The 275,121-nt window shown below is 47.0% G+C and overlaps 8 protein-coding genes and 1 long non-coding RNA gene across 11 annotated transcripts; 7 read left to right on the top strand and 2 right to left on the bottom strand.

Moving 5' to 3' along the window:
- Nucleotides 1-19,950: 19,950 nt before the first annotated feature.
- LOC119393860 (uncharacterized) lies at nt 19,951-42,450 on the top strand. Of its 2 annotated transcripts, XM_037661040.2 has the most exons (8): nt 19,951-20,060; nt 20,300-21,612; nt 21,707-21,850; nt 23,217-23,390; nt 28,043-28,195; nt 29,950-30,144; nt 34,360-34,514; nt 41,855-42,435. In XM_037661040.2, exons 2-8 carry the CDS (start codon nt 20,313-20,315, stop codon nt 42,008-42,010), a joined length of 2,277 nt encoding a protein of 758 aa, XP_037516968.1. In that variant the 5' UTR covers nt 19,951-20,060; nt 20,300-20,312; the 3' UTR covers nt 42,011-42,435. The 2 variants fall into 2 exon arrangements, with proteins under 2 accessions (XP_037516968.1, XP_037516971.1); XM_037661043.2 differs by lacking the exon at nt 34,360-34,514 and having other exon boundaries at nt 41,855-42,450.
- A 16,506-nt stretch (nt 42,451-58,956) lies between these two features.
- On the top strand, nt 58,957-81,065 carry LOC119393859 (glutathione S-transferase 1). Its single transcript, XM_049415978.1, has 6 exons — nt 58,957-59,089; nt 62,468-62,560; nt 63,280-63,398; nt 69,955-69,984; nt 72,215-72,319; nt 80,904-81,065. Exons 1-6 carry the CDS (start codon nt 58,957-58,959, stop codon nt 81,063-81,065), a joined length of 642 nt encoding a protein of 213 aa, XP_049271935.1.
- Nucleotides 81,066-98,559: 17,494 nt separating this feature from the next.
- On the top strand, nt 98,560-114,045 carry LOC119393858 (acetylcholinesterase-like). Its single transcript, XM_049415977.1, has 4 exons — nt 98,560-99,072; nt 99,952-101,002; nt 101,059-101,486; nt 113,757-114,045. Coding segments are annotated over exons 1-4 (1,641 nt in total). The 5' UTR covers nt 98,560-99,070; the 3' UTR covers nt 113,917-114,045.
- Nucleotides 114,046-141,524: 27,479 nt separating this feature from the next.
- Nucleotides 141,525-154,323, top strand: LOC119393857 (acetylcholinesterase-1). Of its 2 annotated transcripts, XM_037661036.2 has the most exons (4): nt 141,525-142,025; nt 144,212-145,297; nt 145,931-146,358; nt 153,397-154,321. In XM_037661036.2, exons 1-4 carry the CDS (start codon nt 141,984-141,986, stop codon nt 153,566-153,568), a joined length of 1,728 nt encoding a protein of 575 aa, XP_037516964.1. In that variant the 5' UTR covers nt 141,525-141,983; the 3' UTR covers nt 153,569-154,321. The 2 variants fall into 2 exon arrangements, with proteins under 2 accessions (XP_037516964.1, XP_037516963.2); XM_037661035.2 differs by lacking the exon at nt 141,525-142,025 and having other exon boundaries at nt 143,977-145,297; nt 153,397-154,323.
- Nucleotides 154,324-155,216: 893 nt separating this feature from the next.
- LOC119393856 (acetylcholinesterase) lies at nt 155,217-179,679 on the bottom strand. The gene is made up of 3 exons (XM_037661034.2): nt 179,601-179,679; nt 174,996-176,475; nt 155,217-155,383 (listed from the first exon to the last, which is right to left on the bottom strand). Exons 1-3 carry the CDS (start codon nt 179,677-179,679, stop codon nt 155,239-155,241), a joined length of 1,704 nt encoding a protein of 567 aa, XP_037516962.2. The 3' UTR covers nt 155,217-155,238.
- Nucleotides 179,680-183,689: 4,010 nt separating this feature from the next.
- On the top strand, nt 183,690-201,537 carry LOC119393852 (histidine decarboxylase). Its single transcript, XM_037661032.2, has 15 exons — nt 183,690-183,719; nt 185,331-185,503; nt 185,696-185,809; nt 189,633-189,890; nt 190,316-190,459; nt 191,166-191,232; nt 192,436-192,598; nt 192,990-193,060; nt 193,121-193,140; nt 194,296-194,394; nt 196,048-196,149; nt 197,434-197,665; nt 198,319-198,564; nt 199,821-199,859; nt 201,090-201,537. The coding sequence occupies exons 1-15, from the start codon at nt 183,692-183,694 to the stop codon at nt 201,287-201,289; spliced, it is 1,956 nt and encodes a 651-aa protein (XP_037516960.1). The 5' UTR covers nt 183,690-183,691; the 3' UTR covers nt 201,290-201,537.
- On the bottom strand, nt 184,643-213,520 carry LOC119393854 (uncharacterized). The gene is made up of 3 exons (XR_005184010.2): nt 213,380-213,520; nt 192,969-193,041; nt 184,643-184,809 (listed from the first exon to the last, which is right to left on the bottom strand). It is a non-coding gene; the product is annotated as an uncharacterized LOC119393854 (long non-coding RNA).
- LOC119393853 (ammonium transporter Rh type A) lies at nt 209,193-259,794 on the top strand. The gene is made up of 11 exons (XM_037661033.2): nt 209,193-209,390; nt 217,810-217,945; nt 237,901-238,084; nt 243,123-243,273; nt 249,074-249,218; nt 249,882-250,045; nt 250,816-250,953; nt 252,718-252,851; nt 257,189-257,370; nt 258,206-258,366; nt 259,617-259,794. The coding sequence occupies exons 1-11, from the start codon at nt 209,346-209,348 to the stop codon at nt 259,686-259,688; spliced, it is 1,512 nt and encodes a 503-aa protein (XP_037516961.1). The 5' UTR covers nt 209,193-209,345; the 3' UTR covers nt 259,689-259,794.
- A 12,890-nt stretch (nt 259,795-272,684) lies between these two features.
- On the top strand, nt 272,685-273,248 carry LOC119394756 (uncharacterized). Its single transcript, XM_037662061.2, has one exon. The coding sequence runs from the start codon at nt 272,685-272,687 to the stop codon at nt 273,246-273,248; it is 564 nt and encodes a 187-aa protein (XP_037517989.2).
- The last annotated feature ends 1,873 nt before the right edge of the window (nt 273,249-275,121 follow it).

The following is a 275,121-nucleotide window of genomic DNA, read 5'->3' as shown; positions in this document are numbered from 1 at the left end:
AAACTGACAGCACATCTCGAGCAAAATTATTAAACAAGATTACTTATACAATACCGGGCAATCAAGAAAGTAGAAAAATGACCTTTACGGAAACCTTGTTTGTACTACGTTAACCTTTCCTAGCATTCAGTGCAGTTCGGTCACATAATTTTTGGTCACTTTTACCCGGAGTGTTGGTTAGTGCCCAAAGCAAAAGGAACGTTGGTGCAGCTTCGCAGAATTTCGTTAATAACGGCTTCATTTGAATTGAGCTAATAATAATAATAATAATGCCTTTTATTTCTTCAAATAAAGCAGTACGAGCCTGGCAGTTGGCATCACCGATGGGAAAAATGGAAGCGTATAAGATGGACAAACGAACTTTCGTTTTTCGCTTATAGCTCTCCCCTAGTGGAGTACCCAGTAACCCTGAATCGTCAATTTTCGTTAAACAAGCTGGTTCCGGTCTGTGCTTGTTGCGGAAATGTAGGACTCAATAGAGCATTGTCCGTGAATACACTGAAGTTTGGCGTGAAGGACTCGATCATCCGGTTAGAAAATTGAGATTATGTATGTGTCGTGCGGGTGGCGGCGTTTGAAGGCCCAGTATCGCTTGTGGAGAGTGCGTGAAAAGTAGTGAGCCGACCGCGTCCTATACTAAAGGCGCGTCGGTCGCGTGTAGGTTTGCTCGTCTCTAAGAACCCCCGTTATTCCATGAGAGGGGTCGTTCTTGAAGGCCTTGCTATGGCGCGCTCTTCGCGAAACGCAACGCCGTTCGATATATCAGCTGCTCACTTTACGTTTACCGCGCAATTTCGACTCCTCCGCGTCTTGTGCTGTGTATAAAAAAGAAAGGAAGAAGTTACATTGTCGCGCGATGACGGTTAAACGCGCGTGTAATTTCTCTCGATCGCCTTGTAGGAACGAGCAGAATTCATATTGCTTGAAGCGGCTGCACGGTTTCTGCAGGTTGGGCGCGTGCAGCGACCGAGGTGATCTTGCAAGCTGTCACGTATATGCCTCCAGAAAACGACATTATCATGCTATTCGTTGTACGTTGCGAAACCAAAACGCTTAAACATTGATACCTCCGATACTAAGGTGGTTATCAAGTGCACGGTATGTTTCACACCGGTAAAAATGAGCGTGTTCGTGTAGGTACCGACGTAAAGGAAGCGTAAAACCTATTTTTAAATCGCGTAAATTTTTCCTTCAGATTTTACATCGCTGACAATTACTGGGCATCGTTTGCTTTTTTTTTTTTCATACCAATTTTTAACGGGTGCTTTGTACTCCCGAAATATCGTCTACTATTTACGCTCAACATCCGTAATATTGCGGTCTTGTATAGTTGTAGTGCTCGTAGCCTTGCGGGTGCTGAATTTCGTGAAAGCTTGATTCGTGTGTTCGTGCCCGACTGCCTCCGCCGAAAGATGTGCTTGTATAGAAGGCTTACGGGCGTCGTACGGAAGTTCTAAAAAATATAAATAAAGTAGGCTTATAATAAACTGCTCAGGATAGAGGAAAAAAAAAGAAGCTTGGTGCTCCTTTCAATAGCTTTCTGATGCGAGTGAGGGAAATATATTTGTGATAGTAAAAGCTCTTACCCAGAGTTGATAGATTCATCTGCGGTTGTGCAATGCGATAGCGCGATGACGTGTGTTCAAGTGCAGCCAATCGAAAGGCGAGCCTCGTGACGATCGCCCTTCCGAATAAATAAACGCGTAGCACGCGAGTTACTGCTTGACGAGGTGAGAGCTCGGCGTTAATAGAGTTGCACTCTGCTCATGTTATAGGAAACACTATCTTGCTCGAGTTCACGTCTGTAGTAAGAATCTCCGCGAAGTAAAAAAAAAAAAAATGTATCCTGCTTTACGCCAACACGCAGTAGCTGGTGCGTTCAGAACGCACTGATTCGCTTTATAGACTCTGAAGAAATTTTAGCGAGCTTTGAGACACTCACAAAAGAAAAGGAAAAAAAAAATGAAGAAAGCTGCTCAGGCGGACTCTTTTGTGTGATCTTCGAAATTCAAAATGGCGCGCCCGCATGAACACATTGACTATGTAGTCGAAGATAACACATAACGTTCACAACTAGACGAATAATATACTTTCCCACGCTACGTTACCCATTCCCACTTAATACTCGGGCTACCACGTGCATTTTGAGGCGTAGGCTAATCACTTATCTCTCGAAGGTTTTCACTGTTATTGTATCCGGGCTTACGTAGCGAAGATAGACGGGAAGCAATTTCTCAGTAAAGAAAAGCAGCGGTACCTTGCGACCAAATACATATCAGAGTAACTCGTTCGGGAGGTACGTATACTGCAACGTGCGTCGGAAGAGAATTACATGCCGATGTTTGAGCACCACTGCAAACGATTACGGCTGTTGTTCACGAGTAGCTTTCGTTCGTGGCGATATGCAAGGCATGAAAAATGTCGACTTTCACAGCACCTACATGTTATAGTCAGCCGCAAACGCTGGCTTCCAGGCATGGTCGCGTGTCGCACCGTGCGATTCTATGTCTGATAAAAAAAAAAGAAAAATGCAAGCTAAGGAACGGCTATAGATTCCAGTGTTTTATGCAAATATCGATACAGAAGATGCACGTTTCCCAGCCGAAATAACTTTTGCCCGAAACAAAGGCAAAGAAGACCTTTCCAGTAAGAGATAACGTGGTTCAATTCGTGCTAAGAAAGGTGGCTGGCAGCTTGAGCTAGTTCGTAACTGTTGAAGAAAAAAAAAACTAAAGATGCAGTGTTTTCGACGAAAAAGCTACTGGCAGCAAGTATCGCGATAAAGGCGCCACTTGTGTCACCAATTATGTGCAAAGCCTGTCCTTTAAAATAAAAAGGCACCCGACTCCTATTTATTTAAATAGCGTTTTTACATAAAGATACAAAGTTGCTATATATTTGAAAATACGTCAACATGACTGCTATCGACGCATTTGAAATATCTATGGCAAAGAAGACATAATGGTTCTGTGACACGAAGTGTCGTAGGTTGTTGCCTTTAAAAGCAATAAAAAAAGGGCGAAAAATCGTGGTTAACCAGTGCAAGTTGTGAGACGTTTCGCAGTGTATCTAGAATCTTCGAGCAGTCGCGTTCGCGTTTCACTCTAAGCCTGATGTATATAATGGCAGGCTTCGCAACACACGCATACCGCAGAGACTGAACCCATCTCTTGGGCCATAAAAAATAACATAAGCGAAAAAAAAATGTGCAGTTCACCACCAAATCGAACATGGGGGTTCGCGTCCCACGATGTAGTCTACTCGCAAAGAAAACCGTGGGCTGAACCCGTACGTCAAAGTAAACACTGTCGAATCCGCCATCTTGTCAACTTCAATTGTCCCGCAGGGCCGATGCGACCTCTCTGATTGGCTTAATATATCGCCATTGCAGCGTTTGACAGTACGGAGGAATTTGACGGCAAGATAGGCACCTTAGTTAGTCTGCTTGTTAGATATAAAAGATGCATCGGTTACAGAACGCGAGGGGGGGGGGGGGAGGAGGGGGCGAGTCAGTTGTTATTATGCAGTTGCCTGTCCATGTATACACAAGAGGCGGTGACCCATTCTCGTTACGCTTTGTTTTCATTCTTCTTCGGATGTGTACATACATTAGGGTGCTATGGCCATGCCTTATAGTCAATCAAGTAGCGTACACGTAGGGTGTTTTCATTCTCCTGTAAAGAAAGTCGAGGTGGACGACACGATATACACAATTGTACATACGTTTTCTTTCTTCGTTTCTTTTCCTCGATCGAGGTTATATATACTACTAAACATAGTCACCACTTCACTCGTTCCCTGCATTGCGAGGGCAGACGTTGTGGTCATGCGCGGTTTCACCACTTCACTTTCGTCTCCGCCGTGTTACATGCCTATGACGTCACTTCTAGAGAGGTGGCTTTCTGTCGCCCATCACACTATCTTCACCTTCCTCCCTTTTGATCGTTACTACTCCCCCGTTTACATAATTGCTTTATTTTCGTTGTCGTTAATGTTGCTTTCGTGTTTCCCGGCGACACGAGCTCACCTTTTCGTGCTAGAGCCAGGGAGACAATTGACCTTCCTCGATGATTCAGTAATGTTCACATAGTACAAACTCTGCTCAAGTGGGGAAAAAAAAGTGCGTTTCGTTGTCGAGGCTCCGTCTGTGCGTTCCGGCGCCAGATGCAAGCCCCAAAATGCAGCTCGCTCTGATATATAAGACACGAAAAAGAACGCTCCGCGAACCGTACTATGTACAGTGTATAACTATGCTCTCGACGCAAAGTGAAACGCATTCCTGGGCGTATTCGCGTACACGATGTCGCTTGGACGCCATATTAGTTGACGCAGACACGCAAATTGCGGCACTATAGTCTCAGGCGGGAGATCGCAAGGAGTCCGTGCTCCCCGTAAGGACCAAACGAATTAGGTTTCGAACCGAAATGCAACATCTCTATCGCACGTGTACAGATTCCATTCAAGCAATATAACGCGTCGTCTCAGTCTAGAAGACAATACGGACTAGGTGCTTCACAAACACCTCTTGTCAATGTCTTGCGGGCTGGTAGCCACCGAAATTGAAACGTTGTTTGCGCGTGACGACTTCACTAAATAACGTTTGCTGGCAGGCTGATTGGGGGTGCATTGTTCGTAAGCATGACAACGCACAAGCGCACAGGATAAAAAACAAACAAAAAGAAAACAAAGGTGGAACAGGACAGTGTGGACAGAGATGAGACAGCACGATGTCCTATCTAATTATTGTTTCTTCCTGTGCTTGTATGGGCTGTTATCCTTATGAGCAAGACGATTTAACGTTTCTCGATGTACAGTACGGTCCACTGTTAAAGGAAAGCGAGGAAGCCGGACGCTATCCGGCTTCCTCGCTTTTTTAGGCCCACCCAGCTGCCATCAAATCAGACACTGAGTTAAATTGCTGTGAAGAAGCCTGATGAACCTATCACAAAACTTGACCGAGTGTCTACTTTTAATGGTATCCCCGTGAATTTCGAATGGGCTCACGGACCTAAAGGACACTTCATTATATATCGCCGGTCCTTGTAACGATACACGTCTTATAACTCGCGTAGTCATGGTTCGGGGTGTGTGAAACTTACGGCTTACTAGACTGACGTGACGGCGAGGACACCGAGGGCCATTGGCAACCAATAGTGCTGTCGCGTGGAGTACTTGAATTTGAGTACTCAACGCGAGTACATCGCGAGTACAACGCGTTGAGTACGTTCGTCCAGCCTCGCTCCCTCGTATACGAAACACGAAAACTGGATCGTATGCTATATTTAGCTCGAGATGTACTTAACTTCTTGCGGTGTTAGAGGCCGGTTAATGCTTGTCAAATGTTCGTATTATATCCGTATATTGACAGGAGACTTGGTATAGTCCGTCGAGTACTAGGCCCATCGTCAACGTTTAGCGATGTACGCCGATACTGTGCGCAATGGAAAGAAAGAGAGGCACGTGTTAACTGTGTCGCCAGTAAGCAAGGTGTGCTAACGATTACCTCGCGCAGTCTGCTATGAAGGGCGACAGAGGCGACACGCAACGGTCGCGAGTAACGTGTCAACTAAATCGGTAGCGAGCTGTATTACTCGAAGTTCTCATCACTGTAGTATATTGCAGGCATCATGTGATGACCATAGCGGACTCAGTTCTTGTGCGTTTCATTTTATTGTTCCTTCCCTGCTATCTTCGCTGCTACCATGTATAAAGCGCGCTCTCCCAAGCGCGCGTCAGGAGTCGAAGCCAGTCCTTCCATGTAAACGATGGCTATAGGCCATTTCATCGCCGCGGCCACTTCACTAACGTGGTCCAAACAAGCTGTAGTAGACGCTGCGCGCAGTTCATTATACTCGATGGCAAAGAAGGAAAAAAAAAAAAGAAAGAAGCAGGATAACAATAACGTCCCGGACCGACGTGAAGCTGGCGAAAAAGGCATTTCGATATCGAAAGCCTCCAACTCTCGTCCAAACGGATTTACCTTTTTAATATTCTCTGGCAGGAAAAAAAAAAGTATACCACACCGACTCTTTTTACATGATATCCCTCTATACTGTGTAGAGGCCGCATAGGCCACTTCGTATAGTCGTTAGAGATGCTGGATATCTGCATTTTCTGCAACCGTAGTAGAAACGCAACGGTTCGTCGTTCGTGCTTTCGACGCTATATTTGATACTTTTCACTTAAGCCGATTGATCGAGGCACTAACGACTAAATTAAGTATAGGATGCGGGTTGGGGGGGAGGGGGGGGGTACTTGCAAATATTTACCTACTCGGTTGCATATTTATACGTGCAATACCGAAGTAAGTAAATATTAGGCGCTCCTCGAAGTTATTCTTGCAATTTCTAGACCTGAGCGCATTTAGAGACTTAGCATACGCTTGAAAAATCAAATTACGAGAACTACGCTTATTTAATGGCTCATAGTAGGAGTCGTGTGCGGGAGTTATGATAACAAGTGCTCTGCACAGAGAAGAGAGAAAAAAGGAGGACTATTTTACTTTCGCAAGAAATTAACTATACGTCCGTAAAGGCAGTGTTTATATATTACGAGCAATTCTCATATACCCGGTATTGTTAGAGAGCCGTGAGGCAGCAGAAACGTGCTAGCGATGACTTGTAGACCACCTCTGCCGACAGCGCTTGTTGCCATAGCGACGTCTTGTGACAAAGCCAGCATGACCTTCTACCTTAACACAGTTAAGGATGCAACATGGCTTCCTGATGACTATGCTGATGCGCCTGCGAAAGAAGATAAGAGGACTACAGTCGGTCACCGCAATAAAAAATTATGCACGTTTTGGTTGACCGGAACGTCACAAGGGGTCGCTACGAGCGCTGCCGCACGCATGTGCGTCACCTCGCGACGTCTGCTGCGTACATCTCGGCCGGGCCTAAATCTATTAGTCGTTATTCTTCAGCCCAGTATTGTATTAGAGCTGTGCTTGGGCGCATCTTTAATCTCATGATCGTATCTAACTATAATACAGCGGTCGGCAGTGCTGTTCGGAAAATGGAACAAGCGCAGCGGCTTCTTCGTACTCTATAATAGGGCGACAGATAAATGCTGAATATATTCTAGAATGACGTAGAATCCAATAGGGACGAAGTGTTGAAACGATATTGTAGTAATTACATAGTGTATCGACGACTGCGAACTCAACGCGAAAGCTTCACCGCCCTTCGAAACTTGGTTGTGTTTTTTCAATGCGCCATACTATTTCTTGGCATGCTGTTGTTCACCAGAGCTTCAATAATCGCGAACTCATTAGTGCGTAGGAAGAGAGGAGCGCGTGTGTGTGAATGCGTGCGAGCGCGTCTGAAAGAGGGCGAGTGAGGTTTTAACAGTTGCACGTTGTCCTATAATAGTCTTTCAAGTGATGTATTCCGACTCTCCAATAAGCGACGCAACAAAATTTTTTTTTTCTGTTTTCTTTATTTCCCTCATTTCATTCGGAATGCATATACACGCACCCGACGAGGTTTGCGTTTTATTTTGGCACGGTAAGCTTCAATGGGACGCCTCCTCCGGAGTTGCGAAGTTTGTAAGATGCACGTCAGTCGCGTTGAAAGTTTAGTGGAACTCGGGAAAAAAAAGAATACGGTCGTTATTCCGACAGGGCAATCTTGTTTCCATTGCCAAGTTCTCACGAGATCTCAAGAAAGAAGAGCAATAATCGCAACTGCATGGGGCGAAATAATTTTCAACGACCGTGCTCTCTCTCTCTCTCTCTGCGTCGTGAAAGTACATGGACGTCGAACGCAACCAAATCCTGTATCATGTAATGCGACCGCGCGGTTCCCGGTTAAAAATGTCGCAGCCATCGCATAAGCCATTCGTCTGCATCGGGTGGTGACGCGTTTGCTCGTTGCATACGCATAGGTTGTATTCACGGAATCGTTGTGATACGTTCGGATGACGGATCTCTACTGACGCACATGCTGCTGTGACTTCCCAAATGCGGGCAAGAACAACTTGTGCGCGGCTGTTGACGGAAACGTGTTCACCAAACACGAGACAGTCTGCGTTTTTTTCAGCGCGTGCGCGTTTGAGCACTGTCCATTCTCTTTCCTTTCTACGCAGGGGCGGCTCCAGGTGAGAGAGGGGGGGGGGGGGGGCTCTTTCATGATAACTCCCGCCCCGCCCCCCAAGAGACAACTATAAGACTCACAGAACGTGCGACAGTTCGTTGTCTGCATGGATTCTCGTAGCGCACGCCCTTGAGCAATGAGTTCGCTTTCATTTCTACGCAGGGGCAGCGCCAGAGGGGGGGCATGGAGGGGGGGGGGGGTCGTCCTCCCCCCAGAATCCCCCCTCTTTGCCCCCTTTCCCTCAAAAACAAACATAGTCAAAGCACAAGAAATATACCCCCCCCCCCTGAAAATATCCTGGCGCGGCCCCTGTTTCAACGCAGTGTGCTTGAAGTTATTACCTGCCGAACATCATATTTTCCATTCGAGCCAGGATACATGCGCGCGCCTGCCCGGAAAGTTCGTTTTCCCGCGGAATTTCCCTTCGTGTATGTTGAGTGCACGTACACCCAGTGCTTGCAAGATCTCGTTGTTACGTAGAATGAAACATTTATTTCGTTTCCTTTTTTCTCGGCTTGTATGGATTGCGTAAAGTTTGGTCTGTCTCTTCCAGCTGCACTTACGGAAACTGGAGTAAGAAACAGTTCGAGAACGAAACGCGGTAGAGAAGGAGTGCTATCCTGTTCGAAGTGTCGATCCGGGCGCGAAGAGATAGAAGAAATATAAAACGGATTCCACGGCAGAAGAGACGCGTGTTCACCCTACACAGTGTACTACAGTTCGCCGTTTCCGTCGTGCTCTCTCGCAGTGGATTCGAATCTCGTTTAACGCTGTATATATACTTGTGCCGATAAACCACGTTCTTGTTTTTTCACCGATGGCGTTGTAAGAAATGAACGAACGTTTGGTGAACAATTCCTGTGAACCTCGAAAAGAAAAAAAAGTACGACGCTCTCGTGAGTCACAGGTCGGCGATATCTGGGTATTTCTATTTTTCTTCGATTATTTTGTGTGTGTTCAAAAAACTCTCTCACACGTGCATTGTATTTTCACAAAACGTGTATCACCGACATACCATTGTCTGGAGTTTTTATTTTTATCCTTTCTTTATTTTATTTATTTTTTTTTTTTTCGTGCGTGCGCGCCACGTCTTGAAGTGTGCGAGCTATACATATAATAGGTGTGCCGCAGCACGACGCTTTCCTTTGAAGCGATGCGTTCGTTCCACACCATTCACCACGGCTTGTAGAACTAAACGCCTTGAAGAGGCCCTGAAGCATCGCTTGTCTGTTCTGCAGTTCTCAAAATGAATTGTTTCCTTTATTTAAAGGCCTTCTTAACCCATCCCCTCGCACTTACTAACGCGTAGTTTTCACGCATGTAAAAACTGACAGTTTGATTTTTTTATTTCTTTTCAACGGGAGGCAGTTAAAGGACGGTAAACATCATGACGAATCAGCCATTCCGAAAGATTGCGGCCGGGGGGGGGGGGGGGGGGGGGCATCAATTAATGCATTGAGTTCTTTGCACTGAGTTCTAATGCACTGAGTTCTGATCGAAGGGCCTTAGTGGGAAGGGGCTAGAGAAGAGTTGGAGGGGGAGGGGTGGCGCTGTGGTGACACTTTATTGAGTTCTTTGAACCCTGCGCACGCATATGGATCTCACCATAGCGAAAGGCCGACAAAGATGCTTCAAAACACCTGTAACGGTGTATATAACGTGAGCCTCGATCGTGTAAGACATGATGCACCACAGATTATGCTTAGTACGGATTCGGAACGTTGATTTTAAACCTTTTCGTCAGTTGCTACCAACGTTGGTTGCTGCGAAGCAAGGCAAAAATGTATTGGCAGAAATTTCTCGCGATTCCTAATTTCAGTTTTTCTTTATCACAGAGTTTACCCCTCGGCACGAAACGAATGAATCGTGCATGTTATATGCACACGCGGAAACTGTCGCGCTCAGTAAAGTCCAACAGTTCAGTTTTTCTGAGAGTTCTCGAAACCGGAAGTGTGGCGCGCCACGTGACACGCACTTGCCTTTGCAGCGTTAAAAGAGGAGGATACGTGGTTGTGTATGTATCAACGTGAAATGTTGCTTACTTAACTACCAGCGCATGATGTGGAGTGAGATTTTACTGAAAGTTACGGAGTGCGCCTCTCTATAGCCTGGAATACCAAGTGCTTCTTTTGCTGCTGCCCTCACTTGTATGTGCAGCTCTCAATACATAAGTTGTGAATTCGCTTCACCGACGCTGACAGGTGAGCGCGATGGCCGCGGCTTACGTTGTGATGCGTGTATACACAGTGAATGCTGTTACCGCGGACATTGCAGCTGAGTTATCGACAATGATGCAAGTCATTTGAGGGGAAGACGATGCCGGTTATGGCTAGGATGGGAGGGAAAGAGAGTGGAAGGAAGAATGCACGTTTGTTTGTTTGTTTCTTCACCGTTCGTTTATCTATCTATCTATATATTATATACATATATATATATATATATACAGTTCAAACCATATGAGTCTTCTATAGACGAAAGCGCAGAGTAGTTGGAACGAGTTTGCAAGTTCTTTCCGTGTGATCGACTTTCACCCATAATTCAGCGTCTTTTCATACATTCTCTCGTTCAGCGAGCGGTTGTTACAGCTCCGTCTTAAGACTTGTTAAGCCTTTTCGAAATAAAAAAAAGGAAAAGAAAGAACAATGATTTTGTCCTGTGCATTGTTGTTCTCGCAGTTGCAGTCGACTTGGATACATCTGGCTTTTTCAAGGTGAGTCTGGTGAGCATAGGTCGGCAAACTCACTCATGAGTCGACTCACTCAGACTCACTCAGACTCATACCGAGACGTGAGTCTGGGTCTGAGTGAGTCCGGTTGAGTAAAGTTTTTGTGAGTCTGAGTCCGAGTGAGTTCGGTTGGGAAACATTTTGGTGAGTCTGAGTCCGAGTGAGTCCGGCTGAGGAAAACTTTGGTGAGTCTGAGTCCGAGTGAGTCCTAAGGGCAAAATATATTGCATGAGTGAGTCTGAGTGAGCTCCACAATTTTTGCCGACCTATGGTGCCATCTACTCAACTTTAGCATTACTATCAGCCCTATGTCAGCTCACGTTTATACTCCCGTATACTCCCGCATACTTCAACGCACTACCATTCATATGTCAGCTCAATATTTATTGATCAGAGGCGTGAGTTGAGGAGGGAGAGGGGGAGGAGGTGCCTTGACCCCCCCCCCCCCCCGCAAACTTTTTCACGGGAAGTTACTGATGAAAATATCTCATGTGAGTCATGACTTTCAATAAAAAGGTCCTTATTGAACTGCGAACTCAGATAACTCGTATTTGAAGGTACAAGATCAAAAGGTGTTAAGTAGCGCACCGATTATGCGAGATATTGGCGTTAAAGAGCATTGACATTATGGTAGAAAAAGGATAATTTAATGCTAACGGACTCACGAGTCGACTCACTCAGACTCACTCAGACTCAGATCGAGCCGTGAGTCTAAGTGTGAGTGAGTTCGAGCGAATAAAATTTTGGTGAGTCTGAGTCCGAGTGAGTCCGGTTGAGAAAAATTATAGTGAGTCTGAGTCCGAGTGAGTCCGGATGAGGAAAAGTTTGGTGAGTCTGAGTCCGAGTGAGCCCTGAGGGTTAGATATGTTTCGTGAGTGAGTCTGAGTGAGCTCCAGATTTTTTGCCGACCTATGCTGGTGAGTCCCTGTAAGTAAATGTGCCACACGAGACAGCACGGTCAGTGGCAACAATTTAGTGGAGGTAAACTTTAGCTCAAGGCTACAGCTCTTGCGTATGTAAGAATTACCTCGAATGGATGTGCTTGTTCGAAAATATCCCCACTTAAAGCGCGCAGTGAAAAGATTGAGCTCCACCGTTGAAAACACACTATTCAACTTACGTTTGCTCATTGATTGCATTCAAAAGCAATTAAATGCGAAGCATTTCTTAGCGAACCTCAGGCACTTTGGGCGTTTCTATCTATCTATCTATCTATCTATCTATCTATCTATCTATCTATCTATCTATCTATCTATCTATCTATCTATCTATCTATCTATCTATCTATCTATCTATCTATCTATCTATCTATCTATCTATCTATCTATCTATCTATCTATCTATCTATCTATCTATCTATCTATCTATCTATCTATCTATCTATCTATCTATCTATCTATCTATCTATCTATCTATCTATCTATCTATCTATCTATCTACATGTGGGCGCTCTCCATTACTTCTAATATAACAAAATTGGCATAGCAGGGGATCGGTGTATGTTGAACGCGATGCACTGGTCATGACATGAATAGCGCAAAATATCTGTCGCGTACGTCATGAAACCCTTTCTCTCAGTCACGTGTGGCACATACCCGCACACTAGAGTTTATGTTATGCGGGTATGTGCCACAGGTGATACAAAGTCTCAACCAACACAGTAAACGCGAACACGCACAATGACACGCAAGGAAAGTGGTAATAATAATAATTGTTGGGGTTTTAATTTTGACCACCTGGTATTCTTTTACGTGCACCGAGATCGCACAGTACATGGGCGTCTAACATTTTGGATCCATCGAAATGCGACCGCCACGGCCGGTATCGAACCCACGACATTCGGGTCAGCAGCCTAGCACCGTAACCACTAGACCACCGTGGCGGAAACAAGGAAAGTGAGGAAGCTGAAGACAGAACACCCCTGGAAAACGCTCAACTACCATGCACTCGTTCACGTCGTCCGCAACGTGGACCATGTCAATTACGCAAAAACCGGCGTCAGTGCTTCCTCCAATAAATCTGCTGAGAGAACCAGGCCTCTCATCATTACCGGTGACTTCAACCTTGATTTATCAAGACCCAACAACGCCTGGTCTTCGTGAAAGACGGCTTGAATGTGGACAGGTCATCAAAAGACCTCGCTGCCACGTGCAGCACAGGAGGCGTCATAGGCCATTTCATCGTAAGAGCCATCCAGGATTTCCACCAGCTGTGCTATACCTTGCACTTCACTACACTTAGACCCCTCGTAGCTGCGATCACGAACGGATCCGATTAACAGGTCCGGTCCAGCTGCTGGTGCTCACTGATCACGGTGATGACGACCTTGTTCAAGAACTGTCAAGAACCCCCTTCTACACATACACACAGGTTCATGAAACGTTCGTGCGTTCCCGTCATAACAGATAAGTATAAGCATACAACTGTAACGCAACTGTAATAACTGCAACTGTGACTGTAACGTACGTGCAGTGCGCCTGCGTGTGCCACTCGTTTGTGTGTATATCCAGGACAGGCACGTAGGCAAGGGGGGGGGGGCGGGGGGCCCGGGCCTCCCCCCCGAAATTCGTCCAGCCTTTTATGTTCCCGGGCAACTTTTTTTTTCTTTTTGCCATGAAAAGACTTTCTTTCGAATAATTAGACCTTGGGCCCCCCCCGAAAAAAAATCCTGGCTACGTGCCTGATCCAGGAGACCTTTGCTGAATGAAGCTTAGTTGCTAAACGCCTGTCCTGTGCATTTGTGTTTCTTCTTTGTGCTGTTCAGATTCGCGCTATCCAGTATTGAAAAATATAAGCACTACATATCAGCTTACCGCGTCTGGTGATGGTAACATCCATGTTGCTGTTCGCATCGTTACGCAACTATAAAGAACTGGTTATATGATACATATGCGGCTCTTCAGCATCTGAGTGTGTGTATACCACTTCCACATTTCTCTAGCGCCATTCCGTAACGTTTCGCTCAACATGAAAAATTATGCCACAGTCACCATCCCGCGCATGCTTCGCATAATATCGATTCCCACAGTAAGTGGGATCTGCCGAAGTTTTTATATCCCCGAATGTTAAATTCCTAAATTCAAACATGCGTCCAGCCTCATAATGCTTAGATGACCCACTTCATACATTCCATTGAATTAGTTCCTGTAATCTGAAACTATCGAGGCACGCAAAACTGCACATTAGTTCGAAATATTTGACATCCAGGCATATAACCAGAGCTCTCTCAAGCAGAGCTTTTTGTTGTGCTAGTTGGTGCACGTTAACGGAAGGCAGGCCCGTAGCCGGGGGGGGCTAAGCCCCTCTCCCCCCAAATTTTGGTGAAGTAGGTGTTTTTAACAAAAATAAATAATAGAAATAAGTGATTTTCCCAAATAGTCAAGGTTTTCAGCAGCTGCCCCCCCCCCCCCTCGAAAAATATTCCTGGCTACGGGCCTAACGGAAGGAGTAAGGCGTGAACAAGACAAACACAAGAAGTTACACGGACGAAAGGCGTTCGTCCGTGTCAGTTCTTGTGTTTGTCTTGTCGACAATGTTCCTTTCGTTACTCTTTCTCTTGCGTGAGGGGAGATATGCAAGGAGATTTCAATGCCAAGTGAAGGGAGCTGTTAGGAGAGCTACGCCCTTCAGAAACACTGCTAGAGAGTGGAGCGATTGAGGAACAGTTGTATTTCGGGGAAACGGCCCTTCGAGCTTCCCTTTCAGATACGTGCCTGCGCCACTCACTGGTTCGTCTTGAAGAGAATTTCGTAAGCCTACTGACGACAGCTCGTAATAATGAGCAATTCTTTTTGACTTCAGGTGAGCAGCGGTTGCATTACTTGCCAAACTGATACAAGTTTTTCACCTGTATAGTTTGCAATTAGCGGGCGCGTGTGTTCCCGCTAAATTAAATAAAAATAGCGATAGTATGTTTCAGGCAGACGCTCTCGATAGCCGTGCGTTAGCCGCTCGCATATCGCGCGACTACTGTTGAAAATAGTGAACTGTTCATTTTAAGCAAGTCCAATAATACTTGCCGTTCTGCCCAGCGACTGCAAAAAAAGAATAGTTCAATTTTAGCATTATTTTAATAAAACTCGTCAAAACAACACACTTTTTCCAGCAAAGTAACAGAAAGCGCGAAAAGGTGGTCTGTGATTTCCACTTAAGAAGTTTAGGTATTCCTCATTTACATGCTTGTGAGTATAGCCAAGTAAAATGTGTGACTGGTGTGCATAGTGTCATATGGTGCAAAATAAACTGCAGAAATCGACATCATGTTTCAATCTTTATTCCTTATGATTAAGAATAAATCAAAAAGTGGTGACGGCTGGAGGCATCAGACTTGTGACTTGCTAGGCTGTCGCTCCTGTTCAGCGTGAGCACCATAAAAACGGTATCTGAAAAGCACAACGTGATGTTATGATGAGAAAATGTAATTGCAGTAAAAGTTTGCAAAATCTACACAATAAGTAGTTCACACGGACATAATGAAGGCTCACAACAAAACAACAAATGCAAACAGGCATGGTAAGGAACCAAGGTTATTGCCGTTATCGTGTAAAACACAACTTGCAAATAGTAGCTTTTGTAACGCGTCACTTGGCGACAAACTCGCAGCACAAGATCATGTGAGCCTCTTTTAAACAACAAACGAAATTGGATTAAGCTCCTTTGCGTGGGTGCCACTAACCTCTTTTCCTACGTCGTCTTGTCCAACCAAAGGAAATGTAGGACCGACTGCCTCATTCGGTTGGCAGGGCGAACGCCGCTGCTGATTTGCCCATCACGAGCGGTGAGGCGCCAGACCAGAGCGGCGCCTTCGTTTCCCCGAGTGCGGCTGTAAACTGGAGTGAAGAGGCGGGAGAAGTGATCCTGGATCAGGGGCGTAGCCAGAAATTTTTTTCGGGGGGGGGGGGGGGGGTTCAACCATACTTTATGTATGTTCGTGCGTGCATTTGTATGTGTGCGTGTATATATACACAAGCAAAATTGAACAATTTCGGGGGGGTTTGAACCCCACCAACCCCCCCCCCCCTTGGCTACGCCCCTGTCCTGGATTCTGGGAATAACCAAAACATACACACTGCTTATTTGTATTTGAAACCGCCCTTTGTTCAACACACCGTTACTGTACACACATCTGACACTAGTGTTTCGCTCGAAATAATTTCCCAACGAAAACAAATTTTCACGTAAAAGGCAGCGGGAACCTCGTTTCGCAGTAGGCGCTGGCTATGCACGAATGAAAGCACTTCTTTTCTGAGAAATCGCTTTAAAATTTGGTTTCAGAATAAGCACGGCTTAGCGCCAGCATATTCCGACACCCAAGCACATCCTCCGACAGTCAGGGGCACGCCGTGAGCAGTTACTGACCGCATGTGTTACAAACGTATAACCCATCCTTAAATACTCAGCAAACACATTCGAGTACGAGCGCCTGAGCGACATCCAGCGCGCGCGGACGCCGTCTACGTCGAGATCAGACATGTCAAATGCGAGAATTAGCGCACATAACTCCCACAATCACGTACATTCACTCGATTCTGTTATAGTGTCATCGCAGATGTTGGCAAACCACGAAAACAGCAAACAGAAACGAAGGAAAAGAGTGTACGGCGGCCGTCGCAACAACGCGCGCCGTCGAAAGTCTCGAGCTTTTTCGCCTTACCGGCGAGGCGAGTCCAACTTTAATGACTACCGCGTACGTTCTGGAAGCCACCGTACTATATCTGCACCTCAAACTACCGTCTTTAAGCCGTTTAAGCCAACAAAAACCATTATATGTAGTGCGTCTGAGCGCTCGGTACACAGGCTTTTTTTTTTTTCACGTTCCCACGCGCGGAAGCACGCTGCACATTCAAGGTCGATGGAAATGTTATTATGAAGTAGATTAAAGTGCATCTCAAAACGACATCTTGCACTTTCAGCAGTGCCGAAACAATGTGCGATCAGCAAAAAATGACCCTTGATAATTGTTTGCATCGCTCATTTTATGGGAGCTTGTACAGCAACGCGCATAACGGTGTCAACTCGTTAACTGACAGCTTTAGTTAGGTATCCGCAACAGCCCCGCGGACGCAGGCTGCTGTTGGAAATGGTTGGCAGATAACTTACGCAGATCTGCTGCAGGCGCCCAGCTAAAGCTGTATAATTAGTACCTACGAAAGCAGTACACTCACCGTTAACGGACGCGCGTTGTCCGTGTCCGCAGCTCCATGAATATTCCGCCCTCCATGCATGACTTCGAGCCTGGTGTCAACGCCACCGAGGATGCACATTTTTGTTCGAACACTAGACTGCACGACAGACAGGCAACTGACGCAACCCGCGCAACCGACACAACGCATTCCAAAAGACCGAGCAGACTGAGAGAGGAGGCGGAGCAGCCCGGCTGTCCCCGTCGGCGAGCGAGGCGAGCCATCCCGCCAGAACGGCGCCGAACGGCAAACGCGCGATATGTATGGCGTATACGACGGCGCCTTCATCACGGAAGCCAATCGAAACGCGCTTCAGGAGAGTCCAGTAACTCCTGCCGAAATGCTAACTCTCTTTCTCTTCATCTACTTTCCAAAAGGGGTCAAATGGACACCCGAAGAGAGTCACGCTGCCGTGACACTCTTTTGACTTTTTTTCTTAGAGTATACACATTTCCGTACTGCTAACCCTCACAACTCTCCTCCTTCACCTCACATAACTCCTCACCATCACTTCCCTTTCCCATCCCTTAACTACTATACTTGGCCACGCTTTACTATTTCTTTTCCTTTCCCTCCTCCTCACCCTCACATTATTGCTCCTTACCCTCACTTTCCCACCTACTTGATATACTATACTATACAAGACTATGCTATGCCTTGCCCTCTCCCCTCTTGCTTTACCACCCAATTGATATACCATACTATGCAAGGCCATGCTATCATTACCTTGTGCTTCCTCGTTGCCCTCCCCCTTGTTATACTATACTAAGCATGACTATGACATGCTTGACCCTCTTCCCCTAGTATGTTCCCTCCTCCTCACCTTCATATCAATCCTCATCACCCTCACTTCTCTTCACTCTTGCTATGGTATCCATACATGGCTATGCTTTACCCTCTCCCCCATCTCCTTACCCTCACATCACTCCTCACCTTCACTTCCCTTTCCCACCCCTTGCTATACTATACTATAAATGGCTATGCTATGCTTCCACTTCGCCTTGCACAGCTGCGCTAGAGTGTATACTAGAATAGTACACTCTAGCTGCGCCGAGTTCTGAGCGGTCCCCGGCCACGGCTGGAACTCGGGCTTAAACAGCTCCGATGTTAGTAAATAAATTTCCTTGGCGACGAGGGGTTTGAAAACGAGCCCTCACGGTCCGAAGTGTTCACAACATTTATTTAGGGGAAACATATATGAATGCCAGAGGGGCCACGTGGGCGAGACGACGAAACTTTTGGTCGTTCAGCCGGTGCTAGCACGAGCCTAAGAGGAGAGACGCTTATCACGAGCCAGCTAGGAGGTTAGGCATATAACATATTCAAGAGAGAGAGAATAAGAATAAAAGAAAGGCGGGGAGGTTAACCAGGGCTGAGCCCGGTAGGCTACCCTGCACTGGGGGAGGGGGAAGGAAAGATAGAGAGGAGGAGAGAAAAGTCACTCTTTCAGCCGGCGTAAGAGTTCTGCGTTTGACATCACAAACGGCGAATCAGTCCGGTGTCCTTAAGAAAACGCAACAGCGCTTTCGTTGCCTTTCGGAACTGTGATGGGCAGCCCCATGGTCCCAATATTTGCCAAAACTTTGCCGAAACTTAGGAGGAAAATGTAATGCATGACTAAAGGGACGACAGCTTAGCTGTCCAGCGGTTTTCACGGCGTGATGGATGGATGGTGGAACTTTATTAAATATAGTCCTGAGAGACGCGACTAGCGCGCAGTGGGCTTCTCCCACGTTGGGACGGGCAGGCTTAGCCTGACCGCGTGATGGGCTGAATATTTCTTTGTAGCGGAAGTTTCACTGTTAAGTTCAGGAGTTTCTGCTCACAGCCCCTAAAAGGCACTTGCAGTAACTATTAAGTTTTCCACATGCATATGCGCATTTTCATTCCTTAATTAATGAACTTTCTAACCCACAACTGGAAGCAAGTCAAGAATTGCCACGGTATCAATTTTGACGCCACGACTGACGTCGCTGTGCTTTAGTTTTGTTTTGTCCATCTTGTCTGTCTGTTACCCAAGATGGAGATCAACACAGTTAAATGCTGTACGTGGAGGGTTAAGTAGCTGTGTCCTCCTGTCGCAGTGTGTGTCCTGTCTCTTCCCTGTCCGCGTCTTCAAAGCGCACCCACATCGTCGACATGCAGAACCAACTAGCTCAATTAAGTGCGCTGGAGGGTTAATGCGCATATACAGCGATAAAAAGCACTTCGCATTCCCAGTCCACAGCATGAGGTAATTGCTCTTCAGCAGCCCTAGAAACACGTGTAAACACGTGTTCCAGTCCTTGCTGGACTTCCCATGAACCTCGCTCGCTGCACACTTTAGCGCGGCGTCGGTTATTCCAATGCAGTAGGATGAGAAAGACGCGTGATATCTGCAACCCAGCGTCGTCGGGGGGAGGAGAAAGGCGAGTGAAAGAAGATAGAGGAAAAGAGAGGTGGCCACCTCGAGAAACGAGAACCCACGGCAGCGAGCGCCATGCCTATGTAGTACCTTCTCTCCCCATTAGAAAAACCAGGGGGTGTCCGGCGGCACTGGACTTTAAACCCAGTCAGTCCCTACCTCTCGCATCGGAACTCGGAACCACAAGAAAGACAGCGCTACTCTCTCAACTGACAGTTGAGAGGGTAGCGCTGTGTTCTGTCTTCTTTCTTGTGGTGTCGTTTTTTTGCGCCAAAAAAAGCACTATGGATTCTCACAAACTAGCCCAACGCATTCTGTTGAACTATATTCCTCCATGGCCACAGCTACGGGTCGAAGACACAGGCAGACACGCCACCATGCACGCCACAGATCACCGCGTGACCGCGTCACGTGCAGTGATACGTGGCAATTACGTATTCCGTGGGTTCCGTCCACGAGGGCAGTCACGTGAGTCGCCCTGTGGTTCTGGCTGTTCTCTCTGCTGTTCTCTGGTGGTGCGCTTCGCTTGTTTTGGAATGCTGCGAATGTGAGCACGCACGGCGCGTCAGAAAGAGCTTGTGCCTTTGTTTTTTCGGCGTTTGAAAGTGTACCTTTGGACATTTAGCAATATGATCTGCTGAAATTGCAAGTTGAAGGTGAGTACAATCGCGCGTCGCGGACGCTTGCGTTTGCTTGTGCCTGCGTGTTGTGCACGCCTCTAAACGCGCTCTGTTAACCTGAAATTTGTAATCTCGATTTGGTTTATCAGTCTATATCTGCGCAGTTCGTGTAAGTAGCGCATTAGGCGAGCATTTGCATTAAATGTCTAAGCTTTCTGAAGTTAGCGTAGCGGTTGAAATCGTGCGTTTTTTTTTTTTAATTTCAACCTTCGCAGGTTACAGCGAAAGATGGCCGACCTTAGCCACCTTAACGACGAAGACATCCGTAAAATTATACAGGATGAGAAAGTAATGCTTGACCTTTGTAAAATATTAGCACCCGCACCCGGCGACTCGGAGGAAGATATCCGACACAAAGTGGCAGGCCTCCGTAAAATGCTAGAGCTTCAGGAAGCGGAAGTACTGTCTCAGGTCGATAGAGAAGTGTGCAGTTTGCGCGACGAACTTCTTTGCAAAGTTAGACGTATGCTCGAGCGCAAGCTAGATATATTGAGGACAATGGCCCAGGGAGCACTGGCCAGTGCGCAAGCAGACGAATCGGCAAAGTCACGCAGCTCGGACTCGCTGCGCTCACTGCTAACGTTCGAAGTGAGACGCGTGGAGGGTTTCAGCTGCGAGTCCTTTGCTTACATCCGCGGCTCTGCTGCTTTACCGCAGAGGTTGCACTTCATCGAAAACTATGAGGAGCACGAGTACCACGTCGGAAGTAGGATCCAAATGTACTACTTGTCCGCGATGGGCTGTGACCCTGATTTGATTCACTACATTACAGTTTGTGTAAGTCATGAGACAGGCGAGGAGCAGGTACAGGTATTGAATTGTGATCTCATGAACGGCATGTATCTGCTGGAGTTTTCGGTGGGTCGAAAAGGAATTTACGTAGCCCGCGTGACCCTGTACGACCGGGACATCAGTGGAAGCCCACAGAGGATAACTGTTCAGGGTGCAGCGGTGTATGAGGTGCCGCCGATTGATATTGAATCTTCAGACGCCGCAGGGCAAGACCCGAACACGGTAGCTGGCGTCACTGATGCAGCAGTGGCTGCGGATATTCGCTGTGCTTCTGCGTCTAGTGCCACAGATCTCGAGATGACCAAACATGCTATTGCAAAAGAACCTCAGGTTTCAGATCTTGCTCCTCAAGGGCATTACGACGAGCTCCCCGCGACATCCGCAAATCAACTGCACAGTGACCTTCAGCAGCCATTTCTGCAAGCCTTGCCATCTGTGGCAGGACCGAGCTTCTCTGACACCTCTAGCAAGATTCCTGAACCACCAGCGAACAGTATTCTAAGCAGTTTCTTCACTCCCATTGAGCCCTCTCGCCAGCTGGCAACCACAATAAACTCTGGTGTATTGAACGGTCAGAAGAGTCCTCTAAATGGATTTTCAATGGACATGGCAAGCTCCAGCAAACAGAGTTCTGAAGCTATGTTACAACCTCCCCATGTTGCCATGAACGAAGAAGCATCTTCGAGTAGTTCATCTCTGCTTTATGGCAAGCCTGGCTCATCTCCTTTGAATACCGGTGAGTTGTAAAGGCCACCTTGTAATTTGGCTCAGATAGGTGCGTTGTTTTGAAAAAAGAAGTGCGGTCTGCTACATTACACCAAGTTCTGCAGATGGGGGAGTATGCATTGGAGAGCCTCTGAAGCCAACCTACGTTGTGACAGCCATCGCCGCCGACTCATCCACAAAGCAGTCATCTGCTAGTGCAAAGGTGTCACTACCTTCAACTCGCAAGAAAGAGCCTGTGAGTTTTTCAGGTAAGCACTGCTTTGTTACCTCAAAGAACAGTTTATATATTGTAGTTTCCATTGTGTCTTCACTTCCTTCGCTTGCATAGCTCTAATGACAATCCACTAGTGATGCAGAACTATCGATGGTACTATTGATACTATCGATAGCTGAGTCACTATCGAACTATCGATGGTAAAAAATGCTATCGATAGCGCTATCGATAGTAAAAAATTCAATGGTACTATTGATAGTATAAAATCAGCGGCACGAACTCATTGCAGAATAAACTTGGTTCCGTGCGTGCGTGGTACATGGTAGAGCTGCAGGAGCAGGCTGAAGGACAAGGAAGTTGACATGCTTGTGTTCTTCCCCTGCAGTGTTTTGCTGGCACATGATCATAAAGCCAAACTGTTCAGCCATAGCGGAAAGGACGGTGTTACATGTGGTGGAACTGCACGGCTTCAAATGTATATTGCATTTTGTGATTTAAAAATAAAAAAAAATATAATGAACTAAGTTTTGTTAATTGTAAGGTGTAATTGGTTGCTTTTGGATGTGAATTTATTGATGGACATATTCCGCCATTTTCACTGCAGAAATAATTCATTTCTTTCGCCAAAACTGGTTATTAAGTTAAGCGAAGGTGATAGTAGGCTATTGCAAATATTTGGGCAATATGGCAGGCCAGCAACAGCATTATCATTCACATAACTATCAATAGTATTGTCACGTGGTTTTGACGGTGAAGAATGCTGCAGCAAGAATGCGAAATATGGAGCCCTTTATTTGGACGAACTTGTGCCCAGAAAATCAAAACTCAAAATACAAGCAAATCACGCTGCGCACTGACAGCGTCGAGAACAGTCTTAACGTAATCTTAACAGAAAGATCTCAAATAATCATGAAGCTTCTCAAACATTACGGCGCGGTCCGAGTCAAACATTGCTAACAGTCTTTGTCGGTGAAACCTAAATACATCAAAACAAAGCAGTAAACACGCATGGCAGTAATATCGCTAGTAATATTACCCATGATACTACAGATTGCGCTATTGATAGGTTGTCGATAGCAGTACAATCAATAATAGTTTGTCTACACTATCGATAGTTTAAAAAACACTATCGATGCTATCGATAGTCACTTTACCGATAGTTCTGCATCACTACAATCCAGTCATTAAGCAGGAAGTTCCAGTATATGATGCTATCGAACTCCTTTAAATAAAAGGCTTTTTTCCTTTCAGCTAATGTATTTGCTCATGTACTACTACTGCTACTACTGCTACTACTACTACTACTACTACTACTACTACTACTACTACTACTACTACTACTACTACTACTACTACTACTACTACTACTACTAATGTCACCTTGGTTTTTCTCATTTCAGGAACAATCAGTGCCAAGTTGACACTTGAATTCGACGCCTACAAAAACTCGAAGTTTGCTTTCCCAATTGGTGTTACAGCTACACCATCGGGAAACATAATCATTGCTGACACTTCCCAGGACAGGGTTGTGGCATTTGACCCTCAAGGACGTGCTCTTCACAAAGCCACCTTCTGTGAGCATAGCCACTTTCTTATTTCCGTGACATGTGAAGCACCCTAGTGCATGGAATGAATAAAGTCAAGGAAAGTGAAGAACAGCATGGCTAATCGGCAGAATGTTACAAAAGGAAACCTGCCACGATGGTCTAGTGATTATGGTGCTCGACTGCTGACCCAAAGATTGTGGGATCGAATCCCGGCCGCAGTGGCTCCATTTCCATGGAGGTGAAATGCTAGAGCACCGTGTACTTAGATTTAGGTGCACGTTAAAGAACACCAGGGGTGCAATCACAGAACGATGCTATTTCTGATTCCAATGCCATATTCTATGCTATTCTTATCATCCACCACTCGCAGCTAGCTGATCGCGTTGATAACGTGGATGGACCGTCGTTCTGACCACTGGCCAAGCGCGAAAAGCACGAAAAGCATTGGAATAAAAAATTCGGCAGATCCCACGCACTGTGGGAATCGACGTAATGCGAAGCAGCCAGCAAAGAGCTGCATACATCGCCTTGTTTGTCTTTGAGCCAAATGAAATCATTCATGCCATGGCATCTAGTCCACCATATATCGCATGTTTGCCATGCACGCATGCATGCACAATCTAGTGTACACCATGCCAATGAAACGTATATTCTGGTATATAAATGCATGACCTGTCGTTTATGTTCATCACGCACTCGTGTCATGCCATACCAATTTTGGTATATATCACGTTAACAAAACGGCCGGAAGCGCACCATGACAGTGGCATGTAAATCATACCGTACATGACATGCATAACATGATTCGCATGTTAAGACCTCTCATTTATGTTCGTCATAGTCACATCGCGCAATACCAATTTTGGTGTATATCAAAGGAGCGAAATAGCCACGAGTGCACCATGAGTAGAGCATGTAAATCATGCCATACATGACATGAATATTATGGTTTTTCATGTTACCACCTGTCACTAATGTTCATCATACAGTCTCATCGTGCAATACCAGTTTTGGTGTATATCAAGCTATCGAAACCGCCGCGAATGCACCATGAGCGTGGCATGTAAGTCATGACATACATAACCTGCATGTCATGATTTCCATGTTACCACCTCTCATTTACGTTCGTCATGCAGTCGCGTCGCGCAATACCAATTTTGGTGTGTCTAGCAAGCGAAACGGCACGAGTGCGTCATGAGCATGGTATGTAAATCATGTCGTGCATGTCACGCATGTCATGATTTTCATGTTACCACGTCTCATTTACCTTCGTCATACAGTCGCTTCGCGCAATACCAATTTTGGTGTACATCGAGCTAGCGAAGCGGCCGCGAATGCATCATGAGCGTGACAATTAAATCATGACATACATGACATGCATGTCATGGTTTTCATCTTACCAACTGTCATTCATGTTCTTCATACAGTCACATCGCGCAATACCAATTTTGGTGTATATCAATCTACTGAAACTGCCGCTAGCGCATCATGAGCGTGGCATGTAAATCAGGTCGTACATGACTTGCATGTCATGATTTTCATGCTACCAGGTCTCACTTACGTTCGTCATACTGTCGTGTCGCGTAACACCAATTTTGCTGTATATCACGCAAGCGAAACGGATGTGAATGCACCATGAGCGTGGCATATAAATCATGACATACATGTCATGTATGTCATGGTTTTCATGCTACCACCTGTTATTCATGATCTTCATAAATTCGCATCGCACAGTACCAATTTTGGTGTATATCAATCTAGCAAAACTGCCGCGAGTGCGCCATGAGCGTGGCACGTAAATCATGCCATACATGACATGCATACCATGATTTTCATGTTACCACGTGTCAGTTATGTTCGTCATACAGAAATGTCTCGTCATACCAGTTTTCGTATGTATTCCTTCATATGGCCGCGAGCTCCCCGAGACCATGTCATGTAAATCATGCTGCACATGACATGCGCGTCATGATTTGCATGTTAGGACCTGTCATTATGTTCGTCATGAACTCTTGTCACACCGTACCAATTTTGGTATATATGAAATTAACGGAACAGCCGCAAGAGCCCAAAGGCCGTGGAATGTAAATCATGCTGTTCATGACATGCGTGTCATGATTTTCATGATATGACCTGTCATTTATGTTTGTGATAAGGCCATGGTATGACACACCAATTTTGGTATACATCCGATTAACGGAACGGCCAGGGAGCCCAAAGGTCGTGGAATGTAAATCATGCTGTTCATGACATGCGTGTCATGATTTTCATGATATGACCTGTCATTTATGTTCGTAATAAGGCCATGTTATGACACACCGATTTTGGTATACATCCGATTAACGAAACGGCCAGGAGAGCACAAAGTCGTAGGCGGCTAGATAGATAGATAGATAGATACGCTCAAAGTCGCAGAAGTTCGCTAAGAAATGCTTCGCATTAAAAATAGAATCGTTCCACGATAGCACCCCAGATGGTCGAAATTTCTGGAGCCCTCCACTACAGCGTCCCTTATAATCATATCGTTTTGGGACATAAAACTCCAACAAATTTTATTACAAAAAGAAAGTGAACAGGTGAGGACATGGTGAAGTACATGGCTGCCATGAACCATGACATGGCAGCCATGGTTCACACACACACGTGGGTGAATGTAGCATGGAATGGAAGTCTATTGTCATTGGATCTATAACAATATGCCCACTACCTTGCTCACTGGGCAAGCAGCACAGCTGTAGGGGTACGCTATGCTGCTGCATTTTGTGGCATTATATATGTGCAGATGAGAAGAAAGCTTCCACTTGAGCGATTCTTGGTATCTTTCACCACTCCTACCTAAAAACCTTGCTACCTGTAATCGCTGGCTTGTGTAGTGCAAAAATGAAAGCACAAATTGTTGCATGGTGGTAACACCGCACCACAGTTTTCAGTACTGTTCACGGGTTTTGGCTTGTTTGATGATTTTGAAAATGTTCTGCGAAGGTTTACTGAAAATGAATTCTAATGCTGAAAAACATTTATCCTGTTGGTCTCTGGCTGTTCACTTAGGAGTCTTCTGAAAGTGAAAGGACACTAGAGGGCACCTGCTTTAAGCAAGCTAGTGTAAAGCCGCATTCATAAAGCTGGTGAAGTTGCTGTGATTTAAAAACATTGCCTTGCCTTTTTTCAGCTTGTGCTGCTTGTAGAACTTGCTGCTGCTTGGAGGTGTATCTAAAGGTGTATTGCAGACCCATCAAGTGGTGACAAAAGAAAAAAATCTAAAGTTCATTCTGAAAATAATTTCTGCAAATTGCACATTTGGTAGCAAGTTGCACTTGTGAAGCGCCAGGTTAATTTGCATGTTGTGTCTGAAAATATGAGATATGAACAACTACAATCACTGGAAATTTCAGAATTGATTGGAAGTTTTGTTCTGTCACAACTGCTCAATGCTGCAGATATATTTTAGAGCAAATATTTGTTGTGAAAATTCAGTTTTCGAAGAGCAGCTGTGGTGGATTAGAATGTTGGTTCATCTTGAATATGACTCAGAGCAGTACTCACGCTGGTATAGTTGCTTTCCTTTTGCTATCCTCGTCTCATTGTGCTTATATTTGACAGAAAGCCTGATGGTGATACATGTTACATTGTGGAATTTGTCTGGACGATGCAGACCATTGGTATTGGAGCAGGCAATCACCAAATGTTCAGCAGTGAAGCGAATTTTTTGCCTCTTGATGGCTGACGAATACTTTATCACTTTGTATGCTGTCCTGATGTTCAAATATTTGTCACAACCACTGGAAGATGACAGCTTCCATTCAAAAAAGTTATTTTTTGTAGCACAGGTCGCTTGTGTGGTGATTTAGAACAACTAAAAATTAACGTGCTGTAGAAGGAGGAAGCATTTTGCATATTACATATTTTTCCCTCTTATTTTGTTTGTTATCAGCAGAGCACTGCAGATATCTGCCATATTTTTGGTGAAGTTGGTATTTTTGTGTATTATTTTGCAAATTAAACCCTCAAAGGTGTTGAAACATATTTTTGGAAAGCACATTTCACAAGCATTTCCTGCCAGTACATGTTAAGGGACACGGAAGAGAAACAACAATTTTTCGGGTATTAATAAATTACTTATTCGCAATACCTAAATTGCCACTCATACCGAGAGAAGACGCTTGGTGAACGAGAAAACGCACCAAAAGAAAAGGTGGGTAGCAACGCCACCTTGAAGTCCCCGCACCAATCGCCGTGACGTCATAGATTTTGATGGTGTCTACTTGGTCATACGCAGTTCCTAATCAGTAAAAATGAAGTACATCGTCCTCGTAAAGGGCCATAGACTTAACATTCCAAGTTTCAGGAAATTGCAATGAATCAATGTTGCCAAAATAAGAAAAATACACTTTGAAGTATGTGACAACATGCGCAGAGTTTTTGGTGCAAAATTTAAGAATGAAACTTTCACCTTGATGGAGATGGTGAAATTAATGACATTAGAGTTCTCAGAGTACAATTTATCAATCTAAGCTGATTGTTTCACTTTAGTGTCCCTTGAAGAATAAGGCGGGGTATCTAATAAGAACACTTTGCTACAACCTTCAGCAATGAACCCCTTTGCTTTAGTTGTGAGGAAAGAAATTAAATGTCCATTAAGCATGCTTTCGCCCGCTTCCTATTGCCCTATACTTCTTCAGCTGGTTCGTCGGAGTCTTTTCGCCGACCGTCGGCAGTCGTTGCCCTCAAGGATGAGTCGTACGCCGTGAAGGATGACCGCTGCATCTACGTCTTCTCCAAGAACGGCGAGTTCATCCGTGCACTAGGAAAGGGCAGCCTGTGCAAGCCTTACGGTGAGTGGCTTTTGAAAAATGAGCAATTTGCCCTTAGTGCCGAGTGAGTGAGTGAGAACTTTATTGTGGTCCAAAAGTAGCAGACGCTGAATGCGACTGGAGTTCCCGCTAGCTCAGCCAGGTGGCTCCACCCAGGAAGGTGCCGGAAGCTGGAGCCTCTCGGCGATGTCGAAGCTGCCCTACTTTGTGATCTTGGCAAACTCGGCCAGCCTTCACAGAACTGTGCAGCCACCTTGAATGTGAAGTGTTTGGAATTGATCTAATGTCAGTGCATGCAACTGTTACTAGGCAAAATGAGAAAAAAAATGTTCTCTCTCGTTAGAGGAACTGTGTTCCTCAATGCCGTTAATTAGGCAAAGCAGCTTTTGTGGCACTAATCGGAAAACACTCTATCATTGACGTGTTACCAGTGTACGTATTTCCTCCTTTTCCATTCCTAATGGCTTGTAGCGTATTCCTCCTTGCCTAATTTATTTTTATTTCAATCCTCAAAACATTGGAGGACACGGCGTTTTTGCTACTACCGTGCTCACTATGGTTTTCTGTGCTCCCCGGGAATTGCTTTCCGAGTGAGTGGCTGCTATAAGGACTCCTGGTCTCTGGGTGCACCTGTGACTTTGCTGGCCTATGGCCCAAACGTTCATAAGTTAGATTGGGAACACACATCACTAACAAATCGGTGTGCATAGATCGGGTGAGTTCACAAAGGCTTGTTGCACACATGACATAGACAGGAAAACATTGCCCACACAGTATATAGCAAGCAGTAGAGGAAGGATGGTTCTACACATAGTGTGTACAGAAACATCCCTCCTTCCAAATAACACAAGCCATGGGCCGCATTGATTGTTTCATTACGGTGTATAGCAAAAGGACTTTCGATCAAAGTGTAGCTGCCTGCTGTGTGCAGTGTGCATGAGAGTACGTATAGTTGGTAGTGTTGTGTTCGATGGCTCTGCATTTATGGTGGCCAACTTGGCAATAGCAATACAGCCATTTTGGTGGTGCGTCATCTGCAAGCTCTTGAAAATTTGAAGACTTGCTTGTTGATTTATTTTGATAGGAACAAGGGGTGTTGTCTTTTACTAGCATGTGAATGCTAGACATTTTGTCATGACAAGCTAGCGCTTTTTAATAATGCTATGCTCATGCAAAACCAGATGTGTTTTTTTTTTTCTTTCTAACTGCCCTTTGCCCTTTGCAATTCCTTTCCTGCATTTGTACAGCAAACATTTCATGCTAATTTAAAAGCTGGTTCCTTGTCACTGCTATAATTCGAGTCAAATGTGTCAGCAATACTTAAATTTTCTTGCTGTCAAAGTGTGCATGTAATTTCCATACCGACTTGTCATGGATATCCAGCCGTCGAACTGTTAATATATAAAGCAATAGAGCACCAAGACATCTGCTGAACGTGTTGTCTGAAACAACGTACAAGTTCTACATGTTTAACTGACCTTTCCTTGGTTGCCGCGATGGGTTCATAACATCCAAATTTGTGTTGATTTGCTTCAGGAGAGAAAGGTAATGTGCTTAATATGCAAAATAGTATGCTTAATTGGAAGAAACAGGGGATGGGCAAAAAGTTACCTCTGGAGTTGTAAGGGTCGAAGACTCTTTGACAACAGTTTCATAAATGCTGTTCCACGAGTTACATTCATAAGGCATCCCACCGTGATTGGATTTGGTTTAGTCTTTGTGGACGGCACCTGTTGTGGCCGCTCACCTCTGTGTTGCTATTCCTTGTGTTGCAGGTCTGGCACTCCACGGGGAAGAAAATTTGTTCACCATCTCTCTCGGCGATCCTGTGCCAACGCTGCGGTGCTTCAGTGCATCGGGAAACTTCGAGCAGTGCGTCGTGTACGGACCACTCGTTCCATCACCGCCTGTTGGCTCCAAGTGCCGCTTCATGGATGTGCATGACGGCCACATCTTTGTCTCTGACCTGGGTGAGTTTAAACTCCTGTTAGCCAGCGATGCTACTGATAACGATCAACTGAAGGTCACGAGATCAAATCCCGGCCGTGGCAGCTGTATTTCGATGGAGGCGAAAGGCTGGAGGCCTGTGTAGTTAGATTTAGGTTCACATTAAAGAGCACCAGATGGTCAAAATTTCTAGAGCCCTCCAACAATTATTTGATTATGGATGTTACTGATGCTCCACTTGCGAACTGCAGCAAAACATAAACCCTGCCACATCCTGTTATATATATAAAAATAAAGAAAATGTAGGCAGCTTGCACTAAGTGGCGCAAGGCCACACAGCGGAGCTGGTGGTTTCCTAGCTTGTCCTGGCTTGGGTAAGTAGTTGCTGGGCTATACTAAGTTGTTGCTAGGTTTTGCTCGTTTACAAAAAGTTATTGCTAGATTTTGCTACCGGTCGATTATCGATCAGTATCAATTATCGTTTGGTCATTGTTCGGCAACGATTGGAATTCATTGAGTCTGCCATTCAATCACAAACAAATGTTACACTCAAGTGGGCTTAATTAGCATAATTGAGCTACACGTATCGAGTGTGTTGGTTGTGCTTGGCTCAGTCATTCACAACTCAATTCGTTTAGTTAATTAAAACTAAGTTTAATAGACTCGATCTTGACACTAGTTAATTAGTGTTGCCTTATACTTGGCTTCACTAACCTAATTTGGATTCGATTTGGATTAATAGGGCTTCACTTGGTTTTGCCTTAATTAGTCTTAATTATACTATGCTTAATTAGGAGATACCATGCTCAGCTGTGCTTAATTAGTTTTGGTTATACTTACTTTGGCCCACTTGGGCTCATCTATGCTTAATTTGGCTTAACATGGCAAAGGCAAGGTGGGCTAGGCTTAATTAGGTAGTCTTATTATACTTGAAAAAGCTCACCTTAATTAGGTGATACTAACCCATATATGCCCAGTGTCCTACATATAGGACGCCTCTTTGATGCACTCTAACATCGCTATTTCTTTAGCTGATGACTAGCGCCACCTACAGCACATCAAGCAGGCCTCATTCTCAACGTGTGCAAGTCTAGACATTGCGACATTGCTTGCTTTTCATGCTGCCACGTGCCGACCGCTTTCTCCGGGCAAACGCGTGCTTTCTATGAAAGACGTCATGGAAAGGAAGAAGTGCAACATCGTGTGCATTTGAAATGTTTCAAGGCTTACCACACCCTCACATAGCACCCTATAATGAATGCTCAGTGTCCTATATGAATGCATGGCTTGAAAAACAGTGTTGCGTTTACCTGGCAGTAAATAAAGAACTTGTGCTTTCTTTTGAGGGTAGAAGTGCACTTTTTGTGAAAAAAAAAATATTTGTTTTGTAAATTTTTCTAAGTTTGGGCATATATGGGTTAAGCTTATCTAAGCTCAGTTAGGTTTAGCTATCCCAGGGGTGAGACAGCTGCGCATATTGCACATTTTTGATGCGACTTTTTCCTGTGCCAAGCTGCTCCAAAAGCATAAAAATTGCAATAATTGCGCCGAACTGCTCCAAAACAGCCTCAAGAGCAAGAATTTTGATGCCCACGTCTGCTTCAGTGGGGAAAAAAGCAGAGTTGACCATGATGTTCCAAGCAGTGCCCAGCAGCACCAAGGATACCAAGAAAATGAGATGTTTGAAGAACACGAAAGTATAAGGTTTCTTTGTGAAACGTGTGAAGGTGCCAAAAAGGTAAAGAGGGCAAAAGATAAGTATAAGGTTGGTTTGAGAATACGGCCATAAAGGCTCCTAAGCGTGTTTCTTCTGTGCACCTTTCTTCTTCTGTGCACCTTTCTAATGAACGCTGCCATGGTGCTGTCATAATCTTTTCTGGGCTGTTCTAAATATGTGTGACCCCCCAAAAATGTGCTGCTGTGCCCCGACTGTGCTGCTTCTACTCGCTAGGCTGCATGTTCTGCCGTTATTGTCGTTTAGTGAAAACTATCGAGTGACATGCTTAGAGGGGTTGACTCTCGGGTTCTTTGTTGTGCGAAGCGTATTCCTCCGGTTGCTGCAATTTTCACGTCGACGCTGCTGCGTGAGGCCACCTACACGCACGTTTGCCGTGGAAGTGTTTGTACCGTTATGCACCATACCGTCGATGAGTGAGGCGAGTGCCTTGTTGCGTCAACGTGGCAACAAGTAGCTTCCTGCATGTGATGAGTCTCTGTGATGCTGTAGCGGTTTTGCATGAGAAGGTGACAGTGGGCTGATGCGAAACGTGTTTGTGTCATCCCCTAATAAAAGCGTGCAATACACTTACAACGTTACGCTTGCAGTACCATACGCACATTAGACGAAATAGTCAGTGCGGCGAGGTTTCTTGAAGCCTGCTCTGCACTCTTAAAGGTGGCCCCGCATGAGGTGGCAGCAAACGGCGGTGCAGTACGCTTTTGTCGTCGCAGTACACTTGAGGCTATGCAACTGCGTGGCTGAGCAGATAGCTGAAGGTGCTTATCGTGATGTTCTCCTGGCAAAGAGTAACACTGACCTGCAGGAAGCGCTGGGGAAAGCTAAATAAGCAGACCTACAAAAAGCCAAGCTGTAATCTGCTAAATCATATCACTGACCTTAAGCAAAGGCCTACTGATTTGCGACTGCCATTCTTGTGCAATCACAAATTTTTACTTTTTGAGAAGTGTGATGCTTCTTCGCTTTTTTTTTAATTCATGAAGTGAACCTAGTCTGCAGAACCTTTTATCAATTATTTCATATGTTGTTTGTTACTCGAGCTAGATAGGTCTCGTGGTATGCAAAAAGGTATTGTAGTTAATACCTGGCGATAATCTGTCGAAAAAAGTTTTCTCCAGAGGCTATTTCTGTGTTCTATGTATTCTATTCCAAGCCGATTATGATATGTATTTGCGGCCAGGTTGCTACAAACTTTATTTTTTCAAGCTCCTAAGATGACATATTAAATGCCACTAACTGCTCCAAAGCAAGGTTCTTCTGCTCCAAAATAGAAATTTTTAATGCTGCAAAAACTGCTCCCAGTTCAATTTCAGCCGTCTCACCCCTGCTATACTTACCTTGGCTTAACTAGGCTCATCTTTTACTAAGCTCAACGTGGCAAAGGCAAGCTGGGCGGAGTTTCTGTTCATGCCCTGTGGCATAACGAAAAGCTTAAACAGCTCTGCTGCTAAAATGCAAATCTGTATCCACCCTGCACTAAATAGTGTGCTCCGGCTTGCAGAAACAAGACTAACTCTTCGAGCACTGCTTATCCGACTATTGGATGTGGCGTTTCAAGAGCTACCAGATTCACAGCACATGTGGCAAGCCGAGCAAAGCCGAACTAGATTGCCCCGCCACTGTGGCCATCACATGGGGGTCACAGTGACGCAGTGCCGGTTTTTTTACTTTGCACAAAGTAGTCATAAAAGTGGCAGTGCTTGTGGTCAGTCCGCTTTAACATTGTGTACTCAACATTTCTCGCATCTTAGCATTTCATTTTCTGACAGGAATGTACCAAATGTGAGCAAGTTTGATGATGACTACTGTTGTGTAGCGAAGTTATCACGTACAAAATGTTAGGGACTGTTGATGAATGCTTCAAATCGCCAGTAATTTATTAATTAAAACGGGCTGGACACTTGTGAGAAAGCCAAGGTTAGGGGATTCTGCTTTGTATGTAATTCTGTGGAGCACGATAATTACGGAGTGATGAAATATTTATTGTGCAGCCGATCGCATTGCATTGTTGAGTTAAGAGTATTGGATCAGGGGCTTGGACATGCTCAGGTTAATTATTGGCCGAAAGCATTATGAGCAACGAAAAAAAAAATCCTTTTGCCGTTTCCCTTGCTAGCAGCATGTGAGATATTCTTTAAAATGTTTTAGCCTCTACCAGAGCATATATATGCAGTATACTACAAGTAAAATGAATGAAACTGAGTGCATAGGAGGTTGAATTCACCCGAAGCTTAATGTCTCTTGCTTTTCTTTACCAGCTCTAACCACAACTGGCAAAAGCAATATGCATACTCAGATGTGCATATACTGTACCTGAAAGGCATATAAAATATATGAATGCACGTGTGGCCCCTGGTTTTCTTTTTCTCAGTACTTTCGCCACAGCATGCACTGAGTGTCAAGTTACTGTGACACCTCGCAATGCGATGCCATACATACATTAAGAACTGTAATTCCAGTAAAAGCAGCATGCACAGTTGCCTCTTTTGCACTGCTGCAGGCTTGAGCTGCATGTACAAGACCGACATGAAGGGAGTGGTGGTGTCAACTTTCGGCACCAAGGGCAAGGATCGTGGCCAGATGGTTGAGCCATCTGGCGTAAGTGCTACGGACCGCTGCATTTTCATTGGAGACAGCAAGAACAATAGGGTGCAGGTTAGTCTTTGACTCCCTTACACCGAATGTTGACAAGAACAGCTGTAAAGAGAGAGAGAAAGGAGGCAGGGCTTTGGAGGTTGTGCACAATTGTAACATTGAGGAGTGAACAACTCTTAACCTCCGAGTGCTTCCAAAAAAGTCCCTTCTTTCATTGTTTCATAGCGAGGGCCTTGTCCTGGCAGACTTAATGCCTTTGGATAGCATACAAGCCTTGATTGGTCAGCTGCCACCTTGTGCAAAGATCATGTGCCACATGACACTATCTGGCAGAAAGAGTGTTTCACTCTTGCCCCCTTGGCCATGAGCGGTGCTGGCTAACGCTCCCAAGTATTACACGTGCAGAAATACGTAACAAAGTGGACGGGGGAGCGCCTTTCATTGTATCTTAATGGGTAGAGCATTGCACGTGTAATTCGAAGGTTGTAGGTTCAGATCCACCGGTGGCAAGGGTGCTTTTTCGTCCACATTGATTAATTTCAAACTGCCATAATTACTACACTACAGTTAAACAACAACAAATAATTTCCCATGCTTTCCTAAATTTAATATGTAGTCCATTGGAATTATTTGGTTGTGCCTCTTGAAAAAAATTCCCTTTTTTCGGTAACGAATGAAAACGGAATTTTTAGAAGGCTCGTTTGTTTGTTTGACACAACCTTAGCGAAAACCAGCAGATAATGAAGCCAGGAAAGGTATAGGGAATGTTAATTGTACTGTTATTAAGTGTAGTGTAATAATTGTGATGCAGATGTGAAGAAAGTAAAGTGGACAAAAAGACAACTTCCTTGCCGCTGGCAGGGACCGAACCTGTGACCTTCGGGTCCGAAGGTCTCAGGTTTTCATGAAGGCTTTTTTTCGTTAAGAGGTTCAACTTTTCCGGTTGTGGAGGAGGCACTGGTGAAGGGGCTATAAGCTGCTAAGTAAGAAAAAAAACCTGCTTGCCATTGGACCCCTACTTGTTGAGAAGACCCTTGTTTTTGATTCACAGCTGAATCGCGACAAATTTGTGTGCAGTAGTGGCTGGTTGCTGGGATGCAAAACATGTTAACACAATGACTGTATCCATAGAAGGTGCCGCTGGCAACATAAATGGCACAGAACAATGGAAAAATAGTAAGCTGAGGCACATTTTAACGGACTACATGCTCGTCAACATCTTTAGCAGGGATGAGTCCGCACTGTTTTTCTAACTGCTGCCGAACAGAATGCTTGCGCTCAAAGAAAAGACGTGCACTGGGGGAAAGCATGCCAAAGACAGGATTTTGGTCGCATTCTGAGTGAACTGGTCGGGAACCGTAAGACTTTCACTTCTTGTGGTTGGGAGTATTCGAAGCATCTCGGCTACAAGGCTGAGATGCTTTGAAAGTGCACGACTGTCGTCGTGAATCATCCACTGCAATGACACAAAGGCATAGATAACTGTGAAGCTCTTCGAAAATTATGCGGACCTCATTGACCACTGTTTATGGCGAGGAGCAGAAACATTTTCATTGGGAATGCATTGGTGCAAGTCGCACTGGATTGCACTAAGGCTGTGTTTCTACCTCCTAACACCTCAGCAGTTGTTCAGCCCTTGTACCAAGGCATCATGCCAGCTGTCAAACAGCTTTGAAAAGAAGTCTGCGTGCAGGATTCTTTTTTTAGCGCAGGGGTCTCAAACATGTGGCCCATGGACCTTTCGCTAGCGGCCTGCGGCTTGACACAGTATAATGTTTTGTGACTTTGCTAAATAGTACTCGCATTATTTTCTTGCCTATTGCAATTAATAGCGCATTGTTTGGGTAAGCTGCAGAGACAAGACCGGTTCTCGAGCATTTTTTTTTTCGTGAGGCACCCCATGCGGTCGCTATGAGTTGAAACATCACCGTGGGATGAAAACTATATTTCAGAATCGGCGTCCACATTTTAGTCATTGTGGAAATCAGTATCGATATGTTTTTTTTGAAACCTGACATCAGATCTCCTTCAGAAATGACTTATATGTGGGATATGAAAAAGTTGCTCTTTCAAATGGCAGCGTTAGGTGACATTTTGTTCAAAGCCCCCCTCCCCCCACTCTTGCCATTTTCACTGTCCCGGCGCTTGTGGGACTAAATTTCATGATTGTGGCCCGCTATAAGAGGTGAGTTTGAGACCCCTATTCTAGCACTGAAATGTGGTTTCATTCGACCTGCTGGTAACAATTCACCTGCTGTAGTATTCACAGCGGTAAGTGGTATCTACAACAGTGCAGAACTGCTTCAAGTTTTCTGTCCTCGTTGTACGTGCGGATGTTGGAGAGGATACGAACAACACCATTGACCAGGCTCTTGAATCCTCTGCTCGCTGGAGTAGGAGAGCACCAAGTCGGGCTAGTTGGTTAAGATTCATTATGACGACTAAAACTGCGCTAAAAACACAAAGACGAGACAAAGACGAGGAAAACAGGACTCGTCCTGTTTTCCTTGTCTTTGTCTGTGTTTTTAGCGCAGTTTTAGTCGTCAAAATGGAGTAGGAGAGTGCTGCAGAAGACATTTCCTTAACCAGCTTCAGGGACATATACAGTAAACTTTAGACTTCTTTAGATGTGTCTGACAAAGCCATTGTCGCCTCAGTTGTGACCAAAGTGTCCCCCAGTTATAGTGAACGTGACTACACGGAAAGCAATGGCACAGGCAATTTAGTCCCGACAGTGGCAGAAGCTGCACATTACGTCAGCTTCATGCAGGTGTTGTTTAAAGGAGGTTACTGGCAGAAAAGCTGGCCTGTGGGTTTAAAGTGAGCTTCAGGCTTCTGGCGTCACTACTATTCAGCTGTCGTGGTAACAAACAAAAATAATTGACTAGTGTTGTATGAAATAAATAAATACGGTTTTAGTTGTTTTTGCTTTCATCGGACACCGCTGGGTTACTTTTTGATAGGTAAAGGGGCAATCCTGCACTGTTTTGGTTAAGTGGTACTGCGTACTGTTTAGTAAATACTTTTACAGCGAAAGCTGTTATGAGATCATTTCACCGGCCGTTTTTGGCGCCGTAGTTGTCCGCCGCCGCCGCCGCCGCCGCCGGTGTCCGTAACCAGTATCGCTCGAAATAAGAAAAAAAACGAAATAAGAAAAAATTCCAGGATGGAACGAGGTTCGAACCTGGGCCCTCTGCGTGTGAGCCCAGTATTCAACCTCTGAGCCATGCCGGTGCTTGAAACTGCTTTGCAAAAAGGTCCTGTACAGGCTTCATGTCGGGAAGGAACCGCATTAGCATATGCAATATAGCGTGGTAGAAGAGTAAAATAAGCACCAAGCGTCGCACAACGCGAATTCTGTAACGAGGCGTCACACAATACGAATTGCGAAACGAGTAGGTTGTTGAATGCTTCCAACCCATTACAAAGGCTCTGCCATAATTCTTCGTCGTCATCAGGGAGAGCATCAACAAAGTGCGCATAATGCCTTACATGCGTTTAGCAGGTACCACGGCTCTCCGTAGAATGACGAAAAATGGCACAGTGCCTGCTGCCCTACTTCTAAAAAATTACAATGATTTATAGCGTAGTGGGTTCCTCGTAAGTGCACTTGTATTGGTTGCCAAGGAAGCCCATAAGCGCATGATCAATTTCCTCGGGGTCTCAGTAAAGTTCTTCGCCCCCCCCCCCCCCCTCTCCCGTCTCTCTCCCACGTCACCGTATGTTATACAGCATGACGGGAGATGGAAATAGCAACCGGGCGTCACCCAATGCAAATTACATAACTGGTGGGCCGTTTAAAGCTTCCAACCCATTACAAAGGGCTGAGCCATAATTCTTCGTCATCAGTCGTCGCGTCAACAAAGTGCACATAATGCCTTACAGACGTGTAGCTGGTGCCTCGTTTCTCCGCAGAAAGACAAATAATGGCTTAGTAGGTGCTTCCCAACTTCACAAAAATTGTGATTTATGGCGTAGTGGGTACCTTTCTAGTGTACTTGTATTGTAGCCCCAAGAGAGCTTAGAACGGGCTCTATAAACGCCGCTCTTCCAGCTTTCGCTGTGACTGTGCTGCGGTTTCAGCGCAGGCCTGGCGTTTTTTTTTGAGCTCTGACTAACTACAGTTTAATGAGGCTTCGATGTATGCAGGGGAATTTCAGCTTCTGTCATTTTTGGATTAAACAACGCATGCTTTTGACAAACATGTCATACCTGACAAAACAATGCAGTACTGTGGCTGTTGTTAAGTGATTGGATCCATTTCGTGCCAAGCTTTTTGCAGCCAATGAAGGAACAGCTATTTTAATGCGTACTATGAAGGCCTGGAAATGCTGCTTCTTTAGATTGGAAGACCTGTGCTCTGTTAGGCTGTATGCTGTACTTAGAAATCTTCAAGTAGATTTACAGGTCTAGTCACTCACAACAGAGAGAAAGCGTCCTTTATTGAATGGAGCTAATATTGCTTTTGAGAGCTTTGTTTGCTGTATTGCCCGAGATACATTTTGCACGTTCCATGGCTCCTCCTTGCATGTACAACGGGCATGTTACCTGTCGACATGGGCAGAAACTCTGAAATAGAGGCATAAAAATATGTTAGTCTTGTTTCCAAGCATATGTTCAGAATTAAAGGGCCCCTAAACCACCTCCGATAATTTAACATTTCAAGTCGACGTGTAGATCGAGTCAAGAATGTCATAACGATGAACAGTGTCAAACGCGGCAGCACTATATGCTGCGGCCGCGCCGCAAATTCCATGAAACAATCCAAACAATATCAACCGGACTCCCTCTGACTTAGGCTCAACAAAATGTTTCTAAACCGGACTCCCTCTTACTGAAACTCACCAAAATATTACTCACCCGGACTCACTCAGACCGCAGCCCGATCAGAGTCTGAGTGACACTGAGTGAGTCGACTCAGGAGTGAGTTTGCCGACCTTCTCCTCACTGGGCCTTTTAGCGTTGAATGTGACCATAGGTCGGACAACTCACTCATGAGTCCACTCACTCAGAATCAGTCAGACTCGAATCAGGCCGTGAATCTGAGACAGAGTGAGTCTGGGTGAGTAATGTTAGGGTGAGTTTGAGTCAGAGTGAGTCCTAAGCGCAAAATATATTTCTTGACTGAGTCCGAGGGAGCTCCACTTTTTTTTTTTGCTGACCTATGGTCCTGTCTACTCGCCTTCAACATTACAATCAGCCTTATGTCGGCTCACATTTAAACTCGTGTATACTTGCGCATAGTATTTCAAAGCACTTGCGTTCATAAACCACCTCAATATTTATTTATTGATCATAGGCGTGAGTTGCGGAGGTAGGACGCTTTGACCTCACCCCGCAAACTCTTTCACGTGAAATTCTTGATAAAGATATCTCGCGTGAGTCGCGTATTTCATCAAAATTTCTTTACTGAATTGCTACCACTGATAACTCGTTTGTAGGTATGAGATCAAAAGGCGACATGTAGAGCGTCGATAAAGCTGTTATATGCTAACGCACTCATGAGTGGACTCTCAAGGCTCCCTCAGACTTGGATTGAGCCATGAGTCTGAGTGAGTCCGGGTGAGTAATATTTTGGTGAGTTTGAATCTGAGGGAGTCCGCTTAAGGAAAATTTTGGTGAGTCTGAGTCCGAGTGAGCCCTAAGCGCAAAATCTATTTCTTGAGTGAGTCCGAGTGAGCTCCACTTTTTTTACTGACCTATGGTTATGACGTCAACATTCGAGTGTGGTCATGTCATCCACAAAAAGAACCTGTTTGTCTGCTCACAGGTACGTGCACTCACCACTCTTCCTCTCTTCCTCCTCGCCCTGTGAGGAGGAGCACTCGGCCAGGAGGAGAGACGAGTTGACGAATGGAGCCTAGCGAAGGAAAGAGCGAAGCGAGTGGTTGGCCACTCATGGATCATCAAACACGTGTAGCTCCACTATTGTGGCACCATTTTGAAAAATTTTCACAGCTTCGTGTTTGTTGAGGACTTGTGCAACATCACAACTAAATCTCGCCCTCTGGGTGGTTTTGGGCCCTTTAAGTACACTGCCCTTAAAACAATAACGATCCAAGTAGCCCCCCAATATGCTGTTTTTTTCTTCTATAACTGTTGGCATTCACTGACCAATAATTCAAACTTGCTCAACTATTAGGAAAGCTTTGTGACACTTCTACTGGCCCCATACGCTTAATGATGACTAATGTTTCTAACATCTTATGCTTCACTAGTCTATATGTAATAATATGGATTCTTGCATGACTGACTGTTAACCAATTTCAGCACTTGATATTTTTCTGACACACATTGCTGGCCATGTTGCCGGCAGCATCTCACTATTGAAAAACTAGCAATAGCATAGTTGATCCAGCAGCCACTGGTGATACCTAAAGTACTGGTCAAGTCGAGCCAAGCCACTAGGTTGTCGAGGCTGGCGTTCATGTTTTGTTGTGCCAGTGCCGGCGCATCTCGTGCTTGTTACTTTGTGTTGAAATAGCGATGTGATCCCGAGTGATGTCTTTTATCGCTGTTACGAGTTCTGGTTGCTCAGAACCGTCAAGCAGCTTCAGGTTAGGTTAGGATCAGCTCTGGGTTGTCCAGATGGCTGCGGATGCTGCTACATTACAAGGACTTGCTACCGTCTAAAAGAGGGGGCCAGAGGGGCTATCTCCTGCCTCTCTGGCCACCTGTAACCCAATCAAGGACTCAATAAAAAGTTGTTTCTCTCTTCAGGTGGCACTAGCTCCACTTTCAGTGTTTACCCTGACGAGGACAGCAGTCAAGTGAGAATAGGGTCAGACAATGGCTTATACAAAGGAAACTTTTAAAACATCACAGCATGTTTAACCTCTTTGACTGTGACATTAAAATGCAACAACTGCTGTGCCCAGCACATAAGCCCAAGACCACGTAAAATATATGTATACTATCTCGGCATGCATTTATTCCATGGTGTTATCCATGTGTATTTTATGCAAGACCCGCACTAAAATTGGAGTTTCATTCATTGCGGAGAGGTGAGAGATGCTCTGAGCCACATTGAACTCGCATAAAACTGAGGAAGGTACAAGAATAGAAAAGGCGCAATACGGGCTGAGTAAAGGACGAGCGTATTGATTCGGTGAACATAGAATTACATGTCGTGCCACTGTGGCGAACAACCAAGGTTTCGACAGCAAGCCATGATAGTGAAATGGGAATGATAGCTTCACTCGCACTGCATTGCCACAGTGCATTGGACCTGTGCTTCCTTCTGCTTCATGCATGCCATGGCTACTGTGACTTTGGCATCAAACAGTAATTGTGGTGGCCAGTCCCCAGGTTCATTAAATGTAATTCTTTGAGCAAAACTGTATAAAGGGATAAGATAAGCGCACTTACTGTTTTCTTCTCTCTCTTTTGTTCGCTTACAGGCATTCGATGCTGATGGAAAGTTCATCACAGTGGTGAAGATGACCTCTGGGATCATCAGACCTTCAGGAATTCATGTGTCTGAGCGAAACAAACTGTACATCCTAAACTACCTGCATGGGGTTGTTGGGGTTTACGACCTCAAATTTAATGAGTAAGCACCTTAATGAAGTGGGAAGGTGTGAAATGTCTGCTACTTAGTTATTCTGCTGCATTTTTTTTGAGTTGATAAAAAGATTGGCATTTAGAACTTTAAGTTCTTCAAAGATTTGTGTATGATTTACCCTGTGTGACAAGTTGCGTATGATTTACCCTGTGTGACAAGTGCCTTATTTAATATTCATTCCATATTGAAGTGATAGCTCTTAATGTAAGGTTTGCCCTTAATGCAGTGCTGGCACATCATGTGTAATGTCTGTTGTGCTTTTGTCTGTGTATGTGTATGTGAAAGCTGCAGTTCTTTTGGGGGGAATTGAGAGTGTGCCACTCAGACTTTTTTTTTTGTCTTGCATTTATTTTTTCTCAAAGGCAAATCTGTCTAGTCAGGTTCATCACCATGTGTGTTTTGCTTGTTTGTTCTATTTTACTTAAAAATAAAGCCTCCACAAATTGAAATGGAAGTCTCTTTTCTCTGTTCTGTAGCAATACGCAGGGTCGCAATGTGGGCCTGGGTTAGTTCGTGATCTGCGACGTGCTTTTGTTACCTCAGCAGAACAAGAAGACAGATCACGTAGTTGTGACTCATGTTGGTACCACCGTGGCACAAAGCTTTTCATACCATACACGAGAGAAGCAATGGAGCCTGTAGCTCTTGTTCGTGGCCCAGATTGTAATATATATGAAGCATAGTTGCCACTAAATGTGCATACACAAAACAGACAAAAAGAAACCTGCATGACCACATGGGTCACTTGAGTCGTTCGCATTCCTTTTGTTTCTGTTTTATATACATATTTTTCGTGGCAGTTGTGTCTCGTTCGAAAAGTGAGGCTTCGTTGCTTGTAGCTGTTACTCGAAGCTGTGAGTGTGAAATTCAATATGGTCTTTATCAGCACTTCGCTACTTATAGGCATGGCATAGATGACAAAAGACGTGTCAGCCCATCTATTTGACATTGATTCTTTTGAGGAACAGCAGTGTGGCACGTGAAAGGGAGTAAACACTTATATTATTCTTATTCCAGGTAGCTGCGGATCATATAGCAATCTCCTACGCGGGTTCTGTCAAACTATGCTAATCTCTTCGAGTCTTGGTCTGACAGCTCGACCACAAAACACTCCAACGCGCACACACAAAGAAAGAGCAGATGAATAAAGCAGGTTAACTCTTGCACTAAACACATGTCCCTTATTCTTCGTGCTCGTTTGTATTGCACTGTCATAATAATCCAAACAGGACAGAATTTCAGAGGAACAGGAAGCTTGATGTGGTGAGAAGTTGTTGAACAAAGAATCTAAAAAAAAAATGGCGCAGCTTGCGCTAAGTCGCATAAGGCTGGGTGACAGCCAAGGGCGTAGCCAAGGGGGGGGTTGGGGGGGTTCAAACCCCCCCCCGAAATTTTTCAGTTTTGCTTGCGTATATATGCACGCACACATACAAACGCACGCACGCACATACAGAAAGTATGGTTGAACCCCCCCCCCCCCCCCCCCGAAAAAAATTTCTGGCTACGCCCCTGGTGACAGCCGATCTCGTGGGCACCTAGCTGGTCTTGGCTTGGCTAGGCTTTGACCCTCTCACCTCATGGCTGTGCTTGCTCTTTCTTTTCTTCTCTTTCTCAGAGTCTCTCTCTTTCTCTTTCTATGTCTATTTGTTTTTCTGTCTTTCTTCCCTTTCTTTCTCTTTTTTATTTCTGTGTCTTTCTCTCTCTCTGTGTAGTCATTCTCTCGTCTCCTTAATTGAGAGAGACTTAAAGGAAACGTCGCGATTAAACCAGTGGTGAACACTGGAGCTGCACGTTTCAGCTTCTCCAGTTGACCGTCTATACAGAGTGCTTGAACAGCAGCCGAGTGAGTGCCTGCCGGCTCATGATAAGTTTCTGTCTACGACACACGGCTAGCCTCAATCATAACAGCCCTACTGTAAAAACATTCCTTGTTCAACTTCTCAGCACTGCCATAATGAAGCACATGCAGTAGCATGCAAATAACTCTCGCGAGACTGACGTAATGGCCGCGTCGCGATGAAAGCTTGTCCTCCCTGCATGGAGGGAGCCTCATCGTCTCTGCAGGCATTTTCATAAAGTTGTTCTCTTTTTCACTATAATTTCATTAACATATTGTAAGTCGTGAAATCTCTAGTGTTCATTTATTTGTGTTCTTTGTACTGTGTGTGTGATGTATTTGAGAGCACTTATCACAATCAGTATAGGATCTAGCCATCTCATATCTGTTAGGTGTGTAGCTGAATTTTTTAAATGCACGCACATATGTGTACATGTACTGCATTTTGCATCAAGATAGCAGGATGAGCGTACGGTTCATAAAGTTGTTCTCTTTTTCACTATAATTTCATTAACATATTGTAAGTCGTGAAATCTCTAGTGTTCATTTATTTGTGTTCTATGTACTGTGTGTGTGATGTATTTGAGAGCACTTATCACAATCAGTATAGGATCTAGCCATCTCATATCTGTTAGGTGTGTAGCTGAATTTTTTAAATGCACGCACATATGTGTACATGTACTGCATTTTGCATCAAGATAGCAGGATGAGCGTACGGTTCATAAAGTTGTTCTCTTTTTCACTATAATTTCATTAACATATTGTAAGTCGTGAAATCTCTAGTGTTCATTTATTTGTGTTCTATGTACTGTGTGTGTGATGTATTTGAGAGCACTTATCACAATCAGTATAGGATCTAGCCATCTCATATCTGTTAGGTGTGTAGCTGAATTTTTTAAATGCACGCACATATGTGTACATGTACTGCATTTTGCATCAAGATAGCAGGATGAGCGTACGGTTTGATTTGAGAGACAAAATGTCCATTTTTGTGTCCCCGGTCGCAGACCGCAGTGACTGGAAATTTGCTGTCTTCTCATTGAATAGTACAGTTGCATACCTGCTTGCAATGTGCTTGAGATTAATATAAAGCCCTGAATAGAGGGCATGTCAAAAGGAATACATGTCTTTCAACACGATTCAGTTCTCAGCCACAACCGACATTTCTCAGGAGTGGTTGACCGACAACTTCCGTGACGATGTCTCTTCAAACGTCTAGCTGCCTAGTTCTCCAGATTTAAATTAATGTATAAATACATTGTTTAGTGTCACTGAAACTCAGAGCAACAAATGGCCACATAACATGAAATACTTGCATAGAGCTGCCATTGCTGAAGTCATGGCCAGCCTAGATTTGTAAAGGCCACCGTACCTAAGCATGCAGCCAAGGCCAACCTTGTCATTTCATGGCTGCTGGTGGCTACATTAGATTTTGAAATGAGGCAAACAGAAGCAGTTCTGAAAATTTGGTAGAATTTGGATTTTTGCCCAAGGTATGGCAACTTGAAGTGAGGATCATGTACTGCGTGTGATTGCTCTTTGCTGTAAGGCTATATTCATAGCATTATCTGTGGCTGAGCCCAGCAACATCTTCATAGATTGCCACTATCTACTCCATTGTCAAAATTCTGGTTTTTAGTCCAGGCATTTCACTACGGCATTCATAGAGATTTGCCTCCTGGTTGTGCATGGTTCATCATCATCAGCCTGTCTACGCCCACTGCAGGGCAAAGGCCTCTCCCATGTTCCGCCAATCAACCCGGTCCTGTGCTTTCTGCTGCCACGTTGTACCTGCAAACTTCTTAATCTCATCTACCCACCTAATTTTCTGTCTCCCCCTCACGCGTTTGCCATCTCTTGGAATCCAGTCAGTTACCCTTAATGACCACCGGTTATCCTGCCGACGTGCTACGTGCCCGGCCCATATCCATTTCTTCTTCTTGATTTCAACTATGATGTCCTTAACCCCCGTTTGTTCCCTGGCCCACTCTGCTCTCTTCCTGTCTCTTAAGGTTACACCTATCATTTTCCTTTCCATCGCTCGCTGCGTCGTCCTCAATTTAAGTTGAACCCTCTTTGTAAGTCTCCAGGTTTCTGCTCCGTAGGTAAGTACCGGTAAGATGCAGCTGTTATATACCTTCCTCTTGAGTGATAGTGGTAGATTGTCATTCATGATTTGATAATGCTTGCCGAATGAGCCCCAACCCATCCTTATTCTTCTAGTTATTTCACTGTCATGGTTCGGCTCTGCGGTTACTACCTGTCCTAAGTAGACGTACTCCTTTACAACTTCCAGTGTCTCGCCACCTATCGCAAAGCGCTGTTCTCTGCCAAGATTGTTCCACATTACTTTAGTTTTATGCATATTAATTTTCAGACCTACTCTTCTACCTTCCATATCCAGTTCAGTAATCATGAGCTGCAATTCGTCTCCCGCGTTACTCATCAATGCAATGTCATCAGCGAATCGCAGGTTACTGAGATACTCTCCATTAACTCTTATCCCTAACTCTTCCCAATCTAGGGCCCTGAAAACCTCCTGTAAACACGCGGTGAATAACATTGGAGAGATCGTGTCTCCCTGCCGTACGCCCTTCTTTATTGAGATTCTGTCGCTTTCTTTATGGAGGACTATTGTTCGGAGACGCCCAGTAAAGACACGAGCACGGCTCGTAGACACAACAAGAATGCCCCCGTTTATTCAATCCGTCCCCGTCCTAGGTATCTGATGACAGGGGCCGCTCCCATGCCCACAGCGCCATCCATTAGCAGCTATACAAAGCACTCAGCGTCCACTACATCTTCCCTCCCGGGACAGTTACAGATTCAACCTGCGCGGCGGTTTCACGGTACGGCCACAACGCGTACGCTTAGGTTCATCACACTGCGGCACACTTGCTTGCACAGGTAAAGTTTGCACATCAGGCGAGGGAGGCATCTCTCCAGGCGGCACAGGCACAGGGGATGCACATGAAGCACTTGGTGACGATGCTTCCGGCGATGACCTCAAGGCTGGTGCTCTCGGTGGACTTGAAGCTAAGGTTCCATGCGTTGGTGATGAAGCCATAGTTGTTTGTCCTTGGACATCTTGGTCAGCCACGAACGGCACCAGATGGCAACGGTTCCTCTGGACAACACCACTGGGAGTCTCAACCACATACGACCTTGGTCGCTGAGCTGGGCTGAGAACACGACCGCTGCAACCTATATCTTTTATCCACACTTCCTCCCCTATATTGAGAGGAATCAGAGGAGTGGCACCGTGACGGCGATTGTAGTCCTGCGCCTGTTGCAACTTCGCAGCAGTATTCTGTGCTTGAAATTCCTCGTGATTAGGTAAGGCCGGAAGAAGTCGTTCCGGCAGAACCGGAAGACGAGTTTGCAGTCTCCTGCCCATAAGTAACTGAGCTGGAGAGGCGCCCGAAACTCCAGGTGTGTCTCGGTATGCGAGCAGGGCGAGGTACGGATCCGAGCTTTTCTTCAGCATATCCTTCACAGTGCGCACCATGCGCTCTGCCTCCCCATTACTCTGAGGGTATCGAGGGCTGCTGGTCTCGTGGCAGAATCCATACGCTCGTGCAAAGTTGGCGAACTCCTGGGACGCGAACTGAGGTCCGTTGTCTGTACGCACAGCGTCTGGTATCCCAAAGCGAGCAAAACTACTCTTGATGGCAGCAATGACCGCTTTTGCTGACGAAGTTCCCAATGTGACTACTTCGGGAAATCTGGAGTAGTAGTCGACAATCAGGACGTAGTCACGTCCTTCCAAGTGGAACAAGTCGATTCCCAGGCGTTGCCATGGTCTTTCCGGTGTTGGCGTTGGTATCAGTGGCTCAGAACGCACGGCTCGAGTCTCAGCACACTTAGCACATTGAGTCACAAGGTCTTCGATATGCTGATTGCAATGGGGCCACCAAACGCACTCTCGGGCGCGCTCTTGACAGCGGCGGACACCTTGATGACCTTCGTGCAGCAGTGAGAGGATGTCCTTGCGTTGAGGCGACGGGATGACAATGCGGCGATCCAGTAAGAGTAACCCATCGTACACACTCAGTCTTTCTCGCTCCTTCCAGTATGGTGCTAAATGGGTCGGAACTCTCTTCTTGGACGGCCAGCCTCTCTCACAATAAGTGATAATCGAAGAGCATTCACTATCTTGAGCTTGAAGACGACGGATCTCCTCAAGCTGACCTGCCAGTTGTGGAGGTAGATCCTTAAGAACTTCCCCTATATAGATTTCCAAGCTGCTGACCGCTTTGGAAGTTGGCAAGTCGCAAGGCGCTCGTGATAGTGTGTCGGCTGTAGCTAGCAGTTTTCCAGGAACATACTTGACAGAGAACTGATAGCGCATCAGTTTGATCCGCATACGTTGAATTCGAGGTGGCAAGACGTCCAGATCTTTACTTGAAAGGAGGGCTACAAGCGGAAGATGATCGGATTCGACCTCAAAGCATAGACCGCGTAGGTATTGGTCGAACCGGGTGACAGCCCATGTGACAGCCAAAGATTCTTTTTCCGTTTGACTGTAGCGTCCCTCTGTAGCAGTGAGAGATCTGGAAGCATAGGCGACAGCCCGTCGAATTCCCGAAGGTTGATCCTGGAGTAAGACGGCTCCGAGGCCATGAGAGCTTGCGTCAGCCGATACTACAGTTGGGTAATGGGGATTGTACACAGCCATACATACGTCAGAGCTGAGCAAAGACTTGATGTTCTTGAACGCTTGCTCTTGGTTGTAACCCCAATTCCATGCGTTGTTCTTGTTGAGGAGAGCACGAATAGGTGCAGAGATCTCAGACAGGTTTGGAATGAATCTAGCCACATGGTTTACCATTCCAAGTAATCGGCGAACACCACTGACATCGATTGGTGGTGGAAGATCCATGATAGCCTTCACCTTGTCCGGGTCTGGACTAATTCCCTGCGGGCTGACGACAACTCCTAAGAACTTGACAGAAGAGACTCTGAATTGACACTTCTTTCGTTAAGAGTGACGCCCGCTTGAGTCAAACGCGCCAAGACGTCAGCTAGACGCTCGTCGTGCTCTTGACGGTTCCTACCGAAGACGAGTATATCGTCTATCATGTTGACGACTCCAGTGATGCCTTCGAGCAATCTTGACATGAAGCGTTGGAAATACTCGGGCGCTGTCGCAATGCCAAAGGGAAGACGCTTGTAGCAATAGCGGCCAAAAGGTGTGATGAATGTTGTCAGTTCTTCGCTCTCACGAGTAAGCTTGATCTGGTGGAAGCTGGATCTTGCATCGAGCTTAGAAAAAATTTGTGCCCCACCAAGCTGGCCTAAGATGTCTTCCACTGTTGGCAGAATGTAGCGTTCCCGCTGGATAACCTTGTTAAGCTTCGTCAAGTCGACACACAGCCTGTACCCGCCCGATGGCTTCGGCACAACGACGAGGCCTGAACACCATGCGGTAGGCGTGTCAACCTTGCGAATGACTCCTTGGGTTTCCATCTCATCCAATTCCTTCTTCACCTGCTCGAGTAGCGGTAGAGGTATTCGTCGAGGAACACTCAATGAAAAGGGGCGAGCGTCTTGAGCAACGCGAATATGGTATTCTTCTTGCACTTCCCCGAGGCCACGAAAAATTCTAGCTTGGGGTGACGGAATACCTTCCACAGAGTCCAAAAACTGAACGATGCCCAAGTCTTCAATTGCCGGTAATCCCAGAAGGTGTGTCGTCTGGTTCTTGATGACATACAGTCTTTGCACAGAGACCTTGTTATGCCACTGCAAAGTAGCAGTGAAAGTTCCCAGAACGCACAATCTTTGATTTCCAGGACCAGACACTTCGGCGTTCACTTTATCCAAAACGGCCGGTAATCCCGGGAAAGAAGGCGAGACCACCGTTACTTCTGCTCCCGAGTCTATCTTGAAGTGAGCGAGGTGACCATTCACATGAATGTCGGCATATCGTGCCCGACGCGTACTGAGCGCGTGAAGTTCAACTGAACCTAACAGCTCCTTCCGATGCTTGGCCCGGCAAACAGCAATAAAGTGACCTTGCTTCTTGCAGAAATTGCAAGTGGCCTTGCGAGCTGGGCATTCTTTTCGAGAGTGTTGACCACGGCCGCAGTAATCGCAAGTAGACCGAGTTGGCTGCACCGACTTGCTGCGACGCGGTGACGCGTTCTTCGCGCGTTGCGCCGCGTCCACGTTTAAGCTGTCGAAAGCCCCGCTCTCGCTGAGACCTGCGCGGGATTGACGCTCTTTTTCGGCTGCTTCATGAATACGCGCTTGGCACAACGCTTCCTCTGCCGAAGTTTAGTACATCGGCACAATTGATCCGACAGCGTCTCGTTCCGCAATCCAACGACAAACTTGTCTCGCACAAGTCGGTCTTCGACCTCGGCGTTGTTGTACCCACAACGTTTGACAAGATTCCGAAGTGCCGTAAAAAATTCGTCCACCGGCTCCCCTTGTTGTTGTACTCTGCGGTGAAATCGACGGCTCTCGTAAATCTCATTGACAGGGTGAACAAAATGCGAGGTGAGCTTAGCCTTGACTTCCGCAAACGGGAGATTTTCTGGAGCAGACAATCCTAGCGACGACAAGACGCTACGTGCTTGAGAACCCATGCAGTATAAGAGTGTTCGCACTTGCACCTCGTCGGTAGCTGTGTTGAGCCCTGCAGCAAAGGCGTAATCTTCGTACCTTGTTATCCATGTTGTCCATTCCCCCGGGCTTGTGAAGTTGAACGGCGACGGAGGCTGAAGTCCCGGCGTACCGACGCGCACAACGTTGAGCTTGGAAGCGTCTGCACCGGTTGTCGGGTCTGTCGAGTCCATAACTGCGCATTAGTCGCCCACTTCTGACACCATGTTCGGAGACGCCCAGTAAAGACACGAGCACGGCTCGTAGACACAACAAGAATGCCCCCGTTTATTCAATCCGTCCCCGTCCTAGGTATCTGATGACAGGGGCCGCTCCCATGCCCACAGCGCCATCCATTAGCAGCTATACAAAGCACTCAGCGTCCACTACAACTATAGTGGCTGTGGATCCGCTGTAGATTTCTTCCATTATGTTTATATAGGCTTCGTCGATGCCTTGATTCCGCAGTGCCTGCATGACTGCTGATGTCTCCACCGAATCAAATGCCTTCTCGTAATCTATGAGGGCTATGTATAGGGGTTGGTTGTATTCCGCGCATTTCTCTATCACCTGATTGATAGTATGAATATGGTCTATTGTTGAGAATCCTGTACGAAATCCTGCCTGGTCCCTTGGTTGATTGAACTCTAATGTCGTATTAATTCTGTTAGCAATTACTTTTGTAAATAGCTTGTAGACAACGGACAGTAAGCTTATGGGCCTGTAATTTTTCAGGTCCTTGACGTCCCCTTTCTTGTGTATCAAGATGATGTTAGCATTCTTCCAAGATTCTGGTTCCTCCCCGTCGAGAGGCACTTCGTATACAGGGTGGCCAGTTTCTCTAACATAATCTCTCCACCGTCTTTCAACAGGTCTGATGTTACCTGATCCTCACCAGCTGCTTTGCCTCTGCATTCCCTTTAGGGCTTTCTTTACTTCTCCTGTCAGTACTGGTGGGATGTCAGATTCCTCTGCGCTATTACTCCTTCTTACGTTATCATCCTGACTGCCTCGGCTGCTGTACAGATCTCTGTAGAACTCTTCCGCTACCTCAACTATTCTATCCATATTGTTTGTGACCTTGCCTTCCTTGTCCCTTAATGCATACATCTGATTTTTGCCTATGCACAGTTTTGTCTTCATAGCTTTGAGGCTATGAAGCTATGAGGCTATGAGCTATGTGCATGGTTATAATGTCGTAAATTGTTAGTTTGGATGGTTTTGAGATCACATATTTGCGTATGTGAGTAATGTGAAGGGTTCTACTGTAAAAATGCTTCCTATCGGCACCCCAGCTCCCTGATGGCTGAAGTGGGCAGTGGCATGCATTTATTGTAAAAATAGGTAAGTAAGGAATTATAGAGATGCCTAAATTGCTTCATTGTGCATGCAGGTTCATTATATAGTCTTCCACTGTCCAGGCGGTTACATTACAGACAAAAGTGGAACGTAGTTGGTGCGTGGTGGTATATACCAATTAAGATGTTCGTGTTGTACAGGTGATTCCGTTGTAAAGGTCATGATTAAAGGAAATAAAATCGTATTACCTGTATAGCTTCACTGCAAGGTGCAATTAAGTTTCTTGACATTCTACAGATGCTTCTATGCTGGATCACTGAAGCCTCTAAATGTTGGGGCAATGAAATACCATGAATTATATTGACATAATCAAGCATGCATGCTGTTCACTATTTAAGCAGACATAATTTGAAACTGCCGCCAAGTCTACGAAGAGAGCATGTTGCGCCACCTGCCACCAAACCTTGTCACTATGCACTGAAGGCCATAGTATCCGGATTAGTCTGCTTTTGCCTAAAGTCGCACTCCGTTTATAATATACTCTCGTATTCTGCACGTATTACGGGATTTGAAAAGCACTTACGCTGAGAAGCGGCGCTGCCGTCGCGCCAGCGAGTGCGTGGAACGGGTGAGCTAAAAGCGCGTCCATGCGTTTTCCACCGTAGCAGCAGACGCGAAAGAGGGGCTTTAGGCTGAGCTCGGGATCTCGTTGCATGGCGGCAAACATCTAGGGGAGCACATGTGTACTTACGTGCTCGTACGAGTTTGCTAGTTAGTGCGCAATGTTCTTGGTCTCCATGTGCGATACAAAAGGGCTGCGACCAATTCTGTTGTGCCTACATGAATAGCACTGCCTACCACCGCCCGTCTTTGAAGGTTCCTGCATGCACCTCACGTTGCGTTGCGCAGCCTCCGGGATCGGCCCATCTTTGATCAAGTGACGATGTCACGCGTACGCCATCAGAGGACGTAAATTTTTGCAATTTGTCACTTCGATGACGTCATGTAACATTAAGGTCATGTGACTTTTGGCACGCCAACAGAAATACACCCATTCACTTTGCTCGACACAACCTTAATGAAAACCAGCAGAGACAATGAAGCCAAGAGCATCGGGCGCGTAATCCGAAGGTCGCAGGTTCGGTCCCTGCCAGCGGCAAGTTGTCTTTTCGTTCACTTTGCATTCTTCACATGTATATCACATTACACTTAAAACAATACTATTAACGACCTTGGTTTCGTTATCTGCTGGTTTTCGTTAAGGTTGTGTCTAACAAAGAAAACGAACCCTCAAAATTTCCTTCCTTATCACGTGAGTTATGACCGACTTTTATTATTTTTTTTTCGTCATTCCTGTTGGGGTCGCTCGAGAAGTACCGCAAGGTCTTGCCAAATCTCGCAAGGATTCGTGACTCATAAGAAATATAAGGCTTTCTCCTTTAAAAACCGCCAGGCCCTACAATTTCGGTCTTTTCTTTCATGGACCTCCGACCATTCGCAGCATAAACAAATGCCTAAGGGCAGGCCCGTAGCCAGGAATCCTTTCGGGGGGTCACTTGCTGAAAGCCTTGACTATTTGCATGGGCGTTCGGAGGGGGGTATAAAGGGGGGGCGCCCCCCGCCCCCCACCACCCAGGAATTTCAGATAATTTTCTATGCAGTAGCTTCAGGGTTGCCAGTCAACTTTGCACGTTACACACTACTATTGACTAATCTTGCCGGTGATGTCACGGCAGTGAAAGAAAAGCTACCTGTGTTGGATGCGAGCCCCCGCCCCCAGCCCCTGGCTGATGCACCCCCTGCAAAAAGTTCTGCGGACGCTCTTGACTATTTGAGAAAAACGCCTGTTTTCATTATTTATTTTCGATAAAACACCAAGTCTCATCAAAATTTTGCCACCCTCCTGTCTAAGGCCCTTCCTAAGGGGTTGTCATTCTGAAATTCTGGCAGTAACGATTTCGTTGGAGTTTTGCTTACCGGGTGTGTCCCATTACTCCGCGGACGTGTCTTTACTTCGCTCTGTAGAACACGAGCAGGGGTGTAGTCAGAAATGTTTTTCGGGGGGGGGGGGGGGGGTTCAACCATACTTCATGTATGTTTGTGCGTGCGTTTGTATGTGTGCCTGTATGTATACGTAAGCAAAACTGAAAAATTTCGGGGGGGGGGGGGGGTCTGAACCCCCTCCCCCCTTGACTACGCCCCAGAACACGAGCGCAAGAGTCGGCATGCGCAAGCAGCCTGCAGGATTCTCCGCGCATGGTCGGCAGCAGCTCGAGACAGCCTCACGAGCATCGTGGTATTCCTAATGGATGGCACCGAAACTACTTATTTATCAATTGCTTTGTACTCTTTACGTTAGACCACGCTCAGCCACGAACCAAGTGTACTCAACACTGTATTTTATTTTGCCGATCCACAGTAACACACGCCTACAAGCCGCTTAACTCTAAATCCCATACATGGATCAATACAAAGTTATCCACAATATGTATTTCCGAGAACGCGCCTCGGAACACTGCAGCTGGCCAATCACCATGCTACGAGGCATGCAGCATCTAGAACAGCGTTCCCGTGCGAACTTCCGTACTAAATGTGCGTGCCTATCACATTCACCGGGCACGCGCACACAGGCGTTGGTGGAATTTGATGGAGTCGAACAATGAACTCAGCGTTATCAACGTTTGCAATGTGGCTCATCAAGAACTGTCAGCAAGCAAAAACAAGCAAGCAAACTGCCGCACTTTAAGGCGGACATCATTAACCGTTGCAGAAGGCAGCTTTAGAATAGGGTACGCAGAGGTATAGCGTTCGTTGGTTACGACTTAACGTGGGTTCCCAAGAGGTTAGCGTATGACGCATGCTCAGTGGTAGCAAACGCAAAGGATGGCGTACTCAGAAATTTTGGATACCCTATTATAAAATAACTCTCTAATAATGCACTTCGTCTTGTTTGATATATTTCATGTAACTGCACGCAGAAGCGGCGCGCATAGTGATTCCGCTTCCGTATTGCGACGTCACTTCGAGGCTTAGGCGTTCCACCTGAACGGCCCAAAAAGGCGCACTTCCGCTCGAGCGATGCCAAAAGGTTTTAGGTAACCTTCTTACGCGCGCCGCTTCCGGAAATCGGCGTCTCAAATCCGCTGCTGCTGGGAAGACGGGATGCGAAAGCCGGGAGCCAAGGCCAAAGCCCGGGCACCTGGCGGCGTCGCGTATTCGCCCCCCTCTCGCGCCCGGCGTGCCACGACGCGAGCCCCCCTCCTCTCGCGTTCGACCGCTCCGCATCCTCCCTTCGCGCGGGCAGTTGGGCTTCGCCACATCGACGGCGTAGGCGTGGGCGCGCGCCATCCCCGGCGTCGTCATTTTCAAGGTAGGAGCGCGACTGTTGCATTGCGCGGTCGTAGCACTCAAACAGAGCGAATTCGCATACAGCCATTTGCAGCGACTCCTGTTAACGCGTCTTCTCGTGTTTAGACGGTGTCCTGCCCCATGTTGAATCGTTAAACGTTTGATGGCAGATTTATTCGCATGTTGCAGCATTAGAATAACAGAGAGCTGAGCTAGTTGGTACGTATTCATGTTAAAATACTGAGCGTGCAAACACGAACACATGAGAGAAGACACCACAACGCTTCTCTCTTGTGTCCGTGTTTGCACGCCCAGTCTTTTAAGATGAATTGCAGCGTTAACCTCACATGCACCTTTCTAAGGCACGTGAAACGCTTCGCGTGCGGTGGCGCGATAAGTTGGCGCGAGCGAAACAGCAAAGGAGACGGACGTGTTTGCTTCACTGCTCGTTTATTAGAGGTTTGCAACGACCCTGCGCTAGGACAACGTAGGAAGTGTACCAAGTACAATGTGAACGGAAACATCAAAATCTGCACACGTTCTTAGTGGCTACGTCGGACCATAGTGTCTTAACAGGTATGCACAACGTAACAACCTTCCGTGTGTATCACTCAAAACAATCAGCGGAAGGCATACGTGTGTGTTATGAATGAAAACAGCAAGCTGGGCGTGTTAACAACTTCGAAATAACAGCTCGAGCCAAAGAGCAGACAGGAATTCGGACAACACGAGCACTGACTCACAGCTATACGCTTTGGAAATTGCTATCACCCTGAACACTAATATAGAGAGTTGAATTTACGAGTAACATGTTGTCCTGACTCGCGTGGCTGTCGTGGCGTGCGCCGCGCGGGTCCTTTCTTCTCTGCATATATTCTTATGCGTGAAATGAAGCGTTTATTAAGGCGAAAGCCTTATGTGTCTCATGCAAACGTGACCTTGAATGAAAAGCCGGCTTGAACGAAATGGAGCCTAAAGGTATCACGTGATTTTATTTTACCGCGCACTTTACATTGCGCGAACACCGCTTAAGCTTTCTTTTTCTTTGCCACGCGAATGCCGCAAAGACGAGGTGAAGGTGCAGCTCGCGCGATTACGTGATGTTTGCGTGAACATTTTAGCTGACAGCACATTTCATTTTCAGTCTGTTAAAAGCTTATTGATGTATTTACAGGTACTTCCTGGCTCTCGTGCGAGTGTTTTGTGGACGTACAAGAGGAAATTATCACATTTTCAGGAACAGCGCTGGATGCCAGTAGAACTTGAGTAGTGTACTTTGAATACGCGTTTCAGGACAGAAACTTGTAAACGTTCTTGTTATTGTTAGCTCGGGTGGGGGGTGGGGGGATGAAGAACCAATATGGAAGGTAACCTTACCTCTGTATTCGAAACATTCACTTTCTTTTCGAAAGGTGAGGTAAAGACGCTGTTTCTGCAAGCCTTATTGGGAACGCGTATTCCGCAGAAACGTCTCGGCAGGCGATCTTTGAGCTCGCCGATCACCGGTAATCGTTCTGAGGCGTCCCCTTTCCACAACGAAGTATTCTCTATTTACAGAGAATTCTGCAATGAAAACCGCGCCAGGAATGCTTCTACTTGATAAGTTCGTATCCGTTTGCTTTCAATTAAACCACTCCTGAATTCATGGAGAAAGCTTAGCAATCACGGATGAGCTCAGCCATGAAGCTAAGCCCCAGAGGAACAAAATGTACTAGACCCTATTTTTGCCTCTTCGATCAATACTCCGAAATATATCTCATCTTTTGTTCGTTTTAGTAAAGCTTCTCTCCTTCCTCTAATTGACTTAATTGATTTAATTGTGTGGCTGTGCTTCGCCCCATGCGATCGTCACCGCATTGAAGTGCTGTGTGACTGGAGATACTGCATCTAGTATACGCAAGGCGTGGAACGATATAACGCTAATTGGCAGGGCATCTTCATTCATTTGCTTAGCTAAAGCCTGTCATTACTATTGTGTACGCGCACAAGGCTTGCACAATTAATAGGCCAGGGAAGGGAGAGGGGGCTCAAGCTTGGTCTTGTATACATTTATTGTTATTTCAAGGAACACGTGGAAGCTCATATCTGTACTAATGCACGACAAAGTGCCCTGAAAACGTCGGCCCTCGGTGCAAGGCAGTTGTACAGATATTTTATTTATTTTATTTATTTATGCATACGGCAGCCTCAATCGAGGCTTTTGCAGGGTGGGATGAAGAACCGTACCAACTATCGGCAAGCTCGCGTGAACTATATTAATGGTAGTGAACGGATATTTCCCGGTAATGAATCCTATAGCTTCAATTGTGAACTTGAAAAGCTATACCACCTAAAAAGGGACACTAATGAGAAAAACAATTTTTTTCCTTGTAGTAAACTACAATTTCACGATACCGATAGCACCATTCTTACCGCGAAAAGACGCCTGGTAAGCGAGAAAACGCGCCAAAAGAAAGTGCAGGTGGCGTCGCCACCTTGAGTTCCCGCACCAGCTCTCCATGACGTCATAGATTTTGATTGCGTCTGCTTGGGCCTACGCTGTCGATTATCGGTAAAAATTATTTACATTGTGTTCTGGGGGGCCCAGAGCTTTAACATAGCAAGTTTGAGAAAATCCCATTGAAACAATGGGGTCATAATACACAGGAAGACTGAAATGTGCGACTCACATGGACGTTCACGTGCTGATTTTTAGGCGCGGAATTCGAAAGTGGATCTTTTACCTTCATTTCCTCTTCTAATAATTAAACTATCATAATGGAATTAATGAAAATAAAGTTTTTTTAATTGTTATGTGTAAAAAACTGTAAATTGATTTAATATTAGTAGCGGAACTGTCTAAGCCTGAGGTTAGGCCGACGTTGCTCGTGAAAGCTTGCCCAGCCGCGCCCAGCCTTCACGCCACGTTCAAAGAGGGAAAGCATAGATTCGCCGAGAGAGATAGCGATGTGAGGAGTCGGAAAAGGAGGAGGGGAGAGGGTAAAGCATAGCATAGCCTTGTATAGTATAGTATAACAGGGGTGGGAAAGAGAAGTGAGCGTGCGTAGGAGTGATGTGAGGGTGAGGAGTAAGGAAGTGAGGATGGGAGAGGGTTAAGTATAGCATAGCCTTGTATAGTATACAGTATAGGAAGTGAGGGGGCGTGATATGAAGATGTAGAGGGGAGATGGTAAAGCATAGCAAGCCACGTATAGTATAGCAAGGGGTGGGAAAGGTAAATTAGGGTGATGAGGTGGGAAAGGGGGAGAGGGTAAGCATAGCACAACCTTTTATAGTATAGCAAAGGGGTGCAAATGGGAAGTGAGTGTGACGAGTGGTTTGAGGGTGAGGGGTGGGGGAGAGGGTAAAGCATTGCATAGTCTTTTAAGGTATAGTATAGCAAGGGATGGGAAAGAGAAGTTAAGTTAAGGAGGAGGGAAAAGTCCGCTATTTCCTCACTCTTCGTACCACCAGTGCGTGGCTGCCCAAAATTTCTTTTTCCACTTTAGTGTCCCGCTCTAAGTATGGCGTTGCAACTGCAGTAAAATGTGTAAGTTGAAATCCATATTTCGCTAAAAATAAATCATTAGGTCTGTGCAAGTAAACTTTCTTGTTTTTGTTTGTTGACGGATGCCAAAGATGGAGTGGGAAGGGGTAGAGATCGTCTTCAGGCTATAGCAACGTTACTTAGTAACGTTGGGCTATAGTGCCTCTTCCAATACGGGACCCTGCGCACGCATATTGCTGTACGCTTTTCTGAATGCACGCACATCAAGCGCACGCAAGGTTCTTGCAACGCGTCCCGCGTCGTCTAATAAATGACTCTTATAGCTCGAGTTATTCGGATCACTTGACGCAGGCCCGAAATGCCGCAGTACAAGCTGGTCGACTACAAGGTTCCGTCGTCCGGGCGCCTCGCGGCTCTGCTGTTCACCTACGCCGGCGTCGAGTTCGAGTACGTCACCTACGAGAAGTCCAAGGCGACCGAGGCTGAAGCCGGTAAACGAAATGAGATTAGCGGACTACTGCGAACGACGCTTTGCGTAATGCACTCGCCGCGATTGCTCGCACTTTCGCAAATGGGCTACACTTCAACCTATACTGGGAATGCGTTACTAACTGTGGTGGTTTTCGTAATGGTTGCTGCAGCACTGATTATATCGCGTTACTCGAGAAAACAGGTATGCTAAGTCAAGCAGTATGACCACTCGCAACGCCCGTGGCGGTACAAACAGACGCTGCAAACGAATAAGTAATGCGTAGAGAAGTACATTTCGTGTTATGGCATGAAGACCAGGGATTTAGGAAATAGAAACTGCGTGCACCTGTCCATTGCTGTATATACGTACAGCATATATTAGCGTAATATACGTCGCGTATGGGTAGCTTCTATACGAGTAATCTCTTATTCGAAAGTGAGTGAGTGAGTGAGTGAGTGAGTGAGTGAGTGATAGACAGAAACGCAGAGATGTCACTAAGACTTGGGTCTGGTTTACCGGGAAAGTAGCTTAAAATTTCACCAGCACATTACTTTTCCTTTCTCGATTACATATAGGCCGATAATTGCATATATATATATATATATATATATATATATATATATATATATATATATTTTTTTTTTTTTTTCGACGTTTCGATCGGGGCCCGGTCTTAAGCTCGGGGTAAGTCCGGTGGCGTCCGCAAAAACTCGGGTGGGTATGCGCCACAGGAATGGGGCAAGCCCCGCTGTCGAGTACAACAGGTGCGAGGGAAAGCGAAGACAGTGGAGGGAGAGAGCGGAGAGAATGGGAGTGGTGGAGAGCGGTGAGTAAGGAGGTTGGAGCCTGCGGTGGGAAGCCTATTAAAACGAGGAGTGCTGAGGCAAGGAGCCGGGAAGGAGGAGGGAGACGAGCGTTACACGAAAACTTTGCTCGGCGAAGTGGAAAGGAGGAAGGAAAGGAGGAGAAGAGATGAGAGGCGGAGAGGAGAAGGATAAATAAACAAAACGACATAGCATTTCTCGGCGAGGTGGGATTCTAACCCGGGTACGCACGGTCCGAAGGCGAGCCTCGTAACCACTCGGCTATCCGAGCACGGTAGCAGAACAATCATTCATGAGAACCATATGTATGCGTTGCTATAGGCGAGAGAACGAGAAAGAGAGAGAAAGAAAAACAGAAAGAGAGAGAAACAGACAGAAAGAAAGAGATAGAAAGGAATGGCGAGTTAGAAAGAGAGAGAGAAAGAAATAGAGAGCGAGAGTCAACCTGGCTTTCCTAGGCTTAAATGCCCCTCTCTATGCTCGTGTGGCTATATCTAGGCTTAAGTGGCTATCTCTAGGCTAGGCATGGCTGGTAGGCTAAGGAAAGCCTCCCAACTCCGCTGTTCCTTCAGGCTTGGCACCATAGGCGTGCGCAGGGTTCCCCTTCAGAGGGGGGGGGGGGGCGAAGGTTCATCGCGGCGCCCCCCTCCCTATTAAGTCAATGTATGGGGCAGACTTTGCGCCCTCCTCTTCTTAGGAGACCAGAGGGGGCGGCCGCCCCCCTGCCCCCCCCCCCCCCCCCTCTGCGCACGCCTATGCTTGGTACCACCAGTGCGAAGCTGTTCTAATATTTTGTACGTGCGCCTCCACTTCTTATATATGCCTTTTGTTCACTTCTAGAGTGGCATTAATGTTTCGCAGGAAGAACGAAACATACAGCGTTGTGACAAGGCGTGACACGCTCGACCACATCAAAGAAATGTTCCTTCCGTATATCATTTTTTTCTCCCCACTCGTTACGCGGGAAGCGGGTCACGTACACTTTCTGAATGGTGCGTGCGTGCCGCGGCAGCGACTAAATTTCCGTTCCCCCTGCGATATGTCGTGTGTGTGGTATATAGAACCGAATCAAATGAGGCGTGTACGTTTCGGGCTACTCTCTTGCCGCTGCTCTCTCTATAAGCTGTATACCAGGCCTTGTGTAAGCGTCGACGCCTCCGTGAACGCTGTCCTAAGCAGCGGCGGCCGCAACCCAGCATGACTGGCTGCAGGAAATTGATTTGCTCCAGACTCGCTCGGCGCAGCGCGTTTCACGCCACAGTGCTTCTGCAATGCTGCTCGCGAGGGCTTGCAGACTTCCAAGGTATCCGTGGTTATGCGGCGCACGCCACCTATTATACACCGGTATCGCAGGGAGATACGGCGGTATGAAACCGTGTCAGTTTTCGCGCAGTTTTATAAAGCCGGAGAAAATAAAAGTGTATGGAGCATCCAACTTTTAACAACCTCGAATCCTCGAAGAAACCCGGCTTCTACTATACAGAAGAGTATAAGGTGTTCCTTATGGTCCCAAAGTTAGGCTATCGTTCTTTTTTTATCCCTAAGGTATTAACTCGTAGAGGGCAGCGCGCAGAATAGTGCACTATTAACTTGTAGAGGGCAGTGTAGAAAAGGTCACGGACAGCTTTATAAAGTGAGATCTCTGCATTCACGCTGACTCCGTATCATTAATCAATTTTGAGCAAGTATTAAACCGCTGTTCGGGACACGAACTTTCTTTGAAATTAGCTTATTAGGACGGAGTTTCGAAAACTAAACTTCGTTTACATGACGACGTACCTGGGGGATCTACAACTGGCCCCCACTCTCTCTTTCTTTTTTTTCCCCCCTACCGTTGGGTGGTCGCCACCATTTCCAGAGATACATGGAGCGAGCTTTCAAATCGTATAGTGGGGTCATGGGGGAGAAGAAGGCACATGCAGACGTATATGCTGTGTAGTTGTACAGCAACAATTAATACACCCGCTCGTCGCCATCTCTCACGTAGAAAACAACGCTTTGTAAACGAGATTTGCGACGAGCCTGAACACTCCGAGAGGCCTGTGTTCGCGACTGCATCTATACAGGCGCACAAATTGAACTCATAATAACCGGAGTTTTTCGCGTACTGTCCGCAATTAAATGCAATACAGCTAGCCTTTTATTCATTGTAGTACTTGCGCGAAAACAAACGGGGACGAAGAAAGGAGACACACGGACTAGCGCAATCCGTGTGTCTTCTTTCTTCATCCCCGTTTGTTTTCGCGCAAGTACCACAATGAATTCGTTCCAACTAGGCCGGCTAGAAGTTTTGCTGTAGCCTTTTATATAGCAAACGAGGTACACTGAGTCGTACTGCGATTGGAATAGTCGGCACGGACTTATACATTGTGATAGCTCAATAAGCAAGAAAAGGACAATTTTTCTGTGTGTTCTTTCGTCTTTCGTTCCTCTTGGCGGTGTGCGAAACTATGGTTACACCGAGAAAGCTTGGGAATCCGTGAAAAAACGTTAAACGGTACATTTTCTTTCCTTTCGCCTCATCTTTCTTTCTATACTCTGTTCACGACGGCTGAACACTGGGGACCACGCAGACGCACCGTTCGGCTCGCTGCCGGTGCTGTACGCAGACGGCGAGATGTTGGGTGCAGATTACGCCATATGCGTCTACATCGCCAGGCAGTACGGTGAGTGACCGCCGGGCTGGCTACCTCCCAAGCCGCAACGAAAACTGTGTAGCCATGCGCTATATGTACTGTCGTGAGCAATGTGAGCTGGAGTGCCGAATTCGTGTTTATTAAACGATTAATTGTAATGTACTCATACGAATGTGACGTACTGAATTTCCAGAGATACTTATCCGTTTGAGCATTCAGTGTCCTTATAAAGGCAATTTCTGTGCTCCAGCTCATATTGCTCACGACTATACAGCCAGTGTCAAAAGCTTATGGACCACGAACACAAGGAAAATCTGAATATCGATCCCCACTCCTTCGGCAGGCAGCCTTGAATTTTGATTTCCGGCCAGTTCTAAAATGCTCTAACAACATGCATACTGCGCAGTTCTACCGAATAGTCTCAAATTGCTGATAAATCCAGAATTTTTTCAGGGCTAGTGGTCTCTAAAAATTTTGACGCCGGCTTTACACTTGGTTCTCTAAATTCCTCTTCGGTCTCTCATAGCTGCCGTATTGAATTCGGTATTGAATTAAATAATTCCGTAATGGCGTATTCAATCAATCAATCAATCAATCAATCAATCAATCAATCAATCAATCAATCAATCAATCAATCAATCAATCAATCAATCAATCAATCAATCAATCAATCAATTCTCGTGTCTCAGCAGTACCTAAATGTGAGTGCAGTGAGGTACATTTGGACGCACGCGGGGTATATAATGCAGGTCTCGAAGGCAAGGACGCCCGGGAGGCTACCAAGTGCGCCACCATTGTCACTGGTATCGCCTCTCTCTTCTCCAGCGTTCGTCACGCAAAGCCCCAGAGACTGGCTCCCGAAGAAGACGTGAGTGAACGAAGAAAAAAAAAAAAAGCGTTTGTACTGTGAAAGTTCTTATCAAGCGTACATCAAGAACAGCGTCAGCTGAGAGAGTACTCCCAAAGTAAAGGCCCGTAAATATATCTAGCGGCAGCGCCGACGCCTTTTGCTAGATCTTTCAAACACACTATATAGAGCGCGGAAGTTTTGTGAAGACATTTAGAAAGTTATAGAAGGCTCTCTGCGGGCATACAGACGTGCAGTCGTCTACAGCGTTGCGTAATGTATGTCAAAGGGGCCCTGCAACAATTTTCCAAGTAACCATCGAATGACCTTATAAAAGAAGTTTGTTGCCTCACGAATCGACCGCCGCACAAAATTTTAGAATCCGTCAAGCACGAGCGGAGTTACAGAGATTTGTAGCACGCTGTAATTGCTTTCTCTTCACTCGTCCCGACGAACGCGCTGGAAGTTAAGCAAGGAGGGATGGCACGGGGGAAAGAAGTTACGTCACGCGCGCGCCATGACCTTGAGCACTTTTTCTTGTTGTTTTCTTCGAACGCGCGGCTTACTTTCAGTGTGATCGCGAGCGCGCGCGCTGGCACGTGGCGGCCTCCCGTGGCAGCCACAGTGACTATGCAGCTCACGATGTTCATCTGAGTAAATGGCCGTGAATTTGGGTGTATGGCGCGGTCATTTGGGTATATGGCATCATTTGTCGAGAGAAGAGGGAACGATTTCTAGCTGACTTTGACAATTAACTGTAAATTCCAGGCCGCGTGCTGAGCTATAATGTTTGGCTCGCGTGTTCTCAGGAGCCTCGACTACCGATCTGCAGCGCTTTCTGACCATGTTGAAAAAGTGTCGCAGGGCCCCTTTAAAGGGACGCTAAAAGAGAAAAATGATTTTTCGTATATCAGTAAACTACAGTTTCACAATACCGAGAACAGCATTGTTTTCGCGAGAAGACGCTCGGTAAGCGAGAAAACGAACGAAAAGAAAGCACGGGTGGCGGCGCCACATTGAAATTCCCGCACCAAACGCCGTGACGTCATAGATTTTGGCGGCGTCTACTAGGTCATACGTAGGTCCTAATCGGTAAAAATGAAGTACATTGTCCTCTGAGCTAGCCGTACGCTTAACATACCAAGTTTCCAAAAAAATCCTTTGAGCCAATGTCTCCAAAATACGATAAATACACTTTGAAATCCATGACGTCACGCACGGAGAATTTGGCGTGAAACTTAAAGAATGAAACTTTGACCTTGATTTTCTCCTCATAATAACCATACGATGGCGAAATTACATTAGAGTTCTCAGAGCACAATTGATCAATCTAAACCGATTCATTGTTTCACTTTAGTGTCCTTTTAAGGGAAAGGGAACGCAGTTGATCACGGTGGAGAGCTATAGCTGGCGATAAAATTTTGACGCTTGGTGGTTTACGTTGACGCCCGCTGATGCAATGTAGGGGTGATTGGAGCAGCTAACTTAGAGAAATCTATAAATTTACTGTTAATGGACATGGAATAGTGTTGTTATTACCGGTGCGATGAATATATAATTGATTTATATATATGTGGAAAAAAGGTATTTCTTTTGAACTTACTGGATTTCTTTGTGGCAGTATTGTAAGCTAAAAAATAGCTAACATACTGATTAAAGGAAAAAAAATTCAGTTCCCTCCCTGCAGAAAAAAAGGAAGGAGAGAAAACGCCCGTGTGTTGTTTTAAGTGAATTTTTTTTTTCATGAAGCAATTTTCACAGCGACGTTAAAATATTTGTAGTGCTTAACATTTGCGGCGTGGGTCACCTATATGTGCTCGAAACTGGGGATACCTCTGAATCGCAGTGCATGCCGCAATGTTTTAACACGCCTACGCAAAGGGACGCGCATTATTGCAGAATGAGAGATACCCACGCCATGTTCAAGCTTCACTAAACGAAGATACACGCCTTGCCTGCCTTATAAGGGATATTAATGGACACGAACTGAATTAACTTGATTTAACGAGTGTATTTAAAAATATGCGTGTAATTTGCGTTTGATGGACTGACCACACGAAAAGAACGCTCGTGTGTCTCACGCGTAGTAGTGTTTTATCGAACCTTCACTTGATCATTAACGACTGCGCATGTGTCGATTGCTTGTCCCGATTTTGTTTAGTTTTGTTGTTTTTTTCTCGTTTATATTACTCGTAAATTTGCCGTGTTGTTTGTTCGTGCAACGTGCGTGCGTATTTATAGGAACTGGGCAGTTTTTAACTATGCGTTTTGGGACAGCCTACTCTTACGTATGCCCTAACTCACCCATACGTGTGTGACTCTTAAGTAACGATGCCACACACACACACACACAAAAAGAGTTACCGGGGACATTTTATTATCTTCGTTAACATCTAACAAGAATCGTGGGCCCGCTCTGCGCCATACGACATTAACAGTGCCTCGTACTTAAGTGATGACTTCGTGAACCTTTTAAGTTTTGTCGAGTTCCTCGCATCAGAGACTGAGTGCACAAGAAATAAATGGACCGTTATTCACCTGCGTAGCAGCGTCTATTAATTGGAGCCAGTCTATTTACTGCTGCTCTGCAGGGTCCTAATGAAAAATCGAAGCGCTTAAGATCGGCGCAGCTTGCTCTCCGGAAAGTTCTGCGTGAAGGCTTTATCCAGGCGCCTTCGGTGGCCTTCATTCAATTAGTAGTCTCGGAATAGCTCAGCGTGTGTACTAAGCATGCGGTCGACGTGGCGTTGCTTTGTGCCCAGCCCTCCTGATGCCGCTGGGAGCAACGCATTGGGAACCTCACGGTCGGATCAATCTTGAAGGTCGCAGTGTGCTTGAAATTTTACAAGTACTATTTAGCGTTCCTTAGTACTTTGTATTTTGCTGATCATTATGACCAACGCCTTCTACCAGTACTAAGCTGTTCTGTATGTGCCGAAAGTTGGACGACAGAAAAAGCTTTGAATAAACTTTAAAGGGCCATGCAGGGAACGATAGAAGGAAAAAAAATAATGGTAGGGTTAATGCTAATATATAAATAGAGAGCAAACGGCGGTTTCTGTAGGGGCGTAGCCGGGGGGTGGGGGAGGTGGATTGGGGGGTTTATCCGTTGAAATTTTAGAGCGCAGCTCTTAGACGCCCGTTCCTGCGTTGAGTGGCGTCGCCGTTGGCGTCGGTGGCGTAACCGATAGACACGAAAAAATAAAATAAAAAATATCTTGAAATCGAACGGTATTTGAAGCCGGGCCCTCTGCGCGGCCTTTTTTCCTTTATTACCCACAGTTTTCAATTTCATGTCACAAACATACGTATTCAACACACAAAATAAAAACAACACGCATAGCAATGATGGTGCTGTTCAGAAAGGTCAACCTGTCGAATATTTAAAACCGCTTCAATGAAACCATGTCATCTAACATAGCAATCCATGTTGGTGGTTCTTCCTGAACTCAATAGGTTTCTCTCAAATATACTGCATATTCGATCAAATATTCTCTAGCGGAACGAGCTTCTAGATCAGCATTTTGTACCGCCATTCTCGTTTTCCATATGCTGTGCATGCATACCAGCATAACCCACGTCCTCTGCGTGGCAGTCGAGTATTCTACCATAGAGCTACGCTGATGCTTGTAACTCATTTGCAAAAATACTCTATACAGGCGTCATGCCGGTCAAGGAATCGCGTTAACCTATGTAATATAGGTGTATCTAATATAACACTCCTAGTTTTAAAAACACATATATACCCCATGATGTGGACGGGAGGATGACCGCCGCCGTAGCTCAGTGGTAGAACATCGGACGCGTTATTCGAAGATCGCTGGCTCGGTCCCTGCCGGCAGCAAGTTATCGTTTCGTCCACTTTCTTCGCATTTATATCCTAATTACTACAATATTAATGAGCATTAACAGACAATAATGCCAAGGAAAGTATAGGGGCTGTTATTAGTAGTAAATGTAATGTAAATGTGAAGAAAGAAAAGTGGACAAAAAGATAACTTGCCGCGGGCAGGGACCGAACCTGCGGCCTTCGAATAACGCGTCCTATGCTCTTATTGGTCAGCTGCCAGCTCGTAATAAGTTCACGTGCTACGTGACGCCAACAGGCAGAAAAAGAGTGTTCCACACTCGCCGTCATGGGTGACTGACACTCCCACGTTTAATACACATATAAAGAGGACAGGGGGATGGCCACCGCGGTAGCTCAGTTGGTAGAGCATCGGACGCGTTATTCGAAGGTCGTAGGTTCGGTCCCGGCCCTCGGCAAGTTATCTTTTCGTCCACTTTTCTTTCTTCACATTTACATTAAATTTACTACTAATAACATCCCCTATACTTTCCTTGGCATTATTGTCTCTTAGTGCTCATTAATATTGTGTATAACAAAGAAAAACGAGCCCTTAAAAATGATCTTCTTTCCTTTATGTAATATAGCGTGACAGAGGAGTAAAATGACAACCAGACGTCGCGCAACGCTAATTGCGCAACGAGTGTGTGGTTTAGTGGCTCCCACCCACTGCTCAGCCATAATTCTTCACCGTCATCAGCCACATGCAGCATCAACAAAGTGCACATTATACCTTACAGATGTGTAGCGGGTACCTCGTTTATCCGCTGCAGAAAGACGAATAATGGCGTAGTGGTGGATGCTTCCCTACCTGATCCGCGACGGCCGGCGGCCATTGCAAGTGAACCCTACTCGCAAGCATCTAATTGCTAATAAACGTTTACTATCTCTCTCTCTCTCTCTCTCACGTGTGGTGCTCTTCCAGCTTTCGCTGGGACTGTGCTGCGCGTTCCGCGCAGGGCTGGTGTTTTAGAGCGCAGCTTTTCCGTTCCTGCGTTGAGCGGCGTCGCCGTTGGCGTTGACGTAACCGATAGAGCGAACGATCACTCGAACGCTGTCGGCGTTTCGCTTGGTTCGCGACGCCTGTAATGCACAGAGTGGTGTGCGTAGCACTCGAGCGCTGGCAGTTTCTGTGGCAAAATGTAACGAATATTACATTGCTACCACTGCGGAAAGCCAAAACTTAAAACACAGTTGGCGTTGCCCCAACACGAAGCTGCGCTCAGAATTCGCATTAGGCAGTATCGTAATTGTCGGTGAACGTTTTTGCATTTTCCGTGTGTATATATACGCACACACATACAAACATACGCACGAACATACATATAGGAATCGGAACACCCCCTCCCCTCCTCCTCCAAAAAAATTTCTGGCTACGCCCCTTGTGCTGTATAGTTGAGGTTGAGAACAACAGGAGGTGTGAAGGTTATTTATATTGATAAGGTAAACTCCAAATGTAGGTATTCAAGCCTGAATCAGTACCGGGCTAGATTGAGATCGCTGGGATACAGATTTGTACCGTAGTGGCAGGGGCGTAGCCAAGGGGGGGGGGGGGTTGGGGGGGTTCAACCCCCCCCCGAAATTCTTCAGTTTTGCTTGCGTATATAGGCACGCACACATACAAACGCACGCACGAACATACATAAAGTATGGTTGAACCCCCCCCCGAAAAAAATTTCTGGCTACGCCCCTGCGTAGTGGAGCTGAGTATATCGAAGAATATGCTTGTCATGTCTTATAGCACGTTTAAATGTGTCTAGATTTACCAACTGAAGATAATGATATTGGATTCTCCGACAAATGCAGCCCGTCGGTTTTATCTGTAAATGACGCGCTGACTGAAGTCACGTCAGTTAGTGATATGACTACTGTCCCAAGCGTACCCATGGCCTATAGTTGGCTTGGCATAATTGTTTTGTAACACGACTACGATAAATAAAAAAAATCACGTGCGGTCACCCAGTGCAGAGAAGGGTTGCACGCTATCGTAAAAAAAAGGATAAAAAATAGGGTAGCTTGCACTGGAGGCGCAATATGCTAAACTTGCTGTTTTGATAAGTTTTGCAAATTTGCTTTTGCTTTCTTCCTCTGTTTCTTTCTTTTTCTCTCTGTTTTTTCTGTCTTTTTCTATGTCTATTTCTAGTTATTTATTTTCTCTCTCTCTATTTATTCTCTTTCTTCCTCCTTCATCCCTTCTCTTTCTAGCTTGCTGCCCCCTTCTTTCTATCCATTTCTCTATCTCTGACTCTATTTCTTTCTCTCTCTCTCTTTGATTCTCTCTCATTATTTCTTTCTTTATCTTTCTGCATTTATTTCTCGCCGTTTCTCTCTTTCTATTTCTTTCTATGCTAAGTTTTACTCTCTCCCTCCTCCTTTCTCTCCTCCTCACGCCCACTTCCCTTTCCCAGCCCCCCTGCTACACTATAACAAGGCTATGCTATGGTCTGCTAGCGTGCCTGGATAGCTGAATGGTTGGGACGCTCGCCTTCGGATCGAGTGTACGCGGGTTCGAATCCCGCCTCGTGAAGAATTTTTGTTTCGTCGAGAATTCCTCTGTCTCTTTCTTTATATCTCTCTCTCTTCGGCGCACGTGTTTCGGGAGCGAAAAAGAGGAAGAAGATGAAGAGGACGAAGAGAGCGCATTCATGATGATGATCATTTCTGTTTCCGACAGACAAATTACGGCGAGCTTAAGCAGCTTCGCTTTTAAAAACTGCCTTTTTTTTGCAGACTTGCTGGTCTCCCGACAAGGAGATTTACGTAAGCTTTGAGATTATAAAAGAGAGGCACGCCTTTTCGGATGACGCTATACATTCGTGCGGCCTACATACATCTTTTTCCTATTTGTTACATAAGAAAATTGACCTGTTGGAAGCGTTCTCTGACAACAGAAGAGGGATTCTTTCGTCGAAGGAGGCTTTTCAGATCAGGCAAGCTGTAACTGGGCCTATACACGTCACTAACGGTCTTTCAGGTAGTGATGCAGAACTATCGGTAAATTGACTATCGATAGTATCGATAGTTTTTTTGAAACTATCGATAGTGTGTACAAACTATCGATAGTGCTACTATCGACAAACTATCGAGAGTGCAATCGGTAGTACCATCGTTAATATTACTCTAGCGACTCATTACAAAATGTTAACAGCGCATAGAACGATTAGGAAGGGACGGGACAACAGAGGTAAAGAGCGCTTCAACCCTGCCAAGCGTCAACCCTTGCATACTATAGCGATATTACTGCCATGCGTGTTTATTGCTTTGTTTTGACGTATTCGGGTTTCACCCACAAAAAGACTGTTAGCAACGTTTGACGCAGACCGCGTCGTAATGTTTGAGCAGCTTCACGATTGTTTGAGTTATTCTGTTGGGATTACGCGTCGGACGCGAATAGTCAAGTTTATTTGAGAGCTTACGCGAGCACCAGCGATAACGCTGGAAGATTCGATGACTGATCTATAAACGACGACGTGTTCCACAGATGATCAGATCACTCGACAGCCAACGACTGTTCTCGTCGCTATCAGTGCGCAGCATGCATCGCTTGTATTATGAGTTTAGATTTTCTGGGAACAAGTTCGCCCAAATAAAGAGCTCCGTATTTCCCAGTCTTGCTGCAGTATTCTTCACCGTCACAATCACGTGACAATACTATCGATAGTGGTGTGAATAATGATGCGGTTGCTGGCCGGCCATATTGCCAAAATATTTGCGATAGCCTACCAGCTTCGCTTAATTTATGAGCAATTTTTGGCAGAGAAATTAATTATTTCCGCAGTGAAAATGACGGAATGTCCCCATCAATAAATTTGTATCCAAATTTAACCAGTTACACCTTACAATGAACTTCTTGATATCTTTTATTTTTAAATCATAAAATGCAATATAATTTGAAGCCGCAGAGTCCCACCACATGTAACGCCTTCCTTTTCGCTACCGCTGAACAGTTTCACTTTATGATCATGTGTCAGCAAAGCACTCTGGTGAAGAACACAATCATGTCAACTTTCGTGCTCTTCAGCCTGCTCCTCCGGCTGCACTATGTACCAGGCGCACGGGGAACCAAGTTTATTCTGCAGTGAGTTCGCGCTGTTGATCTTATACTATCGATAGTACCATCGAATTTTTTACTATCGATAGTGCTATCGATAGTTTTTTTCACTATCGATAGTTCGATAGTGACTCAGCTATCGATAGTATCGATAGTACCATCGATAGTTCTGCATCACTACTTTCAGGGCGTCGTCGGGACAATGTGCTTAGTGCCGTTGCTACGTATTAGAATACGGCCGTCCACACACTCTTAAGGCCTAGGCCGCAGTGAATACTAGATATTGATCGTCCTTTTGAGATCTTTAGGTTCAATCTGCACGCATCCAGTAGTTGAGGGGCGTAGCTAAGGGAGAGGAGGTTGGGGGGGTTCAACCCCCCCCTTGAAATTTTCAATTTTGCTTGCACGCACACATACAAACGCGCGCACGAACATACATAAAGTATGGTTGACCCCCGCCCCGCCCCCCCCCCTTTGAAAAATATTTATGGTTACGCCCCTGTAGCAGTTACATTTCTCAGCAAAGGGTGGACCCCAATAAACTAAATTTTAAGGACCAGATAATAAGTTCTCAGCTCTCTCCACTGGCTCACAACAAAATTTTGCGAACGCGGCTACCGAATTCTCTTCACGGTTAGAGTGAGGATGCAACGGCACCCGCCTCGGTGGTATAGCGGTTACGGTGCTCGACTGCTGACTCGAAGGTCGCGGAATCGAATCCCGACTGCGTTGCGCAATGCTGGAGGCCCGTGTACTTAAGATTCAGGTGAACATTAAAGAACCCCAGGTGGCAGAAATTTCCGGAGCCCTTTACTGAGGCGTCCCTCATAGTCATATGGTGGTTTTGGGACGTTAAACGCCACAATTATTATTAAGAATGCAAGGGCAAGCGCTCAGCGTCACACGCACCCTGGTATGCACTCGCGTTTCTTCCCGCAGAAACTCGCCGAAGCCAAGGATTTGCGAGAGAAGGTGCCGAGATACCTGCGGTACTTCGAGAAGCTCCTCAAGGACAACGGTACCGAATACTTCGTAGGCAACCAGGTAGGTGATGCAGGCCCGTTATTATCAAAACTAACATGAAAGAGAACATGAATGTAGTTAACTGACAGTGGGTATGGACACTGCAGGTTAGAGAGGAAGCAATAACTGAAGTGAGTGAGAAGAAAGGTTTTTGAGAGGAGCACCTACATGGTTTAAGAGGTGAGACTGGAAATGTCACTGCGAGAAATAAGTATTTAAGGTAGAAGGTCGCGACCAAGTGCAATGAGATGCAGTGTTAGTATTCGCATATGGAAATGTACAATTTTCACAGCTATGTGCGACCAGACAAAGTCACCAACTGCTGTCAGGGCTGTGATAGATTTTCTTAAGAGCACAGAACTGGACACAAAACTATAGCGAAACCACTATGTCACGTGGTTATTGTATATACGCATATCTCCTTCCTCTCCCCATCATCACCCCTCATCACTCCTTGTTTTTTTCCCTTTCTTTTTTTCCCCTGTGCAGAGCAGCAGGCTAGAGCGCACTAGCTCAGGCCGACCTCGCTGCATAAATTCTCTCTCTCTCTCATTGATAGGGGGATCTCGTCTGAATGCTCTCACGTGTTTTCAGACCTTTAAAAAAAGCTGTCAGATTTTTAAACTTATTTGCTGGAGCGAAGGACTTCTATCCTCATGATTAAGATATACGTTGACTTATATGCAAACGCAAGAGCGAAATATTCGCTCGTTCTGATGGCTAAGGGTAGGCGACAGATCGATGACCTTAACGCACTGTAGGGCCCTGTAGACGTAGCCGCAGAAGACCGACTCATGGGAGTAATTAAGAAATCTCCACAAATAGGTAATTTCATTCTGTTTTACGTCGCCAAATCTTACAATGTGCGTATGTTATAACGACACTATATTGCCACCCGCACTTCTTTTTATACAACCAGTCCGTGCCTTGCGCAAATCGCGCCCGAGTATCTGGGAATCCTCCAGATTGTTTCAGAATCACCCGATAAGACTCTGCGCCGCACGCGAACGATAGAGTTTATTCTGGAACTAACCCGGCCGCCAAGGATAACGCTGGAACAGTGGCGTAACTAGATAAGACGGCGCCCATGGCAAATATATTTCCGCGCCCTTCATGATGGTAGTGATAGTGATTACTAATATATATATTATTATTATTATTATTATTATTATTATTATTATTATTATTATTATTATTATTATTATTATTATTATTATTATTATTATTATTATTATTATTATTATTATTATTATTTATGTGCAAGAAAAAGCCATCTGGCTGTTCTCGGCAAGCGAATGAGCGGTTTCTTAATTGATTGTTCACTACAGTGGACTAAAGCCGTCTTGCACATCCACGCATCGTACGACACACCAGAAGTCCACAAGGGTAGAAAAAAATGTGAAAGAAGAAAGGGACCTTGCCGCTGTCCTGTTGTCGTCTCGCTTTGCACGAAAAGTTCGTAAATTACGTACGACCACACAAAAGAGATCGACGAAGTAGGCATGTAAACGGTTCTTTTCGTTTTTGGCTACATCACCATGAAATGTATTGTTCAAAATTATTTATTGCGTCCATCGAATTTGCATACTATGCCTACATTTTTTGTAGCGTTAGCTACACTTGCCTAGCCGGAGCCGGTTTCGCGTGGAGCGTCATGAGCCGTGCTGCGCATGCGCGAGGATCAGTGACGTCACACAGCTGGGTCACCGGAGCTGGCATCTCACGCGCTCTCCGACATCGCCGCGCGCAGCTCGCCGCTGTTTGTCTGCGGGTTCAGGAGGAGTGGCGTCGTAGCCGCGGCAGACAAACTGGCGCCGCTGGCGCCGGCGCGCGCGACTCGCCGCCGCCAGTCTGCGCTTTCCAGAGTGACGTCGTAGCCTTGGCAGACGTATTGACGGTATTGACGCCAGCGCGCGCGCAGCTATTCGCCTTCGCTGTGCAGTCGCCGTCTGACACTGCGCTGGAGCCGCTTGATAGCGCCTCTGACTGGCGTTTGCAGGTGGGTAACGCCGTGGGAAAGGAGAGCACAAATGCTGCTCGACGGTGCAGAAGAGCCGAGAAGCTTATCTCATCGGATGCCGAAGTAGTTGCCTGGCAATTAGCGGTTCAGCGTACGAAGAATGAACGAAAGAAGGCTAATAATCCTAGACAATCTGGAAAGCTATAGGAGTAATCAGCTGAACCTTTGCTAACGCTACGTATATCCTGGCATAGCCGAGCTAAGCCACTGCAATTTTTTTATCAATGCTAATGATGCATTCAAAAATTCGTTCCGGCAGACCCTATTGTCGCATATATTATTGCCTATTGCGGCGCCAGTGCTCATTTTGATTGTGAACAATGGTTGCCAAGAAAAATGCGTTCTTTATATTTGACATGGCGCACGCGCATTAAGAAAGGAGCTGTCGCTCTCCGGTCACACATTTCCGCCGTCGGCTGCAGTCTAGACCAGGGGCCTCAAACACGAGGCCCGCAGACCTCTCGCTATAGCGAGCAGCCGCCCGCACGTGACTGTCTTCATCGCATGTTTTTTCGTTTTTTTTTTAAATTTTTACACAGGCATGACTTGTCTAAAGCATTTTCTTCTTGAGGGAACCCCTGCGGTCAGCATGTGTTCATACATAACCGTGAAACAAAACTCTATATTTCAGAATCGTCATTCAGATTTTAGTCATTTTGGAGGTAGATATATGTTGTTGGAATCGCTGCGCCAAATCGCCTTCAGAAATGACCCACATATGAGATAGGGGGGAGTTATTTCAAATGGCAACGTTATTCATTTGAAATTCGCCTTATTTTGAGTGTGTGTTGTGCCTCATCCAGAGTCTATATGGCCCAGATGACGCTGATACAATCTCATGTAGCCACCATAACCTGTTTACATGAAACATCAAATGCAAAATCTTGAGTTATATTAGCAGAAAATGAAGTGTCGTTGTAGCTTACCGCCTCACTGAAGCCGACAGTGAAGTCGATGTTCGTGATCCGCCTTCTCCCCCAAGGTAGTGGGTACAACATGAGCCTATAGATGTTTTTCTGGTGTAGATTTCCTGCTTGGGCATCCGATACGCACAGTCAGTTAAGGTACGCTAACGAGAAATCTGAAGTTGAGGTGGAATGAGCAGGGGCATTGAAGAATTCGTGCTGTGAAAATATAAGTTATTAGTAGAGATAATGCCATAAGCGAAGACCGAATATCTCTTGCTCAATTTCTCTCGCCCCAAGCTCAGTGCTGAAGCGATGTCGTCACGAATCTGATCAGGGAATAAGAAAGCTCCATCACACGTCACTACGCGTGCAATTGGCCGCTGCTTGGACGCGGTGCAGTGAAGCCGCGGCTGTTATGATTGCAGCGATAGATGTGGTTGCAGACTTAGAACCTCGCAGCGAAGATCTCAACATGGAAGCAGGATTGCATTTCAGTGAGTCTGCAATGATCCCCCGTGATCTCGCGGCGGCGGCGGCACCTCTTTCTGAGTACGAAGCCTGGCTCCAACCGACGGAAAGCGAAGCGTCGTTTTCGTCGACGGCATGCGAGGCGTCCGATTGCCAAATACTGCTTATGTTCTCGCGTATTTAATTTTTCGCTTTTATTAATGGCGTTTTCCTTTTGGAGAACTCGGCGTCTCTCATAATCATATCGTGGTTTTGGGACGTTAAACCCCAGATATTATTATATTTGGAGAACTCGAGCAGAGGCGCCATGCCGTGAAGAGAGCCGCCGCAGAGCAGGGCCACTCAATCCGCCCGTGGAATGCGGCACGCATCCTAAGTGCAGGAGGGAGGGTGCCAGTGAGGACAAATCTACCATGAGCGCCATGAGATCAAAACCATCGAAGCCCCTAGTTCTCTGCGGGACAGCGGCAGAACACGTGTGAAATCCGACGCAGAATTGCTGCGAGGCTCGCTCGTATATACTACGTCAACATCACTGGGGTCAGACTACACCTGGCTGCTCTTACTGCCACGGCGCTCACCGGCAGAAGCAAGGTAACAAAACGAAACGAATGAGAACGATATCAAGATGAATAGCTCTCGGCAAAAACACGGCCGGACTGCATTTGTGATCACAACGAGAAACGTGTAGGGGCGTTAGTACATGTATATATCCTTCAGTTTTCTGCAATTTTCTCGCTTGTTAAAGCTCAGTTAACTGTAATAATGGCACGAATGTGGTCGTAATAGGATAATTTTCTATTGCAGTTCTACTTCCTGTATCTCTTTGGTGCTATCGTGCACGAGGCCCACCACTGCAGACACGGGCGCTGCAGTCGACATTTACGGTTTTACTTCTAGGATAACGAACATCACGACGCGTGGCTGATAAAGCTGGCTTAGAAGGGGCAATGAGCCGAACTCCCGCGCACGTGTTTGCAGCAAGGACTTCTGAGAAGGCGATTTTGTCTGCAAACTAGGAACGCAAATGGTAATTTGGTGAGCAACAGTGAGTTCACACGTGACACCTCCATCTTCACGTTAAGACGCCCACACCACGAAGTCTTCTCAAACATTACTTCGGGGACGTCATTCCTCATAGTCAACCCCATCCTACGCACGCTGATCGGGGTAAATGTCGTGGGGAAGGTACCGATACACAGAGGAAAATGAGGAGGGGTGACGCAATTTGATGGCAGAAAGCAGTATGTGAACAAGTTTCTGATTTGAAAAAGACAAGAAAGAAACCTTGCAGGAAAGCCCACACTTAGTTTTTTTTTTTTTTTTCATTTCGTTATTTCATCCCGACGTCTGGCCAAGAAAGCTCGCCGTAAACTTGGAGGCTGACATGTCTGATGAGTTGGTAAAGAGCTGCTCGATCGCAACCCTTAAGCAACAAGACCGTGGGCAGCGTTCTCTTTCCGATTTTCACTACGGTTATTGTGTGTGGATGAACCAAGGCGGTTTGGGCCGAACCAGAAGAAAACGAACATTTCAAGCGATAAGTTCCGTGGCGAAGCTCCAAGGCGGTTTGGGAGGTTCAACCTCTCACCGCCCCTATATTATTACATTTTGTATATGTATGTATATGCACACACATACAAAAACATGCCGGATTACACATAAAGGGAAGTCAGAACCCCAGAAAAAAAGTTTTGGTCTACGACCCTGGATAGGTAGTTTCATGGTTAAAATCATGCTTATGTGGAAACGGGCTTACACCGACCTTTTTATCTTATTGCTTTTCATGGGCTTGGATATGAGTAAAAAAAGGGGGGGGGGGAGAGAACGAGAGGCATTCCGAAGTCGTGGCGCAGAGACGTGCTCATGCAAGGGCTACAGAATATAGCGCAAGCCTTCACCTCATCGAGAACAATTTCAATACAGAAGGTACTCTGAACTAGACGAAAAAAGGCAGGGCTGCTTACGCAGACAAAGCGCGGAAAAATTGAATGTCGGAAGCCACAGGTTTTCAGAAGATTGTGTTTCGTTTGTTGAAGGAAAGGAGCACCATTTAGTCAAAGGAGTCTCTAGCGTCACGGGCTGCTTACGCAGACAAAGCGCCGAAAAATTGAATGTCGGAAGCCACAGGTTTTCAGAAGATTGTGTTTCGTTTGTTGAAGGAAAGGAGCACCATTTAGTCAGAGGAGTCTCTAGCGTCACGGGTGGTACCAGAGGAGAAGGCGAGGAAGGGGGCGTTGGAACAGTGTGGGCTGGTTTAGAACCTGTAGGGGCGACCTTTCCACAAGGCGCGGGGGGCTAGCGCGCCGTTTGTGTCCTCGGGAAGTCCCCGAGCGCATGTCAGGCGGGCTTGGTTCGGCGCCCCCTCCCAAGTGGCGCCCGGGGCACTTGTACCCCCTTGCCCCCCCTCCCCCTTAGTTAAGCCACTGCGCTGGAATCTTCGATGCCGCAGGTATAAAAGGCCGACGCGCTTTACTGCTGATCGAATTACTCGACGGCCGACGCTGTTCTCGCCGCTATCAATGCACAGCTTGTACTTTCACCTTTCATTTGCCGGCCACATGTTCGCCCAAGTAAAGTCACGTATTTCCCAGTCTTTCTGCAGCCTTCGTCACCGTCACACCACGTGACAATATGAAACGCACACTGTATCGCGCACTGAGAGTGCGCAAACGGCAAGGTAATCGCGTCCCCGTATATACGTGTTTGGCGTTTCGGGCTACCTTTGCGGGCAGCTGTATAAACAACGGACGGAATTTCATTTTATCCGCATCTAGCCATCGTGACAGCCGCCTCTGATATACAGCATACACCGCAGGCTGTCAAGGGCGGTCTCGGTTTAGCAGGCGTCAATCGCATACCTGACACTTCGAAATAACCCGATCCGCGCTGCGCGTCGAGGATGCCGTCCATCTGCGTACACTGCACGATCCAACTTGACGGCTGTGGTCACGACAGTGTATCGGGTTAGTTTATGGCGCTCGCCTCCGCCGTGTGAAGGGCGTTATCGTTATTTCGTTCCGAGGACAAACAAAGCGCCTCTGTGCTACGAGAAAAAATCACAGCATATCCACGGGGTGAATGATGATGAGTGGGGCGAAGCTACGGAGGGAATCATCTGTAAACCGTGAAACTCTTCCGTGAAATGCGCCCAGTACATAATATAAAGAGTGTGAAACATCGTGTATATATTAAACATCAAACTTTTATTGTACTGTTGGTTTACGTGGTCCCTTCATTATCAGTTGTGATCGGTGAAATGCAAGGAAGAAGTCCGCTCCCGAGCGAAAGAGCGCCAAGAGCGACCGCATTCCCCGCTCGCCCTGTGCGAATTAAAGGCAAGGCTAGAGGGAAGACAGGACGCGCGTTCCACGACGCGAGGTCGGTAGCATGCCCAACGAAAGCCAACGGAACGCGATCGTGCAAGTGCTCCGGCTTCGCATCGCCTCATGGTTCCATTTAGCGTCCCAAAACCAAACATATTGCTCAAGGTGTGCCTTGCGTTTTTCGTAGAAATAATTTCTTTATCATGTACATTAAGACGAAAAGTTGAAAGCTCACTAGAGTGTATCGCCCGCAAAGTATGTCTTTTAGTGTGATTTAACTCTCGTACGGCAGGGTCCTCGCGCCGTTGCCGGTCCACCTCGCCCGTTGACGATCGGGCGAGGTGGCTACATGCAACTACTACTACTACACTTTAAGAAAAACATCTGGCGTTCTTTCGTTCTGCTTTTACAAAACATCTGGCGTCTTTCGTTGGTTTATTTCATCAATCAACGGCGTTTTGAACAAAATTTTTATTGTTTAATCACGCACAGGAGAAATCTCACCAGGCACTACCTTGGAGGTAAACAATGGCTGCTAATGGCAATGAGAGACAGAAGAAGTCGGCTTTTAGCTAACACTTCCACTTCTACTTCTACTAACGTTTCCTACTGGAACATGCCAATGGCTGCTAATGGGGAATGAGAGACAGAAGAATTCGGCTTTTAGTTAACGCGCACGCTGCGAATTTTTTATTGTTCAACAACGCACAGGAGAAATCTCGCACCGGCACCACCTTGGAGGTCAAAGCGTAAGACTTGTTACTCACTACTACGACCACGACGACTACGAGGGACGAACGGGTGCCGCCTTAAGGAGCTTCGCCCCTAAAATAAACGAAGCGAAAGCGAGTGTAACGAAAGGCAAGCGTGCATCGAGGAATGAAAGAAACAAAAGCTGCCGTGCAACAGAGGAAGCGTGACGAGCATCGGCGAGCTCGAAAAGCGCGCGCGCACTTGACCCTCGGCCCTTTCCTACCCCGCCTCCGCTGCCACCTTGATGCGGCGCGGTAAGTGAGCGCGCGGTGCAGCGGCCTCTTCCTCGACGGTCGGTGGCGTGAGACACGGGTTCTCCGTTGTGCGCATTTAGAATCCTCCATATTTAGCAGCCATCGGCGCTTGCTGTTTTTGACCCGTCCCACTTCTGGGATCAAACCGCGGCTGTGTATATCGTACTCGTCACGAGCGTGAGCTAGCTCTTCGTGGTGGAGACGGCTATAAGTGACGCCGCACGCCCGCTGTGAATCAACACTGTTGCGCTCCCGGTGGGCTCGCACGACTCAGCGGTGGCGTTTGGACGTTTCGTCTTCGGGGACATCGGGGGTTGCGGATGTACTGCGCATCGAGCGAGCTTGTCTGGCAGCAACAGAATTTTCCCGAGAGCTTACTGCATGAATCGCGAATGGGTTAGCACGGGAGGAAGAGGGGAGACTTCCTGGATCAGTAGTACTCGCTGAGGGACTGTTTTTATCGTCGCACTTTACAAGAAGGAAATATACGAGCGCGTAATGATTAACTTATGCTGGACTCGAAATTATTCTGTTTCATTAATCACTTCAGTAGTTCCGATAGTGTACCCTGTGCATTATGTCTTGCTTGAATGAGCAATGTCGCACCGTTTAAACGGGCATGGTTTTTTCGATGACTTAGAATGTGCTACTGATTTCACAGGCTGGAGAAATCCATAAACAAGCAAGCTTTTAAACTTCGAAGTCCTCAATGGATGAAGGTGTTTACATCAACGGTGTGTAAGCGTCGATTTACAAATACAGCATATTAACGCCTCTTTGACCAGAAGGATGGTGCTGCACAGAAGTAGAAGTGCCGTTTGATAATCTCGCGCCATTAGGTATATATGTACAGCTCTGTATGCCTGACGTGCGCAGCTTACGTGGGCCGACCTGGCGGTGACGTTCTCGTGCGTGCAGCTGCTGCAGCGCTTCCACGGGGCCCTGGACAGCCACGCGCATCTGAAGGCGCACTACGAGCGTGTCACCGCCCTGCCCCTGGTGCGGGCCTTCCTCGACCAGCAACAGGCGGCCGTATAATTGCAACCACTGGGCACGCTATATGCTATACGTATACGGAACGTATCCGCGCGCAGCGTTGCGCGCGAACAGATATTCTATTATTGGCAAGACCCGAAAGGAAGGCAAACAGTATAGGAGATTTAAGATTATGCTTCAGTAAGGACAGGCTGACCAGAAAGAGCGATGGGATGAGATGGTGTTTGCACTCTTCACGAACGGTTGTGAGATACGTCGCTGTATGTGAAGGATACTAATGCTGCATTATATTGAACTGACGTTTCAGCGTACGCTAAAGAAACCCCAGGTAGTGAAATAACATTCAAAGCTCTCGACTAAGTCTACAACCGAAGCCTAGAATATATTAGGGACGCCAAACAGTGACAGCCAAGCTCAACTGGTCACAATGATTTCGGCGTTATATAGCTGGTGTTTGTCCGGTACTTGATAGATTCAGGCATCGGCAAGGACTCGGTCGTTAACGACGTTTCGCCACCGTCAGATTTAACCTGAACAGCGATGACACAAATGCGAGTTGTAACGAGCCAACGTCGAATTCGAATTCTTTGGAACGAGAGCGCCTTAGACTATAGCATGCTCACTCAAGGCACCCTAACCAAAATCTTCCGCAGGAGAAGCGAGAAGGCGCAAATAGGTGTCGATGAGGGATGACACTTGTATACGTCCTTGTGCGTAAGCTGTGTTAGTTTCTTTTGGAACATAATATATATACCTTGTAAGTTGAGCCGTGACGATGACTACATTGTAAGTGGTCGTGCAGTGGCGCTGCTTGCAGCCCTTCTTGTGTTTTTCTGAGCACTGCATGTTACCACGAACGCTTGAGCAGGCAGTAAAATGGCGGGCGGGTGACCTCTCATCTCCTCGTCCCCTGAGCCCTAGTCTGCCTGTAACCCGCTAACGACTACGGACGCTCACCCCAGCGTGAAAAAAGTAGCTTCGTAATAAGTGCCAGTCAGAAAATTTGGCGAGACACAACTGCAGCCGTCGTTTCAATCACGCAGAGCCCCCGCTAGTACGTCGTTATAAAGTTATGCGCAGCTATAACCACCGCTCACGTTTCACCGGATTCAAAAGTTGCTAAAGTGCAATAACGTTCTGCATTGGCTGGTGAGGAACACAATGGGCACAGCAAGAAATCGCCGGCGTGACAGCTGCTTATCAACACAACTGCGGCGACGTGTCTGCGTCCCCGAATAAAATAGGATAACCCAAAGAGGGTCACTTCCTACCTAGCTATCCGGATTTGATGCTCCAGTTAACCCTACCTGAACGTATGCACATCTTGACGATCCATCGGGCCCAGATTTTGTCCGCATCGTATTGTCGTGCTCTGAATGCTGTCGGAAGTACGGGTATAGATAGGATCAACTGCTGCGACGCCACTATTGCTGGAGCGGGCCCTCCGGACATGACGCAATGAGGTGTTCGTATGAGCGTTGCCTTTGAATGCCTTTTAGTACCCTGTCGAACAAGTTCCGGCTCTCCTGCTTGCTCGGCGGTTGGTTGCCCTGCGGAAAGTGAAATTAGGCCGGACTTGAAATGAAGGATTGCGCGTAAATTGCTTTAACGTGTTCGTCTTGCCTGAATGTGGCTGCACAACATACAGGCTTTGAATGGGTCATGGATGACATAACTCGCCGAAACAATGAATGGATGGACTACGAGATCATGCATTCATCGTTTAAATGATTGGTTTTACCGATGATTTTCTGTTTCAGGCAGCCCTTCGAAATAAAACAGCCCTGCGAGATATAGGAATCACTATGGTAGACGTTTTAACACCCCGATATCTTTATTACAGGTGCTTGGTTTGTTGCGCTGCTATTCTCAAGGGGTAACGTCATCGTTGACAACGATGTTTAATTCTTTGGCTACATATGACATGATGATAGCTGTGACATATAGGTGACGCGAAATTTGCGTAAAGTAAGCAATTGTAAAATGAGCGTTTATAGTCGTATGTTCTAATGTGCACTAGGTGGCTAAACAGCACCGAATTTGACGGGTAGCCTGTGCGTTGTTTTGGACCGTATGAGTAGAACTATACTAGAATGAGCATCAGCTGTTTCGTCAAGCTGTAAGATTCAGAGAAATCCTTAACATTATTTATACTCATCACCGTCATCACGGGCTCAGAATTGACACACAGTCTTTAACTACAGCGTAGGTCATCGCAGCTTTAATTTGAATGTCGGGTAATATCTGCAACACCACAACGCAAAGGACCTTCAGTGAAGTTTTATAACGAGAATCGTCTTGAGGTTCCAATTTGCTGAAGTCAGCAGCCCGCTCGATGCGGAGTCCAAACACCTTGACCAGAGGTCCCCTCATATGTCTCGTGCCTGGAGAGGTATACACGTAGTTGATAGAACAGTGATTTTCAATTTACCCGCATTCTGGGAGTAATAGCGATATCTAGCATAAGTCGAGCTTGACGACTTTCTCGTGAAAACAGCTAGTCGCTGGGAAATGCAGAACTTCGCTTTTCAGCGTTTGACAATGTCCAAGGTGGCGGTATGCTGTTCAGGCCTATCACGTCGACGTATACGTATTTACACACATGGGCAAACGTAGGTGAGTCCGCTCTTTTTGGTTCGAAGATAAATTTTCGCATTAGCTAGCAAAGATGTCATTTCCAGTTTAGGATTTTCTTTAGGCATGTGAGTACAACTAAACAGGGATGAGTGGTAATGTTTTATCGAATTCACGATTCCCAATCGTGGTTTGAGAAATGTGAAAAGAGGAAAAGGCAGGGATGTCTTATATTTTACCTTCGATAGCACAGTTCCTGCATTTCACATATTTCAGCGAGTTCCACGTGCTTAGCGCTTCACATTTTCAATATGTCAATTTAGTATTGAACAAAGATGTTTAATCACTCACGTGGAGGCTGTATACCGTGACACTTCAACGAAATGGGAACGACCGTGCACTCTTCTCCGGTGTCACGTAGAAAAGCTTTAGTACGAGGCACATAACACGATAACTCGTTCAGTGGTACGCCACGAGCACACGCACGCGGATGGTTGTGTAGAAATGTTGCAAATTTCGTTCACCGAAGTCGATCGAGCCGCGTGAATTTTTCACGCGGGCGAGAAGGATGTTGGATAAGTGTTTGTGCAGCAACTTGTTGTTTGTGATACGGCCAGTGTGACAACCGCTTGGTGACCCTTCGTGTGGCTTTCTGAAAGCACGAATCGAGAGACAACTTGCTAACTTTTACAACTTTCCGAAACTTCTTATTCACTCCAATATGTCACATGACGTCGCGTGGCACTTCACCTTCGCTTGAATGGCAACAAGTGCCGCTGTTAGCAGGGCGAAAGTTCGACGTGAAACAGCATTTTTGATTGCCAGAAAAGAAAAAAGAAATGTGTAATCGGGACCAAGTAGGAGCTCGCAAAAAGCGTGAACTCAGTTCATGCTTTACTCTCTTGAGTGCCATGTACGCATTTTCTCGCGCACACATGGCTTTTACTATGCGCAGCTAAGACTGGTTGGAAACTCACGAAGCGTGTCATTCACATGTTAGATTGATGTGCAATAGCTCACTGTCACCGAGTCACGACTGTGGTTTATAAATGTGAGCAGTCCTAAGTTAAACGGTTGCCATAATACATGCGTATTATTCGGGGTGTTGTAAGCTCATATTTCTGTGTCTAACGTCCCCTTTACGAGCACGCTGTCCCCAAGCAATCGCATCTGGTCGTAGAGTATATGACGTGAAATCCGCTTACGAGTACAATTGAAAGATATCCCACTGGTGAACGATTGCCTGTCTGGCGAACCATGCAATTTGTGGCACAAAGTAAAATTAAAAAAAGTAAACTCGTTTGGTTTGAACTACACTGTTGTGTGGGTGTGTTGGCAAGCGTATATACGGAATATCTCAACGCCAGTACACCAGATAAAGAGTAAAACGTTGGCACAGTGGTGCGCTGTACTTTTGGCATACTGCACGCTCGCTGCTATTGATGGGTGGAAGCTGTCGTCGAGGAACCGTTGATTTTTCTATTTTCTCTACACAAGTCTCAGTGAGGTATCAGTCACTGCGAGGACAAATGGCGTTGACAATTCGTTTGGTTGCCACTTCACTATACTCGGTTACAACATAATAATAAAAAAAATGTTGGCTCCGCCCACATATAGCGTGCCCTTCATTCACACGTGAAAAACAGGCACGTGCTAACTGGTTTCCCCTCCGAACCGTACTTTTTCTCGGCTAATGTAAACACTGCGCGTATTAAGCGTTAAAGCTTCGTTGTTACTATACCTAAGACATTACGTTTGACTGAACAGCGGCGTCAGAATCCCTGACGAAATTTATTTGGACGGTAAAGTTTCCGACCTAAAAACCAGCGACACAAACATGTGTCTGTATACTGGAAAGTCAACTATCTGAAACACACGAGAAGCGCTTGACGTCACGAAAATGAGTAAGCGCTATTGGATGGAGCATTTATGCAAATTCTCCGTGGAAGAGAGTGCGGTGGCTGCGGGCGGAGTTGCCATGTTTGCTTAGATTGTAACCGACTATGGTTACGCATCTTAGCATTAGCAGATCGATTTACTTTTAGTAGTGTAAACGTCGATATAATACTTTTCGTTGACAAAACTGGATTGTGTACGCACCTATTGCTGAGCTGCCACGCTAACGTAAAGTTCGTGGGTTAAGCTGCCAGCTTTTTTCTTTTCTCACGTTGAAATTTCGATAGACACGCATAGCCATAAAACGAAAATAACGACGCCATTCGGCGCTCCAGATCACTGTAGATATACTTGACGTGCCCGCTGTGCCGGAAATCGTTCCCCGGTTGTACCTACGATGCGGAAGTCATTGTCCAGCGAGTAGCGGCCTGTACTATCGCCTGCTTTCGCCGAGTCAAAGGTTACCGGCAAGCGCACACACGCACGATTCGAGGGTGTATTGTCCGTACGCGACTAGAGATTGTGTGATTGTCTTGCTTCCGATGTTGTGTGTATGTTCTTTTTCTTTAATAAACAATGCCACAACAACAACAAATACCGTTGCTGCTTCTCCTTTCCTCTGAAAACACTATGCAAAGTTCAGTTTGAAGACGTGAATGAACGCAGTGAGACTGGGAAAAAGCAAAAAAAGGATATAAGTGCATATATGCAACGCAATATGCATGCTCCATATATATATATATATATATATATATATATATATATATATATATATATATATATATATATATATAATATATATATATATATATATATATATATATATATATATATATATATATATAGAATCACGTGGAATCGTTCCAGTGTTACTGTTCTGTTTTATTCTGATGTAACTTGATTGCTGTGGAGAGATAGGCGTATTTAGCGTCTCGGCTACTCCATTTCACTAAATTCTGCAGCAAAGCATAAACAAATGGTTAATAAAAACATATGTAAAAAACCAAATAGCAGACTGAAGCAAGTAAAGAAAACCCGGCAATGGACAGTTCATGGCAAAGAGTTCACTACACTAGACTGTCTTATATGATACCTATACGACTATATCCAATTTTGGTATGGTGCACATGACCCTTTTGTGGTGTACAGTCAGACGTATGCATGCGACTACTGAGAATATACATAAAACTTCGGGAACACATGCTTGTAATCGAGTATTGAAAACCTTCACTCGAAGGAAATGTGCCAGTCGTGTAAGCTTCAAACAAACTATGGCAGAGCTTTCGCTTGTAGGCTACTCCTACAAGACCTGTTATTTTACATGCCCTGCGGCACGATCATGTGGACAGTAAAGAATGTGACGAGACTTCTTGTCAAGCGCGGCTAGACACATCGTGAAAAAATAAAACAATAGGAAACACAAACAAGAGAGAATGAAAGACAATGTAGCTGATTTCATGCCGTGCGCCAGCGACCGAAGGCCAGGAGAAGTCACGTTGTCAGCGGCTTGGAAGCCTGCAACACTGCAACAACTTCGGGCGCCGTCAGCCGACCTCAGTGGCGTAAGTATAGCGGCGCCAACAATGCCGTATGCCAGCGAGTCACGCGATCGTTGCGATCGTTTGCGTCGAGTCAGTGTAGCGTAGCCCTATTGTGACAGTACTTTTTTCGAGTCCCACGCAGGGAAACAGTGTGTCGTGCATTTGACTGAACCTGACGATGGTGTACTGGGCACCCACGCACATATGCCTCCATTGCGTTGGCTCGACGGTAGCAAAAAATGGCAGTTAACGAGTCACGAGCAAGAGTAAGCGTAAGCGTCTCTGCGTGGTTGCGGTGTGATGCCTCTAATGCGCTGACTCGGAGGCACTAAAATTAAAATGGCGCCCGCAAAAGTGAACCGAAGCGACTGGCGTGGTTGCGGTATACAGAGTCACACGTCCAAGCGGGCAGCTGAGATCGTGTGACAAATCGTTGAAGTGAGCAAAACGAACACCACCACAAGCATCGAGAACGAAGTTGAGCCCAGTCTCTAAAACGGTATGCATAAAATGAAACGTGCCAGCGCGTATAAATTTCCAGGAAACTGTGACAGGAATTTTGCTGAAAGCGCTACTCCTATCAGGGTCTGTCATCCTGGTCTGTAGAGTCACTGTTTCTTCTGGCGCGTAGGTTTACGCGTAAGTGTGACCCCGAAAGGAAATTGGGTGCACTACAGGCTAAAGAGACGTTCACTTGTGGCTCTACATTACAATAACTCATTTGATTACCGGCCATTCATTCATTGTGAATGTCAGCCAGTTCATTAAACAATTCATATCTATCCGGCTTGCCGCACTCTATCAGGAAGGAGAAAACAGAACAATAGGAGGAGGAACAGGGCAAAAAGGACCAGCACAAATTTTTGACAGAATTCCGTTGCAAGCATGCATGTACCAACTATAGCCCAAGCTTATCCGTTATGGTGAAATACAACAGCAAAATGCCCCCTGCAGTGATATGCAGCGGCGATGTTAGTGCAGTGACTTATCTACTGACCACAGGTAAATAGCGTCGCTGCTGACTCCGTAGTCAGCAGATGAGAGTTGCGGTATTAACGGAAGGCAATGGAACGTCTATAGAACTCTTTAAGAAGCAGGTATCATTAACCGAACGTATATATTCGGAAGTTCGTTCGACACTTCCGCACTAAAACTGCTTAAGCAATCCCCCTTTTGTTTACGGCCATCTTTGGCGATGCAACCGGCTGTTGTAGACTGCTATAACAATGTACGAGGTCTGGACGCTGGTGACACTAATTGCTGCAATCGCATAGATTGTATCTTAACGTACCACTGTTCAGATAATGGCGGCCGCCTACCAAACGCCGAATTGTTTAGATATAAATTCGACCAGCCTCAAACTTTCCTTTCCCTTCTTAGTCATCGCTGTGGCCTCAATGGAGCATATTTAAACAGATAGATGCACGCATGTTACTCGCGATGTCAACGACACCAACTCGCTCGCTCAGTGGCACGATGAGCAGGAAAAAACAAACACTAGAGATTATCCACCACTTACTGCCTCACCACACCTCGTTTCGCGTACTTACACTTTGCTCGGCACAATGTAACTCGACGCGGTGCAGGGCCTTCGTCTTGTCATCAAGCCTGTCGTACCTTTCCCCGGGACGCGAAAAAGCACGTCCATGTGCCGCGCGGTACAATCCAAGTGCCGAGAGAGGGTCACAAAAGGTTAGAAAACAAAAGGCCGTACACGGTCAGCTGATTCCATGCCACCGCTTGTCCCACATGAACGTCCACGCTATAGCTCCCTCTTCCACCGGCTCAATGACACAGTTCTTCTGTGATTCGCATGCAAATTGCCCTCAAGATGGGAGGGACCCACTTTGTTTTTGTTGCGTTCATTGTTTTCTCGTTGAGAGCATTCTCAACGCTACTTACGAAAGAAAGCGATGGGCTACCGCGTGTGTGTAAGAATGTAGGCACGTACGGCGCCGCGTGTGAAAACAGATCCACCGCCATAATTCCGCGTGTTCCATTGTCGCATGTGTCTCGGTCATTTGTTAAACCTGGAGGTCGTTTTCAAGAGATCGCGCTTTTGTTTTCTAATGCTTCCTTCATTTTTTCATTCTTCCCTTTGATTCGCACGGACGGCAACGAATGAATGTACTCGCGTTTGTCGGTGCTGCCCCGTTATTATAACGAGCATGCGTGTTGCACTTGACCACATACGCAGGAACTGAGATGCGGTGGCGCAGTGGATATTTCGGGACCCCTTGTTGTCCACTATACAAGCGACGAGTCCGGGCGGGTCAAGGCCCTAATTGGCCCCATTAGATGTCTGGGTCTGCGCTTCCCTGGCTTTGTGACGGTCCCCTTTTGTTTCATAGAGCGTGCATCTGACAACCTCGGACTATATTCTGGCGCGGGATGTACTCGGGGTTACTGCGACTGGATGCAGAGTGGCGTCTCGTGGTGCTCCTAGGCTGTGGTTCACTATAATGAGGTATAGTTTTGACGGGGTCTGAAATGCATGCGCCGACTCAGGTCGACGACACGCCCAAAATATGTATAGGAAATGCGCTCCATATATGTCGTCGCTGGTTCCCATAAGGGCCGGCAGTTCGTAACAATGCGATCAGTGACACGACGGTTTTGTGTCGTTTGGCTTTTGCTTATATTAAAATAAACTAAAATAATAGCCTGTTTAGGCACTATTTTAGGAAGGCTCAGCCCCTGGCTGGCGCTTCTTTCATATCCGGGTTGTGAAAGGCGCCCTTTAGCTCAAGTTAAAAAAAAGCAAAATTTAAGCACGAGGTTGTTACACGAGATCTATCAAGCCCATAATTTGAACCGCTGCTTCACTTCTACTTTAAATAAAGGTATATTTTTCGAGATGGTCGCTGCTTATGTGCTATAGTAAGCGTACATGGTGCGATGAAATCAATGCGTGTTCGCCAAACCTTGTATTTCAAGCGTTTAGGACCTAGAGGTCCTAAACGCTTGAAATGCAGGGTGTTTGTAGAATTGCTCATCCCAGCAATTACAAATTCTGTGCTGTACAGTGCTCGTCAAATAAAACCCGAACACCGGAAAGCCTTCGCGGTGGTATAGTGCGCGCCGTCCAGTTATCACCATGGACAGGCGCGCATATGCGCAATGCGGTCAAACCGGATGCGCGCGCCTGTCAATGGTGATAACTGGACGGTGCGCACGAAACCACGCGATGGCTTGCCGCTGTTCGGGTTTATTTGACGAGCACTGTACAAGAGAATGCGGCTGGCTAATGAGAAACTCTGCCCGCAAGCGCAGTATTTCGCTAATTCAGCTCCTCATCACTTGTGCATGTCTACATCTTGCATCAGGACGATGAAGACGCGTGGAGTCGTGTTTTCGAGCGAGCTTGAAATGTCATTACTTAGAAGAACAGAAAGTTTAGCTACTTGGTAAGGATTCAAGTGGTTAATTGGTAGGGATACCAAGTAGCTACTATGTCGCTACTACCAAGCTACCAAGCTACCAAGCAGCTACTTGGTAGGAAGGCTTGCAGACACGGACACAAAAGTGAGGGAAAAAAAAACGGCCGCCAGCGCACCATGAGCGTGGCACGTAAGTCATGCTGTACATGACATGCGTGTCATGATTTTCATGTTAACTCGTGGTAATTACGTTCGTCACACAGTCACGTCACAAGATACCAATTTTGGTGTATATCAAGCTAGCGAAACGGCCGCCAGCGCACCATGATCGTAGCATGTAAATCATGCTGTACATGATATGCGTGTCATGATTTTCATGTTGTGACTTGTCATTTATGTTCGTCATACAGTCATGTTACGCCATACCAATTTTGGGGCACATTCGATTAACCAAGCGACCAGGAGAGCACAAAGTCGTAGGCGGCTAGATAGATAGATAGATAGATAGATAGATAGATAGATAGATAGATAGATAGATAGATAGATAGATAGATAGATAGATAGATAGATAGATAGATAGATAGATAGATAGATAGATAGATAGTTCGCTAAGAAATGCTTCGCATTTAAAAGCCTGCGCGTGTAATAACTTCTTGTACCTTTCTTATAACACTATCTCGCTTCCTTTACAGTGGACTGTTTTGTAACACCCGTCATTCTTCTAATCGAAGCTTCAAGGACGGCTTCTTGGGAGTTCCAAGTCGAGCCGACTTTCTCCGTAGGTAATGTTGCCTAACGTTGCGCGGCTTCCCTCAAAGCCGCTGGACCGTGGGAGCGACGGACCGAGGGACGGCGGCAGGACTCTTCGTGGTCGACGTCGCATACCTGGGCACCGGCGCGGCACGAAGGACTTCACGCGCCATTGCCGCCGACTCTGCGATGCTCCGACAAAGACGCAATAAGAAAAAAAAGCGCAGCTAACGCTAGACGAGAAGAAGGGGCGGAGAAAGCGAAAAGAATGACCACTTGTTGTCCCGGCTGAGACAATAGATCGGCCAGGACCGTTTGCTTTCGTAACAGCTCGCGTATACGCACCAAGCTGATTCCACACGCGCCGTACAGAGAACGGCGACCGAACGGGTCGCTTAAATGGCCCCTTCTTCTCCGGACGGTTTCGTCTTCTCCGGCATGTCTACACCTCCAGACGCCGAGCGGCCTTCGCTCCAGTTGTGCTTGCGCGCTCGCGCATCAGCTCTAGACTTGAAGGAGAAAGTGCATGACGCTCGTTCTACGTGTGCGGCCGCCTCGGCGTGAGAAAGGAAACGTGAGAGGTGTTCGGTAATATATAACCTCCGGTGTTCATCGTGTGCACTGGAGCAACAATAAGGGCTTTAAGAATCGCTTTTCTAGACGTGGTGGTTAAGGGCGGCATTGAGTTGTGGTGGTTGATGGCGGCAATGAGTTGATAGTCGTGGTGATGGTGACATTCGGTTGATAGTTGTGGTGGTTGATGCTGGCATTGTGTTGATAGTTGTGGTGGTTGATGGCGACATTGGGTCGTGGTGTCGATGGTGGCTATGAATTGATGGTTGTGGTGGTCGATGGTGGTATTGAGTTGATAGTTGAGGTGGTTGATGGTGGCATTGGGTTGATAGTTGTGATGGTTGATGGTAGCATTGTGTTGATAGTTGTGGTGGTTGATGGCGACATTGGGTGGTGATGTTGATGATGGTGATAAGTTGATAGTTGTGGTAGTTGATGGTGGCAATGGGATTATAGTTGTGGTGGTTGACGGTGGCACTGGTTTGATAGTTACGGTGGTTCATGATAACATTGATTTTAACGTTGCTAAAGGATGCTGGTGACGGTGATAGCTGCTCATGTTGAAATTTGGTTTCTGGTTACTCGCGGTTGGTGGTGACTTTGGGTTGCTGGTTGTTGGTGACATTGCGTTACCCAGATGTTACGGTTGGGACAAACGACAATGACATTATACGAGAGACACTCTGGCGGAGAACTTAGATGTCCTCGAATACCAGCCACCCGTCTGTAGCTACAGGTGTGTTTCGCGGGAAAGGTTAACATGAAATATGGTCGAACGAAGCAAGGAGACGGCTCAGCCGGATTTTGGCGCTTCGACACGAGGGCGTATTATCGTCATCCTCATTCCACCACCAATGATATTACAAAATATGATAAATACCTTTGCCAACCCCAGTAAAGTGCCGTCGATTCCACGAGAGGACTTGTCTTTCGGTGAACTGTCATTCAGTGCAGTCGCTCTTAAGCCAAATATTTGTCATATAAACATAAATACTCTGTCCAAGAGAAATCCTTCTGTCGAGAATTTGGCCCCGAACTAAGGCATCCCTTTAAAATTGTCCTCCCATATATTTTTAGTGGTTTTAACACGAAAGTGTTTTATGCAGGGGTCCACCAAGTACATCCGTCACGGATATGACGTTGATAGAATGGACGCCAACGGGCGAGAAAGAAAAAAAACCAAGAAAAAGATCCCCCGATGGGGATCGAACCCACGATCTTGCGGCCGCGACGGCAAGCGCCCGACGCCCTACCGACACGGCGCGAACGCGCCTTATATCTTTCACATTCTCTTTCGCACGGTGCTCTCTGTTGGCGATGTAGGTAGGCGGCGCGGAGCGGGGCGGTGCCGCCGTCTGTGAGAGGTGAAAAGAAGTAATGCTTCACGATCTACACTTACTAGCGCTTACTCCGAGATGGCGCGCGATATCGGAGATCATGGTTACAGCGTCTCGATACCAGCGAGGAACACTGGCCGCGCTGGCGTCGACGAGGCACCCTTGACGCAGTTGCGTTGGTTACGTTCTTTCTTTGCCTTTCGCTTCGTGTTAGCGTGCGTCGGCTCATCGGAGTAGTGCAGCTTCCACATGCACCAACGGGATTTCTCCGCCGCCGACTGCTTCGATTGCGAGAGCACCGACTAACAAAACTGCTGCAATACGCGTTGAAGAAAGGACGCGATTTTGACGGGCGGATGTCGTGCCTTGGTGGAGCGAGACTAGCGCCTGCGAGACAGAGCACGGCGGGACGCACGCGTTTGCGGCTCAGGCTACGAACCTCTACCTCCCGTGTTGCTGAAGCGTAGTGTGTGGTAGTGTATGCATGAGCGCAGGCGTCGGTCACCCATTGCTAGAAAGCGCATACCGTGCCGTTTCTCTCCTTAATTGACGACGCTTTGAAGAAGTGCATACCGGGTACCAATGTTGATTATGAGTTTGTTGATATCATCCTAACGCAGGATTCACGATTTGCTGTTTCCAAATATATGTTCACAACGTCAGCTACCACAACTGTTTAATCATGATCATGGGCGTTAGTCGTCGCGATAGAGACATGCCGTCAACATGGGTGCATCCACGTCAAAACGGTGCTGTAGCTGCCAAACACGAATAGACATTGTACAAGCTCTCATATATCACTACACAATAAGCTCTACTTCTGTGAAGACACGTTTCACTTTCGTGTTATACCGATTCCTATGACGGAGGGATCAGCCATGTTTTTTTAGGGTTAGTTACTTATCTTCCAAGTATTTGACTTGAACCTAGCTTGGGTTGTTGACACCATTTTTGTTGTTGAGCTCTAGCACCGGCGTAACCTGTTAGTGCAACGCCGGGTTCATTAGTGCGAAGAAACTTGTGAACGTGCTTGCCAACTAACCTCAAGCCCACACATGCTAATGTAGTAGACTTGTATTAGTGATCCAGACGACCAACGGCTTGTAGCTGACTCGGATCAAAAAGTCTATGACGTCAAAAACTTCTCAATACCAAGATTTCTGTCTTCGTTGTTAGCCGGTTAGTCTTGACTCTCTCGAGACGCCATCTTCGTCAAGACCTCAAAACTTCCGAGCTAAACGAGGACGTTGTCTGGGTTACAAGACAACTGCACATCGTGATTCAGATGATCATGCTATCAACTACATACTGCAGGCAACGGCCGCCACGATAAACAGCCGTAATTACAACGTTCTGACCGCCTCATAATAATAATAATAATAATATCTGGGGTTTAACGTCCCAAAACCACCATATGATTATGAGAGACGCCGTAGTGGAGGGCTCCGGAAATTTTGACCACCTGGGGTTCTTTAACGTGCACCTAAATCTAAGTACACGGGCCTCAGACATTTTCGCCTCCATCGAAAATGCAGCCGCCGCGGCCGGGATTCGATTCCGCGACCTTCGGGTCAGCAGTCGAGCGCCATAACCACTAGACCACCGTGGCGGGGCTTCTGACCGCCTCGACCTTTGCTACTCGGCGATAGCTCAGTCAAGGCATACTGCGGCGGATCGCCGTATCGATATATTGTTGGTTTGCAAGCTATAGGGGCAAGTGTAAAGGCAACCTTGTAAGACTTGCCGTCCACAATTCAATCTGCCCAACCTGCTTCTTCTGGACGGCCGCCCGCTTTCAGAACAAAAGGTTCGAGCAGCCTGAGATGGCCGCGGAAAGCATGCGGGGTGCAACGACGGCGCTCCTTGGGTTATGTGGCCTTCATTCAAGGTTCAAGCGCGGCCGCACTCTAGTAATTGAACAAAACGTGATGTGGCATGCCAGGCATACGTGTATGGATAGTTACTTATATCACCGGATGACAGGTGTGACATCACTTTTTATGAGATGTGAGTTCATAATATATGCACCCGATTTACTCTGCTGTTAAGTTGAATTGAATTAAACTTATTTGCAAGTGGGTTGCGATGATTAATAAAAGCTGCAATTAGCAACTTGACGTCAACCTGGCCACCTCATACACGGGGCAGCTATACGTAGCGGATGAACAAGACACTGTAACGCATTTTGATATAGTAAGCACAAGCTGTTGTCGTCAAAAGCAATAAACAATAATACAAGGAGAACACGTCTTACAAGCGTAACAAAGCTCGCTTTAATGCCTCGCTTTTCGCTGGGTGAAGCACCGATACATATAGCCGTGCATCTTCGGCCGACCTCTCCGGCCTTGCTCACGATAACTACATTTCTCCCGGCCGCTCCTATAGTCTTTCAAAAGCTGCATCACTACACTACGACAGCATGCTTGGGCAATGTGGCGATCACCGCAACCGATAGCTACACGATTCCCGTGTAATTGATTACCTCTTTAGACCTTCCGTTTCACCGATGAACTCGCGTGCAGGAGGAAGCAATCGTCTTCTAATTGCGGGCCCAAATAAACTTCTCTCGCCCTCTTCTAAGCGCGCGCACACCTATGCTTCGTGGAGCGCGTGCCGGCAGGGGCCTCAGTACGGTTACACGCGTCGTCGCCGTCGAGATAGCATCAGCCCTGACCACCGCTCTGACGACGCGCGACCATTGAGTGCTGCGACTACGTTGAATGTGCGCGCGCGCCCACCGTGCGGCTCGCCGTACAAAGACTGCGCCGAGCATCCGTTGACCGCATAAATTGTCCGTCCAAAGGCCCTCCGCTGCTGTGTAAACGCGGAATGCGTGACGCGCTGACCCGCACTAGGTCAGCTCGGATCGTGACGGCTATATTTGTTTCTTGACCATCATCACCAACACCGCCACTGCGCGCGCCACGGCGGAGTCCCCCCCCTCCTGCCATCCCGGCGATCCACGGCGGCGGCGGCGGCGGCGGCGGCGCACAATGCCCGCTTTCTAGAGCACCGCGCGTGCCTCTGAGTGAAAGCGCCTTTCGTTCGAACGAGTTCCGATATTCGAAAGAAGACGGCAAAGCGAGCATTCGTGGAGCGTAGAACTGTGTCGATCGTGCGCCCGAGATTACTGAGAGTCGGGAACCCTGCAGCGGTGTCCTCTTGCAACGGACTGTCGGTTAGCATAACTGTGGGAGATCGGTGTGCATCAACGACTGAGGAATCACCTAAAATAATGATTAAACATTCAAGTGGAAGTTGGGGCAAATTTCAAAAGGTCTATTTGACTATGTACACCTGTTTCTGGCTCAAAGTACATGTCGGGAAAAGAGGAACGCAGAAGATACAGGCAGCGAAGCACGAAACAGGTCGACAGCTAGTAAATGCCAAAGATTGCATCCAGGAAGCGATTGATCTAAGTTAGAGGGAATTCGATAATACATGGTGCTCTTGTTCAAACTTGAGGTACAACGGGACCTAGCAGAAGAAAAAGGGTGCACTCATCAAGGCCGGCTACGTGTCACGAATGAAGCTGTATACGTGCCACTGACTAAATGTGACCCCCCTCCCCATACATGTTGGAAACCATCTATATAGCACAACAAATTACTCATGTATACCCGTGAGCAAAAGTATACGAACGCCGTCTGATGTCCAGAGCATTTCTCTGATGAATTCTGTCAGAGTAATGCTCTCGACAGTTGTTCCGTCAAAGCAATGCTCTCGACAGCAGACGGCTCGCGACTAGACGGCGTAGACAGCGATTTCGGCTCGCGCTTCCGTGGTCCGCATACTTTTGCTCACGGGTGTACGTATAAATTTCCTGCTTCACACGTCACATGGACGAGGGCACACACGGAAAAGCGCTTGTCCCTGTCAGCCCTCGTTCTTGGTGCTCATTCTTCGCGCCGTGATCCTCACCTATCACGGAGTACCAGCTATCCCGAACAGCCACCATTCTAACGCATTCATTGGATGTGTAATGTCTTCTTCCTTTGGGCCTTGCTTCCACTCTGCAAAGCCGTGAACGTATACTGTAATATCCCCATCCACAGTTTCGCTTACCACGCGCTTTCACGAAGAAAACTAAGATTAACTTACTATTTTCTCGGGATTAGTTGTAGGTATTTTTATTACAAATTATCGAGCCACGAAACATCGTACACGTTGTGCAAAATGCGACGCACGTCATTGCAAACTTGTCTAATGTATCAAAAGCACTGTGAAATACTAGGGTCATGCCGAAAAACCTTATGCTATGGATCGTTCATAGATTAGTTAAAATTCTGATCAATAATCACGTAGGCTATATTTTTTTTCGCTATATAGGGAAAAGCAAATGTCTAGTAGAAATAGTAGAAGCCCTCTTGTGTAAGAAGTACAAGCAAGCACAGCCGCCATGGAAACATGTAATGGAAAATGATGTAATTACCGAGCCTGATTTTGTAACTGGCATTTTAAAGGACGATTTGCAAATGATTCGAATGAGTTAGTATTAGATGTGCCAACCGGGAAGTTGAATCACTGTCCAGTTTTTGTGTGCGTGCGCCCATTTTGGTTACACTGACGTTCCTCTAGCTTTTGCAACACAGCTAATATGCGATATTGACGTGCGGCATTGCTTTAAACTTCTGACAACGGCGACAGCTTCAAGGCGCAGCAATTATACGGCTTCCTTCGCCTGGTCAGACCACCTCTTAGTGTACTGGGACACACCCACTTCGACTGTTCTGAAGGCTTAAGCGTTTTGTGAGCGCTACTCTGGGCTTTCGCTGCCGTCTGGATCACTGCACGCGAAAGTTCGATCTATGTCTAAGTTGGCTCGAATATTCGGCTGTCTAACAATGAAGGCTCACCACGCTGTATTTCTCGGCTTGTTTGTTACGCGAGCTCGTTCTGCAGCTCCTTTCAATGAGTTCGTTCTCGCGAGTATGCATACCACGATTTTTTTTTTTTTTTGCTATCAGCTTCCTTTCAAAGGGAACTTTCCAGCCCGCTGCTCCCAGCAGTTCATTTAATTTTCTTTTTTCTTCGAATCCAAACCGAACAACCGCATTTCCGCGTCCCAGACGTGACCGTCGAAACCAGCAATTCACGTGTGCGAACGAGCATAACACACCTTCCGTCGTTGCGAACTGCGCAGCGAATAATATTCTGTTATGCTTCCCACGGTGGTTTCACCGTTCTTTTCCCCGCGTTCCACGCGGGGCAACGAAAAGCGAGAGGCGAAACAACAAACAAATAAACAAAAAAGAGAGGCGGCGAACTTGGAAGCACGTCGACATGTCGTCGGCCCACGAAATGTTTGGGTGCCGACGTCCCTAGTGGCCCCCTTTCTTTCATCTCGCTTTCCTCGTTAAGAAAGTCGGAGAGGGTGGCAGCCGACCTCCCCGCCAGCCTTTGTCAGATGTGGTCTGTCGGTTCAGGAAGCTCACCCTCCCACTGACTGGAGGGAGAGAGGTGATAGAGAAGGAGCGGCGTGGAAGGGTCACCCACTACTGGGCTGTAACGGCGATCCGAGAGTGGCCGATTCAAAACACACGCACGCTCGCTCATATCTCGTGCGAAAGGGGCCGCAGTTGTAGCGGCGGCATACGAGTACGGGACGGGCCGTTGTAGTTTGTGTTGACAGAGAAGATAGCCGAGATCGGACGGCTATACACTCGGAGAGGAGGCAGCGACGCGCGGTGGTGAACTCGCCAGGATAAAGTGCTTCGTCTAACAAAATTTAGTGTGCCTTCTTAACGGGACATCATCGACTCGCTCTCTTCTGGGCACACGCACTACTACTCGCGTTCCTTGCATTGGTGCGCGTGGCCCATCACCGGCGTCCGCATCGGCGGGCCGTCACGCTCCTCCCGCTTCTTGACGCACCGTTTTTACTGGGTCCCTTCATCTCGAGCGCACGCTTTCCGTGCCGTGGAGTCGTCGTGCATAGTGCCTTGTCCTTGCGGCGTCGCCAGTCTACTCCCGTGTACCGGTGCGTGGATAAGAGAATGTGAGTATATGCACGCCTTCGTTCTTGCTTTCACTGCGCACGGTGCAATGTACGCGCGCGCCTGAGCTTTCCGTATAAGCTTTCGCCTGGCCAAATGTGGTTGAGATTCGAAGCTAAACACGGTGGTGCAAGGTTACTAGAAGCACAAATCTAGGTGCGCGTAGTGTGAAGGAAGATAGTCGATGCTCGCAGTAGACAGCAGCAGCGGAGTCTGAACAGTAAAATTAAAACAGGAACAAGACTATCGTAGGATTGTGCTTGAAGCGAGCGACATGTATTGACTGCTTTGGCGGCGAACTGTGATGCACCGTGTGATTTTTTTCCATTCCGTTCTTTTTTTTTTCGGTAAAGGCAAATTTGACGCTTGTAATAAAGAATATTAAAGAAGTTCCTGAATTTGTGTGCATGTTTGAGCTGTCCATGTTTGCGTTCTGTTATATCCAATATAACGGTGCGAAAATGACTCAGCTTGCAGAGACCTATATTTCATTGCAGAGCAGTTATCTTTCCATTGATTGCTTGAAAGTAGAATATTTAGTTCGAACAAAATTGACATTGAAGCATGGGATTCTATAGAAGCTCCAAAATTTGCGAAAAATTTCTTTCACAATTGTGCCACTATCTCCTCGTTGTTATGCTAAAGACGAAATTGAAGAAATCAACATCGCAATTCCGCATGCTAGCGCTTTATCAAGCACCAATGGGTGTCCGCGTCTTTCGAACATGCAAAATGGGTATATCGCCCTTGCCAGTTCAATCATGGTTAAGTGACAATTGGGTAAGGCGTCGGTAGCGAAGAACCATTTCTTTGTTCAGATAGTTGCTTTAAATCCTCTGGTCGACCTGTTTGTCCTTTACGACCTCGCTTCACCTTTTCAGGCTTCTGCACGGAGTTCTCGCGGCGACAGCGCTGGTGCTTTCGCCGGTCATCGTCACACCTTCGGAGGCAAGGATACGAGACGATCCAAACCAGCCGTTCGCTTACACAAGGTCCGGCTTAGTTCGGGGCGTTCGCTTGAACGTCGGCCACCGACCCGTCGACGCCTTCTACGGCATACCCTACGCCGAGCCGCCCGTCGGTTATCTCAGGTTTCGTAAGCCTCGACCCGCGCTGCCTTGGAAAGGCATCTACTACGCCACGCACAAGAGACCTCCTTGTTCTCAGAAGTCCTGGGAACTTACGCAGGGCTTCACCATTGACGCTTCCAACACCACCGAGGACTGTCTGCACTTGAACGTGTGGACGGCCGCCCGGTACTGCTTCCACCCCAACATCGGGCTATGCACCACCAAAGCCGTGATGGTGTTCTTCCACGGCGGCGGCTTTCAGTTCGGCGGGAACAGTTACTCCGTCTACGACGCTCGCTACCTGGCCCTGTTCGGCGACGTCGTTGTGGTAGTGCCCAACTACAGACTCAACGTGTTCGGCTTCTTGAACGCCAACGTGTCTGACGCACCGGGCAACATGGGCATGTACGATCAGATCCTGGCGCTTGAGTGGATCCAGAAAAACATCGCCATGTTCGGCGGGGACCCTAACCGCGTGACGTTGTTCGGCCAGAGTGCCGGTTCGGTATCCATAGGCTACCACCTGCTTTCGCCTCTAACCAGGGGCCTCTTCAAGAGGGTCATAATGCAGAGCGGCACTCCTTACTGGAAGGTTCCCGACAACACCTTCACCGGCAAGCTCAAGGTCCAGCAACTGGCCGTCGGCCTGGGCTGTCCCGTCGGCGAGAGGGGTAACGTGCTGGCCGAACCCACGAAGGTCATCGACTGCATTCGTTCCAGGAGCCGCACGAGCATATATCGGGCCATGAAGGACGTGTTCGGCGTCGAAGAGAACTACATGATCCCGGCCTACTACAGCGAGTTCTTCCTTTCGAACCCGTCCTGGCCACCGAGAGGGGTCTGTTCCAGGACGTCGACCTCATGATCGGCAACGTCCGGAACGAAGGCACGGGCATCGTGGACCACTTCTTCTGGAAGATATTCAACTTCAAGGACTACACCAAGATCACCGTGGACGAGATATGGTTCTACAGCCTGCTGGTATTCCGCGTTATTCTGGGCAAGAATCCGGCGCCCATCCGTGAGCTCTACCTGAGCGACTTGAACGAGACAGACTCGTGGATGGCGATGAACCGACTGTCCGATGCCGTGGGTGACTTCAGCCTCATCTGCCCGTCGCAGCTGTTCGCCGAGGCTTTCGCCAAGCGCAAGAATAACGTGTACTTCTACATATTCAACCACAGACCTTCATTCAGCGTCTACCAGCCGTGGACGGGCGTGGCGCACGGAGATGAGCTGGGCTTTGTGTTTGGCTTCCCGCTCCTCTACCCGCAACACTCGACCGATGAAGAGAAGATCCTGTCCAGAAGGATGATGCGCATATGGTCGACGTTCGCGAGAACTGGGTGAGCACGTACAGTCTTTCTATCAAGAGTCAGTAGATATTCTTGTCAGTAAGGATCTTGTTTCAACATAGTTTATGCTAGGATTCTAGGATCGTAAGAACGGTCCGAATGAGCGTTGAAGGTTGTGGTTGCTAACTTTACTTATCCCATCCAAAATTTAAGAAGACCTTTGCTCGTTCTCGACACTATATAATTGTCTTCTTTCTTTCTTTCTTTCTTTCTTTCTTTCTTTCTTTCTTTCTTTCTTTCTTTCTTTCTTTCTTTCTTTCTTTCTTTCTTTCTTTCTTTCTTTCTTTCTTTCTTTCTTTCTTTCTTTCTTTGTTTCTTTCTTTCTTCCTTTCTTTCTTTCTTTCTTTCTTTCTTTCTTTCTTTCAAATTGAGTAAATCGAGATTATGATACACATCGTATGTTGTGGTCTCCAGATTGATGTCATACATCTGTGATACATTAACATACACCAAAGACGCGGTACAAATAGTGCTTGCCTTCGGCTCCTATGACCCCTGCTACTGGGACTCAAACCCGCAACATCGTTTCAGCACAAGGACGCCATAATCGCGGAGGCGCAGCAGCGGTTCAGGAAGCAAAATAGTGTCATCCTGCTGGGGCCTACAGTGTTATAGAACGAAAGGATGCCAGATACCTGTAGCCCGAGGTAGAAAAAGAAAAGGATGGACGAACAACAATGGTGTGTGGAATAAAATAGCACCGCATAACCGTGCTGAGACGTCCCCGTTATGATACCAAACGACCGAGGTGACGCCCATGGCACGATGAAACAATAGCGTCATCTTCTTTGTTGGTACAAATATAGCGCTGGCATGAGTGAAAGCCAGAACGTTGCCTCTTCCGCAACTTTCTGCCCCTATATCGCCGGAAGTCGGCTCAGTGGCTGTGTTTAAGTAAAGCGTCAAATGCATAAAACATGAATGGAAGCTGCGGGCTTCCTGTTATGGCCGTCACACATCTTTGGTCTGGCGTTATGCGGCGCCTATACTCAGTGAAAGTAGCCTATACGTTATTCGTTTCTTTGAAACGTTCTATTTTTAGTCGCTGCTGGCGTTGTTGTTCCTGTGTCTGTGTGCCTGCACAAAGGGAAAAGGAGAGAGAGAAATGAGGAAGTTGAAGTTAACCAGCGTTAGTTCCTGTTAGTTATCCTGCCCGATGGGCAGCGTTTTTATCTCAGCTACATTACCCTGCCTTATGTAACAAGCAGAGATGCTCTGCGATATGCGACTTAGCTCTTTTCTTCGGCGCTTTCTTTTTTGCTGTCCAGCGACGAACATGGCCGTTGACCCTGATAGGTAAAATAGCTTCAGCCGCAACGACATGCAAGACTTGCATGTAGCCTCTTCTACATTACGATGCTTCCTATTCTCCGCAAACACTCGGACCTTCGTGTGTGAAAAGTTTTGCTTGCGAAGGAAAGTTCGCCATTTTTCGTAACGAGGAACCAACCTTGGCCACAGAAACCTACCACAGCAATGGATAATCACAGTGGATGACGTTGAGACTGAGTGACCCCACCCCAATGCCTTACGTATTTTCACTTCTGTCGTGTCAGATTTGCCGCGGCTTTTGTAACATCTCTGCTATCACCTCCCCCTCTTACTTCGCTGTTTAATCTGCCTTCATGATATTTGTTTTCTCAGAGCAGTATAGCGTCGAACTTTGGTTGAGAAGGTTTGCGGTTCTGTGGGTGTACGGCTGCAAATCAATTTTTCGGCAAGAGAATCCGCGTTCGTATGATCTACTGGAAGAGAATGAAATGCGAGGAACCCAACGGCGGGAAAGATTACGGACAACGATGGCCCGTTGTTGAAGTAAAAAACAAACCATAGGATATATAACTTCAGCGTCATGCCGAATTGTTGACAAAACTACGAGGGTCGTCCTGCTGCCGAGGGCGATAAACGTTCGACTGACTTGAAGTTTCAAGGCCAGCGCTTCTTCTTTCTATTTTAGGGACAGGGGAAAAAAATAAAATCTATTACAGTCCAAATGCGCGCGGAGTAACTGCGGAAACGCCCATTCAACGGTCGATAGCGCGGGTTCTTATAGATTAGTACGCTCGCTGAAAACTAAACGCCCCCACGTATACACAGATATCAGACCGAAAATAAAGAGAGGAAAGAGACGGAGCGAATCGCTTCGACTTCCGTGACGAGATTTTCCTTTTCCAGGAAGACGGAAGCCGAGAGATTGAGCAGACGGAGTCGTAGATGCGTACTGCTTTACTTTCGCTACTGCGTTTCAGACCGCGACGATTTTTTTGTTTTTGTTTGTTTGTTTGTTCTTTTCTTTCTTTCTTTCTTTCTTTCTTTCTTTCTTTCTTTTTTTGCGGCTGCTAGCATGAAGTGCTCCTTTATAACAGCAGCGAAAAGTCGGCGGGCGAACACCCCACCACAGACAGGAAATATCGCCTCTCGAAATCTACGAGCAGTAGTAAGTAGACCACAGCCGGTAGAAGGCAACGCCGTTCTGAGAGAGAGAAACAAAGAAGAAAGCAGCAGCAGATACGGGAAGCGTGGTCGAATCCCCACTATGTTGATCATTGGGAAAGAAGGAACTTAAAACGAGAGATTTCCACATTACCGTGAAAACGCATTCATTGTGACGGAGCCGCCTTTATTTGCCATTTTGCTGCTTCATTACCCTCGGCGTAATCACCAAAGGAGCGCCACTTCGTTGGTTTGCGTTCAACGGAGTGTATTTCTCTGTGTGCGCGTGCGGGCTTTTTGCGAAATTAATTCGATTGCGGCTTTCACAGCACTGATTACGTATGCGGGCAGGCTGCGTAATATCAAGGTGCGCGAAACTCTTTTTTTCGACCTGGATATGCTCCTGACGGAAATTTCCCGAGGCGAATATTCTCGGGAACGGCGGCCGCATGTTTTGATGGTGCAGAAAGTTATTCGTCCGGTAATATAGTGCGATTCTTGAGCTGCGCCGGCCTGCAGTGATCTTTTTTAACGCATTTGTGTGCGCATACAGACATCGGACGCTCTCATCTTTCTATACTTATTTTAACGCGACAGCGTTAAAGAGCTCGTTTCGCAGAAATTCCGGCATCGGCGTCGGCGTCAGTGTCGTTGGTTGTGAGCGAAAAATCATCATCTTGTCCGTGACCGAAAAATCGAGAAAGATGCAAATAAAATGAATAATAAAAAATATTTGGTTCGAGTAAGAAACGCACCCAGGCCGCCTGCGTGTCAAGCAGGTGCTCTACCACAGAGCTACGCCATTTTTTTTCTTTCATGATATTTATTACAAATGTGCGTAATTAGCATACATAGTATCTTGTTCGCTATGTACACAGAGCTACGCCATTGCTCGGAAGTGTACCGAAATTAACTTTTATGCTTCACAAACATACGCGTCCTGTGTACACGTATCACAGTACGAGATGTAATATCGCAGTAAAACGGGATACAAGCGTACATTTCAATCGGGCGTCACACCATGCGAATTGCATAACGAGTTGGTGGTTTAAAGCCGGCCGCCCATTACAAAAAAGCACACACATTAGAGAGTTTTAGCAAGTTACGGAAATACGGTACGCAAATACGGTAAGGCAGTACGGTACCCCTCCTCCTTTCCCTGTCGTTGAGCGGCCAAAGCACAACCAGCGGGAAAGGAGGAACGCTACCGTACTGCCTTACCGTATTTGCGTACCGTATTTCCGTAACTTGCTAAAAGACTCTATTACTGCGCGTATTCCCTCATGAACACCCAGTGGGTGCATCGCAACTTCGAAAAAGTAGCATGCGCGTAATTGCTGCTGTTTTAGAGCATGCCACCCATTATAAAGGGCATACACATTTGTGCGGGCATTCTCTTTCACGCACGTAGTGGATACACTGTTGTCCTAAAAGTGCTGTTGAAGAGGGTGGAAACCTTTCCTATTGGCCGCGGGATCGAGCGGAGTCGCCGCCTGGCGGCTACTCGCTGAAGCGCGCATAATGTGGATTGCTCCCAGCGTCGTCTGCTAGTCACGTTGTGTTTGCATGTGCGCGTGCGTCCTGCACGATCTCAAAGGGCGGTTTGTTCTGTTATGTTAGCGCGAGTTTAACTGCTTGTACGTATTGGCCTCGAGGCCCACCACTGGAAACGCCGGCGCCACCGTCGGCGTGACGTGCTTGGCAGGATCACGTGGTCTCAGCGGCCGCGTCGGCTGCTTGTGGCGCACTGCCGCGTGCTTTGAAAACGAGTTTCAAGTCCCACATGCGCTGCTGTCTGTTCAAATTCGGAAGTTTTCTCTCATTTTCTACTCAATTGAAACCATTGTAATAGAGTGGCTGCCTCCGAAGGCGACGAACATGGGGCTCTACCGCTCGGTGCCGTAGTGCCGCGCTTACGCAAAGGAGCCCAGTGTCAGCCTGCACTGGTAACCGCGGGACAAGAAACAGCGTGAAGCATGGGTTGTAAAGCTAAGAACCGGCAAGTAGCCATCCGCTGCGAGTCTTGTGTGCAACAAGCACTTCCGCGACGAATACTTTTGTTACTGCTTCGGGCCTGCGATGTTCGGTGAGTAGCAGACAGCGCGCACTGAGACGATAGCTCGCGCGCGCTTCCCGCCGGCAAATGATGCTTATCTGCCACAGGATGGTAAAAGCGCTACCTTTTACCACGTGCGATGCCATCTCAGAACCCTCCAATGCGACCTCTTGATCGTCGGCCCCGTGCTCAGCGTCCACAAAATCGGCTGCAGATGCGCAAGTCATTGTTTAGATACGTTAAATTAAAAAACGCACAGGGTCCCTTATGCATTCGTTAAAGATGACTAGAAGGCGAAAGCCATCTTCTTCTTGTCAGTCGATGTACCGATTCTCCCGCGCTCCCCTCCAAAAGCGTTCTGCGCCTAACGCGGTTTTGCACGGCCTCCGTGACCGATCACGGAGGCAATGCAAAGCGACCATGACGTGTGAATACGTCATCATATGACGTCACATTATGTGACGTCATAATGACGCTGCATATTTTGGTGATCTGTGACGTCATGATGACGTCATATGGTGACACCATCACGTGACGATTATTTTTTGCATCACTCGTGTTGACGCCGCCGACGCGGGACGCCGACGGGCAACCTTCCTATTTGATGAGGCATGCACTGCTTCATAAGCTACATAAATTTTGCATTGCCTCCGTGATCGGCCCACCGGCCAACCCCATGTATTTTCTTGGAGCCTCATTTATTTACGTGGGAAAGATGCCACCCTGTTGGCGTTAGACACGACACTGCTGCCAAAATTGCTGTGGTACATGCCAAATAATTACTATCCTGTTTTGCGGCTGTTGATTGCTGCAATAACTTCTATTTTATTCACCGCTATTTCAAGTTCATGTGGGTCCTAGTTCACAGCCGACGTTTGCAGAACAAGTCCGCAAACGTTACTGTATTTTCTTTCTTTTCCTAGGCGTCGCATGCTACTACATGCTCGGTCTCGTAGACTGGTTCTTCTTCCACCGGCAATCTCGAAATGGTGAAGCTTTGGTCTATGAATTTGTTGATGACAGAGAGCGGCAAGTTCACTGGAATGCAAACGGAACGATAATTAAGGAGCATTAAAAAAAGGCGTCGCATTTGCTCACGTTTTGTGTGAGCACCAAACGAAACGAATGCGCGGAATAAAGAAACATAAGCAGCGGCATTTGCCCGCTGAGAAGACCGATCAATACGCAGTGCGAGACAACTTGTCAAACGACATTGAAACGTACCCGAATTTAGACCAAAAAAGAAAAAGAAAACACTGAATCGTCGGGACGGCAGATCACAAAGTTGCCATGCGCACCGAAGCCGCAGTTGTAAGGAAATTGTTTTTGAACTGCTCTGATAGCGTCCGCGCAACAGTAGTTGTTTGTTTACTCCCAAATTCTCATATTTTGCGGCCTAAAGTTCATAGCGCGGTGCCAAAATGCGCTCGTAGCAAAAGCGAAACCATCAGTACGAATATGCATGCAGACGCTCATACATGCAGAGGCACCGTCAGTTGTCTCGAACCCGTGCGATCGCTGGCTTGAGGCTTCTTTCTGTTATACTCCGTTTGGTTATACAGGCAGTCTACTCTAACGAGATATTTCACATATTTTGCACTCAGCGAGTGACTACCTTTCACGCAAGAAGCCGGTTCAGGGGTCTGCAACGCGGTGACAGCGTGAAGCGGGTGCTCGGTTTTCTGCAAAGAGACAGCGACTGTAGACTATCTTGTGCTTTCAGTTCGTCGAAAATGATTATTTTGACATTAAAGAACACAGTTCATTTCGAAAGTACTTACAGAAATGCCCTGGAGGGCTTCCGCGAGGTGTTTTGTAGAGCGCCGACAGCAAAACCTATGGAGAGCGCGCCGGCGGTATCCTGCCTAGCACGCAATCCAGGCGCGTCCGATAGAGGGCGACTCCGTAACTCCTCGAGGCCAATACCTAATATGGTGTACAGAAGCAAATGGGCTTGCTAGGTTGCATACGTATTGTAATAAGATCAGTGAGCGCGACTTTTGAAAGAGCTGTGTATTGGTGTCGTAGCCTTCGTTCGCCAGAATCATTTCAGTGTTGGTGCCGCTTTTCTGGTTCAAGCACATCCTAAAGTGCGCTTGACATAGTCCCAAACATGAGGAACATTAAATAGAGTGTGAATGCAGCGTTTTACCGACTCGGTGGTAAACAAAAACGAGGCTCATGCACTTTCGCGTTGTTGTTAGGTGTATAACTGCGGCACTGTAGTTCATGATGAGCTTTAGTTGCCCTTAAGATGTCCTTTTATTTTACGGTCGTGGTCCCGCTACAGCGAAATATTTCTATCGAGTGAAGTCTGAGACTTCGGTACTCAAACTGTCCCATTAAAAAAAAACAGACAATATAATGACACAGCAGTGATAAACCGGAGTTGCCGCGCCCAATTTTAACTTGGAGCAAAATTTATGCAGAACCACCCGTGTGCTTAGCACGACGGCGTGCCTTACATTTATGTCGTATAATTTGATGCAAAACCTCATCCTTTTCTTCACATTATCTTGAGCGTTTGTGTGGAGTTGTTATAAATTGATGGAAGGCAGCGGACATTATCACTTTGAAAAAAAAAAGACGCTTATTCCATAAAATAACCGGACCTTTGTTGCATCACTGTCGTTCACGTAATCAATCGATGAAAGTTCTGTGCTCAACTCTTACCTGCGTATGCGTATTCGCGTGAACAGTGCTATTGAACTCATTGCACAGGAATATGGGCTGGTATACAAATGAACAAGAAGTAAACACTTGAGTAGTTCAGTCGTGCTAGAGCAGTGCGTATTACACAGAACACAAGCTAAACACGTACAGAGAAAACAACAAAAAACGTCGTATAGTGCGTAAGCGCAGACTGTCATCCAGGACGAGCATCTTTTTCATCGGCAGATTGCGCTATCTCACTAGTAATAGGAACGTTGGATGATCTTCGCGCATCGATTCAACAATGAGGAGCGTATATATTACCAGTAAGAAGCAATCAACGCATTTTATTCGCCGACAATCGGCTGAAACTGCTCACAACGAAGCGCCGCTGTGTGAATTTGTATACGCGCCGCCAACCGCCTCTCCACACTAATGCGGCGACGGTGCTGCCTCCTATAGGTCGATCTCGCGGCGAATAGGCATGTCATGTGTTTGTGTGCGTGTGTGTGTGTGGCTGGGCGACTGAACATATAGTGACAAGCGAAACAGAGCGGATGAGGGTGAGGCCGGATATTGCTATCGCGTTCAAAAGCGTCCCCCAATTCTTTTCCTTACCCACACTGTGAGGTAGCAAATCTGACGAACCTTCCTACATTTTCTATTTTTCCTTACGGCACTGTAAAGTTAGGAGTGCGAGTAATTGGAGACCGGATTTCTGAAGATAACGGTGCCGCTCCAGTCTCCAAGTTAGAGAGTGAAAGAGGGGCATTAGTGACTACAGACGACAATTATATATATATATATATATATATATATATATATATATATATATATATATATATATATAATATATATATATATATATATATATATATATATATGAAGTGTGTGCCGCGGCGTGGTGCCGATCGTTTCCTGGGGCTCAGAATACTAATGGATGTTTCCTGCTGAGTGAGCCCTGCCCTACGACAGGTCTAAGTTCAAAACATTAAAGCGAAGCTTTCATAACACAGAGATTTCGGTGGCGGCGTCGTGCGCGAAAAACCCAGCGCGTGCGAGCGTACAGGAATGTGGTCCTTGAAGGGGGGCGCCGGTCACACGCGTATTTGCAGGAGCCGTTTTCCAGTAATAGACCGATCTCACCATATGATCTGCGCATGCGCGAGTTTCCGACAGCGGCACTGCCGCCATCTTAGTTGGAGCTGGGTGTTCTGTGGTTGGAGTACTCTGAGCTCTGCTGGTGCGGCTGCTTGCTGCGTGCTTCAGGTATATTGTCGTTTGGATGAATCCTCGGCACAGAAGACAATTGAACGCTGTGTTAAACTGTGTCCGGACTTCTCATGTATGTTATTTTATTTCAGGTTACACTGCATATCCTAGCTTTAAGGGAAAAAAAAAAGAACAGCAGACAACGTTTACATGTTAGCAGGTCGGTCTCCGTGTTGATGGGCGCGCGTCGCTTCGCTGAATAAGTTTTAGGTAAAAAAAAAATAAAGACGAGAAATCATGTTCCTGCCGTCATGAGAGCAAAAATCTTTAGTGAACGTCAGCACGCGAGCGATACAAGTTACAGTGTACGGAAAATAACTTGCCCAAACGTAGAGCTCTCCGCGACTACGAAGACGAAAAAAAAAAAAACAAACCGACGGGACGAAAAAAAAGAAAGCTTTTTGCGCTTATTTTTTGTTCAAGCAGTACTTTCAATGTACGTACACTGTGTTGTCAGCGCAGGACTTGGAGCACAGTGATGCGTTAAACGTGAATGAATATGAGATAATCACCGTGAAGCAGGTTAGAAGCGCGTCCGCGGGGCGACGACTGGCGGCATGCCGTTTGCAAAAGTTTAACGTCACGGAAATCTTGTGAACGGCAAAATATTTCTTGCTGCACGAGGGATGGATGAGTAAGTAAGAGGTTTTGGCGACACACAATGTGGCGGATGAGCAGTAGCCCGCTCAGGCCGGCGGCGGCAGCCTCAGCTGATTGCTCGGCGCCGATATCGTCGCTAGGCCTATACTGCTTCGAAGCTGCATGTATACGTACGTTAAGCGCCGCCTACGCTTATATAAGAAGCTAAGCTTTGCTACCGCTGTTGCTGCTTTACGCTGCGTTCGCGATAATATCACATTTTGAGAAGAATAGAGAAATCCCGGCGGCGAAGTTGGCTGCGACGCCGGCACGGTCGAATTTTCGCCATGCACTCCATGGCGCGAGCAGTAAACATGATTGGCTTGTATCACAGGTATCGTTCACGCTAGACACTTCACAGTCGTGATCGCTTTTGATGAAAGGTCGGTTTAGGTGTCGCTGTATCCTATATATTTAAGCGATCTCTGTTTTGCCCGGAAAACACGTTGTATCCAACCTGTCGCTGCTGGCGGCGATCGCCCCGACGAGGGGATCGAGCACACGTTGTATGAAGTTTTGCTGTCGCTGACCGGCACATCAGTAGCGCAGAAAGCTTGTTATGACGCAATAGATTGTTGCTAAATTACCATGCATTACACACACAATTCACAAACACGGTGAACAATATTGAAAGTGCGCGGTAGTTGCCGCTCCGTCCGACTTCGTTGACTGTCGCACACATTCCTGTCGGAGCTTGGCATCCTTTGAAAACACGTAAAATCCGAGTCCTTTTGCTTCAGGTTGCTGTTGTAGCATCCCAGCATGCAGCACCTGAACCCAACCATCGCGATTCATCCAAATACGGCCCCGAAAGCTCGATAATGCAGCTCGCCGATGCACCAGCCATATGCAGCTGAACGTACCGAGTAATCTAAGTACCGGCATGCACTGCGGCAGCGGTGGCGTAGTGCAACTCGCGGTGAGATCGGTCTATTGACGTTCTCTCGATCGCGGGCTTGTCGGCGATCAGCCGTTTCTGATATGGCAGTCTCATATTTTATTTCTCATTTGACGTTGGCATATTTCATTGTTGTCTGTAGATGAATTCCGTCGTTGTCGCCTATGTTGCGCTGCTAAGCACGTGGACGCAGGTCCGATTCCCGGCATGGAGGAAGGAAAACGTTAGGCGGGAGCGTTGCGCAAAGAAGGAGAGAGAGAGAGAGAAAGAAAGGAAGAGAGAGAGAAAGAAGGAAAGAAAGAAAGAGAGAGAGAAAGAAAGAGAGAAAGAAAGAAAGAAGAGTAGTACGTCAGGCACGCAGACGCAAAGCTTCGCAGTGCCCCTATTTTCCCAATAGGGCAAGGAGTCCTAAATTTTATAAAGGCTTCAGATATCGGCACCACAAGCTTCGACGGCAAATAAGTTATACGTTTGTTTATTTACGGCCTCTGAGTGGCTCACGCCTTAGCTCGCGCGTGCTATAAAAATGCATTTGCAAATCCTTCCTGGCTACGTTGCACGAGACTCAGAAAATATTCGAACTTTTTCCCGGACGCCATACTTCCCGGAAACAAGTGTTGACGACACAAACATGACTCACGCTATAATTGTTCGTAAGAGAAAATGTCAGCCAATCCTGATGTTGGAAATATCACCGGCGTACCAATGGCAAATATCCTTTACGAATAAAAGGCTTTGTGGATTCGGCCCCAGATTCGCAAAAGAGCCATAAATCTTATAACATACAGGAAACCTTGAAATACGTTAAGACATAGTGAACATTTGCGGAGGATGCAAATAAGAAGGTTTCAAAGTGCCAAGATAAGATGCGCGTTATATAGAAGATAAATACAATATGTTCTAAGACAGTCGATGCTCGCGCCCCTGTTGTTTATTCCTGTGTCTGTATAGCGTTCACCTCCGTAAGTTTACGAAAGCTATCGAATATTTACTGATTTTCTTACTACCTTCCTTTTTTTATTTTTGATACTTTCTTGTTTTCCTTAAAATTTTCGATTTAGTCGAAGATGCTTGAGGCCCTGTGCTTAGAATTAGGTGCACGTTAAAGAACCTCAGGTGGTCGAAATTTCCGAAGCCCCCCTCTACGGCGTCGCTCATAATCATATCGTGGTTTTGGGACGTTAAGCCCTAACAATTACTATTATTCTTTTCCTTAAAGACTAGGACTAGAACTATGACTAGGACGATGACTCTGACCATGACTATGGCTAGGACGATGCCACCTTGAATCGTACAGAACCCCAGATGGAGTAAAATGATGATGGTTAAGGCGACGGTCGCTATCAAGCGTCTCCTTTTGAACACAGTGGTGACCAAAAAAAAATGGATCACCTTACCCGCGTGAACTTTTTACGTAAGGTATTAGGTTTAGGAAATAGTTACTACAGCTATGAAGCAGAGTGAGGACGACACGCAAGAAGGAAATAAAGAAATACGAACAAAAAACTGCGTCCATACCTCGGGACTTTTTTTCCTGGTTTATCCGGTTACGTTATCTAACGCAGCCCGTTACACCTGTACGTGAGCTGGCTTCTTCCCGTGACGTGCAAACGACATCGCGTTTCTTACACTCGGTGCTTTATCAGACAACGCGCTGTAGCTCCTTTATAAGATCTCGGCGCTTGGATAGAAGCGTACGCGCATCCATAGCTTCGAATAATAATAATTGTGCGGGTTTTACGTCCCAAAACCAGGATATGATTATGAGAGACGCCGTAGCGGAGTGCTCCGAAAATTTCGACCACCCGGGGTTCTTTAACAGGCACCTAAATCTAAGCGCACGGGCCTCTAGCATTTCGCCTCCATCGAAATGCGGCCGCCGCGGCCGGGATTCGATCCCGCGACCTGCGGGTCAGCAGTCAAGCACCATAACCACTGAAAAACCGCGGCGGGGTAGAGCTTCGGGGCGGATCACTGAAGACGCTCTACTCGTGTCAAACGAATATAGATATGGCTCACGTTAGTTGTGTGAGACGCCGCAGCGAAAGGCTCCTGGTTAACTTTGATCAGCTGGACGTTAATTAACGTGACTTAAACTTACGTACGCAAGTGTTCCCCGTGGGGGTGCCTCTGCCGCGTCGAGAAATTGAACCCACGACCTTGTGCTCATCAGCAGAACGTTGCCGAAACTGAGCCATTCCTGGCTGCTCCCGCCAAGGCAGCACTGGTCTTGACAACAGACGGCGACATTGCAACGTTGATCCGTGGCTAACTATAGGTGACGCCTTTTCTTCCATCTTTCTACTTTCAGGAAGCCGCCGACAGTGGGAGGCCAACTTTGGCCAAGGTTCACACGCGATCACGCTTTCCACCTGAACATCAACCTCAAGAACTACTCACACGGCATCGACTTCCGGAAGAAGCTGTGCTCCTTCTGGAGAAAGTACCTCGTTCCCACCGGTTACTGGTGACCGCGTGGCCCTTCACTCGCAACAGACTCCAGCGCACGCCCATTTTCTGTACAGTTCTTCGTCTCATGCTCTGATATGTCATGTCGTTAAACTTGTTACAAATCTGTAAATATATAGCAAAGTACAAAACTTCAATACGAATTTGGACCCGCACGGGTTGCACCGCAAGGCTACAGTTGCCACTATACGCACTTTATAAGGTCTATATGGGTCTGATCATTCTTGCGTTTCTTTTTTTTTTTTTTTGCATGCTTAACGTAAAAGCGATGGCTGAGTGCTTAGGCATACAAACCATGATGCAGGTGCAGTAGCGGATTTTGTTCCTTACATAGACAACTGGGAAAGGTGTACTGTAAACGGGAATTTTTCACACCAGTTCTTGCACAGCTGTTCAAAAATTTCGAGCTCTTATTCTTGCTGCGACCAGAGTTCGGGCTCCGTAATCAGCAGTACTCATTCCCTAAGAAGACCACGTTCACACTGTCGTTGTGGTGGTTACAACTTGCTCGTAAAGGTTCGTTCTATGTCGGGCTTTCAGCTCTCATGTTATAAGATGAACACCGCTCTGGGCGTGTAAACATAACATACAGTTATTGTTGGCGTCGTGTTGGCCGACTGAGATCAAGCACGCGATCAGAAGTCGTTAGGTGAGCTACAGCTACATTAACAACGGTGATATGTGAGATATGTTCGCTCGCTTCATTGATGTCAAGGTGGAAGCGAACACTGACTTTTGCTGAGAACTATGCTTTGAAGCTCAGGTGCAGAGCACTGCCGAGTGGAGGCAGCACCGGTTACAATGGAATGTTAGGTCGTCAGCGAGTGTTTAAGGGTGCGCGCTTGTACACGCTCGCATGCAGCGGCGCTGGAAGAGGGCGTCACGAGCGCGTTAACTTCAAGCACTTTCTTCTTACGTGAGCGCGAACAAAAAATAATAATAATAAGGACAAGCACAGGACACCACGCAAGCGGCCTGGCGACTCGGCGAATTTTTGTTCGCGTATCTGGAGCCCGCATTTCGTTACTGATTCTTACTGGATCATTCAACCGCGCATGCGCATCAGCCACGCGATACTGCAAGCGGTTTTGGACGTGGCATATTTCGGGCTTACTAGGTCGTCAAGAATCGCCGAGTCTTCACCCTCCTATTTTGTGAATTGCGAGAATTCGAATCATCACAATCATAGGCGTGCTCAGGGTTCCCCATCAGGGGGGGGGGGGCAAACTGTCATCGCAGCGCCCCCCCACCCTACTAAGTCAATGTATGGGGCAGATTTTGCGCCCCCGCACGGGGGGGGGTGGCAGCCCCCCTGCCCCCCCCTGTGCGCGCGCCTATGATCACAATAATATGGTCTCCTTGAAGATGACTGCGACCGCACTACCACGGTAAGTACTCTCTTCTTTATGTCTATGCTGTGCTATGGCGTCATGAGGATGGTGAAGCGCTATGGCGTGGCGTCTTTTTCCTTCGATAACGGTGTCCGGCCCTTGCACGGCGAACGTATAGCTTAGGCTGCACTCCTATAGGCATGTACGCTTGGAGTCGCCGGACGTTGGAGACGATCGGAGGACCTCGATGCCTAGAAGGCCTCTGCGTTTGAGCCTCGAACATCGGTACAGCCATCCAAATCTACCAAGGTGGTGCGGTAGCTGGCTCGCTATAAAATGCTGCCCTGGTTGTCCCATGCGGAAACGTGGCGGTGAAACGAAAGGTGTAGCACAGGCGCTGATAGGGCGTATGTAGGGCGTTTGACCTAAACCGTGATATCGCGGCACGTGACCGCCATTTAATATGAGGACCGACAGCTGAACTGAGTGCCCGAGGTGTCTACGTGACAGATTGCTTCGACTGCTGATTCTGATAGCGGAGACAAGGTGTAGGAAAAACTGACAGCACAAGAATGGTTGCTTGCTGGGCTAGTTGGTTCATTGCAACTCATGTAACAGCGCGAGAAAGTGGAAAGGACGACGACAGAGACAGAGAGTAAAGAGCGCCGAATCGCTCTTCACACTCACTCTCTGTCGTCGTCCTTTCCACTTTTTTCGTGCTGTTACATGAGTTGACAGCACTACGTAACCTTGTCGCTTTCAGTGTAGCCTTCGCTGACGCTCAGGTGATAAGTAACTGGAAGTTGTGCACTCTACGAATTCCACTCAAACCTAGACAAGTGAGAGGGCGGATCGATTGCGTTAAGTGATGTTTAAGAAAGATGCTGTAGAACGGTGCGCCCTTTTTCACCTGCACGTAAGTATCATCGCGGCGCATGTTGGAGCTGCGTTCGAAGACGTTGCGGACAATTCGAGTCACTGCAGTGCACTACGCTCCGCTAACCACTGGCTCTAGGAAACGCCCTTTAATTTGTGCATGCACATACTCTGATGTTGCCTTCAAGAGCTGGGAAACAGAGCAAGAACAATGTCCGAGTAGCCCAGTGACACTGCCGAGCCGATCGAGTGCTCTCTCGAAAAATATGTATTGAACAGGTTTGCTTCGCGGACGGGTCCGCGAGCACCCCTTCACAAGCAGAAAGATGCGGCGCGCAAACTAAAGAACATTCTTTTTAAAAAGGGTAAAGCAAACTGAACCACTGTTAAGACATTGTCAAATCGACGACACAGTCAAGTAAGCTATCACCCGGGCTGTGCTCGCGCCGCACGCACACTTCCTACAAAAGTGCGCAGCATTATCTCGCTTGAGCAGTTCGTTTTCTTCATTAAAAAAACCGGCAGATCCCACGCACTCTGGGAATAGATGTATTGCGAAGCAGCCAGCAAAGAGCTGCATACATCGCCTTGTTTGACTTTGAGTCAAATTAAATCATTCATGCCATGCCATCTAGTTCACCATATATCGCATGTTTGCCATGCACGCATGCATCCACAATCTTACATATGCCATGCTAATGAGACGTATGTTCTGGTATGTACAATGCATGAATTGTCGTTTATGTTTATCACGCACTCGTGTCATGCCATACCAGTTTTGGTATATATCCAGTTAACTAAACGGCCGGAAGCGCACCATGACAGTGCCATGTAAATCATACCGTACATGACATGCATAACATGATTCGCATGTTAGGACCTGTCATTTATGTTCGTCATACAGTCACATCGCGCAATACCAATTTTGGTGTATATCAAACGAGCGAAATGGCCGCGAGTGCACCATGAGTATGGCATGTAAATCATGCCGTACGTGACATGCATATCGTGGTTTTCATATTACCACCTGTCACTTATATTCGTCATACAGTCGCGTCGCGCAATACAAATGTTGGTGTATATCAATCTAGCGAAACGGCCGTGATCGGACAATGAGGGTGGCATGTAAATCATACCGTAAGTGATATGCATATCATGATTTTCAAGATCCCACCTGGCATTTATGGTTGCCATACAGTCGCGTCGCGCAATACCAATTTTGGTGTATATCAAGCTAGCGAAACGGCCGCGAATGCACCATGAGCAAATCATGTCGTACATGACTTGCATGTCATTATTTTCATGTTACCACCTTTAGTTTACGTTCGTCATGCAGTCGCGTCGCGCAATACCAATTTTGGTTCATATCAATCTAGCGAAACGGCCGCGAGCGCACCATGAGCAGTTCATGTCGTACATGACTTGCATGTCATTATTTTCATATTACCACCTCTCATTTACGTTCGTCATACAGTCGCGTCGCGCAATACCAATTTTGGTGTATATCAAGCTAGCGATACGGCCGCGAATGCACCATGAGCAAACCATGTCGTACATGACTTGCATGTCATGATTTTCATGTTACCACCTCTCGTTTACGTTCGTCATACAGTCGCGTCGCGCAATACCAATTTTGGTGTATGTCAAGCTAGCGAAACGGCCGCGAGTGCGCCATGAGCGTGGCATACAAATCATATCGTACATGACATGCATGTCATAATTTTCATGTTACCACGTGTCAGTTATGTTCGTCATACAGAAATGTCTCGTCATACCAGTTTTCGTATATATCCATTCATTTAAACGGCCGCGAGCGGCCCGAGATCATGTCATGTAAAATGCTGCACATGACATGCGTGTCATGATTTGCATGTTATGACCTGTCATTATGTTCGTCATGAACTCTTGTCACACCATACCAATTTTGGTATACATCCGATTAACGAAACGGCCAGGAGAGCACAAAGTCGTAGGCGGATAGATAGATAGATAGATAGATAGATAGATAGATAGATAGATAGATAATAGATAGATAGATAGATAGATATAGATAGATAGATAGATAGATAGATAGATAGATAGATAGATTAGATAGATAGATAGATAGATAGATAGATAGATAGATAGATAGATAGATAGATAGATAGATAGATAGATAGATAGATAGATAGATAGATAGATAGATAGATAGATAGATAGATAGATAGATAGATAGATAGATAGATAGATAGATAGATACGCTCAAAGTCGCAGAAGTTCGCTAAGAAATGCTTCGCATTTAAAAGATACGACAGTCGCCGTTTCTACGACACATGCGTCGTGTTACATGGAGAGTCCTTTGAAATCGCGGCAGTACTGCATATGCTCGATGCACTGTCGAGTCGCGCTGGTTGTAGGATATGTTGGGTTAGCATAGCAATACTTGTAGGTGGGCGTGTTGGTGCGTACTCAGGAGGGAACAGGCGCTCAAGCTAACACACGATCACAGTCTTCTTTGTACGCGTCTTAGCTTGCGCTCCTGTTCTCTCTTGGGTTGTGTTAGCAGCTGATCTCCCTCACGCATGCCCCCCCCCCCCCCCCCACAACCTCAAGAAGAAAGAAGAAAAAGTATATGAATACAGCGTGACTCTTTCCTGAAAGCGCCCTCTTTTTGAATGTCCACGTCGAATTGCAAAATTGTAACAATGTACGCAGCGTTGTTTGGCTGTAGACTAATTCATTGCTTCGAAGCAACGAGTACGCCGCAAAAGAGAGTTCCGGTATAATTGTCATGTAAGTGGAGGTTCGTCGGTGTACACTGTGATCTCGATCACTGCGCGAGCCCCCTTTGCAATTCAGCTCGCATGGTAATACTGCTCCGGCAGCCGGGAATCAAATACACGACCTAGTCATCAGGAGCAGGACGCCACAGTCTCCAAGACGCGACAACTGGCAACACCTGCCTATACACGCGTATATAAAATCAGTTTGTTCTGCTGAATCTGTAAGCTATTGCTTCACGCCTTGATAACCGACTAAAATGATGGGATTATTCTTGGTAAGCCGGAAGGTCACTGCAGTGTTTATTAGAAAAATCATTATAAAAGTGGACCACCGAATACTGAAAGTGCAAAATTGAAGATTTTGTCTGTCCTAGCCTGTATTCGTTCCTGATGAAGCACATGATCTGTCGACTAAGGCACCGAGTACACGGCTCAAAAATAGGCACTCGCTGGCTCCTTTCAGGTTGTACGTCTCCAGGTTTCGGAATAACGCGGCCGAAGTACGAAGGTCAACTAAATAGGTGTACCCAGGCTAATGCAGTTTCTGACTGGCATGTACGCCAACTTGTGCGGTGAAAGGCAGTGACGTACCACTTCATTTTTTATGAAGCGTCTCTCGCGCAGTGCTCGGCAGAAGGATGGATAGTGCTTATTCTTATATGTTTCGTAATTTATTGTTACGAAGCTTAACCGTTTTGATGTGAATGCTCTCGGTTACCAAACCTGTGCTTCCAATACACAGAGTCGTTGCGTTGGTTTCGACATTCTGTAGCCTGTACTACAAACTGCCAAGGCGAAGGCAACTTCAGGAAAGTGGGCTTCCTTACATAACTCTTACTGCGGGAAAGCCAGCTTTGATAGACACACACCTTGAAATGCGATGAGCATGCATGTGCATACGGGTAGTTCGTGAAGCGCATTGCGGCTACCACATGATAACTAAGACTGCAGTACACGAACTAAAATTAGCTGAACTAAATAAGCAGCGAGGTGGTTAACTTTCGCGGCCGGTGCAGGCCGAGAAGAACACGTGAAGGAATCATGCACACGCCTTGCTTCAAATGAAAATACGTAAACACTTTCTCTTCCGGCCTTATGTTTTACGCCACGTTAATGCGAAATACAAAGCGATATGCAAGAATAATGAGTAAAATGGGAAGACAGTGCACAATAAAGAGTTCACGGACGAATATTCGTCTGAAAGAATTGTTACGGTTTCATAGCAGCGATAACCAGGTTACATGCAGAGCAGGAAAGTAATGAACAGCGCGCGAGATTTACCCAAAACTAGATAACTTCGTAATGGTCGTGTAATTATACAGTCACCAAAGGTGCGATGTATGAACGCTTTGTATTAACGAAGACATTCAGCCTTGAAAAGAATATATGCAAGGAAAACCTGCGCACTAGCGTCGGTTTATCTTCTCGCCATTTCCTTGGGAATTTAATAAACTACGACAACTGTAGAAGCCGTTAATATATAACGTTCTCAATAAAAATTCACAGGGTCCCCTATGCACTCACCTAAGACGACTGGAAGGCGAAAGCCATCTTTTTCTTCTCAGTCAATATATTGTTCCTGCCCCGCCACCTTCCGAAAGCTTTCTGGACATAACAAGGTTTTCCATTGCCTCCAGGATCGGAGGCACCTCGCCTAGTTTTGCACTGACTCCGTGATCTGCCCACTGCTGACCAAGCTACGACGTTGTGAGATGACGTCATCGTGTGACGTTACGTGACTTCATGATGACGTCAAAATATTGGCGATATGTGGCGTCATGATGACGTCATATGTTGTCATCACGTGAAGATTTTTTTCATCACTCGTGTGAACGCCGACGCGGGACGCCAGTCAATTTTCGCGTTTGATGAGACATCTAAGGCTTTCGCCTAAAATTGTTTTCTATATCCGTATTCCGTAGAGAGCAGTCAAAAAGTAGACTCAGAGCCTTCCCGCGCAGTCTTTCTCGAAGGAAGCACACACTGCTACCATCTTTATCAGTAGAAAGGCGAAAGTTATAGCAGGTCGCAATGATTAGTGCCTGCGATCACTTTTCTTGCTTTCTACTTATGGCGTAAAGGCAGCTTGCCTGCTCCGCTTCCCTGCATATGAGACTAATATAGTGTTACGCTAAAGCGCTCTTCATCCTCCTCTTCTTTCTTTCCTCCTTGTCTCTCTATATTGTATACAGTATGTACAGTAACAATGCGATGTTCACAAGTATACACTATATTCACTAGTATTCCTGTAAGACATGGCTGCAATACAGCGATAAAAAGCCAGCAGTGCCCTCCAGTGAGGAGCTCCTGACAAAATCGGGCACAAATGATATCACTCTCGCGACTACACCTGCGTGACTCGCCATATTTTCTCTAGATGGCGTTATGCGTCCCGCTCGCCTAGTACGCTTGCCGGAGGACTACCGAAGCAAGCAGGCCAAGCGGTCGAGGAGTGCGCGAGAGAAGGCCACCGCAGTCACCTCTCTCATCACAGAGCAGACGCAACAGATCTTCCTCTCCCCTCTCGCAACACAGCATTTCGTCGGAAGAGGAGCGGGAACCAGTGTGGCGAGAACGTCGAGATGAAGAAGAGAGGGAAGAGCGAGAGCGGCGACGGTTTCTCGCTCTTTCTCTCGACAACGTGGCGCGAACTTTCAATTTCCCCAGCCGAGCGGCGTTTTCACGCAGGCCACAAAATGGTCCGCGCGTTTGTACCGGAGGGAATTGGACGACCTGTGGCTGACCGTAGCGAAGCGAGTGGCCTCGGGGCACACATCACTCCGCGACGTGGACGCTCGCGGAAGCACTTCTGGACTTCATCGCGGAGTATTGTATAGGTCACTCGGCTTCGACCGATTTTACCGTTACGAGGAGTTCTCTCTCTCCGGACGTTCCGAAAGGGGACCCCGCACCTTTTTATAGCTGTACCGGCCGTCTGGCCGGCAACGCGCGAGCACGCATGCACTCACACAAAAAGTGCAGCACTGTGCTTCGCGATCAAGGCCTCGCCTTCGCACCTCCGGGGCTACCCGAAATAGAAAAATCGGGCGCACGGTCGGACGGACGGCCGCCGAAACCGGCACGCGCTGGGAGAGGGTAAGTGTGGATGCGAGACGCCGAAAGTGTCAGTCAATATATACTTCGATCCATTGGTGCCGGCAGGTATGGACGTAGCACGGACGACTTTGGCCGAGTTGTACGCGACCCACCCGGTCTTCCCTTCCCCCACAATCGACATAACCCCCAATAGAGGGAAAATCATAGGAGAAGGCGAGGCCACGTGCGAGAAGGTGGTAGACCCGCTCGCCACAGGCGCAAGAAGATTTGACGCGAACTCGGCACTAGGAGCATTTGCCTGCATCTGTTTGGGACGCATAAATTGGACGCCACGACGGGAGGCGTTTCGTGCTGCACTTCGTTTGTAGCGTGCGTTGTTGTACTCGTGTCTAGACTATTTTGGTGATCTTTCGCTCCTTTTCTCTCTCTCTCTCTCTCTCTCTCCCGGTCGCTCGCTTTTTCCAGGGGATGACAAATGCGCGTCCCCGCGAAAGCCGCCATTTCCGCGTGCTATTTTGTGAGCAACGCCAGCTGAGCATTCGCTTCCTTTTCGGCGTACAGCAGAGGTGAATCCAACCAGACTTGATCGATGCTTCGGATGTCGCTTTGGGATCTTTGGGTTCCTGATTGGATCTTCTGGCACGCAGCTGGTGCGTCGCGTACTGAAGAAAAAGACAGTCGAGAAGTAAAACGGTGCAGTTGTACTGCGTCAGGGCTAAACTTTTGAAGAAAATATAAAGGTACGTTTCAGTTACGCAAATGTAGTATCCGCATAATGTATGGATAGCGTTAAATCTTTCACATATCCGCGATCATGTAATGAATGAAAGCTTCACAGTTGTCAGAATATCGGGGCCGGTAACGTACCGATATATTTATATGCACATATATATATATGTGTATGTATACGCATAGAAAAGCGGTGGTTACGTGACCCCCAGTTTCAACTAAAAAAAAAAAAAACATCTGTGCTCTCGGTTTGCTTAAGGTCGAGCGATTTTCTTGAGAAATTAATTCCTGACACAACATTAGCTTCGTGTATGAAGACAAAAAAAAAGAAAGAAAGAAAGAATCCAGATCCAACGCACACGTTAGAATCTGTATAAAAACAAACCTTTCGTAAAGTTGTTAAACAAAATATGATAGAAAAACTTTATACGATCAGTGCAATGTGTATTTGTCATATGATGTCAACACAGTGACGTCACAAGAGCGAAGACAATGAATTATGTTTGTCGAGGGCACTATTACAGCGAGGAGAGGCACATTCCAATACAAGTAAGACACAAAAGACAGTGGTAAGTTTTACTATTGTCTGCACATTTCGTTCTTTTTCCTGTGGCCTGATGTAAAAAAGAGACAACCCGCCATCGTGGCGTAGTGGTTATGGTACTCGACTGCAGACCCAAAGGTCGCAGGATCGAATAGCGGCCGCGGCGGCTGCATTTCGATGGAGGCGAAATGCTAGAGGCCCGTGTCACAGCCGCTACATAAAACGAAAAGGTGATTTAGGCGCACATTAAATAACACGAGGTGATCAAATTACCGGAGCCCTCCACTACGGCGTCCTTCATAATCATATCTTGGTTTCGGGACGTAAAATCCGAACAATTATTATTTATTATTTGATGTATAAGAGCGTTGACGCATGCGTACCCCATCACGCGCCACGCAACGAGCTACTCGCTCACACGACAGAAGTGTGCATGCAAATGTGGCTTGGTGTGCTTAGAATATCGGCATGTTCGTGTTTGGAAAGCAAGGTTCTGTCACACAGACGTAATTACTTGATTACCTTTTTGGGTGCTATTTGACAAGACAGCGGCTGAAGTCATGGCTAGCAAAGTATGAGAACAAAGAAAACTATTTATGTCTGTTAGGGAGGCATATCTGCCCTAGTCATATAATTTTGCCAAACACCACGTTACAAATAAGCTCGCGAAGACTGGGCGTTGCTCGCACTGTCTCTTTCTCCTTTGTGGGAGATAGCCAGAACGCGTACAGAATGATATGTGGAAAAAAAAAAAGAAAAAGAAGTGGTCCACCCGAACAGTGAGGAGACGCCGCATTATCGACCGTTACATCGGCTGCGTTCCATTACGCAAGGCAGCAGGGAGGTCGGCGGGAGCAGTCGATCTCTGAGCGACCAAGAGCCAATTCAATTCTTTTTTTCTTGGCCTTCAAATGAGGATTCGGCTTTCGATTGAAAAAGCGCGCTCGCGCCCGTTCTTACAGATAACTTCCGTCGCCTTCAGCTGTTCTTCGCTCACCCGTTCCTGCACCGCCACGGGGCGCGTGCAACACGAACGCACACACACACGAACACGGACACACGCTCACATATACAAACAAAGCCGAGCCAAAGTACAGCGCGTATGCTGTAGGAAAAAAGATACCGACGCCGCGAGACTTGCGGAATGCCTCGCATATTGAAGATTCGCGGGGAAGATTACACGCGGGAACTTGCGATAAGGAAAGGAGTACAGTTGTTCGTTTTGTTTTATTTTTTTATTTTCCCGAGCCCTTGGGGCGGGGGGGGGGGAGGCTTTGTCGGAACGCACTGTTCCCGGAAAGTGGAGCGCGTCGCTTGCGACTTCGTGGAGCTTATAGCGCAGCGCGCCGCACTGGCGACAAGGCGGATCGGGTGAAAGAGAATAGCTGCCGACGAGCGCCGCCGACATTCCTCCATGTTATGTTTTACCGTCCACATCTTCCGACTGCCACGAGGGAGTCGTGGTGTATTCTTTGCGCTGTTCACAGGTACTTCTTCTAATGGGGCACGCCATTGAAGTTTGAATAACGGGTAACTGATGTTTCGTAACTTTCTCTCTCTGCTTGGTGGAAGTGCGTGTTCCTCGTCATCAATGGTCAGTCTGTGCCATTTGTAAAACTTCTCGCTCTTAAAACAATATAAATAAACCCAACCCTTGCCACACCAACGAGCTTTGAGAGAGAGCCTTGTCTGCCAGCTCCAACCTCGACGATCAGCTAAGCATGGTCGTGAGGGCCCAGGACGCGGCGGAACAGAATTTGTACGGCCGCTTGTGTACGAGCATCGAAAAACGGATGACATGTGTACAGCAAATGTTTCGCAAGCTTTTTTTTTCTTTTTTTTTCGTAAGGCGTAAAGTAGACGCGCCAGTTGCGTTGCACTACCTTCTCAAACGTTTAAGTGCAAACAAATCGGAATTGCCGATCGGTGAAGCAATATGATCGTATCTAGGTCACTGGACGCGTGCCACATATACAGTGTGATAAAGTCGCTCGGATGTTGCGCCACCGTCTTACACACGTCTTGGTGGGCGTCTTTGCAGCCTCTCGTTGGCATTGTCACAGTCGCGCCACCAAGCTGCTTCCTTTTATGAGCATATTTATTTATTCCGTTGGTACTGCAGTAAAGGAATGTACGCGTAGAGTATTCGATATTTTCAGCATTACTTGATTTCTCTCAAGTGAACATTTGGTACGAAATAGAAGTAATAAAGGAGCAAAAAAAAGGACTCTAATTTAGATTAATGAAACAAAACTCTCAGATGTTTCGTGCAAAACCTTTATATAATTATGTGGCATGCCGTAGTACAGGGACACTGGATTACTTATGACCACCTGATGTTCCTTAACGGGCGCTTAAAACTAAGCACTCTGGCCATTTTTCTTTTCATCTAAGCGCGACCTGGCGCTTAGCAGAGCAACGCCATAGCTGCTAATCCACCTAGGCGTTTGTAATTTGATATAAGTCTCAGAAAAAAAAAAAAGTTGCACAAACAATGTAGCCTACGAGGTCCGAGCACATGGAGATAAACCTCGCGCGAAGCATTTCCGAAGCTGTCCAGCATTGTTCATGGTTCTGTTTCCGGATGCTGCGGCTGTTGCCATCTTGCCGAACAGCTCACATGCAAGACAGCGCGGCTTCTGACGCCTTTTTTTTTCTTATTTATATAAAGAATTGGTTTATATGTAACCTCATATTTGTTATCCCTCGAGGTGTGCCAACGCACGTATCCATTCTCTTCGAATAAGTGGGGAAACAACGTACATACCTAAATGACTCCAGTGCATAAAATATAGGCATTCGAGCGCGTGTAATTTTTGAAATAAATCTAACCTTTCTATATTATTTTTTCTCTAGGACCGCAATCAATTTGAGCGCACCGCACAACAGCGTATATGGCACATTTACGTGACAATTTAGTGGCACACAATCGTGCCTTTAGGTGTTCACATGCACAGCTGAGAAAACGACACGTTATGCATTGCGCGAATTACCTGTAGGTGTTCTAATATTTGGGGAGGGGGGGGGGGGAAAGAACCGTCACAGGGTCTCTTATGCATTTGCGTGTGTGTTTAGAAAAATTTATTGTATCACAAACGGTTAACATCAATAACAATTGAACATGACGTTTTCTTGCTAGAAATACGTTCACGAGAAAGACAAAACATAGACGACTCGAAGGTGAAAGCCGTCTTTTTCTTCTCGGTTCATGCACTAATCACCCCCCCTCCCCGCCTTCATTTCACGAAACCTCCGAAAGCTTCCTGCACGCAACGTGGTTTTGCACTGCTTCCAGGACCGGCCCACCTTTGACCAAGTGACGATGTCATCATATGACGTCGTGACGTCACAAATTTTTGCGTTCTGTTATGCCATGATGACGTCATATGGTTGCGTCATCGCGTGATGTTCATTTTTTGCATCACTCGTGTTGACGCCACCGACGGTCAATTTTAGCGCTTGATGAGGCGTCTAAGGTGTTTGCCTTAAAAAAAATATCACATCATCTCCCGCTAAAGGGGACCATCAGGCGATGCGAAGCAGTGTATCGGCACGTAGAGCCCGCGTTTCAGAGGGGGAGTGGTGAGGGGGTAAGGGGAGAGGGGAAGTGGAGAGGGTTTGCGCATGCGCAGTAAGGGTGGTCACACCGCACACCACCACCACCACCGGATTGAACTCCGCTATAAGATGCTTCACATCTTAAAAGGGGGAGGGGTGGAGGGAGATAGGTAATAGGAAATCTGCATTCTGTGCATTGAGCCCATCCCTATACCGTGCCCTTTCGTGGCCGCTGGCTCATCGCCTCTCGCGTATGCCGATAGATGTCGGCGGAGTGATACCGTCCTGACTGTCGAAACGTTAAGCAATTCGAGCCTTTCGGACCTTTCTGTGGGAGTGATTGAGCGCCGATATCACAGTGGTAGTTCCGTCGGTAAACGAGACGGCATCTCGCACAGCCTGCCGATCTGCAGGCAATGACACAGGGCCGCGGTCATATTCGTGCGCAGCAGGGTTGCCAACCGTAGGGTAATTACCCCAATTGTAGGGTATTTTCGTAATTTTTCGGGCACCGTGGGGTAGTAGGGCGGTAATACGATTTTCTTATCAGACGTAGGGTAATTTCTAGGGGTGTGCGAATAGTAAATTTTAGAACAGAATCGAATACAGTTCGCATTGTGATGACACCGAATGGAATACGAATACAAATGGAATACTGTTCCAATAGTTTTCGTATAGTAAGACAACCATTTGCAGGACGTCCCCAGACTGGTAAGGTAACAATTTTCAAAACAGCCCGAGAATTCCACAACATTTTATTTGACACAAATATGCACACGCTTTAAGAAAGGAACATTACGATTAATATAACAGACAAAAAATACCGCAGTTGTTTAAACTGATGAAAGCTCTTATACAGCAGCAACAAGAGCCTTCGAAATATTTTGTAACTGCAGGCTGAAATGTAGCAGTGACTACAGTAACCAAGGTGGTACATTGTCAACAGCTTTTAAATGGAACTGACGCATAAATATTAAGCAATTCCCATCAGTTAACATAATCATGACTCTCATTGTGAAGATAGTGGATTGATGAGACTGTCGTTTCGGCGACACTGGAGTTTTAAGCAAAAACGCCTTCATCATGTGGTCAATATAGCGTCGATAGTCCCGTAAGTAGCCTACGTGGGCTGCATGCACATGGGCAATTCGATGATGAAAACAAGGAAAGTTACCCCTCGCTGATCCGACGTCTCGTCACTTCGAGCATTTTTCGTTGTTGCTGATTACTCGAAAAATATTCGAAAAATATTTGGTACTTCGAATATGCTCTACTCGATCCGAGTACTGAATCGAATAGAACGCTATTCGATTCGTTATTCGAAATATTCGAATGTTCGCATACCCCTAGTAATTTTCACTTTTCGCTCGTCGTCGATCAGCGAAAAATGTAGACGATTTACGCGTGATCTCTAAGGGTGACATCACTAAATAGATTAAAAAAAACTAGATATTTCTTTGAATAAAATTGGAACTGTTGCAATTCACATGTAACAAGCATAGGACAGAGACCAAAGGTAATACGTCCCACATCCCTGCGCTAGCATTGTTTTTTCCCATGGATGATTTTTGCCCCTCTCCCGTCGTCTCACATGCGTTCGTTGCGTGGAGGAGCTTATGAATTGTGCGATGGCGGTCGGTGCCAATCATTAAGGCTGAAAGCCTTAGATGCCTCATCAAAACGAAAACTGACCGTCGGCTCCAACGCGAGCGATGCGAAAAAACATCATCACATAATTCGTCCCCTCATGACGTCATCGTAACGTCACTGTGACATCACAAAATGTGACGCCTATTGGTGACGTCATCACAACAGTCATTTGGTGATAGGTGGGCCGATCCCGGAGGCAGTGGAGGTGCCGAAACCTTGTAATGGCTCTGATCCTAGAGACAGTGCAAAGTTACACTAGGTCCAGAAATATTTGGAGGGTGGGGGGATCACAACAATTGATGCAGAAGAAAAACAAAAAAGTAGCTTTCGCCTTCGAGTCATCTTCGGCGCATGCAACAAAAACGAAAACATGTATGCGCCCAGGTGGATATCTCAGCCTTCAATTAATACATGTTCCGTCGTTGCCTTAACTTCTCCACGCATGTGCACTTGTCTTCTTTACTGAACATCGCTTTATAACTATGCGTACTAAGGCAGCCAGACCTCGCTTCAAACAGCAAAGCGCTTCCCCTTGAATTATCGTAAAATGTACCCTTGCTTATTTCGACTTTACCGTTGCGGTAGCAACTCGGAGCCGGTTTTCTTTCCATCGCACCGATCCAATACATCTTTTTCGCCTCTCAAACGTTTCGCTCAACGCTCTTTGTCAGCATATCACTTTTACTATCATCCATATACTAGCTCATCTGTCTTCTAGTTCGTTTTCTCAACTGTGAGTGAAAGTTCTTCCCACATAAATACCGGAACGCTTTGTCGTCACATCTGCTGTCTTTCATGTTCCTGGTCGAGTCTGTTTTCGAAACTAACGTTCAATCCGATGTTCGAAGTCGCTACCGACTTCAGCAGCCCTACGCGCCTGCATGTCGTACTGTGAAGTATGCACCTTATTATTACACTGCGTTGTTTTTAGGCGTAGGGCAGAATGTAGGATGATAAAAATTCGGCAGATCCCACGCGTTGTGGAAATCGGTTTCATGCGAAGCAATCAGCGAGTACTTCTGTGCTGCATTTTATGACTTTGAGCCAAACGTTACGAGGTGCATCGACGTGTTTTTATAAGTATAGTAGCTGTGTGCACATCGTGGGCTTACCAGGGACGTCGACAACACTGGTGTTTAAAGGGTAAGTTATGGTGCGATTAAACGTCAACCCTCAAGTTAGAGTACATACTTCAGTACTATCGAAACTAAGTGCACTTCATGGTGCAATCATGTGAATATCATACGTAACTTTCGTTAATGCATTCCTCCGGGGTCGAGCAATACTCCAATATAGCTTGCTGAACCATAGGAATAGAATTGTAATGTGTATTAGACTGCTGTAAAAGCGCATCCAACACTGTAACCACAAAAGTTGATCTGATATAACGCCTGTATCGTAGGAGTACATATGTGATGTTCATTGCTTTCTTGTAAAATTAGATAGCCAGCACCACAACCACACTTGACGTCGCACCGACATTACGCTTGCATAGGCTGTTTTTGCAAACCATTTTATGGACCTGGCGTGGCTCTGTGGTAGAATACCTGATTGCCACGCAGAACGCTTGCGTTCGATTCCTGCTGAGATCCTAATTTTTATTCTTTCCATTCGGGGTCGGGTCAACGCTGCCGATGTCGGTTTTTCTTAATGCTCTCGCATTTAAATTACCAATGTTTGTTCTCGCCATTCCTGGGTAGATATAAACTGTCAGTCACCTGTGTCGCATACCCGTACACCGTGGCCCGTGGTAAATGGGTATGTGCCACACGTGTCTGGAGGAGAGGGTTTAACGACGTACGCGACAGGATTTTCACATTATTCATGTCGTGACCCGACAGCCATATTCGTGAAATTCTCTTACCTTCCGGTGCCAATCTTGGTCTATACCAAGTTAAGGAGGCGATCATGAGGGCACTCAGACGTAGGCGGCTGGATAGATAGATACGTAGGTAGAAACGCTCAAAGTGCCAAAGGTTTGCCAAGAAATGTTTCGCATTTAATAAAGTTGTGTAGGGTAAACTAGCGTAAGTTTGACCGTGACGTAGGGTATTTTCCAGAAATTGGTTGGAAGCACCGGTGCGCAAGGTTCCGCATCAGGGGGAGGGGGGGGGCGAAGGTTTATCGCAGCGCCCCCCCTCCCTACTAAGTCAATGTATGGGGAAGACTTCCCGCCCCCCTCTTAGCTGACTAGGGGGGAGGGGGCGCCCCCCCCCCCTCCCCCCTCCCTGTGCGCACGCCTATGGCCTCGGTGTCTGCATCCGTTGATCCTGGATAGTCCGTTGTTCCGTTAGAAGCGTTCGCCTTGCCGGCGTTGATCTCGCTTTATGCAGATGCGGTGAAGTCGTGTCTTTCACGGCGCTCTTCATTCTTCAGACTTTGCAGCCTAAACTAAATGGAATGAAGAAAAAAAAGGAAGGAAAATAAAAATACGATTAATGAAAGGATCTGTACTCTTAAATATATTTTTTCCCCTTGCTCCTACTTCACATACTGCGAGGCCGCGATTATCGGGTTTACCCGGTGACACTCCTGCTCCCAATTTTTTTGTCCCGGCTTCATTTTTCAGGTCACCGGGACATTATTCGCTTAGCGTCGTGCTGTCGAGACGCCCACAGACCGCTATCTCTTTCGCCGCTGGTCGTGCCCTTCGTTTACGTGGAGAATGCGACGATGCGAGGTGCATATTCTCCCCGATAGCAAACTGCCGCCAGAGTTTTCACGAATGCGTTTCAGTGAGCATTTACCGTGCCCGGTTGCCGGCGGAACGATATTATCAGCAAGTGGAGGCGCTCTTCTTTATACGCATATGTCGGTAGGCATGTTAGTATTTGCAGCTGTGAATAGCAGAGGGAACCAAGCAGAACAGTTGGTGATGTCAACAAAAGACTTTGTAAGCAGTGCCAACGTACACACTTTAGTGAATGCCTAATAGCTTTCGCCTTAAGTTGTCTTAGCATTAGTTGAAGAACCCCAGAAATATGCCACTTCACCGGGCCTTTCTCTTCTTATCCCCCTTAAACAATATCACATCGCGCAAATTATTCATCATCATCATCATCATCAGCCTGTCTACGCCCACTGCAGGGCAAAGGCCTCTCCCATGTTCCGCCAATCAACTCGGTCCTGTGCTTTCTGCTGCCACGTTACACCTGCAAACTTCTTAATCTCATCTACCCACCTAATTTTTTGTCTCCCCCTCACGCGTTTGCCATCTCTTGGAATCCAGTCAGTTACCCTTAATGACCACCGGTTATCCTGCCGACGTGCTACGTGGCCGGCCCATATCCATTTCTTCTTCTTAATTTCAACTATGATATCCTTAACCCCCGTTTGTTCCCTGACCCACTCTGCTCTCTTCCTGTCTCTTAAGGTTACACCTATCATTTTCCTTTCCATCGCTCGCTGCGTCGTCCTCAATTTAAGTTGAACCCTCTTTGTAAGTCTCCAGGTTTCTGCTCCGTAGGTAAGTACCGGTAAGATGTAGCTGTTATATACCTTCCTCTTGAGAGATAGTGGTAGACTACCATTCATGATTTGATAGTGCTTGCCGAATGAGCCCCATCCCATCCTTATTCTCCTAGTTATTTCACTCTCATGGTTCGGCTCCGCGGTTACTACCTGTCCTAAGTAGACGTACTCCTTTACAACTTCCAGCGTCTCGTTACCTATCGCAAAGCGCTGTTCTCTGCCAAGATTGTTCCACATTACTTTAGTTTTATGCATATTAATTTTCAGACCTACTCTTCTACTTTCCGTATCCAGTTCAGTAATCATGAGCTGTAATTCGTCTCCCGCGTTACTCATCAATGCAATGTCATCAGCGAATCGCAGGTTACTGAGATACTCTCCATTAACTCTTATCCCTAATTCTTCCCAATCTAGGGCCCTGAAAACCTCCTGTAAACACGCGGTGAATAGCATTGGAGAGATCGTGTCTCCCTGTCGTACGCCCTTCTTTATTGGGATTCTGTCGCTTTCTTTATGAAGGACTATAGTGGCTGTGGATGCGCTGTAGATGTCTTCCATTATGTTTATATAGGCTTCGTCGATGCCCTGATTCCGCAGTGCTTGCAAATTATTCATCCATAACTATATCTGGTTGACCCCAGGACGACTAGCTGAGGGGTGTCGAGCCGCCCTTCTCAGCCCACATCTAATGGGCCAAATCTGGGCTATCCAGCGAGCCAGGGCTATCGCCGAGGACATTGCACGATGTTCCCCGGACGACGGCTCCTGGAGGCCTAGCCCGGGCCAGTGATTCCTGGTTGGACTCTAAACAAAGTTTATTACCTACCTACCCATCTCTTTCTATAACATGTTTCTTTTTTTTTATCATAATGACAATATTACAGAAGCTATACGCGCAGGCATGTGCCATAATGTGATGTTCGCAGCCTTCCACATATGACGTATACCGCATATCAGACTCTTGAATTCATGCCGCATAACACGCTCTTGCTAAACTTTGAAGACGAAAATGAGAATCGGCAATTAGCGAGCCTGGTTCTAAAAGGCAAATACCTCGGACGAATGCGGTCACATTGCATTCCGGCAGCATAGCGTTCTCGTCCAAGCGTAATGAACAGGGCGCACGATGTCCTTTTGTTGCGTCCAAAAACGTGACTTGCAGCTACACGCGTTGTCGAGGTCTACTCTCGAGGCTTGCTCAACGCGACGACGAGGACGCCCTGAGCATAAGAGTCATGCTCCGAGGAAAATGAATTTCCGGCTTTCTTCGTGCTGGAGAACGTTCGCTAGCATATGCACATACACGCGAGTATACTCTACCTCTGTATTTGAACCGAAGCAGAATTTACATTCTTGAAATGTGCGCAGACACGCCCCGAGTTTTCGCACGTTTCGTCCACAAGGGCGTTGGCGTTGAGTCACCGGAAAAGTAACTGCAGAAGGTAAACGAGCGTATTGTATGAGGTGAAGCGGCGAAGCGTGAATAGGTGTGGTCGCTACTGTATCCATTAAAATTGCCCGCAGTGAACGACTAGCTTTCTGTTCATTACTTTTTAAGTGCAGTCACGACGACTGTACTCACAAAGACATTCTTGAATTGCTATCGGTGGAAATAGTCGAAAAAGCAGCTATTGGCCAATAGGGGTGTTGGACATATCGTTAGAAATTCCGGTCAGTCAGCACAGCGAAGCACACTGACGCAAGAAATAGTTTTGGGAAGTTGACCACTGGTCTGGTATTCACAGAAACTTCCTATGCTAGAAGTAATACGACCAGTCAATAATATTAGCGAACGCGGTCGCGGCAAGGAGCATACAAGGACGAAAAGCTTCGGTAGTTGAGCTTCGAATCTTTTATGTATGAAACTCGAATATATTTCAACATGTGCGTCTAATGGCGTGTCGGTGCAGAACGATGCGGCTATTAAAGAAATTGGAATTTCGAAAGCTTCAGCACCCGAGGGATACGAGGAAAGCTTTTCGCCCTAAAGGTATTTATCGGCGTTCCTCAGTCGCGTGCACGTGCTGCAATGTTGCGTTCCTCCGCCGGTTAGAGAAACCACACTGTGAAGCAATTATTCCCGGACTATCTCGGGCCAAACATTCTATACTTGGTATATGCAGACGTGCTCGCGCATATTTTCGGCGGTAACTTCCCGTATACGTCCTCGGACGTTTCTCACGATGGCGTAGTCAACATGTTGAGGAAAGGTTCGAGTATTACTGCTTGCGTTTTTTTTTTCCACACAACTTGGCAAAATTTCGTGGGAGTAATGCAAACCTCGCGACCTATCGCCCATTCTGATCGTTAAACCAAGTCTATATCTTTTTTTCTTTTATTGATTACGCGAGCGCTCGCTTGTCTACACAAGAGGCGAGAGAGCATATGCATGAAATGACATCAGTGACGTCACAATTACATTGAATGAGGAGGCTTAGAAGTTATTGGTTATATAGTTACTGGCAATATACAGCGAGAATTCTTTTAACATTGTACAGTTAAATGATTTGTGCGGTCCCGTAATGAAGTAACAGTACAGTTAGGAAGTGTTTTGAAAGTGCCATCACAATAAAACAGCACGTCATCAAAGAAAAGAAGTAATACACGTAAAATTTAGGGAAACGTAAGAATTCGCTAGGGCGCCCAATTCGTGCACAACCGCAGTTCTGACTCGGACATGCACGCCTTGGTGCGTGATCAAGTCAGAAAGTGTTTCGGCCCAACTCTTTCAAAACATTTTTTTTTACCCATAGCAGATCGACTGCTACGGGGACATCCATTGGTACAGCGAGCTTAGAGCCGCGTAACGTACGGTAGCCCGCCGTCTTGTGCTTTGGTGCTAGAAATTTGAGCTTACTGGAATGGGCTTTCGTAGACAGGCACAAAGTAAGGCATACTACAACATACGGCAGCGCTTCTGTTTTGTGTCTACCTTACCTCTCTCACTCTCATCTTTCCATTCCCCTTCCCTAATCCCCCAGTGTAGGGTAGCCAACCGGAAGTTTTTCTGGTTAACCTCCCTGCCTTCTCCTTTTCTGCTTCCTTCCTCCCTTACATTGTCCCTGCCTTCTAAAGAGCAACCATGGCAGTGTGCTGTTGCAACTCTCCCAAGAATCAGAGCTCGTGAATCGTATTTGGGCAAGTGCTGCTTGTTTGGCTTCCCGTTAGGCAGCTTGCAGACTTTGGACACAGAAGTGGCGGAAATTTCTGTGGCACATCGAGGGGGCCACGGATATAACTAGTGTCTGGCTGGTGCACCGCCGCTTTGCACTCGGCGGTAACAGTGCCTCCCTACACGGAAATACTGGAGGAAACGAGTGTGGCCTCCTGCTGGGGGGAGGGGGGGGGGGCGGTTGGAAGCAGACAAAACGAACGTAAGTATTTATTACGGTGCTGCTGAATTTGCAAACAAAGATCAGACGCTTTCTCGTTCAAGCAAACCTCATTACCCCGGTCAGATTCAGATTCTACTTCTTTTACAATATACCGCTGTTCATTCCTCTGCGCCAATAGCACCATGCTCTCTGGACTTGCATTTAAAATAAGCCCGAGGCGCGCCCTTATAATCAGTAAACCTTGGAAGTATAATATACGGAACTCCGCAAAGGACAAAATACATAGATCGCGCGTTCGACCTTGCGTACAGAGAGCTCTGCAGCTCTGTCTAACGGCACCGCGAAGAGGGTTTCTCATCTCGCCCACATCGGCACCTACTGAGCTTTTGTTTTGCCTCCGGAAGGTCTTTGCGCGGGCTCAGTACAGGAGGAGTGAACGGACATACCCACACATTTCCCCGGCATTTTCCTTTACGGCTCGCTAAGCGGTGCCTCTCAATATTTTTTTCTTATTGACTCCCTCGATTCTATCGATTCTTCGAGAGTATATCCGCCGCAAATGAAGGAAAGTAGGCAATCTCACCTGGCGCGATCGCTAGGTGCGATAACGGGGCGCTCGCCTGTTATTGGCTTCGCGGTTTCTCTACTTTCTTTTCGCGGCGTTCTTGGTGTTGGCGTTCAGCGGAGCGCGATGAAGGCGTTTTGTTCTGACGCCACCGACTGTGCACTGGCCGGACGGCATTGACCCGGATCGAAGAAATTCGGCAGAGACGGTGCTGGGTTTAGTGTGGGGGCTGGCAAAGGTGGGGGGCGGCCTGTCCTCCGCACATTGCTATACGCAGGGACTTCGCCAACCGTATCCAGGTGTACGGAGCCGAAACGATGGCAATGCTGAAATTGAAAGGTCGAAGTTTTCTTTTCTCTTTCGCCTTTCCGGCTACTGTGACTGTTGACCCTATATTGAGCGCCGTGGCACGGGGACCTAGTTAACAAGTATTGAGGAGATATGCAGTTGCGGCGTTCTCTCTTGTGTTAACGTGTGCGTATCAAAGAATTAAAGCAAGCGCACTGATACTAACTGAAGGGTTTTTGTTTTGTTTTTCGCCATCATATAGAATAAGGCTTTCCAGTGATTGAGTTAGCAGCGCCACAGGTGTACAATGTTCATGTAGAGCTTCAGGTTACTCATAAATTATATAATGCGCATTGAATTCTGTAGGGTGAACGCACCTTTATTTTCCTATACTTCATTAAGTTTGCCATAAGGAGTAACAGTGTGCATTATAATAATATAAACGACTTGATCACAAACGATTCCTTTTGTTACACTACTAAAACACGGTTTAGTGAACTCGTTAATTGGTATGTGAATTTCGTTAGTCGATCTATCCTGCGTTTGTACCAAATGTTTCTTCTAACTCGGTGGTATAGCCCCGCCACGGTGGTCTAGTGGTTATGGCGCTCGACTGCTGACCCGAAGGTCGCGGGATCGAATCCCGGCCGCGGCGGCTGCATTTTCGATGGAGGCGAAAATATTTGAGGCCCGTGTACTTAGATTTAGGTGCACGTTAAAGAACCCCAGGTGGTCGAAATTTCCGGAGCCCTCTACTACGGCGTCTCTCATAATCATATCTTGGTTTTGGGACGTTGAACCCCAGATATTATTATTATTATTATTATAACTCGGTAGTATAGATTGTTTCTTTAGCATTGCAAAGCACAACCCTTCTGAACAAATGATAACATCTGGGGTTTTGCGTGCCAAAACAACGATATGATTACGAGGCACGTCGTAGTGGTGGGCTGCGGCCTCTAGCTTATCGCCTCTATGGAAATGCGACCGCCGCTACCGGGATCGAACCCGCGACCTTCGGGTCAGCAGCCGAGCACCGTAACCACTGTACCACCGATGCGGACCCTTCTTGACAAAGGAACGAGCGAAGTTTTCATAATTTTTTATCACTTCATCCTTTTTGTAAGAAGAGGAGTAGCAGGCTCCAGCTATTCCACTGCTGTTGCGTGGAATAAAAAAAAAAAAAGCAGAAACCCTCGAAAACCATCTTCTTGTTATGAATTCTTCGGTACGATGACGGATTTTAACAAGGTGATTGACGAGGCTGACGTGCGACCGGCATCGCGTGTCGTTGAGCCCGACACGCAGCAGCATCGTTTACTTCGCAAAGCAGCTCCGCGTCTGCATATCGTTAATTTAACCTTGCACGTGCTGATCGAATCATCGGCTGTAGCGCTCGAAGCCTCCTCTGTCGGAAGGATCGACCGTCGACACGATCGAGCTGTCCGTCATGTTCGAAAGACAGCACGTCGCCGACAGCGCTCTTTCACTAGAGCGACGTCAAAGTGAACTCGTTCCCTCTATACTCTTCCCCACTACACTCTTTCTATCCGGTTTCAATGTAGTAGGTCGTAGGTGTCACTCACATGCTTGCGTTAGTGACACGCAACTGCATGCTGTCAGCGATGTCCCGGAATTTACAGGTTCACATCGTACGGCGCATTGTCAGGTTAAACGTGGTGAACCTCATTAGGTCACGCTATCAACGCTTGGAGCTTTTGCCGCGCGGCATCTCATGTTGTCCACAAAGAGTGAGAAATATTTAAGGAACCTAGGATATCTGTATTCGAAGCAGAGGGTTGAATGCCCGTGGTCTGTTGGTAGCGTTGTTCAGCTCAACGTTGTGGTTTTGACCCTGGGCGCGGAGAGAGAAATTAGACGGAGAGAGAAATGCGAAAATTTTCGTTACGCCTTTATTTAAGAGCGCTAAGGAATCCCAGGGGGCACAATTATTCGAGAGCTCTTCACTGCGGCGTCCATAGGACACCAGTATGCATTTCCTGCCAGTTAAATCCTGCAACTTAAACTCAATTTTCTTATTTCGATTTTCGGACACCTTGGATAAGAAAATCAATGACTTCAAGTGGACATCTCTCATGCATTCATTAACCGTGACATTGCAGGTTTCTATTGAGGACGATGGCCGGACCCTTATCCGCGGCGTGACATTTTGAAGGCTCTCATCGAAATTTTCCACGGGGCGGCGTAGGTGAGATTCTGTTCAAGCTAATTAGCCGCCACCTTCACACTCATTATTAATAGCTCCTACTCTATCTTTTTTTCAACCATTTTTCTTCCCTGTGATGGATTAGCACGTCAGAACAATTATTCAGGCCGACCACTTTCTACCACAATGTACACCTCTCTCTCTCTCTCTCTTTCTCATGCATGCATGTCAGGTCGGCCTGTATTCTACAACTGTGTCGCGAAGCTAATATTAGCGCGTAGTATAGCACAGCTACATAGATTTCAGAAACACTTTGGGCTTGCAAGAATAAGCCACGTGAACGTGCAAGTCCCATAATCTTGAGCGCTTCACATCTATATGCAAAGCCATGTGTTACAATAACACTTTTTTTTTTTTTTTGCAAAGTGGTGTTTCGGCGCTGACCACCGGAGGGCGGACGTCTGTACGACCACGGGGAACGTTGGCCGCGCACTGCACACAACTCTAGCAAGTGGGCCGCGGCTGCCGACGTGTCGCGTGCGTGAACGAACGCGTGTTCTGTTATATCGCACGGGAGGAGGAGAAGGTGCAGCACGCTCGGCTTGGCCTGAGGCCGACCGACCCGATGGGGCAATCGTCGGTGTTGTCATCGCGAGCGTGATTGAGTCCACAGCCATGCAAGCGCAGGTACGCGATTTTTGTGTTCGTCGCGCCACCTCGTCGCAGCATCACCGCCATCTTTAACCCTCTCTCCCCTACGCGCGCACACAGAAGAATTGAAATGGAGAATGGGTGGTGTATTGGCGATACAATGTTGGACGATGACGGCGACGTTTTCTGCGTGACTTGCGCCAGCTCTCGCAGGCGTTGCTTGCGAGGGGTCCCTGATCGAGAGACAAAAAGGCGGTTCCCTCCGGAGGCGCCGTTGTCAAAAGGAACGGCGCGCGTTGTTAAAGGGCCCCGCCGAGGCGCCTCGCTTTGTGTGTGGGTTTTCATCCAGCCGTAAGAGCGCAGCACGTGCAACGTCGCGTAGGACCTGAGTGAAGGACTGTAGTAGGCGGACACTGACATCGATGCACCAACTTATCCACGCGGGTTTCAATGCACCATGCAAGATTGCTCTAAGAAAATAAAAGAAATAAAGATGAAGTTCAGCTGTTCTTCGCACTGCAGGTTTCCATTGAAGAGTATCATTAGCCGATGTGTAAAGGGTTATGTGATGACAGCTCGCAAATGTCTGGACAGATGTTGCGAGTCTTCCTTCAAATGGTACATTTTTAAGACTAATACGACTATACGATAACGTTCTCCTCGGCATACAGGAATCGAGGCGACTGCGCGAAGGCGTAACCAACATCTCGCTAAAGAAAAGAGAAAGTACTGGCGGTAGCCGTTGCATAGATTAGCATGCGAGGCATAAGTTGTGAACATACAAGAAAAAAAATCATGATATTTTTAGTTGTGAGAATACATCTGGTAATAGTTTATTGCAAAGAACGACAACGTATCTCGTCCAAGTATGAGGATGAACAACGACAGTAGCCAATAACATTACAGACTCTCACGACAGTACAAACTCCAAGCCCAGGCATCAGTCGTAACCGACCCCTTATTTATACCGAGTATTATCATGGTGACTATGTTAGTTCATCGATGACACCGTGGAGACCTTCTATAAACATCGCATAAGCGCATGAAAGTGTAAAAAAAGGTAGGCTCCGGTCATTATTTGCAAACTATGCTAGCTAGGTAAAGCCAGAAACGCTGGTTTCGTCACACATTATTTCTGACTCGATTCTCACATTTCCACTAAATTTAAACTTGGTGTTACGTAGAGTATTTTCGGTACCTTAAAACGCATAGTCTAAAATTGTACTTTTTAAAGGGGCCGTTTACGCAAGCTGCATTAAATTTAGCCACGAGAAACATCACGTACAAATCTGATGCGAAGTTATGCACGAAAAGTTCATGAGTAGAATTATAATTGAATTTATAGGGCAATAAACGAAGTGTTTAATGAATCATTTTTAGAGAGTTCTCGAAATTGCATGAATGGAATAGTCAGGGTACACGACAAACTATTCCGCAGCTTAATCGTCGCGTACCGCGAGGTAGATTTGTCTCAGTTAGCGAGTTAGAGTAGATTTGCCTCCTCAGTTAGAATGAATGAAAGAATAAACTTTATTTAAGGTTAGTTTCGTTCGGGCGGAGCGGGGAGAAGAGGGATTAAACCCTGTCCCGTCCCACCCTCCGCCTCAATTATAAAGGAAAAAATATTTCGCCAGCCAGCAAACGCGGTACAACTCGAACTTGGCAAAGACAAGCGTACAGGACCCACCAGAACGGAGGGATCAGTCGCACGGCACACCCACTATCTCCGTTGGTCGCCGTAACAGGGGAGCAAAGGCAGACCATCAGTTGGGCGTCCCTCCGCGGTTTCGCAACACCGCCATTGCGATCATCTGTTTGCGTAACCGCTTCCCAAGATGACAACGCAAACGGGCGCGCGAGTGAGTGAGTGAGTTAAGGACAAAAGGATGAGCGCCACCCCACGCAGCGAAACACAATGCACGAGGGACATCGACGCGCGCACGCATGTGCCGAGGCGCATCTTCCATAGCGCATTATAAAAGCTCTTCTCCGGGCCACATACACCAGCAAGGTTATCGCACAGCACGGACCACGGATTCCACGCGTCAGGGCGTGACGAATCGCGCTTACGCACTGGCGCATCGGAACGCCGCCGCATGCCACAGAACACAGCACATATACCGCATCGCGATATAACGGAGGTAGCTTGAGCGAGAAGACAGTGACCCGCTAACCGTGATTGCACGGGGGCTAGCGTATATGCGGACAGGATGTCCCGCCGAAAGCGGGAGGGGGGGGGGGGTGCAGAGCACACCTCGGCTCAAGCTTCCTGCTGCTGGTCTCGTTCGCTTTCACAGCACGATGTCTACTACGCACATACGTACGTACTACGTACCTACACACACGCCGGCTGGCTCAGCAGCACCCTTCCAGCAAGCGTACGCGCGTCCTCTCTTGCAGAGGGGAGAGACGGTGTGCTGGCAGCGTGCGGAGGGGCCCCCCCCTCGGGCGGGTCTCGCCCCCCCCCCCCCCCCGCCCCCTAACTCGCATGGCTGGCGGGCAGGCGGCGGCCTTTCTCCACTCTCCCTGGCCGCGGCGACCGAAACGCACACACGCGCGCGGGCTTCCTGCGATTCCGGCACTCGGATATTATCCTCGCCGGTTTGTCCCACACACGTCCGAAAAACTTCATCTCCGTGTGCGCGCATGAGTTTTGTGTGTGTTAAGCGGCCCACCCCTTTTCGACCTCCGACTATTGATGCCACGATCATCTCTCTCGTTCGGCTTTTCGTCCGGCGTCCGCACCCTGGTGTCATCGTTAACCGTGGAGACTACATTCGCCGGGGTACGGTACTTCAGTGGCAACGAAGAACATCGGCAACATCATCGGTGATCTCAGTGTTGGACAGTGGAACTAGACTACAACATCTCGACGCTGAGCGGTGTCATCCAATACTCATCCATACCGTTCATCCCACGAAAATTGCGGCGCTGTGCGTACCTTAGTACTAATCTCCGTTCTGGTCACCGGTGTGTGCTGTTGAGCAGCGGCGTGAAATTATTGTGCGAAAGTTTCCGGAGGAAGTGCGGGGATGAGAAGAGACTGATTTTCAGGCTTTCCGGAGACGGTGATAGACAACATTGGATGCACGCATCGAAAGTGAGGATGACAATGGCAGTGCTTCGAGTGAGTTTCTTCTTTCATAGATGAATTTGAGACACTTCGCTATAAATATTGGCAACGCTGGTAACTTTCTGTACATGTAACATGGAGTTGTCTCCCTCTTGCGCACTAAGTGTGTAATGGAGACGTAGGTGCTCAATACCTACGTCATAGTTGCGTGTGACATACTTCTTCTGTCGGTACGTCCTGCCTCTTAGGACGTTTGTTTTGTGCGCTGTAATGGATGTAGCTGTTTTCAATTTGTACCCTATCTTTTTTTTTTCTTTCGGAACATCATAACATTCATGTTTTAGATACTGCTAACAGTGGTATAGGCACTCATGCCTCGTCTAACGAAACGCAATTTCGCTTTGTCTGTTCGAACTCAACCTGTACGTGCAATTAAATTCTTGAGGGAGTTGGCTGAGTATTGCCAAATTACTCGACCGACGTGCGCGTACAATGCGCTTGCTATTGTTTTGACCAGTTCAATGACACAAGATCGTGTTTCTTCAAAGCTGTACATAGCTTCACACTCGCGGTGACTACGTTAGAAACAGGCAGTAAACTGCACATTTCGGACAGCAATCACTTCATTCGCTCATCAATTCTTTCCGACTGTAAACTTCTTTCTACCCACTTATTAACTATAAAATGATACTCATTTGCTATGTGCGCTACAAACAACCTTATCGCTGTATACGGCTTCAAACGTAAAGGTAGTATAGTTCGATTATTCTGCGTATACAAGAAAGTAAAACGTTGTAGAGATGTCCGAAATGTTTGTTTTCACCAAAATGCCCTTCTACGTCGGCGTACAGGTGCCCACCAAAAAGAATGCAGGTTCACATCTGATGTATTGGGGTGATTTACGATGCGGCCTTTTCCGCAAGGTTACAGGCATAGGCGATGCGTCCCACGTGAATGCACGCGTGGGTATTCGAGAGGTCCCGGATAAACGCACAGCCACATACAATACTATGACGGTGAATGTCCTGCAAGAACTGACGCAGTTAATCCGCAGTTCTGTGGCGCTCAAAAAAAAAAAAAGAAGAAAGTGGGGGAAGGGGGGTAGAATTCAGCTAGATTAGCAGGGCTGACGCTCGTGGCTTACGGCAAAAAGTGAATAGCGTAACAATGAAACGATTTGTGTCACAGCGAGCTACATTTTGCAGAGTTCCCGTATATCAAGTTTTCAGGTAAATTGTTGTCATGCATTTAATCTAATAAGATCTGTCTTTGTAGACAAACCACCGGCTAGTCTTCAAATCTGTCGCCAAAAGTGGCTTGAGCAGAGCTAGTCCAAGAATCACACCCAACTTTTGGCGTCTTTCTTCTGATACCAAGCCTCGGCTTGAGATAAGATAGGCGCCATTTGCTGTTTGAAACATAAATTACGTGAATTCAGCTTATACCATTGCTTTTAAAATAACATTTTATATTTCTGTTCCCGCTTTCACACCAGTCAGTTTTGACACGTTATGAATACGTCAAGCTGACCAGTTTCGGACGTGAAATGCCGTTGCGCGTCATTTCTTGCTTGAAGTCGTAATGATGCTTATCAGGCTTCGTTAAAGATATGAATTTCGCTTGAACCAGCAATGCGCGCGAAGGATTCATTCATTACAACCCACGCATGAAACGTTTCCATTGATTCACTTGTTTTGAATGTTTTCAGGAAAGCGGTGTACTTTAATGTGTTTCGCTATCACTAAAATTTTGCCAGTAAACTTACAAAACACTTGCACCGCATAAAGCTACGTTGCTTCGAAAGTAATTTCGCATTCTGGGGCCCGCCGTTTACTTCTAACTCGGCGGAGTGCGCGAAAACTGAATGTCCGTGTCCTTTCCTGTGAGCTAGAACGGGCTCTGACTTCATAAACTGTTTATCACAGACGGCACTCTGTGCTTCCTTCCAGACCTCACCAGAAATAAGAGAAGCAACGTTGTAACACACGAGAACAGACAAGGACGGCAGCCCCATCTCGCGTGTATACTAGCTTCCTCAAATTGCGTACCAAGAAATGAAGAAGAGGTGGACGCGACAGCAGCGCGTGCGACTCGTCCTCCTCTCTACCTCCGCGAGACTATTTTTATTACTTTCTTCCGCCTGCGGTGCGCACATATGCGTGTCGTGCACAGCAGGAACGCTTCCCGCTACTAAGTCCGGTCTGCTTTACGTTTTTTCGCTTTCTTCCTTCCGCGTACAGAGGAATGCGATCTCGGCTATTCTCCTCGGGGCAGTGCTGTCCGTCCCCTACGGCGTCCAGGGAATTCGCCCCAAGGACGACCCAGTGGTGTTCACCAGATCGGGGTACGTGATGGGCCGAACAAACGTGTTCTTCAACAAGCCCATCGACACCTTCCTGGGCATTCCGTTCGCCGAACCGCCGCTACGGGAACTCCGCTTCCGCAAGCCGATGCCGGCGAAGCAGTGGGAAGGCATCTACAACGCGGCCCAGATGCCGTTTCCCTGCCTGCAGTACGACACGTTCGTCACCAAGAAGATCACCATCGACGCCTCCAACAGCACCGAGGATTGCCTCTACCTAAACGTATGGACCCCGGCGTTGCACTGCAACACCATCGAGAACTGCGGCGCCAAGAGCGTCATCGTGTTCTTCCACGGCGGGGGTTTCGACACCGGAGGCAACAGCTACTTCTTCTACGACGGGACGCAGCTGGCAGCCCTGGGCGACGTCGTGGTCGTGGTTCCCAACTACCGCCTCGGCGTCTTCGGCTTTCTGAGTGCGGGCCACCCCGATGCGCCGGGGAACATGGGCCTCCTGGACCAGCTGGCGGCGCTCAGGTGGGTCCGCGACAACATCGTCCACTTCGGCGGTCGTCCGGAGTCGGTGACCCTCATGGGTCAGAGCGCCGGCGCCATGTCGGTCGGCTTCCACATGCTATCGCCGCTCAGTCGCGGTCTCTTCAAGCGAGCCATCCTGCAGAGCGGCAGCCCGTACCTCCTGCAGCCGGCGAGTCTCAAGGCGGGCGTCGAGCGGGTCCAGCAGCTCGCAGAGGCCGTGGGCTGCGCCGACGAGAACGTGACACTGTCTGGCCACCGGCACCACGTGCTCGAGTGTCTGCGATGGGCCAACGCTTCGGCCCTGATGGCGGCCAACAGGGAGCTGAACGTGTTGAACCCGGCCAGCTACTTCCCCTCCTACGGAGACGACTTCCTGCCGGACGATCCCCGAGCGCTTATCGAGCGTGGCCAGATTGCGGACGTTGACGTCATCATCGGAACCAACAGGAACGAGGGCAGCCCGTTTGTCAACTATTTCATGGTCAAGGTCAGATCGATAACGCCCGATTTTTGTTTTCATATCTTTCTGTTCCTACTGTCGTATTCTATTCAATGGCTTTATTTTATCCTGTGTGATCCATCAACTTTTTCTTTTCCCTGTTTTCTTCCTATTCATACTTTCAGCTTCTTTTTTTATTGCCTTCGTAAAAGCAGGCGTGCTCGGTCACTTTCTTCTTGAATAAATTCAGCCAATCATGGTGGACATAGCAAAATTCTATGATGGGATTTAACCAAGTAGACAGTGTAATAGCAAACCAACCGATCATGGAAACACTGTAACGCGCCATTGCGTAGGTGGCGTGGTTTGTGTCTTGCCATCTTGCCTAGAATATAGTTTGACCAAAACGCTCAGCGCTTATTTGTGTAGCGTTTGCTAATCACTTAGCGTGAGCTTCGATTCACATATTTTCTTACTATACGTTGAATGTGCATTAATTTATCGTTTTTTTTTTCGGTGCACCTCTTCCGCACCACATTATGCATTGTTGTTTTTCACGAGTACGCATTCTTCTCCCTTGCGTCTTCGTTTCTTAAGGCTGCTTTTAACGACGCCTTCCTGTCACGCTGTTGTCGTTCGGTGCCATTTAGGGTCCCTTGTTTCTTCCGTCTTGTACTCAAGGTTCTGCGCCAAGAGGATCCGAGGCTCCTGACCCGCGACGAAGTGGGCTTTTACCTCATCCTGCTCTTTCACCACGTGCTGGGCGAGAGTCCGCGCGAAGTGACGTCACACTACCTGCGCAACGTCAGACCGGAAGACGGCCGCGGAGCGCTGGCAGCCGCTGGCGACGCCATCGGAGACTTCCTGTTCCAGTGTCCAGTCAACTACTTCGCCGAGAACCTGGCGGCGAGGAACCGGACGGTGTACATGTACTACTTCGACCACCGGCCCTCGTACAGCTGGTGGGGTGACTGGCTGGGCGTCGCCCACTTCGACGAGTTCTTCTTCGTGTTCGGCACGTTGTTCCGAGACATGCACATGTCGACCATGGAGGAACTCGAGTTCAGCTCCAAGCTCATCCAGATATGGTCCACGTTTGCCAGGAAGGGGTGAGTGAAACCGTCACCGACCAGTCTCGGCGCAAAAAAGATATTAATTCAGTTTAAGTGCGTTTATTTTCGTATGCAACACACATGCTTACATAAGTGCACAGAAGCAGGTCCCAGAGCTCCTGGCTGAAGGGGGACTTCCTGTCAGAAAATGTGTGTTATGTGGACTAGTAGATTACAACAATCTCGACAACGTGGAAGAAGTCATACGAAGAAAACCTCCAACTACACAGTATCGAATACCATATGTGGACTATTAGCTGTCCTGCTTGAACTACAATATCGAGGTATCAAACTCGGCGCAACAAAAATAATACGCTAAGATTTTTTTTTCTGGGGCTGCTGTGTGTGTGGGTGGCAGGGGGGGAGGAGTGTAAGGCATTAATAGGTGCGTTTAAGTAGGAGTGCCCAGTGAGCCAGGGTTATACGGGTTATATGGTTCAAATGGATGGAGGAAAAACTTTATTCAAGTCCTACAGAACGCGTCTCAGCGCGCAGCGGGCCGTGCCAACGTCGGGACCGAAATGCCAATCCCTTCAGCCGTTTCTCGGTACTGCTGGACAGCCCAGGGTTGGTCCGGAGATATGAAAAATATATATAAAATTTAATTTCGAGCAAGCTGTCGCGCTGAAATGTTCTTGTCCGTCGCAGCCTATTGCGCAATGCGTTGCAGTTACGAAATGGCAATATACATTTATGTACTCGAGAACGTATTCCTCTATCGTGTATTTCGTGATTTCTGGAGCATAACTCACAGGGAGACCGCGGTGCACGTTCTCCGTGTCGAGAATATGTCGCCGCGGGCAAGAAAAACAAACAAAAATAAAGTCTCACGAAACGCACTTCTCGACCTCCAGGCTATCGAAACGGGCGCGAATGCAAATTTCGCGCGGAATTCTAGGCCAAGCGCGTCGTGCGTGATTTGTAACATGCTGCGGCCACCACCGTTTTCGCTTCCACTATTCGGAGCATATTAGTTATGCGTGCACGAATGCACCAGCACGCGCCGAGATGCAGAAAGGAGACACGGGAGAAACAAATATCAGCCGACAGGCTCCCCCCCAAAAAAAGGAGGGCTTGGCAACCTTGAAGAGAAGCAGGCCTCTTCGTCTTCGCTTCGACGCTCAGCGCCAGCCGCGCCCCATGGAAGAGCGTGTTGCCGCTTCTCTCCCGCTGGGCACCCACCCCAAGCACTCGCCACTTAAAGCTGAAAAGCCTCGGCTGCTGGAAAAGGAATACATTAAACGCCATCGCCGGGCGCTGAAGGACGCGCGGTCGGCCAAACGGTCATTCCGAGAGCATGTTTACGTTGCTCCTTCAATCGGCGCAATGCAACGCACGCTACGTCGCGCGATAATTATCGGCTATGCCGCGAGGCGACGCTTTAATAGCGACCTTCCTCCGCTTGTCAAGTTCTGGCATTCTCTTTATTTTGATCGTCGCTCGAACATTGCTTGAACAAAACGTGAGTGGGAAGCCATTAAAGGTTCAAGCAGATATGGCAGCGTGGGAGAACCTTCCTACGCGATGTTATGATGGTCACGTCCCGTGAGCAAGAAAGCGAATAAAAATCGCCTTGGAATGAAGAGGAAAAACACTTGCGCTTCGCGAGGAAGAAGACTGGTCTAGCGAAGAATTCCCTTTGCAGGAGGATCCGGATTTAGAATTAGCGCTCGGCTCGCCAGGTGCTTCGCGTGTCTCCGCGGCTAAAGAGGTTAGCCCCGCAGCCGACCAGGCGAAAGTGCTAGCAGCAGCCGTCCGTGAGCGTTTTTGGTGGCGTAGGTTCGGCTCTCTCTGCGGGTTCCTGGCGTCCAAGGCGGAGGTTGCTTTCTCTTTACCCGTTTCGTACGACCTGCTTACGTACGAACAGTCGTTCTGCATGCGTGCTATGTAAGTGTCACGTTGGACGTTGTAACGAAAGTTTACGCTGCGAAAAGGCGTGTGCTTGCTCGAGGTGTTAGTGTTGAAGACCATTCCGCGCATATTGGTTTCATTCTTTTCATTCGCAAGTCTCCGCACGTGATAGTTTGGGGGTCGTTCAAGCCCCTTTCCTCACCCTCCACCCCCAACCACTCCCCTATCAAATTTTCGGGAGAGGGGGGGTTTGAAACTCCCCAAAATATCTACATTATTTATCTATATGTGAACACACGCACACACACAAACACACGCACGAGCATACAACAAAACTACAAAAACACAAAAAGCATCCGTTTCGAAAGGGATAAATTAGTTGAACAGCGGTACTTCGTTCACCCTCTTGCTCCTGTGGGGCCGAATTAAGAAAACTTCTCTTTCGTAAGTGCGTTTTCCCCAAAGGTCAGCCGGCATCACTAATGACATTTCCCGCATAGTGATTGGCTGAAATATTCTCTTACGAAAAGTTTTGCCGTAAGACGCTTTTGTGAACACGGTCCCCGGTGTTCAAGTTCTATACTTTGGCGCTATATGTCCAACCTCCGTTTCACTCCTCTGTTTCAGAACTCTATAGGTTAATGGATATGTTAAGGTTTGATAAACTTGACACCATTGCTAACACAACCGACAAAGGATGACTGTATTTCGGTTTACGAGTGTCTGTCTTTGTTGGTTTCTTGCGTAACGCACAGCTTGACTTCGGCGTACGGGCGTTGATGGACACATTTCGCGGTGCTCGAACACGCCTCTTATATTGAGCGTAGCAAACGTCGTTTTGGATAGTTGAATATTCAGTAGCTGTCAAGGCTGCAGTGGAATGAGGAAGTGCTCGATCCGGTCGCTTTGCATACAAACGAGGAGTGCTCGCCCGCTCGCGCTTATCAAACCTCATCCACTGTCTGTCATCGCAGCGGACGGGGAAAAAGAAAAGACAATCATGTGCGCTCGCTATATAGCTGTAACAACGCGCGTCCAACCGTTTCGTAATCAGTTCGAAAGGACGTCCCGCTGTTTCGGGCAACGCGCTTTTGCGGCACCGTCAACAGACAGGCAAAACAAGGAGAGAGAAAAAATTGAAGACGAGAACTGCCCAGAGAATCTGAAGGCCGGGCTGTAAGCGTTCAGCAATTCAGCAATCATTGAAAGTGTGGGCAACATTTTTCTCCGCCTCATTGTGTGTGTGCGTCTGTGTGTGTGGGCGGGGGCGGGGGTTATGTGTGCACGTGTGTGTGTCTGTGTGTGCGTGCGTGCATATGGAGAACAATAATGTGAGAAAGAAGGTTTACGAATATTACGTTTTATTACGCATGTAGGCTACTTGGTACGTCCGAATAGCACCAGGCCAGCGCGAGCGTGGGACTATGGAGAGGTTAATTATGAGAAGTTATATACGGTACAGTTGGCTATGAATATTAATGTGATAGCGTTAAAAAGACCACGTCGCAGAAATTCCAATGGCGGCGTCGTTGTCCGTGCGCGGAAAATCGGGATGGATACAAATAATAAAAATCATGGGCCCGATCAGGAATGGAACCCAGACATTCTGCGTGGCAGTCACGTGTTCTACCATAGAACTTCCTTTTTTTTTTTTTTTTTTTTAACGCAGAAGGAGCCTGAGCATACTTTGGGGTGTTGTAAGCAAGGTGCGTGCCGGCAGTTTTTGTTGTGCGCATGCGCATTGCGCGGTCGGCTGCACTGATAGTCTTTGCACGCAGTGTGTGCACACGTGCCTCATTCCCGGTTGTGTTTCTCAATCGCCTTATACGTATGTCCTCCGAGCGCACAGCAAGCTTTCTGTGCAAGCATCATTGAGCAGTATATCTATAATGTGCCGGTATATGGCCTATAGGCACGATTGCTATCACGCGAAGGCTGTTAAATTAGCCCATGATTTCAAACGCTCGCCAGTTGCTGCACGCAGAACGACGACACCGTGCTCGACCTGTACGTACGTATGATACAGAACGGCCGCGTAGCCGGAGGCAGTCGGTGTCTGAACGCGCAGGTTAGCACATTTTGCGGGCGCGCACCAGCAACGCAATTCGCTTTTTATTACGATTCCCTAGCGTAAACGGTGACCAATAAAAACAATAATAAAGGAGACGCAGACAACAGATATGTGCGACCTGGCCGAATCGCAATCCAACTTCCAGCGAAGTCGCGCGCATCGCTCGAGCTGTAGAAACAAGAATTTCCAATCCCCTTGTACTTAGAGCACATACTCCAAACATTGTTTCCTTTGCAGCCATGTCTACACACACCGCCCTGTAGCACTTTGTAAGGAACTTTTACAAAACCCAGTGATTTATCCGTGCTTATTTTTTTTGTTTTTTTTTTGTCAGGAGCGCTGCTTCCTGGGCTAGGTGGAATGGCATAATGTAGTTTTGGACGTGCTTGACGAAGGGAAGCGCATTAATCAGAACAATAATATATGCGCCACTGTGCTATGCCTCAGGCCAAGGCGTAACGAATCAGCTAACTTTCAAGTGGCCCGTGGTGCACTAGGCGCCAGAGCAGTGGAGAGTCTAGCACTTTAAATTACGTTGGTCAAATGAATAGCCCCTTCTGGCGCGAATTACGATGCGCTGTCTGAAAATGTGTCAAATTCGCATAGCATCATTCCAAGGCACTCAATATTACTTTCCAAGAAATAAAATGAAGGAACGTGTTGTTTTGCGTGAGTTTCAGTAATTACTCGTAATTATCATGTAGTTAAATATTTAATTATTCTGCAGTCAATCATGTTTCATTCTTACGTATGAAGAATGAAATGGTAGAACGTGTGTGCAATTAAATTGTTAAAACCTGTGGGCAATTAGTCTTCGCTTGTGTTCATTTCATGAAAAGACTCGAAAAATCACACTTTTGACGTTGGTCTAGGAACGCGGCGCGTCGAACGATCCGTCGAACATCGTAGTAAGTACACCAAAGTGATTGGCTTTAGTCATACGCAGCACAATGAGGCTCAATCAAGGTATACTGACTATGCACAAGTTGCGTACACAATTGTAGCCACCGCTGCTAAAGGGGACAGATTGATCGTGGTGGCATCACGATTGGAACGTGTACAGCATTACAGGCATCTCCCTTCGCAAGACAGTCTGCGCATGTCCGTTTGATCAGATGGACCGGCGTCAGGGCTGCAGCATTTCGATGAAGAGCGATATATGCGTGTACACCAGGCGCTATCAGATAGGTCGTTGCGGCATCACGGTTGGGATGGCATTGGTTGGGATGGGCAAAAAGTTACACGCATATCCCCTCGCAAGACAGTCTGCGTTTGTCTGTTTGAATCATGTGGTTTGACGTCGGCACTGAGTTTGGATGACGATTGACACATATACATACTAAGCGCTTTCAGTGGATAGATTGGTCATTTCGGTATCGCGGTCGGAACCGGCACAACGATGCGTTTATCTGCTTCATAGACAGTGTGCGCACGACCATTTCAGTATTTCGTGAATTAACATCAGCCTCGCAATCATTGTGGAGTGACACATTCATCGAGTAAGCGCTTTCATGGAAATGATTGATCGCGGCTCCATATGCGTTGTAACTAGCGCAAGGTTACAATGCTATCTTCTGGAAAGCCGATCTCCGCATGTCCGTTTGATCAGCGCATGAATTGGCAATTACACAGGAGTGAAATAAGCACCACGCAAGCGCTTTCTTTGAATAGACTGGTCGCGACTGCACTGTAGGGAGCATAAGAGCACTCTTGTAGACTCGTCAACCAGTCAGCGCACGCGTGTTTGATCATCGCGTGATTCATCGCATGGGCGAGGAGGATATATGCGCCAAGGAAGTGCTCTGTCTGAAAGTGATTGGTCGTGGTATCGCAGGTGTGACGGCGACATCACAGGTGTGACGGCGACATAAGGCAATGATTTTACGAACCTCAAAGCCAGCCAGTGTGCGCATGTCCGTTTGTTCATCGTGTAGACTGACGTCAGCACTCGTAATATTTATGGGTGTGGCGCGTCCGCCGATAAAACGTTTTCAGTTGACAGAGTGGTCGTCGAAAGTATCATGCAGCCGTGACAGAGTGGTCACGGCTGCATGAGAGTTTGAACGGGCACATTAACCCATATATGCCCAAATCCAGAAAAAGAAAATGGCAAAATAAATATATTTCTTTTTCACAAAAAGTGTACTTCTACCCTCGAAAGAAAGCACAAGTTTTTTATTTACTGCCAGGTAAACGCAACACTGTTTTTCAAGCCGTCCTATATATAGAGGACTCTGGGCATTAGGGGTGCTATGTGCGGGTGTGGTAAGCCTTGAAACATTTCACGTGCACCCCGACATAGCACTTCTTGCTCTCCATGACGTCTTTCATAAAAATCACGCATTTTCCCGGAGAAATCGGTCGGCATTTCACGTGCACTTCTTCCTCTCCATAACGTCTTCCACACAAAACACGTGTTTGCCCGGAGAAAGCGGTCGGTACGTGGCAGCATGAAAAGCAAGCAATGTCTAGGCTTGCACACGTTGAGAATGAGGCCTGCTTCATGTGCTGTAGGTGGCGCTAGTCATCAGCTAAAGAAATAGCGATGTTAGAGTGCATCAAAGAGGCATCCTATATCTACGACACTGGGCATATATGGGTTAATCTTGTGGAAATCCAGTGGGCGCACGTCCGTTGGTTCATAGGGGGGTCTGCCATGTTACGTGATGGTCACGCACTACTTGCTCAAGATAGTCGCGATAGAGAATGTGTGATCGACGTGCGCAGTACTCACGATGCGAAACGTTGTTGTTGAAAACAAAGCTTGCATATGAAGTGTGTATCCTGCGGGGGAACTTGCATCAAATCTGATGGCCTTGCTGTGTGCACGTGTGCGTTTACCTGAGCTATAATGGCGGACGTGTGGATGCTTTTCGTGGGGTATGTCGCTCTCAGTTTTCCGTTTTCCATGCTATGAAGAAACAGTCCTGTTGTGGTGGGTAGCATATTGATCTGCAACTTAAGTGTTACCTGGTTAAAAGCCGCCCTGATACGCGACATCTTGTGCGACTTGCTCAGACTGGGTTACTTGCTGTTTTCTCTTTTTAACAGCGCACAACATCGCTTCATTAAAACACTGTATGCAGCTCTTTTTTTAATTTCAATACACGCAGGAAAGTGCCCAAGATCCGCGGTAACCGTTGGCCCAAGTTCACGGCGGAGTGGCCCCTCTTGCTTAATTTAAGCCCGAAGAACTTCACCGTTGGCTGGGAACCGCACTCCGAGAACTGTCGCGCTTGGGAACGCTACCTCAAGGTGACACCGGACAACGCAGTGGCCAGTTGACCGACGACACACTCACTCTCGTGATTCGTAGAACCAATGAACTTCCGAGTGTAGAGGGGCGATTCCTGGACATTTGTAGCGAACCGCCCACGCAGAGCGAGCCTGTGCCGAGGGGCTTGCGCAGTTCCGGCTCGTTCAAAGCACCACGAGCCCCCGAAACGTCTCTAATAGCCCGAGCCTTGTTTGCGAGTTCAACACCGTGTACACGTTTAGGGCGCGCTCAGCGGTTTGTTGAGGGCACGTATACATAAGGGCTGTAAACTGCAATTCACCCCGTCATACGTTGCGAGCCACAAACTATTCTCGGTTCAATACTCGCGCAGGCATACATCACATTCTTGCAATTTAACCTAACGCTCACCGCAACGCGCCTGTGGAGTTGTTGGCATAAACTCAGTGGGTGAGCCAATTAACGTTCACCGTCAATGACATCGCCGAAAGTACATTACCGAGAATGTCCCCAGTTATTAGAAATGGGAGAAAGTAGGAACGGTACGTGCTTAGAATTCCACGGCGCTCAGTAAAACCATGCAGGACTCTTCAATACCTTAAAAGGCGCTGGTGTAGCCTATACTCAACGAATTGCGATAAGTCGCTCTCCGTCCGGCTCTCAAGACTAGCGTACAGGCACGCGTCTTCACAGAGTCTCTAGTTCGAGGCGTTGGACACGGCTTTCGAGTTCAAAGCTCTGGTCCACATGGTGTTCCTGCAAGTTGTTTTTGCCCTTCTTGCCCGTTAAGCAATTTGTCGTAGTGAAATAAAGTTATTTGTTGAAATTTGCGAAACTGATGCGTTTTCGCCAGTGAACGTATTGACGCGAGATCTACTTCCAGTTGACTGTTTAGGTCAGCGCTGTTCCTCAACGGAAGAAGCCACCATGAAGAAGACACCAGTCGTGTCAAACCGTCGACCTCTCTCGAAGGGTGGCGCTGCCACCAGCTTACTAAGTAGAGGTGGGGTGTCGAGGGAAATAACGTTCTAGAGAAGCATCAAAGGCTGGACTCGCCGACAGCGCGAAGGCTGCCAGCAGTTACGTTCCATTTGTGGGCATGCGTAATGCGCCGGCAGCGGCTAACCGTATTACCGTGCGACCGAACACTGCACAGCGTCCGCCAGCGCCACACCAGCCACATATTCCTTGCACGAGTGAAAACTCGTGATATTTAACATAAACGAAAATAGTCTACAGATTAACAGGTTAACATCAATCCACTCGCCACCGGTGAGACCGACAAGGAACGGAACAAGACTTGAAGAAACATTTACCATCACTTACCTTCGCTTACCAGCAGAAGAATCTATTACCTTTAGTTTTCATTAAGACTTCATATTTATTACGAAAACAGTAACAGCATGCAGGTCACACATATTCAGACAGCGAAATGTGTATGTTACCACAGGTTCTCGCCTAATTACGATGTCCGAGGACATGGGCTGCCAAGCCCCCGCCGTGTGCATAGCATTGTAGCTCTGCTATCGAAGTACTCGCGATACTCCAGTGCTCTCAGTACGTCATTGCGTCTATCTCTGAAGTGACAGTACTAATTACAGCATATGATAATAATAAGTACACTGACACAGTACAGCTGGCGCTAAAATGTTAACGCACGAAATAAAGCGCAGGAAACGAGCAGCGCTCCAGGAAGGCTGCTGACGTCCACGGGTGTTTATTAGTTGAAGATCGCCCGGGCCACCTTGTCACAGTCGGCCTCCAGGTATCTGCTGGCTAGCGTCGGTTCGGGGCCGATGCTGAGATAGACTCCTTCGCCCTTCGTGAACTGTGGCCACGTCACATTGAGCAGGGAGACCGGATCCCTGCGCAGTTTTCGCTTTCGTTCAACCGCCGACTCTGCCTTCGATCGGGGACATCGAAAACAGATTCGAATGCCCCCTGGCCGTATCTGCCGGCACGCTTTGTCTGAAAGATAAGAACGGTTGCGTACGCACACACGCTGCGGCTTGCCCCGGTTTTCCCTCTTTCTGTGCAGAACGCCCGGCTTTCCCCTTCCTTCTGCGCAGAATACCTCCCCTATCCAATAAAGAATAATGAAGTGCACTATTTCACAACGCTAAGCACTACTCAAGGAAAAATAATGTCAGTGAAAATAAGGGCTCAGAGGGGGGGGGGGGGGGGAGCGACACAAATAAAGAGCGTTGGTGCAAGAAGGCAGCAGAATCGGTGGCTCGGTGCACTTTCGCCAAGCTTACACCACGGTATCCTCCTGCCACTTTATACGATAAAATTCGGACGTCTTGTTGCGCAATTCCTCACATATCTGTACGACTGTAGCTTAAGGCTTAGAACAATATTTTGCAAAGCCCTTTATGCAAAAGCGAGTTGTCCTTGTGGACGATGGGGCTATGTTGTGTGAAAGCTTCCACGATTGCTTCTACAGGGCGAAGGAGCACTGTCCGACTAATATTACAATGATAAAATCCGAGGACACGCAAGCATTTATGAGTTGGCAATGCGAAAGCATTAATGCCAAATTAAACGCCCTAGCCAGCAAGCAGCAGCAGCCTGCAGCGCTAACGCTGCATGCAACCGACGTCATGTGCGACCAGCGACCAAGGAAGCAGAGCAGCGGCAGGGCTGGGCAAAGATACTTTGAAACTGTATCGCGATACGATACAAGATACTCAGGCAAGAAGTATCGGAGATAGAGATACAAGATACCGCCGCAATAATTGTATCCGATACGATACTTGGCAATTGTATGTTAAGATACTTCGATACATTCTCAATTTTTTTCTTACAGATTCATATAATGTAGCAGCAAACGCCTATACACGAAAATGTCTGCTTGAAAATTTAACTGTGACCTATTTTGTTTCACCTGAATGAAATATCTGTTAGTATCTCAAAAGTTTTGCCTTTCTTGCTCAAAGTACATTAGTTTCCTTCCAAATCAACTTATTGGAGCTTGTTTTAGCTTCTTCAGAGGACAACTCTTTATACAGTTCACTGACAGCGGTTCTTGCTCGTCATTTTTGCGATCGATGGGTGCCGCTGCTTAGCTTGCCATATAATCAATATCGTCTATAAGAAGCCTTCGCACGACGGCGCAAATACCGGTGTGGACTTTGAATTTGTCCGTAAAAGACAGTTCGCACAATCATTACCATTATGCGGACAGGTGTACAGCAGCAACAACGCTGGTAGCGACTTTTTCAGGGGGGGGGGGGGGGGGAGACGCATGGTGTATACGGGGTTTGAGACCGTTCGCTAGCTGCCCGGCCGGCCCACATGACCGTCTCCATCCCATTTGTTTTTACTTTGTAGCTAAGTAAAACGGAGAGGTGGTTGTGTATCAAACATTCACATTGAATGAGTTCAGAAACACAATACAGACGGCGCCCTTTATAGGTATCAGCATGAAGTATCGTCAACTTACCTGTTGAGACAATAGAAAATTCAGTGCCTATGGAAAATTGCCTGAAACCATAGGCGTGGCAACAGGGGGGGGGGCAGGGGGGGGCGCAAAGTCAGCCCCACACATTGACATAATAGGGAGGGGGGTGCTGCGACGAACCTTCGCCTATGCCTGAAACGACTCATTGAGATGCTCATAAGTAAAACGGAGCATTTAGTAAAACAACGTTTCTCGAATCCCCTTCCTAACATCTTTAAGATGGCTCCTAATGATTTCCATTATTATAATGCAAACTCAATTTCGCTATTTTCTTAAGCGGTAAGCAGAATATTTTGTACTGTATAACTCAAGGCACACCCACATAATAATATATTTGTTTTAAAAATCGCCTTCGCAACGTGTAAATTTGTAAACAGTATATAGTAGAAATTAATCAGACAGAAGAATAAAGCAGAAATATTATTTTGGGAGCGCGTTACAAAAGACATACTGCAGTGACCAGACCGGAAAAAACAGTTCAGAGACCTAGGTAATGTATATGATGCAAAATGACAGCAAAATACGAAGCAAGACGCAAGAGAAGCTCCAATAACGACACTGTAACAACATCATAATTTGCGCGATAGACGCCGCACGCAGTGGAGTACGCGGCGCAGGACAGTGGCTAAGAGCAAGTGTCGTGGCATTGGCGCAACTAAAAAGAAAAGAAATCGAGAAAACAAAAGGTACGTGGGCTTGGCGTAGACGTCCGCGTGCTTGTCTTCCTGATCTTCTACCCCCACTGGATGACTCTGGCGTAAAAATAAAATAACGTCACTGCCCTTAGACTTATTCCGATGGCTTAGTGGCACCAGTACACCAGCTTGAGAAGCGGAGCTTGGCTAGCAATTATTGTTCCGCTCGGTTGGGCTGCGACAGCAGTGTCTTGTATCTTAAGGTACACGATACATTATCGAATGTATTGGAAATACAGATACAGATACTCGTCTTTCGAGACGTATCGCGATGCAGATACAGGATACTCATAGAGTATCTAAGATAGTATCTAAGATACATGTATCTTCGATACTGCCCAGCACTGAGCAGCGGCCACCAAGGCCGACAGCAGCGCGCAGAAGCAAAGCTCAAAGAGAGAGAGAGAGAGAGAGAGAGAGAGAGAGAGAGAGAGCGTGTGTGTGTGTGTGTGTGTGTGTGTGTGTGTGTGTGTGTGTTACGGTGTACAACAGTAATAAGTGCACTGACACAGTACATCTGGCGTTACAAGGTTAACGCACGAAATAAAGCACAGGAAATGAGCAGCGCTACAGGAAGGAATGACTTCCATTCTACCGTTTGATGAGATCGTGTGACTGCGGGCAACGCTCCTAGATCCATTGAAAATCTTGCATTTTCCAATTTGAGAATGTATCGTCTGATTTCAATAAAATTTCTTGTGGGTGCATTTCTGACAAAAGAAAAAGGTAAGCCTTTGGAAATATTCAATTTTTTTATTTAGAAGTGTCTTGTATAATTTCAATAACAGTTGTCGCGTAAGCCTTTAGAAATATTCAATTTTTTTATTTGGAAATGTTTTGCCCAATTTCAATAAAAGTTGTCGTGTATGCATTTGACAAAAAACATAAACCTGTGGAAATAGTGTAAAAACAATAACATAGCCTTTGGAAATATTGCAGTTTTCGAGTCGAAAATGTTTCGTCTGATTAATAAGATTAGTTGAGGGAGCGCTTCTGACAAAAAAGGTAAGCATATAGTCTTTAGAAATATTGTATTTATTTTATTTGGGAATGTTTGGTCGAATAAAATTTGTTGCGGGTGCAATCCCGACATAAATTGTAAGCCTATAGCCTTTGGAAATTTTTTTTTATTTGAGAATGCTTTGTCGGAGTTCAACAAAATTAGATGTGGGGGCTATTCCGACATTTTTGGAAAGAATGCAAGCAATATTTGATTTTGTTTATATACAACTGCATCCAGGCTACCTCCAAGGTGTGCTTGCTTCTCAAGCTATAAAGAGCACGTCTACGCCGTAAAACGACAAATAGTCCCTGAACGTCCTTAGAGTAACGACCAATTGAACAAACCCAATATACCCTGAACTCCCATCCACCGCCAAATTACAGGGCAAGGCCTCGGTTTGTAAAGAAAAAAAAAAGCCTTCATAAAAACAGCCCTCCGTTTACTTATTTTTAATCAAAGATGTAATGGATTCATATGGTTAAGATATATACACATCCTGTAAGTGCGGGTGTTTTTAGCCCAGTGGCTAAGACACTCACCTTGTGCGCGTGAGGTCGCAGGTTAGAATCCCAGTACGGCGAGTTGTAATTTCTTTTTAATATTTGCTTCGTAGCTTTCGTAATGTGTGACAGAGGGACGAACGGACGGACACGCAGTTTTCTCCATGAGTCTGCAAATAAATGCTTACGCACTTAAAAAAAAAGACCCAAAACTCTATTCTGTTTATATACAGCCGCATCAAAACTACCTCCATGGTGCACTGGTTCCTGACGCTATTAACTGCACGTCTACGAAGCAGAACGACGAACAGTGCCCTAATGTCCTCAGCGTAACAATGTACGTGATAACGAGTACAGTTCTATTCATCAAACTAACCTATCCATACCTCTGTTCTTGGGGTTTCAGTTCTCGCGTACTTAAATAAATGCTTTTCGAGCTCGAGGTTCCCCTGATGCTTTTGCTTCACCTCAATGGATGGCCAAAAGCGGTCGAAAATGTTGAGGCCCTTATCACCCGTGATAAGGCCCAACTTTTGCCTGACGTCACACCTTGCAACGATGAGCCGTATTTCCCAAGCCAAAGGTTCCCTGATACGTCTGCTCCACCGCAATACATGTCGAAAAGCGATAAGGCTCAACTTTTGTCTGACGTCACACCTCGATAGGGTGGATTATTAATTGCGGTGGAGCAAACGTATCAGGGAACCTTTCGCTAGGAAAATAGGCGTACTAGGTGCATTGTTGCATGCTGTGACGTCAGACAAAAGTTGGGCCTTATCATGGATGATAAGGGCCTGAACTTTTACGACTGCTTTTGGCCATCTATTGCGGTGAACCAGCGCATCAGGGGGACCTTTGGCTCGAGAAATACGCGTACGAAGTGCATCGTTTCAAGGTGTGACGTCAGACAAAAGTTGGGCCTTATCGTGGATGATAAGGGCCTCAACTTTTTCGACTGCTTTTCGACATGTATTGCGGTGGAGTAAACGCAACAGGGAAACCTCAAGCTCGAAAGCCTCCTATTTAGATAAATGAGAACTGACCAAACAGGCGCAGCAAACCAGAAACCGTAAGAACGAAGGTGTGGGGAGGTTTGCTTGATGAACGAACTGTGCTCGTTTTCACGCACATTGTTATGCTTAGGACGTTAAGTTATGCATTGTGGTTCTACTCCGCAGTCATGCAGTTCATATATATCGTGAGAAACCAACCCGTCTTGGTGTTAGTTTCGATATGGCTGTATATAAACCGAATGGAGTATTAAGCGGTTTTTAAGTACTTGAGCATTTCATTGCAGACTCGACGGGAAAACTGCGTGTCTGTCCGTCCGTCCATCTAACACACATGAACTCTATAAAGAAAATATGTATGAAATAAAACAAAAAAGCATTTCTTAGCTTCGGTGGGATTCGAACCGACGACCTCACGCGCAGATGCCGAGCGTCTTGTTGCCAACTAATCTAAACACCTTCACTTGCGCAAGGGACATATATCTGAGCCATTTGAATGCGCTGTATCTGCAATTAAAAAAAAAACTAAAAGGACAACACTACTCAATCCTTTTTTTTCCTTCACTAACCGAGGCCTTGTCCTGTAATTTGGCGATATGTGGGAGTTCAGGGTACATTGGGATTCTTCGATTTGTCGTCCAGGCCAGGTAATGTTCTTCCGATACAATGAGAACAGACGCAAGAAACTCAAATGCGTAACCATATCTATGTCGGCTCAACCACGCCATGTATTCATCTGTCATGTATTCATCTGTCATCTGTCTGTCTTTTTGCCTGTCACGTATGACAAATCACTACCAAGAAATGTATATATAAAAAAAGAAAAAAAAAACAGTATTCTTAGCGATGATGGGTTTCGAACCTACGACCTAAAGCTCAGAAGACGAGTGTGTTGCCAACTAGGCTAAACACCCGCACTTGATGAATTCGTATATCTGAACCCTATGAATGTGCTGTATCAACGATGAAAGAAAAGGTAAAAGGGACCACTTTCCATTCTTTCCTCCGTCTGTGTCACACAAGACGAATCGCTATAAAAAATAAGCATGCAAGCAAAAAAAAAAAGAAAGAAAGAAAACTCCAGGCCTGCGCGGAAAGCGCAGCACATTCACAGCGAAAGCTGGAAGAGCGGCATTTCTAGAGCCTGTTGTAAACTCTATTGTGGCTTCTAATACAAGTACACTGCCAACGTACCCACTACACCACAAATAATTTTGTGCAGACGGGAAGCACCCACCACGACATTATTCGTCATTCGGCGGAGAAGCGAGGTACCATCTGTGAGACATTATGTGCACTTTGTTGGTGCGGCGGTTGATGACGGTGAAAAATTATGGCTGAACCCTTTGTAATAAGTTGGAAACAACCCCCCCCCCCCCCCCCGAAATTTTTTTGCTATGGCATACAGAGCCCAAAATGACACTTGACCACATCTGCCTGCCCGGCCCCCACTTCAAATCAAGGAGGTGCCACCCCCCCCCCCCCCCCCCCGAAAAAATTATTACAGCACGTTCAGCGCCATTACGACATCACAGGTGGAGGTTGTTACAAATACATCATTGTCAAGTCAAGTCAAGTCAAATTTTATTTACAACATGCACGAAGTACAATGTTGAAGGCCACCCTAGCGTGGGAGCTGTAAGCATACAGCTTGACGAGGCCAGGGTGCCGCAACCAGGCAACAGCAGCTGTGCACACATGCGCAATACAAACAAAGCTTTTCGTTGTAGCTAAATTGCTACAACACAATCTTCTTTGGTGATAAATACATATAAATACATGCATGGGCACTGTGAGCAGGCTAACATACGTGTGAATAATATGACCACCAAGGAAACATGTTCTGTTACAATGTCGAAAATTGATATGAAGAATAGCATCAGTAAAAAAAAAGGAGTATGCATGTGATGAATGCATCGAAAAAAAGCATAGGCACAATGTAAAATTGCAAGCTTCAGGCAGACAATTGAAATTTATCAAAGAGAAACACATCAAGCAAGCGCGTGCGTGATAAAAACGTATCTGTATCAACGCACTTTTGTAATTGACTTGACTGCTTGTGTACATTGTAGCTCAGGGTTTGTGTATAGAAGTTTGTTCGATGGCGCTTTATGAACCATCTTTCGGGTGCTCGTGTTACGCGGGTGCTGGGTCGTTCTATGAGGGCTGACAAATTCTTTAGAAAGTGTGTAGTTTCCTTATCAGCAAAATGCAGTTGATGTAGGAGGCGGTATGCGTAAATATCTTTGACGTTAATTATTCTGTTTTCTTGAAAAGGCGGTTTTGTGGGATGTAAGTAATGAACGTTACTAATGCAACGAATAGCTTTTTTTTTTCGAGTAGGAATAACCTGCTCATATTCCGTTTTGTGGTTGTAGCCCACACCAAGGTGCAGTAGCTTATATGCGATCGAAGAAGGGAATGATAAAGCTGGAACATTACACGAGGCGGGAACATATGCCGGCATCTAAATAGAACAGAAAGCGCAGCAGACAACTCCTTTACAATAAGGTCTATGTGTGAGTTCCACATCGTGTGTCTGGAAAACACAACACCCAAAATTTCGTGTTCCTGTACCACATCAAGCGAGTGGGAACCTATGTTTAAATCGGCATAAGACACAGATTTGTTTTTCGCAGCGAAAAAAACAGCTTTTGATTTTTTTGACATTGATTTGTAAACTGTTGCACAAGGACCACTCGAACACTTTGGACAGAACATTATTCGCTTGTGAAAACAAGTGCGATTCGGTATCAGAGGAAACGAACAGGCTAGTGTCATCTGCGTACAAAACAAACTCTGTATGCTTAACGAAAGATAAGTCATTCACATATGCGTTAAATAAAAAGGGCCCCAAGATGCTTCCCTGGGGCACGCCATTTAGTAATGGGCGAAAAGATGACGCAGAACCGTTAACAACTACGCACTGTTGCAATCGGAGATATATGGTTGCAAAAGCGAATGAACGACACCACGTATGCCATATTTAGTTGAGTTGAGTTTGAGTTTATTGGTGACATAAGGGTTAGTTGCATAATGCGGGTATACAGATGAGGGTCCCAGAGTATGAATACTGAAAACGGGACTCTCAGTGTGTCATGATAGAGTGAGTCAAATGCTTTGCTGCAATCAATGAAGATGCCAAGAGTTAACTTTCCCGCTTCCATGTTTCTGAGTATGATTTCTTTTTGCGCCAGCAGCGCAGACTCAGTTGACCTGCCTTTTGTGAAACCATGTTGGCATTCAGACATAATTTCGTGCTTTAAGAAAAAACTATGCAGTCGGTATAAAATTATCTTTTCTAGGCCCTTCGAAAATGTAGGCAGAACCGATATGGGCCGGTAGTTCCCGACATGGTTCCTATCGCCGCCTTTAAATATAACCGACACTTTGGCTCGTTTCATATTACTAGGGAACGTCCCTGAACTAATCGCGAGATTGAATATATGGACCAAGCACGGACAGATAACGTCAATGACATATTTTACGGGTGTTACCTGGATGTTGTCAATGTCAGTAGCTTTACTGTTTTTTAATGAAGTGAAGGGCTTTATGTACCTCGGAGCAATCTGTTGGCTGAAAAAAAATGCCGTTTCCTGAACATTGCGTTCAAGTATGCACGACTTGTCTGTGGGAGGTGGGCGGCTGATTGTTGCTGACGCGTAATTTTCGCTGAAGTGTTCCGACAGAGCCGTCCCTGACAGTGATTTATTGTTAACGACAATTTCCTGCATTGCATTGGCCCCTGAGCTTGTTCCCAGGACGGAATTAATCATTTTCCACATGCTATCAGGTGGACAACTCGAGCCGGTTTGAAAAAGCATTTCATAGTATTCCCTTTTAGCTTTTTCAGTAAAGTATTTAAACGGTTCCGTAGCTTTTGAAAGGTCGCCAGCGTATTGATGTCCCACGTTTTTAAAAATGAATCATGAAGTTTATGCTTTTCTGTGATCATACGCTTTAGGTCTTGATTAATCCAAGGCTTCCGTGTGCGCTTTCCCGCCTTAAATGATTTAATCGGGAAGCAGCTGCTATAGTGATCGCTGAAGAGTTTTATGAATGTATCCTACGCGGCTTCTGCAGTGGTTTCGCCGAGAGCTAATTCCCAGTTAGTATCTTCAATTTTTTATCGAAATAGATCCAGTGATGACTGCGTTACAGCCTGGTAGACAAATGTTGTGCTACAAGCAGCTTTCTTTGCTTTCGTAGAACTTACGTAGGCCACGAATACCGGACAGTGGTCACTGATATTGCAGCTGATTGTACCTGCAGCCGTGACGCAAGTATCTACGTTAGTGATTAGAAGGTCCAAAATAGTTGAAGTTGTCGCCGGTACTCTAGTGGGCGTAGTAATAATATTAGTGAATCCGCACGAAGCGATTTTATTTAAAAGTTCATCCGAGGATTTGTTTTGCGGGGAAATGTTAATGTTGAAATCGCCTCCAATAACAAAACGATACCTATCAAATGATGCAAATTCCAAAAGTGAATCAATAAAATCTAAAAACTTTGCTATATCCGCTGACGGAGGGCGCTAAATCACAGAAAAAAGAGCACCATCGCCTTGTAAGGTCAGAGCCTCATAATCTGGCGTGACTACCGTGAACTCGTTTAACGTCGTGCAACTCTCTGTATTGCGAGCACATATAGCCACACCTCCACCACGTCGATCTGTTCTGTTGAGTGAATGTTGCCTGTAGTCACCTAGTGAGGGCGCCCTGTTAAGTGCATTGCACCACGTCTCAGCTCCCATAATTACATTGAATGTAAAATGAAAACTATCAAGGAATGATGTGAATTCGTCGTTTTTCTTGTTTAGTTAACGCGCGTTTAAGTGTAGCACCGTGACAATGTTCTGAGCTTGTTGGCTGCAGAACTTGATACATGAAGGTTTGACGAATTCTTGATAGAGCATCTCGCTAGAAAAAGATAGCTATGTAATATGCTTAAAGAAGTAAGGATCAAGCTATCTTAGGAAGGTCATCGTCTGAAAAAATTTGAACGGCGTCAGTGCCGTCGGCTTTACGTGCAAATATTCTCCCATTCCGCGTCCAGACGAAGCGCCACTTGAACTGGCGTTTCCTGGATACAACCGCAGAAAGTAGTCGTTTCAAACTAGGACACAGATGCTCATTGAAAAATATTGGACTGCTATCTGTACGTTTGTCGTCCCTGTTAGAACCACTGTCAGCAGTTTGACCATCTGTGTTGAACACGGCTAGACAACTATTGCTTATGCGGTTCCTCTTTGCTTTTTCAAGGACGTGGTCCCGCTTTTGGCAATTCTTGAATTGAACAATTATGTTGCTCTGGCTTCCGTTGCACGTACGCACACGATGGCACGCTTCAATACCAGAGGGTGATATGGGCTCCGACAAAGCGTCTCCCAACTTGGACACAACTGCAACAACGTCCTCGTTCTTACTCTGTACCACCCCTCTGATTTCCAGATTGCACCGGCGCGAGTACTGGTCGCACTGAGTCACTTTGTTTTCAAGATTATTGATGAGATTTTCGTGCTACAGGCATCTGGTTCGCAAAAATTCGTTTTCTTTCTTCAGTTCTCTATTTTCTGCGCGAACAGATTCAAGGGCGCTTTTGAATTGTTCAAACTGCTGGATCATAAAACCCATTGAATCTTTTAACTCCCGCATTTCGGTCCACAAGTCTCGATTTTCACTGCGGTTTTCCCTTTGCGACGCCCCCATTGCTTATGACGTAGTATACAAGCACTTGATATACGTAAACGGTAAAAAAGTGTCAAAGAACCACGCAGCAGGTAAAACTAGGGTGTCGGAACGAAATGTTTTTCGTTTCGATTTTAGTTTCGTTCCACCACAAAAAGTTCCGTTCCGTTTCTGTTCTGGAACGAAAAAAAAAATGTTCCGTAACGGTTCGTAACGGTCTTTTGTATGGAAAATTTTGAAGTTAAGGTAATCATAATGAACATTGGATTTGTGATGTAGTTACTTGCCCTGCTCTTAGGAAAGCGGGACAAGGGTAAAATACGTTCTTCAGAGGAGCGGAAGTAACTGTACCACGAATTTCTACCAACTAGCACAAACCAGTATTAATTTCAAAGTCATAGTATTTATTTTCTCAAAAGACAAATACGAATTTTTTGTGGGCTCAACGCTTTGTGTCAAGGGACTGAACACTACCTCAGAAGCAGCACGTCATTGAGTGTACTCTCTGATGTGCGAGACCACTGTTCTGATAAAGAGATCGCCAGGCCTGCGCGACACACGCAGCACAGTCACAACGAAAGCTGGAAGAGCGGACTTTGTAGAGCCCGCTGGAGAGTCTCTTGGGGCAATAACACAAGTACACATGCAAGGTACCCAATACGCCATAAATCATCCCAATTCTTCTGAAGTAGAGAAGTTCCCACTATGCCATTTTTCGCCATTCTTCGGAGTCTCGTGGTACACGCTACACATCTCTAAGGCATTAGGTGCACTTTGCGCTGTTACTGATGATGATAAAGAATTATGGCTGAGCACTTTGCAGTGGGTGGGAAGCAGTGTGGCGGAATGGGCGCCTCCATTCCATTTCAATTCCATTGCGGAGAATTAGAACTTGCCGCAATTTCATTCCTTTCAATTTCGCGGAATGAAAAAAACTTAGCCCATTCGCACTCCGGGAATGGCCGGGCAGTTCAATTCCATCAATGTAATTCCTCCACGTAAGAAAGGCATCTTGATAGTTTTATTGAGTAAAGAATGAACGCCCCATAAAGCTGATGTCATTAGATGCATTAAGAACTGCAAGAGTACGCAAAATAGGTTACCAAGGTCGAGGGATAGAAGCTTGGTTACATATCTCGTGCAGTACAGCCACCCTACTAATTCCCATAGGGGCAGTTCTCCCGCTACCTATATATTTGCATGGTCGGCATGTTTGAACGAATGGTGGTGTTTTAATATTGTTTATGATTAAATGTGTTAATGCTAAAATGACGACGTAGCCTATTTTTATGCTGACAAAAGTAGTATTCAAGAAGACTAAGCAGTTTTGCCACGCGTCTGGAGCGGTTGTGAATATGGAGAAAAATAAGATTTGGTTAATGAGGAATAAGACCCTCTAGATCTGCTGGTATTAGTTGGAACAGTGCACCGCTCGGGCACCTTGTGCATTTGTATCGAATACGGAACACTGGGCCGCATTGCTCGTCAGCACTCACGCTTGTCAAGCGCTCCTCGCAAGCATAGAAGCACTAGCGTGGCACTGTGGTGGAAGACCCGACAGGCCACGCAGAGGGCGCGGGTTGAAATGCCATCCGATCCTAGAAATTTCTTTCTCAGTTTTTTTTATATCACGCGATAGCGGTCACGGACACCGGCGGCGGTGGACAACTATGGCGCCAAAATCAGCCGTTATGATCTCATAACAGCTTTCGCTGTAACAAACTTCAGCGCCGACAATGCCCTCTCTACGCTGGCCTGCGTGACAGGCGTGCAAAAATCCACTTGCGTTAATATAAACATCTCTGGTTGCCACTGTTTTCGTTTTTCGCACAATTTCAACATATCTTTGCTTTGGAATTCCTGCCTGAGGCACGCGCTAATACCGTACCCTGAGATATGCTCACATTGCACGAGCTCAGTTGCTCCGGATTGCGAAGTTTTCTCGTGAACCGAAAAACGATTGAAAAAATTTCGTTTTCACTCCGGAACGAAATAATAGATAAAGTTTCGGTTACGTTTTCGTTCCAGTCCAAAATATCGTTTTTTTTTCGTTTTCGGTTTTCGTTCCGTTCCGACACCCTGGGTAAAACACTCAGGAAGCAGCAACAGCGCTATGCTTAAAACAGCAACGTACAAATATAATCCGAGACTGACCTGCAGAACAGGATAACAGAAGATTAGGCGGATGCTCTCCAGCGCTGCCGCTGCTGCCAAAATGGGGGCCCGCTTGTCGATGACGGCATTTTGTAACCCGGTAGTGTGACGTCACGTTGGTGGCGCTGCTTCGACCACTGATCTCCACTAGGAGGGGCTGGATGGCGCATCGAGCACGCGGGCGTGAAGCCACCGGAAGCCGCCGTTTTTGTCCCGGAAGAGAGCTTTTCTCCTCTTTTTTTAAAGAAATAGCTGCCTGTAGCGCAGTAAACTGTACGAATCAACCAGAAAAGTCGTCAGGGAAGACATTTCACGCGTAAGTACCTCAATGTTGCATTACTTTTTACGCATTTTGTACGTTGCAGCACTCCGCCGTATTCGGACGGTGTCGGCACGGCGTCTGTCATCTTTCGTGTAGCGTTCGTCGGCATCTAAAGTGAGGCGTAATCGCAGAGTTTTAAAAAAATAAAAAAGAAAAACCATCATAACAACAGCTGCCACCCGAGAATATTTGAATGGCGCGACTGAAACGGACAGAAGACGCCAGCTTCCGGGACAAACAGGGGACCTTCCGGTGGCTTCACAAGCGCCCGCCTCGCAGAGCGGGGATGCGCCGCCCAGCCTCTTTAATGGAGATCAGTGGCTTCGACAGCTCTGACACCATCTCCCGCTAAAGGGGACCATGAGGTGATGCGAAGCCGGAGCACTTGCACGATCGCGTTCCGTTGGCGTTCGTTGGGCATGATCCGTGAAAGACCAGTGAACCGGGAAAGTCGATTTTCAGCGGTGAGTGGCTGTTTTCCGGTTTTTTTGCGAGCTCAAAACTTCGAGGCACCAACGGCCGCGCCAGGCCGGACGCACCGCCGCATAGGCAGTTGCTGAGCCGTGGTCGCGTCTCAAGCGTCGGCGCATGGACGCTCTTCAGGAAACGCCGACGTCTTCTCGGGCGCAACCGCTGGTTCAACCTGATGAAGAGTCGGGTATAGAAACCACTGAAATGGACGTTCAGGTCTTGTCACCCCAGGATTCATCAGGAGAAGTCGACAGTGCGGCTGTGGCGGAACGCCAGGATGGTCAAACATGGACGGAGGACGGCTGGCAGACGGTTTTGCGACGCAGGCAGGAGAAGAGCCAGGCGAAAAAGCTGAAAAACGCGGCAGAAGCTGCGGATTGCAACACCTCGTCAAACAGCCAACCAAAGCAGGGAAGTCAGGAGAAGCGTGGACGTCGTCCGAGAAGGCGCCGGCCGCTCCCGCCCCTGCCTAAGGAAGATATAAAAATCGTCCTGAGACCGCACAAAGGCCTCGCTGTGAAAGACCTACTCGGGTGCGAACTATCCACTGCTGTGATAGACGCTTGCCACCGACACTTCGACGGCAGTAGCTTCATTCTGCGCGTCCACCCGGGCTCCAATATCATCATCTTATCGATGCCTCACGAGCATGTGGCCAAAGAGTTGAGAGAGATCACCCATCCACAGGCGTGCGCAGGGTTCCCCATCAGGGAGGGCAAAGGTTCATCGCAGCGCCCCCCCCCCACCCTACTAAGTCAATGTATAGGGCAAATTTTGCGCCCCCCCCCCCTCTTAGTTGACTAGAAGGGTCAATGTACGGGCCAGATTTTGCGCACCCCTCTTAGGTGATTAGGGGGGGCTGCCGCCCCCCCCTGCCCCCCCCCCCCCTGTGCGCACGCCTATGCACCCATCTGACTATCAGCGGACGAGCGCACTCATTCAATTCGTATGTAGCGGATCTAGAGGGCGTCCTGCGAGGCACCGTTCATGGTATTCCGTCTGGGACTTCCCAAGCAGAACTCATGGCAAATCTCCGTGTGCGAACCCAGGGGGTGAAGATTGAGGGGGCGCGCATGCTCGGATCTACAAAGACAGCCATCATTACCTTCACGGGCAGTACACTGCCCAGATGTGTCTATTTTATGGGAGCGGAAGCTGTCTGCTACCCCCATAAGCCTACAAAGCAGGCATGCAAGGTATGCCACTCTGCAGGGCATCGAACCGACGTCTGCCCAACGCCCGACGCCAATGTATGCTCCACGTGTGGAACCCATGAACCCACACAAGAACATGAGTGCACCCCTAAGTGCGCGATCTGTGGTGAGGACCACATCACAGGTGACAAACTGTGCAAGAAACTCAAGCACGTTCCGCCTAGGAGGTCACGAGCGGATCAGCCAAAACGGAGACACCATCCGGGCTGGTTCAGCTCCGACCGGGACTCGTCAGTGGAATCACGCTCGCGATCAAGATCCTGGTCGCGGGCTTCCTCAAGAGGTCGAACCCCATCTGCAGCCGGAAAACAGCTTCAACAAGAGCAGCAGCAGCAGCCGCAGAAAAAAGCGCTGGTACAGATCCTGGTCCCGCCCAAAGAGAAGATGGAGGCAGCCGCCTGCCAGCCAACCAACACGGTGAACTGGGCGACGACTGTGTCTCCATCTGCTCCCTTAACCGAGGATCCGGAGTATCAAAAAAATCGTTGCCGAGCATAAGCAAGTTGCTTTAGAAAACGAGAAACTTAGACGCCAGATTAAAGAGGAACGCCGGGAGTTCCAGAAAATCATCTCCTCTTTAGAAACCAAACTCGAGGGGCTTAACGCCCTAGAGGCGAACAACAAGCCCACTCACGCTACCTCCAAGGCATTAGTAGCCCACTCTCCGGAGAGAGAAACGGCTACAGTGGATACCCCCCAGACGTTTAGCGAGGAGGCCCGCGTTAGCCAGTTACAGATTGGGGAAATGTTGCAGTACTTGCAAAACTTAATGCGAGAACTGCAAGCACAACAGCAGCGAGTAGCTTCTGAGCTTGGAGAGCAGATGCTTGAAATGTTTTCGGAATACAAGAAGCAGTGTGCAGTAGAAATGCAACAGCAAAGACAATACGTTAACGAGTCAGTTGCAGGTATGCAACGTGCCATTAACAAGCGTGTCAGCGTTACCACCGCGAGCAGTCCGCTACCGAAGGACCGTCGCATCACGGAGGACGCGGACGCTTCCAATAAAAGAGGTAAGTCATCATTGCGCAAAATAATTCAACGCAAAACTCCGACCATCTAGAAATCTGGCAGTGGAGTTGTCGCACGTTCCACAAACGAGCGGCAGCACTGCAGAATTACATTCATTCGGCATTAATCCCGCCCGATGTAATATTCCTGCAAGCAGTCGGGAACCGTCCTGTCAAATTGCAGGGATATTACACATTATATGATCCAAAACACCCTCGCGTCGCAGCGCTGGTGACCAAATCCATTACAGCCACGCTTGATCATTACGATCGGACCGACATTAATCATCAAATAATCGATGTCCTCCCACAAAAACGAGGGAGAGTGATAACGAAAGTCTTAAACATATAGTCCTCCCCAAAACAGGCATGACAACTTTACCGTGCTCTTAAACGAGGCAGCTCGAGCCGTTGGTACCAGAGATCAGCTAGTGGTGGTGGGCGACTTTAATGCTCCAAGCACCGTTTGGGGCTACGTCCGCGATTCACCTAAGGGCGTGCTGCTAGAGCACATCACGTTCAAATTAGGTTTTAACCTTATTACTCTGCCGACATCACCCATCAGGCTCGGTGATAGCATTAGCAGGGACACGTACCCTGATTTGACCTTCACCCTTAACATTAAAAAGGCGACGTGGTCGAACCTCGACGAAAATGTTGGTAGCGACCATTATATCCTGAGCACCTCCATAGCGTCACCGAAACTTCGTCGTGTCGTTGGTGACGTTGTGATGACGGACTGGGTGACCTTTCGAAAGCGCCCTCTTCCAGAGCAAATGCCCAGTGATGTCAGTGGGTGGGTCGCGCTCATTCGCGAAGCGCACGACGCAACCTCTAAGAAAATAACGCGCACGGTGGAGGCGCCAGCGGTAGATCGACACCTACTGCACCTGTGGGACAGTAGGCGGCGCCTACTCAAGAGGCGGAAGAGGCAGCGCCTCAACCGCTGCCTCTACAGGCGAATCGCTGCCCTGTCGGAGGAAGCGAATGAATACGCAACAAAGCTCGCCACCGATGGCTGGGTGCAGTTTTGCGGTTCTCTCCGCGGCACCCTGGGGACCCGCCAAACGTGGGCGATACTCAGGGCCATGCTGGAGCCGGAAAAATCCAAGTCCGCCATGAACCGCACACTCCAAAGAATAGTGCACGATTTCCGCGGCACTGACGGGGAGTTGATACAGGCGCTTAAAGACCGGTATATAGGTACTGATGCGGTTCCGCCGTGTGCATTAGAGTACACGTGCAGCGATAACGTCAAGTTGGACGCCCAGATCACGAAAGAAGAAGTTTTCGCGGTGGCCCAGGCCGCCAACCGCAAGTCTGCCCCAGGATCGGATGGAATAACCAACGCTATGATCCGAAACCTCAGCAACGAAGTCCTTGAGCAGATAGCGCAGTTTCTTAACGACCACTGCTGGTCCCAAGGTCACGTTCCCTCGGAGTGAAAAGAAGCCAAAATAATAACCATACCAAAGCCAGGTAAAACACCTTCTCTCGGAGCCCTGCAGCCTATTTCACTCACGTCGTGTATGGGCAAGCTCTACGAGCGAATAGTACAAACACGGCTTCAAAATTACATAGAAAAAGAAAACCTGTTCCCAGCCACTATGATCGGTTTTCGCTCCGGGCTGTCAACCCAGGATGCCTTCTTCCTTTTAAAGGAAGAGGTTATGAGTTGCGTACCCCGAGGCGGCGAACACTTGATCTTGGCCCTCGACCTCAAAGGGGCCTTTGATAACGTTTCGCACGAGGTCATTCTCTCAGAGCTCAACGCAATCGGCTGCGGAAAGCGGACATTTAACTACATTAAATGCTTTCTATCTGGGCGGACGGCAATTATTGGGATAGGTGAAACGAGGTCGGTGCCGTTCTCGATGCCAAATAAGGGAACACCTCAAGGGGCAGTGATCTCCCCCTTGCTCTTTAACATCGCTATGCGCAGACTTGCTCATAAGCTCGACGCAATCCCGCACCTTGGCTATACATTGTATGCGGATGACATCACTCTCTGGGCCACGAAGGGGTCGCTGGCGCTAAAAGAGCAAACCCTACAGGCTGCCGCGACGGCTGTGGCGGAGTTCGCAAGAAACAGTGGACTCAGCTGCGCGCCGGATAAATCAGAGCTCATAAGAATACGCAGTAAGTATTACAAAAGCAACGGCGACATAAACTTAGATGTTGACGGCCCTACCATATCCGAGGTTACTCAGGCCCGCATACTCGGTTTCTCGGTCCAAAGCAATCGCAAGGCCAGTCACAGGATAACTACCCTGAAGACTACGGTTAAACAGATTGCCAGAATGATCCATCGCATCACCTCCCATAAAAAAGGCATGAAAGAAAAGGATACCCTCCGGCTTGTCCAGGCCTTGGTTATGAGCAGAGTGACCTATGGCCTTCCGTACCACTTGCTCGACAGAATTGAGGAGAGCCAGGTGGATGCCCTCATTAGAAGCGCTTTTAAGGCAGCACTCGGTCTACCCATGAGCACTCCGACCCAGCGGTTCCCAGCTCTCGGTATACATAACTCTTATGCTGAGCTAAGCGCGGCGGTCTTCATCTCTCAGAGGAATCGCCTAAGTGAAACGTCTGCAGGCAGGGCAATACTCACTAGGATAGGGATCTCGCCACACCCCCAGCACATTGATGAGGAACTGGTCGACATAGCTCAAGAGGTACGGAGTAAGATCTCGGTCGCACCGGTGCCCAAAAATATGCATCACGACTTCCACGCTGAGCGACGTAAGGCGAGAGTAAACTGGCTCCGAAAGCAGTTCGGGTCAACTTCTAACGTCACGTATGTCGATGCGGCCAGTTACGATTGGCAGAGACATGTAATTACGGCCGTCGACAACAACATGACGCTGCTGACGAGTGCTTCCGTGCGCACGACCTCGGCCACAAAGGCAGAGACAACGGTCATAGCCTTAGCCGTAAGGTTTCAGGAGCGCAAAGGCGAGCCGTCAATTATTCTATCCGACTCCCAGGAGGCCTGTCGGCTCTTTTTAACCGGCCGCCTTCCCGCTATGGCGCTGAGGCTGCTAACACCCAAACTCAATCGCCACCATCTGGTGCCCAGGGCACGCAAAGCTCGAGGGCAACGAAAGAGCGGACGCTCTAGCTCGCGCATTTTGTAACCGAGCGGAGAATCCCTCTAATTCGTTGACCGTACCAATTCTACCTAGGGAGATTCTTGCTCACCAGCGCTGCACGCGACAAAAATGTAGTACGCCTCACAGATGTATTCCCGCATCTACTTAAATTACACGCAATACATCCAACGCTTTACCCGGCCGTGTGTCCGTGGTGCGGCGGCAGACCGACTCTATACCACATCTTGTGGGGATGCGATCATGAACCAGGTGATTTAGCTAATTTTCTCGGCAAACCTCTAATACCTAGTACGGAGCAGTGGGAGGCACAACTCGCCAGCTCGGACCCGGGAGTGCAGCTAGCGCTCCTGGATCATGTCCGGCGGGCAGCTAAGGCCAGTGGAGCCCTGGACGTAGGGCCCCAGCCATAGAAGCTCCAAGATCCCCCTTTCCCCTTTCAATTGAATAAAGTTTCACTCTCTCTCTCTCTTGTGTCGGCCTTATTTTTCGTGTACGTGTCCTAACTCGGTGTGCGCTGCCATTTATCGTAAATATGACATGATATTAGTGCTACATGCATCTAGCTATATGCTCTCTGCTAGCTCTGGGCTCTTGCTCTTTGCTGTACCACAATATCTCAGCCTATTGTGTGCTTTGATCTTGTTAATGGGGAAAGCCACTGTGTACGTGGTGGATACTGGGTCTTAGGAGTATAATTATGTCAGACTATCCTGAAATGCCCGAGGCTGCGCATACGCCTACGCCTATTCCTTGAAAACGGCGCGGGGGTCCTTGCCTGCCCGGCACGACAAGTAGAAGATACTTATGACATAGTTGGCATACGAGTGAGACTTACCCTTTCGCAGCGAAGCGGGCCCACATTCGGAGCATATCTCTACTGAGCCCCTTTTCAGCCTCGGTTGCGTTCAGGATCGGAGCGTCGAGGGCATTGCCCAAAGAAATGAAGATGTCGTCGAGATGACCCGCTCCTTCGAGACGACTGGTCGAGTACGAAGGCTTGTGCTTGAAAACGTACATGAACACCTTGGTGTTCACGCTGGCCATGTCCTGGGCAAACTGCTTCATAGGGCAATTGACCACTATGTCGCCGATGGCGTTCGCGAAAAAGACTTCTGGACTGTGGTCCTTGTACTTCTGGTCGTAATAGCTGACCAGTTCTTTGTATCCGTGGAAGCCCAGACCCACGGTGACCTCCTGGAGATACCTGTAGGCCTCGACTCGGGTCAGCTTCGAGGCGTCATACCTGGAGAACGTTTCCAGAAACAGGTTGGCGTAGTACGAGCCCTCGTTCATAGTCGTGCCAATGATGAGGTCCTTGGAAAAGGCCGTGCTTCTCAGGTCGACGCTGGCGTCGTCGTGAATGTCCTCGTACTCGTTCGGTATGAACATCGTCTTCCAGTTTTTCAGTCGTAAGGCGAAGTCGAGCATCGTTTGGGCAGTCTTGCTACGCAGGCAGTCGAGGAGAACCTTGGGTTCCCCGCGGCAGCCTAGCTTCTGTATGAGTTGCTCTTGCTCAAGTGCCTTCGCCTTGCCGTCTTCCTTCCTGTGGCGCATGTAGGGTGACCCGCTCATCATGACGACGCGGCGAAAGAGCTGCGTTGCTCCGCTTAGGGTATTTAGCAGGCCGATCATGGCAGCTCCGACCTGATGTCCCATGACCGTGACGCTGTTGACGTCGCCGCCAAAGGCCGCGGCATTGTTTTTCACCCACAGAAGTGCGGCGTGAACATCGTGCAGGCCTTGGTTTCCCTTCAAGCCAAGAATGGACGACCGCAGGAAGCCGAACACACCCAGCCGGTAGTTCGGCACCACGACCATAGCGTTCCCGTGAGCGGCCAGGTACTTGCCGCTGTAGAAAGGGAACGAGTTGCTGCCGGAGTGGTAGCCGCCTCCGTAGATGAACACGATGATGGGATAAGCGGGTGTGCTCCTCTCGGACTGCTTTCGCGCGGGCAGGTATATGTTGAGGTAGAGGCAGTCCTCGGTGCTGTTCGTGTTGTACAGGGTCATCTTGCCGACGTTCAGGGAAGGCTGCGAACAAGACTGGCTCTGGTTCCGGGCGTCCAAGAGGAACGGCCAGGATCGCGTCAGAATCGAGAGCCTCTCGAATCGGTTTTGGAGCAGCGCTGGCCGCATGAAAGGGACGCCGTAGTAGACATGCAGCCTCCGCTCCTCGAACACCTCGTCGACGCCCTGCAGCGGCCCGCAGTTCGGGTACGAAACCGGGGCGCTGTATTCTTTCTCCGTCGCGAACGTAACGACGGCCGTGATGGCGATCCACACCACCGCGAACAGGGTTCGGATGGCGAGGATGGCTGCGTGCGCCGAGAGTACCCGCACGAAGCAATGTCAGGAAAGACCGAATTTAAAAAGCAAAGCACATGGGAACATTGTGATATGGGACGCACATTTCATGGCTGCTTCGAACGAAGATGGGTAACGAAGTGTATTTGCGATAGTTTCTACTTAAAACAGCAAGATATCTTTCCTAACATTCACGTCACCTACACAAATTTTTGACGGGTTTCGTACTCAACACAACAGGAAAAAGGAGCTTTCTATTCCAAGATATTGTCCATATGGTACATAAGACCCGCATCATATTTCCAGCTACCATACTATAATGACGAGTATACTTTGTGTTGCTGCTGTCTCGACTTTACTATCATATTTACAGCTACCATGCTATAATGACGAGAATACCTTGTGTTGCTGCTGTCTTCGACTTTACTCATTTATTCGCAATCGTTCAGCATTCGCTACGAGAGCAAGGTTTTAAAACACCGTGGGAAGTACGCGAATGCCGACATATGGCTACTGATTTTCTCTTGTGAATCGAGGAATTTGTTGAATCCCTCCTTTTTCTTCTCCTTTTTCTTTTCTTTTTTTTTGTTTGTACAGTGCGTCTTCAAAATAAGGCTACAAATGTATGACAGTGACTGCCTAAGGCTGTGAGGCAACGATTCCCGTACTGACGTGCAAGACGAGTTCATTCTTCGAGGGGAGCTTGAATTTAACCGAGTAGAGTGATATAAAACATTCCTAAATACCTTCTTGAGGCAATTTATACCGTTATGAAGGCCGTTTTGAATGTCGCGTAGTCGCGTCGGTTATAGCTCGTTTGACGGGCTGGTAAGCAGCTGGATCATGCATTGCTAGTAAATTCACCCAAGCCCGTGCTTGCTAAAATGGGTCATGAAAACCTTTGTCACAGGAACGAAGTGCCAGCTGCTTACCGCAATTGCCTTACAAAAGGCATTATATAGGCAGCGCAGCAGTAACTATCGCATTGACCTTACCCCTTGCCTTGTGACGTGGTAGGATCTGCTCAAGAGCTTGTAGCTCATTCATGAAGGTCTTCATCTACCGTAACTGCTAGCTTCACCAGCCGAACGAAGTGCGAAGAGTAGCTCGCACTAGTCTCTGACTAAAGTTTCTTCAGTTCATTGCAGCTCATTATCAAGAAAGGTGAGTTGCGTCGCAAAAGTATGCTGTACTTTGTTGTAGGTATACGTGGGGTATCGTGTTAAAATGCATGAATATTTCAAAGGCACGCACGGAGCGGATATCGCACTGGGCAAAGAAATAGCTGCTTTGTTTCGTAAGGTTTGTTGCTTACAGACGAGCAAACCTAACAAGAATAAAGTGATACAATCAATCATCTTACACTGATAAATTATTCTTCTAAATCTCTACTGTACTTAATTTCGCCATCACATGTTTATTAATAGAAGACAAAACTAAGGTCAATGTTTCCTTTTGCGATAGTAAAGGAGACGTCAGGAGCGCGATAACTGCCGCTACGGTTTCTCTCGACATTGAAGGCTTTCTCAAGCGGCCGCCATTGGGTTTGAGTTTCTGACCTCTCTCACCGAAATTTGAACCAGATAGGTGACTGCATGCTGCGGATACGCCAAATCCTAGAAGTTTCGGGGAGACTTTGTCCCAATATTACGTTCAACGGGGCGCACACATCATAGAGGACGAGACAAGCGTTGCGACGAGATAATATACAAACGCCGTGTTATTCCAAACACCGTGGGACAGTACATTTATATTATTCAGTTCATGCTGCTTTTTAATGTCTTTTCCATTCTCAAACATATTTTTGTTTCATTCGCGGCTGGTTTCGGCATATTTGTCGACCACATCATTACCCCTTCTTAGACTCTAAGAAAAAAAAAAGAGTGCCCTGACTCTTGTTTGTAAGTCCTTACTTGCCACGTATATGGCTCTCGTTGGAAATCATTATACTCTCTTCGGGGAGTCGTGGGACCCATAAGAGAGGTAACGTGACTCGTTTAAAATAGTCAATATACGTGGCAAGGCTAGACTCAGCGAAAAGAGTAACACATTTTCCATTTTAACGCGATAGCGTTAAAGAGCTCGTTTCGCAGAAATTCCGGTGTCGGAGTCGGCGTCGTTTGTTGTGACCGAAAAATCATCATCTTGTTCGTGACCGAAAAATTCAGAATTATGCAAATAAAATAAATAATAAAAACCTCAGGCTCGAGTGAGAATCAAACCCAGGCCTTCTGCGTGGCAAGCAGGTGATCTATCACAGAACCACGACATTGCTTGAAACTGCTTCGAAAAACACACTACATGAATGTCATGTAGTGGAAGGAGTCTCCTTAACGCATGTAATATTGCGTGGTAGTAGCGTAGAATCGCGCCAAGCGTCAAAACGTGAATTGTGCAACGAGTGGGTGTTTTAAAGGCCCGTTCATTACAAAGCGTTCAGGCAATATTTAATCATCATCAGCTGCAAAAGCAACAACAAAGTGAGCAGCTGCATAGGTTCGCGTGTTGCTTTACGGACGTGCAGTGGGCCCTTCGCTGATTCGCAAAAGGAAGAATTATGGCGTAGTGGGCACTTAACAACTGTGCTTGCAATAGGCATTCTAGGATAGTTTGAAACGGCCAACGTTACGCGCACAGTCGTTCGTTTACTTACGGCACGGTTGAGGCATGCACAGAAAACCAAATCCAGGCTAGCAATTGTGAAGGTGATGCGCACGGGGCCCGATTAGGCTATCGCGTTTTACTCTTGAAGGCGAAGCTCGAGCGTCCCCCAATTTATTCTTTGAGTGTACTAGCGGATGCTTTGCATCATGTGGATGCACCCTGACATGAGCACCTTCGCTCTCCTTACTTAGTGCCTCTCTTGAAGTCTATATTCCTAAACAACTAAAATGTACGAACAGCAGTGCAGATGTACTGACCATTCAGTATGTCTTCTATCGCGTCGCATGCTCTTTTCGATATTTACAAGCCAATCTAAAACTCTGGCGAACACATTGCAGCTTCGCTCTCTAAATAGCCTCTGCTCGAGAACAACCGCTACGTTAAGCTTTATTAGGACCATTTAGCAGCTGTGCAGAGTATAGACGTCGGACATTTCAGAGGAGATCGAAAAGCGACACTGAGGTAAACTCACAGAAATCAGGACTCTCCTCGACTGTCCTCTCATCGTCCACGGTTCTCCTCTCCTGGGGCAGCGTTGGAACCGAACGCATCGTTCTCGACACTGTGCCTTACGTCTTCTCAGCTCGTAACACGAGCGCCGAACGCGAGCGCGTGGATCGTTCTAAGATTGACTCCTACGGTGATGGTGATAGCTTGCCTGCTTGCTTGCTTCCTGACTGTATCTTCCCACTTACCCGCTGCTGATGATTGGCCAAGAAACGGTGATTAAAGGGAAGGTGGAATGAATGAATGAATGAATGAATGAATATGAATGAATGAACATTTAATTTGCCGAAACAGTGTTCCCGAGCGCGTAAGCTCGGCGTCGCCCTAGGTGGGGAGGTCCCTTATTCTATAGGAATCCTCTGGCCGCGATCGCCTTCCGGGCTCTGGCGAAGAGTCTTCGTTGGTCGTCTAGGTCCTGTGCGGAAATATTGGCCTCCCACGTCTCGGCGAGGAGGTTGATATGCGACGTGCCAGACGCGCTGACACAACACCTAATACTTAAGTGCCGGCGGCGCGACGAAGACGCCAATAGCGAAGCCGCAACGGCCGCACACTTCAAGCTCCTCGCCCGGGTAGATGGAAGTTTCAGAAAACCGAGGCAGGGCAATGTAGCGGGTGGGTCTATCGTCTTAATGCTATCTCTCATCTTTGTCACTTTTTTTCTGGCGAGAAGCGATCATAACTGAAGTGTATGCAAACACCTGGGGTCCTAGACAGCAGTTCATTGTGATACGAAATTCTACGTTTAACTTAATATTGCACGAACATGGTTCTGAACAGAAAATTTTTCACGACAACTTCTTGTCTTTCTTTTTTCTCCCAGAAAGCGTGATAAATAGACAGGGAACTCTTTATTAAATGCAGAGAAGTTGCGGCAACGAGGAAAAGCGTTGTTAAGCGGGACGTGTTGCGATATGCTGGTTGGTGTGGAAGCATTAGCCTACATGCTACTCTGAAAGGGAGAGGAGGTTATAAATGAAGGAGGGCAAAAGAAAACAGAACACGTGAACACTTGATATTCTAACTTTACTTCGGAGATATCCCTACACGTACGAATGAATGACTATTTGACAGTACACATCGTGCTATTTTTTACACGATGCACATTGTCCGAACAACATTATACACCGTAATAAGAAATGTAATGAAAGTCATTCTTATTTCGTCAGAAGTGCGTCTGAAGAACTTCAAACCCCATTTGTTTTCCTTCTTGCCGTTTTATAAAACCTAGTTGTCGTCGGTCCGATTTTTTTTTGTATCCTTTACCTATTTCAACATCTGACCTACGCAGAATTCGCCTGATCATTGACGAAGTAACAGAGCTCACCTGCTGATTCCCTTCGTATCGAAAGTGTTGAAACGTAAATTCGAAAGAATAGAGGCGTCGTATTACATACGTTCTGAGACTCTTGCCTTTTACCAACTTTCGCACCTACCTTTCTTGGTCCTCAGATGAGAACAAACGTTGTAGGCGAAAGGGTGGAGGTGGCGGTCGAGTAAGGAAGGATGTCTGATTGGCTCCGTCACACGTCTTATTTTACTCCGGCCACCGCCGACATCCGAACGTACCGGGCTGTTAGTGGCAGCATTAGGGCCCCATAACGTGGAGTGACGTATGCGGAAGCCCTCCAAGAAGAGAACGGAGAGCCGTGCAAGACATCTGACCCGCCGCTGGGGGCTCCGATGTGCGCGATGTGAAACACGTCAAGTCTTGCGTTATTGCTGACCCAAAGAACAGCGAGCACGCAGGAAGGACAGGTCGGGAAAGGGACGACTCTCTGTGCGAACGAAGTTCTGGCATGCCATTAGCGTAGCCCCGTGGCTCTAGGGGCCAAGACGTCACTGTGGTTAAGACTCTTTTCGAGATTAGGACTTCAGGGCACGGAAACATACACTGTCTCTCACTCTTCTATCCGCGTGTGCATTTCTTGTGGGCACGCTTCGTGGCTTTCGCACCTCACCCACGCCCGCCGTGCCACCCCAACTCCCACACCGAGCTAGACGAGTATATCGGAGCGCAGTGCTCAGAACTGAGTGGTCTGAATCTCGCTTCTCGTTGCGTGGATTACAGTCGTTCGTTTCTAAAGTCGCCGCCGTTCGAAGTAGATTTCTCGAGCTCTTGCGGCTTTTACAGGTGAGTCGACAGTTCTCGTGAGATGATTGATGGATCCCTGTGTTGCCCTCTCACACTTCGTGTAACCTTGGGCTAAGCAGGATCAACGACGGTTGCAGGAACTCCGTTCTTCAAGCTGAGTTTAGTTTGTTATGGCTTCTGGTTCAGCACTATAACTCGTACGAGGATAGAAATGGACTAATATGCTTCAACATATAGGAATCAACGAAAAAAAAAAGTAACCGTGCGAAATTTTGCTTAGGAATTAGGAATATTATCTTGGTGTCAGCTGCTGTTGAAGCACTGTTACTAGGTTTTGTTTGGGAGACTAGAGTGATGGCTACGATAAGAAAAAAACACTTCGTCCGGTAGGCCACATGACGCGTAGACTGCAGTGTAGATGATAATTAGTTCTATATTTAGCTCTAGTCATTAATGAAGTGGGGAATATGCTAATACAAATCATGCCCGTTAAAAAGTATTGAGATTACTTATTAGCAGGGCGTTTACTGTGACAAAACATTGTTTGCCAGTGTCAGTATTGTCACTTTCATGTGATATTCTTCACGATGGTCGCCCGGAGCCCAAGAATAAAAGTTATTATAAAAAGAGTCAAGCACACGTCTTCTTCTATTGATTCAGCAGTTTAAAGCGTACAATCAAACATTTGCTACAACGCTTGACTAGCGACCGAGTTGGAGAAACCTCGTAGCCTTGCAGATCACGAATTTGTAGCGAAATGTGACGGTATGATAAAGTGTTAAAACTAGTGTTTCGCCATAAGCATTATAGTGGATGGGCAAGCACACCCACAGTTATCATTGAACGTGCCACGAAAATCTCGAGAAACAGGCGCTCTACTTACAAAGAGCTCCCTCTCTTAATCGCCACTCTTTATTGTGCTCAATTGGAATAGTTTGATGTGTGGTATTCTGCAATTTGAAAGTAAAGCCTGCAGGTGGTGCTCTTCACGCAATCATTATAGCGGTGGCTTATAAAGCTTAACGTCCATAAACCAAAGCACAAAACTGTGAAACTGATGCGTCCAGTGAGTTGGCAGCAATTCCAGTTCTATACATATCGTGCAGACTCGCTTCCTGGGCACAACCACAAGTGGTGTATTTCCGTTGCAGATGCTGTAACAACAACAACAACAACAACAACAACAACAAAAAGCATTAAAGACCTCATTGGCTCTTCAGGTGTAGCGCAACAGGTACCACCAATTGAATATACAGGGGCCACTTGACCATGAAATCGCCGTAAAAAAAAAAACCTTCCTCACCCCCTTCCCCTTGCGTATAAAAGAAAGAGAACAAAAGCTTGACCTCATATTGTCATATAATGTACAGTGCACTGAGCTTCCAGTGATCGGATATTGCTGGTCAGAGCCTTAAATCTCTGTGCGACACCTTCTCGAATTGCGCGGCCAAAAGGTTCGTGCCGCGCGACTTGGTTTTCGGACAGAAATATGATTACTACTCATGGTGTTCAAAATCGCAAATGACAAGGATCGCAAACGATCTTCCGATCGTATGTGATTAAGCTTAGTTGCGAGTCAGTGCCTGTCCAGTTTTCTTTTCAACCGTCCCTTGTCATTTGCGCTGTTTAACGTCATGAATCAGTACCAACTTGCCCAACTTTCCACTTTAACGCAGCAGTATACGACTGTCAGCCGAGCTTGTTGGTATGACGACATGATACAGGAAACAGACCAAGACACAGGGCAATGATCACAGAAAGCGTCAGAGTCGACAATTTATAAGTCGCGAAGTCTCGTGTTCGCTCTGTTGGTCGTGCTTTTCTCGCTCTTGTCGTATAGTGCCAGTTTTATAACGAGATCCGAGAAGTAGCGGTGTTGGAATTTGTAGGTGTGCTAACGGTGCGTTTTTCCAGGGCGATTTAGTAAGACCTGATGACTTTTATTCTCTTCCAAGGTCAAAATGGACATTGAAGAATACCGCAAGAGAGGTAAGCGCTTTTCTTTTTAGGTACCATTAACACTAAAATGGTGTTTTTCTGTAGAACGGCACAGTTTGCCGTCCGGTTATAGTTAGTTAATAGCGGAACGCATGAGATTAAAATTGACAGATTTTTTTTCTGCGCTGTTAGTCCTAGCAGCACTGAGAAAATCCGGGATGCGAGACGATTAATTCTGGTCAAGTCCGCATGTTAGCTTGTTACCTTGATTGCATCAACTGCACATGTGTTCCGACTCAATATTGCTGTCGACGCTAACAATTCCTTTACACCTTTTCGTACATTTCGCACGCGTTATGAATGCAGCTGCGTTCGTTTCTTCACTCTTCCTTTTTTCTTCTCTTTTTTTTAATTTAGCGATTTATTTTTCTTCACAGAATTTCTTACACACAACTTGATAATTATTCGTCTTCTTTAAGCGAGCGTTTAAAGAGGACGCCAAATACATGTTTAAAGGAAAGAGCAATCGTTTGCGAAGTAAGGATAAAAGACAGGCTTTTAGATTTCAGTACGGCATGCGTGAAGAATCGAAACAGCGAGCCCTCGCACATTCCGGCAACAGCAACTTCGCGCAGTCCTGTGGGCTTTAAAATAATCCGGCAAGGCAGTAACGTATGAACGGTCTTTTAACTGCTTCATTTTAGCGCTTTTTATTGCAATTTTCAACCTTCGCTTTGCAAGGCTCTTTCAAATTCTTGACGCGCTGAAGCTGAAGCCGAGTTACGAGAGGCGTTTTATGGCTACATTAAACCTTTTGTGTCTGATATGTAACGATTCAGCTGCGCTTTCCTTTTACTGCGAGGATAATGGATTGCTCTTTGCAATTCAAAAAAGTCCGATGAGGCGAGTGAGCTGTTGGAACATATCCAAGCCATTATACTATCGAAGAGACAATTCGCATAAGATTTGAAAATTTTTTTTATTTTTTTATTAATACAATTAGCTTATTTCTTGGTGCACGCAGCTTGATTCAAGAAGGGCTAATCTGCAGCTTGGGCCATCATAATTCCAACGTATATATGATATGTATGAGTAATGCCATCATGCAATGGTTGAATCGAGCTCAATGAAATAATATGCACTGAAAAATAGAATGTAATACAGAAAATAATCACTGTCAATTGTTAGCAGCAGAAATTTGTTAAAAGTCTCATGAATGAAACTCATTCAAGAAATTTGAAACGCTCATAAGTTATTCACCATATTTACGAACTTCTAAAGCCTCAACAAAAACACTGTTCGAAATTGCGTAGACAGCACACTTTTTAGGATGCCAGAGAGGTCTGAACTTATATGTGATCTATGGCCATAAGAACTGCCACTACTTCCCGAATAAGGCTTTTTTCGGAAAGTTTAGGTGAGCGGATCGGAGAAGCAGTAAACATAAATCTGTCAAGTTTTTCTTCTGTACGTGTTACGACATATTTCTTTAGTTAAAGTGGGATCATTGGTTTTCTCGTTATTTCTTAAAATAACGATATACGTAAGTAAACTTTTTTTCTCAAGCGAAATGCTGCATATAGAGATGGCTGGGTGCTCGGACGACAGCCGTACGAAGCGAAATAATTGAGCCTGACCGGCACTCTGCCCGCGTGCGCCCAGGCAAGGAGATGGTGGACTACATCGCCGACTACCTCACCAACATCCGGCAGAGGCGTGTGTTCCCGAACGTCAAGCCGGGCTACATGCGCGAGCTCGTGCCAGACCACGCACCCAGAAAGGGAGAATCGTGGGACGACATCTTTAAGGACATCGAACGCGTCATCATGCCCGGGGTGAGAACATTCCTTTAACTTGCTAGTCTTCTCTCTCACTCTCTCCCTTCCATTATACCTATCTTCTCGCCCTTTTATCCTTTTATCTGCCTCTCCTTGCTGCTCTCTTTCTTGCCCTTAAAATGTAACACTACCATATCTGTACAAAGTGAGCCTTGAGTCATTCTATTTCAACCGATGCTCTTGCTGCAGGTGACCCATTGGCAGAGCCCCTACATGCACGGCTACTTCCCGGCCCTCAATTCGCCGCCGTCGCTGTTAGGCGACATGTTAGCCGACGGAATCACCTGCCTCGGCTTCACCTGGGTACGCGAGTCACGTTTCGGCGTAATTTTGGTGGATCTTCGGATAACAGGCGATGGGAGTTGTTTAATCACCGAGCTGCATTGAGCTGCGCAGTGTTATGTCACGTTTAATGTACTTTCCTTGCGCAATTATTATCGCTTGTGAAGGGTCGTATGGCGGCGCTGTTGTGGTATTCGTCGACAGAGATCACAACTTCCCAAGTAAATATTGCTCCTCTTTGTCCACAGCTTTAAAGACACAGTATTGCATCTGAAAGCGACAAGAATAAACAGCAGCTTCTCTGGCGCCGAATTCGCAAGACTTATCTTTCATAAGAAAGATAAGTCTTGCGAATTCCTATTGGTCAGCCGCCTTTGCTAATGATATGCCCCACACCGAAATTGGCTGAAATGTTTTCTTACGAAATTTTTAGTGTAAGACATTCTTGTGAATACGGGCCCTGGTCCGCGCTCAATCACATGCGGGTCTGAGCTAGTTAATGAAGCTAGTTAATGAGCTAGTTAATGAAGAATCATATTTGAAGAGAACTTCACGGCGCAAACTAAAACGCGGGCACAAAGGAACACAAATCACGTGTCTTGGAACGTGCTTGAAAAGCATTTCTCTTGTTGCAGAATAAACCGCTTGGAAGTTGGCGCCCATCCTGTTCATTGTGTTCCTTTGCGTCCGTGTTTTACAGCGAAAGCTCTTATGAGATAAGGGCCCTTTTTTGGCGCCGTAGTTGTCCGCCACCGCCGGTGTCCGTAACCAATATAGCTCGAAATAAAAAAAAAACGAAATAAGAAAAAAAAAACGCCAGGCCTGCACTGAAACCGCAGCACAGTCACAGCGAAAGCTGGAAGAGCGGCTCTTCTAGAGCCCGTAAAGCTCTCTTGGGGCTACAGTACAAGTACACTAGAAAGGTACCCACTACGCCATAAATCACAATTTTTGTGAAGTTGGGAAGCACCTACTAAGCCATTATTCGTCATTCTGCGGAGAAGCGAGGCACCAGCTACACGTCTGTAAGGCATTATGTGCACTTTGTTGACGCGACGACTGATGACAATGAAGAATTATGGCTCAGCCCTTTGTAATGGGTTGGAATCTTTAAACGGCCCACCAGTTACGTAATTTGCATTGGGTGACGCCCGGTCGCTTTTCCCCTCTCCCGCCATGCTGTATACAGTATAACATACGTTGACGTGGGAGAGAGACGGGGGGGGGGGGGGGAGGGGCGTAGAACTTTACTGAGACCTCGAGGAAATGGATCATGCGCTTATGGGCTCCCTTGGCAACCAATACAAGTGCAGTTTCGAGGAAACCACTACGCTATAAATCATTCTAATTTTACTAAGACCACGAGGAAGTGGATCATGCGCTTATGGGCTTCCTTGGCAACCAATACAAGCGCACTTGCGAGGAACCCACTAGGCTATAAATCATTGTAATTTTTGAGAAGTAGGGCAGCAGGCACTGCGCCATTTTTCGTCATTCTACGGAGAGCGTTGGTTCCTGCTAAACCCATGTAAGGTGTTATGCGCACTTTGTTGATGCTGTGCCTGATGACGATGAAGAATTATGGCAGATTCCTTTGTAATGGGTTGGAAGCATTCAACAACCTACTCGTTGCGCAATTCGCATTGTGTGACGCCTGGTTACAGAATTCGCGTTGTGCGACACTTGGTGCTTATTTTACTCTTCTACCACGCTATATTGCATATGCAAATGTGGTTCCTTCCCGACATGAAGCCTGCATAGGACCTTTTTGCAAAGCAGCTTCAGGCACCGGCATGGCTCAGACCAACCTAATGAAGTGGGCTGTTGAGGAAACTATCGGCTCTGCGTTTCTCTGCAACATGCGCGTCTTCCACAGGCTATGCATTCCAATGAGGAGAAACATGTCGAATGGTACGTCATTACAACTCGCTGGCAAGAGATATCGCACGGAATGGGAATTTAGCACAAAGTCTTTTTGAAGAGTTCGTTCACTCAGCTAAGAGATGTCTACGAGCAAATGGAATATCAACCAGAATGGTATACGGCATTGGTGAGGTGCTTATCCTTACCGCTGTTCTAGCACACAATTGAAAAATCAGTTATGTGATGTATCCGCTATAGAGGTGATTGCGAATTCTGTAGTGCCTTCTGTTTGTCATTGTGTTGCGGTAAGAGCATAATCAACATATTAGTTCTTTGTCTGTATTCAATTGCTTTCAAGTGATATCCTATGTTGAATAAATACCATGAAAGAAAAAAAAAAAAAAAAAAAACCGGCATGGCTCAGAGGTTGAATACTGGGCTCCCACGCAGAGGGCCCAGGTTCGAACCTCGTTCCTTCCTGGAATTTTTTTCTTATTTCGTTTTTTTTTTCTTATTTCGAGCGATACTGGTTACGGACACCGGCGGCGGCGGCGGCGGCGGACAACTACGGCACCAAAAACGGCCGGTGAAATGACTTCATAACAGTTTTCGCTGTAAAATTTCCAGCATGGCACGAGGTTCGAACCTGGGCCCTCTTCGTGAGAGCCCAGTATTCCACCTCAGAGCCATGCCGGTGCTCGAAACTGCTTTGCAAAAAGGTCCTATACAGGCTTTATGTCCAGAAGTAGCCACATTAACATATGTAATGTAGCGTGGTAGAAGAGTAAAATAACAACCGAGCGTCACACAACGTGAATTCTGTAACCAGGCGTCACAGAATGCGAATTGCGCAACGAGTGGGTTGTTGAATGCTTCCAACCCATTACAAAGGGCTCTGCCATAATTCTTCATCGTCATCAGCCACAGCATCAGAAAAGTGCACATAATGCCTTACAGGTCTTTAGCAGGTACCATGGTTCTCTGCGGAATGACGAAAAATTGCATAGTGGCTGCTTCCCTACTTCACAAAAATTATGATGATTTAGAGTGGAGTGGGTTCCTCGCAAGTACACTTCTATTGGTTGCCAAGGAAGCCCATAAGGCTCCCATGATCCATTTCCCCAGGGTCTCAATAAAGTTATTTCCCTCTTTCTATCTCTTTCTCACGTTAGCGTATGTTATAAAGCGTGGTTGGAGAGTGAAATAACGACCGGGCGTCACACAATGCGAATTATGTAACTAGTGGGTCCTTTAAAGCTTCCAACCCATTACAAAAGGCTCAGTCATAATTCTTCATCGTCATCAGCCGTCGCATAATCTGCACATAATGCCTTACAGATGGTTATGCATGTTCGAAACGGGCGGCGCAAAAACAAGGAACAAAGGAAAAACTACACACCACAGAGCGCTTTCTCACAACTAACTTTATTAGAAAGTTAAACCTTCACCAAGTACCACGTGCTCTTACATCATTGATAGCCAACAGGATACATAGACATGTGTTGCTGTAAAGATTAGGTACGGTTACGAAACGATGATCACATGTACACTTTTTTTTCCCCCGTTTCCCGTTTCGAACATGCATAACCAATTCCAACTTGCCCAGGCATCAATTATTCTGCTTACAGATGGTACCTCGCTTCTCCGCAGAATGACCAATAATGTCGTGATGGGTGCTTCCGAATTTCACAAAATTTATGATTTGTGGCATAGTGGGTACGGTGCTAGTGTACATGTATTAGTAGCCACAAGAGAGTTTATAACGGGCTCTAGAAATGCCGCTCTTCGAGCTTTCGGTGTGACTGAGCTGCGCTTTCCGCGCAGGCCTGGCGTTTTTAGTAAGCGCTGCAAAGCTTTCTTGAAATATCAGTCTCTTGGTTCAACCATTTCGGTAGCCCCAGCTACCTAATAAACGACGTTCATGAGAACACTATGTAGACCACAAAAGCGAACGGTACAAGAACCGTGGTATACCATGCAGGCGGCGAGCCCAGCGAGCACCGAACTGGAGACGATAGTTCTGGACTGGTTGGCGAAGGCGATCGGACTGCCCGATCACTTCTTGCACTCGAACCAACACAGCCGAGGAGGCGGTGTCATTCAGACCACGACCAGTGAAGGCACGTTGGTGTCGCTGCTGGCGGCGCGATCAGATATGATTCGCAGCCTGCGTCACGAGTATCCGGACACTGACGACAGCGACATCAACGCACGCCTGGTGGCCTACTGCTCGGACCAGGTGGGGCCACAATTTCGGTCATATACGGAGAAACTCCTCTGCTTCCGGCAGCAGAGGCCGCTTTGACGCGCAAGCATGCTTCTACATATATATCTGCTCTGCCCATGTACTATGAACAGGAGAGATTGTCATGAATACAGAGAACGGACAAGAGAAGACTGTAGCACGTGACCCACAGATCATGCAGCGTTGAATACTCGTAATCACACCTCAACAGTTGAACTCCTGAAACATCCGGCACAGCGTTCTCCGTATGCATAAAAAAAAGCACTGGTTCGGCCGCTATGCGACAGTTCTAGCATGGTCCCGGCAGATATTGTTCCACCTGATGCCACGAGGTCATATGGTCAATGGCAGATATCTCAGTGTTGGTGGCGCAGGCAATGACTGGCCTTAATTCTCCTGTCATATGCGTTCGATCACAGGCACACTCGTCAGTGGAGAAAGCCGGACTCATAGGCATGGTGAAGATGCACTACATCGATTCGGACGACGACCTCAGCATGCGCGGCTGGGCGCTCAAGGAAGCCATGGACAGGGACCGGGCAAAAGGCCTCATTCCTTTCTTCGTGAGCACTTGTTACCACCTATATATGTTCATTGCTTTCCTTGTAGGTGTCTTAATTTTCGCAAGCTATAAAAAATGTGGTGCCGTTATTCGGTAGCTGTAATGCTTTATTTTGCAGGTATACAGTAAACACGTGCACTACTGTCTAACACCAATGTCGATGTAGAAGCAACGTTACGATTGAATAACTTTGAGCACGCCTGTTTAGGAACGTTTTATAGAAGGCTAGAAAATGGAGCTTCTATTCACACTTTTAAAACCTTCATGACAGTGGTGGATGTGTAACGACACAATGAATTGTAATTTACACCTGTTGTGGTGGCGAAAACATTTATTAATAGAATTTCTGCGGAGAAGCTCCGGGTATTCGGAGGTTCCTGGCTTGCGTTGGGGGGGGGGGGGCACACCTGGCAAGCAACATACACATACACATACACATAGTTGTATAAACCTGCACACATTATTTCACGGGCTCTTTGGATTTTTGCCAGCATCGCAGAAGGGGGACTGCCACTCTCTCTTGTATGTTGTAGCAATAGTTCGAGACGGAATGCGAGGTAGTAAAGATGGCAAGAAATCTCAGATGTCATCGCACACACACAAAAAATATCCTGAGACGGATGGACGACACTTGTTGGTAGCCGCTAGGGTTAATGTTTTAGTTATCGTCTTATTTATAGTTCTTTTATTTTTCATTTTCTCAACAGGTGTGCGCCACTCTCGGCACAACTGGCGCAGTCGCTTTCGACAACCTTCTAGAAGTGGGAGAATTATGTGAGTTTTCAATAAAAACATAAGGAACTCTTTTTTTTTGCGACTTTTTCTAGAGTATAATTCTTTTCGCTTTTGCAACGAAATTGTCCTTAACTTTTGTTTCAGTACGCGAAATATTAGTGTTATCTTTTCCGTAAGAGGTGAGTAAATATATGAAATTTGTAAAGTTTTCTACAATTCAATCCGAAGTCATCGATTGCGTGTTTCCATTTGAATTTCTATGCAGTTCACGCCAGTTCTTTATGAAGTAATGTCGCAGCTATACTCCGTCTCATACATCAGGTGCAACGCTGTCGAAGCTAGCTACACTTCTTGCAGCAGATGCGTTCGCATTAAGAAATAGACCGATGATTTTACCACCCGTAATATGGTTTCTTTTCGCCTTAAGGCTGAGTAATAAATGAAGATGCTTTGTACTTTAGCTATAAGCAAACCCCGCTGTACGGTTGTCAGTAAGTTGTTCTGAACCGCTTAGCGTGTCCTTATATTCGCTTTTTGTTGTTGCATTTGCAGCTCGTCGCGACGCATCACGCGCGTGTTCGTGCTCGGCTCGCACTAGCGTTTACAACGGCGAAAGTCAAGCGCGAGACGCGCGTACTTGCACATCTAGCTGGCCGAACTTCTTGCATAGCTTCCGCAGTGTTGCATCTGATGTGTATGAAACGGAGTATAGTTGTAACCAGTAGTGTCGTGCTCTTCTATCTGATGTCTTATCTTCAGTGGAGACTCCTCGCCTTCCGAGCGGTAGACCCGGGCTCAAGTCCTGGCTAAGGGAGATCTCTCTTTCAGGGCGTGGCTGACTTCGTGATCATAGCCGCGTTCGAAAAATTTTACGAAGATAACGGAACGGATGCCGTATTATAAGCAACTCCGCGCTGTATTTGGATAGGAAGCGGTGACGTCTGCTGCCTAAAAACAAAATAATGTCATGGCTTGTGAATTTCTTAACTCTGGTTCAAGCAGCGGAACTGAAAAGGGGGGACAAAGGTAGGACAGGCAAGGACGTCGCTGCGACGTCCTTGTCTGTCCTTGTTTATGTCCTTGCCGTACCTGTCTGTCCTTTCTTTGTGCCTCGTTTTCAGTTCCGCCGCTCTAACAAGGTTTAGCTAAGGACCAACTAGCTCTTTCGAATACCGCTTTGTCTTGAACTCTCTCTCTCTCTCCACCTTCGGGATGGTCATTAGAGTGTACGCGTGCACGCAGGCGAGCGCTATTCGGTGTGGCTTCACGTGGACGCCGCGTACGCCGGTTCTGCCTTCATCTGCCCCGAATATCGACACTGGTTGCGCGGAATCGAATACGCTGACTCGATCGTCGTCAACACGTCCAAGTGGATGATGGTTCACTTCGACTGCAGCTGCCTCTGGTGAGAAGGACTCCTCAAGAGCATAGTCAAGAGGCGGAAATCATGAATAACCCGGTACCGCATGCTTTAGCTAGTGTAAATCTGAATGGTGCGTGCACAAAAATCGGCGAATCTGAGATATCAGAAATGTAACGAAATAATTACAGAAGGTAATGCGCGGTTCTGTGCAGAATAGTTCAGTTTTACACCAAAGTCGAGTATGTTACTCGCGTACGTTTTTATAAGATTAAACGAAAGCGTATCCAGCGAAAACGATAACTTTCATTTCTGCGGATCATCGTTGAAAATGTTGCTTTGGATCAAACAACAAAGTTAAATGTATTTATTCTGCCTCGCTTTTTTTTTTGCTTGAAACAGACCTCGTACTTACTCGTCGTTGTTCTTATTTCAGGGTGAAAAACAGCAGCACAGTCCACCACGCGTTTAATGTTGAGCCCCTCTACCTGCAACACGAAAATTCTGGTTAGTCACGAACCGCTGCGCCAAAATCCTGCATTTTTTAACGACTTGTTTTCGTTCCAGGTTACGCGGTGGACTTTATGGTATGTACGCAGCGATCGCATGTTCCTCACCCACTTGATCTATTATACGGCTGCGTTTTCCAACAGCTTTAACGAGAAATGTTGTTATTCTAACCATGCTCTTGTTCGTGCGCATGTTTGCACTTTTCTATCGCATTTGATTACACTCTTTAATCAGATTCATTCATCCTTAACGACCTCCCTGTCCTTCTGTGGTGGTACTGATACGCTTGCCACTAGGACAGGACAAACCTCCCCATTTAATGTTTCTTTATTGCTAACCGTCCACTGAAACTCCGGACACAAATGCTAATACCTACTAAAGAACTCTAATAGGAGCTCAGAAATGTGGGGACGACTGGATTGTTACACCATCCAAGGAATTGCTCTAACTTTCTGCGCGCGCTTGTGTTTAAGAAATCGGCTGCGTCACTCAAGCAGCAACTGCGAACTTTGCTCATAATGGCGCGGTCGCGAGCGCTGGCGCGCACGCTATCTCGACAGACATCTGGAGACAGCTTGTGAATTTGCTGCGCACTCACCGTTTACTTCGCACTTCGAAGACTGACAGCACGAAAACCACTTCGCTCCTTGGAGCAGCCGTGTTCCCTTAAACCAGCGTTTTGCAGAGTTACGCGAGGTCGTATCGAAAAGAGTTAACTGCTAGCCTTATTTCGTTTAACATTACAATTTGTTGCTATAGCATTCATTCAGGCCCGTAGCTAGGAATGTCTTTCGGGGAGGGTGGGGCGGCACTTGTTGAAAACCTTGACTATTTGAGAAAAACACCTGTTTGTATTATTTATTTTTGGTAAAAACACCTAGTTCACCAAAATTTCGGGGGAGGGGGGCAAGCCCCCCCCCCCCCCCCCGGCTACGGGCCTGCATTCATTGCCTCGCCCTTGCGGCGAAGCTGTGATTTTCTTTCGGTCGATTACTTTTGTATTGTTCTACCATTAAACATGTATTCGAATTTCCACAAAACTCCAGGCATCTGCAGAGGTGCACCAACCCCCCGCGTTTTTTTTAGCGGAATATATTAAAAAAAAAGATCTCTGAAAGTCACATTTAACCGCCTTTACATTTAATATAACAGCCTTTACAACCTTTGGCAGTCTTTGTGCAGAAAGCTGAACCGAATATTGCTATAAAACCTTCTTTATGTGCCGCTAACAGCACTGGCAAGTGGGTCTAAGCCGTCGATTCCGAAGCCTCAAGTTGTGGTTCGTCCTGAGGAGTTATGGCGTGGATGGTCTTCAAGACCACATTCGCAGGGTGAGTGTGCCGAAAAAATGCGCAGAATTTTTTTTTAACATGTGTAGGTGCGTGCGTATCTAGTTTCCAATAGAACGACCAATCTATAGCATTAAAGTTGCGAGCTGTTGCAGAACGTCAGGTCAACACGATACCTGTCTCTTTACGCCCAGATAAAGCTACTTGAATGTGATACGCTTGTGTCAATCGCTGTTATCGTTTTCGAATATCAAGATGTCATGAGCGCAATAAAGCAAAACACTACATACGTAACACAGTGCATCGCGCTATGCTATGCTGTGTTGTGCTGTGGTGCGATAGCACAGTATATAAGCCAATGCAACGAGGCGCAGCATGGCATATGCATAGCACGGTATCTTAACATAAGTGATGGCGTCATGCTGAAGGCTGTGACCTAAGTACAGAAAAAAGAAGAAATCGTTTTGCTTGGCGTACACTTTACTGCTGGACTTAAGCCATAGATAACTCTACCAACTCTTGAAAGCCGGTTTCTTTACTTTGGAATTTAGTCTTGTAGACTTAACCTGTGGGTCTTTATTGAAGAGCCACACAGCGGCAAAACCACCAGTGGTAATCGACAGTCTGCATAGCAAGCAGCGATCGAAGCTGGGACTTTTGAGCACGTCGAGGAAGCACGGATGCTTGTAAATGACTGCCAACATTAAGCAGGACGTCAGTTATAATCAAGGTTGTGCTTTCTTCAGTGAACTTATTATTACGTTGAACTTACGACGCGCGAAATGGATGCCACGCGAAGGAGAAGGCGTACATAACGGAGCGCTAATAGTGCGCTATCGGCGTCTAATGAAGCGCGAAAAGCGGCACGCATTAGCAACGGTATAGTGCACGCCGTCCAGTCATCACCATTGAGAGGTGTGCACATCCAGTTTGGCAACACTGCGCCGTCCCACTTGAGTGCGATTAGTTCGCTTCTATTCTAGCTCTGATATTGCAAAAGAAAATAAAAATAACAAAATAAAATTGAAACGACCAAAAGCGCTCTGCACGCCCACGCCGGCCACCATTATCACCATATCAGAACAGAAGCGAAAATATCGCACTACGGGGGATATCACGCAGTGCTGCCTATCCTGATGTGCGTCAGTAGCGATAACTGGACGGCGCGCGCTATACAATCGCTAATGCTTGCCGCTGTGCGCGTTTCATTTGACGCCGATAGTACGGCTGTGTTATAGTAAACAATGTTACACTAAACTACGTCGCCCTAAACTTTTCTTAGAGTAAAACATGTGCGGCATCAAACTATGCTACGTTTAAAGGGACACTACAGTGAAAGAATGAAACAATGTGTCTTGGCGACATTTACCCAACAAAATTTCCTGAAACGTTGTATTTTAATTCTCTGGGTCCCTCGGCAGACAATCAACATCGGTTTTACCCATCAGAAACTGCTTAGGCCCTAGCAGACGTCTTCAATATCTATGACGTTACAGCAACGGGTGCTGAAACTTCAAGGTAGCGTCGCCACCTGCGTTCTCTTTTTGCGCGTTTTCTCGCTTACCAAACGTCTTCTCTCTACAAGAGTGATTTTGGTATTGTGAAGGAGTAATTAGTGGAGTCACTAATACGAGAGAAATCGTTTTTTTCCCTTTAGTGTTCCTTAAACCATATATGTTGTGGACTGTCCCACAGGGCGTTGAGATGGCCGAGCTCTTCGAGAGCCTCGTTGAAGCAGACAAGCGTTTTGAGATTCCCTCCAAGCGTCGCCTTGGTGTCGTCGTCTTCAGGCTGAAGGTAAGTTAGTATTTCCAAGGGTTCATGTCTTTTCATTTGTGCATGTCTCTGGCTTGTCCTGATTTCTATGTCGCCACTCCTCCATCTGTCCACCTATAACGCGCGTCCGTGACGTGCTAAACTTGAAGTTCGGAAAAGCTGGCTTCTCCGCAAGAAGAATGTTTATGCGGTGAAACCTACCTCAGTGACTCGTTTCGTATTCCGTAACAAAATCATGAAAAGGAGGTATACGTACGCGTGCTATATGACGTGTGTGTTCATTCTGCTTTCAATATTGTAAGTCAGCACATATCTTTCGTTCATATAAGAAAATATCGAACACTTTCACCTAATTTGTTATATTCCACCTCAGTGTGAAACTGCTAACAATACAGTCTATAGGGTTGACAATCAAGACTATAGACAAAAAAAAAAAAAAGATTCAGTTCGTTCTTGAGTATCATCAAGGGCCGCATTCACAAAGCTTGTCGTTCGTGATTGCTCTTTTCTGTTGACCAGACACGTTCGCTAGCGATAGATACAGCATCAGGATTGGCCAAAGTTTTCTCTTACGAACATGTTTTAGCGGAAGGTATTTTTGTGAGTACGGGCTCAGAATATTGTCGCTTTCATAAAAAAAAAATCTAGAAGGTCAAGTTTTTTCCACTTCGGGGTGAGTAAGATGATTACCATATGCAGAAAGTTTGCCTATAAACTCTTCGCTACCGAACAAAGATGTAGGCAAAAAAAAAAAGAAGAGATGCAGTTTGCAAAATATTATTTCAGGTTGTTCTACAGGTGAAAAAAAAACATTACGACAAAATTTAATTTGGAAGGGAAAAAATGCGTGTCCACAAATGGGTACTTAAGTTGCAAATACAGCAAAAACACTGCTGATAAATGCGATTTATGGCTGTCGGAGCTTCAAATATTTTTTAATGCTTCCAAAGACCAATAGCATTTTTGTTCACATTACTTTGTATGCAAAAAATAATAATTGCAAAACATTAGGCAGTTAGGCCTGCCCATACCCGTTTTGTTTTGTTTGCATGCGAGCCACTAATGTCGACTTCTGCTGCTCACTATTGGAGTGTGGGTAAAAAAAAGAACACTCTGGGTGACAAAGGTGCGAGTTTTCAATGACACTGAGCAGTTTGCTGTTGTGTACGTAATTTGCTTCAGAAGCCATGTCCACGAACGTGGACGCTGGTAGTAAAGAGGATAGAACGAAATGTATGCTAGCCTTTTCCTCCAACCCTCTTCTTAATAGTATCCCGTGTGATCGGCGCATGCCCCACGATGCAGGGCCCCAACGCGACCACGGAGAAATTACTTAAGCGCCTGAATGCGGGTGGCAAGCTGCACTGCGTGCCGGCCGCCTTCAAGGGCAAGTACGTGATCCGCTACGTGGTGACGTCGACGCACACCAACGAGAAGGACATCTTACGCGACTGGGAGATCATATGCCAGACGGCCGACGAGGTGGGCCCACACCGCATCACACTCGCCGAACTCAAGAAGCAGGATCCCGAATTCGGTGAGCAGCTGAAGTGTCGGAAATGTTCCAGTCACAAGTCATTGACCAATCGCCAACCATTGACAAATCACTTGTAGTCTTGGCGGGTGAATGGTCAATGGCCACAGAGGTTGTGAGCGTCAAGGAGCCTAGAATATCGGAGTCCACAGTCACCTGAATGTGTAAAGTTCATCGTGGTCAAATGTCAGTCGCAGAAAGTGTGCAGCTGCAGTGGCTGTGTGCGTACGAGCGCATTTGCTTGTTTATTTTTAATGTCGCCTTGTGTGTAGGGCGCAACCAGAACAGCGTCTTCTTCCCCGAAGTTGAATACTTTGGCGTGCTCAACTTGAATGCTCAAACCTGTCCGAAAAAGCAAAATCTCCTCGTGTACCTAGGTGTTCAGATGCACCTGATACCAACAAAAGAAAGAAAAAAATCTTATTCACACAAAAATATGAGGAGACGTCTATGAGAGTACAATGAACACGCATGTAAGCCAAGCGCAGATCGGACTAACACGTAATTTCACAAGCTGAACAGGTTAGGTTCGGTTAGGGACAAGAGTAATTCAAATTAAGTGCGACTGGACGAATATTTCGGCTCCGCCGTTCATAGCTCAGATGGTGTGTTCACGAACATGGTGACGTCTGCTGAGCCACACACACCGTATGCAGGGTCGAGCCTGTTGCTGTCCAACAGCCCGATGACACCCAAGGTGGTCAACGGCAGCTACGTGGCGCTGTTCGAGGGCGAGGAGGCGCTGAGGCAGCTGGTGAGCCGCTACTCGAACCGCTTCTCGCTCACCAGCAAGGAGAGCCCCGAGCTGCGACGCCGCGTGCGCCGCTTCATGCTCTCCCAGAAGCAGCTCAGCCTCGACTCGCGCATGGACCTCGTCAACTCGCTCATCGCTTCCTCCAGGGGTACGTATCATCCGACACATTTAGAGCACTTACAGACCCCTTGCGGAACGTTTATGGTAGGCCAACTGAAGCGGACTAAAATCGGCGATCAAATGAAAGGTAACGACGTATGCGGTATAGCTGCGAGGACTCTGTACAGCTGTTGTCCGCCGCGGTGGTATAGCGGATACGGTGACCGGGTGCTGTCCCAAAGGTCGCGGGTTCGATCCCGGCCAATGCGGTCGCATTTCGGTAGAGGTGATAGCTAGAGGCCCGCGTACTGTGCGATGTCAGTGTAAACACCAGATGGTCCAAGCTTCCGGAGCCCTCCCCTACGGCGTGCCTCATAATCATGTCGTGGTTTTGGCACGTTAAACACCAAATATTATTATTTTTACGGCTCTAATAGCTATTCTCCTGCCGATGCGGAACACGTGCAATGGAAAGCATTATCAGCATTCATCCTGCATAGCGAACAACATTTGTCAAGAAAATAGGCTGCCAACCGGCTTGCACGACATGAATTGACCCGTTGCGCTCAGCTTTTAATAATATTTATGTCGCTGCAGTTGCGTTAGAATAAAATATTCATGCGCATAGCTGAGGCTAAGGCAAGAACTGCAACGGCGCAGTAAAGTGGTACCGCTTAGCTTATGTGACCAGACAGAAATGCATCTGCAGTTGTACCCAGTTCTTCACGTGCGAATGCAATTAGGACACGTCTAGCAATCTGAGTCAACGCCGTCGATGGAGAAACATTCGAAAGAGGTTACACTCACTAGAAATAAATTTAATCGAATAACGACGAAGTGAATAAATATTTGCAGGCTGAATGCGCCGGTTTTGTTCTTTTTTTTTTTAATTACCGAAGCTATATGCAGCGCTATACTCGGACAGTGCTTAGGAGAGAGGCCACCAGAGACGACCGAGTGCCGATGTTCGCAGCAGTGCTGTAATTACAGCGTCTGCATCATTGCGGCAGGTATTACGTCCGATTCCCGGTGCCGCCGAGGACCTACAGGTCTTCCGAATGGGAAGGGAGCTACCCCGACCTGACGTCCCCCCCTTGCGATGCTGCCCCTTGCTCCTTTCTATGGGTATGGGTTGCACAAATGAGCGTATTTCCCAACACCACTACACCTCCCTTCTGCTTTAGCGGTGTTCAGCTGCTCGGCAATGGGCGACGCAGATAGAGACTTAGTGACACGTGACCTCCTCCTCCCCACAACATTCTGCTTTATTTATGGTTTTGTTCTTCTCGCTGCTTTTATTTCCAGGCCTCCAAGCAATAATAGCCGCCGCCATCTGTGCTCAATGTGAGTTAGACGTTTTCATTTCGTTTTCTATGGTTTAGTTCTGTTTTGTTTTGAATGTCGCAAAGTTTTCTTTAAGGATTTTCAAAATTTGTCTACGTTTATGAAACTTCGCATATAATTTTCTCGCTAGCTTCTGCAATGAGTGACACGTGATGGAGCATAGAAAATACCAGAAACTGGAAACAGTCGATGCTTCTGCTTTCATGAATTCATATAAAAATTACTTAGGACGTTTACGTTAACAAAATAATTTGCGCCTGCGGGATTCGAGCTTATTTCACTATATTAATTAATAATTGAGTTCAGACACTCTTTAGGCACTCACCGGCACCTTCAAACCATCTGCAAAGCATTGGCCGGCTACATCTATTCACCTGCCGATTCAGTTTCCTTTGCGAATCGTTCCTGCGTACACTGAAGATCGGAAGTACTGTGAGCGAGCGTTGCAAAGTACGAGCCTCTAAAAGCTCGCGCAGTAAAGCTGAACGATCTCACATACTCCTGTTTCCTGCAAGAGCGACCTATCTGTTGAATACCGTGAGCAAGCTGGGTAAAATTCCACGCTTGCATCATCAGGCCTTGAAGGAAAGAAAACAGAAGAGAGAAGAAAGGCAGGGATGTTGAACAGTTTAGAGTAACCGGTATGCACTCTAAGAAAAAAAAAAGCCCTTTGACTCTTTTTGGAAAGTTCTGGTTTGCCACGTATATTACTCTCTTTAAAGAGGCACTTCAACTCTCTTTGGGGGGTCATTGTACTCTCTTCGGAGAGTCGTGTGACCCACAAGAGAGTCATACACGTGGCAAGCCGGAACTCTCCAAAAAGAGTCACACACTCTTTGAGTGTGCTACCCTACACTGGAGAAAGGTATGGGGGAGTTTGAAAGTTGGAAGAGATGAAAAAGGTATATGTGTGTGTGTGTGAGAGAGAGAGAACACACACAATGTCACAGTGCAACAGTTTTGTGCGGTATACGGCATCGCTGTCAGTCTACAGCTGCTCGTGCAAGTCTATTCTCCTTAAACATTTTAACAATGCCTTCGTTACTTTAATGTTCGATGACTTTTCAGGATGACTTTCGAAGATAGTTGCCAGCGACATCTGTCTGTGGTCAAGGCGAGCTAGGGCGTATGCGAGTGATCGCCTCTCCAAAGCGTAGCGAGGACTGTTGCAAAATATGTGCTGCCTGTTACTTATGCTAAGGACACAAGCGATTGCTCGCGTTTACGCAGGTGTGGATGCGGCCGGTGGTAGCGAGGACAGCAGCACGGACAGTGGACCCATCGCCGAGGGAGACGAGGATGCCGGCGTGGCAGCAGCACAGAAGGCCCTGGCAGCCGCGGGGGCTTCTGGGACCTCTGGTGACCAGACTGGTTCATGCGTCGGCTGCAGTCGCCCGCTGGCCAGAACCGACTCCCGACACAGCGAGTGATGACTCCACACCGACACCCTGGACTACTTATCAACTTCCAAGGAGTGGCGTCGATTCTACGTTCCCTTCGTGTACTCCTGTACTTTCACTCCCGAATAGGTTTAGTTCACTTCCTGCACACTATACACTTCAACTATTGAGGAACCAACCACACCCACAGTGCTATAGTTTCCTGCTTGCTCTTCTCTGCCGTAAAGAGCTTACAATCTGAACATGTTACCCGGCTCTTTCTGGCAATCGGCCATGCCATTTCAGTTTTGCTTCCGCGCTTCGTTCAGAGCATGTGCTTAGAATAGTGTGCGTTTACTGTCACTACACCCGCATTTTTTTTTCTTCGTTGCTGCGCCTCAAGCGAAAAGCTTTCGACGGCAAGTTCGTTTATACATGGCCCCGCTATAGGTGGTACCTTGGACACATTTCAATCTGTAGCTGAAAGTTTAAAATTATTTCACCTACAAAACGATGTCAGCTGAAACTGGAGGACTCGCCAGAATTGGGACGAGTCGTTTGATTTATAACAGTTTTCGGGAGTGTTTGAAAGGGGTCGCTATACGCACAGGGCCAGTTGCGGTTGAACTACCTGCTGCAGTTGGCTAGTTTCACCTCCCCTCCCCTTCCTTTCCGTTGGCCGAGTCCGAAAGAAAACGAACTCCGATTCAAAAATTAAAATGAATAAAGCGATGGCGTGCTTCTCAAAACGACTTTTCATTGGTCCCTGTCTTTCTGGAGTAAAGGTAGGAACTAAACGGTTCTTTGAATGCAACATCAGAGGTCCTTAATTGGTAGCCATTATCGTCAAAAAACATGCGTACCCCCATGTGCATTAAAAAATGACGTGAAAGGTCTGACTGAGTAAAAGTATCGAGCAGAATTGGCACCCCCCTCTATATGACGGGAGGGGGGGGGGCTGCCCCCCCCCCCCCCCCCCGTGAGCACGCCTATGAATAGAGGCTCTCGACAGGAGCAGCCAAGCACGGGCCATGTGGCCTCACACGCGGTCCCCCCACGTGGTCCAACCACGTGGTCTCACATCAGGCCAGCTCATTACAGTCAGAGCTTATGTTAACCGCTTTCATACGAGTTGAACCATATAACTTAAAACGTTTCTGCAGAAACGAGTTTTAATTCCGACAGGTCACCGCAACAACATCGCGCGGGGCGCAGCTGGCTGGGTTAATTAGTCGTGCGTAGGTCACCGCGAACGCACTAACCTCTACAGCAAGTAGGTGCAATTGCGTACGCAAGTAAATTGCTTGCTCTAGCACGCTTCTATCCTCCACGTATTCGCACCTGCACGTCAACTTAATTGCCCCATTGCTGCAAAAAATTCACTTCCTATGAGGACCCGGTACATAGTGTTGCCTGTAATGCTTGTTCCCTACGTTGTGCATAGTACAGAAGAACACCCTGCTGTTAAACTGAATCGAACAATCTGCCTTGTATTGGATGTATGTTGTTGACGCAAATGCTAAATAAACCTACAACTTCATGGCACCAAAGCTGTGTTTTTTTCCCTCACTATTCCTGCTCTTCCTCTTATAAGCTTAGGTTATTAGCGCGAAAGGCATACACGGATGCTGTACTAAGCACATAAGATGTGGCGTACTTACGTAAGATGTGGCGTCTATCGCTGCCACTGCTTGCAACAGGATGCCTCGAATGGTTCCGCTGCACTTGTGTTCTGTCACGTGAGTGGCTTTTATCGCGGAAAGGTGCCTCGTGAAGAACGACGCTGTGTGCGTGTTGCACACAGGAGCAGCACCCTGATTTTTTTAATCGAAATTAATATTGCTACGATACTGGGAGAACGCATGGAAGAAGAGGACAACGACGCAGGGCACGAACTGTGATCTGCTCGATCCCTGGACTCTTGCATCCATCATCTCTTGTAAATAAACGCATCACACCGTAACAGTATTGGTGGACGTGCTGGGTACAGCAGAGCAATCCCGGGTGAACGATCACGGAAGCGCTACATCTGGAGCTACGCCGAAGCCGCCGACTGGCCGGACTACCACCCCTCTCTATGGACCCGATTGCTGACGGTGACAACACGCGGTCTTCGTCTGGCGCTACGTGGCTCCAACACATGGTGCCACGAACCTTCTCTGGTAAGGTTGGAGAAGACGTCGACGAATGGCTGAAACACTACAATCGTGTGAGTAGATACAACCATTGGGATTCGGCCTCCCGGCTGATCAACGTCGGATTGTTTCTTGAAGGAACGGCGTTGGTGTGGTTCGAAAACCACGAAGAAACAATAGCGACGTGGGAAGAGTTTCAGAAGGAAATAGCGAGCTGCTTCGGGGACCCTTCAATGAAGAAGAAGCGCGCTGAGCAAACTTTAATGCAGCGTGCTCAAGTGCCCGGCGAGACTTGCACAACTTACATTGAGGAGATCTTGAAATTGTGCAAGTCTGTAGACCCACGCATGAAGGAAGATGACAAGGTTGGGCATCTCCTCAAAGGTATTGCTGAAGATGTCTACAATTTCCTCATCGGGAAGGACACCTTGGAGTCTGTAGCGGACGTAATTCAACACTGCCGCACGTTTGAGACTCTGAAGGCTAGGCGCATCACTCCCAAGTTTGGTAGACTTGCCAACGTCACTACCGTTGCAAGTGTCGACGTCACTCCAACACCACCCTGCGATCTTGCCGCAACGATTAGACAAATCGTGCGCGAAGAACTTGGACGACGTGATGCTGTCACCACGACAAGGGCACGTGCCAGTGATGTCCCTCTGCCATACGACGCAATGTGTGCTGCCGTTGATGCCACGGTGTACGACGTGCCCCTATCAGGAGCACCGGAGCAACCAAGCGACAACCTACATCGTCGCAGTGGTCCCCAGAACGCCTTCATCCAACCACCTACAATGGTGTCCTCGTGGGACGATCACAGGTACACGGTGCCTCGTGGAAGGTTTGGTGACGTGCGTGAGGCCCCTGTGTGCTTCTACTGTGGTTTCCGTGGACATGTGGCTCGATTCTGCGCTCAAAGACGTCGCGCACCACAGCGCCACTACGAGGGACCACCGCCTTCTCCTCGACAAAACAGCTGGCGCGGTGGTATGCGCTCAATGCGGGACACGTACGTCGGCCACGGCTTCCAGCAAAATGCCCGCAGTGACACGCACGTCGGACGCAATTTCCACCAGAACTTCCGCAGCGACTCGCCCTCCTCTGTACGAAGCTTGACGCCCCCTACTGCGCGCCGGCGCCGTTCCCCGTCTCCTGGTCGCCGCGTCACTTCCCCACCGCCGGGAAACTAGGTGGTGCGGCCGATGGAGGTGAGGTCGCCGAACATTTGTCACTACATCCACCTATGCCTCCACCCGTTTCTATGACGCAAAATAAGGTCCCCGTTCTCGTTGATGGACTACCTACGATGGCTTTAATAGACACTGGAGCAGCTGTTTCGGTCATGAGTTTTAACTTTAAACTGCGGCTAGGACATAAAGTGATGTTTCGCTGGAACAGCAGTGCAACATTTCGTGCAGTGAGTGGGGAGACGCTAAGCCCTATCGGCGTGTGTGTTGTGAGTGTTACTTTGGGCGACAAGGTGTTCAAGGTAGAATTTGCTGTCCTGGCTAGCTCCACACATGACATTATCTTGGGGATCGATTTTCTACGAGACTGTGGTGCCACCGTAGATTGTGGCGCCGGTGAAGTTTTGCTGTCGGCATTTACTGACGATTCCAAGCGCTGCCAAGGGTCCATTACCGTCATTGAGGACGTCCTCTTGCCACCCAAATCGATGAAGAACGTACCCGTTGACACCTCTGCCTCAGACGCCGGCACGTTTGATGTTCTTGTGGAGCCGGTTCCTCTTAATTGCGCCAAGAAAAATGTGCTCGTGCCGCGTTGCGTTCTTTCCATCAGCAATGGGCGATCGGCTTTGTGGGTGTTAAATTATTCTACTGAACCTGTCATGCTGCCCAGTGGAATGCGGCTCGCCCTCTTCGAACAAAATGTGAACAGTTTGATTGCGTCTTTAAGCGACCAGAGTGTAGACCTTGTTCGGGCAACTCACTATACAGAAACCGACTTTCTAAGCATGATAAACAAGTCGCTGTCATCAGAAAAACGCCAAGCCTTGGTCAAAGTCCTGGCCAAGCATGCCACTGTTTTCGACTTTGCACAGAATGAAGAGCAAACAAGTGCACCCGATTCGCGGACTCGTCACGTGATCGACACAGGATCCGCTCACCCTATCCGGCAGAAACCGTACCGTGTGTCATCTGCAGAGCGCAAGATCATTGCTGAACAGGTAGAAGAGATGTTAAAAAAAAAGGTCATCCAAGAATCATGTAGCCCTTGGGCTGCCCCTGTGATTCTTGTCCGGAAGAAAGACAGTACATGGCGATTCTGCGTGGACTACGGACGCCTCAACTCCGTTACTAAGAAGGATGTGTACCCGCTTCCCAGGATTGATGACGTCATTGATTGTTTGCATTCTGCGTCGTACTTCTCATCCGTGGGTCTCAGGTCTGGATATTGGCAAATTCCCATGCATCCGAGTGACAAAGAGAAAACGGCATTCATAACCCCAGATGGTCTCTTTGAATTTAATGTAATGCCTTTTGGCCTGTGTAACGCTCCAGCCACGTTTGAGCGCTTCATGGACACTATTTTGCGTGGACTAAAGTGGGAAGTTTGTCTATGCTACCTTGACGACATTATAATTTTTGGCCGTACATTCGATGAGCACAACCGTCGTCTAGACATTGTTCTAACCTGCCTTGAGAAAGCTAAGCTCACCCTGAATTCTAAGAAGTGTCACTTTGGCAACCGTGAGACTCTGGTTCTCGGTCACCTGGTTGACAAGCATGGAGTTCGACCCGACCCTCAGAAGGTCGCTGCAGTTAGCAGCTTCAAACCACCTCAGTCTGTACGAGAGTTGCGAAGCTTTTTGGGCTTATGCTCGTACTTCCGTCGCTTCGTGCCTAAGTTCGCCGACCTCGCTTTCCCTTTGACGTGCCTACTCAATAAGGATGTGCCTTTTCGGTGGTCAGCAGAATGCGAGTCATCGTTTTTGCAACTCAAGTTTGTTCTTACCTCAGGGCCCGTGCTCCGCCACTATGACCCATCTGCTGCCACAGAAGTACATACCGACGCCAGTGGTGTAGGTCTCGGCGCCGTCTTGGTCCAACGCCATGGAGCTACTGAACACGTCGTTGCCTATGCCAGTCGTTGTTTAAGTAAACCGGAGCGCAACTACACTGTCACAGAGCAGGAATGCCTCGCGGTCGTATTCGCCGTCCACAAGTTTCGACCGTATATCTACGGACGCCGATTTTCCATTATCACAGACCATCATTCTTTATGTTGGCTCACTGGACTACGTGACCCATCCGGCCGTCTTGCTCGTTGGGCGTTACGACTCCAAGAACATGACTTTGAAGTTCGTTACAAGAGCGGTCGTCGTCATGCCGACGCCGATTGCCTCTCGCGGCTTCCCCTTCCGACAACCGAGTGTGACGCAGACAACTTCGATGAATATTTAGCAGTTGTCGATGCCCGATTTCCTGACCTGACCACTTTTAGCGCAGAGCAACGCAGTGACAACAGTCTCGCCCCTTTCTTTATCTCCGGAACGAACGGTCAACGCAGTTTCGTCGTAAAGGACGACGTTCTTTACAAGAAGAAATATTCCGGCATAGGCGCCCGTTTACTTCTAGTTGTGCCAACAAGTCTGCGACAACGCGTCCTCCGAGCTATGCACGACGACCCTACGTCTGGACATATGGGTTTTTCCAGGACATATCAGCGCACACAAGAACGCTTCTTCTGGCCGAAAATGCGTCAAAGTGTGACTGCATACGTTGCGAGCTGTGAGCAATGTCAACGCTACAAGCGTCCGACAACCGAGCCAGCAGGACTACTTCATCCCATAGCACCCCCTGGTTCTCCATTTGAGGTCGTTGGTGTTGACCTGCTCGGCCCTTTTCCGCGATCAACGAACGGCAACCGATGGATTAAAGTGGGCGTCGACCACTTGACACGCTATGCCGAAACTGCGGCAATTCCTACAGCAACGGCCACTCAAGTTTCGCAGTTTGTGCTGTCGCACATTATATTACGCCATGGATCCCCACGTGTTATCATCGGTGATCGCGGGCGGCAATTTATTGCCGATGTAGTTGAAGACCTGCTTCGTCTCGCTAAGTCTCATTTTCGTCACACCACTCCGTATCACCCGCAGACGAACGGTTTAACCGAAAGAACCAACAGAACTCTCGTCAACATGATTTCCATGTATGTTGATTCCGGACACAAAACGTGGGACGCCGTCTTGCCCTTCATAACCTTTGCCTACAATACTGCACAGCACGAGACGACCAGATACAACCCCGAACAGCCCTTGACACTATTCTTCCGCTTTCTGAAACCGGCCAACCTACTCTCGCCGAAACCCTTTGCCGTGCAGAAGAGGCCCGGCGTATCGCCCGCCTTCGTACTCTCGCTTCCCAGAAACGCTCTAAGAACCGTTACGACGGACGTCACCGACACGTATTGTACGAGAAAGGCGATTTGGTGTGGCTTTGGACGCCGCTTCGCAAGCGCGGCCTATGCCAAAAGTTCCTAGCCAACTACACTGGCCCCTTTGTTGTCATGGAACGTCTCAGCGATGTCACGTATGTGATATCGCGGCTCTTGTCTACTGGCCGCCGCTCAAGAAAGACCAACGTCGTGCATGTTGCCCGCCTCAAACGCTTTCATCGTCGCAACGAAACCTGACTCGCCCGGTGGGCATCGTCTGCAAAGGGGGAATCGCTACGATACTGGGAGAACGCATGGAAGAAGAGGACAACGACGCAGGGCACGAACTGTGATCTGCTCGATCCCTGGACTCTTGCATCCATCATCTCTTGTAAATAAACGCATCTCACCGTAACAATATATTTCCTTCTCGCTCAACGAAACATTCGAAGATCTATCTATCTATCTATCTATCTATCTATCTATCTATCTATCTATCTATCTATCTATCTATCTATCTATCTATCTATCTATCTATCTATCTATCTATCTATCTATCTATCTATCTATCTATCTATCTATCTATCTATCTATCTATCTATCTATCTATCTATCTATCTATCTATCTATCTATCTATCTATCTATCTATCTTTCTTCCTTCTACAAAAAGAAGCGACGAGATGTACTAGGTGTGCGAACTTCTGTCCATCGCTAACATAGCGCGATAGTTACGAGGCTGCAAATTGTCATCCAATATGCACCAGCTCTCCGAACGTATAACATGCCATAAAGAGTGTGAAATAACGGGTTACCCCCGAATAAAAAATTTGCGCTGTAATTCGCTTCGTATGGGGAACTGACCACAGTGGACGCGCGAAAGCAACGCGTGTTGCAGCAACTCTACAAACTCGATAAACATAGAGCGTCGGCTTATTTCCTGTCTGTTGTTGTTTGCAACAAGCACTACTGCCTTCATTCTTCCATTATTTACAATTCCATTCCCCGCCTTTCCGCTCATTCGTTCCGCTCACTGTAATTTGGGAGGAGCCCGCGTCGTACGCATGCCAAGAATATCAAAAGTAAAAGCGCCAAGACAGACACACTTTTGTAAAATGCGACTCCCTAGCGAAACTCTCGCGTCGTGCTCCAATCAACCGCGAAGGCCGGCCAGCGTCCGTCGTGCAGCGAACACTAAGGAGTGGGCACTCAAAGCAAAACGGACTCCGTGGTGCAACGCGACCACGACAGATGTCGTTTCGTCCCCAGCCGTTATACACCGGTCGCACGCAACTCTCCGTCGTCGTTCGGTGCGTAGCTACATGACGAAGTGCTTTCCTCCCCCGTTGCAACCCCCCCACTCCTTCGTCAACCCCTGGTTGGGCCCCCTTCAGATTCCCTCGCCCCGCCGTTGAGTGGTGGCGCAGACAAGTGACGACGTTATGCCCACTGCCAGCGGCCGGATCGGGGAGTGTGTTTCTCTTGTGGAAGCGCTCTGCTTGTGGCATCGCAGCCCGACGCGCAGGATTCGAGCGATTTTTCGCACCCCAGGACACGACCGGACCCGGCAGTCATGTGGAAGCGAGGAAAACTAGCCTTTCTCCTCCTGCTCGTACAGGTATTTTCAATTGCAATCAGCAGCTTTGCGCGTCTTGTTGCGCGAATGTGCAAGGCAGGAAAAAAAATCAACGCAGAAATTGAGCTGTGCAGTACTGAACGCTGCTCTTGCACAATATATGTATATCTTCCTTTCGCTTAAGTTCGAATATACATGATTGTACAGGACAATTTTATTGAAGGTAATGCCATATTTAACGAGGAGTTCGTCTAACCACGCATCTTCGACAGCGAAGGCGGAGCAATTTTTTTTGTAATGTTGTCTTTTCGAAAATTTTGTGCATGCTTCCTTCAGACACTAATTGGTTGTGAATGTAGTGGACCGTCGTCTCTTTTTATTATTATTATTATTATTATTATTATTATTATTATTATTATTATTATTATTATTATTATTATTATTATTATTATTATTATTATTATTATTATTATTATTATTCAAATAAATTGAAGAGTTGCCGTGGAAACAAAGTTCGCGAATGTCCAGGGCCCACACGTAAAGAAAAAAAATGCGGGAGGGAGAATGATAACCTGTTCAATTTGTAACAAATGCTTTCTTCATTAACCAATATTTGAATCTCGATAAACGTAAAGTCATTCATGTCGCTTTCTTTTTTTTCGTCATAGAAAGAACAGTGTCGTTGTTTCAAAGCGCACAAGCAAGTTAATTATTGAGTCCATTTACTACAAAAAGCAAAGAACTGTAACCTAGTCCATCGCCGAATGAGCGCGTTGAACTTTCCGTTGAAAACGGCACGGCCTTCAGTAAACTTGTCCTGTGCGGCGAAAATCTAGCACTTAAGACGCCACTTTGGCCAAGAAGAGAGTTCAATATACGAGTATTTCAACATCCGTTTTTTTTTGTTTTTTTTTTTCTGCCACTACTGAGCAGAGCTGCCAGGAACAGGCCCCGTAAATAAGTGTGCACACCATGACAGAAAAAGTCTCTTTAGCAAACAGACGCTCTCCCTGCCAACAAACATACGTATGAATTCCTTCGCGGACGTTTTACAAGGTCTAACAAAAAAAAGGGGGGGGGAGCGAAGTTTGCACTAAGTCACGCAATGCTTGAAACAGCGAAACTGGACGATTCTGGAGTCTAATCTGGTTGCTTCTAGGTTTTTGCTATAGGCTTTAGCTAGGTTATTCACGACACGGACGTCCAACGTCCAGAACCGAGCGTTCGCACCTCTCATAGATCTATGGACACGTCGTCGTTGGCGCAGGGCTTCCATCGCTTCGGGCTCTTCTCGCAGCCGCCGTTGCCTTTCCCGTTCCCTAGTATATGGCAGCTTCGCATTAGTCGTGCCAAGCCTGAAGGAAGAGCGCAGCTGGATGGCCTTCCTTGTTTCTCATTATTTCTTTCTTTCTTTCCTCTCTTTCTTTCTCTTTGTTTCTTGTATCTCTATTTTGTATCTGTTTCTTTCTATTTCTTCCTTTCTATTTCCTTCTCTTTCTCGTTCCTTTTATCGTTATGTCCCGTTCTTTCCTTTCTTTATCTCTGCTTTTTTTTTCTCTCTCTCTTTAGTTCTCTCTAGATCTTTCGTTTTTTTCTATCTCTTTCTCTCTCTCCCTCTTTCTATATCTCTCTCGGTCTTTCTATCTTTTCATATCTTTATTTATTCCCATTATTCCTCTCAATTTTTCTCTCTCTCTTTCTTTCTATAGCTTTCTCTCTCTCTCTCTGTCTTAGTGAACCAGTGGTGAGTTTTTGCCCAATTTCTGTCGCACATACCCTTTCACGATGACGATAGTTTTCTGATAGACCGCGCAAATTACGGCTAGATTAAATAGTTTCGCTGTTATAAATTTGAACAAGAAAGAGGGCCGAGGAGGGGGCGATGCAGCTACGGGTAGTACTTATTATCGAATTTCTGGTAAATCAAAGGTATAATGTGTTATGGCACACAAACGCGGTTTTGAAGTAACCTAATTGTTAAGCCCCATGTAATATTTTCGAAAATGGCGCACAAAAGCCCCTGGAGTCAACTAGAATGTTTCGGGGTCTAGTCTTTGCAAAAGGTCAGTCGGCGCCTTTTAGCTACTACAAACATCCAACGAGTAGTTTTATGCTTCCTCTGTCCGCCGCGGTGGCGGAGCGGTTACGGTGCTCGGCTGCTGACCCGAAGTTCGCGGGTTCGACCCCGGCCGCGGCAGTCTAATTTTGATGGAGGCGAAATGCTAGAGGCCACTGTATTGTGCGATGTCAGTGCACTCCAAAGAACACCAGACGGTCGAGGTGGCACGTAAAACCCCATATGTTATTGTTTATACTTCCCCTGCCTCTGGCGAAAACCATTGCACTAGTACCTTTTCAGGATGGATTTATCTTACCTGTCCCACGGATTTTATACCAAAGATACATTTGCTAGTGCTCTCATAGGGAATCACCCCGTTTCGTATTCGGTCCAGAGTAACTCAAACATTCCATATTTATAGCTGAAAATGTGCTGATACGGTGGCTAACGTAGATACTAAATAACAGTAGATTAGTCCGTCGGCATTCGCTACAGGTTTAGAGTAGCCAATGCTATACTTTTTTTTTTGCTGCCAGACAACACAATACATTAATGGATCTAGGTTAATTACGGAGAACGATGATCAATGACTCATACTCTTATGTGCTACAAGTAAGCATCTTATTTTGAAATATGCCTGTTTTAAAAAAGTACGTGCAAACGCGATACAGTGGTGCGTTTGTAAATGAGACTCACGTGTACGTAGTTACAGCTTGTGCTCATTAAATACCATTTAGATTAATTTTAAACACCGACATATCATTTAAAAAACGAAGACGCAAGAAAGCGTAGACAAAACACAACGTTCGTGTTGTGTCTACGACTTGTTTCGCCTCCGCTTCCTGAGAGACTGGACTTGTCGTGCTTTCAGAATGAATCACTGCCACGCGAACACCAGTTTTGTCTGCCCATTCTTATATCCTCTACATATTTTGGATGGTCCAGAAATCAGGACAGTGACGTCCGAAGGAAGCACTACGAATTCTCGGTGCCCACGCACCATCCTAACTTTTGCCTTCTTATACGCATGCACAACAGGCGCCAGCAAACGCGTACGTTGAGGCGTCAGTCGTCGGCCGGCAGCAGAGATGAAAGACGAACCTTACAGCTTGGTGCGGAAACCGGATGCCGTACAGAGACAGACCGTCGGCATTGTGTCCGTGCGATTAAACCGTAGCCTTCACTGCGTCACCGTACGGGTGAAATTCTATTAGGAACGCTAGTTGACTGTCAAGCGGTCAACACCAGCGGCAAGCCACAAGGTGTCGTTGGCGGCCGAAACGGCAATAGTTGGTACACGCCATAGCACTAATATGTTGACACTACACAGGGTCTTTTAGCCGGGCTTGTTTACTGTACGGTAAGTACGGAAATACAGTACCGTCGTGGTCGGCGCAAAGTCTTTCTAGTCTGCAAGAACTCTATTGGCCATCCTCTAATCGCGTTACAGTAATTAATGAGCAACTCTAGTGGCTAAACGGAAAGGCGAGCTAGTTGGTACTGATTCATAATGGTGTAATAGTAGCGCAAAAAAAAAGACGAAGACAAGAAAGCGCTTGTGGTGTTCACTTTCTTGTCTTCGTCTTTTTTTGCGCTACTATTACATCATTATGAATCTAGTGGCTAATATGTTTTTAAAAAGCTGCTTACCGACTAAGAAGGTACGGCATTTCGCTCCTCACCTTACGACAAACCAGCACTACTAAAACACTCCAATATTGCATTGAGTAGCTACAGCGCCTCGCTGTGCGTGCATCCAGTCACAGGTCGCGCCGAGGTATGTTCCGAAATTCGCGTGGGTATCCGTTTCGGTAGCGCTGAAGCCGCATATTATCGCAGGCGCCGGGCGCTCAACGCATCGCAGGCGAAAGCGAAATGCGATTCAACTACAACATGCATCGTGTCACAAAGAAATGTCGGGCACGCAAACACGAACTAGCGCACAGGAAAGCAGATAACAGAATACGTTTACCTCGACTTGTGTCCGTGTCAGCTCGCTTAGCTTTTCTTTCAAACGTGAAGTCCGACCAACTAGCTCGACTTTCTGTGGCTTCATAAACAACATGCCTGAAATGGCAACTTGAATAGAATGTCATAAATTATACTAGGTTAAGCTCTATACTGCGTTTCTTGCATCAGGTGCTAAAGGTCGGTCAGCAAAATGTGTAAGTCCACGTGTCTCGCATTTGGATTTATAAACGTGGACTCCGCAATTGGCTCCGCGGCTGCGTGCTACCGGAACTAATCGCGGAGGCCACGATACGAAAACAAAGAGGCGCCAATCGATCCAGAACAACCTATTGACAACCTCGTATAAATAGCCTCGTATAAATAACGAGGTTTGTTTATGTCTAAGGCACAGAGCATCTTCAGTTATTACTCAGTCTAAAAAAAATTACATTACGGGTGGTAAAATCATTGAAGTATTTCTTGGTGCGAACGCGTCTACTGCAAGAAGTATCGTTAGCTTCCATATCGTCGTCCCTGATGTATGAAACGGAGTATGGGTGATTCCACGTAAGATCGAACAAACGATGGCCGGTCGACCTCTTAAATTTATTTCAGAATTTTATATATTATTGCCTGATGAGTAGAAAGAAGAGATCTGCAATTTGTTTTGCCGCCAAAAATTTTTTCGAAGCACAGGAAATCAATGACGAAGAGGTGGAGTGGAGCGCTCATCCGCTCTGCTGTTTCGGCCAACTTTCGTTATGAATTGCACAAAATATATTAAAGTTAGGTAGCTGAAATTTCTTTAACTAAATATATGCATGTTTTTGCTTCTGCTCAGGCATTTTTAGTTTTTATGTGTAGTGTAGATGTTTTTATAAAAAACCTCTAAATTGGCCCAGGAAAGGTTATTTTCTTTACTTTGAAGGTCTTTATCTCAAAAAAGCCTTGTAGCAGAGCGACAAAAATTCCGCATTACGTTCTTCGCATGCTTATCTACTTATCTACCAAACTGCCGAATCTTATATTTATATGTTTCAGTAAAGAGATATGATCGGGCTAAGTTTCAAGAAAACACCGAACAATGGAAACTTCTGACGACATTTAAAAAAAATATATATATTTCTTAAACTTTGTCCGCTTAATCTCCTCCACATCAGCTTTCACAATCATTAAAGACATGTTGCATAATGTCGTTGTACTAATAGTTAAGGCCCCTCCAATGAGACCCTTAGGCAAGGATTGGCAATTCCGACTTCTTGCCCAGCAAGTGTATAAAATGCAGGCCGGATTGAATTTCTTTTTATTAAAAGGCCAGCAGGTACCGAAAAGGGTGCCGCCGGCACTGAAGACGTTAATTTTGAAATTATTTGGTCACTGCAGCGGTCACGAGCGCGCGGCTACCGAGCAGGCGCGCGCGCACCCGAGATGCTCGTTGTAAGAGAAGGCACAGTGAGAGCTCGTTTTCGCGTCCTCAGACCGATTGAGTTCGAAACAGCAACACCTGTCGGGTGACTTGAACGCACGTGTACCGGTAGTCGCAGTGATCTGGTTAATGACGTCGATTTCTTTTTCAGGGGGCATAAGAATGTCATCGTTAAACTGTGCGTTCCGTGAAGATCTTTCATTGCAGTGGTAGCAAAAGCACGCGTAGCACACGTAGTCCGTCTCACTGAAAGTCACTGATCTTTCGGGCGTTAAACGTTCCTTCAAAGCATTTATGTCTAGGTCGGTAACTGCGAAATTTTGGCTTCTTTTCAATAATTAAAGGAGTACTGACACGATTTTGAGACATCGCAAAAGGGACATTTTTTGCTTCGTTGGTATGCAGTGTCAACGCTGTCCACACACTGGAGTCGGAGAACACGTATAAAATATTTTAATTTGACTTTGAAGTTTTCGTCGCTGAGCATCTGCAAGCCAGCCCTACTGCAAGGACATTATCCCGACGAGCCAAGATTATCCCCCCGAGTTTGCGAGTTCTGCGTCTTGCATGCAGCCTAAATCGTAGAAATCACTGTCAGGGTCACTGGACGACAATTCACTCATCTTTATTTATATGTTCCATGAGCAGATGACGGATTTGCCGCTAGTACGTTTCGAGTTTCTGTATCCCCGTGACGTCACACTGCTATGAAACGTCGCTGAGAAGCCACCCCCTCGATATTGAAACCGTCTATTTAAGGTGGCTCTAATTAAAATATATACGATGCATTCCCAGGCACCACAATAGTAGTTTTAGGTTTCTCGACACCAGTATTTTTATTTAGAGCGACAATCCGAATTTTTTTTTAAATTCGAGTTAGTACTCCTTTAAGCTTCTTGTGCTTCGAAAGGTAGTCTCCACAATACACTCATTCAGAGCTATACTTTCTCGCCATGAGACGCACAGGAGGAGTAGAGCAAGAGCAAAGCACAAGAACTATCCGCGCCGAATGAAGTGTGAACAGCGCAGTGAACGCGCGGCCCGTTCAGGCTGTCTGCTGCCGACATCTAAGATAGGCAAGCGCATCCGGTTACCGATAGTTTTGCTTTTAATTTCCTTTGACATTCCATATTTTGCTTTGCCACTGGAGCGCCACGTTCATGCTTTCCACTGATCGCAACTGGCGCAGCGCAGTTTTCTGGCAGCAGCGTGCGTGAAGCGAGCGCTCATAGCGTTTTCATCTTGCTTCCATCTCCGCCGTGTTATCAGCGCTTATAGCTGCGATGCGAACAGAGGGCGGATAGAATAGCGAAGCTCCAGTGCACGTGCGTTTAAGTCACCCGAGAGGTGTTGCTGTTTCGAACTCAATCGGTTTGAGGACGCCAAAAAGACTTCTCACTGCGCCGTCTCTTACAACGAGCATTTCGGGTGCGCGCGCGCCTGCTCGGTAGCCCTGAGCTCGTGGCCGCTGCAGTGACCAAATAATTTCACAATTAACGTCTTCAGTGCCGGCAACCCCTTTTTGGGTACTGCTCCCCTTTTAATAAAAAGAAATTCAATCCTCCCTGCATTTTATACACTTGCTGGGCAAGAAGTCGGAATTCCCAATCCTTGCCTAAGGAAAACTTGGTAATGGGCTAGTTGGTCACACATGATCAACGTTTTTTGCGCAAACTGCGCTCATGTGTTTTGTGCGTCCTTCATCGCCGTCTTCAGTTCGATGTTGTAAAGTTTGCGCAAAAAACGTTGATCTTGCCTAAGGGTCTTATTGGAGGGTCCATAATTATTAGTGCAACGACATTATGCAACATGTTTTTAATGATTGTGAAAGCTGATGTGGAGGAGAATAAGTGGACAAAGTTTAAGAAATGTAAAAAATTGGTATTTTTTTTAAACTGTCGTCAGAAGTTTCCATTGTTCGGCGTTTTCTTGAACTTAGCCCGATCATATCTCTTTACTGAAACGTTATATAAATATAAGATTCGGCAGTTTGGTAGATAAGCATGCGAATAACGTAATGAGGAATTTTTCTCGCTCTGATACAAGGCTTTTTTGAGATAAAGACCTTCAAAGTAAAGAAAATAACGTTTCCTGGGCCAAATTTGAGGTTTTTTATAAAGACATCTACACTACATATAAAAACTAAAAATATCTGAGCAGAAGCAAAAACATGCATATCTTTAGTTAAAGACATTTCAGCTACCTAACTTTAATATATTTTGTGCAATTCATAACGAAAGTTGGCCGAAACAGCAGAGCGGATGAGCGCTCCACTCCAACTCTTCGTCATTATTGATTTCCTGTGCTTCGAAAAAATTTTTGGCGGCAAAACAAATTGCGGATCTCTTCTTTCTACTCATCAGGCAATAATATATAAAATTTTGAAATAAATTTAAGAGGTCGACCAGCCATCGTTTGTTCGATCTTACGTGGAATCACCCATATAATTATCACTGAACTGTTTTTCTCTGCCTGTTGGAAGAGTATGACTAAATTGTGGGTAATGTACGCCTCTATGCACACCCTAAGCTTCATAAACGGCTCTCAATGCCAGGCAGCTTGCGTTTGTTGCCACATTTAAGTAAGTCAGGAGTGGACCTCACATGTCCAGTTGCACACATCCAGGGGCAAATACTAGCAGTGGTGCGAAAATGATCACACAATGAAGAGTGGAGGCAGTTCCGATATGATGCACACAATGAAAGACGCTACCGGCGTACCTCCCCACCCAAGAGCCGGAAAACTCGGTCTGATTTTTACTTATTTTTTTTGTCCTATTTTAACATCTATTATTACTTTTTTGCGCCTCTCTCCTCTCGTCTTTTTCTCCCAGAACCTTCCCCAGCGATTTGTATACGCCGGCTAAATTCTGTGCACTTCAATAAAGAGTTCTCTCTCTCTCTCTCTCTCTGTCTCGCCATATAAATGCCAATCGTATTAATATGCAACTTAATATGTAACAACTGTTGATCTACTTTTATCGGTCTTCTCAAGGCTCTCTTCATGCTTGCGCTCGGTTCATGCAGGTGTCCCTGATCATCGTGTACGCACTCTGCGTGCAGTACGAGGTGGCAGCTGACGCCTCGAACGGTCTCAACAGCATGTCCGAGGCACTCGGGGGCAACGCGCCCAAGGATAATTCCATCGAGAAGTACTACTCCAGTGAGTGCGCGCCCTCCCCAACGCCTTCTGTCAGCAGCTATAGGCGCCGCCTTCGCGCAGAGTCTCATTGAGCGACGCCATCTTCTTGGGTTTTCGGTCGGCCACAGTTGCTGTGGCGGAAGTGCCTATAGGGTTACTGACACAGTATATGCAACTGTTTTTTTTTTTATAGCGAAGCATTTACTTTAGGATCTCCAGGATATTGTTGACAGCAGCAACTACGAATATTGTCTTTCGAATAACGTACGTGCAGAACCGAGCTCATACAACATCTATCTATCTATCTATCTATCTATCTATCTATCTATCTATCTATCTATCTATCTATCTATCTATCTATCTATCTATCTATCTATCTATCTATCTATCTATCTATCTATCTATCTATCTATCTATCTATCTATCTATCTATCTATCTATCTATCTATCTATCTATCTATCTATCTATCTATCTATCTATCTATCTATCTATCTATCTATCTATCTATCTATCTATCTATCTTCAAGTGGTTGTTGCAGGCCCGTAGCCAGAAATTTTTTTCGAAGGGGGGGGGGGCACTACCTGAAAGCCTTGACTATTTGAGAAATGCACCTACCTTTATTTTTGGTAAAAACACGTACTTCACCAAAATTTCGGGGGTGGGGGGGCAAGGACCCCCCCTCCCCTGGCTACGGGCCTGGGTTGTTGGTGCGTTCAGCGTAAGCATAACAACTACCGACTCAAAGAAACGACGTGGTTCGGGTGTCGCACGAGGGTCTATACTGAGGAGCCCTGAAGACATCTGTCACCGAGATAGGGCCCGTCTCCGAGACAGCCTCTTCCTCCAGGCAGCACGACCAAAATACTCGACACGTGAGGCTATGAGTCAACGGGACTTCGTACCAGGAAGTCGATCGGCTGTGGCGAGCTTTTTTCTCGGGAGGATTCTTCGGGACACAAGGGCTTGAAACCATTTCAGCTACGCGCTCGTCTTCGTCGAAAAAAAAAAAAGAAAAATAAACACATGGTTACGCGGAGACATCAACTTTCGCGAACGGCATTATTTTATATTTTCCTACACCACCATCGGTCACCGTGAAACACAACGCACGTCGAAGTTTAAGTCTCTCGAGAGAATGAGAGGAATCGGTATAAGGACATTGAAGGAGACGCGGTTAGGTTAGCTGTTAAGAAGTGCCCCTCGGTCTTCCTATCATGCGCAATTTTATATAGCAGCAAACCTTAGCAATGGCTCGCAGTCTTATATTATAGCTTAAAAATTAAGTTATTAAACTGGTACCGCCACACAGTTTGTGTTGAATTCAGAGAACTCAGCAGCGAGAAACAAACCCTTTATGACTATCGCGCGAGCTAAACGTAAAAAGGCAGCGCTATACGTTTGTATCAGTGCCAACTGTGAGCATTCGCTCAGAAATATACGGTTTGGTGCCGTCAGCAGTTGCACCAAATTACACGGATTTACTATACGAATAAACCGGTAAAAACCCGTCAGGACGCTTAAGACTTAACGTTTATAGAACGCAGAAGTTGTGTGCGCATGCGCGTCAACGGCGAGTCGCTTGATTTACGGCCGATTGCGAGACTATCGACAACGTCAAGAGCGCCAACAGCTGCGACGCGCGCATCCCGTGGCAAACGGTGGGGAGGGAAAGAGGGTGTAGAACAAGCCGAATTCCGCGCATATAATTATATACCCTCTGACCAAGAAACAAAGCGGCCGTGACTGGCGTGGTCGAAAACGATTGCTCGTTCCAGGGAATCGCTCAGGCGCGCCGATGCATGCCCGCGGCCGCCTTGCCTGCATGCTGGACGTGCGCTTTGCGATCCAGACTTCTCCCGCCTAAATGCACAGCCCTCTCCGAAAGTTTTAATGCCATTATTGCCTGAGTTGCTCCAAACATCGTCGAATTCTCCGTATAGTCAAATTCGATAATGGCGCAGATTTAGCCCCAATCAGAGAGGCTGTTGCAGCGCACTCTCATTACCTAAGAGGGAGGGGGGGGGGGCGCAAAGTCTGCCTCAACGTTCGATATAGCTTGCACAATCATGAGAATACAAATGTAATGTTTATTAGGCTGCTATAAAAGCGGAGCCAACACTGGAACCGCAGACGTTAGTCTGATATGACGCCCGCATCGTAGGAATACATCTGTAGTGTTTATTGCTTTTTTTGTGAAATTAAATAGCCAGCATCACAACCACAATTGACGTTTCACCGACATCACTGTCTCTCTGTCCTCCTTCCGACCCCTATATCTTCACCACTGTGCAGGGTAGCAAACCGGTCACTCGCACCAGCTTAGTCTCCTTACCTCTTCATTTTCATCTATTTCTCTCTCTCTCTCACCGACATTATGCCTGCATAGGCTGCTTATCCAAACCAGTTTATAGACCTGGCGTGGCTCTGTGGTAGAATACTTCAGTGCCACGCAGAATGCTAGGGTTCGATTCTTGCTGCGATCCTAATTCTTTCCATTCGTCGGGTCAACGCTGCCGATGTCGGTTTTTCTTAACGCTCTCGCATTTAAATTACCAATGTCTGTTCTCGCCGTTCCTGCTTAGACATAAACTGTCAATCACCTGTGGCGCATACCCGTACACTGCGGCCCGTGGTAAACGGGTGTGTGCCACACGTATCTAGAGGAAAGAGTTTGACGACCTGCGCGACAGGATTTTCACGTTATTCATGTCATGACCCGACACTCTTACCCTCCCATGCGAATTTTGGTCAACACCAAGTTAAGGAGGCGATCATGAAAGCACCCAGACGTAGGCGGCTAGATCTATCTATCTATCTATCTATCTATCTATCTATCTATCTATCTATCTATCTATCTATCTATCTATCTATCTATCTATCTATCTATCTATCTATCTATCTATCTATCTATCTATCTATCTATCTATCTATCTATCTATCTATCTATCTATCTATCTATCTATCTATCTATCTATCTATCTAAGAGAAAATTCGGCAGATCCCACGTACCGTGGGGATCGATGTTATGCGAAGAATGCGCGGGAAGGTGACTGTGGCCCACTTTTTCACATTGAGCGAAACGTTACGGAATGACGCTAGAGAAATGTGAAAATGGTATACGCACACACATATTTTGAAGAGTCGCACATGTATTATATAACCAGTCGTTTAGAGTTGCTTAACGATGCCGACAGCAACATAGGTGTTACCAACACCAAACACAGTAAGACACAATATTAATGAGAACTAACAGACAATAACGCCAAGGAAAGTATAGGGGGTGTTACCTGTAGTCTTTAGAATATAAATGTGAAGAAAGTAAAGTGGACGAAAAGATAACTTGCCGCCGGCAGGGACCCAGCCTGCGACCTTCGAATAACGCGTCCTATGCTCTACCACTGAGCTACGGCGGCGGTCATCCTCCCGTCCACTTTGTGGGGTATATATGTGGATTTAAACATGGGAGTGTTACTCAGCGCCAATCGCAGCCATGGCGGTGAGTGTGGAACACTTTTTTCTGCCTGTTGGCGTCACGTAGCACGTAACCTTTTTACGAGCTGGCAGCTGAGCAATAATCCCTCGCATACTACCTGAAGGCATCAAGTCTGCCAGGACGAGACCCTCGCTATGAATGAAGGAAAGGAGATGATTCTTAAAGGCCCGTTCATCTTTGTTAGACACAATATTAATAAGAACTAACAGACTGCCGGCAGGGACCGAACCTGCGACCTTCGAATAACGCGTCCGATGCTCTACCACTGAGCTACAGCGGCGGTCATCCTCCTGTCCACTTTGTGGGTATATATGTGGATTTAAACATGGGAGTGTTACTCAGCGCCAATCGCAGAAATGGCGGCACAGTAAGCTAATATGTAGTGCTTATATTCAATACTGGATAGCGCGAATTCGAATAGGACATTGAAGGAACACAGATCGCAACTAAGCTTTATTCAGAAAAGTTTCCCTAGATATATACACAGCCGAAAGGCACGCGCAGGCGCACTGCCCGTACGTTACAGTCACAGTTGCAGCTGTTAGAGTTGCGTTGCAGTTGTTATGTTTATACCTATCCGCTGTGACGGAGAACGCACGGACGTTTCACGAAACCGTGTCCATGTTTGGGAGGAGTTCTTGACAGTTCTTGAACAAGGTCACCATCACCGTGATCAGTGAGCACCAGCAGCTGGATAGGACTCGTTATTGGATCCGTTCGTGATCACGGCTACGAACGGTCTAAGTGTAGTGAAGTGCGGGGTATAAGAGAGCTGGTGGGAACCGCGGATGGCTTTTGCGAAGAAGTGATCTATGATGCCTTCTGTCCTGGACGTGGCACCGAGGTCTTGTGATGCCCCGTCCACATCCAAGCCGTCTTTCATGCCGTCTAAGAACCAGGCGTTGTTGGGTTTTGATAAATCAATGCTGAAGTCACCGGTAATCATAAGAAACATGGACCTCTCGGCAGAAGTATTGTAGGAAGCACTGACCCCGGTTTTTGCGTAACCGACGTGGTCGACGCTGCAGACCACGTTAACGAATGAATGGTAGCCCAGCGTCTTCCAGGGCTGCTCTGTCTTCAGCTCCCACACTTTCCTTGCGCCGGCCGCTGTGGTGTAGTGGTTACGGCGCTCGGCAGCTGACCCGAAGGTCGGGGGTTCGATCCCGGCCGCGGCAGTCGCATTTCGATGGATACAAAATGCTAGAGGCCCGTGTACTGTGCGATGTCAGTGCAGGTTAAGGAATTCCAGATGGTCAAAATTTCCGGAGCCCTTCACTACGGCGTCTCTCATAATCATATCGTGGTTTTGGGACGTAAAACCCAACAATTACTATTATTATTACTTTCCTTCCGTGTCAATGTGTGTGTTCGCGGTTTTTTTTTTTTTTTCGAAAGTCTGCCCTTAGGCATAATATTTATTCAGAAATACACATATAAATTTGCTTCGTGTATGAAGTCCAGTAACGAGCGGTGGTGAGGTCCACTAATCCAGCAGTCAAGGTCGGGTGGTCGGCCAGGCCTGAGGCCTGTTGCACGTAGGTGACGACGACGGCTTAATTGTAGACCCGTGCATGTCCACAATAGGTGTGTGACAGTTACGTCGCTGATTGGAGCGTCGCAAAATGGGCACGATGTACCATACGGGCCGCGGTACTTTTGCGCCCAAAGGGTGGTCACGGATGGGGTAAGTGCAACCCCAACACGAAGCCTCCGCAACGTAACCTCCTCTCGGCGGGTTAAACCACCAGGGAGGTCTGACCCACACGGAGGTATAAGAGCTCGTGTGGTACGTCGGAGGCTTTCTTTTTCCCGTAGCATCTGTCCTTGAGCATCCTCAGGAAAATGCGGTAGTGGGTGCGGTGTGACTTGTGGGTGGGTTGCCAAATCAGCTTTGACAAGGTCCGGCAAAGCGGCCCGAGGCACCCACTGAACACGTATCCGCACAGATGCGGAGGCAGCAAGATGGTGAATACTATCCGAGAGTGACGTAGACCGATACACTCGTCGTATATCGTGGATAGCTTGCGTCGAGTCCGTACGAATGAGGAGCTGAGAGCATCTGTCAGGTATAAGAAAAGGTATCAGTGCTGCCAATCCGTCACGTATGGCAGCCAGCTCAGCAAGGTGAGCCGGTGGTGCGGGATCCGCAAAATACGAGCATGTCTGGCAAGCCTCTGGTATTGATGGACATACAAGAGCGGTGTGAATGGTGGTGCCACTCACACTGGCATCAGTATAGGCGACGAGAGTGGCGGTATCTTGGTGATCGGCACGAAGCAAACGGGAAACTTGGGCGTTCGCCTGGCGTGGAACCGGGTTGTAAAGGCGACCAAGAGGTTTGTTTTCAGTGAGTTGCATTTTGTTCCACGGGGCAATAATGCTCGTCTCTGAAGGGGATTGGTGAACTTCTTGGCCCATGTACCGCGCCAATGCAGCAACCGAACAGAACGTTGATGGCTTGAGGTTGCGCGCACAGCGACGCTGGTGTACTAACTCGTCAATGGTATTTAGTTGGGACTCCTGCTGCAGTACTGTTAACGGAGTGATACGTGGCAGTCCAGTTATGGCCCGCATGGCTTCGTGGTTAATCGCCTCTAGACGTGCCCACTCTGCCAGCGTGAGGTGATGAAACTGGGCGCGGTAGACGAGCCTCGGTTGCAATATCGAACGGACAAGGAGGCGAGCCATGTTGGAGTTAGCGCCACCAGATTTCTTCGCAATCCGTCGTATGAGATGGATAGTTTCTGATGCCTGCTGTTTGGCACTTTTGACCCAAGGTCCTGCAGATCCGGTGGCGTGAATTTCCAGGCCAAGCACACGGAGATTCGAAGTTTCATGTAGCGGCTGCTGATCCAAAATTAACTGCAGAGGCCGAACTCCCAGTATACGACGTCCATACTTGTTCGCAACCGACATAAACTTCGTTTTTTTCTTTGGAGATTTCTAGCCCAATCTGGGTGCACCAGTTATGAGTTATGTCGAGGGCCTCTTGCAAAGCTTGTTCTTGACAGCTGATTTCAGGGTGCACTGACCAAAGGGTGATGTCATCTGCATACATGATGTATTTTGCGTGGTGTATTAGCGCCAGCTTCCATCCCAGTGGGAGGAGGGCCACGTTAAAAAGAACTGGTGCTAGCACAGATCCCTGTGGGACACCTCTATTGGAAACAAACCGTCCAACTTGTTGACCTGCTAGGCGAATGGAAAAGCTGCGATCGTGGAGAAAGGCTTTCACAAACGCGCAGACTCGACTGGGTAATTGGAGCCAGTGAAGAATTTCCACAATAGCATCATTGCTCACATGATCATATGCTTTGCGAATGTCCATAGACAGAATGGTGCGAATCCGTCGAGAGCGACCTCCAACAAGAACCATGGATGAGAGGTAAGCGAGGCCATCCTCAGTGCCCAGATGCGGACGGAACCCAATTTGGCCAGGGTGATACCAGGAGTATCTCTCGAGCCACCACGTGATGCGTGTCGCTAGCATACGCTCTGTCAGTTTACCCAATGTTGAAGTGAGAGCTATCGGGCGCATGTGTGCGATATTTCCTGGAGGCTTTCCTGGTTTGGGAATGGGAACCATTTCTGCATGCCGCCAAGAGTCAGGAATGGCTGATGTAGACGAAGCTTTGTTTATGGCCTCTAACAGGACATGTAGAACCTTGCCTTCAGTGTTTTTGTAAAGTTCATAAGGTATGCCATCCGGCCCGGGTGCTTTGCTCGGTTTTGATTGGTCTATTGCTGATAAGAATTCGGCCATAGTGAAGTCAGCCTGTATGCCCTCTATATCGGCGAGCGTAGGAAGCGTACCTGCATATGCTGGCAAGCAGTTCTGAGCAGTGAATGGAGGCGGTGCCATGTCTAACGCAGGAAAGAATGTGTGGGCGACGATATCGGCGAATGCTGCTGGAGTCTGGCCAGAGGCTAACAGGGCGCAGGCTGCGGGGTCAGGAGGCCGCCGACCGCGTTCCATGGCTCGGAAGGTGCGCCATATAGAGGCATTGGACGCCGAAGGCCCAAGTGAGGAGCACCAGTCCATCCAACGGCCGCGTTCCAGGCGGCGTTCGTGGCGGCGAGCTGCTGCTTGAAGGCGTTGGGCTTCCAACCGAATGGCACTTGCTGTAGGGTCACGTTTTGACGCTACTTCTGCTTGACGGCGCGAGGCCCATAGACGCAGAAGCTGCAAATCTGGAGCAGGTCGCGATTCAGCCACCCATGACACACGTGTTGCCTGAGCTAGTGCCGCACTTAAACAATCTGAAGGATCCGAAAGAGAGCGAGAGATAGTGTTTTCTGAAACTACCCTGTACTGATCCCAATCCACCACTCGACAAGGCCGGCGAAGGCGGCCAGTTCCGCCCGAATGTAAACCGAGGTGAATTGGGTGGTGGTCGCTACCCCAATAGTCAGGTTCAATTGCCCAGGAGACCGCAGTATCGCCTAGCCACCAAGATAAGTCCGGTGAATGAGGCAACGCGCGAGGGTGATCACGGCGACGGGTGGCCACTGACACATCATTAAGAAGCGTAAAGTGTGCGTCCGTAAATGTATCCAGCACACCAGCATACCAGCATAGCATGAACGCTGGTATACGGGTATGTGCCACACGTGACTGAGGGAAAGAGTTTCATGACGTACTCGACAGGTATTTTGCGTTATAATGTCATCACCAGTGAATCGTATTCGTCATACACTCATCCGATGCTATGCGAATTTTGGTATATTACAACCTATGGAGACTACCGGGAGAGCGCCCAGACGTAGGCGGCTGGCTAGATAGATAGATAGATAGATAGATAGGCAGATAAAAACGCCCAAAGTGCCTGAGGTTCGCTAAGAAATGCTTCGCATTTAATACAGCATAGAAGTACTCGCTGACTACTTCGCATGAAACCGATTCCCACAACGCGTGGGACCTGCCGAATTTTTTTACAGAAGAAGGGTACAAGGGCCGCGCACTGTCACTCGAAGTCGGCGACCAGGAATACAACCTCAAAACAGCTAAATACCCAAAAAGAAGGATGGGTCATCGTCTAGGCTTCCATATCGAAACGATGTTTGAGCAGCTGTCGTAAAAGAACACATCATGAACCTGAAATTCAATTTCGTGGCCTCGCACAAAATCTTTTATATATCGGATACACTTCCACCAGCAATGGAGATTCAAGCTCTGCGACCCCCAGTATTTGTGGACATTTCCTATCTTCGAACGTTCCTTATAAACGACCTTGCACTTTCCACCAAATGCATCCATAACTGCGTAGCCTTTCTAAAATAGATTGATTGGCGTAGTTGATGGAAATTCCAAGTTCCCGGCTTCTACACGAAGTAATGCTATACACATGGAGTCCCAAGCCGTATCAGTGACGCTACTTTCTGTGAGTTCAACAAAACCAGCACCGCCCTGAAGGGTTGGAGCTGCGAAGAAGGCAAATACACATGGCAGAGCGAAAAGTCACGTAAGAATGCGTGGCTTTCAATTAAATTATCATTACGTGTATCAAATGTTCCAACACGAGTGATTTCTTCAGTAGCGCTTTTCTAAAAAGGCGTTACCTTCTCAGAACTGTAGCCAAAAGGTAATAAAATTCTATAAACTATTCGATAAAGAAATAGCATCGACTACATGGAGTCTCTTCGTGAGTACTTAGTCTGCTATAAACACGACGCTTGTTACACAAAATCGTATCGAATATATTTGTATATTTTCAATAATTTTGATCGTCTCGATAGGCGTATCTTTGCTTACGGTAGGGCCCTCAGTCGTACAGTATGACACGCTCGTGGCAGAGGTACCGTTGCACCACTTTGTTGACAACGTCGGAGTAGGACTCCGCCGGTTGTTTCCTCGGCGGCCAGTATCTTCTTTTCTTCACCAAATCCATTATCACGAGCGGCATCTGGAAGAACAGGAAGGGGCTGGGAGCGACGAGCGCCTCGTTGATGTAGTGCATCCAGAGCCGCGTCCTGTAAAACTTCCAGTGGACCTCAGCGTTGTCGATTATCTTCTGGAAGGTTCCTGTCACGATGGCGATGAGCGAGTTCAGCATTGCGATGAGCATGAGCACCTGGTAGACGGAGTACATGGTGGAGCCAACTACTTCGGTGAACCTGTGCTCGTTGATGGACCCGTCCTCGGCGTTAGCCACCACCACGTCTGCCTGATCATCGGACGCGACGCCCAGCATCCGAAGGAACAACGTCTTCATGGAATTGCCGAACGATGTGAAAGCTGGGCTCTGTTTCACTTCCTCGCCGTCGGGTTCCGTCCTTTTCATTCCTTTGTAGGGCTCGTACATGCGCGTCAGCCCGAACGCAAACGCCAGCATGATGCAGATACAGATGAAGAAGAACCGCACGATCTCGACCATCATGGATGAAATAGACACTTGCAGTGGTCCTAGCTTGGCGCTCTCCTGAAAGTAGAACATGAGCTTGAAGACGCTCATCACAGAGGACACCGCGAACAGTGCCTCGTGTATGAGAGTGCTGTCCATGCTGGGCCAATCCTTGCGAGGAGGCACGGTACCTTCGCTCGGATCTCCCAGCAACTCCGCCCAAGCGACAATCCAAAAGATGAAAGTGAGCAAGAATAGGCTGATCATGGTTATGTCGTACCAGTGCCACATGCTGCTGAAGTATCGCGACGCGCCGATGGTATAACAGTGTACGATCTCTTCGAAGACGAAGCCCATTACCCAGATGACGATAAGCCACTCGACCCCGGTGTGAGGAGCGCCCCGGGACGTTCTCGCCTTGTCGAGACATATCTGCATATACACGAAGAATACGAACATGAGTCTCGCAGCGAAGTGGTTCATGTACTTGTTCACGGGGCTCGACCAGTGCTTCGCCATGACCGACTGCGGCATCAGCTTGACCCAAATTACTACTACGGGCAGCGTGAAGAACCTGATCCCGAAGTGGACGAGCTTGACTGGAAACGCCAGTCGGTTCCACGCTTTGAAATCTCCTTCCCACTCGATACGAAGCACTTGCTGGACGTGGCCGTGCGTGACGAACTCGCGCTCGTTGTACTGCAGGGCCAGGATGACGCGCGGAAACGCTAGGTGCGTCACCCGGCCTTCGAGCCCCGCCGGTTGTTCGAGGAGTACGCGCGTCTCCTCAACCGTGCGGCATTGGTCGAGCAGGGCGCACGTGAATGTTCGAAGCTTCGCGATCTCCTGGTCGTATTCCCTTCGGAATTCTTCTTCGGCGTGCGACGTCCCGATCATGCCCTGAGCGTAGAGGAAAGAATCGAGTATAGGGTCGCCCGATACCTGAAGCATGTAGTGGGGATTGCAGATGGCCTTGTACGTGTTTAGGTTGCGCGTCGATGCGTTCACTCCTTCTATCCTCATTACCTTGATGCAAGTTTTGCAGAGGCAGGAGGCCGTGTGGGGAGCTTCGACCTCGAGGCCTCGTTTGACGAAGAAGTGGATCAGCGTCCAGTGGCCCATTTGCGCCGCCAATATAATGGGCGACACATCAGCGGTGTACGTGGCGCTATGCGGGTATCCATGTTTCTCGCATTGTGGGTCGGTCTTACTTAGTTCCGTGACGAGGAACTCCGTCAATGGCACGTCACCCGTTTCGACGGCGTGTAGCAGCACGTCATTGAGCTGGACGCCATTTTGGACCAGGAATTTAACCATGGGTAAGTCTTTACGGCGGACCGCGACGTGAAGTGCCGTGTAGCCCTGACAGTTGACGCAGTCCTTATTAAGGCGTGGGTGAGAAGTGAGGAACGTCTGCAGATTGGTGATGTCCGCTGTTTCCACCAACTCGAAGTAGCGCACCTCGTCGGGCTCCAGTTCCGGAAGCAAGGCGGGATTCATAAAGGTCTCTCCCGACTCCTGTGCCAAGGATGTCGCGGAAGCGACGATGTGGACTTCATCTTCGGTGTCGGTGACGCCGGAGAGGGCATGCAACAGACGCCGGGGGGCTCTCGGGGGCATCCTGATTTACCGCCGTTGTTGGTTGACCCTTTCCACGTCCCGCAGCTTTTGTTCTTTTCTTCCTCGCATAAATATAGGTTTCGCAATAGCAATGTGTCCTATGGTCTCGAATACTTCTGGTCAAAGAAGAAGTTTACACACTTATTTCCTTCTTGATATAAGAGCTTTAGGGTGTTTATCATGCTTTGTTTCTGATCTTTCCCACAGACTATACATTTTTCTCCGTAAATGTCAACTGCCGGCATAGTTATTTCTTTCCTGTCTGTATTTTCTAACTATTCATCATCAGCATTCAAGTGTGCGTACGTGTCGAAAACATTCGGAACAACGATAACGACGACGACGACAACAAATTCATCATCATTATCAATTCGGACTTCTAACTTAGAGGTCTGTGCTGGAGAAGTGCAAAAAGCAAAGGCTAAACCGCAGGCTTAGAAAGAAGATCGCGGAGCTCAGTCGCAGCATAGAGGAGCACTGTACGGAGCTCAACAGACAACAGTGGAGCGAAGCCTACTCGGCAGCAAATGGTCGGATGCGCAGGAGGGGAAAATGGAACCTTCTTAAACACTTACTCGATGATAAACAAACCAAGGGTAATCAGGGGCTAGCCATAGATAGGAGGGGCAATCCGAGACGTCTCTTCTCCTAGATCTTGCACGGAAGTATCTTCAATTGGGGAATGATGAACTGCGGGGATGCCCTCAATATGAGGGGGAGGACGCCCCAAAGCTCGATGACCTGTTTTCGGAGGCGGAGGTCAGGGAGGTTCTCCACAATCTCAATGGCAGGTTGACCCCTGGGCCGGATGGCATAACCAACCGCCTCTTGAGGAACTCGGACGACCGGGCCATTAGCGCAATTGCGAAGGAAATCAACAGGGTATGGGAGGAAGTTAATGTTCCGGACTCGTGGAAGCAGGTGACGGTGGTACTGATTCCTAAGCCTGGAAAGCTCCCAAGCCTGGACAACCTCCGGCCCATTTCGCTCATATCGTGTTTAGGTAAGCTTGTCGAGCACTTGATACGCAACAGGATCTCGAAAACATAGAACGCGAGGGGCATGTTCCCGTACAACATGGTAGGATTCAGACCATCACTTTCCACGCAGGACGTCATGCTACTGCTTAAAACTCAGGTTATTGACGACAGGACCAGAGACGTCAGGGGCATTCTGGCACTGTATTTGTCCAAAGCCTTCGACGCAGTGTCACATGACCTTATCTAACACGAGATTTGCGCGTTGAACTCGGGAGGAACTCCCGAGCAGCCGTCAGGGCTTTCGCCTCGGGAATGGTTGCTAGAGAGGCGGCAGCGCTTCTGAAAAGCAAATCAACCACTAATTCTACCTCTGTGCATTACATCAACTGGTTCCCCGCTCACATGGGCGACGACATGCTGCTGGGCCATCCGAACTCCATTGAGGTTGCTCACCGCCGTGCGCGAGAACTCACGCGCCACGACGGCGGTGAGGCTTCATTGGATTCGGAGGAGATCGGGCACAGAGGCCCCTTATTAACCTTTCTCGAGATCGTCTCCCACTATAGAGAGGAACGCAGGAGCTTCCCGCCTCCACACCTAAAACTATGTGGGTCTCAAGCGATCACGCTTAGGATGCTTCAGACGAGGTCATATCCCTCGCGATGTTTCCTAAGCCGGATTTACGGAGATATTAATCCACAGTGCCCGGATTGTGGGGAGGCGTTTAGCACTCTAGCACATGTGCTCTGGCAGTGTCCTGCGTTACGGGATACGTCACATACGAGCGAACAGGGCTGGGAAGAGGCCATCTCAAGTAGCGCACTGAAGATCCAGTGGACGGCCGTCCAGAGGGCCCGTGAAAGAGCGGAGGGGAATGGCCTCCCGATTCCGACATGAGAGCAGCCAGCGGCGAGCTGGGGACTCCAGCGGGTCCTCCCCGGCTAGTCCCTCAGGAATTCATTAAGGTTTTAGTCTGTCTGTCTAACTTAGAACAAAGGAACAGTTGTAAAGACGTCCGCTTTTTAAATGCGGAGCATTTCTTAGTCGCACCTGCGGCGTCGGCGGCGCCGTCCACACCCCCACTGCGCATGCTCGGCTCGTCTCGTGCCGGCAGCAAGCCTCTCCTCTCCCTCCCTCCCTCCTCTCCCTCGAACGCGGGCGGTGTGTATATAAGCGGCGGAGTGCGCGTTCGCAATTCAGTCAAGGGCGTCTTTACTTGGCTTTCGCTTGACTTGACGCTTTGCTTGACTCGAGTAGATGCAATGGAAGCAACAGTACCTTCAATGAGCGTCCCACCACTCGTTGAAGGCAACGTTACCCCACCCTCATCATCATCGGCGTCAACAACAGCAAGCAACGCAGAAAACAAGGCTGCGAAGAGACGAGCATACGACGCTAAACGCAAGCGTTTGAAGCGAGCTGCGGACCCGGAACTTCGTGCACGCTGAAGCCGTTCAAGTCGTATACTTGGTGTGCGCATCGTGTAACAATTAAACATTCCCAAACTATGCCCAGTTACGCAACATTCACGCGATACCCCCACCACTCTGCAACGCATTTACTCGAGTTCCCCCCGTGGGAAGATGCGGACGACTTTTTTTTCGCCAATCTTGCATAGTGGGTATGAACCATCGATGTGAACCAGCTCTCAGGGGGGGGGGGTCTATTTGCACCTCAAAAGCACGGGGTCACGTGAGCTGAGCAGAAACATCGCGTGTGACGTCATTGGTAGAGCGGCACGTCGCTGTCGGCCCGGGCTGGAAAAATAGTGAGAACCCCGAATTGGCGCGGCATGCATGGGTTACTGACTTAGGTTACCGCATTCAGGTGATGGCAACAATTAGAAATTTACGTGGAACTTGGCGAGAAAGCTAAATACTACATTATAAGATCTTACCCATCCAAACTGAGATTTCACTACGAAGCACGCCGTAGTGAGAACAGGGAAATGGAGGGACTGTGGATTTTCTTAGACCAATAAAACCTTCACTTGAGCGAGTTCGTACATACTTGGAAGAATGCAGCGCGACTTAGACGAAGACAGGAGACACAGACGACCGCGTACTTACAACTCTTTACAACTGCTTTGACCTTCTGTACTTCGTTAGCCTGCACCCGACACACGATACATGGGTGTTTGTGCATTCCGCCCCTCATCACAGGAATTCCGCCCCCTCACGAAATGAATACGCGACCTCGAGCTTAGCAACACCCAAACTACAGCGGATACTTTCGGTAGCGTTTTGTCACGAAACTTCGCTGGCACTTCGCAACTTCTTTGTGCGCGCGCGCCTTCCTCGTGAACAGATTCTGCGGCTTTCAATGACTCACGCTGGAGAGGGACGTGGTACGAGTGATAATGGTGAAGCCTTTGTCGCCTACCGGATGTCCTTGCCTTCGAAGCATGCGTAACATACCACGCACGTGCGTGTTTACGTATTCACCGAACGTGCGTTAAACTATTATCCGTGTCTTTCGAAAGCCTTTGAGTCACTGCGACGGGTTGAAACAGTACCACAGGACAATGAAGCTTCGCTAATCCCCGAGGACCGTTAATCTCCCGAGGACTACGCGGCACATGCATCAATGAATACCTAAGTTGAATAATCCGTTTAAGAGAGTTAGAAGAAAGCACAATTGATGTCGGCAATGACACTCACTGTTGTCTGTTGTGATTGATGCAGGGAGTTCCAAACAAAATGTCATTATAAGGAACCCTGCCGCCGTGATTAGTTGGGTTTGATTGTTTTCCCCCCGTGGGAGGCCTATAGGCCGCGCCACTCAAATTGCTGGTTCTCAATAAAGTTTATTCCTCCTCCACTGGCCTCATCAGATACCATGGGAATGATGGGTAGTACGTGAACTTGTCTGACCTTTGTGCTTGTGATCTAGGCACGTACGTATTCGCCCGGTCAAGCTGATGTTGCTAGTTAGTTAGTTAGTTAGTTAGTTAGTTAGTTAGTTAGTTAGTTAGTTAGTTAGTTAGTTAGTTAGTTAGTTAGTTAGTTAGTTAGTTAGTTAGTTAGTTTGGTTTGGTTTGTTGATTAGTTGGCTAGTTGGTTGGTTGGTTGTTTTGTTTGTTTGTTTGTTTGTTTGTTTGTTTGTTTGTTTGTTTGTTTGTTTGTTTGTTTGTTTGTTATGGTTTTGAAACAGAAGCGACAAATGCTATGAAGCAGCGCCTACACTTATAAAGGTTCAAGACAGTACAACTGCGCGCACGGACGCATTGTTGCTGTTAAAGCGAAATATTTTGTTGAATTTACGACGTAACAAAGCCGTTCGATGCCGCAATTACGGAGCTTAGGCGAATACGTCAATAATATAATAATCAATGCCTTGCTACCTGGGGCCCTATTCCATTGCAGCTCCATCATACACTAACACTGCCAGCTATTTTCGTAGTAAACTCTATGAACGTATAGGCACGCAGTACCTAGAATCAACATTGTAGCTATATGAGCACTTCGTACAACTTTAAAAGAGATACACTTTCTCTCTCTTTTTCTTTCTTTTCTTCGCATTTGTTTTCTTTTCTTTCTTTCTTTCTTTCTTTCTTTCTTTCTTTCTTTCTTTCTTTCTTTCTTTCTTTCTTTCTTTCTTTCTTTCTTTCTTTCTTTCTTTCTTTCTTTCGTGTTGCTTCAGCGTGTGCGTCGGTGGCGCGCTTTACGGCAGTATGCCTCTGCAGTATAGAACTTTCCATTTGTGTGCCACATGCCCCGCAGCCATACCGCTTCGCCAATTACTGGCGCATTGTCGGTGTCCGGCTATTACGCCACGCACGGGCCGTGTCTGTCTGGGGAACGCGTGCCCGCCTGTACCGAACATAAAACGCCCAGCCTTGGCCTTTCTCCCTCTCCTCTTAATATCGGAGTTCACTCCAAGCGCGACGATTTGTGCGCGTGAGTGTCCACACGACAAATAGCTGCTAGACACGAAGACTATTTGCACAACAACGGCGCCCCCGTAAATGCGTATGCATCCGTAAGTCACCGTCGGTATTCCTCGCGGTGTTGCTGTCGTGTACCTTGAAGTTGTTGACAGAACTGTATGTGCGGTACCGTCGAGAGTGAAAAAAAAAGAAATCTAGATTGAAGTCACTCTAAAAAAAAAAAAAATCGTCTGTCACTCTTCTTGTTGAGCTCTGACTTGTCACATATACAACTCTCTTTAAAGATTCCAGTAACTCTCTTTCGGAGACAATTATACTCTCTTAGGGGAGTCGTGCGAGGCGCGACTTTGCGAAAGAGAGTTAATGTGCGTTTTTAAGGAGAGTTCTATATGTAGCAACCCAGGATTCATCAGGTAGAGTAGCCGGTTATATTTCTTTTTTTATTTTTGTTCCTTAGAGAGGATGAATACACATCCGATACCTCTTTGAACGTTACAACGAGAGCTAGCCGTTAATTTTTAAAAGAAAGGCAATAATGTTTGCGCCTTCTATTCGAAGCACGCAGGAAGGCATGCTATCTCGCGGTTGCACGGGGAGTGAGAGCCAAGCCAAACTCCTCGCAACCCATGTTTCGAAACGAACGAAGATTCCAGAAGTGAGCAGCGATTGTTGATTTCGTGACACGACGCGATTACCGCTACAACGACGAAAGAAATGAGAGATAGGTCATGTTCCGCTCCCGCACGCACGGCGAAAACGAGCTAACTTGTAACGGGCACGGGCTGTGAATGCACGCGCGCGCCGGCCGAACAGCCTTGGTGGCACCGCGTAGAAGGGAGGCATGGTGCGCGACATGCGCAGCTCAGTTGACAAATAAGCCGGACCTCGCGTGTGATGAGAGCATGAGCACAAAGTTGAACCACGCGCGCAAGAGTGAGCTCGTGAAAAGCTTACAGAAAGGAGCGCGAAAAACTTGCTGTATGGCGCTTGCCGAAGAGCATAGGCGTGCGGAGGGCTCAGGGGTGTAGCCAGAAATTTTTTTCGGGAGGGCGAGGGGGGGGGGGGGGGTTCGTGCGTGCGTTTGTATGTGTGCGTGTGTGCAAGACTGAAAATCTCTCCCCCCTTCCCCCCCCCCCCCTCGGGATACGCCAGTGGCAGGGCTCTGCAATAAGGAAAGGGAAGGGGGGGGGTATGTTTCACCACAGCGCCCCGGCCCTTCCCCTACGTCGGCTGAGTCAGAAAGAAAGCATTATTAGAAATGGATGCAAATATGAAAATTGAGCGTTACGCACTTCTCACAACAGCCTGCCTTCGGTCCTCGTCTTTCTGAGGGTAAATCTGGGAAGTAAAAAGATCTCGGAATGTAACATAAGGGGCCCTCAGCCTCCACTGTTGTAAGAAACCTGCATGGCCATATATAACCTTGCACATTAAACAAGGACAGGAACAGGTGCCCCATCCCCTCCTCGTGCGCACGCCGAGGAGCATTCGTTGTTACGCATAAGCCCATACCATCCCGTACAACTGTATTCTGTAGAAATGGCGGTCATATCTTGCCTCCTTCTGCAATCCACCGAAGGGTATTCACACTTCTTCAAATCAACCGACTCTAATGGGACTAATTGAGTTCGTAAGTAACACTAATTAGAATTTATAGTTAACACTGCTGAGGTGTTCCCGTGAACTCTTGGAATCGCTCCTCTGAAAAGCGTAGTCGCAAAGCGAATTTTTAAAAGGCGCGCCTGAAACACTAGCGAAAGTAATTTCTGAGCAGTACTGAACCAGGGCTTACTTATCTCTTTGAATCTCTTAGATTAGCGTTTAAGATAGTCTTACGGATAATTTTAGACATCAGGGTAAACGTATAAAATATTTTCTATGCAGACCTCTATACTGCGAGAACCAACAACCCCGTCGAACACCATATCTATTCTTAAAGGGACACTAAAGAGCAAAACGATATTTCTCGCATTAGTAAAGTAGTCTTCCACGATACTAAAAACACCACGCTTGCTGCGAGAAGACGCTTAATAAGCGAGAAATTGGAATTCCCGTACCATTTGCCGTGACGTCACATATTTTTGGCGACGCCTGCTTGGGCCTACGTAGTTCCTAATCTGTTAAATCGAAGTACATTGTCTTCTGAGGTGGCCAGAGACTTGACATAACGAGTTTGTGGAAATTTCGTCGAGTCATTGGCGGTAAAATACGTTAAGTGCTCTTTGAAACCTTTTACGTCACAAATTACAAAGTTCGGCGCGAAATTTAAAAATGAAACTTTGAATTTGGTTGAAGTTATAAGGCGCGAATAAGACACGGATGAAGAATAGGAACACAAACACACGGAGCGCCACTTCCAACATAGATTTATTTAGAAAGAGCACAGAACATATTTATACACCACGCGCGCAGTCATCGTGCCTCAATGCGCAGTCGCATTCAAGTAGCGTAACTCTTTTGGCGATAATGAAATCGAGGCAACGCTGACGCATAGATCACCTGATTCGATTATTTTCTTAGCCTCAATAATTAATCGTACTGACTTATCAGGACTTCGGCCGACTACCGCGCAGGCGCTAAAGTCCGGAACGCAATGACAATCCCGGCAGTGTATCGCGAGGTGGCCCTCTCTGCCATTTCTGACGTTATTATTATGCTGTCTTAGCCTGTCATTCAGGCACTGTTCGGTCTGGCCAACGTAACTTCTACCACACGACAAGGGGATCTCGTAGACCACGCCCTTCTGACAGCTTACATACTTGTTCTTGTGGTTGATAATGCAGGCCGGAGCTTTCCTGAGGAAAGGGTTAGTCATCTTGCAGAGCCTGGAGAGTTTTAACGGGGCAGAGAAGACCACCTTTACATCAACATGATTGGCAATCTTTTTCAAATTATGGGATACGCGGTGTACATACGGAATCACAGCAAGTTTGACATTGCTCTGGGACACCTCCGTGTGTGTGTGTTCCTATTCTTCGTCCGTGTCTTATTCACGCCTTATAACTTCAAATATGTTAAACCAACAAGCCCAGTCTGCCATTCTTATTTTGAACTTGGTTTTCTCCTCTAATAATAAACCTATGGTGGTGAAATAAACTGCACAAAAGTTATCCGAGCACACTTTATCAATCTAAACCAATTCATTGTTTCTCTTTAGTGTCCCTTTAAACATCAACTTGGACATCGGGCCAGGTCTGTATATAGCTACAGTTTAAAGGATATAGGCTCAATCTCACTGATGGCAGACCATAACACTAATAGTTCTATGCCCATTTACGTGAGCCGCGACATCATACAACAGTGTCAGAAGGCTAGCGGAACGTATTGCAGCAGCAAGGGCCTGTTTTTATAGTTTCATAACCTGCTAATGTCTTTGCACGATCAAACATTTTGGATAATTGTCTACAGTAGCCACAAGAGCGCAGGCTTAGCTCGAGTGACACTAAACCGCTTTTCCAAACTGACTGCCAACAGTACTTCTTATAGATTGCTTGTTTACAACGACCGTGGTCCCTAATGTGTACTATCGTTACATCTTATGTTCAACGCTTCTTATTATGGGAAACGTACTTCGGTCAACGAAATCGTCATTCGGTCATGTGCCGAGCGCACTGGCGAGCTCGCGCTTTACTTGCGTTCTGTGTGCAGTGTTCCAGGACGTGAACGTGATGGTGTTCATCGGCTTCGGCTTCCTGATGACGTTCCTCAAGCGCTACGGCTTCGGCGCCGTGGGCTTCACGCTCCTCATCGCCGCACTCAGCATCCAGTGGGCCGCGATCGTGCGCGGAGTCTGGCACGCCCGAAAGGGATGGATCGTCGTGGACGTGCTCAGGCAAGTCATCGTCGTCTTGAATGATTTTACTGGTGGCTTAGCGGCTACGGCGTTAACGCCTCTGAGCACGACGGCACGTGTTCGATTCCCGGCCACGGCGGCCTCATTTCGATGGGAGGGGCGAAGGAAGAAGAACACAAAAGGGAGAAGGCAGGAAGGTTAACCAGACGCATTTCCGGTTGGCTACCATGTAGGCTGAGGGAATGGGAAAGGAGAGTACAAAGATGAGAAAGAGAGAATGGAAGGAAAGAAGGAAATGTGCAATAAAAAAATCACAGCATATCCACGGAGTGAATGATGATGAGTGGGCGAAGCTGCGGAGGTTCATCGGTAAACCGTGAATCTTCCGTGAATTCTGCCCAGTACATCATCACCGACGTGAGATCGGGCGCGTTTATACTAAAGGTTCGATGAGTTATGACGACTTGCAGCTCACTTTAATTTTACATGTACGCTGTGAATTTTCATTGTTTAGAAAACCATTGCTTTAGAAAACACCTTGCGTCTTTCGTTAAGCAGCTGGCGTCTTTTTCGTTTTGCTTTAGAAACATCTGGCGTTCTTTCGTTTTGTTTTTACAAAACATCTGGCGTCTTTCGTTGGTTTATTTCATCAATCAACGGCGTTTTGAACAAAATTTTTATTGTTTAATCACGCACAGGAGAAATCTTACCAGGCACTACCTTGGAGGTAAACAATGGCTGCTAATGGGAATGAGAGACAGAAGAAGTCGGCTTTTAGCTAACACTTACACTTCTACAGAGACAGAAGAATTCGGCTTTTAGTTAACGCGCACGCTGCGAATTTTTTATTGTTCAACAACGCACAGGAGAAATCTCCCACCGGCACCACCTTGGAGGTCAAAGGGTAAGACTTGTTACTCACTACTACGAGCACGACGAGGGACGAACGGGTGCCGCCTTAAGGAGCTTCGCCCCTAAAAGCGCTGACGCGTATGTGTCATTTGCACAATAGTCACTGGCGTGCCCACAGGCCTGTAGTCCTCAAAAAGCCGAAAAGTGCTTTGACTGCCTTGTAAGTCGACGAGCGATGAGAACGGTGCTCGGACAGTCGTGCGCGGAGAGCGGCCGATGGTCCAATCGTCGCATCGCATCAGGAAATATTCGTCTTTCATTGAGGAAATACGCGAAATGCAAAAAAAGCAAAAAAAAATATTTGTATGCTAACACATGTGCGCGTTAATGAACCCAAGGAGTTCAAATTATCTGGAGTAGCCCACTACTGTGCGGCTCAACACCATATGTCGTTATCTCGGCGCGTAACATCCCCTCAATCAAGCTAATCTTAAATTAAACAGCTTACGACGAGGCTAAAGAAATATTTAGCGCATGTGTACGTTGTGGATACCGTAAGGAAAATGGGAGGAGGCTTCCGATGCACCATTAGAAACGTTGCACGAAAACACAAAGGTTGTCGTCGTTGATTCGCCGCTTATAATTGATTTGTATCTCAAATTTGACCCAAGACCACGGACGACGCGCAAATGCTTCGGTCGGCGAGATCGGACAGTTGTATGTGTAGCCGCGCTGCGAGGCGCACCGATCGAAATATCGCGCAGCCATCGATCACCAAGGGCATCGTTAGGTGCAGGCTAAGCGACGCAACTCTATAGTGCGCATGGGTCAACCACGCGTGGGCCACAAGACCTTTCGTGAGACGCTGCCATCTCCCCACGAGACGAGACGGAGCATTTTTGTTCAACCGTGCACCCCCAACAATGGGGAACCTGGACAAGAATTTTTTTCCCATTACGCTGTACTGACAACGAAATTCACTTTAGAAATAAACTGTATCTTGAACACGTACTTATCCATGAGGGGGGTGAAAGAACAAAACGAAGTGCCCTTGTTTTGTTTCTTCGTAGAGAGAGACAGAGAACGCGTAATGATAACTGAATAGGTTAACAGTGACGAAGGTTATGCACGCCAGTTCAGTTGCTTATTGCGAGAGTGTGGGATAAAACGATGCACGCGCACCAACAAACCACTCAACGTGTGGGACATGTGTGTGTGTTTCCTCATTCACCGATACGCTGGACAGCCCACTACTTTTTAACTGTCCGGCTCTTAACGGTAGCTCTCTTGGCAAAGCATGTCTGCTATCTGGAATTGATTACAGATAGTATATGCATTTAGCATATCAGGAAAGTCAGACTGCAAGCGCAGAGAGCATAATGGAGCGACTGGCAGTTAAATACTTGCCCCTCAGGAAAGAGGACCAGGAAGTAAGTTACCCGAATTACTTAGGAGCAGAATGCAACTATATGGACCGGGAATTCACAGAAAGTGACATGCGCACGGCACTGTATGGATTGAATAGTAGGTCAGCAGCTGGCCCAGATGGCATCTCTAGCAGATTGCTTAAGAATCTGGACGACGACTCCATAAAATATCTCACCACCTACATTAATGAATCATGGAAGGATAGGTGTATATCCAGAAGAATGGAAGACGGCCAATACTATCTTAATACCAAAGCCGGGCAAACAGCTCAACTTGGATAACCTCAGGCCAATACCAAAGCCGGGCAAACAGCTCAACTTGGACCTCAGACAATGGAGCATGTCATATTGAACAGATTAACAAAATATGCGGAGGACAATGACATCCCGCCGTATAATCTGATTGGTTTCAGGCCAGGCTTGTCCACACAAGATGTCATGTTGCTAATCAAACATCAACTGCTCTTAGCCAACCGAAAGAACACTAGGGCTATCTTGGGGTTAGATGTAGAAAAAGCTTTTGACAGAATTAAGCATGGAGCAATACTTGAGGTCATTTCAGAACTGCGAAGTGGTTAAAACCTTTCTTAGTGATCGCTCAGCACACCTTAGATTCGGGGATATTAAAACAAAGAAGTTATATCTGGGTGACAGAGGAACACCACAAGGCTCGGTCTTGTCACCTATGCTCTTCAACCTGGCCATGTCAAAAGTGGCAAAAGGATTAAAAATGATAGATGGCATTCACTTCACAATTTATGCGGACGATGTGACTATATGGAGCGCTGAAGGAAGTATGGGACAGGCGGAAAGCAGGCTTCAGGAGAGCATTTATGAGGTAGAGTCCATTATAGACGACATGGGACTCAAATGCTCTGCTGGCAAGTCTGAACTCCTAGTACTCAATAACAGGAGAAGGGGTCGAAAACCGCGGGGATATGTTCCTGAAGAAGGACCCAGGTTAGTACTAACGACAAAGGCTGGCAAATCCATTAAGCAAGTCGATTCCATTAGAGTCTTAGGGTTATTCCTGGAGGCAAACGGGACAAATGGAAGAACAATACTACATATCACTAGCAAGACTGAGGAGGTAATAAGAGCTCCTCAGGAGAATTACTAACAGACACAGAGGGTTGGGAGAGGACAGCGCCATGAGACTGGTCCACGCTTTCGCCTTGTGTCACTTCTCTATGTAGCTGGTATGCTTAGATGGACACATACAGAAATAAACAAGTTGAACCGATTAATTAAAAGGCTTGTCAAAACAACAGTGGGATTGCCGATTGGTACACCATATGATAAATTAATGAAACTTGGGACTCCACAACACAATAGCCGAGATAACTGAAGCTCAGCAAATTGCCCACAGAGAGAGGCTCTCTGGAACAAGGCCAGGTAGAGCAATACTTGAAGAGGTAGGGTGGTATCCAACCGAATCCAGAGATTCAGGCGATGACACAGTAGAGCTGAAAGATAGCATAAGAGAGCTAATTAAGACAACTCCTTTCCCTAGAAATATGCACCCGGTGCACAACCAGAAAAGAAGAAAGGCAAGGGCCAAAGTTCTCCTGCAGGAGATAGAACAGGACAGACAACATTAGGCTTTCGTATATGCTGCATGGGTGAGGAAAGAAAGCCTTTACGGCAGTCGTAGTAGATTCAGATGGACTCACTCGGGATGCTATTACAATCATGACTAAAGATGCGACAGTCGCGGAACAAGTGGCAATAGCATTGGCTTTAAGGAATAATAAGTGGACGCGAATTTACAGTGACTCTAAGATGGCTATTAGACACTTTCAAAAGGCTTTGTAACCAAAAGTGCTGCCCAACTGATTGGTGCGATGGACAACCAAAAGATCGAAATCCGCTGGTTTCCTGCACAAATGGGGACTGTCGATCCATCTCGGAAGAATTTAAACGAGGTGGCTAACGCAGCTGCACGAGGACTTACTATCCGTGCACTACGCGACCAGGATCCCGATAATATGCAGGAGGAGAACAGGGACCGATTAATCACATATAATGGAGTGACGAAGCATTATTATATGAACAGAAGAGAATTCCCAGTGCCACACGCTAAGCTCAATAGAGCTCAAGCGGTGACTCTGAGATTGTTACAGACAGGCACTTACCCGAATCCAAACTTGATTCGCACGATATATCCAGGAAGGGAGTTACAAATCAATTGCGAGAAATGCAATGGCATCATTACTCTGGATCACATGCTTTGGCAGTGTCCTGTGGCTTTCACAGACTGCGACAAGGAAAGAGACTGGTGGCAAAGAGTCCTTCACAGGCCGTCCAGAAGGCCCACGATATGGCGGTAAGGTTATACCTTACCGTCCCAACGTGGCAGCCGCCTGCGTCAACTTAGGGTTGATCTTCAGGACCCGAATAAAGTTCATCATACCATACAAGAATGTTGAACTTACATTAATAACTCGAAACTGAAACTCTTTAGTGTCAGGGTTACCTGAAAAAATGGCTCTCGCTTGCTACGTGCATATATAGTGGCGTTTTTTATCTAACGATGTAAATTACATTTAGTTAAGGTGGCGGCATATGGATTGCTCCCCCTGGTTTTGATTTTCTTTTGCTCGTTTTTCATATTTATATTTATTGTTATAGACTTCGTAAGTTTGTTTGTGGCATGTGTCCTCGCATGCGTATGATGAACTGTAGATCAAATTTCTCAACACTATTGAGAGTCTCTAAAGTGGGCCATGGCTTCCTATTTGTGTGCACTCATTAAACGGTACCAAGTTAACCGAACAATCTAATTGTCTGCAACGCAGCCTGGTGGGCGCCGAATTCGCAGCCGCGAGCGTTCTCATCTCGTTCGGCGCGGTGCTGGGCAAGACTAGTCCCCTGCAACTGGTCGTCATGGCCGCCATTGAAGTGGTACTCTTCGCTTGCAACGAGCATCTCGGCGTAGGCGAATTCAAGGTATTCAGGAGGTCGCCATTCCACTTTTGAATTTTAGAATTCTACTCGTCACTCTCTATTTCCGAGCTTCAATGCAAAACATTTTCTTGGAATTAGGCTAGGGTTTCAGAAGCAGCTTTTTGGGGTAAGCGCGGAAAAAACAAAAACAAAAACAATTTACCGAGCTATAATTGCCATTTGACCTGACAGTGCCGCGTTATACGTCGCTTCATGTGTAAACTTATTCCACGTCCCTGTGGTTGGATTTTTCCAAATTCAGTGTTGTTGCGTGACTGGACGTTATATGTGCAGTGTTATTTTCAATATATTAGGTGTTTGTGTGACTGCATTTTATGTAAACTATAGTGTTATGTCACTGAACTGTAGCTTGTTTGATTTTTTCTGTCGCTATGTGATTGTACTTTGTGATTATGTGATTTTTTATGCCTTGACTGACTTTTTATGTAACTTTCTTTGATAGCTGTGATTTTGACGAATTATTTTATCTGTGAAAACGAGTAGCCGACGCTGTATAAAAGCGCTGGCATCTCCTAAACAATATATAATAAAAAATGCAACCTCTAGTTATGCGCAGTAGGAACTACGAGCTTACATTTAATACTATAAAGGAGACGAAATAAACACCCGAACACTAATTAAATCTGCAAAAAAAGATAACAGTTCTTGTGAAGCGTACCGTACTTTCTCGTATAATACGATCATTGGATAATGTTGGCTCAGTGTGGACTAGCTCTTGACAAAGTAAAACCTGTGTACTACTGTGTTCCTGACTCGCTTCATTAAACGCTTCGAATACTGTGGGACAGTTTCGCTTCGGGAAACGGTGCGAATTCTTTTGTTTTGCGCATCCTGCAACCAGTATTTTGTTTACTTCTACTACACATATGCGCAACGCGTCGCATGGTTGACACCGACCAGATACTGAAAACAACCTGCATGTTTCCAGCAGTCTAAGTACGAGTACATACAGTACACGCGTGTACGTTAATTTACATAATTAGTTTACATGCACCTATTGCGAATGTGGACTCTGCTGTGCATTGCGTGTTTCTTTTAGATGCGAAAGCATCTTATGCTCGGGCCAGTGTCCGTGCTGCGAAGTCCGCACCCATACTGCGCATGCGCCAACTCTCCCCCCTGTCCTCGCGTGAGTGCGAGGAGGTGGGAGGAGGTGGGGTGGAGGAGATGGCGTGAGCGCTGCCTCCGCTTCGTTTCTCTTCTCCCGTTTCTCTCTGTCCGCCACAGCTGTGCGCTCGTATATAATGCGGCGCGCGCTCGCTCCCTTTGCACTCTCCTTCGCAACGGCGCTATGGACGCTCGCGAAGCTGAACGTAAATGGCAACGCCGTCAAGCGAATCTAGAAACTGCGAGGCTGCGAAAGCGCGCGTTCGCTGTGCTTCCGTCTACGGTGTGCGAAACGCCATGAACAACGTCGGCGCTAGTTGCAGCGGCAGCGCCACCGCCGCGGAGCAGAGGAAGGCTTGGGAATCCCGAACCTAAAAGTCAGCGTCGGCAAGGCGGTAATTCAAACGCCTTGACAACCACCGTCTCATAAGTCACATAAGAGAAACGGAAACTCGATGCCACCCCCCGCGATGCTTTCGCATCCCACCATGATCGCCCGTAGGGAGACATGATGTGCAATTTTTTCATTTTTACTTACATTATTTTTTCCCATAAGAGATTTCTTTCTCCACCAGTATAGCCGCCTTTCTCTGTAAGTGTGAAGCTTTTAAGTGCGGAGCACTTAAGGGGGCCGGGCTGTCGTATGCTGTCGTATGCTGTCATCGTATGCCGTCGTAGCTTGGCGTAACGCAGGCAAAACCACGTATAGCATAGCCATCTGTGGCATATCGAGCGCGCGCTCGCGCCAAGGAGAAGTCTTCTTCTTCTTCTTGTTCTTCGAGTGCCTTGATGACGATAAGTGCGGAGCACTATAGGGGCCCGGCAAAACCACGTATAAAAATAGAAATAAAAAGAGTAAGCAAGCGAGAAATAGAAGGAGAGACAGAGAAAGGGAAAAAATAGGAAGAAAAATAGAAAGAGCAAGAAATAGAAAGAAACAGATAAAGAGAGAGGGACAAATAAACAGAAATAAAGAGAGAATAAAAGACAGAAAAAAAACGGAAAAAGAGAAAAAGAAAGAAAGAGAGGAGAAAAGAAAGACAATACCGAAGAGAAACAAGAAAAGCTGCCCAGCTCCGCACTTTCTTCAGGCATAATTGCCACCACTAGCTGCGTGTAGCTGCTTGGGCCTAATGCGACTATTATTCGGTGCAGACACACCTTGTCGCTCACTAGTTTGATATGCGTCTTTAGCTTTCCCGATTGCAATTGATCAGCAGCAGCCAGTGAGTATTCTATCCGGACAATGACCTGCCGAAGTTCAGAATCAACAAATTTGGGTTATCGTGGCTCGCAGTTTTAGAGTTGATTAAATACGATTAATCGCTAAGTAAGTTAAACATACCGCTGATAACGTCCGTCGTTCTTTATTACACCTCGCGCTTGCCTCGTCCCGAACCTCTGTGTGTTGGCTCGTTTCTTTTAGGTTTGAATAAGGTGGACAAAAAAATGTTATGTGACCGTGCCGCACGCACTGAGGTAGTCATAAAATATGGGCAAGATCGCAAATATCTTATACGCTTTCTGTAGATAGCAGTAGATACAGAAACTGCGATCGGGGAGTGCTTAGCCCGTAACAAAGATAAAGAAGTTAGCATTTCTTGGACCATGCGGAGACAATAAACTTCGCCTTATCCTAAAGTTTAAGGCTGTGGCCCAGCTACACAAGGCACCGGACGCGGTAGCTTCTAAGCTATCTTCAGTCCGCCGCAGGCGCTACTATTTTGTGCGGTTGGCTTTGAGAGCTTTGAGTCAACAGTAAACGCTAACCTCTCAAGCCCTCTCGACAACGGCCGCTGAGTGCGCATCGTGAACTGGAAGTGCTTGATAAGAAATACGCGGAAGTAAACAGTCTGGAGAGGTGCTTCTTCATATCGTGATGGCGACAGTCAAGAAAGAAGGGCAATACACCTTCCGGTCAGGACACTCAGCTTCTAGTCACTGAAAAGCGGGAACAGCCAACTTGGTGAAAATTCTATTATCTGCGCTAACGCTAACCTCCGCTACTCATAATAGCTCCTCAATTTAACGATACTCAACTACAATGCCATTCGTTTATAACTATGCCCAAACAAAAAAAAAAACGTGGCAGGCGGCCTATGCAAACAAGATAGCAGATTTTATTAACCTCTGTAACAAAAATACTTTTTTATTGCTACGTTTGATACAGGGGGGGGGGTATATCTATCTATCTATCTATCTATCTATCTATCTATCTATCTATCTATCTATCTATCTATCTATCTATCTATCTATCTATCTATCTATCTATCTATCTATCTATCTATCTATCTATCTATCTATCTATCTATCTATCTATCTATCTATCTATCTATCTATCTATCTATCTATTTGTGAATTGTTTTAGACACAGAGAAGGTCTTCGATGGCAAGGCTAAAGGCGGAACATTGTCTGCCTGACCGAAGCCTTGTCACCCATACCTTGCTCTTGGGATTTCTTCTCCGGCACCCCAACACTCCGCAATTTTTAGATTTTGTACGTGCTATATATGTAAACACATACAAAACACACACACGAACATACATAAAGGGAGTCGGACCCCAAACCACCGAAAAATATTTTTATACCTACGCCCTTTCTCTCAAGACCCATTCATGACTACATCACATGAAAACAGTAGTTCCTCCTTATGCATCATAAGCACGGACTCCTGTGTTCTGAAGTTCCCTTTCTTGTACGGTTGTTCGACCGAGAAAAAATGCAAATCATATTGACTGACCTCATATTGACGCACCTCTTTGAGCAACCACGCAATTATTTGTTTCCCTCGGCTTGTGTGCCGCTAGCGCGACGCGGCCACGACCACGTGTCGCTGCTATTCGCGGGAGAGCGGCTTGTTCGTTCTTTATTCTGAAGACATTAGGCTTTCTCTCTGTACATCTCGTTCGAACTTCCGCCTACAAGAACTTGAACACGTCACTTCTTGAAACAAACAAATAGAAATGTTTCGGAGCTTTGCAAGGCTCCTATACGCAGTAAACGCAACACAGGAGAGCTTGACAACGACGTTACCGCTATTCTGTGATGGCTAAGGACTTCAGAAATGTTATTGAAGTACGTAAAACTTGCACACGAGCTCTTTGCTAGTAAGCTCCTGCATAGGAGTGCGCAGGGTTCCCTATTAAGGGGGGGGGCAAAGTATCATCGCAGCGCCTTACCCCCCCCCCCCCCCCCCCCACTCCCTTGCATTTGGTCGAGTCCAAAGGACATCATGCTTCACAATGAATGAAAAAGAAAAATGAAGATGAAGCGATGACCTGCTCATCACAATGGCCACTCAGGCTTTGCTGAAGCAAAGATCGGAGGTAAACCGTTCTTGGAGTGCAGCATCAAAGGCCTTCGGCTGCCATTATGGTCAAAAAACCTGCGTGGCCATAACTGAGTAAACGTATTGGCCCCTGCCCCTCTCATGCGCATGCCTATGACCTCGTGTGCAAGTTTGCATTCCATGTATATTTATAAAGGAAAAGAAGTGTGGTCGCTTCCACATGTGATAATGCGGTGGACGTCCTGCAAATACAGTACCATGCTTCCAGTGTTGATGTCCTGTGATGAGGCTACTGGTGTGTTTGTGACTTGAGTTAGTTTGTGTTGTTTCTCCTTTCTTTGTTTCTTTTCTTTAAGTTATTTCCGCTCATGAAGCTTGCCCACTGGGTTTGGATGATTTCGGCAGAGGTCGTGCACACAAAGTAGGCGTGTAACCACGTCGTCCACATGCCCGACGTACAGACAAGATAAGGGGCTTTATCATCATCATCATCAGACTGACTACGCCCACTGCAGGCCAAAAGCTTCTACCATGTTGCGCCAATCAACCCGATCCTGTGCTTGCTACCGCCACGTTATACCAGCAAACTTCTTAATCTCATCTGCCCACCTAACTTTCTGTCTCCCCCAACGCGCGTTTGCTTTCTCTAGGAATCCACTCAGTTACTCTTATTGACCAGCGGTTATCTTGCCTGCGCGCTACATGTCCTATCCATGTCTGTTTCTTCTTCTTCATTTCGACTAGGATGCCGTTAACACCCATCTGTTCCCTGACCCACTCTGCTCTCTTCTTGTCCCTTAAGGTTACACCTATCATTTTCCTTTCCACTGCTCTCTGCGTCCGTCGTCCTCATTTTAAGTTGAACCCTCTTTGTAAGCCTCCAGGTTTCTGCTCCGTAGGTGAGTACCGGTAAGATGCAGCTGTTATTGCTCTTGAGTGATAGAAGCGGCTTCATCGCAATACGATGGAAATTTGAAGTGATTAACAGTGACTGGACAAGAGAATCGTCAGGCTGGAGCCGTTTCGATGAGGGTAATTGTCTTCCCCAAAGCAAGGTGAAGTCACATTCACCGTTCCGCAAGTCACGGTTACTGCTTCCTAAGTCACAGTTGCCGCTCCATGGGGAGCGATAACGTACGAAGTGGCAGTTATATCTTGCAACTATAGCTGCAAGTTTATTACAGTGTGGTAAGATAACACATATGCCAAATATGGTATCTTACCACACTGTAATAAACATGGTCTAACATACAGTATATCTTTTTTTCTGGTTAAGTGTACCGGGTACAAGGCAGCAGATTATCACGTTACCACTGTGGTCTAAGTCAATTATTGTGCGGTAACCGTTTGTACGTGACACTGCAATACTGTGAAAACATTCGCAGGCAGTGGACATCGGCGGTTCCATCTTTCTACACATGTTCGGCGCCTACTTCGGCCTTGCAGTGTCGTTCGTGTTGAACAAGAAGGAGCACTACGATCACCGCAAAGAAGGCTCCGTCTACCACTCGGACATCTTCGCCATGATCGGTGAGGCACTACGGAAATGTGAAAGTCGAGCAATTACCACACGCCGGAAACATATGAAAAATCAATCTTATCTCGTTGACCTGCCACAAAGTCGCCGGTGTTAGAAGCGTCTCACTATAGAGGTCTCATTTGCAAGTTACCGCACTCAAGAGCACGAGCTGTCAGTGCACGTATTACAGCGAGAACTTTTCCCCAAGCTTTCTGGAAAAAGCCTGCTACTACTCAGGTGACCTGTCTGCCTCGTTTAAACATTAACTAGTCGAAGGCGCGAGAAAAGATGTATATGCGATTTACATAGCCAACACATAACGATGCTTCTACGCAATTACGATGTTCACCGCAGGGCAGCTTCGAACAGTAAACACCTTGTGTGCTAACCGCCCTTTTGTCTAATTCACACAAACAGACATAAGATATACCAGCACCAGTGAACTCTGCCAACTATATATTTTTTTTCGTGATAAAAAAAGAAGGAAGATAAAGAACAAAAGCCTTAGTGTTGCTAGTTCATTGTACAGGGCCCGTTAATGGTCATGTTGAAGACTGTGGCAATATTCGGACACCAGGAGATTAAAGATGAATCCGACACACGCGTCATCGCAGACCTACCCATTCGATTTTATGGCATAATTGAGATATTTCTTCCTCTTCCTTGGTGCGCAGGGACGCTGTTCCTGTGGGTGTTCTGGCCCAGTTTCAACGCGGTATCGGCGTACGGCGACGCCAGGCACCGCGCAGTGCTCAACACATTCCTGGCGCTCGTGGCCTGCACCATCACCTCGTACGCCGTGTCGGCGTTGGTTGATCCCAAGAACCGCTTCACCATGGCAAGTATATATACAACTCTCGAGTGACATTGGTATGAAGCATTAAAACAGAAAGTGACTTATTCAAGCATGTTAAACACCTTGTTAGCTGTACCGTCAATATCGCTATTAACTGCACGAGCCAAAAACGCATTTGAATTTGTTAGTCGACCCTGTTGGCGAGGTCAAATAGCCGCCGAGTCTGAAGACAAGTGTTTATACATTACTAAATTAGGAGTGTAGTTTGTTCGAATATGTTACACTCACAGCCTTTTTTTTTTTTTTTGGGGGGGGGGGGGGGGAGTGCGTTGGCAAACTGAATTCGGAAACATATTCAGCGCTAACAGACATGGACGTAAGAGAGACGACACCACAATGCGCTATTGTGGTATCGTCTCTCTTACGTCTTTGTCTGCTAGCGCTGAATATGTTTTCGAATTCTGTTATACTCATCCGCCGTTACACAAGACGCTATCAGTATCAATCGGGCTCAATCGCAATCGAAAACAACTGTGTTACCGGCATAATGGATGTTAAAAAGGAACGAAAAACAGCAACGTTGAAGCGGCATTGCATTTCCAGATACATTCACGCGAGTGCCCAAATACACCCACGCGAATCGTTGATGAAACTTTTATTTAATTACAGAGGTGCTCTCTAATTATCTTAGGTAATGGGGGAAAGAAACACAAGTGAGTGGGCTGAGTAATTATCTCCTGGGCTTTTCGTGGACTGCTGTATATATGACAGTCTTCGCTTTAGCTCGACACTGACTGGCGTGCCGTGCGCAGGTGCACGTGCAAAACTGCACACTGGCCGGTGGTGTTGCCGTGGGCGCAACCGCTGACATGATGCTACACCCTTACGGCGCGTTGATACTGGGTTCCCTGGCCGGAGCTCTGTCCGTCTTCGGCTTCAAGTTCGTGACGGTGAGTATACACGCATCGCTACCGCATTAGCGCCATCTTAATTAAGCGCCTGTGTTTCTTTAATATATATTACCGCGGAACTGGCAATTAACAGTGTATTAATCACTCTAAAATAACTTACGATTTCTCTTTAGTGTCCCTTTTATGAGCTCTGCGTGGTGTTGGTGGTGGTAAAACTTTATTTCCCATAAAGGGGTCCTGAAGGACATCCGGCAAAAAGCTAGGTGTAGATGGCACCTCCAACGCCCTCCAATTCAAATACGCCCATGCGTTTCTCGAAAGGCAGTACCACGTGACTTCTTCACATTACTTCGTTTGACGATCCTTCAGCCGTAGATAAATAGCAGTATACATATATGGTCGCTGTTTTCTAAGAAATGGACAGGTACCTCAGGTAACTTGTGAGACTGTTCTTAGGCTAAAATTGATGAAGTTTCACGTGCCAATAGCATGACGTGATTACAATTTGTAAGTCGCATCTTTGTGGAAAGCTGGGATCGACTTCGCTCCCATTGCAATATGGCCACCGCGCATGGAGTTGAACCGGCACCCTCGAGCTTAACGCACAAGTGCTCGTGCTCATGTGTGATGTTACTAGCTTTTACTCGCGCCCTGCTTTCTTTATGTATTGCGGGTATTACTGGCAGATGTTGGGTTGGCCTGATGTACAGTGGCCAACCATTTCTTGTTCCTTCGTTTCATAAACAAACAAACGACAAAACAAGCAAAAACCAACCAGTGATGCTATGCTGCAATAAATGATCAGTTGTGTTTTGCCCTTGTCCCACCGTCAGTAGCGCCTTGAACGAACGAACTCTAACTGCGTACTTGGGGGCAGTATCGATTAGATCGTCATGGATATTGATCATCATTTCGAGAAAAGTTGAAGCCTGCATCGTTTTGCAAGTGAATCGGAGCGCGGCCTCTGGCGACGAAAGAGGCTCCCGCTGAGACTGTTGTTCTTGTCCATTAAGTCTACGACAACTTCAGGCTATCCAGCTGGATCAATGAACACGCATTAATGATTTCGGAAGAATCCATCCCGGGGAACGTTGTTGACCTACTCAAGAATGCTAGGACAGTGAGCAAACGATGAGCATTTACATCAAGTCAAATAAAAGTGACGTGAAAGAAGAGGCAACATATTATTCTTGACCGACCAAAATTTCCGAAAGTTATTGACTTGCGACGCGACGATGTCTGCGAAGTCTCAAACACAGGTTACACGTAGTTTTAAAGGTCCAGAACATCTTAAAGTTCTCAATGTGTGCTCGCGCTCGTCTGTGTGTGTGTGTGTGTGTGTGTGTGTGTGTGTGTGTGTGTGTGTGTGTGTGTGTGTGTGTGTGTGTGTGTGTGTGTGTGTGTGTGTGTGTGTGTGTGTGTGTGTGTGTGTGTGTGTGTGTGTGTGTGTGTGTGTGTGTGTGGTGTGTGTGTGTGTGTGTGTGTGTGTGTGTGTGTGTGTGTGTGTGTGGTGTGTGTGTGTGTGTGGTGTGTGTGTGTGTGTGTGTGTGTGTGTGTGTGTGTGTGTGTGTGTGTGTGTGTGTGTGTGTGTGTGTGTGTGTGTGTGTGTGTGTGTGTGTGTGTGTGTGTGTGTGTGTGTGTGTGTGTGTGTGTGTGGTGTGTGTGTGTGTGTGTGGTGTGTGTGTGTGTGTGTGTGTGTGTGTGTGGTGTGTGTGTGTGTGTGTGTGTGTGTGTGTGTGTGTGTGTGTGTGTGTGTGTGACAACACTAATAGTGAGGTATGCACACGCCGGACTGGGTTGCAGCCGCTACTGTCCCGAAAGCTGAGGATTCACGACACATGCGGCGTGAACAACCTGCACGGCATGCCTGGCATTCTGGCCGGGATCACCAGCGCCGTCATCGCCGCCAGCGCCACTGAGGACGAATACAACTACAGGTACGCACGAATCTCAGAGCTCTTATTATTATTTTGTGCTCCTCAATTTCGATGAACAGTTGGCCGGATTAACTGTTCATTGAGACGACGTACGCAAAAGAATGCGTCGTTGTTATGATCAAAATATGGAAGTTTGTGCACGGTTCATTCCAGTGTTATACTATACACTCAAACCTCGTTATAACGAACACGGATATAACGAATTATCGGTTATAACGAAGTAAATGAAGAACAGTCTTGTCATAGATACAGTGTTAACAATAAACGTTTATAACGAATTTTCGGATATAACGAAGTTATTTTCGTGGCAGATGTGACTGTTATAATGAGGTTTGAGTGTAGTCGGTTACAAGCTAAGAATAAACACAAGCTCCAAACACACAGCCATCACTGCCCCACCCAGAGAGAATTTGCTTGTACGTTCCATCCAATAACATTTCCTCATTTCCGTGACGTCAGGCACCTTTGGCGTGTTTCAAATAGTTGATGTTCTCATACAGACACATGTTCGCGTCGCTGGTTTTAAGTCGAAAACTTGAACGTCCTGGAAAATTTCATCAGAGATTCTGACACCACTTCTAGCCAAAGGTCATATTTTTTATAGGAACAACGAATCTTAAGTTTTCCATATGCGTGGTACACATAGCAGGGAACAGCGCAGATACACGAGACAAGAGAGGTTGACAGGACTTGGCGCTGGCTAACAACATGAGCGTTTATTTCGTAAGTGCACAAATATATACGCTTCTTGGGAAAAGGAGGAGGAGGAGGAGAAGAAGAAGAAAAACGGAAAGACAGGGAGGTTAGCCAGTTCTCAAATAAACAAAAGATAGAGGGGGGGAAGTCAACGCATGCGTCCCAACTAGTCCATGACGGTGCTATGATCACGTGCGGAGATAGTTAATTTCCTTGTCGGTTAGTGCGATCGATGGTGTGCTTACACATGATGGTCCAATGGAGTGAATTGCGAGTGCTTCATAGATTTCCCGGGCACGGCTATCACGATAACTGCGCAAGATGCGCGTCTGATCAAAATTAGGACTGCAGCCACAGTCGGCACAGTGAATAGCCAAATTGCTTCCAGTACGCGCCTTGAGGTTGTTCTTGTGTTCTCGCAGACGGGCAGCGGCCCGTCTGCCCAACGTAAAGCCCTCCGCAGGACGTAGGTACCTCGTAGATCACTTCGGTCTTGCAAGGCATAAACTGTGTTGCATGATGCTTCTTGCAAGTGGAAGGACTTTGGCGAGGGCCATTCACCTTCCTGCACAATGAGCCCAGCTTTATCGGTGCCGAAAACACCACACTTACGTTTGCACGTGCAGCTGCCTTCTTGATTTTGTGCGAAACACCATGCAGGTATGGGATGACCGCCACCCTTGCCCTGTCCTCTTCAGCACGAGGCCGAACCGTCTTACGGTGCTCCTTCAGGAGGGCTTCTGCCAGCCCCGACAGGAATTGGTCAGAGAAGCCAGCTTTCTTCAACCAAACGGCAGACTTGATTAGTGAAGCTGGAAGCAATTACATGTGGGCAAGACCTAACTAGCGCATTCAGTATTCACCCCGTTCAAATAAGGACCTCCTTCCATTTTCATCGCACCATTCTAAGTTGGTCAAACGGGCTATCGCCATCTCTGCTATGAAAAATGCGCTAGTTAGGTCTTGCCCACATGTAATTGCTTCCAGCTTCACTAATCAAGTCTGCAGGTTGAAGAAAGCTGGCTTCTCTGACCAATTCCTGTCGGGGCTGGCAGAAGCCCTCCTGAAGGAGCACCGTAAGACGGTTCGGCCTCGTGCTGAAGAGGACAGGGCAAGGGTGGCGGTCATCCCATACCTGCATGGTGTTTCGCACAAAATCAAGAAGGCAGCTGCACGTGCAAACGTAAGAGTGGTGTTTTCGGCACCGATAAAGCTGGGCTCATTGTGCAGGAAGGTGAATGGCCCTCGCCAAAGTCCTTCCACTTGCAAGAAGCATCATGCAACACAGTTTATGCCTTGCAAGACCGAAGTGATCTACGAGGTACCTACGTCCTGCGGAGGGCTTTACGTTGGGCAGACGGGCCGCTGCATCAACGACCGTCTGCGAGAACACAAGAACCTCAAGGCGCATACTGGAAGCAATTTGGCCATTCACTGTGCCGACTGTGGCTGCAGTCCTAATTTTGATCAGACGCGCATCTTGCGCAGATATCGTGATAGCCGCGGTGCCCGGGAAATCTATGAAGCACTCGCAATTCATTCCATTGGACCATCATGTGTAAGCACACCATCGATCGCACTAACCGACAAGGAAATTAAGTATCTCCGCACGTGATCATAGCACCGTCATGGACTAGTTGGGACGCATGCGTTGACTTCATCCCTCTATCTTTTGTTTATTTCCTTTTCCCAAGAAGCGTATATCTTTGTGCACTTACGAAATAAACGCTCATGTTGTTAGCCAGCGCCAAGTCCTGTCAACCTCTCTTGTCTCGTGTATCTGCGCTGTTCCCTGCTATGAAGCCAAGCCAACAAGATCAAGTTTACACCCTTTTAAAGCGTGGTACATCTTTGCACAAAAAAGTACTTCGCTAACTGTAGCCGCTTATCAATAAAATACTTTTTTCTCTCTCTCTCACGGTTTGAAAGGAAAACAGCTTGCACGACTCACTCTTACATAGGTGATCGACAAGAGAGCCGCGGTTCTGTGGGCAGCTTGAGCTTGTATTTACTGATAGGCTATAGCCGACTATACATACCCCTTGATTTCTAAGTTGCCTACCCTTTGTATCGTAATTCTGACATACTGCAGCGCGAAAAAACACACAACGGACGCAACACGAACGACGAAGACGAGGTAGGTTTTCGCGCTGCAGTGTGCCAGAATTATGTACCAACCAGCCCAACTCGACACTTTAAACTTTGTATCGATTCATTAACACTGTCTTGGCTACGCAACTTCCTGTCTTCGCGTCAGCAATTTACGGTGGTCATACATTTCGTCTAACTTTTGCGACGTCACGTTCGGTGTTCCCCAAGGTAGTGTGGTATGTCAATTACTACGTATTTTTAATATACATTAACGAATTGCCCGCTAACCTTTCAACCTCATTTAGGTTGTTCGCCGACCATTGCGTCATCTACCGCAATATAAACTGTTTCGATGATCATTCCACTCTCCAAAATGTCCTTGACCCTAACCTACAGGTGGTGCGTAGCTTGGCAGATTTTTCTTTGCGCATATAAATGCAAGTTAATCGCGTTAAGTCGAAGGCGTACTTAAGCATTTCGCTATACGATTAATAATACCATTGTTTCGGTTGCCCCATCGCACAAATATCCCGGCGTTTACCTTTCATCGGATTTATTCCGGACTACGCATGTAGCAGCTGTCACATCGAAAGTCTCTCAATCTCTCGGCTATCTCCGCAGAAACTCGAGCAACGCGCCTTCTAATGTACGCGCATTAGCATATCTTACTTATATTCGCCCACAGCTAGAGTATGCATAATCCGCACGGTCACCGTACAGAGATAATCTGGTCCGTATGTTGCAAGCCGTTCAGAATAAGGCAACGAGATTCATCTCTGGCAGCTACAACTATCACGCGAGCACTACCCGAATAAAACAAGACCTTGCATTTCAGTCACTGGAAGATCGCCGCGTCATTGCTCTTTTATGTCTGTTTCACAGGTACATTCATATTAATAAATTTCACTGTTTGCGGGCCGCTTCATGCTCCTGCGAACACTTCTCGACGCATTCACAAAGCGCGTATAAGTTCATGCGCATTCATGGCCACAAGCAGGCATTTAACTCACCACTACTTAGAGCTTTTGAACATTGGAACGGTCGTCCGGATCCCATTGCATCCATCTCTAATCGTGAAACTTTCCGTGATAACCTGATTTTGTTGCGCGTCAGTATTGCGTAACGTTATTGCACTTTGCCGTTTGTAGTGTTTGTTTTGTTGTTTTATTTTTTGCTGCTTTTTGCTCGTATTTTTTCTGTCTTGTAATTATTGATGCCCCTTTACTCAATGCCCTTCAATGGGTCTGGAAGACATTTTGAATAAATATCCAGTACAAATTGCAGCCGCTAATTAGGGCTGCTAAGGTACGTCGCCCGTGGGTTGGGGGTTGGCTTGCCCTCACCCCCCCTCCCCCCCCTTGACGAGTTTGGGGCGTGGGTCAGCCCTTCCTGCGTGAGGCGAGAGGGTATACGACCAAAAGCTCAGAATGAGGACGTGACCGTTCTGACATGGGATCGTCCTGTTGTACTAATGTATACACTGCGGTCACGAATAATGCAGTATTTTGTAGCAAAAACAAGAACGTAATAAAAATAAAACTCAATCGCAGCCTGTACACTCTGTATCCGGCACGGGCGCCCACGGAAAACTCGACCGAACTGAGCCAGGTGCTGTACTACACGGTCGAGGTGGTTGCTGGAGAAGGGCGCACGGCGGGAACGCAGGCGCTCTACCAGCTCGCCGCCATGGCCTGCACGCTCGCCATCGCCGTTGCTGGAGGACTGCTCACAGGTTGTTATTTGTTGTTGTTGTTGTTGTGGTTGTTGTTGTTGTTGTTGTTGCTGCTGTTGTTGCTGCTGTTGTTGCTGCTGTTGTTGTAAATTTATGAAAAACCGCAAAAATAGCAAAAAGAACCGGGCTGCAATTGTATTCTGAAAGGGACACCGCACTATATAACTGTACGGAAACGAAAACAGGACAGGAGAGGAAGTAGAATAACAACACATCGCGTCTTTAAAAAGTACTACATGAAGAAATACTTGTGTGGACTGCTAACTGCTTTGCTATAGAGTACGTTTGTATGTTTGCGATCGGATGGGTGTATGTAGTGCATTTATATGTTTGTTTGATTCTTTACCTTTTCTTGTTTCTTTGTCAGTTGAACGACGAATTTATGGTTTTAGCAAAATCGGCTACGACGTACCCTACGTTACCATGTTTTCACGTCCAAATAAAAAAAAATAAGTATCGCATGTGGAGTACGCAAGTGTACGAGCATTATCGACGAGTATCTATAGTCCAGCGGTTGATAGGAATTCCAGGACAGCCTTGTGACACTTGCTCCTGCACGAACATTCGGAAACAATAAATCATTTAATGATGTTCGAGGAACGTTCCGCTTGCAAAAAGCGCCATATCGAAGACCTGTTGGAGTGCGCAGAATATTCGAACTAAATATAAAAGCAGGTTGAACTTCTTGCATCAGAACGGTTAATTGGGCAAGTTGGTGTGTATGCTTCCGTCATGACAGCGCCCGTGTCTGCCAATCCTTTGCTCGTTCTCGTTTTTCCGCACTGTTTTATTCGTTCAAGACTGAACTTCTTGGTGATACTCTGGGGCGGCGCAGGTCTGGTGATGCGGGTTCCGCTGCTGGATCCTCCTAAGGAGGACGAGCTTTTCGACGACTATCCCTCGTGGGAAGTGGAGGCCGACCCTACCGGCGCTGAAGAGGCCGCCTCCAGACCGCCCACCAAGGGAAACCAGATTGCTATGGTCGAGCAGCAACCGGTAAGCGCATCCGCGCGATACCAACACCGCGATTCCGCTTTTCCAAGTGGCATGCTGTAAAACCAAATCTTCTAAGTTAAGCGAGCGTGTAATATTAAGAGAGAGAGAAAGGAGTACAGGAAAGACAGGGAGGTTAACTAGACTATACGTCCAGTCCGCTACCCTACACATGGGGAGAGGAATAAGGGGGTAAAAGAGAGACCGACAGAAAGATAAAGCCATCAGTGCACACATTTCACAACACACACATAGTGCAGCATACATAGTAGAGGCGGTCGATCAATTCTCTTGTCTTCAAGAACTGCAGGAGGGCTCGTGTGGCTTTCTGAGCTGATGAGCTGCAGAGGCCAGACTCCCAAGGTCTTTCCTTCAGCAAAAAACGGATCATCAAGCCTCCTCAAGGCACACTGGAGTGACATCGAATTTCATCGGCGAGCTAAACATTGTGGATAACATAACAGGGTAGAATAACCAACGGTCGGACGATCATTGTACCACTGTCTCTTCGTCACTCCTGCTTCTGCCGCATGGCCGCTCTAAACTTCGCATGTGAGGAAGTCAGCATGCAGAGGATAAATCGAAGCACTTGTGAGGAAGTTCAGACGCTTGAAGCGATTTAACGTGCTGCGCAAGAAGTGTAAAAGTTTCGACTAAGGGACTTGTCTTCATCATGGATACAACTACATTCATTAGCAGCCCTTACGGGGACAAGTTCCGTTGCCTAAAAATATCGGCTCCAGCGGCACTACTTCTTCGACCACAGTTATTCGGTACACAAAGACAGTTCCGCTGTGGCGTAAGTCCTTGGCATAAGCAAGCTCCTCAACCATATGTTCATGATCCGATCGTTCACTACCAAGGATGTAATGCAAAGCGGCCGACTCAGGTAAAACGGCCACATTTTATACGTCATTATCACATTGCGTTGCCAAAGCACTACAAATACACCACTGCAACTTTCCACTTATTGTCTCAGAGAGTTGTACACCCTTAAATCTGTTACAACGATTGATTGATTGATTGATTGATTGATTGATTGATTGATTGATTGATTGATTGATTGATTGATTGATTGATTGATTGATTGATTGATTGATTGATTGATTGATTGATTGATTGATTGATTGATTTTTACTGGGGACGTCTAAATGTTCGCAAATGGCACTTATATGCCTGTCAAACAAGGCTGAAACATCCCAAGGTGAGACTCCCGGTTCATACCTGTACGTTGTTTTCCTTTCCATATTCAGGACAGCGCTTCACGGGCTCGGCTGCCAGCACACTTCAACGGCGCCTACGATGCACCACCGCCAGCCCAATGAAGACACGCGTGGTTATGCGAGGATGGTGTTTGGAACTTTGGACATAGCAAACGTGTCACCGGGGAACAATAGCGGTGCGCACTTGCATGGTCCTACAACTCATTGTAAAAACCTACAAGCGCGAAGCTCGCGCGTACTTTACGTAGTTGTGCACGAACGAATAGCATTATCTGTACGTGAGGGCTCCTTATACGTTTCACATATAGTACATTTCGATAAAAATAAGCAAATTGTGCTTTGGTCTCAGTGTTATTTCATTATTTTTTTTATGTCTTCGTAACTTAACATCCCTTTTCAGCGTTGTTCTGTACATACACATTTCAAATACAAGAGCGTTTTGAATGCGGAGAAACCGCTTGAACAAAGATGCCAGATTTTTTTTTATTTCTTTAGAGAAGCTGGGAGCTGTCGTCATGTGTCTTACCATCAACGCTGTTGTCTATGAATACCTCGCCGCATTATTTGTAATTTCTACTTACGCCTCACTAGCATAATCATTGTTATGTCCCGACAAGCTAGCGAAGAAAAAGAAAGCGACGGAGTGGAGCTTCCACCTTATAATATACAAACTTTATGTACGCCCAATTCTGGAGTTTGGTTGCGTTCTGTTTTCCGGAAGTGCAGAATACAAATTAAGACCTCTTATATTGTTAGAAAGGCAAGCTCTGCGGCTGTGTCTCGGACTACCTAGATGTGTTGCGAACAGCGTGCTTTATTTGGAAGCTCGAATCATTCCGCTTGATGCAAGATTTCGACAGCTGACCGTGCAAACATTTTTAAAACTCTACGATGCGCCCCTCTCCCGTTCACAGACACTTTTCATCAAATCTCCAGATTCTTTCTTTAGGCGCCCGTGGCCTCGTTATCAAAGACCCCAAGTCATTTTCGTCGAGTCTCTGTTGTCTAATCTTCACGTTTCCCTTCAGCATTTAACTCCCCAAACCCTATGTTCGATGCCAGTTGACTTAATTTTCGATGACATTTTTCCAAAAAATGCTAAATTACTTCCAAAGCATGTTCTGGAGGGCCTCCTTCAAGACCATCTCAGTCATTTTCCTCATTATGTGGTAATTTCGACGGATGCAACGCAAAATCTTCAGAAGGCTGGAGTAGGCATTTTTTCTCATCAGCTTAATTGGTCTTTTGCGCTCCGTTTGCCTGACTTCACGCCAATTTATCTTGCAGAATTCCTGGCTATTACATTGGCTCTTCGGAAACTAAATTCTCAGCAATCAAAAGCTATTATTATTTCGGATGCTTTATCTGTCTGTACACATTTAACGTCCGCAAAGCAGTCTCCTCTTCTCAGGATATTTTGGTCTCTTGTACCGCGTAGCCTATCAGAAGTTCGGTTTCTTTGGGTCCCCGGGCATGCTGGAATTGCACTAAATGAAACCGCTGACTCGCTCGCTTCGGCATCGTTAAATTTCCCGGTGGTACTAGTAGCTCCACAGTTTTCTTTTATTACTGCTGAACGATTCAAACGCCTATTAATCTTAAAAATCAACGAAACATCGCTCCTACAATCTGAAGAATTTCGGCACTTGCAATTCACATGGAACACCGCAAACTGCCTTTCCCGTCAATGTGAGGTGACCCTAACAAGCTTTCGCTGTAGAGTTCCTCGGTTAAATTATTATCTCCACAAATCAGGATTTTCATTAACTAACCTATGTGCAGTTTGTAATGAACCGGAAACAATAGATCACTTTCTTCTCACATGCCGCCGTTTCGCCTCACTGCGCCGAATAATTCTTGAGAGACCGATTGGCATGCTCGGATTGGCAGTTGATACACCCACCCTTTTATCGTTTGGAGCCAATCAGTTGGGTGCGGGCCGCAGTGTTATTCTGTCAACGCTACATAAATTCATTCAGGCAACTGGAAGGATACGCTGCTAGTGGTACCGCCAGTTACATCCAATTCTTTGATCCCCTTCTTTATTTTTGCTAATTTGTTTTTATATTATGGTTTATCGAAAGCTTCTGCCCCTTTCACCTTTTTTTTTTCTTTAAGGAATGTTATTATAGTTCTTATCTAATTTCTCTCCTTTTTATCTTTTAGCCAGCGTTGTGTAAACCATTTACATTATAAAGTACAGTGTGGCCAATCCCCCTTGTGGGTATGTGCCAAGATCTAGGCGACAAGACAAGACAAGACAAGACCTGAAGGACTGTAACGGTGAATACAAAGGAAACATTGCAGACATATCTGAATAAAATGCTTGTTCTGTTTCGTCTTGTCTGGCTTGTATATGATTAACTCTTGTTCCATGATGATTCTGTGATGGAACGTGATCCCAACCACCGAAATAATAACAACAACTTCTCATAACTCCCAAAAACAAATTCGGCAAAGCAAGTCGCGCTACAATATTTTCAACAGTAACAACAATCTGTGTATCGGTTGCATTGCAGATATACAAAGAGCAGATTTTCGGCCAGTGTAACATCGCGGAAAATAATATCCCTGTTGCGTGGACAGTTTCTATCATTACTATTTATGCTGATCTGTATTTCAGGACATGCTTGAAGTACGCGAAAGGTGATTGTGCAGTTCATGCAGTTCATACTGCTAGTTATACATAGAGCGAAATATCGTTTGCTACAAACAATACAGCTTTTTTCTGGCAATTTCGTTCACCAAGGCAAAAATAAGGTAAATACGAGGATATGTGCCCAGACTTTACGTAAATTTGGCTCTTTCGCAAATCGCGCTTTCCGCAAGCTTTCGTGGCCAGCTGTTCGTCCGTTCATACCGTATTTCGCACAGCCCCTAATACACGAGAACATCTGGTAACTGTACCGCAGTGTGAAGACACATCTACGTCACAAAAACCTATTGGACGCTCTGGTTCGGTTAGTCTGCCAGCTATACAGTACAAACAGAACGAGAGGTGCCTGTGGCGTCTCGGCTACCCGACGAGCAAACTGAAGCACCTCGTGAGGCTCCACCCTAGTAGAGCTACTGACCTCCTTTTGTCTCGGAGAGACAAGTACTTTCCAACGCACTGCGGCGACTGGATGATCGACCACTTTCCGTGCAGGTGCTACTGCAGCACCGTCCACACCTCTCGACGCCCCACAAGGCAGTGAAAGCACTCTTGTAATTTTTGAGGACGAAGGGCTTGTGCGAACGCCTCTGACTTGTGGTGCAATCCCCCAGGCTGCAGTGAATTCTCTGCCTCTCTTTTTTAGATGCGAAGCAGCTTTTGCTCGGGGCTGTGTCCGTCCATTGGCGACCGTCCGCTTTCTATCACTTAACATAGCCATCTGTAACATATTGAGCGCTCGCTCGCGCCAAGGAGAAGTCTTCTTCCTCTTGTTCTTCGACCGCCTTGATGATAATACGTTCAGAGCACTTTAGGGGCCCGGGCTGCCGTATGCTGTCCTAGCTTGGCGTAACGCAGGCAAAACCATGTATGCTGGCACGCGCTAGCGCGTTCGGGTCTGTAAAGGGGCTGGGTAAGACGCTGTGGCCTCTGCCCCTTGCACTCTCTCAGCAATCATGTGATGGCGTCGGGGAACGAAATTCTGCAGACGCGCGATGAACCAACGCGTTGTATCCTAGTCAGAACGCGCTGCCACGCGCTAGCGCGTTCGGCCCTGTGTAAGGGGCTGGGCAAGACGCTATGGCCTCTCCCCCTTACACTCTCTCAGCAATCACGTGATGGCGTCGGGGAACGAGATTCTGCAGACGCGCGATGAACACGCGTGGCTTGCTCCAACAAGAGTTCGGGACGAGTAACAGCAACAGCAACTGCAGTGAATTCATGGTGTGCCCCACAAGGTGCCCGTGACGAGCGGAACTTTAAGTCGACCCATGCGATGCTTCGCATCCCCACATGGTTCCCTTTAGTGGGAGATGGTGTAGTTTTTTTCTCCTCTTCCCTTCCCTCCTCTCTTTCTCTCATCTTTCTATTCCCCTTCCCTAATCCCCCAGTGTAGGGTAGCCAACCGGAAGTTTTTCTGGTTAGCCTTCCTGCCTTTTCCTTTTCTGTTTCCTTCCTTCCTTCCTTCCTTCCTTCCTTCCTTCCTTCCTTCCTTCCTTCCTTCCTTCCTTCCTTCCTTCCTATAGCTTCCGCAGTCTCGGAGGCCAGTATGAGAGTCGACTCAACGCTACTCTGAACCTACGTCGCCGTTCAGTTGATTTCGCATCGACTCAGTGCACTGAAGTGCCCGTTCGGTATATATAATACGAAAAAAAGTAATAAAAAGTGAGAGCACGCCCACTTTGCAAAGCTGTCGCAGGCGTGATAGCAATTAACATATAAAAATGAGTTATCAAACTTGCTAAACGTTGCTCCGATGATGCTGAGTGGTCACACCAAAATCTATGCTATGCGGATATCCTGAGGCCACAAATGCATGGCGCGCATTCTATGGAAACTTCATGGCGTATTATAGGCAGCATGCTCAGCACTTCCGCGACAGACTCTCCGTTGCAAACGTCACTTAACTGATTGCAATGTATCCTCCCCGCTTCGGTTTTATTTGAGGAGGAATAATGCGTATGTGTTTTGTGTGAGCGAAAGGGCGTGCTGCTACGTCACCTTTTAAATGCGAAGCATTTCTTAGCGAACTTCTGCGGGTTTGAGCGTATCTATCTATCTATCTATCTATCTATCTATCTATCTATCTATCTATCTATCTATCTATCTATCTATCTATCTATCTATCTATCTATCTATCTATCTATCTATCTATCTATCTATCTATCTATCTATCTAGCCGCCTACGACTTTGTGCTCTCCTGGCCGTTTCGTTAATCGGATGTATACCAAAATTGGTATGGAATAACATGACCGTATTACGAACATAAATGACAGGTCATAACATGAAAATCATGATATGCATGTCATGAACAGCATGATTTACATTCCACAGCCTTCGGACTCTTGCGGCCATTCCGTTAGTTTCATATATACCAAAACTGGTATGACATGACAAGAGTTCATGGCGAATATAATGACAGGTCCTAACGTGCAAATCATGACACGCATGTCATGTGCGGCATGATTTACATGACATGGTCTCGGGGCGCTCGCGGCCGTTTTAATGAATGGATATATACGAAAACTGGTATGACGAGACATTTCGAAATGACGAACATAACTGACACGTGGTAACATGAAAATCATGACACGCGTGTCATTCACGTCATGATTTACATGTCACGCTCATGACGCACTCGCGGCCGTTTCGCTAGGTTGATATACACCAGAATTGGTATTTCACGATGTGACTGTATTAAGAAGATGAATAACAGGTGGTAACATGAAAACCATGACATGCATGTCACGTATGTCATGATTTACATGCCACGCTCATGGTGCGTTCGCGGTCGTTTCGTTGGCTTGATATACACCAAAATTGGTTTTGCGCGACGCGACTGTATGACGAACGTAATTTAGAGGTCGTAACATGAAAATCATGACACGCGTGTCATGCACGACATGATTTACATGCCACACTTATGGAGCGCTCGCGGCCGTTTCGCTAGATTGATATGCACCAAAATTGGTATTGCGCGATGTGACTGTACCAAGAACATGAATAACAGGTGGTAACATGAAAACCATGACATGCATGTCATGATTTACATGCCACGCTCATGGTGCATTCGCGTACGTTTCACTAGCTTGATATACGCCAAAATTGGTATTGCGCGACGCGCCTGTATGACGAACGTAAATGAGAGGTGGTAACATGAAAATCGTGTCAGGCAAGTCATGTGCGACATGATTTGCATGGCACGCTCATTATGCGCTCGCGGCCGTTTCGCTCGCTTGATATACACCAAAATTGGCATTGCGCAACGTGACTGTATGACCAACACATATATCAGGTGGTAACTTGAAAATTATGATATGCATATCATTTACGGCATGATTTACATGCCACGCTGATTGCCCGATCGCGGCCGTTTCGCTAGCTTGATATACACCAAAATTGGCATTGCGTGACGCGAATGTATGACGAACACAAATGACAGGCGGTAACATGATAACCATGACATGCATGTCATGTGTGGCATGATTTACATGCCACGCTCATGGTTGACTCGCGGCCATTTCGCTCGTTCGATATACACCAAAATTGGTATTGTGCGATGTGACCGTATGACGAACATAAATGACAGGTCCTAACATGCGAATTATGTTATGCATGTCATGTACGGTATGATTTACATGTCACTGTTATGGGGCGCTTCCGCCCGTTTAGATAACTGGGTATATACCAAAATTGGTGTGGCATGACAGGAGTGCGTGAAGAACATAACTGACCGGTCATGCAGTGTAATATCAGAATATGCGTTTCATTGTACATGCACGCGTGCATGGCAAACATACCATATATGGTGAACTAGATGCCATGGTATGAATGATTTCATTTGGCTCATAAACAAACAAAGCTATGTATGCAGCTCTTTGCTGGCCGCTTCGCATTACTTCGATTCCCACAGTGCGTGGGATCTGCCGGATTTTTTTATGTATACAGCTGTCACTGAAAAATAGACGTTTATTGCGCACTACGTACACAAGTAGGATTGGGCGGGGGAGGGGGGTGATTGCGTACATTATCAATAAACGCAGAGGGCAGCCAGGACCATCGCCTGCAATCGTTCTCCCCTCTGATCATTCCCGAGGTATCTCCGGACAATGTCAAACCGTGTGGTTGGCGTAGGTTAGGTTGTAACCAACAATAGGCGTTGTTAGAGTTACTCTGTAGGTGTTGTCACCTGCACAATCCCTCTAGCGGCGGTTACAGGTAAAGTGCACAGTACAGCAATAATGCTGCGTCACTGGGTGGGTTGCGTGACTGGGCCCCGTCGGCGAGGGAGGCAGCGTGAACCTGGTGATTGGCGGGAGCGGGGGCGTGACGTCACTGCGACCCCCGCGAGTCGAGAAGATGGGCACGCTGTAGTCGTCGCCCGACTGCACGTCCAGCATGCAGATGCCGTTCATGCCCAGGGTACGCGTGTAACGGATGCACGTCAGCGTCGGGCAGCACGGCTGCGTCAGGAAGTGGCACTGCAAACGCGCGACGGGCGCAGCTCGTGTTACCAAGTGTCTGCCATACCTTGCACCGTTGCTGTACGGTAGCGTCTGTTACAGCATACCGCGTTACGGATCGCCTTCAAACAATGGCGCAAACAGAATCTCATTCGGATCTCCTCGGCTTCGCACATATATGTACAGGCACCGTAAAGTCGAGTTTCCCACTGCCACTGCAGCGCCAGAACGCAAAGCCTAGCAGATAAAAAAAGCAATAATGAGACGGGGTCGGTCAAAATGGAACGCGATGCGCTCGTCTTCCTCCCTGCATGAGTGGGCGGATTGTGGCTGGTCTACACGGGGGACGCGTGCGCGCGTCTGTTTTCTGCGTGCCCCTAATGTCAGCGAGCGAACTTGAGACGGGCCAGTGCGAGCAACGCAGCGCCCCCTGGTCAGTGGACGGTGCCTATACGAAAAGAATGGACAGGGATGGGCGCCGATAAGCTTGGACAAACCGAGCAGACACTGTCACATACATACATACATACATACATACATACATACATACATACATACATACATACATACATACATACATACATACATACATACATACATACATACATACATACATACATACATACATACATACATACATACATACATACATACATACATACATACATACATACATACATACATACGAGGCTTGTAGGTACAGTCCTCACGCATTGAAAGGCGACATTTTCTTTTACATAACGACTGATATGAGTAATTGCTGGTGATAACCCCGCCATGCGGCTGCAAATCTGGCCACTATAGGTAATGTGGGCTCTGATGCTAAGTGCTCGAATCAAAATTACACCGATGCGACAGTATATGTGTATACGCTGGGAACGAGAATAATTAGCCTTGAATTTTCGCGTTCAACCCGTGAGTAAGTACTGTACTGTACAAGCACAATCGCGAAGTCAAGATTCTAATAATCTAGTAAATAGGGCGACAAAACATGCATACATGCATGGAAAAGTGACAATTCGTAAAAGGCCTGAAAAAGCTACTCATTCTTTAATCTGCGCGCATTCGTTGCCCACAAAGCTTTCAACAGTTTTCAGGGCACCTGAATCCGATTTCCCGCACAAAAATCACACTATCCCCCGCTAAAGGGGACCATGAGGCGATGCGAAGCAGCGTTTCGGCATGTCGAGCCCACGTTTCATAGGGGGAGTGAAGAGGAGGTGGTGGAGAGGAGGTGTGTGGAGAGGGTTTGCGCATGCGCAGTAAGGGTGGTCACGCCGCACACCACTGGTTTGAACTGCGCCATAAGATGATTCGCATCTAAAAATGGACACGTATTTTACTGCTGCACCAAACCATGCTCGCACATCACAACCATTTACTTTCATATTTCTCTGTGTCCTGAGCAGAGTATAATCATCTTAGCTAAGCGAGGTTGCATATATCTGAGCAGTGCAAATCAGGCCAATTCGATGGTTTAAACTTCCGGCCTTGGGAGTGCGGATATGTGCTAGTTGAAGTGCACCTTATGTTCAGAGTGGGCTTTGAAGGCTTCGATAGCAACGTTAAAATGGCTGGTTCCTTACTATGCTCCCTTCGGGCGCGCATTTGTCGTCCGCCCTGGCGTGGCCCACAGCTGACAAGATGAGCACAGCCAGGTGCAGCTGCGTGTTGAATGCAGTAGAAACGCGGTCATTTCCGTTTCGATGGTAATAAGAACCTCCTAATAGCGAAGGTCGCTGTTAAATTGGCGAAGTTTAATGTTCCACTAGTCGAAAGGCTTGCATAAAGCGATAAATAATAATAACAATGAGCGTAAGAGAAACGGATACCGGTGTTCATGAAAGCAACAAGAACATACTGGCGACCCGGATGTTTTAAATTTATTTAACTATACTTATTATTGACTTATATTCGGTTCAGCAAATCTAAAAAAAAAATCACTTCAGTGCATTAATGTAAGACGATAGTGCACTGCATCACATACAGAGGCTGTTAAAATCTGACCGTGTCACGTGCGTCACACTTCCGCATCAAAGTCACTTTCCATGCAGCGATTATATTTAGTCTGAAGGCATGAGCTATACAACCAAATGTTAAGGGCTGCCTGAGCTCGAAAGAGTTGCTGAAGCGCGGCTGTCTACAATATTCTGATTTGGAGATTCGAGCGGTGTGTTTGTGCGACTGTTAGTTGACCTGCTGGGATTTACGGAGGACCTCTTTCCGAAAGGTGACATGCTTGAATCTGGCTTTTGTGTTACTGTGAGTGAAATTATAGATTGACCTACAATGACGCTTTTAATATTACACGAATTTTTGTAAAGCTCAGATTCTCATGCGGTTACAAACGCTTACTTAAAGGATTAAATGACTTTTTGAAAAATGTATCGTTGCCATACTCATGAAACAAGAACAGGGTCGTTTCTTCGTCCAGGGACATGGACAGCAATAATTCGCAAGGGTGGAGGGGTGAAAGGGGGAGGGGTGTCCGACCCCCTGTATGTATGTTCCAACATGTGTTCGTATGTGTGCGCCTAATTACGGATACAAAATGTAAAATTTTCTGGGAGGGGGGGGGGAGGTTTGAACCCCCAAACCACCCCGCTGACCACATCACTCGTTTTTACACATAAGCCCATGCTATGGTGGGTTCGTATGTCATCAACTTGTTACACATTGATATTTACATGACATGACGGGCGTGTGTGACAAACATGAATGACAGATTATTGTATGAATAACGTGACATGCGTGTCATGTATGTCATCACATAAATGGCAAGACGCCATCATGATACCAAGATGGTTGTTTCATTACATTGGTGCGTACTAGAATACACATGGCATGACGTGCGTCTATGGCATGGATGGCATGATAGGCATGTCATGCATGTGATGAAGTGAATGGCAAAATGACATGACGTCGCTGCGATCGTTTCACTTACTGTTGAACAACCATTCCCTGAATTGGTCGTGAGAGGCGCGGCTCGCGGAACCGGAAATGGGAAGCCAACTGGCGACCCTTGACCAGGCCCGGCGAGCCGCTGTAGCCAGTGGGGCCCTGAAAGAGGGGCACCACCCAACCTAACCACTGAAGCCCTGATATAAATAAATGTTTCTTCTTTCTCTACTGGTATGTAATATGGATGACATGTATGCATAACTTAGCATAAATGACACGAGGAACATGCCATTACATGAAGATGATACGCATCAAGTTATGCATCTCACGGCATATCCATCAGCATGACATAGCATTTTTTATAGGAAAAGTAAGGGAAAATCTACAATCCGAAAATGGTGTGCCCCGTATGCAAGGTAAGCGAAATCCCCCGAATAACGCTTCTGGAATTTCTCGGGTTCAATTTACGAGACTAATTTCTTATTACTTTCTGCAGAAGCCGGGATATATCATCTGACGCACGCACTTACCATTTCGACGGCAGCCTCAATCAAAGCCTAGAGAGTGGCACAAGTAACACGCATCACGGTTTAAATAGTAGGAACTGCGGGGCTGTGAATACATATCCCCATGAAAGGCGATCGAGCGATGCATGACCATTGACAGGGGCGGCGCCTTTGAGGGGTGATGGTCCGACGCCAGGAGAAACACGTGTCAGCGGCAACCTTCTAGAACAGATCATTCTCTCCTTTGGCACCGAAATGCGCATTTCGAGTCGCTGAATTTCCCCCAAATAGAGCGATCTGATTCGTGACGCGGTTAAAAACGGGGGACTGCTCTTTGACGAATATTCGCGAATAATTTGAGTCAATACGCCACATAGCGGAGAGAGCGCGAACCAGCCTATTGAGGTCCATGCTATATCCATGCTACAGACAACGCTCATTTTCGCCGCACGTGCGGGAGCATTTGCGTCCGATGGCCTCGTCGTCAGCCGAGAATAAAAGAACTGCGAAGCAGTTTTGCTGCGTCCCGCAATGCACGTCGGCGAGGTGGAAAGATAGGACAGTGTCTTTTCATAAGTTTCCCTCTTTTCCGAGTGAACGGCGAAGAAGAGCGGCGTGGATAGCCAACCTACGCATCGGCAAAGAAGTGACTCCGACGATGGTCGTTTGTTCACGGCACTTCACGAAAGGCGACTTCTTTTTTCCAGGTGAGTAGGCGTATTTCGCTGCGCTGCATATCCGTTACTCTACTCAAACGACATCAACTGTCTTATAGACAAAAGAGCTGGAATAAATGGGAACCGTTGCAGGGTTACTGTGAGCGTGCTTGCAGCGTGGCGTCGGAGCCTGTATTTTGTAGTGCTAGATATACTCGCGCAGTCTGTGTTCTGAGGTCGGCGAAATAAAAGGCGTTCTGTACAAGCAACTGAGTTTATTCGCTCGTCGTTCGAGGGTCTAGCTGGGGTATGGCGAGCGGAATGAAGGGCGAATGGTCGGTCGGCGCCCTTCGAGACACTGCGGACATGCCGGCCCCATTCTGTTCCGTTATGTTCGCGGTGTCTGGAGGATACAGCATCCTGCGATCGCATCTGACTTTCGCCGATAGCGGCTGTGCGACACGTGTGTTCAAAGCTAGCTAGTGGCACGTGTGCTCGCAAGTGATAATTGCCCATGAATTGGATGGTGCAGGTGAAATGCGCGATACTGGTTAACACTTGAGAAAACCACTCTACGATATGCTTGGCAAAAGGATTCTGTGAAATGACAAGATGTTGTCAACGTATTTACGAACAAATGCTTGAGTGAAATAATATTGTTCAAGGTAACGTCGAAGCAAAAAAAAAAATAGAAAAAAAAACGCCCTGACAGTTCACATGTTAAAATTTATATCTTGATTGAAACGTTTACACAGAAAAGGATACCTAGAAAACGATTTTATTTCATAGATTTCAAGTGCAAGAGGAGGAGACTTAAAGGGACAGCTGTGCCGTCAGAAAACCTACCTAAGTCTTCAACGTACGACGAAAACAAAGCAATTCGGCTGAAAGACTTGGCCACCGGCAGGCAGCACAGACATGCCCAACGTTCAGCGAAGGTAAGTTTCACTCGTAGAAATGTGGTGTAAAAATAAAATTATGCGATGCTGTTTATTCCAGAATGAAGAAAGCCAGCAGTATGGGCATTCACTGTCAAATAAAATGAAAAGTGCCGACAACAGCATACCAGTAAGTAGAGTTCTGGCTATCTGATGCCACTGCCACAACCATCATTCTTTTGAGCGTGTCTTGATTTTTTTTCAGGAAAGCTATGAACAGATGGATGTCAATGCAAATGAAGCTACCAATGCAATCACCCATGAAGATGCCGAATCGTGCATGGTAAGTTAGTTTTGTGGATTGTGCCTGTACGGGGATCATGATTTGATCCATATTCATAGACAGGCTGCACACACACAGCCGTTGCAGCTTCCTAATATGCATGAGGTGGGTGGTCACATTGGTAAAACTTGCCATCTCTAAGAGACAGTTGCTAGTATATTATAATGAAAAGTCTGCTTGGATGATCAGGCATATGCACTTTATCTTTATCTTTCTACAGGAATTTTCCAGTGGGCCTTCGGCACAACACATCAGTGAAGAGACTACAACGTTGTATTCTACACAAGAAAGAGAAGCTGTGGATGCCCTCATTGAACTAGCATCAGGGTTTCGCAACACCAAATCGGCAGCAGTGCAAGTTCAATCAGGAGAATTGGGCCATAAATTTATAGACACAGTTAACAACACAAACGTCAACACATTCACAGGCCTGTCATCAATCGAAATATTGACTGCTCTTGAAGGCTGCTTCACGAAAGTGCGACCTCTGTCTCAAAAGCACCATATGAAAAGCAAGGAAAGGGTTGTGCTCACACTTTTGAAGCTCAAGCACAACGTCTCAAATGCATTCTTGGCGCATTTGTTTAATTGCTCGCCACAGCAGTGTGGAAGCATCATTGCGGACACTATACAAGTGTTGGCTGGTATTCTTAAAGGAGTTGTGTGCCTGCCACCAAAAGAGGAGATTGTTGAACATATGCCGAAATCCTTCAGGAATTTTAGTAATGTCAGAGTGGTGGTTGACTGTACTGAAATTCCCGTAGGTCAGCCAAGCTGTCTCCGGTGTGCAATTCAGTCCTATTCTTATTATAAGAAAACTTTTACGGCTAAATACATGATTTCTGTGACACCAGCTGGGCTGATCGCTCATATCAGTGATGGTTATGGGGGAAGGGCATCAGATAAAGCAATTTTTGAGCAGAGTGGGCTTATTAGCCTCTTGGATCCAATATCCGATGCAGTAATGGCTGATCGCGGCTTTTTGATCGACAGCATTTGTGCAGACCACCTTGTTGAACTCATCAGGCCACCATTCAAAAAAAAGCAAAAGCAGCTGTCCAAAGGCGATGCACTGCGCACACAAAAAATTGCGTCTGCCCGTGTACACGTTGAACGAGTGATCCAGCGGCTCAAGCTTTTCAAGATACTAACCACCAGAGTTCCTTGGGGCATGATAGGACAGCTGGATGATATAATGGTGGTAGTCGCAGGAATTACTAACCTTTCACCGCCCATAATTGCAGAGCATAGATTTTTGTGAGGAAATGTCTACATACCCTGCATAAATGAAAAACCATTAGACATGGGTGTCGCTGGAGCCAACACTTCGACAGGTGGTCTTGTCTTTTTCGAGGCAGCAACCGCCTGCATTAGAGCGTTCTTGTGTATGCTTCATACACACTAAGGTAGGCGGTAGCTGCCTTGAAAAAGACAACACCACTTGTAGAAGTGTGTGCTCCAGCGACACTCCTTGTCCAATGATTTTTCATCTTGTCAAGCTTCCACCTTCCCTTGAGCTTCTGCCTTATCAACTAAGTGCATGCTATGGTCATTGTTTATGTACAGCGTATTCTGAATGTGACTGAATTAATAAACAGCATGCCTCAGTCAAGCGAGTTTCAAGTGTGATTTGCACCACCATAGGCCATATGACAATAAGCTGATAGAAAATATATGCTAGGGTGGACAACTGGGCGTGTTGGTATTGCATGATCCAAGGTAAAAGGTGCGAAGATGACGACGGACAAGAGAGAGACACACACAGGGTGTCACTTCCCGGAGTAAACATTGTTGGAAGTGGCGTCCTGTGTGTGCGTCTCTTTTCCATTGTCATCTTTGCACCTTTTACCTCAGATCAGAAAATAAATGTTACATCCATACAAGCAGAAATGCTGATATTTTGCATAGCAGTGATACACTTGGTGCAGTTGTGGCTACAGCATTGCTTTATTGAGTGTCACTTTCTAACTAACATTCAAGTATAGCAGCCAGACTGTGACAGCAGAATGAAAAGCATCCATGTAGTAAAACTTGTACATTGGCACTTCTATTGAATCACACTTTGTTTCAAGGCGTTTCTTTCAAGTGCAAATCAAAGGTGTTGGCAGTGAACACTTTTAAGCAGGCACGTAGGCAAAGAAAGCCCCCCCCCCCCCCCCCTCGAAATTCGTCCAGCCTTCTATATTTCTGGGCAACTTTTTTTTTCTTTTTGCCATGGAAAGATTTTCTTTCGAACAATTAGGCCTTGCCCCCCACCCCCCCCCCCCCCCGAAAAAAAATCCTGGCTACGTGCCTGCTTTTAAGAGTACCTAAAATAGCAGGCACCATACCATGTCACTCATCATTTCAAAAGCAACATAGATTGTTTTACATCGTAGCACAATGGCGTAGCCGGGGAGGGGAGGGCACCCCCCCCCCCCCCCCGAAATTTTTTTTGCCATGAAATAGAGCTCAAAATGACACTCGATCACATTTGCCTGCCCGACCCCCACTTCAGATCAAGGAGGTGCCCCCCTCCGAAAAAAATTTCTGGCTACACCCCTGTCGTAGCAGATACCAATCGCTGAGGGAGTGTTTTGTTCCTGTGGCCTCTTGCCCACTCAGCATTTTTTCACATTTTTACAGCAAGCACACAATGCAACTACTAAATTGGTGCACTTGACTGAGCAGAGCACTTCTACTATCAGAAGTCCTCACAGCCATTCGCAGTAGAGGAGGCCGTGCTATTTGTCAACATATGCTGACATTTGGCACCATGTGCTTTTATGTCTGAGTGAATGTGAAGCAGCCACTGTTGCTGCCCAAAGACTCTATACTGACCGTATTCACCAAAATTTCTACCTGTTACACAGCATAACTTTTATATATACTGGCTGCTGCACTTGGGACACACCCGTTATAGTTCTCAGTCTCATTCATGATCACTACCCATTTACATTTGCATGCTTCCATTCTGTGAAATACAAAGCATTTTCTATCCATTTGCAAAAGAATTTAAGAACGCGATCACTGGACAACTGATAAGAAACACGACACAAAAGGGTACAATTCTTCCCCGATCACACTGCACAGCAGGCTGCAAGGAGCAGCAAAGGCCCTGGACTGGAAGTGCTGTATCAGGCGCCATGCCATTT

Source organism: Rhipicephalus sanguineus, chromosome 5 (genome assembly GCF_013339695.2).
Source record: "Rhipicephalus sanguineus isolate Rsan-2018 chromosome 5, BIME_Rsan_1.4, whole genome shotgun sequence".
NCBI classification, from domain to species: domain Eukaryota; kingdom Metazoa; phylum Arthropoda; class Arachnida; order Ixodida; family Ixodidae; genus Rhipicephalus; species Rhipicephalus sanguineus.
The sequence above is the reverse complement of the archived record's forward strand: the minus strand, read 5'-3'. Positions and strand labels throughout refer to the sequence as shown.

Excerpts from the sequence above, each read along its gene's own strand:
- LOC119393853 (XM_037661033.2), top strand. The coding sequence starts at position 209,346 with ATGTGGAAGCGAGGAAAACTAGCCTTTCTCCTCCTGCTCGTACAG. Across the intron at positions 217,946-237,900 it reads CATCGAGAAGTACTACTCCA|TGTTCCAGGACGTGAACGTG; the intron begins GTGAGTGCGCGC and ends TTCTGTGTGCAG. Across the intron at positions 243,274-249,073 it reads TCGGCGTAGGCGAATTCAAG|GCAGTGGACATCGGCGGTTC; the intron begins GTATTCAGGAGG and ends AAACATTCGCAG.
- LOC119394756 (XM_037662061.2), top strand. The coding sequence starts at position 272,685 with ATGCCGAAATCCTTCAGGAATTTTAGTAATGTCAGAGTGGTGGTTGAC.
- LOC119393856 (XM_037661034.2), bottom strand. The coding sequence starts at position 179,679 with ATGCGTTCGGTTCCAACGCTGCCCCAGGAGAGGAGAACCGTGGACGAT. Across the intron at positions 176,476-179,600 it reads CGAGGAGAGTCCTGATTTCT|CCATCCTCGCCATCCGAACC; the intron begins GTGAGTTTACCT and ends CGGCGCACGCAG. Across the intron at positions 155,384-174,995 it reads GCCCGCTTCGCTGCGAAAGG|GGATCCGGTCTCCCTGCTCA; the intron begins GTAAGTCTCACT and ends AAAACTGCGCAG.
- LOC119393859 (XM_049415978.1), top strand. The coding sequence starts at position 58,957 with ATGCCGCAGTACAAGCTGGTCGACTACAAGGTTCCGTCGTCCGGGCGC. Across the intron at positions 62,561-63,279 it reads CTACATCGCCAGGCAGTACG|GTCTCGAAGGCAAGGACGCC; the intron begins GTGAGTGACCGC and ends TATATAATGCAG. Across the intron at positions 69,985-72,214 it reads CTCCCGACAAGGAGATTTAC|AAACTCGCCGAAGCCAAGGA; the intron begins GTAAGCTTTGAG and ends TTCTTCCCGCAG.
- LOC119393852 (XM_037661032.2), top strand. The coding sequence starts at position 183,692 with ATGGACATTGAAGAATACCGCAAGAGAG. Across the intron at positions 192,599-192,989 it reads TTCGACTGCAGCTGCCTCTG|GGTGAAAAACAGCAGCACAG; the intron begins GTGAGAAGGACT and ends TTCTTATTTCAG. Across the intron at positions 199,860-201,089 it reads CGCCGCCATCTGTGCTCAAT|GTGTGGATGCGGCCGGTGGT; the intron begins GTGAGTTAGACG and ends GCGTTTACGCAG.
- LOC119393860 (XM_037661040.2), top strand. The coding sequence starts at position 20,313 with ATGGCCGACCTTAGCCACCTTAACGACGAAGACATCCGTAAAATTATA. Across the intron at positions 21,613-21,706 it reads CTCATCTCCTTTGAATACCG|ATGGGGGAGTATGCATTGGA; the intron begins GTGAGTTGTAAA and ends CAAGTTCTGCAG. Across the intron at positions 34,515-41,854 it reads GCAAGAACAATAGGGTGCAG|GCATTCGATGCTGATGGAAA; the intron begins GTTAGTCTTTGA and ends GTTCGCTTACAG.
- LOC119393858 (XM_049415977.1), top strand. Across the intron at positions 101,003-101,058 it reads GTTCCAGGACGTCGACCTCA|ATATTCAACTTCAAGGACTA; the intron begins TGATCGGCAACG and ends TTCTTCTGGAAG. Across the intron at positions 101,487-113,756 it reads TCGACGTTCGCGAGAACTGG|GAAGCCGCCGACAGTGGGAG; the intron begins GTGAGCACGTAC and ends TTCTACTTTCAG.
- LOC119393857 (XM_037661035.2), top strand. The coding sequence starts at position 144,026 with ATGAAGAAGAGGTGGACGCGACAGCAGCGCGTGCGACTCGTCCTCCTC. Across the intron at positions 145,298-145,930 it reads TCAACTATTTCATGGTCAAG|GTTCTGCGCCAAGAGGATCC; the intron begins GTCAGATCGATA and ends CTTGTACTCAAG. Across the intron at positions 146,359-153,396 it reads TCCACGTTTGCCAGGAAGGG|GAAAGTGCCCAAGATCCGCG; the intron begins GTGAGTGAAACC and ends CAATACACGCAG.